Genomic DNA, 280,936 nt, shown 5'->3' on the forward strand with positions numbered 1-280,936 from the left:
CAGTTGCAATGTTTTTTTTATATTTATATATACATTAGGATTAGATATTGGGTAATATATATATATATATATATATATATATGTTAATAAGGATGAGAAAGTTTATAATTGTTTGTAGACCCATTATGTAAAGGGAGGAGAACTATTGGGTTTTTTATTATTATTTTCTATCTGGCATTTAGCTGGGGTGGATTTTTTTTTGTATGTTCAATGTTAGATTTGATTGATATTGGGGGGGATTTGTACACATTTTTGTTTTTGTTACTGTTAGATATACATTTTTCTGTTTCCTTTGTTTTTCATTTGATAAAACATAACAAATATATATTTTAAAAAAACAGAAGCAGCAAACGTAACATCTACCATTCTCCTGCCTTTCCTGAGCTGGTTCTATTAATATAGCATCAGACAAGAAACAAAATTAACTGCATTGCTGGCATCAGCTAAGCTTCCTTTTTAGAGGCACTAGCACAGGGGTAGGCAACCTCGGCTCTTTTATGACTCATGGACTTCAACTCCCAGAATTCCTGAGCCAGCCAAGCTCAGGAATTCCACGAGTCATAAAAGAGCCGAGGTTGCCTACCCCTGCGCTAGCACCTTCAGAAGAGAAGAGCTGTGGAGCACCACACCTTCTCCATAGAGCTGAGCATGCTGGCTTTGCCTCCTTCAATATTTTTTTTTAAAATTTTTAAAATTCTTTTAGATCCTTAATGATATTGGAATTACACAATGGGGTTTGGGACTTCTTGCTGCCTACCTGTCCTTCAGCAAAGTAAATCTCAAAATTCCAGGAGACCAATTTGATACGTGTGTCAGTGGATGGAGGGAGAAGTGGGTAAAAGGAAAACAGAAAGTGAAAATGGGCTTGAACAGGCCAGGGTTGAATATTAAAAAAACATTCTAGAAAATTTCCTTCCAGTTGTCCCTATGAGGCAGACAGTTGAGCAGATTGTTGTTGACAGTTTCACTTCAAGCGTTCTTCTTCTAGGTCATGTCTAGGAAAGAGCATCAGCAGCGTATCCTCTACTGCTCTCTCTCTCTCTCTCTCTCTCTCTCTCTCTCTCTCTCTCTCTCTCTCTCTCTCTCTCTGTGTGTGTGTGTGTGTGTGTGTGTGTACACCACAAAGATGCAACATGAAGAAGAATTCAAAAATACATATAGAGATAAAACATGTTACCGTACTTGCTCAGGCAGAAGAAAGTAAAAATACCTCCTATGAATGCTGCTGGTAAAGGGATTAGAAAAAAAATCCAAAAGCCATGCTCAGCATGCATTCCTTCCTTTGTTTTAAAAAGAAAGTGCAATGCAGGCTACAAACATCTTACAAAGACTGATATGTGAAAAATTCAGGGCATATAATAGGAACTCAATCAATCTTATGTAAGTCAGCTTAGAATTAAATCCACTGTAATCGTAGCTAGAGCTGCACCCAAGAAAGAAATGGTTATAATATATAGAAAAATAGCTTGCAAGTCTTAAAATTCTTCAATTTCCATTCCAAATCTTGGCTACCTGCATATCAGCACATTGGAACAAAATGAAATCTCACAACTCAGCTCATTTGTATCAAAAAGAATTTCACTTTTGACCAGCAATACATTATCAAGGATTCTGGTTATTTTAACAATAAGTCCTCTTTTTTCACCTTCACCTTTATTTCAGAAACAAAGAAATCATGAGGGTGAAAATAGAAAGAAGGAAATAATTTGTGGGCATATTCTAAACCTGTTCGAGAAAACAAACTCCTGAGTTGAGCAAGGGCTTATTCCCCCATTTTATTGATATATCTTCCTAAGTCACAATTTCTATATGGTTTCAAGTTTCAGAGGCTTCGGAAATCTATTTGAAAATTAAGCCGATTGATGCTGCATGTCTAAACTTCTCTGTACCAAAAATAGGAGAACCATGCTGTCATCAACTTGGCACTGGTCCAAGTGTCAAACTGCCTTCATTTCAGAAAAATCTTTTGGAAGAATGCCCATCTTTTAGCCAGGATGTCTTTCTCATCCAGCATCTGAACTATAATTGGAACAGTAAAACTTAAGGGAAAAATTATTCCTGAATCATTTGGAAAGAAGCATGCATCTTGTAAAGAGAGCTAGTCTGGTGTAATGGTTAAGGCATCAGGCTAGAAATGAAGAGACTATGAGTTCTAGTCACACCTTAGGCACAAACCCAGATGGGTGACTTTGGGCTAATCACCAGGAGATTGTGCTTTCTAGTTCCACCTTAGCCATGAAAGCTGGCTTGGTGACTTTGGGTCAGTCACTCACTCTCAGCCCTAGGAAGAAAAAGGCAATAGCAAATCACTTTCTCTCAAAAAGCCTTGCCAGAAAAACTGCAGGAATTTGTCCAAGAAACCTTCACAATCAACACTGATTTGAAGGCATTTTTTGAAAAAGCACCTTGTAAAAATACAATTTGTTTAATTCTATTTACATTCTAGGATGCACCACAACTGCAAAATAAAATAAAGAGCAGGGTGAGTAGTATACAATAGTATACACCAATGCACTGTGAATCACTGGTACAACAGCTTAGAACAACTATAAAATATTCTTATTCTTCATTCTGCAGATCAGAACTGAAGCAGACTGGTTTGCAAAATCTCCCATAGGTCTCAAGCTGCAACAAGAATTAAATTTATTGAAGTTTTCTCTTTAGACTTCATACTATGCCCAATCAAACTTCACACAGAATCAAATTGCAGGTATATCATTTGCACTTGTAAATGTTTAGGCAGTCAATTCATGGACCAGTTCTGTTTCAAGCACAAAGTAAAACCCTAGAATAAAGCAGGCTCATGAAGATGGTCATCTTTTGAAAATCACAGATCACTTCTCTAATGTTGCAAAATAACTTTAGACTTGAATTTGACCCAAAGAATTGTTTTATCACTTTGGTTCACAACCACTCAGCTATAGACTCAAGCACTACACATGCACATGTGCAAACCAACCCATGGGATGCACTATCTTTCCCACAAATATTAACTTAATTGTTAAATACTTTTTCTGAGTCCCAACACTGGAACTAAAATGTTACCATCCTAAACATGAAGTAAGAAGAACATATTCAAGGCCTTCCAATTGTCCATTTTGACCACGGTTTTCTTCTGAATGTTTCATAGAATTTAAGAAAGAAATATCACATTGAAGTATAGAACAATCTACTTCACTTGTGTTGGACTTCAAATATTAGTTGAGTATGATAGGAAGTCCACTGCAAGATACCAATAGGGAAAGGCCACTAAAATACACTTCATTTTGCATTTAAACATTTTACATATTCAAAAAGCCCTAGGAAATATTGTAACATTATAGGAATACATTTGAAGAATGGTATGAAAATAAATAATTGAGTATATTTAAATATGAAAGACCTCCTGGAAAGCTGTTACTGGTCATATCAAATAATTATGAGACAGAAAAAAGGGCAAATAATTCAACTAGCAGCTTGCAGTATTCCTTTGAGAATAGAGTCAGCAAAATGGGTTTGGACTCATGTATTCAGGATTAATGTTTCAGTGTTGGTCAGATCTGAACTTATTTTATAATGGATTTTGATTTTCCCATGGAAAGAGGCAGAATCTTTTATGAAAATATTAGGCAAGCTTGGAGGAAATGTACAAAGAAAACTACCACCTAAAATGTGATGATTGTGAAATTGTATGTCCTACAACAGTCACCAGAAACAACAATCTCTGGAACAAAAAAGAAAAATCAAAGTGTAACTATACTTTGAAGAACCAGCTCTATGATCATTGGCAGGCTGAGATAAGTGGTGTATTGAATTGGATTGTGGGCTGGGCAAAGCTCTCATCCTGGCTTGTGATCTGCCACCACAGTTGCTGCTTCATTGGCTCTCTGCAGCAGCTTAATCCCCAGCTTTCTGTTCTAGCCATCGGTCTTAGGTGTTACCATGAAGAGGTGTCAGAGTAGCAATAGGAGGTCTTAGGTGTTACCATGAAGAGGTGTCAGAGTAGCAATAGTCATTGTCCTTGCCATGATTTTGCTTTGGCACAAAGCCCTGAGTCAATTTATTTAAGTCAAGATTGTTTTTCATGGTTTCAGAATGGAGTCCCTCCCAATCTCACCTGAAACTGCTTGGAATTTAGCTTTGAACCTTCTGTATATGAAGCAGCTGTTTTGCATTGAGTCATGCAATATTCTCTTCCTTTTGCTATGAATTTCTACTGTTTTGATACAAAAGATAGTAGGACCTGTTGAAATCTGATGGAGGAATCTTTGTGATTAAGAATACAGAGCAAAATACTCCACCATGAGTCTATTTAATTCAGGACATAGAGCTTTGAAGAAAACAAGCAATTGCCATGCTTTTGAGAAAGATAACATTGCCTGAAATATGAACTAGGAATATATGAGAGGTGCTTACATATAATGTTTATGTATGCACATACAGGTTAAGATCTATCATTAGTTCCATTAAGTATATTGAAGGTAGAAGCACGGACAAGAGTTATCGTATTTTTCCGTGTATAAGATGCACCCTTGTATAAGACGCTCTGGCATGCGAGTTCCAAGAGTACAGCAAACAAAGTCAGCACTGGGAGCAACTGCCTCCCAGCGCTCTAAATGGATGCCTTCTGGCCGCCGCCCCCTAACCAGCATCCAGCACGATGAGCATGCAGAGTCAGTTCATAGCAGCAGCCTTCTGACCCTGGTAAACAAACCAGTGTGAGCACCAGCATGACAGCAAGGGAAGGGAAGCAGAGGCAGGTTTTAAACTCCCTGCCGTTTTTCTGCACCAATCAGCTGTTTGGCGGAGCGCTGAACAGCTGAGCTGGAAAATCCATAAGTTCGGCTGGCCACTGTTATCGAGCAGGATGGCCTTGCAGCTGCGTTCCACAGGGTCTCCAGCCAGCATAGAGGGACGAGGGAGGGAAAGGGCTGTCGCTACCATCCATGCTGCTGGTCCCATCCGCTGCCTCTGGACGCCGCCATCCAACGATCTTGCCCGCTCCCACCTCCCGTTAGTGGCAAGCCCACAGGGGCTTGACACCTCCACCAGGTGGCATGGCAGCGGCATGTAAAGAACCCACACAGGCATGCCCTGGGCTGTGGAGGTTATCATTATTTTTTCGTGTATAAGATGCTGCACTTGTATAAGACGCACCTGATTTTTGAACAGGGTGATGGCAGGAAAAAATAATATCTTATACACAGAAAAATACAGTATCCATGCAAAACAATATTGCCTGAATTAATGATTTTTTTAAAGAAATCTGTATTTTAAGCCCATGTTTATATGAAAAGTGCTTTTTTGCTATTTGCTAGTAGCACCAGATATTTCCTATATGGTAAATGTACTTTGGGAATCTTTTCAGAGGACAGGCATCATCATATAATCATTGTATGATGGTGCCAATGCCAAAATTAAATATGTGAAATTTATAAGGAAGAATTTTTAATTTTTAGTCTGTTATGCAGTATTCTATATATATATGTATTGTATATATGGAAACAATGACCAGTGATACAGTTCTATTCATACTTACCTGAGGATAGGTTTCACTGAATTTAATAGGACTTAGATCAGGGGTCTTCAAACTCAGCCCTTTTATGACTCATGGGTTTCAACTCCCAGAATTCCTCAGCCAGGCATAGGATTGTGCTTCAAATATACAACTTTCAGTGAATGAGTATATGATTACATGACACTAATAGCAAGCATTTTCCTGTAGTAGATTCTTCCTTGTTTTTACCAACAATTTTAAAACTGTTCATCCAGGAATTATAAGACAACTGTGTTCTTTAAGCAATACATTGCCTTTTCTCTCTTTTTTTAAACAAAATTCATCCTTTTATTTTTAATAGATATTATAAATAGTTGAAAGTGTGCATGCAGTCAACTGCATATTATACAAGCAATATCTATGTTAATAATAACTGTTTTCTTTGGCAGGCCAGAATCCAGCTGGACATGCAATATTTACATATCAAAATCCATTGTTCATGTTCAAGTCATATTGAATGCAAGTGAAAATATATTTTTTATATTTATAATGTATATATACACCTACACAAACTACAACTCTGGATTTCTCTCTTTTTCTTTGGGTCTGTGGATCTGTATCTATACAGACACACACACACAGAGACACTCTTACAAATGCTCACACACAGACATGTGTTTGTATATCTGTGTAGGAGTATGCGTGCATGCCCATTTCACAGCATATGCTTGGTATACAAAGAAAAATAGGAATATATTAAAAGTGAATTTCATCCTTTTCTGATTCAGGTGACACTGGCCTTGAGACACTAAAAATGTCCTGACAAGGTATTTGTGATGGTAGCTGAGGTGATAAATGTGATTTTGAAGATGATGTCTGCAATGTGTTCTTTTCAGACAAGATTTTTAAAATATCTGCTACCTGTTTCTCCAGGATGGCCATCCGGCTGCTTATCAGCTGGATATCTTCTTTGAGTTCATGTTTGATCTCCTGGAGTGTAGTTTGTAAGGCTTGTTCTGGGATAGGGTAAAAAGGGTGTTTTGTATCTGGTTGACTAGGGCTGTGCTCTAGGGGACTACGGTTCTCCCCAGCTTTGTCCAAACGAAGGTCACTTTTTGTGATCCCACTGTCACAGGAGTCTGTTTTCCTCAGTGGGTTTTTTGTTACATTTTCTGAGTCAACATTCTTGGGGTCCTCTGACAACAGCCCCATGGACTCTGCTTTGGTGACATTATTCCACTCTTCCTTTTTCTCTTCCTGGCCTGCCATGTTGTTCTTTAATCGAAGCCACCCTTTCCCATTGCCATTTTTCATCCTCACAGGGCTGGTAACTTTGAGACATTTGGGGTCACCGTTGCTATTAGGTTTGAGCTCTGTGGCATCCCTGTTGTTTGGTTTGACCACCTCATTGGTTTTCACATAGGACAATGATGTTTGGATAGGTGTAATTTGAGATACAGTGACCACACTTGTGCCAGTGATGGCAGCACCATTCTGCATGGTCCGGGTCTCCACCTGGAGGGTATTCCTCTCAGGATCAATGATTGTCGTCCCTTGGTTCCGCATTTCCTTCTGCTGTTTGAATTTCTGGAAGAGCTTCCTAACAGGGTGGTCCACGGGGATGGTCAAGGTCACTTCATTCTTTTGTCGCAGGCGCTCCTCCTCTTCTTTCTTGACATCACTGATTTTTCGGAAAATAATCTGCAATGAAGGGAAATAAAGAAGTATGTGGTAAAAATGAAACAAACTTTTGTGAGTGAAACAACCATATTCTGAACATAAACATATATTACGAGTTTAATAAAAATAATCCTTACTTGTTTTTTAAAATTTTCTTGAAAGTGAATTTAAAGATATTTGGCCAACACAAACTGGATGATGGAGATGGATATCTAAATGTAGTTTATCCATCGTTTGTAACTGCATAATCCTCCAACTTTATGTACTGCATCATACTCTATTATTTTATAACCTTTCCTGGGGAAAGATAGAGCTTATTTCACCTAATGCTGAAATTCACACAAAAGCACAACAAAAATATCCATTTATTTGGGACAAGTTCCAATGAAGATAGAAGAATAAAGCCAAAAATATATAAGATTCTGCAGCAGGGATTTTGTAAGCAGGCTGTGGTGTGGTATGCTCTATAATTACCGTTCTTTTGAGCATGACCCAAAATAAACTCACCTTAGTAGTTTCAAAAGCTAATGAAATGCCTCCATTTAATGCAAGAATATATGATAAATGGCAAAATTATAAACAACCTTACAAAGGTTTACCAGGAAGAAACTATATCTGAAACTGGTAGGACTTAAGGGCCTGCTCACCATATATTATAAAGGGTCTTTCAGCAATTAAATCTATTGACATTTCAATAATGTTACACAGAGGCAAGAGTGTTTTTGATGAGATCACAATGAATGAGTAGGATAGGAATCTGATATGCTGAAAGTTAATCCAGATTATCAGCTGAGCGATCAAAGTTGCCTTTGTTCTAAATAAAAGAATGAAAGCGTATCAAATACAATAAGGACACAATAACAGCCTGCAGTTACTGCAACTGTTCACAATAATTTAGGACTTCCTGTTATGCCAGTTAGAGTTCATCTAGAAGGGGGAGGAGGAGGAGGAGGAAAAAGCTGGTTTGTGCTTTTATCTCTCTGATATGACCCAAATAGAAAATAGACAGATATTCATTTAAGAGCTGTGTGTTTCTTCCTTTGACTGCTGTTTTCTGCAGTCTAAGCTGCAGGGGACAGCAAATAAAAATTCTAATTATATGTCTCTCTCTCTCTCTCTCTTGCTACAGCTGGTGCTCTGGACACATTACAAAACACAGTCATGTACTCATCAATGCTAGAGTTTGCAAAAATAATATAAACAAAAACAACATTATAAAAAAATATTAAAGGATTTTTTAAAAAACAAATGGTGGTAAGGTCGAGGAGAGCAGAGGATAAAGAGACTGCACAAATTTTAAATGTTTATGGGGATTCTCAGTCATCCAGGTCACGGTTGTCTCAAAGCCTTCTCTTAACAGAGTGGGAAGGATATATCATGATCTATCTCCAGTCTACAACACAGTCCTTTCGGCAATTCCAAGAAGGCTTCATGCCCATTTGCACTACTCAGGTGATCCCGAGGACACAAATAAATCTCCAAGTGGCCTTAATGACTCTCTAAAACAGGGGTGTCAAACTGCTGGTACGCAGGCCAGATGCATCACATGGAAGCCCGCCCACTCCATTGCTGGCAATGGCAAAACTATCCCCATATGTTGCGCGACATCACGTGACATCATGAATTTGATATGTCTGCTCTAAAAGAATGTGTCTGCAAGGAATATAAATCCTTCCATTCCCCACCCTCCAGTCAGAGCTGAAGAAGTTTCTTGGTTAAGAAGCAGAATGTCTTCAAAGAAAAACAAGCAAGTTCAATTGCCTCTTGAAAAAGCACTTTACACAAATTTTAAAATGGAGGTACAAAGCGGAATGCTTGCTTATTTTTTGTTCCTATATATTATTTTCAATTTCCAGTGGATAATAAAATCAAGAAAAGAATAGTTCATTAGCTAAAATAGAACTTATATATTCAGAGCCAGTATATCTTTGGTTCTAGAGAAAATGTGCAAGCCACCCAGAATCGCCTTATAAGGGAGATGGGTGGCATAAAAATGTAATAGCAATGGCTTAGACTTATATAACACTTCATAGCACTTTACAACACTCCTTGAATGGTTTAAAGTGTCAGCATATTGGCCCCAACAACCTAGGTCTTTATTTTACCAATCATATAAAAAAGGAAAGCTAAGTCAGCCTCAAGGCCCATCAGGATTGAACTCCACACTGTGGGCAGAGTTAGCCTGCAATACTGCATTCTAACCACTGTGCAACCATGGCTCAATAAATAAAGGAACAGAAAATTCTCAACTAAAAAAACCTAACAATTCTATATATTTTTAAAAATGACCAAATTCTTGCCAGTCACTCAAATGCATTTTCAGGTGAGATTTTAAAGAATGTAGCCCTATAATTACTTTATAAGTGGTAATGTGCATTGTGCAAAACAGGTTGGAAAAAAATTGAGCAGTACTTGTCTCAGCTTTATTCAATGTTTATACTGAATATATATTAAGGGAAGTCGGATTGGAAGAAAATGGAAGTTGGATTGGTTTTAAAATTGTAGGAAGAAGTATCAATAAACTATGCTGATGACAGTACTCTGATAGCCAAACATTCAAAGGATCTGCAAGTGTATTAATAACAATTAACTAGTACAATGAAAAATGGATTCAAATAAGTATAACAAAGACCAAAGTAATGACAACAAGCACCACAGTCTCATTCCTTTGCCAATTTTTCATTTTTCTCGCCATGCACATGTATAGATAACCCGAACTAGAATGTTGTTTCTCTGTGTCCTATAATATATGTGGGTATATGTTTAATTCTATATTTATTTATTTATTTTAGTCATATTTATGTAGTATATATCGGAGGTGGTGACACTTTGAGAGCTGCATGCAACAAAATTTCATTTTAATGTATACCGATTAGTGTACATTCAAAGTGACAATAAAGTTATTATTCTATTCTATTCTATTCTATTCTATTCTATTCTATTCTATTCTATTCTATTCTATTCTATTCTATTCTATTCTATTCTATTCTATTCTATTCTATTCTATTCTAATGTTCTGTCTGTACTTTAACTTCCTGACTTGTCTATGTCAACGCTGCTAACATCGAATTTTATTGCTTGACAAGAGATAAAGAAGTAGCTATTTTATATGTTAAACTTGTGTATTGCTTTAAGACTTGTGTATTGTTTTAGTTTAAAAAGCTGGGGGAAGGGAAGAGTAGGAATGCACTTTCAGGGCCATTTGTCTCTCTAAAGAAGATAAGGCTTTGGCAGGTCTTCTAACGGAAGGGAAACTGATTCTTTAAATTAATTGGAGAATATGATTAATGACAGAATTAGAAAGGTGGAGAATTGTGTTTAATATATTGTGCAAAGGGAGGAGATTTCAGATTCCAGCTCCCTTCGAGCAAGCATTTGCCGGTGTATTAGGCTAATAAAGGACTTTTAAGGTAAACAATGTCTCAGAGTCACTTGAAAAGCCCATATGTCGGAAACTTGACAGTCTATATGTTTCTCATGAGAACAATGAAATTTTGTGGGATTTTACAGCTTGATTGTTATTGACACACAAAAAATCCTTTGTAGAATCAATGAAGCACATACTGTCTTCTTTTTGATATCCTTTGGTTTTCAATTATCCAGTGTGCATCAGCAATAATGTCACATGTTCATCTTCTTTTTCTAACACCAGATTGAACATTTGGCATCTCATTTTCATGTAGGGCTCTAATCTGCATTGGATTATTGTAAACATTATTTTGCTAGCATGTGAAGTTAAGGATATTGTATAATACCTCATAGTCTGTCAATTCCTATAGCCTTCTGACTTGGTAATTGCCGATTTAACATAATCATCTAGTATTAGAGGTTCTTGTAGATAAGAAATACCTTTTAAAATATCTTGGATATTAGCCTCTCTACTGCACAATATTTCAGCCTACTCCTTCCACCTTTCTTTGAACTTCTTTAAATTGGTTACTATCTATCCTTTAGCATTCCAATTCAAGGTTGGAAACTCCTCCTGAGTGAAAGTATTCTGTTTCCATCTTCAATATCTTTATAGATATTGTTGTAAAACTGTTTCTTTTCTCTTCTAACAGCTCTTTGAAACTCTTTCTTAAGTTCCTTCCTGAGACTTTTGTCTTTCCAGACTTCTCTTCTTGGCAATTTTCATGGTTTGTTCTGACATCCAGTTTGCTTTTTTTTATTTCTTCATCTTTAGCAGCTTTTCAGTTCATTCCATAGTTTATCTGGGCTTCTGTCTTATTGAAAACTGTGGTCATAGGTTCAGGATCATATTGTAGAAACTGATTCACTTTCTTCTTTCTTCTTGCATACGAGCAGTTCATGATCTGTTCTGTAGTCAGTACTGGCCATGTCTTTCTCACATATTTTAGATAAATGAAGTCTAATTCAATCAAAACTTTAAATCTATCCTAGCACAAGTCTTATTTCAAGCAAAAGTTGGATAACCTGTGAGAACTAAGTGAAAAAGCAACTTGTCCCTAATACAGGATGATTCAATGGAGAACAGCACAAAGAAACACACTAAAATTTGCTCAGTGTAATCCTGATAACAAAACAACATAAGCACTAGTTAAAGATATAACAAGGAAAGTCAGCTCTAGAAACTAGCATATCACATAAAATATAATATTTGGGGCTTTTTGTCTAGTTGTTGATCAGCATTTAAAAACTGCCTTAGAACAAGGTAGCAATGCTTCCAAAATTGCCCAACCAGCTATTTCTTTACTTCAAAAAAGTAATTCAGCAACAGAAATACATCCTTTGCAGGAAGAAAACATAGTTACTGTGTAGGAGCCTGGAAACCTATAATTCATACTTCAAGAATTGAGATGAATAAGTGGGTGGGATCAGTGGTGGGATTCAAATAAGTGAACAACCGGTTCTCTGTGTGGATGCCACTTCCGGAAATCCATTCTGGGCCTGGGCAACAAAAAATTAGCTACTAGTTCTGCCGATCTGGTGCAAACTGGCTGAATCCCACCACTGGGTGGGATCCTGTGATGTCTCCCTTGGGCAACTCCCCAGTTTCCTCCTCAAATGTCAGCTCAGGGGGGCATGTCAGGAACTGGGTTGATTGATGGCTCTGAATGGCCCATCCGAAAGAGATTTGGAGGAGGCTTCAGATGGGGAAAGTTTGTAGTGGCAGACAGCCAGCGAAGAGGAGGAGGAACTGCCTTCTGTACCTGATCTGAGAACATGCAGGGTAGACAAAATGCAGGAGCAACAGCGGTCAGCCAGACTATTGAAAGGACAAGACCCCACCCGTCTTGATGGGCTGTACTGGAAAGCTGCCTATTTATCACAACAGACTCCATAACTGTGGTAGAAAAAAAGATTTGCTTAAAAGGCCACATGATTTTAGTTGCTGCTGGATATAATGGTTTAGTTTAATTTTCTGTCTGGAAATGAACACAGATCTTTTGTTCCTATTTCATTTGATGCTTTAAAAAAGAAAAAAAAATATAGAAATCAGTTCACTCCTGCTCACAAATCTCTTGGGTGATGTTTAGGGGAATAAGCGTCATTGCCTAATTCTTTAAAAATTGTCTGTCTCTACCCTACCAGTAGGTGTCATCAATATCACTAGAAACTCAACTTGAACCCCATTGTTCCAGCAGCACATAGAAGCCATGGTTTCTGAAAGAAATGCCACCAAAATAATAGGAGACAAGAGAAAGAGATTTTGTGGATGGAAAATAGAATAAAGGCTCAAATATATGCTATGTTTTGAGTAGTGTGTTAGCTGGTATAGTGACAGAACAAGACCTGTGTAGGACCTATCAAAGAGCTATCATTGATTCTATCATTCCATATACTGGTGGTTCTAATTAAATATGTTTTGGTCAGTTTAAATCATAGGAGTCTATGTAGGCCAAGGTGACATGTGCACTATCCACTCTAACTCCACAATTGCATTAGATATGTACATCATTTTTATAATGTTAACACAAAGGATCAATAATTTTTCAGATAGTGTTGACAACTGTGTGATCTTGGGGAATGTACAGGAAAGCAAGGAAGAGACCTTTTTAATGCCCATAATTTTACAAAGTCTTCTGGAACTCATATAGGTTTTAGTAGGTGATGGTTTAACATATACTGTTCCCCCAAACAGTATTTGTACAATTCCATTTTCAACCAATTAAATTGGTTGAAAATAAACTTCTGCAAATGCAAATTGTGAAAGAAAACCTCATGTGCAATGCATTATTCAAACAGTGGACTGAGTGTGGTTTTGTTTTTGCAAATGAAATGCTAGCTTTCCTGGACAAAAATAAGTAGTCCCCATTATGTAACTCAGACCATTGATGTACAACACCAATCAACAGTCAGCATGCAGCACTGTTTAAAAGGTCTGGGTGTTTCAGTTTTACAAAATGTACCAATGCTTAAATATAATATGCTTAAAAACTGGAAATTTTTAAGAAGAAACTGGACAACCATTTGTCTGAAACGGTGTAGAGATTCCTGCCTGAGCTGGGAATTGGACTAGAAGACCTCCAAGGTCCCTTCCAACTCAATTGTTATTGTTATTGCTGTTGTTGTTGTTATTGTTATATAATATTATTTACAAATGTAGACACAGAATTGCTAGATACTAGCTTAAATAAAGATAAAGGGATTTCAAAATATCAAGTCAAAATTGCCAAAAATGATTGAAATACATTTTTAAAAAATGTGCATAAGGTTGAAATTAGATTTGCATGTTAAAATTCAGTTTCATCACATCCCCATTTTGAGTATTTTTACTGAGGCCAAATTGGAAAAAATGTTGACACAGGCCATAAACAGAAGCAAGAGAAAAGTTTCTTCTTATTTTCTAGTCCTCTGTTTCAGAGTCAAACTAAAATGGTCAGTGCAAGATTGTATAGTAAACTGCCACTTTGGCTCCAACCTCCTCCAACTTCCTCTGTTCTGCCACATCATTACAAGCCACGCAAGTGCCACATCATAACCCTGGCCAGGAGTGTCTACAGGAGATGATTAAAAGAAAAATGGTGATCACAATTTGTTTATTATGAAATTTATTTGCTGCCCATCTCATTTCAAAGCAATTCTGGAAAGCTTACAACAATGGTGCAATCGAAGTGCTTAATGTTTTTTATGTGCATTAAAAAATTGGGACAGGATTGATTGTATTGTCATGACTGACATTTTGACTTTTTTGACCATGCCTGTCAAAGGTGAAAAGGAGAATTTCTATGTGGTTAATGAAAAAAAAACACCCAATTAATTCAGACATCTTCTGTCCATACAGATGATATGTGTGTACTTTAAACCTTAAATCTCTGTGCATTGTGGCTGAAAAAAATATTCTTTATTTGACAGAAAACTAGTCTGGCATATTTCGTCTTGCCTATCAGCTATCTAATTCCTTTTATGCAATCAAAGATAACTGTGTGTGGGATGACTATGCCCAGAGCTATAAAGCAGCTCAACAACAACAAAAATAATATGAGAAGTAAGTAAACAAGTCTAATGATGCCATTAAGTGAGGCAATAATGAAGGGCTTGGTGGACTGGTTTGGTTTGGGTTTTTTTGTATATTTTGTTTCATTATGCTTCTGTAAAAATTGGAGAACATTATAAAAAGCTATTGGGAGAAGCTGAAGAGGCTGAATAAAAAAAAAGCAATTTTACATAGAGCCTCTGGCATTAGAAATGGCTAGGAACGGTGAGAGGAAATTTGGTTAATTATACCAGGGTCTCATTGCTGCTGTACACAGATTGACACAAAAGAAAGGTTTTCCAAGTACCTAGGATTTGCCCAGAAAGAGGACAATACTTAGTCAACCTTGTCAGATTGCAAAAGCTAAGCAAAGGTGAATCCAGGGAATATTTGTATGAGAGAGAACCATGAAACACCAGGGCAGCAATCCATGCTAGGAAATTAGTACGACCTCCCAGAAAAAGGCAAGAACAAACCAGTTATGTAGTGCCAGAAAGAAAACTATTCAGTTCTGTCCAGTTGATTTCAACTCAAGGGAGTCGTTCCACTTTTGAACCAGGATTTATCATCCATGGAACAATAATAACTCTGTAAGAAAATGTGTTTCAATAACAGATATTTTGACAAACCTGCCTTTAATCGTGGTTTCTTGCTGACTATCCCTATACCCTTACTATTGGTGCAATTTATCCATTATTTAAAGTACAAGAAGTTAGGGACCTTTAAATGAAACTGAATGATGGTGGATCTCATGGCATTTTAAAAAAAACCCTAAACAGTTTGATTTTGCTTTGCTGACAGTTGGTAATAGTTGAGATTCCTCATAGATCAAGTGGCAGTATCCAAGAAGCTTGCTAAAGAATAAAAGAGGAAAAGGGATACTACAGAGTATTAACAGACCAATACAGAAGGCACAGTTGGGATGCTATGAGGGCAAAAGATATGAAGATCAAAGCTTTACTTGCCTTCTTAAGAAAGAGGATGTAGCAAAGTACAAGTCCTGGTGTTAGATGCCCACTGGAGAGACTGCTGGCAGAAATTTGGGAAGGAAAAGAACTGGATGGAGATTTGGAAGTTGGCTAGCAATTAACTGGTTGTGTATAGCAAATAAGGGACACAGTGGCTCAGTGGGTTAGGACGCTGAGCTTGTCGATCAAATGGTTGGCAGTTTGGTGGGTCGAATCCCGAGTGCCACGTAACAGAGTGAGTGCCTGTTACTTGTCCCAGCTTCTGCCAACCTAGAAGTTCGAAAGCACGTAAAAAATGGAAGTAGAAAAATAGGGACCACTATGGTGGGAAGCTAACAGTGTTCCATGTGCCTTTGGCATCTAGTCATGCCGGCCACATGACCACGGAGACGTCCTCGGACAAGCGCTGGCTCTTCGGCTTTGAAATGGAGATGAGCACCAGCCCCTAGAGTTGGAAACGACTAGCACGCATGTGCGGGGGAACCTTTACTTTTACCTTTTTTATATAGCAAATGGATGTTGATGATGTGTTGTTAGATTTAGTGAAGAATAACAGGGCTGGCAGAGCTAAATTGGACTGAAGAGAATTGTTTGGCACTATCCAAAGCCTGCTAGAAAACAAAAGAGGAAGAAGAATACAGTGGAGCATTTATACACCAATGCAAAAGGCACAGTTGGGATGCTATGAATTGAGGGCAAAAGATATGAAGATCAAAGGTTTACCTGCCAGAAGAAATCCAGCAGACAACAAATTGTCAACCATAATCAATAAAGAGAATCACCACTAGTTTCTGTATGCTCGTCCTTAACTTTATACACATACGTTTACATATATACATATTCATGTTTGTATCAATATTCTGAAATACATGTATTTTCTTATGAAATCTTTGACCTGGGAAGAACTCAACTAACAAATTCAGAAAATATATAAAGTGATATGTATGAATACTATAATCTGCATGCCACTATAAGAACTAAGAATTATCTCAGTTTGTTTAATCAAATTCTCTAGCAAAACCTAGTACCATGCAAATCTATGAAAATAAGTCCTATAATATTCAGTAGAGCTTATTTCAGGGACATATGAATAAATTTGCAGCTGCTGTGTTTGACTGGATTTAACTGGATTTTCTAGAAGTATATTTCCTTTGTCTCAATATTTTTTTTCATTTCAGATGTACATCACTTTATGTTAATCAGAAATTATTTGAACACTGTAGTGTAGGCCTCTGTTTTGCAGATGAGGGCTAGGAAATGGAAGCTGGTATGCTGATATGAAAATGATTTACATAATGCATTCATGGCAAAATTTGCACTTTCTGAACTTCCTATTTTCAGCTATAGTACAATTGCATGTTCACCAGCAAATTGGCTGAGGGACCATACAAATGGTGTGAGGTTATTCCAGTTATAGAGAAGAAAGCTGACTAGCTCAATGGCAGATTTTTTAAAAAGGGAATTGTTTGCATGGAATTAGATTAATGAGATTGGCTATCAAAGACTAATGATAATTAAATATTATCTCCTGTAGTAGAGGCAATATTATCTGAACACCAGCTGCTACATTGATATTGCATTCCTGTTTTGCTTAGGAGCTTCTTAGAGGCCACTGTAAGCTCAGAATAAAAAATTATTAGGCTAGAAAAAGCTTAGATAATAAACATGTTCTAGTGTTTAAGATTCTTTTCCTCTAGTTTCCTCACAAAAGGATCACACAATTAATTACTTGAGTTGATATACTGATGCACTGGTGCACTGTTACAAATATTCTTTTCTATCGCTATCTGAGTTCAGCTGGAAGTGTGCCTGGAAGTTGAACTGACTCTTCAGTGCCTGATAATTTACTGACTCCCAGGGATAGAGAGTTAGGGTTTTATTCTATCTCTTTCCCTCTTCCAATTTCTCTGTGAACTTCTTACTAAAGTGAGAGAGCTTTCTTTTTGCTTTTATCTTTACATGTAGAATTATAGAACCATACCAATAGAAGCACTCATTTCTCATGCTAGTAAAGTTATGCTTAAAATCCTACAAGCTAGACTCCAGCAGTATGTGGATCGAGAACTACCAGAAGTACAGGCAGGATTTCGAAGAGGCAGAGGAACTAGAGATCAAATTGCTAACATACGCTGGATCATGGAGAGAGTTCCAGAAAAACATCTACTTCTGCTTCATTGACTATGCTAAAGCCTTTGATTGTGTGGATCATAACAAACTCTGGCAAGTCCTTAAAGAGATGGGTATACCAGACCATCTTATTTGTCTCTTGAGAAATCTATATGCGGGCCAAGAAGCAACAGTGAGAACTGGACACGGAACCACTGATTGGTTCAAAATTGGGAAAGGAGTCCGGCAAGGCTGTATACTGTCGCCTTGCCTATTTAACTTACGGTATATGCAGAGCACATCATGAGAAAGGCAGGGTTAGATGAATCAAAAGTTGGAATTAAGATTGCCGGAAGAAACATCAACAACCTAAGATATGCAGATGATACCACTCTAATGGCAGAAAGTGAAGAAGAACTAAAGAGCCTCTTGTTGCGGGTGAAGAAGGAGAGTGCAAAAGTTGGGTTGAAACTAAACATTAAGAAAACCAAGATCATGGCATCTGGCCCTCTCAATTCCTGGCAAATAGATGGGGAAGAAATGGAGTTAGTGACAGATTTTATTTTCCTGGGCTCCAAGATCACTGCAGATGGGGACTGTAGCCAAGAAATTAAAAGACGCTTGCTCCTTGGGAGGAAAGCCATGGCAAATCTAGACAGCACACTAAAAAGCAGAGACATCACCCTGTCAACAAAAGTGTGTATAGTCAAGGCTATGGTCTTCCCAGTTGCAATGTATGGCAGTGAAAGCTGGACCATAAGAAAGGATGAGCACCAAAGAATTGAAGCCTTTGAACTATGGTGCTGGAGAAGACTCCTGCGAGTTCCTTGGACTGCAAGGCGATCAAACCGGTCAGTCCTAGAGGAGATCAACCCTGACTGCTCTTTAGAAGGCCAGATCCTGAAGCTAAAACTCAAATACTTTGGCCACCTAATGAGAAGGAAGGACTCACTGGAGAAGAGCCTAATGCTGGGAAAGATTGAGGGCAATAGAAGAAGGGGACGACAGAGAATGAGGTGGCTGGATGGAGTCACTGAAGCAGTAGGCGTGAGCTTAAATGGACTCCAGAAGATGGTAGAGGACAGGAAGGCCTGGAGGAACATTGTCCATAGGGTCGCGATGGGTCGGACACGACTTTGCAACTAACAACAACAACAACAACAACAACCAATAGAAGATGGGGCTGTGTTGGCTCAGTAAAGACACTGAGCTTGTCAGCTGCAAAGCTGATGGCAGGTTCAAGACCTAAGCACTATGAAATGGGTGAGCTCCCATTACTTGCCTCAGCTTCTGCCCACCTAGCAGTTCAAAAGCATGCAAATGCGAGTAGATAAATAGGTGCCATTTTGGTGAGAAGGTAACAGCATTCCATGCACCTCAGCATATAGTCATGCTGGTCACATGACCATGGAACTATCTTCAGACAATGCTGGCTCCCTTAGCTAAGAAATGGAGATGAGCACCGACCCCTACAGTTGGACACGACTGGACAGGGGAAATCTTAACTTTTTTATTAGAGTTGAAAGGGACCTCTGTTTGAAAACCTCCACTGCAGGAGAATAATCCACTCCATCAAGTAACCTTTGCACTGACTCTCAATAAGTTCTTCCTAATGTCTAATCTACATTTACTTCTTTGAACATCTTTGCCCTCTGAGTCTTTGCCTGACAGGATATAGGGGAAAAGTCACTAATCCTTGCTCAAGTTAGAACCCATTTTCCAGCAACTCACAAACAACTTCCTCCATCCAGAGGAACTAGACCTTCCTCTATTTGGTTCCATTAGTGTTAAAGGAATGAATTAAAACCATAACAACAATGCCAATAAAAGCAGTCTCTCCCCCATCTCCCAAGAGAGAATGTCCTTCTCCTCTGAGCATATTTTATTTTCCAGTTACAATATTTGGCCCTACATCTATATAGTATTGCCAACCGCCTTTTTCTAAAATTATTTGGCTGTCAGAATAAGGAGATACAAATAATTAAAAAGCCTCTGGCATGCAATATTCCGAGTTCCTTCTGCTTTGTTTTACCTATTTCTCATCCCATTAAGTAAAAAACCATAATGGAAGAACTAAAGTGTTACATCCTATAAAACTCCACTTCAAATTGCTTTGCTTTTGAATTTGGTCTTTAAAACAAAATATTCCATTATATGTTCCAATTGTCCCCTCAGATAAATTGAGTGCAATCCTCCTTGTTTGATACACCATATTTTTGCCAGCAACCTGGGTAGATAAAGACTTGCAGAAATGGATGACAGCACAATCAGGCAATCTTCCAAATCTGAACATTTTATTAAACATCTGCAGTCTTTCATGTTACCATTTTTGCTGACAAAAAATGATTCTTGCAAACTAGTCCTCCATGAGCTTCTAAAAGAGAGAAAATCTGGGACATTTCTCTGTAAAGTTGTAATAAACGTTATTCCACCCTTTGTTTGATCATGCCACAACTGTGCATTTGTACACACCAGAACACAGTAAGATGGCACTGTCCTGCTCAATTAAAGAACAGAAGACCAGCTGTCTCTGTTCATCATAGTAGGATAGACTTCTGTAGACTTCACTACTTCACTAAGTTCAACTGATGCAATGTCTGTGCTTTGAATCTTGTGTTGGAGCTTGTGCTGAAAATAATAGCAAATGTAGCCAGGACAAACTATAAATGTGACTTTAATTTAAATGTTATTTAATGAAAACTAAATAAAGGGCATATGATTATTATCCTATCATGTATTTAATTATTTCATACTTCTGTTTGAAAATTATTTCTGAAGTTCTCCAGATGTTGGACTCAAGACTTTCAGTGACTCCAAGCAGCTTTGCTTTTTCTCACCATTTTTTCCTCAAAGTTCTAAACATAACCTCAGCCACCAAAGATTATTTTACTTCTGTAATACAATGTTAGTATTTATTCCTCTTGTCTGGACCCCTTGGAAACATGAATGGAATCAAGTATACCCAGTTTCACTGGACAATAAGAATGAGTTTTCAAGACCTAATTTTCAAGGCATGAAAGCATCCTGATGGATTAACACCAAGGTTAATTTCATACCCATCTTAGAAGTAGAGAAACACAAATGTACAATGGGGGGGGGCGAACATCTGACTTTTCACAGAGTGTGAAGCCTTCTTCTCCATGCCTTTTGTCACAGTATTACTGCTTCTTGCCTTGGAAACTAGCCAATTTTTGAAGATGAGTTTTAACTTATTATACTCAGAAGTTTTCCTTTTCTTTCCCCATCTATTTTTCCCAGCAAAGTTGATGAACAAAAGGTTTCCCTTAGGATCCAATTATACCCTGGTAAAAAACACATTGTTTTTCAAAGCTATTGTATCTAACAGTATTTTGCAGCTGACAATTGGATTATATTCAACATTATCTCTGATGAATGCTCACATTTTAAAAAGCCTATTGTCTGAAATTTGTTCCCAATGTAAGGGTTCAGCCTTTCTTGCTATTAAGGTCATAATGTTAGGGAATCTTTTATTCACTAGCTTTGGCAATACACATGGTGCCAGTTTGTTTTGTTTATCCCTAATGCAACCTGATTATCGTGCCCTGAAATTTCTTCTGTAAATTGGAATAGAAAACTAGTAGCCAAGAGTCTTTATTCTGAAATTGTTCTGTGATTGTGAATTGGATGAAAAAAGGGAAAATGGGGAAGGAAATAACAAAAGTATAAAAGCTGAGTTTACTGATTTGTTTTAGTTTAATACTTTATATTTAAGTTGATATCAATTATTGAAATTAATTCCATTCCTTTACTCAGCACCAGGGATGATTAGTTTCTTCAGTATGGAATGTATATTGGAAATCTCTCACAAAGAAGTTGGTTAAGGCTAGAGGGAGTGTCTAAGACATAGATTTTATGTTATCTTGTCTGAATCAATTCTGAAAACATTTCAGAAAAATCATAAAGTCTAACCTCAATTGAAAGTAGAATTGTGAATAATTAATGAGTCTTTTTCAAACACCAGTAAAAATGGCAGAATTGCTTTACCATATCTATATCTGCTAAGAAGGGTTATCTGTGGAAATTTCACTATATTCATGAAAGATGATGTTATTGAAATGTTATTTCCAAATCTGGGTCAGTTCCATGTGGATTGGAACTCTTTGAGATAAGTTTGCAATAGCCTTCTGATCAACCAATAACGTCAGCTGGTCATCTTTCTGTCAATATAAGAATGCAAAGAATATCCAAAAAGAAACTAAGGGATCATGGGGCATCTTGATCAGACTCTTGAAATCCTTCCTCCAGCATCTCTTTCTCTGCAACTGTACTAAAATGAGAACGAAGAGAAGCATCTGACAAACAGTCTTGCTTTTTATACCAAGGATACTCTTAGAATTCGAGCACTGTATTTTTAAAACTCCTATACAAAAGCTGCCTCCCAATTACTAAAATGAGTTTTATTCCTAGTTAAAAAAACATTTTAATAAATTGTATTCTCACGGTACTTGCAAACTTCTTGTTTACTTTCTCCTGGCATTTTTTGTTCAACTTATTTAACTATTAATGAGGGACAATGTTATTGCTGAGGTAGTTAATTTCTGATAGATATATTGCCATCACCTTGAGGTATTTCCACGAGAAATATCCTGGCCTTCATCCTTCTGAATATAAAGTAGTCAAATGGGAGGAGTCCTACTTTGAAGATGAATTGAAGTCAATGTGGCTATAAAATACTGAAAAGGAGAGCGGACTGTGTAATACAAGAAGGTAATGACCTACGAAACATGATGTAAATTCTCGTTCATAAAATTGAATAAGAAGTGATAGAAAAATGCAATTTTGTTTCCAGTATGGTACTAGTTTTCGTATGTAGCAATAAGCTGAAACAAATAGGAAAAACTGCAGCAAAGTAGAGGAAGAGAAATTTGACAGGACATGTTTGGCTCCCAGATAGGATTCTTTATCCCTGCTTTAAAAGACTGATAAAAAATGGTTAGACTTGCTTATGGAGCAAAGGAACGGCAACCCCTTTGCTACCCACATTTTCCCATGACAGTCAACTCAACTGAAAGTTAACATTACAAAAGACCAATTCTAATTTAGTTGATCTATTTTACTAGGCTGACCCCCAATTCTGTAGGACCTTATTGTTTTTTTTTAATTAAAAAGTTTTAGAATACATTTTATCTTTAACAAACAACAAAAAAAAAAAGAAAAAGAAACCCCCCCCCTTATCATTTACATGTTGGGCAGAAATAAATTAATAATATTACTTTTTCCCGTGTACTTTTTCTAATATATAATTTTATATGCATTTTTTTCATAGTGTGTCAGCATACTGTAATGGCTTAAGCGTGTACATTTTTTCCAATATACTTAATGCTATGAATGTTGTTTTCCTATCAGGCATTGTATACATTTTTGTGCATTATATATATGTGTGTGGGTGTGTGGGTATTTATACATGAAGGCATACATACATACATACATACATACATACATACACACATACACACACACACATATTTGCACATAATCAGTATAGTTATCTTTCTAATGGAACAAAATTCTTCATCAACCAGTTATATTTAGTTGTTCCTCTTGAATAAAAGGGTTCAATCGAAGACTTTTTACTCTGGCACTCCCATTTTCCTTATCACTGTAACACTTGAGTAACAAAATAATCTCAAATGTCAATTCCCTAACTTTCCCTCTCCAAAATATACTTTTTGTAACAAAATTACCTGTCCAAAATATAGTTTCTGTAATAAAATTAGCTTCCTCTTATTTATCAATGAAAAACATTGGATCTTTCAACTACAGTAAATCTTCAAATCTCAGACGCTCTAAATTATATAGTGTTGATATAGAAAAAAATTTCCTCATACAAAATACTTCTTTTAGCCATATGCCCTGAAAATCCCTATGGATAATTTGGTTAGAGTTGGGCAGCATGAAAAGACTGTCAATTCAGCTCAATAAATACACAACAATTCCCAAACTGATTATTTTGATAGGAAGTACTCTTTTCTCTCCTTTTCTTTACAAAGGTTAACTGTGAAGGCCAAATTATATAACAGAGAAAAGATTTAGAAATAGCCAGAATACCCTAAAAGACAACCCCCAAACAAAAGTACATTAAAGATTTTATAAAGTGGGATTTTATAAAGAATCCTACAAGGGCCATTGATAGGTGGAAAAAAAATGAAACTCTGATTTTTGTCATTTATAACTCCTTCATAATTTAGCTAGATTGCATCAACAGTTTATTACTTCCCTAAAAAGGACACATTCTGGGGTGGAGAAAATTAATGAAGAAAATAAGAGAAGAAAAAGAGTTTATCATGGCAGTTTGGGCATCTTTTAAAGCTTCTGGTAACTCTTGACCATACAGCTTTTTTAGTGTACGATGTAATATAATGACCATGAGTTTGCCACATCTGACTACTAGAAGGGAATTTCCAAGTGCAATCCTAATATCCGTAGTGGTGCCCCAGTAACTTTTTCCAGAATTTCAATCTATAAATCATCTACACATGGGCCCTGTTGAACAGTCAAACAATTGTTTATAACAGCCGACTTCCTTTAACAACTGCAAGAATGAATCCTTGGAGAAAGTCCTTATAAATGCTGAAGGTCATATCCATCCAAGACAGGTACCCTCACTACCATTTTCTCTTAAAAAGGAAGCAGAGATGAAAAAAGGTGAGAAAATGCTTATTAATTGCTTATCAGATTCTTCCTTGGTTCACATTAAGAATTGCTCCAAAAATTATTTTTCATATGTCTTTGTTTGGTATGTGAAAAATCCATTGCTAGCAAGAGGGTAAGTATGCATCATATTTCAGTTTTAAGTTGCATCTGGAATTATGGATGATACATGCATGCTATTGAACATCTTCCTATTGCTGGTAGTGTTCCATATACTGAAATAGAAATGGTCTCATGAGTATTCCACCAATTCAAAATCCACATATTCTTTACTATATGGATTTGGTTACAAATTATCATAAATGGAGATCTTTTGGGCCTACAAATATATAATCCCATGATAAAATAGGGCTGTAGAAAATCAATCATTCAATCAATTCCAGCAGTAAAATGTTGGAGTTAATGCTTAAATCTGTTCATCAGACTTATGAGAATTGTTCATGAAGACAATTTTTATATGGCAATTATTACTCTGTTTTTGAAACACCAACATAAAAAAGAGAACATCTTTTTTCAGTGACATAAAGCTATGACATCTTCCAAAGAAACCCTAAATAAATATTTTGATAGATAACTGATGGATATAATATTATTTCCAACTGGTAGGGAGATCTGTTGTTTGATTATAAAGTATGAAGATATTTTTTGCAGTTGTTTTATTATTTTTGTCATATCTAAGAGCACAGCTTTAAGTGCTTATACCAGTAACACCTGAGTTCTTTAGTTTAACCTTTGAGTCAAGTAACTCTACATTTAAAAAAAGAAGAAGTCAAGCCAAAAAACCCAGTTTGATTTAGTTTGCAGCCATATTTGATTAAAAATATGTTACATTAATTCAGGGAACTATGCAGCCCGGGAGAGGACACGCAGCTGGTTCCAGGCAGTTATATCGGCTTCTCTGAGTGAGGGTTGCTTCCCCGCCGTCTTGAAAGAGGCGGTGGTGAGGCCTCTCCTCAAGAAGCCTGCCTTGGACCCAGCTGTATTAAACAACTTTCGTCCTGTCTCCAACCTTCGCTTTCTTGCGAAGGTTGTTGAGAGTGTGGTGGCGCATCAGCTCCCTCTGGTCCTGGATGAAGCGGATTATCTAGACCCGTACCAATCGGGTTTCAGGCCCGGGCACAGCACGGAGACGGCATTGGTCGCGCTGGTGAATGATCTCTGGAGGGCTCGGGACAGGGGATATTCCTCTGTTCTAGTCCTATTAGACCTCTCGGCGGCTTTCGATACCATCGACCATGGTATCTTGCTGCGGCGTCTCAGGGGATTGGGAGTGGGAGGCACAGTTTTACAGTGGTTCTCCTCCTATCTCCGGGGACGTTCGCAGTCGGTGTTGGCAGGAGGGCAGAGGTCGACCGCGAGGTCTCTCATTTGTGGAGTTCCTCAGGGGTCGGTCCTCTCGCCTCTCCTGTTCAACATCTACATGAAACCGCTGGGTGAGATCATTCGTGGCTTTGGAGTTGGGTATCATCAGTACGCTGATGATACCCAACTTTTCCTTTCGACCCCAAACCACCCCAGTGATGCCCTCAACGTGATGTCCCGGTGCCTGGAGGCGGTTCGGGTCTGGATGGGGAGGAACAGACTCCAGCTCAACCCCGACAAGACTGAGTGGCTTTGCATACCTTCATCCCGGGTTTATTCGGATGTTCCACCTTTGGCTATGGGGGGTGAACTATTACCCCCCGTAGATAGGGCTCGCAACTTGGGAGTCCTCCTAGATTCACGGCTCACCCTGGAAGACCATATAGGAGCTGTGACTAGGGGGGCCTTCGCCCAGGTTCGCCTGGTGCGCCAGTTGCGGCCCTATCTTAGCCGGGATGATTTGTGCACGGTCACTCATGCGCTCGTGTCCTCTCGTCTAGACTACTGCAACGCTCTCTACATGGGGCTGCCCTTGAGGACCACCCGGAAGCTCCAACTGGTACAGAATGCAGCCGCGAGAGTTGTGTTGGGAGTCTCCCGATACTCCCACGTTACACCGCTGCTCCGTGAGCTGCATTGGTTGCCAGTTGTCTTCCGGGTGAGATTCAAGGTACTGGTAACAGTGTTTAAAGCCCTTCATGGCATGGGGCCGGAGTACCTTAGGGAACATCTGCTGCCGGCATCAAGCTCCCTGCGCCCTGTGCGTTCCCACAGAGAGGGCCTCCTCAGGGTGCCACCGATCAGAGAATGTCGATTGGTGGCCCCCAGGGGGAGATCCTTCTCTGTGGGCGCTCCGGAGCTGTGGAATCAGCTACCGGTAGAGCTCCGGATGGCGCCCGATCTTCGCTCCTTTCGTCGCGATCTCAAGACGTTTCTGTTTGTTCAAGCCGGCCTAGCCTGATGGGGATTGGTGGGGTTTTTAGTCTTGTGTTTTAATTTTAACTTGGTGTTTTAGAACTTGATTCCAACTGTTTTAATATGGGCAATTATTTAATCTTGTTTTAACGTTTGTATTTAGTATTTTATTCTGCCCTGTGAACCGCCCTGAGTCCTCAGGGAGAAGGGCGGTATATAAATATTATTAAATTAAATTAAATTAAAAAACTGGGAAGAGTTTTAGGAACATATGCTGAATAAGTATGTGTGAAGGGGGGAGGAGGAGGAAGAGGAAGAGAAGGGGAATCAAATGAGACAACATTTTAACTCCAACCTGATGTTCTCCCTGTACCTTCTTTCTCCAGATTTCCTACATTTTCTCTCTTTCCTTCTTGTGTTGTTATATTCTTATAGATCACTCACTCCAAAACTTTCCAGAACCTTCTGCTTACTCCATTCTTGCATTTACTTACCCAGAAACTTTCCAGTAATACCATAATTCATCCAGTTATAACCACAGGCTTTTTTACCTACTCAGTCTCCTAGTAAACTAATAAAGGACCTGAAGCAATCTCTTACAGATGCTTCTTCAACATTTCATATTCCTTCATCAAGAATGGGAACCTTCCGACCTGCAGATCTAAATCAGTGCACTATACAAGGCCCTTCTTTCTCCTGCATAGTCTCACTACTTCTTTATCATTAATTTTTCTCTGGTTTAGTCTCAACAATTAGATCAGTACTGTACAAACAACCTTCCATGTAAAATCTGATTAAAGAGATCTTACCCGTTTCCTCAGATTGCAGGTTAGAGTGAGGTTCCTTGAGAAAGAGTTTGCAAAAGCTGTATAAAAGTCCAGAACTTTCAGCAAAGCTTCCCGTTTGATAATGTGCAAATCGCAATATGTTAGGGCCCGTACGTTGGCACACGCATGAGCCAGAGTGGTCTCTTTCCAGAAGATGTCCCCAAAAACATCCCCTTTACCTGGTAAAGCAATGAAAAAAGCAATTAGAAACAAAAGTTTATAGAAAATAAATAAATCAACAATTTAAAATTAGCAATTCAGCTTGCAGCAAGTCATCTAGGGCAGGTGTAGGCTCAGGAATTCTGGGAGTTGAAGTCCACAAGTCATAAAAGAGCCAAGGTTGCCTACCCCTGATCTAGGGTCATCATAGATAAACAAGAAGTGATGTTTCTGGAGAAGGATAGGCATAATGTAAATTAGCTTTGTTCCTTTACCACAAGGAAACTGTGAACAATTTATTTAATAAGTTATTATTTCTATGGACATTCCCATCAAAGCTTACAGGTCCTGAAGCAGTTCTTCAGAATCAAAAGTTTGCATTACTGCAATCAGTGTTTGCTTTTTTTTTTACAAATCACCATCCCTAAATTAATGTTTATGATAGGAAATCTAGGTATTCATCATGACAACAGGTGGTGTTTATGTCTGTGGAATGATATTACAAATCTTGCAAATCCCTGCAATTTAAATAAATGCTTAAGGTATGCCATTGCAAGTTCTACCATTCAGATCAATCTAGCCCAAACTCTCTCTTGCAATAAAACACTTGGTGTAGTACCTGTTTATCTGCTTTTGGGGCATAACCCTTCTTAACACACCAATAAGTTTAAACTTTTTGCTTACTGTGTGTGTGTGTGTGTGTGTGTGTGTGTGTGTGTGTGTGTGTGTGTGTCTGCTTGAATCTGTGTGCACTCCTGGCAACTACCTGCATGATAGTTTTCTTGGAAGTTTTTTGAAATTGGTTCATTGTTGCCCTCTTCTTCCTAGGGCTGAGAGAGTGTGACTGGCCCAAGATCACCCAGCTGGCTTTTGCCCTAAGGTGGGAGCTAGAACTCCTGGTCTCTAGCTGGTATCTTAACCACTGCACCAAACTGGTTCTCAGGGAAACAGCAATAGTTAGTGCCATTGCACTGGCTTTCTGTGTTTGACCACTAGGGGCAATCAATGGAGCAACAGAGACTTTGCATATTTATCTTCTTTGCAAAATACTTACTTTGCATATGCTATTAGCCAGATTGATATTCTCAAGGACTTCATAGCATCCTTCCTCTCCCAGCTCAGCTTTCCTTTCTCTTCCATCTCTGGCCTGTGTGGCTCATATCTGTACCTGACTCATTCACTTTCCAACAGCATGCCCACAGCTTTTAATAAACTTGAGTCAATCAGACTTTTTTATTTCTTAAATAATGATTATCTTTGTTTTTTTCCATATGCACAAGCACAAGCCTCTGGAATAATTTCCTTAAAATGCTATCATCTTACTTCGGTGTTGCTCAACCTTGCCAATTTTAAATGTATAGACATTAGTTACCAAACTGGTTGGTGAATTCTGGTAGTTGAAATCCATACTTTTTAAAGTTACCAAGCTTGAGAAGCATTGTTCTAAGTGTTTCTCTCTGAGTATGCATTCTTTCTGCTGCATTTAGCTATCTCTCATCCAACAATGTTCCTTCCCTAAGACTACAACTGAGAAGCATTGCCTCATTTCTTCCTGAATGCTGTGTGCACCACTGTGTGCTGCTACTCCAATCTGAGATCTTTCAGAGAGAATTTTTCTTCCCAGCTGCCAGAGGGTCACTTGGGAGGTACCAGATGGATGGCAATCTTACACTCTCAGTGGCAGGATGAAAAACAGCCTCAAAAGCATATTTTGGAGCTTCTGAATTATGAAATGAAACAGATTATTTTTCCTTTACTGTAAGAAGAAATATACTGTATGAATGTATACCACTTATTTGTAACATTTTCTTAATTTGGCAGATGTTTGGAGCTATAACTGACCACTATACTTCCTGACTGATAACTACCTTCTCAAATGTATTGAGGTCAGCTTGTTTGAAAAAGTCTGAAAGGAAGTAATATAAGTATGTATTTGTGTGTGTGTGTGTGTGTACATATATATGTTGGGAAAAATAGTCGAACACCAGGATAAACATAAACCAACTGTTTAATAAACTTAGCTTTTGTCGGCTAACTGCTGACATTGTCAGAGTGAAATGTCAGAGGTTTGGGAGTTTGTTTATGAGACTGGTATGTTTTTGCGCTCTGCTCATTGAGAGAGTTACTGGTCTACCTGCTCTGATTAGCTCCATCTATTGGAACCATGACAACCAGTTTGATTGGAGCAACATGAAAATCATCGGCCATGCTACCACCCACCACACCCATGAGTTCACTGAAGCCTGGCACTCAACAAGCAATTCCATCAATAGATACATTGACCTACAACCAGCCTATGAACCACTCAGAATGCAAATCAACCACACAGCCAACCAGAGAGCACCAACGCTCAACCAACCCACACAAGCCCCCCCAACCACTTCACCTCCCAATGGCCCTCACCTCAGGTAACCCTCCCAATCACAAGACCCATCACAAGACTCTCACTTGACATACCCACACATGACCCATCACAAGACCTACTGACTACACAAAGCCCTTATAAACAGAAGAACACTGACATCCCTTAAACTCTGCTAATTATGTTGCCTAGCCTGGTAATGAAAAGTTTGGAAACCAACTCACATGGCTGGAAAAAGAACCTTCACCTTCACTTCATGGTGATTTGCTTAATGACCTTAGTCAGAACTGCTGGAACTTCTAAGTCAGGTGCATTTGCATGATTTTTTTTAAAATTTTACAACCACATTGCTTAGCAACAGAGTTGCCAGTCCCAAATGCAGTCAGTAAGTGAAGGCTATCGGTACTAGTTGGTACATCATTAAGGACTAAGAAAACTAACTGGCACTTTTGTCTACACTAGAGTTCTGTCAGGTACTAGGTTTCATACTTTTATGATCCTTTTGAAGATGCATGAGAATATTGGTCATAGAAAATAAATAATTATGAGACTGTCAGAAAAACCCAGACAGATTTCATTTCATTTCACTCAATGGTTCTATTAAAAATAACTATAATCCCAAATGCTGCCAATTGGTCAGCTGCAAAATAGAATCTACTTAATCATTTTTAATTAGAAGCCTACCAAAATGAAATTATGAGTTCATGTTTCTACACAAGAAAAAAGATCCATCATGCTGCAAGAATAATAAAATAGTCACTTGTGTCAGGGTTTTCTAAACACTGAAGGAGAAATTATCAAAGAGACCATTATCTACTGAAGCTTTTTTGGAAGAACTGGGATTCGAGTAAATTAGTTACATGGGATTTTTAGTGCAAGAAAATAACTTCAGAGGTTCCATGGTGTGTTCCTCTTGTCAAAAACTGGCTCTTGTTATTGCTCTCCAAAGCTAGGTTGTTTTAAAGCTTTCTGCCATTCAAAGAAACAATAACTTCTGCTTTCAAAAAAGAAGACAAATCCAATGAAATTCTCACATACAGAATGTGTTCTGTCAGTAAATTTAATTAGAAAATGTTCGTTTGTGTCCTGCCGTTCATTGTATACTCAATTCCCTAGTACTCTGCAGCTTCTCTGGCTTCCCAGGAGAGGATATCATGAAGGAATGTCTCTGATTATTCTTTTATTGTTATTTATTATTATTTTTGCTATCCATGCTACGGGGGAAAGTCCAACCAATAGGATATTATTGGAAAAGTATTTCTTCCTCAGGGTCAAATTTGGAGAAATTATGCACCCAATTTCTCTGCCCAGAAATATGATGGTTTCCAAATGAAATCAATATTTAGCTTTAACTCCTAAAACAGTTCCCCATAACTTCATGAAATGGAATGTGGCTTTCCATGAATATCGCTTTGGGCCAAGGATACTACTTTACTTTACTTTACTTTTATTAAATTTGTATACCGCCCTTCTCCCGAAGGACTCAGGGCGGTTAACAGGGCATATATAAATAACAATACAAAAATTAAAAAGGAATTAAACAAATGCCCAATTAAAAATTACAATAGCAATAAAAGACCCATTAAAAATCCTAACGTTCCCCATCAGGCCAGACCAGATAATTCAAATAAGTGGGTCTTCAGACCGCGCCGGAAGGAGCGAAGGTCCGGTGCCATCCGGAGCTCAACCGGCAGTTGGTTCCATAGCGCCGGAGCGCCCACAGAGAAGGCCCTCCCCCTGGGGGCCACCAGTCGACATTCCCTGAGCGGAGGCACCCTGAGGAGGCCCTCTCTGTGGGCATGTACTGGGCGGAGGGGAGTTGACGCCGGCAGCAGGTGGTCCTAGAGGTACCCCGGACCCATGCCATGTAAGGACTTAAAGATCATAACCAAAACCTTGAACCTCATACTCAGAACATACTATATGTTCTCAACTCCTTTCTTTCTCCATGTTTGTTAGCAGTTCCCAGACCTGACCATCTCTCTGTTTCCCCTTTCTTCTTTTTAGAGGGTATTGTGGTGAAAGTGTAGAAGTAAGAGCAGATGCAGAGAAGGGAAGTGGAACAAGGAGAATGAAGGTCCCCTGTCTCTCTGGTTTCTTTTCTCCAGCATGTTTCCTTTTCCTTTCTAGTCATTTTTTCTACTTGCTGGGGAGGAGAAAAACAAACAGAAGAGTATGTGGATGAAAGCCTTATTTTTTCTCTCTCTTGAACTAAAGGTGTACTTCTAAACTGGTCCTACCAATCCAGTAATTCCAGTGTTTGCTCAATCTGGGCCACTTTAATTTCAATTTCCAATTTCAATTTCCAGAATTTAATTCTCATGCTGGCTAGATAATTCCGGCATCTTAAAGTTTCCAAGATTGAGGAACACTGTACTAAACACTCAACTCAATTCTTAGTATTCTGAGTGTGGGTCAGTGCAAACCTATCTCAAACCTTACTTCTAAATTCTGCCTGATTGAGACAGCCATTCATTCAATGAATGAATGAGTCTCTGGCTATACTACAGATACTATCTCAAATGCTGTAAAATAGGTGGGAAGATGCTACGACAATGAATATCACTTTCTCTGTTGTCTGCCTATCTCATTCCACCAGCCTGCTTATATTTTATCTGCTAAATGAAATAGAGTATAACAAAGAACTACCACACTGTATTCTTACACAACTGAATCCTGCCCAGAAGTCACATTAAAACAAATTAAAATAAAGTACTGTAATACACTTGATATAATTAATGTATTTAATAATTTCCCCTTCTGTTACAATTCAGCAGCAACTTTATAGAGGCTCTTGAGACTGCACAAAAGCCTTTAGCAGAAAAGGGTCACATCCCCAGGTCCAGAAAATGTGCTAGAGGCACAGACACTGCTTTGCTCTAGTCCCCAAAAAGAACTAAAAAAGAACTAAAAGGATGGACTAAAGCATACTTGGGATATTAACTTTTAAGGCTGCATCTGAATCCTCCTGTTTTTCAAAAGAGTCCCAACCAATAGACCAAGGGTAATTTAATAAGCCATGAGAAATGTATTATCAGCACTTTAATGTATTGCTTACCAGGATGAGGGTAGGTGGGAGGATGTGAGTCATGCTGATCTGCTCTGCAGAGGCTCATCTCTTTGACCTGTCATGGTGGTGCTTCTGATCGGCTCTATTGGACACTACATTTTGATAATAGTGATTTCTGCCACTTAGTTGTGGGATTCAGATATGTGAACAACTGGTTCTCTGTGTGGATGCTGCTTTTGGAAGTCCATTCTGGGCCTGGGCAACAAAAAATTAGCTACCGGTTCTGCTGAAGTGGTTCGAACTGGCTGAATCCCACCACTGTGCCACTCCACTTCAACAACGGAAAGTGAGTGTCACTTCTTTTCATGGCTTCTCTTTTCAGCCAAGCTTCAACAATCTGCACAACATTGCATGTAGAAGGGACTCCTCCAGGGAAAAGAGAGCTTTAGGCTCTTATGAAAACTTGAAAATCAGCCCACAAGAAGGCATTGGCTAATTGGTTTCATATTATTGCCACATATACACAAAAATGATATGGATGTGTCAATTTAGCCACTGGGAGTTGAAAGAGACTTGTTTGATTTAATTTTTCAAGCATTTTTATCTACATTTTCATGTATAACAAATAGCAAATAAAAAGATGAGGTGTAGAATAAATTATATAGATTATAGTGAGTATAGTGGGATTCTATGGGTTGATAAAAATGAAAGGTTTTTTTTCCTGGTGTTGAAAAGATTGTAAAACCGTAATTAAGAACAAGAGTGTTAAAAAATGGAGGTACTATTGCTGAGAAAGCTCGTTTGTTGTAGTTGAGTAACATATTGCTCAATTTAGGAAGCAACTGTGAGAAATACCTTGGGAGAAAAAAATTGAAGCATAGGCAGATTCGTATGTTGTTATTATAAACTAAAGGTTTTAGAAAGTGATATCAGGAGCTCATGATAAATCCCATTTAAATATATATCACATCCTTTTAAAAAATATATCACAGCTCTATTGTTATAGCACTTCCCGAGTGATATACCACCATTAGTATATTTTAGATTCTTCTAAGTGCAGTCCATAACAAGTGTTGACAAACATACTATTTTGTTTAAAGTATAATTTGCATGTTTGTATTAAGATAAACATACGATTCATGTAAAATAGAACAGATTTTAGTGTTCTCTTTTATGCACATTACCGTTTTCACATATTTCTATCAGGTAAAGATATAAAAAAATATATACCAGGGGTCCCAACCCCTAGACCACAGGAGTGGTGGGAAAGCATGCATGTGTACCTCCACTTGTGCAAGTGGTGGGCGAGCATGCACATGAAGCTCCACTGTGTGTGTGGTGGATGGTGTGCCCACTGCTTGTGCAAATGGAGCTGCATGTGTGTGCATGCACTCATCCACCGCACACAGGGAACCATTCTCTTTCAGCAAAGCCAGAAAGGTTGGGGAACCCTGATATATAAAGATGTATCTAGCATGGCCTTCAATTTGCCAGTATATTGCACAATGCCATAGAGGTTCAAGAACAGAATGGTGGCAGTCCACAAGACTGAATGTTTGCTGTTGACATTCAGTCATACCTCTGAAATTGTCTTTAATGCCCAAAATATGAAAGAAGGAAGATAGTTTTGTCTCCCCTCCCCTGATTTAGCTAAAAGTCAAATGTTGTGGGACTATTACATGCTACTTGGTTCACTAGATCCTACTGATCAAGCAATGCCTTCAAAGTAACTTTCATAAAATTGCATCAAAGAACACTCTGTCAAAGTCTAGCAGTAGAAACAGGTCTGCTTCCTGTTGTCAACATCCTTATATCTTTCCACAGTTTTTTTTTAAAGAAAAGTAACATGGCAGAGGGAGTAGACTCTCAACCATAGCACATAATGAGATTATAAATCTGATATAATCTGTTTGAATTTGCCTGAACTTTTTATTTGGGTCGTGCAGCTACCTCTTGTAATACAATTTATAGGAGAACTCTGGATGGATATTTCAGAATGGATTTAATAGCTTTACTAAGAAGGACATGAGCTATTGGGAATAACATAATTCCACTAATGATTTTTAGATAACAACATGGCAGAAAGTAAATGTTTGCCCTGCTGAGTTTGCTGCTAATAGCATGCTTTATGTGTTGCTTTAAAATTTTATTTATTATTTGTTTATTTATTCATTTATTTATTACCACAGCATTATAAAACTTGTTAAAATGTCCTTGTTTTCAGTGTACTGTTTATAGATGTGCTTCCTTGATAATTAAATATTCTTCATAATCTAAAATAACAAATTGCAAAAATTCTGATGTGCTGTGGCATATTCATTTTCTGACTGAAATACACTACTTTTCTGCTTGCCTATATACTGTATTCTAGATTCCTTTGTAAGTATAAAAATTAATAATAATTATTTTATTTATTTATTAAATTTCTACTCCAGTCATCTAACCTAAGTGATTCTGGGTGGTTTGCAACAGCATAATAAAACCATATAAATACATGAACAATTAATTACTAATTACTAATTATGTGATTTGGTAAAATAATTAAATGAATAAGCATAATATGAAACTAGCCTAGAAACAGCTGTTTGTCTGCCCACTTATCATATATAAGAAATCAATAGTGTCAATATAAACTATTGCCCAGATGGTCCTGGTGCCTACTGTACGCAGAAAATTACTAGCCTGATAATCAATATCTTTCTTAACTACCAGTGATAAAAGTAAAGATAAAGATTTCCCCTATCCTATTTTTTCTGACAGTAGGGGGCAGTGCTCCTCTCCATTTCTTAGCCAAGAGAGCCAGCATTGTCTTAAGTCACTTCTGTGGTCATGAACTGCTAGATTGGCAGGAGCTGGGCCAAGTAGGGAACATCTGCTGCCGGCATCAAGCTCCCTGCGCCCTGTGCGTTCCCACAGAGAGGGCCTCCTCAGGGTGCCACCGATCAGAGAATGTCGATTGGTGGCCCCCAGGGGGAGATCCTTCTCTGTGGGCGCTCCGGAGCTGTGGAATCAGTTACCGGTAGAGCTCCGGATGGCGCCCGATCTTCGCTCCTTTCGTCGTGATCTCAAGACGTTTTTGTTTGTACAAGCCGGCCTAGCCTGATGGGGATTGGTGGGGTTTTTTATTTTTTGTATTCTTAATTTTATCTTTGGGGTTTTATAATTGTATATTAATTGTTTTAACTTGGGCAATCATTTAATCTCTTTTTAATGTTTGTATTTTGTATTTCACTTTTGCCCTGTGAACCGCCCTGAGTCCTCAGGGAGAAGGGCGGTATAGAAATATTATTAAATTAAATTAAAATTAAATTAAAGTAACGGGACCTCACACTGTAGCATGGTGCTCAGGTCTTGAACTCAGGCTGTCAGTTTTCTACTGACAAGCTCAGTGCCTTTAACCACTGAGCCATCATACTCCCTTGCAACTAGCAGTGATAGGATACTGTAATGTCTATTACACCAGAGATCCCCAACCTTTTGAGCACCAGGAATTGGTTACATGGAGAGAGGTTTTTCCGTGGACCTGAGGGGGCATTGTTTTGTATGCTGCCTGCATCCTGCGGATAGGGCTTTTCTTGCTTGTGCAGACCAACTGTTGCAATGCCACAGCCTGGTACTGGGCCACAGACTGGGGGTTGGGGACCCTTGTACTACACCACAGCAAATACAATATAGAATTCAGGGCAAGTTGTGTAACATACACAACTGTGTTCTTCAACAAAAGGGATCAGCAAGGAGTGTAGGAGCAGCCTTCCAATATCTGCCAATCACAAAAATCTGCTTAACTACAAGGCTGGCCCTGACCTCACAGGTATGTTTCTGTAAATGGATAAATATTTTCTCTGCTGCTTATTTCTGGCTGTGGATGTTGGAAAAATTATTGTAGATATGTTTGCATTCTATAGATGCCAATGTCAGAAAAGTGACTCTGGGAACTTCCAGTGAAGTCATCCTTGAAAAAGCAGAGATGACATTATGGATGAAATTAGCTGCTGGATGTAGATTCTGAACAAGTGAAATCTCTCTGAAGAAAGGAGAGATCGTGAGAGCACCCATATATATTTCAGACAGCAGCTTCTCATGAACTGACATTTTTGCAATCAGCTTGTGAGTTGAGCAGCTGGGAGTTGAGGATCCTGTCAAAGTTCATCGTGATTAATGTAGCTTTTAAGAACATAAAATTCAGCCAATCCTCACTTTGGAATGAATTTTCTATTGCTTTTTAATCATTGAGAAACTCTGGATTGGCAAGTTTAGGTATTCTCTGGATGAATTTCCTTTAATCATTTATGAAGGAAGTTTTGAGTACAAGTATAAGGATTTTTGAACTTTTTTCAGAATTAACAGTAAAAGAGTGATTAGAGTGTTGTTTTTAGCTAAAGGTCTAGATGTATTTAATAACACTTTAAATATAAGAATCCTTCCCATGGGTAAGCACACATATCTTTGCATTTGGAAGAAAAACAATGTAAGATGGAACTTTGAAGACTGGACAGTTAAGGGTGGGAGCAGAGGGAAATGAAGTTTATAATTAAAGAGTAAGAACTTAATTGAACTGGTTGGGAACTATGCAATTATAAATGCAGCTCCCATGCATTTTGAATGCAATTTGCAAAATATAAATGCAGCTCCCATGCATTTTGAATGCAATTTGCAAAATAAGAACTTGCTGTTGAATTTAGATATATTGGATTACCTTGACTACTATAAAACAAAAATTGCAGAGTATTGGTCTTATTGGTCTAACATAGCGATAGAGATAAGCAGTAGACATTTCCATGTGGAAATGCACTATTATGAAGTGACAAAAATTCATGCTAGAACAGCCTTACCAATTGGCATCCTTTAGACATACTGGGATTATAAGTCCCAGAATTACCACTATGGACTAGGTCAGGGGTAGGCAACCTTGGCTCTTTTATGACTCAGCATGGCTGGCTCAGGAATTCTGGGAGTTGAAGTCCACGAGTCATAAAAGAGCCAAGGTTGCCTACCCCTGGACTAAGTGCTAAGTTGGGGAAAGCTATATTAGACCAATAAATGAGTCTCTTACTGACAGTCCTACCAAGCCAAATAAGATTGATTTGGAGGTCTTACAAATGTCTAGCATATACAGAAGCTACACACCTTTTTATTTCAATAAGGCTCTGACATCTTTAAGCAAAGCAAGATCAAAAGAATTAGACTGACATCACCACCACATATGTCAGGAAAACTTTTCTGAAGTAGGAGGATTCTTCAAAACTGTCTAGTAGCACAGTATGTTCTTTTGTTTAAGAAACATCTGAATAAGCAGTTCAAAGCTCTTTTCAATGTGGCAGCTTTCAAATATCTTTGACTATATAGTAAAGAGAATTCTACATATATTTTCCATTAAAAAATATCTGCACAAAGGCAGTTAAGATGCAAATTAGCTGCATGAAATTAATCCCTCCATAGTCATCCCATCAACCTCTTTCCCAGTTTTGCTGTGCACATTTTGCACTAAGTTTCCAAGGATGGCTCTGATATTTTCTGCACAGAAAATAGGCATGGAATTTATGTGACATTGGCATACACTGCTAGAACATGATTTGGACCCAGTCTGAATGTACAGCAGGCATTAATATTTAGTGCAGAACTTTACTTTATTGTCAACCTCTCTGCTTCCAAGAACAGTTCAACCCTTTAACCAAAATTCCATTTCTTCATTATCTTTGAATCCATTCCTTCTTGCTTTGTCTGCTTTTAAGATAATATCATACTGTATGCTGCTCCTGAAACAAATAATGGAGTTGAAGAAAGCAAATGCACAAAGCTACTCCATTTTTACAAACCGTAGAGCTTTTTGAGACTGCACCACTAATATTCACTATTTTCCATTGCAAATTTTTATGGAATTAAAAATTAGTTTTAAAGGGTGAATTAAGCTTCTGCAGATAGAGAAGACTGTTTTAACCTACGGTGCTACTTTGAAAGGGTGCTGCAACTGAAATATTGCTAATGATGTTCAAGAGCTAATCAAATCCTATCTAATGAGACTGCATTGGAAACAACAGTTTGCCAAGATGGCCTCCAATGCCCTGTGCTTTCTGAGGGGCAAACAAAGGAATGGACAATATACTTGCATGTCATAGAGCTATACAAAAAGGGAAAAAAGGCCAACAATAAGGTCATCAAATAAGGAAGATTGATCAACCTGAATATTCCCCACAGCAGCTCCCTCAGTATTTTTGCCATCCACATAGTCTTCAATACTGTAATACTGTCTCCTCTGCTTTTTCTTATCCAGCAATTAAGTCTTTCAACCTTTGCACTTTCAGGTATTGCACATATACCTTATTTTAGGTAGGGTAGACAATTCCAATGTATGCAAAGCTCTGCAAAATATTTACAGCAATGTAATAAATTCCTAACTTCAGAAATGTTATATAAAAATTTTGGGCTGCTGTTTTGTTTTGGGTTTTTTTGAAAATGATGGTTTTGTTATTTTACCCAGATGGCAAGGTAAGAACTGGCCCAGTTTTAAGATATTTAAATTTGTATGATAGACATTTTGGATGCCATTCCAAATAGGTTAAATTATTTTAAATTGTCTTCAATTAAATCCTGCGCTTCCACATTCTCCTACACACATTCTCCTGTTTTTATGCTTCTAATTTATTTTAACAACATGGCTTTAGGACTGTATAGTACTATAGTATAACATATTTCTGGCTTTATGCTTCTTATATATCATCCTAATTACTAGGACAAAAGACAGGTTGAATTACACTTAATAAATAAAAAATAAATGTACAAAGTTTGTAATTAAAAAAAACATTCCTACACCAAAATCAAGTCTATTTTTCCAATACTTTGAAGACCTTTAAGGAAATACAAACATGTACAAATATGTCTACCACATTCCAGCCTTCTTGATAGCTAAATCAAGAAGTTTGGATTTCTTATCCCTAGGTTGTTTTTGCCAACAGTGCCCAATCTATGTGAACTTTGCTGTTTAACTTAAACTAATCTGTCATTCCTCCCACAAAAGCTACTGTGGTTCTTAATGTGATATAGTTATCTTTTCTCCTTGGGATTTTCCTATGCAGTTTAAAAAAGGTCCAGAAAGTGATTTTAAAGATAACAGTCAGTTTTAATCAATTATCTCATTTATGTTTTAAAGGTGAATGACAGCATCATAGATATATAACAAAGACTGTGTTATGAAGGCGGTAATAAGGCCTGATGGGAGTTTTTCTTCATATTAATATAACAAGGATAATTTTTTTTATCGCTGATTGATTTGTATTACACTTGTTATATCTTCAGTTCGTTAGGCATTGAACGAGGCAGAGGTGTTGAAACAGCAAGCAAGTTTATTAACTCAGAACAGAAGCAGCTCTAATGGCTGCTGCACAGCTATTTATACTGTTGGCCTCTAGGCAGCAACCAATAAGTTTAAAGTAACAGTTTCCCGCCCCAAGCCTAATTATCAGCTTGGAGACAGCCAGTCTGGCTTTCAGTAACAGCAACCATTAAGCAATACAGCAATCTAGGTCAGACATTAAGCAAGTGATTAAAACAGTTATGGCCAATACATTACAACACTTAACTTACATTCACCTGTGATGGATTTCTTCATATAAAATTAGGAGTGCTAGTGAGGGCTGTTGCTAATGCACACTTACCATAAATTTATTATTGGCTGAATTCTGAGTTGCTATGAATTTGTCAGTAAAAAAACATACAGGGAGGAAAATGCATGAACTGACCTCAGGATCTTGGTAGGTTTATGTCTAAGGACATGCATTCAAGATATCTAAGAACTGCAATGCATATCTGACTGTGTAGCCTACACAAATCATTCCTTTGGTGAAGAGTTGGTTGGCCATGAATCAGGGGCTTCCACAATGCACATGAAAAGAAATCGGACTTTGATAGCACACAGTCATGGCTGCCATCCTTTTTTTTTAACACATAAACACGCCCATGGACACACCAGTGCTATTGACAAGCATCTTTGACAACCAATACTTTTATAATCCCAATAAAGTATTTGTATTCATGTTAATCTCATATGTAGTTTTCCTTAATTGGTTATTACAAATTTATTATGCAAGATAATCATACTTAAGTGGCAGATATAGCTGTGATTTTTGTTCTTTGATTTCAACATTTGCCACTCTGGCACAAGAAGGAAATTTAATAGGATTTTTTTTTATTATTATTAGTTTGCTTAAGAAAATTGGAAGGAAGTGTACTTGGAACTGATGACAGACTTTCTTGGCTACACCCTTAATAATGTACTTGATATAACCAAATATATCTGATAATGATAATGATTAGTTATCATCATCATCATCATCATCATTGGTTAATTTCCATACATTGCTTCTTGTCCTGCCTTCAGGTGCTTTGGAGAATAGCTTGACTCCCTCTTCCTTGTGGCAGCCCCTGAGATATTGGAATGCTGCTATCATGTCACCCCTCACCCTTCTCTTCATTAAACTAGACATAGCCAATTCCAGCAATCATTCCTTATATGTTTTAGCCTCCAGTCCCTAGTCATCTTTGTTGCTCTTCTCTGTACTCTTTCTGATCTGGGGCCAAGAAGCATCTAATGAGATCTAACTGTGTCGCTGTATATCACTGTCAAACTCAATCATGTCACATGACGTATTGTGGCATATTGTGACATTTTTTTGCCTTTGTGGAGCTGGGGTGGGCATGAGCTGCTCATGATGCATCCAGCCTGTAGGCCACCAGTTTGACAGCCCAGCCGTATATGGTCTATAGCTTTGGGAGTTAGGACCAGCATCGTGTCTGAACTAGTAAGAATGTATAGAATAAAGATCCAATACAGTTCCTTTAGAAAAAGATAATCTTTGGTCACAAGATCTCTGTGTTAGCCTGATTACCCAGGCTTGTGAGATCACAAATTTCGGAGGAGATGGTTTGATCCACTGGGCTGCCCAGCCTAATAACCTACATAGCTACATGCCCAATCTAACAGATTAGGTTTTGAGGTATAAGGAAACTGAATAAAGATTGAGCGCTTTGAGGTAACTACTGGAATTTAATAACTATTAGAAAGAGAAACAGATGGTCTGGTTGATCAACATCAGTTTTTTAAAGAGCTGAAAGTAATTGCTCTTTATATACAAACACACACAAACACACATACACACATTTGTAACTTTTTCTGGTCAAACAGATTTTCTAGATTTCATGACATTACAAACAAGCAAGGTGAGACCTGAAGGAGACACTTTAATGAATATTTTTAAAGAATTAGGTAAAGGTAAAGGTTCCCCCGCACATGCGTGCTAGTCGTTTCCAACTCTAGGGGCTGGTGCTCATCTCCGTTTCAAAGCCAAAGAGCCAGTGCTTGTCCGACGATGTCTCCGTGGTCATGTGGCTGGCATGACTAGATGCCAAAGGCGCACGGAACACTGTTACCTTCCCACCGTAGTGGTCCCTATTTTTCTACTTGCATTTTTACATGCTTTCGAACTGCTAGGTTGGCAGAAGCTGGGACGAGTAACAGGCGCTCACTCTGTTATGCGGCACTCGGGATTTGACCCGCCAAACTGCCGATCTTCTGATTGACAAGCTCAGCGTCCTAACCCACTGAGCCACCGCATCCCTTTTTAAAGAATTACAATTCCTTTAAATAATTTTCAGGGATTTGTATGGGTCAAAAGTTCACAAATCCTTGATTTAATTCACCACAGGTCTCTGATTGGTTTGGATTACACATCTAGTCAGTCGGCAAAACACAGAAGCCAACAGTAGAAACAGCAAATAGAAAGTTTATGAATATTCTAATATATAGTGTTATAGGACTGTTATTGTCCTATAACAAGGAAGGAACAATCAGATCTACACATGCAGAATTCCAACTAACTACTTTATTATGTTCTGCCTATAATAATAGAATCTCCCCAATCTGGCAGCTGTCCCTTGGGAACAATTAGGCTTAACAGCAGTCAACACCACAATCAGCCAATAAGAAACCACACCCAACCAGGCACCACATAAATACTATGCATAGAATAGCTCAAAGCACACATTCCAGTAGAGAGAAGTTCCTTGAGAATGGGCTCCAGCATGAGTCTGAAAGCTCTAATTCCAGTGACCTACTCAGGTTGGATCCTGCAACATTATCCTGGGACATGTACTGTATATTTGCCTTCATTTGTGATAATTACATAAAGTTCCAAGGAAGGCTGGTTTTTTATAGTTGTGCAGTGACTCTTGATTAGCTCTGCCCTTTATCATTTATCTTTCATCTGTCAGACTGGGTGCTTCCCAGCACTTTTTTTTAACTTTGTCAAAGGGCTATTTATATGAGTAAGGTATAGCATTAACATACATTATAGCATGTAGATCAGGGGTGTCAAACTGCCAACCCATGGGCCAGATGTGTTATCTGAAAGCCATGCCCACCCCATTGTCAGCAATGGCAAAATAGTCCCAATAAGTCTCGTGACGTCACGTGACATTGTGAGTTTGACATGTCTGATGTAGATGGTTATTGGTTCTGTACTTGTCATCTGCATATTAAATCAAATAAAACAATAGCATAAAGTAGGAAAAGAACTTGTTAGGAATCAGAGAAGGGGACGACAGAGAATGAGGTGGCTGGATGGAGTCACTGAAGCAGTAGGTGTGAGCCTAAATGGACTCCAGAAGATAGTAGAGGACAGGAAGGCCTGGAGGAACGTTGTCCATGGGGTTGTGATGGGTTGGACACAACTTCGCAACTAACAACAACAACAAGGAATAAATGTTGTTGTTGTTGGAAGTAACACTGGCCTATAGGGAGTTATTTAGGTGCAATTCCAAATGTTCCCAAAATTTAAGAATAAGTATTTCGTACAGCTGTATCTATAAAAATCTGTTTAACAAAGTTGAGGGTTGACAACAACACATCTCCATTAACAGGTCTCACCCTATTTAGCTAAAAATGAAACTTCTTTGATACCAGGTGGCCTCTGCACAATCAGAAACTTCATCATGCCGGATGAGTTTATTCCATCCCGTTCATCCTTAGAGCTCCTACCTACTGTTGCATCTCTTCTTTGGCCTAAACTGGGTGAACAGAACAGAACAGAACAGAACAGAATAGAATCTGGGAGGGACCCTAGAGGTCTTCTAATCCAACCCCCTATTCAGGAAGGAAACCCTACACCATTCCAGATAATGGTTATGCAATCTCTTTTTAAAAACGTCCAGTGTTGGAACACTCACAACTTCTGGAGGCAAGTTGTTCCACTGTTCTAACAGTTCTGTCAGGAAATTTCTTCTTAGTTCTAGGTTGCTCCTCTCCTTGATTAGAATAGAATAGAATAGAGCTGGAAGGGACCTTTGAGGTCTTCTAGACCACCCCCCTGCTTGAGCAGGAGAACCTATATCATTTCAGGCAAGTGACTATCTAGTCTCTTCTTAAAAATCTCCAGCGATGGAGTGCCTACAATTTCTGAAGGCAAGCTGTTCCATTGGTTAATTGTCCTCACTGTTAGGAAGTTTCCCCTTAATTCCAGGTTGCTTCTCTCTTTGGTCAGTTTTCATCCATTGCTTCTTGTCCTTTCTTCAGGTGCTTTGGAGAATAGCTTGAAGATTATTTAATCAAGACAATACGGGACTATTGACTTTTTCCTTTAACAGCAATTAATTGGTAAGAGGTTAGGTAGTAATGTTTAAAAAAAATAATCTGGTCTCTAACAAAGTCCCAACACTGTAGTCTATGAGGCTTTCTCAGTTTTTGAAGATGTACGGTGTTAATATTTGCTGAATGTTAAGTTATTCCATATATCAAAAGAAGCAGACACTTTTATTCAAAAATTTACTAGTCTAAATATGTTCCCAGAGCAAATTGTAATAAAAAGTAATTGGTTTAAAATCAGTATTTAATTGGCAAAAGACCTTTAGCTGGTTGATAGTAAATCATTGCCCCTAAAGATAGAGGCTTTAGTTGGCTGTTATCCTCAGAAAGCAACTGCCATCTACTATAGCAAATCAATATGAACCAGTAGTGGATAATTTTGTCTAATTTTTATCTTAGTTGGTTTCACTCCAACTCTACTCTATCCAATTTCCACATCGATCTGTGATTTAACATACACACTCAAATGTATTCCTTTCTTTTCTCAAGTTTTCCTTTTTGTGCACATTTCAACTCAATTTGCCCTAGCAGGAACATTTTTTGTAGAAATTTTTGCTTCTACAGACATATTTCATTCATTCTTTGCTAATTGGTTGTAGATTAATGGTACTCTAAGAAGGATGTGACACTGTTCTGATGCCATATTAGAAAGAAACTTTCTAATATCAAAGGATGTGAATTTGAAAGCTTTCTATCCAAAACATTTTTTCTACAACCACCTCATTCATATAGTTTCTTATAGGATGGAGTATTCTCCCCCAAGTAAGAATGCGACATTTTATATAGCAGAAAATATATTCAAACAGTCCAGCTCTGCTTACTCTTGTACACAACTCTTATGCCCATTCTTTTTTATTTTTTTAGATGAGTTTCATGTACTGTAACTACAGCAAAATAAATAAAAATAACTGTAAGGAACAGGGTGAAAACCATCAGTGGACTCTTGGGAAACAACAGGGCTAAAACAGATCTAAGAACTGGTTTCTATGAAGAGTCACATTATCTGAGGAACTACATTCTTGTAAGCCCAGACATTAAAGTGTTTACAGCCATGTTTTCCTCCCTCTTTTTTTCCATCCTCTTTTCAACCTCTTTCATTTTCTCATCATTTCTTCCTTCCCTCTCATCTGTTCCACCTCTGCTTTGTTGTCATCAGGATGACAGAAAAGAGAGAAGGGTCATCCTCGAGGGAAGATTGATTGATTCCTTGCAGATTGTTAAAAGTAGATTGAGGGCTACCAAGTTTGCTAAAAGAAAAGCCAAATCACCTCAGGACAGAGATTGACTTTGCCTGGATTTAAATATGAAAAGATCAGATATGGATGATTCATAAATCCCACCTGAAATCAAGTCTCATGTGGGAGAAACAGTACCACGTGAGCAAAGGATATCCTTACGTAAATCTTTTGGTGCTCCCAGTTTTGAAAAATGTTTTACCACGGCAGTTAACATTAGGATGATTGTGCATAATGTGAGATCCCAGGATCACATGGCTTCTGAGGTCCATCAGCGCTCTTCCAAATTGCTCATCAAATTGTAAGTTTTGAAATGAGGAAGAGGGATATTTATTTAATATATATTATTTATTTAATACATAGGCTTGTCTGAAATGGTATAGGGTTTCCTGCCTAAGCTGAAAGATCTCCAGGACCTTGGACTGGAAGACCTCCAAGATCCCTTTTAACTCTGTTGTTCTGTTCTGTTCTGTTCTGTTCTGTTCTGGTTTTGTTTTGTTTTGCTCTGCTCTGCTCTGCTCTACTCTATTCTAAATAACTGTATTTAATTGATTGCAGCTAGCTTTAATTAAGCTTATAGTTAAACTGAATTAAACCAATCTTAATATTTATTCTTGGCTCTTTACTTTGGAAAACAGGTAATCAAATGTGGCCTTGGCCCAAAGAAAATTATTCTCTAAAGTTTAATTCCTCATTCCACAGACCGTTGGGTCTGTACCACTTGAATATGGTTTCTTGTGCCTTGTCCTCAAGTAAAGACTATCTCATTTACCCATTGTTAAATCTAAATGTGGTGGGTGTGTTTATTTTTCCCTATGAAAATCAGTATTATGCCGAGCAAACAATTCACAGTATTTATGAATCAATAATTTCTGTTCTGATGGATGTAGTTCTAGAATGATGTTTCTCATTCTGATAGGATGAGCAAGCACATTTGTGATGTTTCCTTGGGGAGGCTGTTATTATATTACACACACTTCATTACCACAGCATTAGCAAGCTCATACAATAGCCAAGCATCTTACATTTCTAGCTAATTACTATATTAAAGCAAGTCATGGACAGGAGGAAAATAACATATATTCATTTATTTATTTTCTTAATTGTATTTAATAATATTGTGCATAATATGAATAGGAGTAAAAAATTATGTGCAGCTCCTATCAGTCAGCAATTAATGTTTGCATCTAGGTGACCTTGTGCCCATTATTTTGCTAGCCTGAAATAATTATGCTCTCACAATCTACTCTCAAAATGTATGAGGGTATAACAAAGTATTTTTTTTAAAAAAATGTCTTTTGCTAATAGAGTAAACAAATTTGGGTGAACAGAACAGAATAACACAGTTGGAATGGATCTTGGAGGTCTTCAACTCCAACCCCATACTTAGGAAGGAAACACTATATCATTTCAATCAAATGGCTGTCCAATCTCTTTTTAAAAACATCCAGTGTTGGAGCATTCACAACTTCTGGAGGCAATGTTGTTTCACTGATTAATTGTTCTAACAGTCAGGAAATTTCTCCTTAGTTCTAGGTTGTTTCTCTCCTTGATTAGTTTCCATCCATTGCTTCTTGTCCTGCCTTCTGGTGCTTTGGAGAATAACTTGACTCCCTCTTCTTTGTGGCAACTCTTTAGATATTGGAACATTGCTATCATGTCACCCATGATGGGGAAGTAGGCTGATCAATTTTTGTTCCTACATGACTAATTGTTTCAGCCCAAGCCCTTACAGGGTTCTTGTGGTTAAAAACCAAGTGAGAAAATTCAATGTACACCTTTATGAGCCTTAGGGGGAAAGGGAGGATATGAATATTTATTTTACATAAACATTTTTATTTTATATAAGAAAATAAGAATTAAGCACAAAACTTAATAGATTCAAACACCATCTAAACCAAGGTGTCAAACTGCCGGCCCGTGGGCTGGATGCGTCATGGCGAAACTGAGCCCACCCCATTGCCAGCAATGGAAAAAAAAGTCACAGTACAACACGACACATCACGTAACATTGCGAGTTTGACACCCCTGATCTAAAGTTTTGTAGTCTGAAATTTTGTCAAAAAATAAACTCATCCATGGATTTTACCTATAACAACAACATTTCTAAATAGAACTTGTTAAATAACAAGGACTGGGTGATAGTACCCTCTTGACATTTTAAGCAATTGTTTTATCACTTTAAAGTGCATAAAAATGCCCCATTTGTATCAGAGTAATGGCAGCCATACAAGATAGCTGCCAATTCATCATCCTACCTAAGATGGCCACCACCTCATCATCCTGTATGACTTCTAATGATCCTGAGACAACAAAGCAGAGGGCATCTACGCTTTCACCAGCGTGATAGATAAGGTCTCCGGGAGCACAATGGATTGTCTGGAATTCCACTGCAAGTGCTCGCAAGCAGCCATCGCTAGCTAGCCGAAAAGCTGGATGTTCATTAAAAACCTTCCGATTGAGATGCACGCATATATCTGCTCTCATGTCCTTGGGACATATTGAAAGGACCTGGAGGGAAAGGAAAAACATGATAATGAGTGCACTTTAAACAGACAGTATGAAGGTTAACATACATACATAACTACTTTAATACATTATATTTGTGCTAATGGCAAATATCTGTAGCTCGGGTATAGGATGAGGGTGGAAGTTCATTCTCCATACTTGTGGCTTGGATTCTGAATGTTCAGAAACCAATCCACTAGCTTGGAGACTGAGCCTCCACCCTCATACATTATAATGTTTTTGTTGTTGTTAGTTGCGAAGTCGTGTCCGACCCATCGCGACCCTATGGACAATGTTCCTCCAGGCCTTCCTGTCCTCTACCATCTTCTGGAGTCCATCTAAGCTCACACCTACTGCTTCAATGACTCCATCCAGCCACCTCATTCTCTGTCGTCCCCTTCTTCTCTTGCCCTCAATCTTTCCCAGCATGAGGCTCTTCTCCAGTGAGTCCTTCCTTCTCATTAGGTGGCCAAAGTATTTGAGTTTTAGCTTCAGGATCTGGCCTTCTAAAGAGCAGTCAGGGTTGATCTCCTCTAGGACTGACCGGTTTGATCGCCTTGCAGTCCAAGGAACTCGCAGGAGTCTTCTCCAGCACCAGAGTTCAAAGGCTTCAATTCTTTGGCGCTCAGCCTTTCTTTTTTTTTTTTTTTTTTTTTTTTTTTTTAGCTTAATTACAATTTATTGAGTAAAACATGTTTGGATATAGTCACAAACCATACTGTGCCATAATTAAATTAACCACATTATGACTTAAGAAATTGTGATCCAAATATGAAGTACATATGAAGAAAGGGGAAAAAAAATAAAAAAAATGTCTTCAGCCAACATGAACTTTCCCACAGTGGATGTTCCAGTCTTTCTGGAAAAAGCATTCTCCAAGCAGGCTGCTATGAAAAGTGATATATTAATGTAAACATAAATTTGTATTGACAGATGATGTCTGTCTTTCTTTTTTTTTTTTATTTTTTTTTTTTTATTAATTTTATTATTTAAAAACATTGGACACAGTACCAGCGAGCTGACAAACCTTTTTGTCTACAATGTTTAAATATATATATATACATGTATATATGTACATCAAAAATACACTTAAATACACTTATATTACAAATCAATAAAATACCACAGTATTTAAAACAGTGAGCTAGTCTGTAGAACCTAATAGAGACCTTTCTTTTTATCCATCCAAAGATACAATTTGTTCCAAATTCTATAATAGTCTGATTGATCTTTATTCTTTAATTCCAAAGTTAATTTGTCCATTTCAGCGCAATCCCAAATTTTCCTAATAACCTCTTTTTGTCCTGGGATCTCATTCTTTTTCCATTTTTGCGCAAATGATAATCTAGCTGCTGTGATAATATGGATCGTTAAGTATAGCACATCTTTAGGATATTTCTCTTTCATGATTCCCAACAAGAAAAGTTCTGGACTAAACTCCAGATCTTGATTCAATATTTCTTTCAGCCAAATCCAAATCATTCTCCAAAATTTTTGTGTTTTACTGCAAGACCACCACGTGTGGAAGTATGTTCCTATCTCTTCAGAACACTTCCAACATTTGGGAGATGCTGTTGTGTACATTTTTGCTAAGCGAGCTGGGGGAAGATGCCATCGGTAAAACATTTTAAATAAATTTTCTTTATACGATGAGGCCAGTGTTATCCTTTTATTTCTATCCCAAATTGTTTGCCAAGTATCTAGGTCGATGTTATGTCCTAAATTGTTAGCCCAGGTCAACATGGGGTCTTTCACTTGCTCTTCAAACAGCTTATATCCCAAAAGTAATTTATAAAAATTCCTTATTTGTTTAGAGTCCGGTCCCAATAATATTTTGTCCAATGCTGTTTCAGAGGTATATATCCCCCATTCATTTTTATCCTTCCTAAATCTCGATTGGATTTGTAAGTAGGCCCACCAATCGAGTTTTATACCTTGTAATTCTAGTTCATTCCTAAGTTTCAATTCCCCCTCCTCATTCAGAATATCCTTGTATGAGATTATGTTACCCAAATCAAACAGATTTGGGTAAACTATCGCTTCAAGGGTGGATAGCCAGACCGGAATTTTGGTGTAATTGTGAGATCTAATTTTTTTCCAAGTATTAAGTAGCGCTTGCCTGATCCGATGTCTTTGAAAATGCGAGAAAAGACCTTGTTTCTCCGTCCATAGGAAAGCATGCCAGCCATATTGCAAATCGTGACCCTCTAAAGTTAATAGTCTTCTATTTCTCAAGATTACCCATTCTCTAATCCAGCTCAGGGCCGCGGCATGGTAATATAATTCCCAGTCTGGCAATCCAAAACCCCCATTTTCCTTCGTGTCCTGTAAATATTTCAATTTAATTCTTGGTTTTTTCCCCTGCCAAATAAAACTTAGTGATAATTTATCCAAATTTCGAAAAAATTTAGAGTCGAGTTGAATTGGGATATTCTGAAACAGAAACAGGATTTTAGGCAGAATATTCATCTTAATGACAGCGATTCTTCCCAATAATGAGAGTTTTAGGTTTCCCCATCTTTCCAGATCACCTTTTATTTGGTTCACTACATTATCATAATTATCCTTTTTGAGTGAAGTGCATCTAGCCGTAATGTTAATCCCTAGATATTTTATTTTCTTGACTATTTCTATATCCATGATTCCGGCCAGATTACCTTTTTGTTTATTGGTCATATTTTTAACAATCATCTTGGTCTTATTTCTATTTATTCGCAGTCCGGCAACCTCACCATATTTAGATAATTCTTCCAATAGCTTTGGTCCCGTCTGACATGGATCCTCCATAATAAAAGGCGCTCAGCCTTTCTTATGGTCCAGCTTTCACTGCCATACATTGCAACTGGGAAGACCATAGCCTTGACTATATGCACTTTTGTTGACAGGGTGATGTCTCTGCTTTTTAGTGTGCTGTCTAGATTTGCCATGGCTTTCCTCCCAAGGAGCAAGCGTCTTTTAATTTCTTGGCTACAGTCCCCATCTGCAGTGATCTTGGAGCCCAGGAAAATAAAATCTGTCACTACCTCCATTTCTTCCCCATCTATTTGCCAGGAATTGAGAGGGCCAGATGCCATGATCTTGGTTTTCTTAATGTTTAGTTTCAACCCAAGTTTTGCACTCTCCTTCTTCACCCGCAACAAGAGGCTCTTTAGTTCTTCTTCACTTTCTGCCATTAGAGTGGTATCATCTGCATATCTATTATAATGTTTAAAGAGCTCCAAAGTCAGATCTTTTAAGACAAGCCTGTATTACCTGACTATATTGTAAATGTATAATTTACAGAGACTACAATAGATGATAGTAATTTTTCTTAACGCTTCTAGATGAATTATTACAAAAGAAATGTTGGAACCAAGAATTTGAATCTTTGTGCATATATTTACAGAGACCTCTTCCCCATATACTCATATATAATCAATGTGAAACTTGTTATAATGTAGGTTCTACCAAGGTTCACAATGATTTTAAATCATTGCTTTATAGTTGAATTGTTTTTATGTTGTAAGTTGCTCAAAGTACTTTGTTTTTGAGGTGCCATGCACAAGTTTTAAATGAAATAAATGAAAACATTTAACATTTAATTGAATTCATATTATTTACTTTTAGATTTCATAATTAAAGCAACAAATTATTTACTTTAGGGGGGACTCGAGTTAATTCTACATATACTTACTTTATAGTAGTTCCCACCGAGTTTGGTATATTAACTTTAAATTCAAGTTAATGCTTTTAGGATTATGCCTTGAAACCTGTACCCTAAATAGCTTTTACTATCATGTTCTTAGAAAATGGACTGGCATGGTGACAGAGAGAGAGAAATAAAGACTTCTCAAGTGCATAGGTATAATTTCTAACAGCATTGTTTTTTGTAGATACAATAGTGACACTTTCATCATGTTCTCCAGCAATTTAGAAAGATGAGAGCATACTGTGTAGGAAAAAAGCCAGCTAATCCATCAGGACAAATTCAATAATTAACTGAGGCTCTGTTCCAACAGATTCTAGTCAAGCCACTTCCAAGTGAATATAAGTACAAAGAGAGACTGTAAAATAATGATCTATCCACAAGATATGTACTTGATTTTTTTTCATTTTTAAAATGTAAATGAAATCTCAGCTAGAGAAGTAGCATTTATTAAAAAGTCTGTGCAGGTAAATTTTCAGAAGGCAAAGAAAGGGAACTTGGGTTCTTCCTCTTTTATAGCTAAAGTAAGAATTAGCCTGATATTATGTGACATCAAATGTCTGCTGGAGTAGAAAACCTGGGGTGAATATAGGGATTGTGCTGGTCATCAGCTACCTCAATGTGTGTATACATGGACAGATCTATTTCCATTTTGTGTGTTTTCTCATTGAAACTCTGAATTAATTCTATTCCATTTCTGCATATTTTTTATGTACATAACTATTTATACCCTAATTTTCCCAATTATAAAAATAGCATTTATATATTTTTTTTCTTCAGCATGCAGCCTTCTCTGGTGTCAACTCCTGCATTTGAATGGCCTGCTGAAAGCCACAGTGAACCCTCTGTGGCTGTAGTACACTTTAAGAAGCCAAGTTATGGATGGAGTCTTGCTTAGTTTTGACTTCAGTGAACAATTCCATTTTCCATCTCTCTGAAAAAATTTAGATTTTGACTTCACTGTCCTATGATGTAGAATAGGAAATATATTGGAATTGATGTCTGTCATGGATCCATATTTCTTTCTGTTCTTGTTCAAAAGGCTAGCAATAGAATTGTTAGATACGAAGGAAGAAGCAGGCAGAATAGAAGAATACAGTGTGGTGTAGTAGCTAAAATCTTGGAAGACTCATATTTCGGTCCAACATCATCCTGAAAAAGCCCCTGTACAAGTGTGGGCAACTCATCATCTCTCAGCTTTATAGAGCTCTTGTTGTGGGTAAAGTAAGGGGAGTGGTATAACTATCCCTTTTAACAGGGAGCAAGCAGAGAAAAGAAGCCTAAGGCAGAATGCACATTACCAAAGTAAAACAATAATGGCTAAGTTTTCCAGTAGAATGCACATTTGAATTAATCTATAAATTCGAATTACGATTTGATTGCAAATATATTTATTTATTTATTTATTTATTTATTTATTTATTTATTTATTTATTTATTTATTTATTTATTATTGGGACTTATATGCCGCCCTATCTCCTGAAGGACTCAGGGCGGCTAACAACAATAAAATACAATAATACAAAAGTTAAAAAGAAATTAAATTAATAGCCCCAGTAGAATAAATTAAAATTAAAATTAAGTTAAAAATTAAAAACATAATTAAAATCTCTGTCAGTCCAGGCCAGCCTGATGGAAAAGGAGTGTTTTGAGGCCGGAGATCCAGGGCCATCCGAAGCTCAAGGGGGAGTTGGTTCCATAGGGCTGGCGCTCCCACAGAGAAGGCCCTCCCCCTGGGGGTTGCCAGCCGACATTGTCTAGCTGACGGCACCCTGAGGAGGCCCTCTCTGTGTGAGCGCACTGGGCGATGGGAAGTCGTTCCCGGCAGCATCTTACTATAGTAGAGCAGGCTTTGTTCATGTAAATGAAATGACTGCTGTTCCAATTCTTGGCAGATACTGTAATTTATAAGGCTCTCCTGTGTATTCTAGGCATATAAGTTTGAAAATGAATTTGGACTGGACAGTCCTTCTAATAAAGAATGCCTTCAAACAGAAGTTCTATTAATTAAAGTTTGGCTGGTCAGTTAGGTATCACACAAAAAAACAATAGGTCCACTCTGTCCATTTTGGGGGCAGAGTTGCAAAATATCCAAACTTCATTCAGATTTTATCTTTTTTTAAAAAAATCAGTGGATTAGACTTGAGAGTAAACAGAGGTTGCATTGTATTAGCTTTAAAACTGGCAAAAGGATCTCTTAGTTCTTTATTTTGTATCTTACTGTTAAGCAGAGGCACTTTTCTGACACTTTCTGATTTCTGTATAATCATCTCATTCGGTAACATGTTTAAAGTAAGAGCAGTAACAATTTGCAGTAACAGCCTGCAGATTTCCTTCTTGCCTCTGATCAGTTGTAGTGAAATCGCCAAATTTGCTCCCACTTGGAGCCTGACCAAAATGGTTTTAATCTCCACATTCAACATATTGTTACAGCAGTCCTCCAAGTCACAAGGCCAGATAACATTCCTTCTTCTTCCTCCCACTGATATTTCAGCCTTCTGTACTGCATGGAAGCTAGAAGTTATTTTTGTCAATCCTCTTTAAAGTTCTTAAACAGCTTTTTCCTTCTTAATTTTCAATTTTCTTTCCAATGCAACATTGACAAGGAAGTATGTGTTTCAAATTAATCTCAGCAAATTCTGCTTCAATTCCCAGTCAGTCTGGGAGATACACAGTGAGACAGAGCATAGGAACTAAGATTGATATTGGTTTTGAACATATGCCTTGCAGTGTTGCAGGGATTGATCCAGTACTGCTCTGTTTCTCTCTTCAGTGATTTCATGACTATATGAGGCTGGAATTGCTATGACACTAATTAGTTACTGGATAAATGATACCCCCAGTCCACCCCAATGTATTAAGCATGCTACCTGATAATTACCACCTCCCCCCCAGGGGAACCCATTTCACCTTCACAAGCCAAGCAAGCAAGCGGCCATGTTCACTTCTCAAAGCCAGGCAATGTGTATTATTCAAAGGGCAGTTATAATTGCTATCAAAAAGGCTGTTGTGTAATAATTTGATGCATAAACATAGTTCTGCACTCAGTGGGGGTAGGGATTAAAAAGAGCAGACCTAAAATGCAGTTGGAGAAGTTTGTGAGCTTTTATATCTTTCAGATTCTATTTTTTCCAATCTTTCGCATTAGTTGGTGACTTAAAAAAAACTATAAGAAAATACCTGTTTTTCAGATACATTATTTCTCTCATGCATTTACAGTATTGCATGCATTTTGTTCTAATAATCTTTGTAAATTATTCTTCCTTATTCAATCATATGTTGTATATATTTTTCACTATTATCTACATTTTTATATATTTTTTTCCCTAACAGACATTCTTGCAGTTCAGCAAATGTTACAAAAATGAATTTCTGTTTACACAATATGGGTTTTCTTTTATCTCCTCTAGTCTCCCCCATATATGTCTCCCAAATCTGTTCTTCAGAAGCAGATGGGAATTTTTAAGTAATTGAAAATGTTAAAAAAAAATAATTTTGGGTATCCTCTTCAGAGCACAGATTAGACATAATCTTATTCATTTTGTTTAGGATAGCACTACAAAATTCTGAGATACAGCATGTATATGCTGAAGGCAAATGACTATTGAGTTCTACTATTAATTTTCTATTGATCTTTGTACGATCTTTTTGTACTGATCTTTTTAACAATCAAGTATATAATTAAATCAACATCTCCCAGTTAGTACCTATATTCTTTTATCTCTGTACAATTGAAACAGTTCAGACAAAGAAGTGCATTACACAACTGACATCATAGACATTCTACTCTCTACCATGTGCCTCTGTGTGTATGTGTGTGTTCTCAACTTATGAAGATTGGTGATAAGCTGAGGCAGATCAAATTTTACAATGTTTACAATGGTCATTAAGTCAATCGCTGCAGTTGTTAAGTGAACAGCCTTTTTTAACTGAAAACTTGCAAAAAGGGTCACAAATTGCCTTTATGTGACTGCAGGACATTACAACCATAAATGTGAGTCAGTTGCCAAGCACCCAAATTGCAATAACGTGATCAGGGTGGTGGTGGTGGTACAATAGTCATAAGAGGAAGGACCATTCATAAGTGCAAACGCTGGACTTTTTTCAGCACCAGTTGCTAATCAAACGGTTGTAAGTCAAAGACTGCCTGTAATTTAGGTTGATTACATATCTTCTTAATTTTACAGAAGACAATCTTCTACTCAAAGAGTTGTTAGATGAAAATCTCTGTTTAAAAATATTCTGTTTTTGAATAAATAAGTTTTAAATAGGGCACATCTAAATGGAGAAAGAGCAGAGGCCTTGCAACATCTGGATAGCTGAATGAACAGGCATGCAGAGTAACTAGCTGCAGTCCCCAAATTACTAAATTACCATGATTTAAATAGCTATATACTGAGGCATCCTGTATTTCTGTTTAAATTATAGTAACTGTAAGTGTTGTTCAATGACGACGATGATGATCATTATCATGAATCAATCAACTGCAGAATGGAAGCCTCCAGGGTGGATTGTTAGGCTTATTTTTCCACAGCCTAGGGCTTAAGAGACAGCCACCCAAATAGTTTCTGTGCCTAAGAGAAGACTAGATTCTATCTCCCATCTCTCCACTCATTAAGAACTTATTTACTATTCCATGCCACTCTCGGATAGAGATAGAGAGAGAGATAGACAGTTGTCAATTCATATTTTCTTCTATTCTCTTTGTTTGATGATGCAGGGGTAGCTCTTATAAATATATGGCATTCAGAGGAAAAACTAGGAACAATCCAAGAAAAAAACACAACACTTCTTTGCTTCTTCATCTATGCTCCTCTTCAGATTGACAAAGCAAGCTTCCAGTCCTGGAGGAGATAAATCCAATATTGTTTTCCCTTTCCTTCAGCATTTTCTAAACATAGCCAGGCAGTTTAAGATAAGTGGCTGGAATGGATGAGAAACACCCAACAGAGAGCAGGGACAATAAAAAGTGAAGGGGAAGCATGGAGAGTGATGACAACCAACATAAAGAGATGCTGTAGTTAGGGCGGGGCATAGCTGACAAAAGTCTGTTAAAATGTTTATTAGTAGTTGTATTCTAAGCATACATAATATATTGTATGATTTCAATACAAGGCTACTTGTACAGTATTGACTAAAGATTATTAATCTTCTAATGTTTAGTTAGCTTAGACCAGTGGTGGTGAACCTATGGCACGCATCCCAGAGGCAGCACTCAGAGCCCTCTCTGTGGGCACATGTGCCATTGCCCCAGCCCCACCTCCCCGCATGGCTCCCTCCTCACCATCAGCCCCCCCAGAGGAGATCCGCCCCCTAGCATGGCCCACACAGAGCAGTGCAGCCAAGGACATGGCAACTGAGCAGCGGGGATAATATTCTGCCCTCATGCCCCATTGCATGCAGATGATGCTGTGGGCCACAGGTGGAGGTCGTGGCCGCCATGGCACTGCTGGGCTGCCTGGGTGATCTCCGGTGGGCTGTGGACGTGGTAAGTGGTCCTGCGGGTGGGTGGGGCAGAGTGGGGGTGGGCTGGGGGTGGGGTAAGTTTGGGGCACTCAGTCTATAAAAGGTTTACCCTCACTGGCTTAGACCATTAAAGGAAATACACATCCTGGTAGAAAGAAGTTCCCTGAGGATGGATTCCAATATGAGTCCAAAAGCTGGGAATACTTAAACCTCTGGGCCCATTGACTGATCCAGATAGGATCCTGCAACATTATCTGTCTTCGTTCATTACAGGAAATGTTTGAAATGTTCAAAATATTATTTTCTTTGTTTGATTGTTCCAGGTGGCTAAAGAAATTCTAAGAAATCAATTAAGGGTGACTAGCAAGAAAAGAAACTGTACAATTAAGACCACATAAATCTTTCTAAAGCTTTGGTCTTACAGATTTCTTTCATTTTATGAAACTGGCTGCCTTAAATGCAAGGCTATAAAAAGAGCCATTTCTCTTTTGGTATGTGGTTAGGCATGACCACAAGCTAACACAACTCTTCTGAAAAGTATTGGTTCTTGTTAAAAGAACTGTGGTTTCTCATTTGGAAAAAAAACCTAGATTTTTTTACATTGATTTAGGTTTGTGACACCAAAATGAAAGTACCATAAAGTAGCTGGACGTAGTTTAAAGAAATATTTTATGTTTACATAAAGACATGCTCTTTTTTGAAATTATAGTTGCACTAATTTAAGGAAAGATCCATTCCTAAATACCATGGTTTTCTAATTGTTCCCTTGACAATGAGAGTTTGGAAAGGATATAACATTGATTTCTTTTCATTTTTAATAGATTTTATACAAAACTTCAATTTTTACTAGAGCTGCCTTTCCTCAAACTATAAAAGAATAGCAAGATAGTCCAAGATCCACACTTTCACAAATACTGTCATATAGTTAGGAAAATAAAAGAATATACAATTATACAATGTTCATAATAAAAGTGAAACTTGTTGAAAAATATATATAAGAACAAATAACAGACAAAAAAACCATTAGAGGGAAAATTGCTTCCCAACTTCTGTATATTCGAACAAAAATGCATATATCAGCATTACAGAAGGTTGTTGTTGTTAGCTGCGAAGTCGTGTCTGACTCATCGCGACCCTATGAACAATGTTCCTCTAGGCCTTCCTGTCCTCTACCATCTTCTGGAGTCCATTTAAGCTCATGCCTACTGCTTCAGTGACTCCATCCAGCCACCTCATTCTCTGTCGTCCCCTTCTTCTATTGCCCTCAATCTTTCCCAGCATTAGGCTCTTCTCCAGTGAGTCCTTCTTTCTCATTAGGTGGCCAAAGTATCTGAGTTTTAGCTTCAGGATCCGGCCTTCTAAAAAGCAGTCAGGGTTGATCTCCTCTAGGACTGACCGGTTTGATCGCCTTGCAGTCCAAGGGACTCGCAGGAGTCTTCTCCAACACCATAGTTCAAAGGCCTCAATTCTTTGATGCTCAGCCTTTTTTATGGTCCAGCTTTCACTGCCATACATTGCAACTGGGAAGACCATAGCCTTGACTATACGCACTTTTGTTGACAGGGTGATGTCTCTGCTTTTTAGTGTGCTGTCTAGATTTGCCATTGCTTTCCTCCCCAGAAGCAAGCATCTTTTAATTTCTTGGCTACAGTCCCCATCTGCAGTGATCTTGGAGCCCAGGAAAATAAAATCTGTCACTACCTCCATTTCTTCCCCATCTATTTGCCAGGTATTGAGAGGGCCGGATGCCATGATCTTGGTTTTCTTAATGTTAAGTTTCAAGCCAAGTTTTGCACTCTCCTTCTTCACCCGCAACAAGAGGCTCTTTAGTTCTTCTTCACTTTCTGCCATTAGAGTGGTATCATCTGCATATCTTAGGTTGTTGGCAATCTTAATTCCAACTTTTGATTCCTCTAACCCTGACTTTCTCATGATGTGCTCTGCATATAAGTTAAATAGGCAGGGTGACAGTATACAGCCTTGCCAGACTCCTTTCCCAATTTTGAACCAATCAGTGGTTCCGTGTCCAGTTCTCACTATTGCTTCTTGGCCCACATATAGGTTTCTCAAGAGACAAATAAGATGGTCTGGTACGTCCATCTCTTTAAGAACTTGCCACAGTTTGTTATGATCCACACAATCGAAGGCTTTAGCATAGTCAATGAAGCAGAAGATGTTTTTTTTCGAACTCCCTAGCTTTCTCCATGATCCAACATAAGTTGGCAATTTGATCTCTAGTTCCTCTGCCTCTTCGAAATCCTGCCTGTACTTCTGGTAGTTCTCGGTCCACATACTGCTAGAGTCTAGCTTGTAGGATTTTAAGCATAACTTTACTAGCATAAACTCATGAAGAATTTGAATTGAACAAAATTTTTAAATAGCAAATGAGACATGAAAAATGGAATTGACAGGTTTGTCCCATCCCTTAGTTTAAACAATGGAAGAATCTGATCTCTGCCTGGGAGCACACTCAGTGCCAATTACAGCACAGCTAAATGGACAATAGTGAGACCTGATTTAAGGTCACTTCCAATGTGTTCATATTATTTTTTTCTATACTCCATCCCCATCCTGGAGGTAACAACAAGAGTTCTATGACTTCGCTAAAATAAAGTGGTAAACTGCTTACCATGTAACAAAGGACTGATCCACACAATCATCTTGCCCATCTTCCAATACAGGTCACTGATAATTTCCTGAGGACTGTACAACACATCATTGTCCTTTACCACATGCATCCCAAAAGGACAACAACTAATTTTCTAGTACAAGAAAGGCCTTTTCACATTGCAATCTCAAGCTGCTTATCTCCCATGGGTAGCAGCAATGGAAGCCTCCTTAAAAAAAAATCTCTGTGATTTCAACTCATTCTTCCATTTTGGCCACAGGGAAAGAATAGAGCTGTCTTTTCTTTTTGTCTTTCTTAAAAAAGCCAGCTGAAAACTGTAATGTTCTCTTTCTCCTTCCTCCCTTCCTCCCCTCCTCCCTTCCTCCTTTTCATGGAAATCCATTAATGGAGGACTATGGCAAATGTGGTCCAATCAGATCATCATTATAGGTAAGCTGTTCCATAATTCCTTTGTCTTTACCTTTCCATCACTATCCCCCAACAGTAATCTAGAAGCATACAGGCTTTTTTTTTTACCAGCCACCTTAATTGTTTCTCTCATCTGAGCACACAGGGTTCTCTGTGTTATGACCTATTTTTCCATAGTTAGAGATGTAGTCTATTAATATTTCACTTGCTGTCAAGTGTGTTTCAATTGAAGTTAAGAAGTTCATATCCAAGAAATGTGTTTTCACTGAATTAAGAACATGGTAAATCTTCTTATAGCCATTTAAGAAAAGTTATTTGAAGACCATATTTAGCCATTTCCCCAGTTTTTGATGGACTACTTCAGGCATTTAATTTATTTTGATTTTATTTTTTATTTATTTATATCTCACCTTTATTATTATTTTACAAATAACCTTTATTATTATTTTACAAATAACTCAAGGTAACAAATATATCCAACACACCTTCCTCATCTTACCCTGCCCACAACAAAAACCCTGTGAGGTGAATTAGGCCGAGAGAGAGTAACTGGCCCTAGATCACTCATCTGGATTTCATGGTTAAGGCGGAACTCGAATGCACAATCTCCTGCCTTCTAACCTGGTGCCTAAACCTCTAGAGCAAACTGGCTCTTAAATTGGGTTGGATTAAAAAAACCTTAAATTCACCACATTCAAGACACTGGTGTCTGAAAACGGTTATGTCTTTGCAGTTGAACTTTTCAAATTAATTGTGGTTCCCAGATAAATATTTAGATGGGAAATGCAGATTGACTGCTGTCTTGGATCTTCCAAGAAGCTTAGTGGGTGATATTTGGCTATCTACTATTTCTTAACTTAGCCTTACATGCTTGTTTGGTGTAAAAATGAAGTAAAAATGATTTACTTTGAGGCAAGATGGGAAATATATGCACACACGAATGGCCTTCTTAAGATTTTATTTAATGATGATTTAATGATTTTATTTCAATGTGGTACTTAGGTCTATGTCTTGGTTGTTCTGGGTAGGATCAAAATATTAAAATAAATAGAAAGTAATAAAATATTTGGCAACATCATTAGAAAATAGATGTGATATCTGTGAGAATTGCTTGACTAAATGAACATTATTTTAGGAACTTCAAAGTCCATTTGGAGCAGTTAGAGATGCTTGCCTGATACCATCTAAAACATCTAAAACATCTAATCCTCTTTCATTGGCTTCAGACTCTTTTCCCATCTGTTAACTACCATATTCCCTGAGAAACTCAAGATGAAAAATAGAGAAGACTTAACAAAAATGTATCCATTATTCTCAGTTTTTAATTTTTCACATCTCCAATTCATTCTACTCATTTTTATCAGCCTGCAGCTATTTAATATGCCCTTGCCTAATATAGAATACACATTTATTTCAACCAATATTTCATAATATTTTTCCATATTTTCCACAAATACAGACATTGCAGACACACACACACACACACACACACACACGCATGCATGCATACACACACACGTTTCTTCATTTTATAAAACACTGGAGAGTAAATAAACATCAAGCATATCATAATAACTTAAGTAAAATGATGAGGCAGAAAGCTAAAATGCAAAGGTCTGAGAAGTTCAGATATAAAATAATAATTTCATTTTGGTAAATTTATTGAACTAAGAACTGCAAAATTGTTAAAGTATTGATTAAAATGTTCTCTATAGCCACTACAAAAATATGACCACCAATGAAGGTCACCAATTATGTAAGATGTTTCCTTAGATGGCCTAAGAACTATAAGCTAGACTCAGACTACATGATTTTTGTCAAAGAACTAAGGAGTCATCAAGTCATCAAAAACAGTATGAAGATCTATACAAATGGAGGTCTTTCACATTGTTTATGATCTTTGTTTTTTCTTTTAAGTAAAGATTCCCAAGGTTAGAACTCGGTAATGTATTATCTCCTACCGATTTACATAGCTGAACCACCATAAAACAATAATTTCATTTCTGATAATTGGAGAATCCAGTAAAAAAAATCCAGGAATTGTAGTTAAAGACATTATATCTTATCTAAGAAATCTTTTTAAGATTGCTTCGATTATAGCAGTTAACTAAACAACTCATTGTAAAATAGTAGATTTTCCAGATCTTGTACCTCATAACTAAGTATGATTAGACATGAGGTACAAGATCTGGTGACTAAGTGAGGTTAAATTGAGTTAAATTGGGAAACAATAGAGAAGAAAACATTGACTACCCCATATATTCAGATCTAAATCCAAATCTCTCTTTGTCTTTTACACACATCCACACACCCAAAAACACACACCCGACACATTGCTTCTATTATTTGCATAAAGATATTAGAAAGCTGTTTGTTCATATTTTCTATAATACTCCATTTTCCTTGACAGAATCACAGATGTGGAAAATTGTTTATGATATGATTCACAAGATATATTGTATTAAAACCAAAGAAAGAGAATCAAACATGGATTCCATATAAAATAGCTATTTTGTATTTCTTTATCAAACTAAAAAGCAATGCCTCAAGTCTTGGACCAATCTCTTTTATATTTTTTCTTTTACAGGGTTCAAAGGTTGAGCCTTATTCTTCTCAGACCAGCCCACTTTGCCCCTTCCATTTTTCACCCTGCCTATCTCATTTTTTGGAGTGTAACCCTTGGTGTTTTAAACAAAACCTGAATGTTCTGTTGGCTCAGAACAGTTTGCTCACTTCTGATTTAGTGTAACCTTAAAGGCAGTGCTTTTTTTGTAAAAGAAAAAGGTGCCAGAACTCACACATGTCATACAACCCGCCTTGCCTACCCTACAAGGTTCCATCCAAAAAAGGTGCTGGAACGCCGTTCTGACCGTTCTATGAGAAAAAAAGCCCTGCTTAAAGGTATAACCATTTCTTCATAAAATTTGATTTGTTTCCTCATGGATACAGACATGTAAATTATTTTAATAAGATCTACCTTTTATTGGCCAACAGTTATTTTTAAACTCTCACATTTCTGATTATCATTTTTCTGTCACCATAGGAACCCTATTGCAAAAAGTTTAAATATAGATTTTTTTTTCTATTGAAGGCACATGCAATTGCTCCCTGATCCTTTTATTATTTGAATTGTAAAGAATGGAATTAAATTTCTAATAACTGAGCAATGTGCTGCTGAAATATATTATCTGAAGCAGCATTGTATAATACTGTAACATAATGAATTTCACTGTAAAAAAATGAGCTTACTCTTTAAATAGAAATTGGCTGTGAAGGTAGCACAGCTAAATAGTGCATTGCATTACTTTTCCTGTGCAGCTATGAAGAAAGAATAAGCATGCAATTATATCTGCTTCATGCAATGGCTTTGGGAAGGCATAGTGAATGGGTGGAAATGCCACACAGAACGCATACTATATGAATTTACACAAAACATGAAGAAACAGCCAGAAGCATCAGATATACATTGTCAGTAAATGAGATAGAACACTTGAAGGAAAAGTTCTGCAAAAGAATTTTATAACAAAGAAGTTATGGAAACAGCTAAAGAAATATGTATTTTGGTCCTGTTTCTGCCATGCTTCACCTCTCCATCTTCCCAGGAAAAGTTTGAAGAAAAGCTGTAGTCTGTAACAGTATTAGATTGGTGGCATTGAGTACCTGATAGTGTGAAACATTAATATTCAACTTTCAGCTGAATTCAAACACAATTTCCTGATGGGAGAACTTGGGAATCAAAGATGAAGAACCAGAGCAAGTTTGTGCAAAGCAAGTACAGTTTGCCACCTTGGCGTTTTCCTTTACTGTTTTACTTTGAGCACTGGAGACAGCAGAATCAGCTTCAGGGTAAAAGCAAAGTACTAGAGGTGACATCTTTGGGTTTGTGAATGTTGATGCAAGGCTGCTCATTCTTGTTTACATTTTCACTTTAAGGCAAATATGCAGAAAACACCTGAGGGGCCAAAGAAATGGCTAAAACAAGGCAGAGCAGCTGCTCCCAGTATAGAAAGGTGTCATTCTCTGCCAAACCATCTTTGAATCGCATCACCCATGAGCAGCAAAACCATAAGAACTCAATGCTGTTTTAAATGTCTTATACTGTATTGCCTCTAAACTCTATTTTTATATTTCAACCACTTTTTTTGAGTCATGCATTCATCATAATAAAATGATTTCAAGAATAAAAATGAAAATTGCATGTTTACACCACTAGTATATTATCTAATGTTCAAATGGTGTACCCCTGGAGTTTCACTCACACATTCGTACCTTCTCTGTATCGATCCCTTTAGACATTGACCATGTGGAGACAATATAATCCATGACACGTTCACTAAGGCCTTTGGGGACTTGGTATAACTTTAAGAAATCCCTCACATTGTTCAACATCTCATGGTAGCGATTGGTGTTGGCGTACATTTGTTGGAAAATTGTAGTGACGTTTCCAAAAATAGTTGCATAAAGAAGAGCTGGAAGAGATCCAAAAGAGTAATTAAAAACCAGCAAAGAGACACACACTGCCAGCAGTTTAATCAATGCTAAAGCTTCCTTCACTTTTTTATTGAACATTTTGGTCACAGTCAATTTGATGCTGAGCTGAGCTAGGGAAATATATTAATGGCAGTTCTGGAGCAAGATGCAAGTGGAGATAGTAGATTAAGAAAACACACGAGGAAAGTTATTTAGAGTGCCATGAGTTTGCAACAGACTCATCAGATATTCTATAGCTCTCAGATACTGACAGATAGAATGAAGCCTAAAAGATAGAGGTTGGCAGGCCAAGGACTGAGATCTGATAGACTAAGGCAGAAGTAAGTGATGTTCAGATCAATGGGAGAATGTAATGGGGCTTACTCATTCAATGGTAGAAACAGATAAGCATGGTAAAGCTGAATGAATGACAAAATTTCTCAGTCCAAATTGGACCTTCCTGCCATTCACACTGGCTTTTCATTCAGAGGTGATGTTTCATTTTCTGGAACTGCATGTCAGATGCAGAGTCATTTTGACATCACTGGATACTTGTGCAAATCTTTCTGGGATTATTATTATTATTATTATTATTATTATTATTATTATTATTATTATTATTATTATTATTATTATTATTATTATTATTATTATTATTATTATTTCCTCACCTCCTCCTCTCCCTGTCATACAGGAGAATAGTTTACTATAAATATTTTACCACTGAAGTGAACTTATATGTATTACAAGTAAGTGGTATGAAAATGAAATCTGAATTTAACCAGACATGTTTGAAGATACATATTGAACTAGTTTACACATCTACGATCTCTCCTTGAAGCAATAACATTTAATTAAATGTTATTGTAACATTGCAAAAAGAATATTATTATTATTTCAAGTTAGGAAGTTGTTCATTGTTTCAGAGGTCCCTCTCTTCAGGATTTCAGATAGTCGTCAACTTATGACCGGTCACTTAGCAATCATTTAAGTTATGGCAGATCCCGATTTGAATTCAAAGTTCCAATGGTCAAAGTTCCTCCCAATGGTCATGTGACTGCATTTGGAGCACTTGGCAATCAGCCCCCATTTATGGCCATTTGCAGCATCCCACAATCAGATGATTTCAGTTTACATTTTTTTACCTGATACCAGCGTTGACTTCTACTTTCTGGCAAAAAATGTCCATAGCGAACAATGGGTTTACTGAACAACTGCAGAATTTACTTAACAAGCACAGCATTTGCTATACAACCACCAAGGTTGTAAAATTGAGTGTGATCATCTGGTAACCTGCTTAATGACCAGCATGACTTATGATCATAAGTGAAGATTCAATTATGATCATAAGTCAAGGACTACCTATAATAAAGTACTGATGAATATAAAGTTTGAGAGCCACAAAAAGACAAGTGAAACACATTCTTCTTTTTTTTTCATCTTATCATTATAATTTCTGCATCTGAATTGGCAACAAATTGGCTCATGGCTAGAAGCAACTGCTAGATCACAAAAGACAGTCATCTGAGGGTTGTGCTACCTGAATCCCCAGGGATCACTAGGATTTCTGGGGAAAGAAGAACAGTCATTACAGGAAAGTTTCTTCATCTTAGATTGAATCATCTGGAAAATAAAGTGAGCTATTTTTCAGATATATAAACTTCACCTTTGTCCAAAAATGCTAAGTTTTTCCTCTCTTCTCTCTTCAAGATTTTATGAGCTGTTTGGGGTATGTTAATTGCAATTGATACCTAGGAAATGTAATTTTCCAAGAACTTCTGCCACTTTAGACAAATTAAAGTCTTCTCCTCCACTCCCCATGGCTTCTACCTTTGCATCTAAATATTGCATTACACTGCTAGCATTCTCATAACATTCTAATCTTAATTAGTTTATCTGTAGCTTAGTATACTGTGCAAATCCAGCTTATTTAACTAGGTTACATATCTGGAACTAGAACTACAAAGTAGAATTGCTTTAATACAGTAGCCAAATCAGCATGGTAGATGAATCCACCTCCTGAGTCAAAGCCTGTTCGATTACATAAAAATAAAATCATGGGGAGGCACATATCCAAAAATGACAAAGGCCATATATCATTGTAGTCAATTTAAAACAGTTATGACTATCATTTTTGCCTCTCCTCATTAAATTTATTAATGCACTTTATGTTAAATTGACACCAGCATGCTAATTTCATCCTCTCTGTTAACCCACTTGTCATGTTTCATGAGTTAAAGATATAAATATTGCAGTGCTCCCTGTATTATTTAAAGTCATGGATATGAAAGAAAGTTGGTCAGATCACATTTAAATATGAACTTAGCAGATCTACATTTCCTGGACCCACTGAATCAGAACTACTAGCCATCACATGATCTACATATTTTTTAATTAGTCAAAATCTCACAATATTGAAAATTAACTTTTATATCTTAAATTGGTTAGTTTCCTTAGCTGCTATCTAAAAATAGTTGGTTCCCAGCTTTAGCAGCTAACTATTCTTAGCTATCTAATAATTCCAGTGGCTTCTTGGAATTCTTGTGATTAACACTTTCACTTGTCATACACCGCCTTTCTTCCACTTGTTTTACTGAGTCTGCAAAACAGCCTACTAGCTTATTATTTGCTAAGTTATTTAATATTGTTAATTGTTAACTCATTCCTACCGGTGTATGCCAACCTTCCTCATTTATCAGCAGGAAGAATCAAGCAAAGTGGGCAGAAATGCCTAAGTTTACAACACCTAAAGGTTCCACAGAACTATATAACAACTATTAGGAGCCTTAACAAACCTGCATTCAAATAGGGAGCTTTTTAAAAAGTCTGATTTGATTAAAACCTTTACACATCTGTTCAAATTCTGTAATTAGTACTCAGTCTTAGGGATTAAAGGAGTCAACACACTGGATTGAATCAGATTAAAGGTCCAACTCTGAGGCCACTTAGCTATTCTCTGCCCTAAGCTCTTTGCTTTTTGAACAGAGAATTAGAATTGTTTTATCAATTACAAAGTAGCCATAACATCAGTGGCTATTAAAAATATATTTGCTGTTTCAGCAACATTAAATTGGTTCTTCAGAAAGGGAACAGGAAATCTTTTGTGGAAATCGCTGTCTTTTGTTATTTTCAAGAAAAGCACAAAAACAGATTTATACAATAATCGTTTAAAAGCTGTGGTTCCTTTGCCCTATAGCAAAGTCACAGAGACATGGTGGGGTATTTTAAATTTTTGAGGGAAACACAGTGGTACTTGACATTGTGAAAACATTACTAAGGCACTAAGGGCACTATGAATCAGGAAAGTTTGTGAAAACTTATGTTTATATGGAAACATTTTTGCTTCTTGGAATAAAAATAACACTCAGACTAATCCTATATTTACTTGGATATAAGAACCATTGTATTTAATAGGTTCCTTTAACAGGAATGTCTGTAATATTGCTTTTCCTCTTTTTAAATGTCCTAGTGTGTAGTGTAGTGTGTAGTGGGGTGCCCCAAGGTTCTTCTTCTGGGCCCAGTGCTCTTCAACATCTTCATCAATGATTTGGACAAGGGGATAAATGGGGAACTCATCAAATTTGCAGATGACACCAAGCTGGCAGGAATAGCTAATGCTCCAGAAGATAGGCTTAAGATACAAGAGGATCTGGACAGACTTGAACACTGGGCGCTACCTAACAAAATGAAATTCAATGGTGAAAAAAGTAAGGTTCTACATTTAGGCAAGAAAAACCAAATGTACAGGTACAGTATAGGGGGTACCTTGCTCGATAGTAGTAACTGTGAGAGGGTTCTTGGAGTCCTAATGGACAATCACTTAAATATGAGCCAGCAGTGTGTTGCACCTGCCAAAAAAGCCAACACAGTGCTAGGCTGCATTAACAGAGGGATAGAATCAAGATCACGTGAAGTATTAATACCACTTTTAAATGCCTTGGTAAGGCCACACTTGGAATACTGCATCCAGTTTTGGTCACCATGATGTAAAAAAGATGTTGAGACTGTAGAAAGAGTACAGAGAAGGCCAACAAAGATGATTAGGGGACTGGAGACTAAAACATATAAAGAACGGATGCTGGAATTGGGTATGTCTAGTTTAATGAAGAGAAGGACAAGGGGGACATGATAGCAGTGTTCCAATATCTCAGGGGCTGCCACAAAGAAGAGGGAGTCAAGCTATTCTCTAAAGCACCCGAAGCCAGGACAAGAAGCAACGGATGGAAACTAATCAAGAAGAGAAGTAACCTGGAACTAAGGAGAAACTTCCTGACAGTTAGAACAATTAACCAGTGGAACAACCTGCCTCCAGAAGCTGTGAATGCTCCAACACTGAAAGTTTTTAAGAAGAGACTGGACAGCCATTTGTCCAAAATGGTATAGGGTTTCCTGGCTGAGCAGGGGGTTGGACTAGATGACCTCCAAGGTCCCTTCCAACTTTATTATTATTATTATTATTATTATTATTATTATTATTATTATTATTATTATTATTATTATTATTATTATTATTATCTATTATCTTTTCATCATCAGCTTGTCTGCTGAATGGTGGGGGAGTCTGCCAAACCAAAGCATAATGCAGAGTATTGTGGGAAATCCTTTAGAGCAATATGCCCAACGCTGGTCTCAAACAAAATAACTTAACCTCAAGATTTTCTCAAGCAATGTAAGATGAAAACCAAGGACATATATGGAGTTTTATCTGTGAAATTAGAAGAGAATATGAAGGAAACCTTTGAGAATCAAACAGTACCCAAACCATCACAGCAAGAGTAGCTGAAGACTGGCTCCACGCTGTTTGTGTCCTAATTAGAGTTGATCCACCGAAATCAATAAGCCTTCAGTAAGGGATGATTAACTTAAGCCTCATTGATTTCAGTTAGATTATTCTAAGTAGGACGCTATCTGCATCAATGAACACTATGGCCTTAATTTTAAACTCCATAAAATTAAGATCTATTGAATTAATATTTATGCAGCTAAACACATTGGATTGCTAATATTTAATTTGCAAATGTTCTGCACTGACATCTCTGCTCTCTAATCTGGTCCATTTATCGTTTTCTTCTGATTCAAAGTTTTTAACCGAATTACAGTTTGTTTCATCAAGAAACTGTCTTTTGGACTTCTACAGTCACTTTCATGACAGGCCTGCAAAGTGTTAGCAGCTTTAATACTGTATGTTTAATTCCATGGAAAGATGTTCCTTGGATTGATGACTGTAGAAGGAACTAACAAAATATGTGAGATCCTAATAAATGTCCTCTGATGATGTTTGAGTCTCTAAACAATAAGAAAACTGAAAAGATTGCACTTAGAAACTAGGAAAATTGTTTCCCCAATTCTTTGTTTGTGCTTGAACAATTTTGGGATCTAGTCAGAAAATAAAAATATATTTTCTCTGTTTTTGGAGTTTCTTCCTTGGAACCTTTCTTACGGTCATAAATATTTCCTCCCTTGCAGTAGACCTCAATTAATTATTTTTTTAAAAAAAGCAAACAAAAAAGAACATTTGGTGGTAACTTTAATCATTCTTAGAGTTGTTTTCAGAGTCTTCTTTAAAATCTATATGCCTTCCAGTAAGCCATCTGACTAAAAACATCAAATAATATTAAAGCTTATTCATGTAGCAGGGCTAAGGATGTGTAAATCTTCAAAAGGAGGCTTCACTTTGTTGTAAGTTCACTTGAGTGAAGCAGCCCCTGCAAGCTACTCCATGAATTAACCTGTCTTCCTCCTTTCCAAAAGCCAAAAGAAGGGGATGCCTTGCTTCCCAACCCCACCTCATTCTCCTCTGACTTTTGCAAAAGCCAGAACGGTGGCTTCAGCTTTCACAACCAATGCCTTTCTCTGCAATTTCCTCTCAAAATCTCCCAGTGCTTGCAAAAGCCAGAACAGGCTTCTATAGATGCAAAGCGCCTGCACTGGAGGTTTTATAAATGATAAGGGAAACCAGTGAGGAGGCTTCCGAGTGAAACTTAAGTGTTTTGCCAGGAGAAATCACATTATGTCTTTCTTCAACAAAGAGCACTACATCTCTTCTTCACAACAAAACTCTCAGGTGTCCCACACAGGTTTAATACAGGTACAGGTAGTCCTCAATTTAGGACTGCAATTGGGAGCAGAACAACCATCACTAAACAGTGAGGCTGATATGTGAGCTGCACCTGATTTTACAACCTTTTTTATGATGATGCAACCATCATAAATAAATGTCAAATGGCCAAATTTTGATCACATGATCACGGGGAGACTGCAACAGTCATAAGTTTGAGGACCAGTCACAAATCATTCTTTCCAGTGCTCTTGTAACTTTGAACGGAATGGATGCAAGTTGAGGACTATCTGTATGGGCATTGCTGTGATCACAGGCCTCTTTCTTGGCTCCTATCAAATTCACTGCCTTTCCTTAAGCTTCTTACAACTGGGAAAAAAAGGATAAGCTTCTTATAATTAAAATAAAACTGGGAGGGGGAGTTCGCATGCTATCAAGTAAACCATTCTGTAATACCATCTTGGTTATGATCTTTAAGTCCCTACATGGCATGGGTCCGCGATACCTCGAGGACCACCTGCTGCCGGCGTCGACTCCCCTCCGCCCTGTGCGCGCCCACAGAGAGGGCCTCCTCAGGGTGCCTCCTGTCAAGGAATGTCGACTGGTGGCCCCCAGGGGGAGGGCCTTCTCTGTGGGTGCTCCGGCGTTATGGAACCAACTGCCGGTTGAGCTCCGGATGGCATCAGACCTCCGATCCTTCCGTCGCGGGTTGAAGACCCATTTATTTGAACTAGCGGGTCTGGCCTGATGGGGGTACATGGGGTTTTTTTTATAGGCTTGTTTTATTATTCTTGTTTTAACTTGGGCATTGATTTAATTGTCTTTTAATGTTTGTATTGTTATTTATATTTATACCCTGTGAACCGCCCTGAGTCCCTTTGGGAGAAGGGCGGTATAAAAATCTCAATAAATTAAATTAAATTAAATTAAATCTTAATGGCTGTCTGTTCTACATCCTCAGAAAATAAAAATAGTTCAGTAAATGCACCCCATTTTTTCCAGAAAGTGTTCACCTTCTCAGAACAATGGCATTGAACTGTTTACCTTCTGGGAAAAGAGTGTTTCATGTTTGGCTATGAATACAATATGGCACGTTTCGTGATAGGGAAGCCACCTACTTGTGGCATTCATTTTGTGAACATTCCCACAGTATGAATCCTAAATATGTCCATTGATCCCAAAAGCTTTGTATTTGTATAATAAAAAAACCTATTGATTAGATAACAGTTTAAAAAAACATGGATGCTAATTGTGAGTTCCAACTATATAGACCAGACATGTCAAACTCGTGATGTCACGTGATGTCGCTCAATGTATCGGGACGGTTTCGCCATTGCCGGCAATGGGGTGGGTGGGGCTTCCGCATGACGCATCCAGCCTACAGGCCGGCAGTTTGACACCCCTGATATAGACAGGCTAGGAAATGAAAAAATTGTTACCACTAAGTTCTAATTAACCAGAAAAGTGATATTACATCATTGTTACTGGCATTTGAAAAGAAAAAGGGTTGCTCAGGATTCATTCTGCAGTACTGCTTTAAACAGAGTAATACTATGATTTTTTAAAAAAATTGCAGTTGTGTATAAAGCAATTAGCCAATTAAGCAAATTGCTTTCAGTAGTAAGTGTATCACCATAACACTCAAGAAACTCCTTATGTTTAGATGCTCTGAAATGTGCACTCTAAATTAATCCTATTAATATTAAAAGCCAAATAACACCAAGTTTAATATTCTCAAATGTGCAAACAGTTTCATTTGAGGTATTTTCAGCTGAACCATACATAAGAGGTGTTGATTAACAAAATGCCCCTGCAAAAAACAAAAGAGGGGGGGGCCTCAACAGATTGAGAATTTAAGATTCTTAAAACTATGATTCTATACCCTTTTAACTAAGAGTTAAGTGAGAGTGAATTCTAATAACACTTCCTGATAGACATGCATGATTACACTATAAAGAATAAAAATGGGGATGCAACATTAGTTCGCTAAAAGTACAGTTTGCAATTCAGAACTTATACTGTATGTTGCAGTGTTTCTCAACATAGGCAAGTTTAAGATTTGTGGACTTCAACTCTGAGAATTCCCCAGCCAGCTTTGCAATTAAGGAACTCCTTATGCTTAGATGCCCTGAAATGTGTACTCTAAATTAATCCTATTAATATTAAAAGCCAAATAGCACCAAGTCTGAGTTGAGAATCACTGCTGTATGTAACAATTATTAATTACTCTTGCCTGATTTCATCCAAAAATGCCTCTGTCCTTCTCAGCATGGTAAGAATTCAAGGATGTTAGTTGGTATTTAATCCCAGACTATTCTACAAATTGTTCCTTGTTATATTCTCTAGTTTTTAAAAGATTTATGTGATTGAAACCTTTGTATAAATCAATCAATCACCAGCTTGGGCCAAAGAACAGATATGCCATAAACATTATAAGCCACTCACTGACTCTCCATATCTCACCTAAATGTGCCACGTGGTTCATCATTGGATATAGCCTCTTTTCAAAAGCCATAGCAAAATATTGTATCTGTAGAAATGATTCTAAATGATTGAATCTTTTCAAAAAATTTAACTATTATAAATGAATGCACAGATTCCAAGATCCTTCATAAAATTAACCCCAGGTTATGCAGTGTATTTAAGAATGAGGTAGTTTATCTAAAAATATTATAGTGGGTAAAAATTTAGAATTAACAACACACCAGTACTTATTTGTAGTTTTTTAACAATATAGCTGTAGCTTGCTTGTCTTGTTATATGCAGAATGGCATTAATTTTAATTGCTGTAGGTCTTGTTGGATTAAACTATTTTTAGTACTGTATAGTACTGAATTATAATTTTTAGCAACTTGCATTCACCAAGAATAAATACTAAAATCATACAGATGGAAGGCAACTTGAAGATCTTCTAATCTAGACCAATCGTCTGCCAGTGCACAATTTTTATACTGTCCCATACAAATGGTTTTCTTGAAAACTTCTACTGATGGAGCACTCATAACTTCAGGAGACAGGATCTTTTGCTTAATGGCACTTAGAGTCAGGAAATTCCTTCTTATTTCAACTTTGGACCTTTCAATGCAAAGCTTCCTTCCACTGGTTTTTGTCTTATAAATAAATAAATAAATCTAATAAATCCACACCTTTTCCCTGTGCTACTGAAGCTGCTATAATGTCACCCCTTGACCTTCTCTTCTTTAGATGAAACATACCAAGTTTTTTTTTTTAACCATTCTTCATAGGATTTAGCTTCCAAGCTTTTTACAATCTTTGCCACACTTCTCTGAGCTTTTTTTTTTTACTGTGGTGACAGAAATGGACAAAAATACAGTGTTAGCCAATGTGAAACTTATACACCAAGTGGACAACCAAACACTGAGTAATTATGTGGGTGAATCTTTGCTTCTTCTCCCAGAGATACAGTGATCATAAGAGATTCGTATGCTTACATATTCTCTTATTGCGATGGATATTAAAGGCAGAGGAAGAAGGAAAAGAATTTTTTTCCCCAAGGCAGGGGATTCTGTGTATGCATGTTTGAGGGTTATAGAGGGAAGAGAGGCAAACAACTCTGAAATAGCCAATTAAATGATTCAAAACATCACAACACATCTGTTTCCAGAGGAACTTCCTCCAGCTGATTGTATATTTTCCTCAAGCTTTTTGGTGAACTATTAACCTTCTAGTAGCTGGAAAGAGGTGATTAGCATCACTTGAGCATTTAAATTCTTCCCTCATTAAAGCAGCACAAGAGCTACTATAGCAGACATGTCAAACACAAGGCCCGGGGGCCGGATCTGGCCCGCGAAGTGGTTTCATGTGGCCCACAAAGCCACCCTGGAAACAGTGAGGGAACGGCCCCCACTGCCTTGGCCCTGGCCCTGGCCCAGAGACCCTCCTTCTGCCAGAGACCCTCAGAACTGTCCCACTCCTGCCCAGGCCCCCATAGGCACCCTTGATGCGAACGATGTAGAGCTGGCCATGCCCACCCAGTAGGTCATACGCACTCTAGCCACGCCCACCCAGTAAGCCACGCCCACCCAGGCCATACCCACCCGGCCCCCTGAGGGCAACCACAATGCTGATGCAGCCCTCAATGAAATTGAGTTTGACACCCCTGTACTATAGTATTTCAGATTCGCTTATGGGGTACTTCATAAGGAATGCATTTCTTCTATTACGTTTCTTCCTCCTTATTCAATCTGTGTAACAGGTAAGAATGAAAAATATGTTGCAACCACAAGATCAATGACTCAAATGACTCCATGCCTCATTTATAGCTTCTTTTCCAGCTCCTGACCTTACTGCAATTATACATGTTCAATTTTCTTTGCCAAAACAGTTGCTCTATATCACATTAGCCTCAAACGGCACTTTAGAAATAATATGCACACAAGTATTTATATAACTATGTCTGACTGTTCCCACTTGCCAGAAGGAAAGGAAAAAAGCTAAGCAAAGTTCTGAGCCCCGGGTCTGCATCTGCTTTCACTTCACTGTGAAGGGAAAGTCCACACTGGCATCTTCTACTCTAGTGCCTCATGGCAGCTACTACTTCTATTGAAATAAATCGGTCTCATGTCTGTATACAATGATCATACATAGAGCTTTGGAGCAGCAGCCTTTGGGTAGTTTTTATATTTAAATTTAATTTACAGACTGCTTCATTCTGGAGATGTTGCAATGGCAACATTGCATTTAGTAATCATAGTCAAAATGCTGGCAATTCAGCATCTGAACTGAAATTTTCACAACCTTTACTGCCTGATCTTGAAAGCACTATAGACTATAGACGTGAGAAGGCCTTTCAAAATTATGCCTTGGACGTTGGACTGACTGCAACGTGTGGAAATTCCATTTCAATACAGCAAACCAGAATGGGCATCTCCCAAGAATTTTGCAAAGTGCTTCACAAAGTCACAGACTTTCTTTTGCTTCTCAGGTTGCAATAAACAATGTGGAATCTTAAAACGTAACATCCGTGTCTCAAGGAACATTGGAAAGGAGTGAATGTACAATGGGCCATCTGCCACTAATAGGAATAGAGAGCTGACTGATGATTTTTATCGTATGAAACTCTCTGACTACCAGAGCAATTTTAAGTGGAATGACTATATTCACTTTCTCTAACTGGTCATCTGTAGTGTTCCTCTGTTGTGTTCTAATGGTTGTTGTCAGACTTCTATATGGGTTCCATCAAAACAACTGAGAGTTCAGTTGAGAGCTCTCAATACTCTGAATGAGAGCTCAAATCTTATCTTTAAATTCCGCATAATAATTTTATGTCATATAGTATGCCTTATTTTAATTGTGATGCTTCTGACAGAAATAAATAATAAACAAACTTTCTGCATTATGGGGACAGATTTCAGCCTTGACAATATGCAGATTCCTGCCCTACATCTTCCATCTTCTGGCCCAAATCTTTAAATTGCTTTTTTTTAAAAAGATAAGGCAACTGCTTGCCACTCTCTTTTCCTTTAGTGTGACTATCTCTTTAGCAAGAGGCATGGTGATTCAATGGCTTAAAAACACTGGTCTTTGCTCTAGCAGCTCAAGTCATAGCACTGTGTGACAGAGTAAGCTCTTGTCACTCTCCTCAGCTTCTGCCCACCTAGCAGTTCGAAAGCATGCTACATGCGAGTAGATAAATAAGTACCACTTCGGTGGGAAACGTAGTGGCATGTGAAATTGATGCGAGAGGACTATTTTTATATAATCTATGCTGGTTCTCCTTCAATAAGTCTCTATTCCTTATATTCCTAGGTTTTTATTCTTTATTATCATTTCCACCAATCAGCCTGCAATAAACAATAAGCTTGCTGGTGTACACCTTTCTTAATCTCTCCTAGGGACTTTTTAAAAAAAACATTGATGTCATACTGACTCCTTTCCAGTCCTATTGAACTGTACCAAGCCCGATCTAGGTGACAAGTTGCCAGTTTCCACTGGGGTGGGGAGGGGGAGGGAAATCAGCCAGAAAATTCACATATAAATTTTTTAGAAACAGTACTTTCTTGCAGTTTGGCCTCTCAAAATTTCTAGAGTATCTTCTCATGTTAGGCCAATTTGCTTTAATAGTTCCAGTGCCATTCCCGAGAAAGTCAATACAAGCTCATATATGTATCTTACAACTTCTGCAATAGAGTGCTCCTAGGACCCCTAGGGTCCAAGAAATCCAAATTATTTGGATCATGTTGAAAACTAAAACAGTAATAAAAATCCCATCAAAGAATAATTAGAGGTGGCAGTGTCAGCAAATTTGTCAATTTTAATTTTTAATATGGTAAATATCAATAAATTTAACCCACCCAAACCAAAGCAATTTTGAGGTCCTCCATTTTTAAAAGTGGGAAGTGATCCTAAGAGAAAAAAATGTAAAATTAGTGTGGTTTTCTATAAGAGTCAAGAATTACGAATAGATTTTTAAAGGTCTTTTTCATAATCTCCAATTGCCCATTGTGTGTATTCTAAATGTAAAAATATTTTCCATTAATTACTGATTACTATTGGTACCATAAAACCTGTGGTCACTGTTACGTACTGGGCTCTTGTGATACACCACATGGGTTTCTGGAGCAGCTAACGGCTCTCCAGCAACCCAGACTAACTGTCTCCTGTCCTGCAATTGGCTAGCCCCAGGTGGCAATGGTTGGTTCAAACTTATTGGCTGCCACCTAGGGGCTAGACTATATATTGCAGCTGGTTGCAGCCCTTGCTTCAGTACAGTTCCAGCAACAAATAAAAGTATGAGTTATCCTGTACTCAGCCTCGCGTCATCATTCCTGCACCAAAGAACCCACTATTTAACAGTGGCGACGAAGGTGGGATCCTGCTTTGCTGATTAAGAGCTGAAGTCCACGAGGGGAAGGCAGCACATGCCGCAGGGAAGAGGCATTTCCCCCCCCCCCCAAGGCTGGGTAGCAAGCTACACTAGTGGCCTTGTGCTCAGTGGAAGCATTCCCTGAGCCTTGAAGCAGGATCCGAAGATCGCAGGAAACAGAGAGGAGAATGCCAAAGGTCAGCAAATTAAGAGAATTTGACGTGAAACACCCAGAGGAATGGAATAGAAAACTATCTCAGAGCCAATCAGATCCTGGAAGAAGGACTGAAGGCCGCAACGCTGCTTTGTGTGTGCGGCCCAGCAACCTTTGATTTGGCCGAGAATCTTTTCGTGCTGACACCAATCGAAGCGGTCTCCTTCACAGATCTAAAAAAGAAGCTAACTGGGCACTTCCAGCCCAAGATGTCTGAGATGGCTTGGCGATTTAAATTCGACCAAAGAATGCAGCTACCCGGGGAGACAGCTTCGGAGTTCATTGCGGGCCTAAGACAGGCCGCACGCCTATGCAAGTTCTCAAATTTAGAAGAACGACTAAGAGACCAGCTCATCTGTGGCCTATGGGACAGAACGCTTCAGCAGAGACTATTTGCTAGACCCAATTTAACATTTTCTGAAGCACAGGATGAGGTGATGGCCAACAAAGCTGCCAGGGGCGCATTGCAGACAGTTCAGCCCACCAAACCTTCAAAAGTCGAAGAATCGGTCCATCTTGAGGTCGCCAAATGCACTGGAGAATCGTCAGAGGAAGAAGAACCTGAAATCAACCGACTCCAAAAGCAACACAATGTGCAACACTGCAACAGCCAGCAGTGAGAGGACAGTTACAAGGCAGTTCTCTTACCAAGATGTAAGGGGTGCGGCAGCAACCATCTTCGTGCCAATTGCAGATTTAGTTTGGCCACGTGTAGAGCTTGCAGAAGAACAGTCCACATTGCGGTGGTTTGCAGAGCCCGCCAGAGAGACCGGCCACCCAAACACCAGTCGGAAGAACCGACTAGGAGAGGTCCTGGGGCCCAGGGTCCTGTTAGTGTAGGATTCTTCAGAAGCCGTAGAAGCGTATGCTGCACCAGGGCTCGATGCCCTCTCAAACCCAAACTTAAGCTCTTGGTAGAACTACAAGGAGTTCCATGTAAGATGGAATTGGACTCTGGCTCTGCAGTCTCAATCATTTCGCAAGACACATTTAACTTCGTGTGTAGGCGCAGTAACAATTGGGCCAAACTAAGACCCTCAGATATCATTTTAACGGATTTTCAAAATGCTCACGTTAAAGTTAAGGGAGAAGCCACTTTATTGGTAAAATTTAAAGGGTTTTTGGAGCACCTGGATGTAATAGTAGTAGGGGGCCAGAGAACGAGTCTCATTGGACTTCATTAGTTTGATGCCTTAGGTATTCAGATTACTGGCATAAACAGGACACAAACTGCAGATGTCATATCAGTGTGCGAAGAATACGTGGATGTTTTTGATTCAACCCTAGGGAAATACACAGGCCCGCCTATCTCTTTTAAGTTAGATCCCAACATTGTCCCAATCAGGGTTAAACCTTGCAGGGTCCCCTTTGCTTTAAAACATAAAATTGATTCCGAAATTGATAAGCTTGTAGAACAGGGCATGTTACAGCCTGTTGATGGGTGGGAGTGGGAAACTCCTATTGTCACTCCACTTAAAGCCAATGGGGAAATTCGCATTTCTGCTGACTATAAATGCACATTAAATAAGGCCCTAAAGCAACACACTTACCTGGTCCCAGTGGTCAATCATATTTTAGCTTCCTTGCAAGCGGGGACTTTTTTTTTTTGCTAAACTTGATTTAGCACAAGCCTATCAGCAATTGCCGGTTGATAAGGCCACAGCTGCGGCTCAAACAATTGTGACTCACAGAGGGGCATTCAAGGTTAAACGCTTACAGTTTGGAGTCAGCGTTGCACCAGGTATTTTCCAAGGGATTATGGAACATACACTTAAAGGTATTCAGGGCATCTGCCCTTATTTTGATGATGTTCTTATTGCAGGGGAATCCCCTGAAGTGTTGGCCAGTAGGCTCAGGGCTGTTTTGCAGAGGCTTCGTGAAGCAGGCCTCAAATTAAAAAAAGAACAAGTGTAGTATTGGGGTTTCATCAACAGAATTCTTGGGTTTCCGCATTGATGCTAACGGCATTCACCCCACTGATTCTAAAGTGAAGGCCATTAAAATGGCTCCTAGGCCCAAATCAAAAGGAGAGCTTCAAGCATTTTTGGGTCTCCTAAATTTTTATCACACATTCCTACCTCATAAGGCAGCAATAGTAGAGCCCCTCCACAGGCTACTAGACAAAAAAGCTCCTTGGAAATGGACTAACTTACATGAAAAAAGTTTCCAGGACTTGAAAGCAATACTGTCAGAAAAGTCCACTGTAACTCATTACATAGAGTCTAAACCTGTATGTCTTGCATGTGATGCATCTCCCTATGGGGTGGGGAAAGTCTTAAGCCACATAGAAAAAAATGGTTCCTATAGCATTTTACTCAAGGACCTTGTCCTCTGCTGAGCGCAACTATGCCCAGATTGACAAACAGGCTCTGGCCATAGTTGCTGGAATTAAAAAATTTCATGATTACTTATGTGGCAGGGATTTCACTGTCTACACTGACCACAAACCTCTGTTGGGACTGTTCACAACAGACAAACAAACCCCCCACATACTATCTCCAAGAATGTTGAGATGGTCTATTTTCCTGTCTGCATACAATTTTAAATTAATTCACAAACCGGGAAAGGAAATGGGCCATGCTGATGGCCTCAGCAGACTACCACTGCCACTAATGGATCCAGATCCAGCTCCTGCTGCTAGAATACTGTCCATACAGTATTCTACAGTACCTGAGTTTCCCCTCCATGCAGGGGACATTACTGCTGAAACTGCCACAGATAAAATACTTAGTAGAGTGTTGTCATGGGTATACACGGGCTGGTTGGAAAAAAGTCCAGGCTCTGAATTTCAAAGCTATTTTGTCAGGAAGCATGAGTTGTCTGCACATAAAGGGTGCATTTTATGGGGGAACAGAGTCATAATTCCCACTTCCCTAAGAGACAGGGTTTTACACTGATTACATGAAGGCCATCCAGGCATTGTCAAAATGAAAGCTTTAGCTAGAAGCTACCTTTGATGGCCTGGCCTTGATAAGACCTGGCCTTGATAAGGCCTTGATAAGGCCATTGAGGGTCAAGTCCATGGTTGTTATACATGCCAGCAATCTAGGCCTGAAATGCCACAGGCCCCAGTTCACAGGTGGGAGGAAATGCACACTCCCTGGTCTAGGATTCACATAGACTATGCTGGGCCTTTTCAGGGGCAGCTCTTCCTGATAGTAGTGGATAGCCACTCAAAATGGCTGGAAGTAATTCCAGTTCCTAACATGACTACTGCTAGGACCATCCAGATGCTGAGAAAACTCTTTGCAACACATGGGTTGCCTGATGTCTTAGTTTCTGACAATGGGCCCCAATTCACTGCTGCTGAATTTCAGGCTTTCCTTAGATTTAATCTCATCAGACATGCAACGTCTGCACCTTTTCATCCATCTTCTAATGGTCAAGCTGAACGCATGGTGAGGACAATGAAGGAGGCACTCAAGCGCATTGTCACAGGTGACTGGCATCACAGATTGGCAGATTTCTTACTCTGCCAGCATTCTACGCCTGCACAGCCACAGGTAAAAGTCCTGCAGAACTACGTTGGGGGAAGCGTTTGATTACTAAACTGGACAAGTTGCATCCAGACAGAGTGGCAGCAGAAGCGTCTCAATCAAAACCCCCGAGGGAGCTGCACATGGGCGATTGGGTTTGGGCCAGGAACTATGGTCAGGGGAATTTGTGGGTTCCTGGTCAAATCACCAAGGCATCCAGACCCCTATCTTATGAAGTGGGGTTGGAGGGAAGGCGAGTTGTCAAAAGACACATTGATCAACTCAGGAAAAGATTTCCAGAATGGCCACTCAGTGAGGACTGCATCATAAGTCCCTCCCAAGGTCCTCAAACCTGCGGCCAAGACAGCCCTCACATGGACTACCAGGACTTTTCCTTCTCAGCGGAGAAGGAACCACAGGGAGAACCAGGGAGCTTGGGAGTGCAACACGGACCCTCTGACGAAGCAAGCCAACTGAACTTCAGCAACTGCTGTGCCTACTCTGCTGAACAGAATGCCTCTGGGGTGGGCCAACCTGGTGAGGCCAGCCAGAGTGTTTTGAATACCCTTGACTCTGGAGCACAATGGGACACAAATCTACCCAGCTCACTGGGTAAGCTGGTAGACCACAAAGTGATGGGAACTCCGAGACGTTCCTCTAGGGCACACAAGCCTTCTTCATACCTTACAGATTACATTGTAAAATAAAGAGATATATATTGTTGTAAAACCTGTTGCCACTAAACTACAGAAACTAGTGCTTTGTGTAACTGCCTATTACTGCAAATGGAAGCCTGATCATTTAGACGTTGTTTAATCTCATTGTATTCCACAGTGATTTTATTTATTTTTATTATAGTCACTTTATTGTGTGTGTGTTGATTAATAAGTCTTGACAACTGTCAAGACTAATTGTTGTTGTCATAGTCTGATCTAAGAGGGGAGGTGTTATGTACTGGGCTCTTGTGATACACCATGTGGGTTTCTGGAGCAGCTAACAGCTCTGCAGCAACCCAGACTAACTGTCTCCTGTCCTGCAATTGGCTAGCCCCAGGTGGCAATGGTTGGTTCAAACTTATTGGCTGCCGCCTAGGGGCTAGACTATATATTGTGGCTGGTTGCAGCCCTTGCTTCAGTACAGTTCCAGCAAGAAATAAAAGTATGAGTTATCCTGTACTCAGCCTCGCGTCGTCATTCCTGCACCAAAGAACCCGCTATTTAACAGTCACTATGTAGGATTAAGTGTAGGATTGTGTACTTTCTGGGTGGTTCCAGTACCAACTTTTCCAAAACACAGTCGTTTAAAGTATCTAAAATCTGGGGCTCTTTGTCATGGCCTGAATATAAAGGCTCCCATTTTATGTGAAGGTAATTTAAGTTCCCTATTATTACTTCTCCTTGGCATACATGCTTGATCTCTTTCAATTTCTCGATATAACCTTCAGTATTATAGGTGGGAGACAGATTACTCCTAAATCTAATTTATATTTGTAGTCAGCTATTCCCATTCATAATAATTCTATTGAGAAATCTTTTATTTTAAAGGTTTTTTAAAATAAATTAGAATTTTTATTCTCCTTGTCAAAGAAGAGAAATATATCCTCCCAGTAAACCCTTTCTTGTCCTTTTTATAAACTTTACATCCAGGTATGATTATATACAATTCATTTTGTTTGTTCTTCAAGGTTTCTCTTTTAATTTTTACATCTGTGTTTACATTCATAACCAAGCACCCTAATTCCCATCTAACTGGCTCAGAGACTACTAGCACAGTAATAGAAACATAGGCTGTCCTTGCCCCAAAGTTGTTGGCATCATCCCTTTTCATAGCCTTTTGTCTGCCTTTTTTCTCTTAACAGATATGACCGCCCATATCTTGGTGTTATCCCTTATACTATAGCATTTCCTAAAATATCTATTTTTTCCCCCTTCCATTCAATTGTGTCCATTCAAATTTGTCAGCAATTACCTGGAGAAATTGCTACAGTTTTCAGAAGTGGTTTGCCATTGCCTTCCTTTCTAGGTCTGAAAAAGAATGACTGGCCAAGGACACCCAGCTGGCTTTGTGCCTAAGGCAGAACTAGAACTTACAGTCTCCAAGTTTCTAGCCTCATATCTTAGCCATTACATCAGACTAACTCTCAAAATAGCTATACCCTTCCAAATTAGCTACTCAGTATCAATTGTCTTTCCAGCAAGAATCAATTTAAAAGCTGATCTCCTACATTTTAATTTTTTTGCAATTCACTGGACTCTTGGAAAGACATATTTGAGGGAACACCTGCTGCCGGCATCAAACGCCCTTCGCCCAGTGCGCTCCCACAGGGAGGGTCTGCTCAGGGTTCCGCCGGTGAGAGATTGCCGGCGGGTGACACCCAGGGATAGGGCCTTCTCAGTGGGAGCGCCTGCCCTCTGGAACCAGCTGCCGGTGGAGCTGAGAACTGCCCCCGACCTCCGATCATTCCGCCGGGGCCTGAAGACCTGGCTCTTTGAGCTCTCGGGCCCAGGCTGAGGAGAAATTTTTAATTGGGGTTTTAATTGTGCACAGGGTCAATTTAATATTTTTAATATGGTTTTAACTTTTGTATGTTGGATTTTTTAATTCCCTGTAAACCGCCCTGAGTCCTCAGGGAAAGGGCGGTATACAAATGCAACTAAATAAATAAATAATGCATAAAAGATTGGGAGTTTATTAATCGATAGGATAGGATAGGATAGGATAGGGTAGGATAAGATAGGATAGGATAGGATAGGATAGGATAGGATAGGATAGGATAGGATAGGATAGGATAGGATAGGATAGGATAGCATAGCATAGCATAACATAGCATAGCATAGCATAGCATAGCATAGCATAGCATAGCATAGCATAGCATAGCATAGCATAGCATAGCATAGCATAGCATAGCAATAGCAATAGCAATAGCACTTAGATTTACAGTATCTATACTTCATAATGCTTTACAGCACACTCTGAGAGATTTACAAATGTCAGCACATTGTCCCCAACAATCTGGTTCCTCATTTTACTGACCACAGAAGGATTGAAGGCTGAATCAACCTTGAGCCAGTCAGGATCAAACTCCTGGCTGTAGGCAGAGTCAATCTGCAATACTGCATTCTAACCACTGTGCCACCAAACCCCATTAATGGAGCAGGGAGGAATGGAACAGAACAGAACAGAACAGAACAAAACAGAATAGAAGATGGTGAGATAAGATTGCAAAAGAAAGCTTGAGCTACAAATGAATGAATCTTTCTGGTACCTGTGAAGAAAGACTTTCTGAAAAATGTGGGAGAAGCACCTGGGCAGCAGACTGGAATGCTGCTGGCTGTTCCAATCTAAGCTCCCTTTCCTCCTCCTGCTTGGTCATTTGATCAAGAGGGGAATTGGGTATGTGTAGTTTAACAAAGAGAAGGGTGAGGGGTGACGTGATACAGTGTTCCAAGATTTCAAGGGCTGCCACAAAGAAGAGGGAGCCAAGCTATTCTCCAAAGCACCTGAAAGCAGGACAAGAAGCAACGGATGGAAACTAGTCAAGGAGAGAAGCAACCTAGAACTAAGAAGAAACTTCCTGACAGAACAATTAACCAGTGGAACAACCTGCCTCTAGAAGTGGTGAATGCTCCAACACTGGAAGTTTTTAAGAAGAGACTGGCCAGCCATTTGTCTGAAATGGTATAGGGTTTCCTGCCTGAATAGGGGGTTGGACTAGATGACCTCCAAGGTCCCTTCCAACTTATTATTATTATTATTATTATTATTATTATTATTATTATTATTATTATTATTATTATTATTATTATTATTATTTACAGATTATATATAGAATTTGACCTCTGTAAAACTTCATACCAAGCAGACAAGACCACCTTACAATCTGCACACCTATAAATAAACCCATCTGTCTATATTTCTAATGACTGAGCTACCCGTAACCAAAAAAGTTCCATCTTCCAGAGGAGTATCCATTTTCAAAGAGAAACTGAGTTCATCATCCAAAATCCAGGTATCTCCTCTCCCTTATCCTTGAAATGATGTCCTTCTCCCACTCGTTCTCCCCAGCAGGAATTATCACAAAAGGTCTTATCTATATACCTCTCTATCTAAGCCACTTCAGTTTCAAGGGAATAGATTTGCTTGCTGAGAAACAGGATGTTATTGCACTACAGCACAGAACCACAAATTATGCCCAACAGGCAGACAGTTGTATATCAGACGATGTATGTAATATTCTTCAGAACCTTCCTTAGAAATCTCTGGAGATGTTTCACCAAGGAAAGAAACCTCACTGCAGGTGAATTTTTGTGAGAGTGCTGACATTAATTTTCCAGGTGTGAATTTTCTGTTTGCACAGGGTTTCAGCAGAAAGAACATCACTGAAAATAAATATAGCAAACATGTCTGCCACTGTGCCAAGTGAGAACACAAGTTCACAATGCAATATATTGTTGGCCAACATAAAATGCCTAGCACAAATTTCACTGATTTCCTCTTGTATTAAAATATAAACCACATGCTTTACATTTTATTGTGTATACTGGTAAACACTAGCTCGTTTTTTTTAGAAGTGAGCAACCTATAACAGATTTGCATGCAGGTTCAAGAGTTGTCCACAAATTGTCATCACACTGTGACTTTATTGGGGCATAATAAAGAAAAAAATAATACCTGACTGGAGAATAATTATCTTATTTAGCTGCATTAGAATACAACACCAAATAAAAATAAAATTAATTTCAATGTTTGTTCCGATTAAGCCCAATACTTTTGGCCATTGGAGATGTCAGGATGTTACTCAAAATTCAAGTGCATCTCTTGGATTGGGAAAAATAGAATGTACACCTTTCTCTTAAGTAATCAATATGGCAACTAGTGAGTGATGGGCATCCCAGAATGCTAAATGCATCTGAGGTTGTTCAGCAATAGCAGCAAAGCTCTTGATATTTGACATTTTTCTTCTCCTATTGTTTCTTTCCTGGTATATTCACTTTTGAGCATCTCAAACACTGGTGTATCTGGTCACAGTTGAGCATTTTTTTGAGACAGCAAACAAAGAAGAACTTGCTAAGTAATCAGTAGAAATAGGTACTGAGCTGAGGCTGTGTGTGTGTGTGTGTGTGTGTGTGTGTGTGTGTTTGTGTGTCTGTCTGTCTGTCTGTATGTATGTATGTATAGGGTAAATAAGGATATATATTATATATATAAAAGCATATCTTATTTGTTCTGCCATGTGGTTTACTTTGTCAGGAATATCACAAATAATAAGCATGGCACACAAAAGATATATGGTGCTTTTCTTGCAAGACAGTTCAAAAGCCAATGGGGTCAGTATGAACAATTCCTATCAAAATGTCCAAGTTGGCAGATATACGTATCAATGCAACCATCATTAACCAATCATTGGGTTCACATAGAATTTCTTTATTTCTTCCTGCAAGTAATCAAACAACAAATCAGCGAACACCTTGATGCAAACAAAGTTATCACTAAAAGCCAACATGGGTTTGTCAAAAACAGGTCATGCCAGACAAATCTTATTGCATTCTTTGACCAAGTGACAAAATTAGTGGACCAGAGGAATGCTATAGATATAATTTACTTGGACTTCAGTAAGGCATTTGACAAAGTAGATCACAACCTACTACTTGATAAGATAGGAAAATGTGGGTTAGATAGCATCACCACCAGATGGATTCGTAGCTGGCTGACAGGTCATACTCATTGTGTGGTCCTCAATGGAACTGCATCTACATGGAAGGAAGTGTGTAGTGGGGTGTCCCAGGGCTCTGTTCTGGGCCCAGTGCTCTTCAACATCTTCATCAATGATTTGGATGAGGGGATAGATGGGGAACTCATCAAATTTGCAGATGATACCAAGCTGGCAGGAATAGTCAATACTCCAGAAGATAGGCTTAAGATAAAGGAGGCTCTGGACAGACTCGAACACTGGGCACTATCTAACAAAATGAAATGCAATGGTGAAAAAAGTAAGGTTCTACATTTAGGCAGGAAAAATCAAATGCACACGTATAATATAGGTGGCACCTTGCTCAATAGTAGTAACTGTGAGAGAGATCTCAGAGTCCTAGTGGACAATCACTTAAATATGAGCCAGCAGTGTGCTGCAGCTGCCAAAAAAGCCAACACAGTGCTAGGCTGCATTAACAGAGGGATAGAATCAAGATCAAGTGAAGTACTAATACCACTTTACAATGCCTTGGTAAGGCCACACCTGGAACACTGCATCCAGTTTTGGTCAACACGATGTAAAAAAGATGTTGAGACTCTAGAAAGAGTACAGAGAAGAGCAACAAAGTTGATTGGGGGACTGGAGGCTAAAACATATAGGGAACGGTTGCTGAAATTGGGTATGTGTAGTTTAACGAAGAGAAGGGTGAGGGGTGACATGATAGCAGTGTTCCAATATCTCAGGGGCCGCCACAAAGAAGAGGGAGTCAAGCTATTCTCCAAAGCACCTGAAAGCAGGACAAGAAGCAACGGATGGAAACTAGTCAATGAGAGAAGCAACTGAGAACTAAGGAGAAACTTCCTGACAGTTAGAACAATTAACCAGTGGAACAACCTGCCTCCAGAAGTGGTCAATGCTCCAACACTGGAAGTTTTTAAGAAGAGACTGGCCAGCCATTTGTCCAAAATGGTATAGGGTTTCCTGCCTGAGCCGGGGGTTGGACTAGATGACCTCCAAGATCCCTTCCAACTTATTATTATTATTATTATTATTATTATTATTATTATTATTATTATTATTATTATTATTATTATCTCAATATTAACAACAGATTTTATCTTATTTTTAAGAGACATTGGTAGGAAAGAAATTTCCTTCAAGCAGCCATTAAAAAATGACTTATTTACAAAGGCTCATAAATTATGCCTATTAAAAGTAACTCAGATACCACATTCTATCTAGACACTTTATAAATAGACTTCCACTCACAATATAATCTACCATGAGTGGAGAGGTATTTCAGTAAGACCAGTTTCTAGGAATCTCATATTCTATGCAAATTGTTAAGAGATTTCTGGCTTGACTTCTCAGAAGTTTCAGTGTGGAAGGATCCCATTTTTAAAAAATGTCTTCCTAGGTTAACTTCTATACTGATATCAAACATTCATAACATATTAGTTTAATAGCATGAGGCTTCATGGTCAAGATTTGTAATGAAGGTAAAAGAAAACCCTCCCAAAAATAAATGAAGGTAAAGCTTTAAATAAAATACTAATTGAAGCAAGTGTTGAAGTGACTAATTTCAGAATCCCATATTGATAACCATGGTTAGCTACTGATAATCATTTTTTAGAAATGAAGATACTTTTTTGCCACTGATCAAAATGCTTGTAAAAGCCTGTAAAAATTGAAGGTTTTTGACTCAGTTCTAAATAGGTATAAATGATTTACATGATTGATTTAGAGTAGGAAGCTCATTTTTATTTATTGTTTGCTTATTGTGTAGAAAACATCTTGTTCTGGTAATAAATCATTTTCATCAAGCCAGAGAACAGATAATTTTGCAACAACAAAACAATCATGACTATGAGATATAAGTATGGCTAATTACTGCTGTGATGAGCTTTAAAGGGATCAAAAAAAGGTTGCACTAAAAAAAATATCACAAAACTGTGATCATAGAAGTTGTCTCAAACTGCCTTTTTTCCTATGTATTTCATATTTAATGCCTAAGAGGTGGCAGATGATTGTTCCTGCTTTTGATTGCATAGACGCATGAACGTGTGGCAGCTGCCTCTAGTAACAACAACCCCCCCAAAAAAATCCAGGTAGCCAAACTCCAGTGCTCATGAAACTGTTCCAGGAATGCACATTATATAAGCAAACAGATATTTATAGACACTCTTTAAAAGCACATTCTCTTGCATGTGAGAAAGCAAAGGAAGCAGAGGTAAAGTCTCCAGCAGGAGTTATATAAGCTTGGATATGCGGGAGCTGCTTGGCCACCAATTAAGACAGTGAGCATTTTGCTCATAGCAAGCTCTTTCTTCACCAGCAAGATGATTGAGGGACAAGGAAAGAATTCCAAAACTCCTCTGGAGGCAGTTAAAGGTTGTGATGGAGGGACTCTGTTGTAGGTAACATGCAAGTATTGCAGATAGACGGGCAGAGAATTTTGCCTAGTCGGCAATCGCATGCTTGCATAATGCTGTGTAAAGTGACCTTTGCCTGGAGTGCCATCTCATAATGATAAGAGCCTGATAATCCAAATTTTATATAACTGTCTTTTGCGTAATCTGTAGAATTACAACTGAAATCTGTTCTCCCTTTTATCTTTTCTCATAATGCACTTCCAATTTTTAGGTGTATCTTTTGCAATTTTTGATGACATCGATATATAAATGGGGTCTCTACTGAAAAACTATTGAATTTAGTAGCATGTCAAGCTTTTTGAAATAGGAAGAAATTTGCTTATCTGACGAATGCAGGGTCCACAATTGAACCCTGAGGATTTTCCAAATTCTAAACTATTTCTCATAAAGGATAAATTTTAGCATTTTTTTCAAATGCTTTTAAGTGGTTTAACATTATTCTTTTTATCCTACTAACTAAAGAAAAAGGTCACAACTTGGGGAAAAAACAAAAGGAATGGCTACTTTGATACCAAGCCAAAAAGGTCACTTATTTTTGATATCCATGAATTGTTTTTTGGCTGTAGTAATCTTTGAAAGGTGACATCCCAATTTATAGTTCAAAAAGTTTGTATTACTATTTGCTAATCAACAGTATAGGACCTCATTATCAGGATTTCCTCCATGTTTTAGAAGTTATTCTAAAGTAACTCACCAACGTGCTTGGCTTCTATCTATGTTTGTAAGCCAAGTTAACCCACCTACTAATCAGCAGGTCACATTATTTTGGAATTATTATTTTTTATGTTTAATATTTTTGTCGCTATTACTCTCAGATGATTTATTTATTCATTAGTTTTATTTTATCCCACCTTTCTTCCAAGAGCTCAGTGCATATTCCATGGGATCTCCCTTCACTTGATCCTCACAACAGAAGCCCTGTGAGGAAAGTTAAGAGAGAATGGATTTTCATAGATGAATCTGGACTTGGATCTGGGTCTCTCTAGCCCTAAGATAACACTATGAGTCCCTGTCTCAAGCTCTAAATGAATATTAATGGTTGGGATTTTATTATAGGGTCATGCATCATAAAGCACAGTTGTCTGTCAATCTAGAGCTAAAAAACAGAAAGTTAGTGCAAATATTGGCTGGATGATAACAAACAGTGCTGGCAGGTTAAAAATTAAGTTAGTGCAAATATTGGTTGGATGATAGCAGACAGTTACTGTTTTTAACGAACTCTAGATTTAATAGTTTTAGGCAGTCCCTTTCCAAGGATTTGCTTTTAGAATATGTACCAAAAATCTTTAGTGTCATTAAGTCCATCCTGATCACTAGAGAGCCTTTCAATAGTTGCTGATTATGGGTTAGCATCTAAAAGAGAAAACTAAGAAGAGATATTTGTGATTTTGAGTACATTCCCCTGAATTACCTGTGACCTCTGATTCAGGCTGCACCCCAATAGCTTTTAGCTTATGACTCATTTTCCAAGCTCACTTCATTTCCAGTAATGTAAAAAATGGGGAGCCGTAAACAATGAACTATGGAGAGATAAATCAGAGGAAGGCAGCTTCACTCATAAACAGATACCTTTTAATAAGACACCTGGAATATTCATCTAAATAGAAAAGTGAAGAAACAGAAATGATACCTTAGCAGAATTCATTGTTTCATACTAAAAAATGGAACTGACTATAACTACAATAAAATCCCAAAACTGTGTCCACCTATTTTGGCCCTGTCATGCAAGGGAATTCCCTGGAGAAAGCATTAACGTTTGGAAGAGTTAGCAGTAAAAGGAAACCAGGTTACTGAAGAACAGAGTGACTGGACACCATCAAAGCTGACACCAGCCACAGCATAGAAAAACTCAAGTAGCGCAAGATTGGAAGATGTGAAGAGACCTGGCCCACAGAATTGCAAGAGTCAGACACAACTAAATGGATATCATCACCATCACCATCACATTAAACAAACCTAGGTGCCTCTAACACATTTCATTTGTCTAGAGATAAATCATCTAACAAATAGGGATAACCACAGAGGAGTTCCAATAATTCTACTCTTCAGTGTGGTCCTACCTTGGTGAGTGAACTGAGAAGATAAAGTTGCCTCCCAGCTGCAAAGGTGGGCCTAACTACAATTCTGGGATGGGGGGAAGCTGCAAAAGTGGGCAAGGCTATAATTCTGGGGGGAAAAGAAGAAGAATTGCTACTACTCAGAGAAAGTTGGAACAGCCAGTAGACTCACTGTAAATTGCCCAAAATCAAGAATGACCTGTGGCAATTGTTTCAAGTGGCATTCTTTATTGTTTCACATTTACAGACAAACTCTTGCCAGACTGAAGGCTTTACTATCTGCATCTACAATATACTGTATAAAGAATTAAGAAGGGACTGTCTTTACCCTCTTTCTCTCACACGTAACATCTGGACTATGTTGCCTCTTACTTCTCTCTACTTCCTCCTGAGATCCACCTCCTCACTACATTCTATCAGAGTATCAAGCATTCCCTTAGAAGAGATTAGTATATGAAGTGTTGGACACCTTTAAACAATTTTGTCAGTTGGATGTATTCCCTTGTGACATTTGTTCCAAAGAGGCTGGGGCTAATCCTGCCTAGTGTAGAGAGGATGAAAGATTAGTCATTGTACTTATTAACTGGCTGCCCAGCAAAAATTCCAGAACCCTGTCATTATTTTTCTAACAGCAAAGAAAGCAAGCCAAGATGAGATCAAATGTACAAGTTTTGGAGCAATATTAATTCTATTGGGAAATTTTTAATTGGTTTTCAGGACCTCTGTTTACAAGGCTAGAGCAAATTACACAATTAATATGTAAGTATGATTTAATTACAAAGAAGTTCTGAAAACATCTCAGTTAATTACTTAGCAAGAAGACTGAAAGAAAACTGTTGATTTTTCCTCCGTAGTTAATATCTGTATGTTCTCAGAAGGTTTGAGCCTCATGATAATTCCTTCCTCATGTGATTTGTTATTGCTACTACACATGTAAATGAATATTGCAGACTTGCTCTCATCTCTGAAAAAAATTGAAGTGCTATCACTTCCTTTATCAAAGAACTACTACCAACATCTTTACAAAGACAGCAGCTGGATCATCAGAACACCTGTTATCCATTCAAGATAACTCAGTTAAAGCTTGCAATACAAAGCTGACTTTATAATTTGTCTCTCTTCGACATTCCCACTAACCCAAAGACACTTCTGCAAGTTGGGAATTTTGCTGACTAAATATGCTGGTGCTGGAGAAGACTCCTGTGAGTCCCTTGGACTGCAAGGCGATCAAACCGGTCAGTCCTAGAGGAGATCAACCCTGACTGCTCTTTAGAAGGCCAGATCCTGAAGCTAAAACTCAAATACTTTGGACACCTAATGAGAAGGAAGGACTCACTGGAGAAGACCCTAATGCTGGGAAAGATTGAGGGCAATAGAAGAAGGGGACGACAGAGAATGAGGTGGCTGGATGGAGTCACTGAAGCAGTAGGTGTGAGCTTAAATGGACTCCAGAAGATGGTAAAGGACAGGAAGACCTGGAGGAACATTGTCCATAGGGTTGCGATGGGTCGGACACGACTTCGCAGCTAACAACAACAAACATGCTGGAATAGTCTTGCTGTCATCTTCTCTCCATCTCAAATACTGTACTACTATATGGTTCACAAACACATATACACACCCAATACAGAGAGGGAAGCTAAGAGTCTTTTGACAGTTCTACTAAACTTATCACTCATCCATTATCTACATGAGTTTAAACACATTGCTTAAACAGCAGGAGACAAGAGGAAGTCCAGGATAATGTCTCTATTCAAACTTTGGTCATCTGGGCCCTGAAACAGCCACATTTTTCATGTTCTGCCATTTCCTTTGTTGTATATAACCTTCTACATTTACTCCCATAACATCAGCCTCATTGAATAGATTGGGCTGAGAAAAAGAAAGTAGCCTGGTATTTCTATCAATAAATTCATAGCTGCCCCTGGCCTTGCATTGTTCCATTTTTTTTTCACTTTCATGTGCTCACACTTGATTGTTCTCACTTACAAATGATTCTCACATTCTCTGCAATCTCTCAAGTGATAAGTTAGGAACTTGATTACTAGTGGTTTGGCTTGGTTATTTTCAAATATACTTCTGCAAAACCTCTATCCATCTGCCCCTTCTTACAGAGGCAGTTACTGTTCAAGAATAAGAAAGCTTGTTATCATTCTCTCCAACAATGTTATGCTAATAAAGAGTGGGTAAAAGGCAGCTAATCAGGAGTCAGAGGAGAAACTGATACAAAGAATGGAGCAAATGATTTGTCTATTCCAGGAACGGAGAATCTCCATTGAAGCCAGGAGCTGCAACTCCCTTTAGGTAGGCCCCAAATAATTTTCTTGTAGTTCTAAATGTGGTAACACATGGATGTCAAACTCGCCATGTCACATGATGTGTTGTGATGTATCGTGGCTTTTTTTGCATTGCCAAAGCTGGGGTGGGTGCGGCCTCCACATGATGCAATCAGTCCGTGGGCTGGCAGTTTGACACCATTGTGGTAACACATTTATTCTGCAAATATCACAAAGACTGCAGCACTTGTCTTACATAGGTTTACCTTGCTTAGAAAAGGAAAGCCCTGAAAAAAAGTAGGGGTTTGTCAAAACAAAACCTTGTCTTTGCCCATATAATTGATGTAGTCCTGCCATTAAAACAGAAATAATAAACTGATGGAAGACTCTGTAACTAGATGATGTGCTGGGGGGAAAAGGGGGAGAGGGAAAGGAGAAATGCACTTTATCTATCATGCAGTTTCCAAAGCACAATATCAAAGCTTCACTTTGACCTTGCCAATCTAATTTCTGCCCACTGCAGAAATTTCTGCATCAGTGTATCCACAGGACATGGTAAAAAAAAGTCAAGATGTATGATTGATGTCCTGTGACTGAAGAACTTTAACAACAATACACATAAAAACAGATGGCCATCAACTTGACTTTTTGGGCTGTATCCTACAAGCCCTCTGATTGGCAAGGAAGTTCCCAAAAAGTTATCCACATGCCATCTGGATTCCAAACTAAAGAAAAAAAATACCTTCCCTCTCCTCTGTTTTACAGGATCAGGCTATTTATTTCTATTTTACAGGCAGCATCATGTGAAGCAGAAATCTTCATTCCTATTGTATCACTTGACCAAACCATGTTTACTTGTGCAATCATTTAAGTGATCCATGAACACAGAAAGTTTCAGCTGCCAGGTCCCAAAACAATCTAATTAAAGGGAACCCAAAGTATGAGTTGATCGGAGAGGTGCAGATTTTGAAATGTCGCCATTTTGGGAAATCTTTAGAAGATAATTTTCCACTGCAAAGCAGGTTGAGTTATCTTTCCTAGAGATAATTCCTATCATTGTTATGTTGCTGGCTTTTTTGTTTTCCCTTATTCCCATTATAAATATGAACTTGAATTGATTGTGCTTCACACTCTTCATTTCTAAAAAGTAATCTTGCTGTAGGATTTGGTTTATAATGAGTTTAATAAAATATTCTTTTTTTGTCGTGGTTATACTGTGCCTAAATTGCAGCAAAAGAAAGTAAGAAAGGAAATCTCATGACTCTTCTGCCAACCGAGCAGTTTGAAAGCACATAAAAATGCAAGTAGAAAAATAGGGACCACTACGGGGGGAAGGTAACAGTGTTCCGTGCGCCTTTGGCGTCTAGTCATGCCGGCCACATGACCACAGAGACGTCCTCGGACAAGCGCTGGCTCTTCGGCTTTGAAACGGAGATGAGCACCAGCCCCTAGAGTTGGAAACGACTAGCACGCATGTGCAGGGGAACCGTTGCCTTTACCTTTAAACTTTCTCCCAGGACAATTCTAGTCTGATTCTTTTCTCCCCTCCCCTTTTTCTTTTCAGGCCTGTCAAAATATATTAAGGAAACCTACCTGAATGAAAGCTGTTATGTCTTGCATAAATTGCTTGATCACTCATGTTCCTCCTAGACCTAAGTGGCTGTTAAACTTAAATATTCACATGACGTTTGTGTGTTTAATATTTTAATAGCTCTAAGAATTTCCTGGTTCCACATAATGCTTTATGCTTCATCAGTTGCAAGATACAGAAAGCTGAGAATAGAAAATTTAAATTTTCCACAATGTCCTCCCAATTATGCTGAATTAATCATTGCAAAGGTAATTAAATTGGCTTCTTGGCTGCCAGCTCTTAATGTAGAAAGGTATTCTTTACTAAGGACTTCCTCAATCTAGATTCGACTCTGCCATATACACTACATTTTGTAAAATTCCCTTCTTACCTATCCAGCTCAATTGTGACTTGCGCAGGATATTCCATATCTGTTGTTGATTTGTAAGTAGGGATTCACACCAGCATTAATAACAGACCAACAATTAAACAGCAAACAATACCCTCATCAAGAAACCATGAACACAAACAATCAAAGAGTAAATAGCCTAATCAAGGAAATACCAAGAAAAAAACAACACTCTCACCAACCCTGAAAGGGCAAATCAACTATATACCGGTATAAACAGAGAGCAAAGGCCATTCCTTTCTAGCAGTGAAGATGTTACCTAGTTGGGTAATGAAATGTCTGCAAGAAAACAATCAAGCTCAGACAGCACCAAGGATGCCACAGTTCAACCTTGAGCTACAAATATTCTCTTCTGTTCATATCCCACACACATCGGAACAAGATTCTATCAGTCTAAATTGATAGCTTAGGCACAATTTCAAGGTATATGGCATTTTTTGTGCTGCAGGTGCAAAAAAAAAAACCAATGCAGTCCTGGGCTGCATTAACACCTGAAGTGTTAATAGCACTTTATAGTGCCTTGGTAAAATCACACCTGGAATCCAGTTTTGGTTGCCATGATATAAAAACTATGTTGAGACTCTAGAGAAGAGCAACAAAGATGATTAAGGAACTGAAGGCTGAATCCTATAAAAATGTTTGCAGGAATTAGATATGTGTAGTTTAATGAAAAGAAGGACTATGGGGGACATGATAGCAGTCTTCCAATATTTGAAGGGCTGCCACAAAAAAGAGGGGTTCAAGCTATTCTCCAAAGCATCTGAAGGCAGATGGATGGAAACTAATCAAGGAGAGAAGCAACCTGGAATTAAGGAGAAATTTCCTGACAGTCAGAACAATTAATCAGTGGAATGAGTTGCCTCCAGAAGATGTGGGTGCTCCAACACTGGAGGTTTTTAAGAAGAGACTGGACAACCATTAGTCTGAAATGGTATAAGATTTCCTGCCTGAGCAGTGGGTTGGACTAGGAGACCTCCAAGGTCCCTTCCAGCTGGATTATTCTGTAATTTTGTGTTGTTTTAGCTTAGCATTCTGTATAAATGCTTTATGACTAAAGGCAAACCTAGCCAGTTATTGCTTTTTCATTAAACCATTGGAATATTTTATAGAATATAGTATTAGAGCATTTTACCCTTTTATTAAGATTCTGAAACCATGACTTGTTAGATTTCGTTAGCCTTCTTCATTTCAGTTTTCACAGACCTTGATTATAGTTTACCCAGGGGATAAAGTGTGCATTACAGGGATAGCTCCTCTTTAGATAAAAGTATCCTCCCAAATGTTAGAGACCCCAACAGAGGAGGAAGGAAGTCTCATATATGTTATCATGCTGATATGGGAGGTGGCTGACTAGGTAAGGGGCTGGTATTCCATTGGAGGGACTGAAAGTCATGTATAAAATATGTGATAGATGAAAGCAAGATGAAACTTTCTGACATTGGTCTTGGATGAATGATAAAGCACTCAATTTCATGCAATTGCCTGGTGTTTTTATTCTAGCTCAGAAAACAATTGGTAAGGAATGAAATTCCTACAAAAGGTTCAGAACATGAAACCATGATTAAGTCATAGATTAGCCACATTAGAACCCAACTCTAAAGACAGCTCTCTTTCTTTGTGCAAATAGTTCTAACTAAGCTGGGTTCAGTCTACACATTCAAAGGGAGAACGCAGTTGCTAAAAAGACACAAAACCTATTTTAATGCCTAGAGTTTTGCAGCAAGTCCCAAAGAGGATAATTTTCCCAGGCATTTGGATATGATGCAACAAATCCATTATCTTTCTTCTCAGAAAATATAAAGGCTTAAAAAGGAAAATGAACATGCTGGCAATGCCTTCTTCACTGCAGGATGAATTAAACTGTTCAGTTGGGCATTTCCTTGAATATGAATAGAACGTTTGCTTGAATCTGGAGACTGTGATTAAGCAAGACTAACACTTGTCACACAAATAAGCATTTGAATTTTCATTCAGACTCCCTTGCTTAACACAGAGTATGCAAAGGGAAATATAGGCCAGAACTGCTATAGCATCTTCTACTTCATCCGTTTACTTATTCTGTCAGGCAGTGTAAAGGGACTACACCAGAGGATGCATGTTCTAAGCTTGAAACTCACCCCTGAAGAGTTACAGATGGTCTTGAGACCTTGTAAAAATTGTTGCAAGTTGCAATTTTTAACCTACCAGAAAAAAGTCTATTAGTAAAAATATTTGGAACAATCATATTGATTGTATTATTTTAATAGATTTTAACTTAATGAAACTTATTTAAAATCAAGATTAAATATAGTTTTTCTAGGTCTTAACCATTTATATATCATGGCTTTGCCTATATTTCAATCTGATCTTTGAAATACCATTCAAAGGCCAAGTATAGTTACAAATCTCTAGGCCAGCAAATCACCAATATTGCATGGAAGTCTAAACTATACTCAATACAGGAACACAAAAGCAGAAACTCATATCAAAATGTAAAGAAAGCAGAGAAAAAGAGATCATATTATGTTTTTCTAGATGAAATAAACCATGATAGTTTTTGATGGCTAAATGCATTTTTTATTTTTCTCCACTATTCTAGTCTCACACTCTGTTGAAGAAAATGCAACAGGGCATATCCCTCTGCTGATGGGGCAGATCAAAGTGGAAGAGAGTGAGATAAGGAAATCTGTTATGGCCCAAAATATTTCTACTAATTTATAGCTGTGTGCATCACCTATCGTTTTAGAATGGATTCTATACATAGTAAATATTTTATAAATTATTAATACTGTAACCTGAATGCTCAAATGTTGTCTGCCTTTTAAGTCTGTTTCAAACCTTGCATTTTTCTTACAGGAAAAACAAAAACACAACACACACACACACACGTATAAGACAAAGTATAAAACCCTTTTCTAAGTCTGATATGGGATGTTTACATTGATATCCACTTAATAGAATTTATATATACTGGCATCTTCTCAATGTAGTACATCCATATCTCTGATAGAGATACCATGAAGTAGACCCATGTTTGACTATAACTGAAAAACTGTCAATTTTTGTGCTATTTCCTTTACCATCCGAGTGTAAAACTCAACCAATTTTTAAATAAAGATATCTTAATTCAAAGAACCTACCTGCAAAGTATCATTAGGATTTTTTTAAAAAAAATTATATATAAAATTATGTTATCCAAACCATGGTTTAAAATTATGTAGGACTCAGTTGTAAGGTGGTACCCATATTGATGGGACCTAAGACATAACAGGTTGAGAACCATTCCTCTGTAAAATAGTACTTTGGCCAACCACAATGTCAACAGTGACATTACACCTTTGCTCAGTCATTTGTGCATGCATACAAATATGATGATCCAACACAAATATAAATACACACAATTTAATCCAATGAAGAACACTTAGACATGGAAGTTTTTTTTTCTTAGCATAGATCTAAATCTGTTCATTATAATTCTTATATGGAACCCACTAAACTTCATGGATCCATTTTCTTATTTATCTTCATTTGTTAATAGTCATGCATAACTACTGTACTTCATATGCATTTGAACTAAGCCTTAATCAGAGGCATACAGTAATATATACCAAAAAGGAAATGTATTACACTTCCTTTTGCCAGCAAATGAATAGTTAGAAAATGAATGTATTATTCTGTTAAATTATATCTCACACACTTTTCCACGTAATTAAACAATGGGAGCTATAACTAAAGACAGCCTTGGGAATCAATATGCATATTAAGAAAGTATGATTCATATGTTCTATGTTCACATATCATTCTAGAATGTTCTTGCTAATCTCCAGAAGTTGGTACAATGCCCATATTGTGTAAGATTGTCCATGATGTGCATTTTCTGGCTCCCTAGAAGAACTGCATGAAGCAGTGGCAAAGGAAATTGCCTGGATAGCTGGATAGGACATTCAGTTATGAGGACACTGCCTCATTACATGGGTTGTGTGTATATGTTTATTTCTCTTCTTTCATGTTTTCATCATATACTAAATAATAAGTATCGTAGGTTCAGTGGCAGTGCAAGTTTGAATAAAATCATTTTGCTGAACAAAATGATCATTAAACAAGGACCACCTGTAGAACATTATTCAGAGGCATATGTGTTGAAGTTCTAACTAACGTAGAGTCCACATCCTGTAATTTCTGTTTTCACCTGCATATCAATGTCACTGCCGTTTTTTAATTTTGTCAGCAGCTCATTTCTGTCTGTACATTTTTTTCCTCTGCTCTCTGCACCTGTGTTATTATCTTATCATGTAACCATAGTGAATCTCACATGTCCAGCTATGTTATGGTTTCAGACTGTTTTGTGCACATGCTTAGAAAAAGTTTCCCACAGTTACTTCTTTACTTTTCTCTTCTGCCTGATGAGAGAATGTAGTCAGTTTAGGTCTTTTGTTTTCTCATTAAAAGTTTTACAATAGAATATGCCTTGGATTTTCTTTCTTTGATATTCACCATGCAAATGAACCACGGTCCATCCTCCTCTGGTCGGAATGTTAATTATTCCGCGACATTCAAGACTATGGAAATATTGACACAAAAATCATAGATGATGATGGTGATAACTTTATTGTCACTTTGAATGTACACCAATCGGCATACATCAAAATGAAATTTCGTTGCATACAGCTCTCAAAGGGTCACCACCTCCGATATATACTTCTTGTTCATGGCCCGCTCAAATTTCACATTGTCCATTTTAGTCTCTAGGGAGTGAACGATGACAAACAAGACAGGTGGAAATGGGGGTCCATGTGGATTAGCCCTCAAATTCGCTTGTATTCTGACAACCTCGCCTTCTTTCCTTTTTCTGATCCTGACTCTTCCACCTTTTCCTTAAAGAGGCCTTGCTTCTTTTTGCCCCTGGAGCACGCTGCTGCTGCCACCAACTCCTCCAAAAGCCTCTCTCTCTTCCTCTGGGCCTGCCAACAGCCTCATCCAGTTCCTTCGCTCCATAAGCTCCAGGTCCTCTCCTCCTCTGCCTCCTCTGGAAACAGCCCTGATTTGCAATAGAATCCATCACTAGGCCAGCAGTCAGATCTTGCTGCTGGTAGAACAAATTCAAACAGTGCCAACGACTTTTAATGGTCTCACCAACAGAATCAAAGGGTTGGAAGTGTCATGTAGGGCCATCCCATTCAAACTCTGTTCAGTGCAGATTAAAGCATCTCAAACAGATGGCTGCCTAGACCCTGCTTGAATTCATCCAGTAAAACAAGCCATCACCTCTCTGGATAATTGGTTCCATTTCCAAACCACTCTTAGTGGTTGGAAGCTAGAAATCTAGCACAGGAGTCCTGGATTGCTAAATTTTAATATATATCAGCAGCTTTCTGGTACAGCACATTGCTTATTACATACTCTAATCTTCTAGAACTAGTTCTCTCCAATTTCTCTCCCAGCCAAAAGCTCACAGAACTCTTACTTCATAAAAGAGAACTAGGGTGTTTTCATATCTTTTTCTGTTGCAGCAGCAGCCTGCTGTGTTGACAGAATAATCTGAGGCCTATAATTGAAGTGCAATAGTGCAAAGCTACATTTAGGCAGGAAAAATCAAGTGCACAGGTATAGTATAGGTGGTACCTTGCTCAATAGTAGTAACTGTGAGAGGGATCTCGGAGTCCTAGTGGACAATCACTTCAATATGAGCCAGCAGTGTGCTGCAGCTGCCAAAAAAGCCAACACAGTGCTAGGCTGCATTAACAAAGGGATAGAATCAAGATCAAGTGAAGTACTAATACCACTTTACAATGCTTTGGTAAGGCCACACCTGGAATACTGCATCCAGTTTTGGTCACCACGATGTAAAAAAGATGTCAAGACTCTAGAAAGAGTACAGAGAAGAGATGATTGGGGGACTGGAGGCTAAAACATATAGGGAACGGTTGCTGGAATTGGGTATGTGTAGTTTAATGAAGAGAAGGGTGAGGGGTGACATGATAGCAGTGTTCCAATATCTCAGGGGCTGCCACAAAGAAGAGGGAGTCAAGCTATTCTCCAAAGCACCTGAAAGCAGGACAAGAAGCAACGGATGGAAACTAGTCAAGGAGAGAAGCAACCTAGAACTAAGGAGAAACTTCCTGACAGTTAGAACAATTAACCAGTGGAACAACCTGCCTCCAGAAGCGGTGAATGCTCCAACACTGGAGGTTTTTAAGAAGAGACTGGCCAGCCATTTGCCTGAAATGGTATAGGGTTTCCTGCCTGAGCAGGGGGTTGGACTAGATGACCTCCAAGGTCCCTTACATCTTCTTCTTCTTCTTCTTCTTCTTCTTCTTCTTCTTCTTCTTCTTCTTATTATTATTATTATTATTATTATTATTATTATTATTATTATTATTATTATTAAAGCTGATGTAGAGTGGACAGAAAGAATCCTCTGAACAGCTCTTTCTCTCTTTGCAAACATAGAGTCCCATGATCTCATAAACTCCGATTTATGTAATTTTGCCATTATGTATACAATTCAATATGCACAGAAATGGACTAATACAAAGATTCCAGGAATGAAATGTTTGTATAATGCTGGAACTGACTACAACTTCAGGATAGTGATTGCAAATGAAAGTATTGAGTTGCCTGATCCTTACAATAAAGTAAAAACATTTCTTTAACCCACATTTTTCTGCACTGAAGCAACAACAAATCGTACAGAACAGGGAAAGTGAGTGAGTAACTTGACAATCATGAGTTGAAAGCAAGGAATTGTAGAAGCAGATTCACAAGAAACTTAACAAAATGTTCCTTTGAATTCATAGTTGTCCAAAACACCAACTACCTTCTGCAAAGACAGATTTTGGTAAGTGGTACATGTACTTGTAATTATTTTTTAACTTTTGTAACAAGGTCTCAAATTCTCACATGGATATGCCCCACATATACACATCCCAGTCCACACATTCTTGAAATTCACAAAGAGCAAGTAAGTAACTTCAATCTAGCAAACCCCTCTGGAAACCAAAAGGCATTTGGGCAGGAGAAATATCTCAGTCTGAAAAACATCCCAATTTAGGCATAACTGTCTAGTTCCCGAGCTGCTCTGGGGGATCTATTAGGAATATATTTGGAAATTCATTAGAGTGATGCTTTCAGATGCCCTGCCTGCCTGGTTTCTGGAGATGATTGAAGATCAACTGCAGAAAGAAAATGAAGGAAAAAAAGCCTAGCAAGTACTGGCAAGAACACTCAGAAACATCAGCCAGCAAGTCCCATCTCTGTTCTCCTAGCATCATGAAGAGATGTCAAGAAGAAAGGTGTCTTGTTCCATAAGTAAATGAGCTGCTGTAAGGCCCATTGCAATGTTGGCTTTCTGGGACAGCAAAGCTATCCTGGAAGCCCTTAAAGATTTGGATATCAGGCAAAACCATTGTATCACTGTTTGTTTATCTGACTGCAAGCAAGCAAGTAAAATGAGATATGTGAATCAGCACACTGCACAGTTACACTGTGATTTATTAAACCGGGATTCCTGATTTGCATGATGTGTTAATGATTTGGCACGATGCTTCCATTTACAGAGCAGAAACATTCCCAAATCATACAATAAGTGAGAGTAGATATGACAGCTAGAAAAAAGAGACATAGGAAGTAGCAGCTTTCATTTCCATTTTAATTAATGTCTATAGAGATTCTCAGTCATTCAGGTCATGATTGTCCCAAAGATGCTTTTTCAAAAAGCAACTGACTTTTTTCCCCCCTTGAAGATATTTTACTTTTCATCCAAGAAGCTTCTTCAGTTCTGACTGAAGCTTCTTGGATGAAAAGTAAAACATCTTCAAGGGGAAAAAAAACAAAGTCTTGTTCCTTTTGAAAAAGCACTTTTGAGACTAATTAATATACTTAATTCAGTTTTTGAATTCCAAATATAGTAGAAAAAAAAGCACTGGATATGTTATTTCTTTTGTCCTTGGATATACATTCCCCCCCCCAAAAAAATATTAACAAACTCATACAAAACAGGGGAGTAAAAAAGAAAACACTTTTAAAAGATAGTAAAGCCAATAAAAATGTTTCTGCAGTTGTTCATACTTCTGTATGAAATAGCTTACTCTATATAACATCCATATTAGGCAGAATGCAATTTATTATTAGATCCACCAGGTACTCATCAGTTGATCAAGACATACTATATGTCTAAATGTTGCTCAGGGCCTTCCTGAAATGACTATATTATCCAAGATCATTCATAAGAGTCCTAGTGGTGCAGTAGTTAGAAGGCAGCATAGCAGGCTAACTCTGCCCATGGCCGGGAGTTCTGTCCTGACTGGCTCAAGGTTGACACAGCCTTCCATCCTTCCAAGATCTGTAAAATGAGGAGCCAGATTGTTAGGGCCAATATGCTGACTCTGTAAATTGGTCAGGGAGTGCTATAAAGCACTATGGAACAGTATATTTTTTATTTTTTATTTATTTTAATCCCATTTATATCCCGCCCTTCTCCGAAGACTCAGGGCGGCTTACAATTTAAAGCACATATTGTGCTTAGCAATATGTCTAAGAACTAAATGCTATTGCTATTCCCATACCTGTAGCTTATTTCATAAATTTTAATAGCACATCCACAGTACTCATTTGTGATTACTATGATCCAATTATTTCAGTCGTGTAATATTTCAGATTGAAAGTGAAGGCTGCAGCTGGGCTTACTCTTGGGAGAAAATCAACACCTCTACACACACACACACACACACACACACACACACAGAGAGAGAGAGAGAGAGAGAGAGAGAGAGAGAGAGAGAGAGAGAGAGAGAGAGAGAGAGAGAGAGAGAGAGAGAGAGAACATATACATGTATATATAAAATTCTTTTTTTACAACCCTGTAATCACTTATACACATACACATGCACATACATATCAGAAAGAGAGAAAGGAAGGGACGGAAAGACAGAGAAAAAATTAACTCCTGGGACAGTCCTCAAATGCTTTCACTATATCATCTGTTCTTGGTTCATGTTTCATGCCCATGGATATTCTCAAGAAAGTCAAGGAACAAGTTACATTTTTTTATCTACCCTTTCCATTTACATCAACATCTACTCACCATGCAACGCAGGGTATCTTATAAACCTCCCCCCCAAAAAAATCATTGAAGCATATTGCGCCAAAGACAGTTCATGCAACAAACAATTTCAATAGGCTCACATAATCTCCTGATTCAGTCAAGATAGTGCGCAAATTATTTGTAATCTACATACAATGACATCTTAATATATGTGACATCATCATAGTTTTATTTGACATTTACATCTCTGAATGTTGACATAAATACTGACTAAGAAATAATTTATACTGATCAGTATACTCTAAATCTAAGAGTGTGAACAACTCACCCGGGGGGTGGGGGGCAATTCATGTAGCTATGGGATTGCAAAAACTGTTCTTGAAGAGCACTATATAAAGGTTTAAATGAATAATTATAGCTTAATACACCTTCAGCCTTCAAAACTCCCAGAAACATTGAAATTTGGAAGCAAACTGTTAATTCATGGCAGGAAAATCCCAAAGTGGTATGTAAACAGTTCGATACAAAACAAAAACAAGACATGCAACTTTTCTTTGAATATCCTTACATTTTCTTATTATTATTATTATTAAAGAAAATTTTATTAGTTTTCTAGTTTTACATTTAAATATTAGAAAAGCAACATGGCAGCTGAGTTGGTCAATAATTCAATAACATACAAATATCTTTAGTACAGATCTCAAACTATTACATTAAATGTTTCCTCTCTTTTCTCCTTAGTATTTACTGTCTCATCTTTAAATTAGTACAATTCTTATTATATCAATTAAATAAAAAATAACTTTCTTGAATTTATTAATAATTTTTAGTTTATACATATCCTAGTTGTTTTAACATTCAATCTTTTTAGACAATCAATGTCCTGCTTAATTTTTCCCAGTTTTTGGTTTCCCATTAATATTTATATTTAAAGTTTATAATTTCCAAGTTTTAAATAACCCCAATTCCCTTTATCACAATTTATCACAAACTCTAATGTTCAGAATACACATCTTATCTATTTGAATTCTCACCATTTTACATCAACTAATTAGTAATACAATATAATATTCTTATTTTCTGATAATTTCGATATCTTAAATTTAGTAAACAAAATTCCACCTATTTCAACATTTAATGCTTCCTCTTTTTCTCTTAGTATCTACTATCTCATATTTAAGCTAATAATTCTTATTATTACTGCTAAGTAAAAAATATTTATTACATTCATCGATTAATTTTTAGCATATATATATATATATATATATATATATATATATATATATATATATATATATATATATATATATATGAAATTAGTAAAAATAAAAACGATGAACTCTGGGATTTAAGAAAAAAATCTTCTTTATTGCTGAGCTTTCGTCAACAAGCTGTTGACATCATCAGAGCAAGGGCTGAATGATAAGGGAGTCAGTACATATATTTATATGGTAATAATAACGGTCAAATTGCAGAATTTGGGTGTGTCCTACTCATGACAAGCTCACTTGTGTATAATCACAGTGGTTCCGGCTTTGTTGGAAAAGCCGGTCTCTGGTTGATTTTTAAAAGTCACGCCTAGCAGCTGCTTGCTGCGTATCAGCTGTTAGGCGCATAAGCCTCATTGCACCGTATGCAGTCATGCACTGGCTGACAGGCTCTTCGTTCGAAGTAGAGTCAAGGAGGTTGTCTCGTTCCTTCACGTGCGGTCGTCACAGGCTTGATTCTGCTGTGGAAGGGAGCAGATGTCCTCGTGGAGTGTGTAAGTGATTTGCTCTCTTTCATGTTTCTTTACCTGGTTGCTGTAAAATCGGCTCCGTTGTGTGATTTGGTTTGTCGGATCTTAAAACTCTTTTAGTGTGTGGTTGTTGTGTGTGTCTGTCTTGTATTGCATGGTTGTTTGGTGTGTTTGAATGAAGGTAAGTGTTATGGTTGTCAGTTGTGAGTGATTTTGTGGGATGTTTGATCTGGCTTGTTATTTTTTGTTTTATTGGGCATGGTGGGACAGATTTCAGTTTTGATCGTGGTCTCAACACTGTTGTTGTTTGGGTGTTGTGTGTGTTTGTTTTGTTGTGTGTGGTTATTTAGTGAAGTTGCAAGATTTGTGTCTTGGGTCTTGTGATCAGAAGTGGTGTCTTTATGTGTAGAACTGTCAGATGGTGTGTTGGTTATGCAAGCTATCATTGTTGTGTTAGAATTCTGTCTGTTGTTTAGTTCAATTGGAATGGATTGTGTTTCAATAATCTCATCTGTTGTGTTGATATGGTGTTTGACAGGTGGGTGGAGTACTGTGTTTGTGTCTTTGTTGACTGTATTTAAGCGTTTGGATGTTTTGTGTTGTTGTAAATGCCTTCTCAGAGTTTGGTATGGTGGTAATAATTCAATATGTCTACTAATTGCATTATTATCAGACAACCAAGCCTCTTTCAATAGATGGCCACCTTTAGTGGGGTCTTGAGAGATGACTATTGCTCCTTTGAAATCAAAGGTATGGGCATGTTCAGCTATATGGGCCCAGACTTGGGAGCGTTGTTCTTGTCTTTTAACTGCTAAAATATTTTCATGTATCCTGAAACATATATATATGTTAAAATTTAATTATTCACACAAGTAAATCAAAAACCCAATTTTCTTCAGTCTTATTCTAGCTTTCTTTCTTTGCCAAATCGTCTTCCATGTCTATAATTTAGAGTCATCAAACAAATCTCCCTGTATTGTTATATAGATTGTTTGACATAGAAAAAACCATCTGGTTACCATTTTTTTTGAGAGGACTGACAAGTCATCTCTTTATTTTTCCATCTCGATGTAGTTGTCCTGGACTGTTTATCTTCTCTTCAATTTGTTCTTCTTCTTGATCCTCATGTTCTTTCTCAATTATATAGAAAGTCTTTTCCTGGACTTCCGGTGGCGGCGCGGCGCCGAAGATAGCCGTTTCGGGCTGTCCGCTTCACAGCTGAGTTTTTCCACCTAAAACAGCGCCGATCAGCTGTTTAGGTGGATTTGAAGCCCCCTCCTCGGGAGAAGAGGAGGGGGTGAGGCCCCAGGTAGGGGTTGAGTTCTCCGGGGCCGCCTGAGCTGAAAGCTTGGGCGGCTGAAGGATTGAACTCCCCCGTAGCCTGGGTTGCTCCCAGCTGTTTAGCGTCTCTGCTCCGGGATTTTTGGAGCGGAGCCAGGCGTTTGCGACCACCCCTGCCAGAAGGAAAGACTATGGAGTAAAAGGAGCAGGCAGAGCGGTACAGGAGGTTCAGGTGAAGAGGACTTTTATTCTTACTCTTTAGCTTGATGGACTTTATAAACTTAAAGTGAAAGTGCGCAACAAGTGAAAGTGAAGAAAGATGGCGGCTAAATCTTCCTCTAAAGTTCTTCGGAGTGCGGGAACTTCCCCGGTGCAACAGACATCATTGCAAGCTCTGCTTCCTCCTGCACCTCCTGTGGCACTGACGCTTAAGGATTTACAAGACGCCTTTGCAAGGCAATCCCAGGTAATTTCAGAAATGCTGGATGATAAGGTGGCAAAGTTGGAGGAGAGAATGGAGAAATTGGAGGAGAGGATGGAAGAGAAGTTTAACGAGAAGTTTAGTGCAATGAGGGTAGACATCTTGTCTACAGTGGAAAGTGTGGCTGAATGTGTGCAAGGTTTGGAAGAAAAAATGGAGGATCTTAGTCAAAAGAACACTATATTAGAAGTAAAGGTACTGGAGAATGAAAATTTAAGGGACAAAATGGACGGAGAATTGAGTCTTGTCCAGTATCATCAGATGCAGTATGCTATAAGAATCAGGGGCTTAAAAGAGAATCCTAAAGAAGACCTAAAGCAGCTGATTTCTGAGGCTTTGGAAGCAGTATTGGGCCAGCCAGCATCTGAAATAGAGGGATGTATGGATAAAGCTTTTCGTGTAAACTCATGGATTGCAAGGCAGAGGAAGCTACCTAGAGATGTGGTGGTCTATTTTACAAAGAGAGCAACTAGAGATGAAGTTATTCAAGCTGCTTATGATACTAAAGTTGTGGTTGCTGAGAAAGAAGTCTTGGTTCTAAAAGAAATTCCTCCAAAGATTTTAAGGAGAAGGAAGGATTTTGCATTCCTCGTACAGGAACTTAAGCAACGTGATATTAAGTTTAGATGGGAGATTCCAGTTGGACTGGTGGTGATGTACGAAGGCAAAAGATATCGTCTGGTTACTGTGATTCAGGCGCGTGATTTTTACAACAATGTTTTAAAAGCAACCCCACTATCACTCCTGGAAGCAGCAAAGGGATCTGGAGAGGGAAAACCTCAAGAGGCTGACGATGGACAGACAGAGGAGAATGGTGCTGGAGGGGATCAAACTACAGCTTCATTGGTGGCTGCTGGAGAGCAGAGGTTGACGCGCGCCGCTGTAAAACGAGCAAGACAAGTACAAGAGCAAGACCAGCAGAAGTTTATGGAATTCTCAAAGCGTACTTATAGTGAAGCTGTGGGAGGAGCGCGGCCCAAAGAAAATATAGGGGCTATTAAAGATGTGCTTCAAAAGCTTCGGGATGCCACGCATGGCGACTAAATTCCTAACCTGGAATGTCAATGGATTAAATTCACCACAGAAGAGAAAGAAAGTTTTTCAATATTTAAAACAATTTAAGATTGATGTTATATGTTTGCAAGAAACGCATATTAGGGTTATGGACCAAAAGTATTTATCGAACTCAAGGTTGGGCACGCAATTTGTTGCTTCTGCGATGAATAAGAAAAATGGAGTGGTTGTCTACGTTAAAAGTACTCTAACAGCGGAATTAATTGAAGCAGATACGCAAGGAAGATATGTTATGATAGATTTGTTGTTAGAAGGTAAAAAAACGCTTTTAGTTGGACTGTATGCTCCTAATCAACAACAAGCGGATTTTTTTAGTTCACTTCATACAAAGCTCACTCAATTGGATTATAAATCGTTTATTTTTATGGGGGACTGGAATGGTGTATTGGATGTACAGATGGACAAGGCGGGTTCTTTTAAGCGTGCTCCGAGTCATGCCAGATTGCCTAAATCTTTTTTTGAAATGAAGGACGACTTGGAATTGAGAGATATCTGGCGTGACATACACCTACGTGAAAAGGATTATACTTTTTTTCTGACAGGGATCAATCTTTTTCTAGGATTGATTTTATTTTGTTGACTAATGATTTTTTTTCTAGGATTAAGAAGGTAAAGATTTGTGTAAGGACTATTTCGGATCACAGTCCAGTTTGGTTAGAGATTAATAAGGACAATAGGGATAGGCGCTCGTGGCGCGTAAATGAGAATTTGTTTAGAAATCAGAGAAATGTGGAAGAATGCAAGCCGCGGATGAAGGATTTTTTTGAAATTAATATGAATAAGGATACCTCTATGGACATGGTTTGGGATGCTAGCAAGGCCTACATGAGAGGGGTGTTGATATATATGAATAATAAATACAGACGTACTTTGGAAGCCAGAAGGAAAGAACTGGAGAATGAAATTAGGGAAAAAGAAAAGGTCTTAATTTTGAATCCATCGGATGTAAAGACTAAGGAAGTTATTAAGCTATTAAGAGGACAATTCGATAAATTGATGGCTGATCAAGTGGCAACCAACTTGCGGTTTGCTAGGCATAATACTTTTTGCAATGCTAATAAGCCAGGTAGATGGCTAGCTTATAGACTAAGGAAAAAGCAAAGGGCTTCTAATATAGATAAAATTGAACATAAGGGAAAGGTTGTGTTTCAACAGGATCTTATTAAGGAAGCCTTTGTGGATTTTTATTCTAAATTATATGCTACGGAAAAGATTAATGAAAAAGACATTGATGTATATTTGGAGAATGCTAGCATCCCGGTTCTTACGCAAGTACAAAAAGAGATTAACCAGTTGATAACAGAAGAAGAAATTCTTATAGCAATTAAGGAATTGAAGTTGGATAAAGCGCCAGGTACGGATGGTTTGACTGCGGTTTACTATAAAAATTTACAAATGGAGTTGATAAAGCCGTTAAAGGAACTGTTTCAGTCAATTCAGAGAGGGGGAAAGGTGCCTCCGTCTTGGAGAACTGCTTTTATCTCTTTGATTCCGAAGGAAGATCAAGATGCTACTCAAGTTAAAAATTATAGACCGATATCACTTCTAAATACAGATTATAAAATATTTGCTAAGGTGTTGGCTAACAGATTGATGAGGGTTCTGCAACAGGTGATTCATGGGGATCAAACTGGGTTTATTAGTGGTAGGCAAATGAAAAATAATGTGAGGCATATAGTTGATGTGTTAGAGTTTTTGGAAAGGAACAACCAGATCCCTGCGGCGCTAATTTTCTTAGATGCTGAAAAAGCTTTTGATCAATTGAATTGGCAATTTTTGATGAAAGTTTTACATAAAATGAATTTTGGGGATAAATTTTTGCAACCAATTAGGGCATTATATCAAAAACAAACGGCCCGAATAATAGTTAACAATAGTTTGACTGAATCATGTAATATTGAGAAGGGCACAAGACAAGGGTGTCCGTTATCACCTTTATTATTTGTTTTAACATTGGAGATATTATTGATAAAAATTCGGAACTCCGGAAAAATTAAGGGTATTCAAATTAGAGATCAGGATTATAGATTGAGGGCGTTCGCAGATGATCTGGTTGTTACAGTGACCCAGCCAGAAAATTCTGTTGTGGACCTGATGGAGATAATAAGGCAATATGGGAGGGTTTCTGGATTTAAAGTTAATGCACAAAAAACTAAAATTCTGGCCAAAAATATGACAGTATCGCAAAAGGCTCTTTTAGAAGGATTAACTGGATTTGAGATTGCTAAAAGGGTCAAATATTTGGGGGTGTTTTTGTCACCCTCTAATACAAAGTTATATAAAAATAACTATGAAAAACTATGGGGTAAAATTCAAAAAGAAATGGAGAGTTGGGAAAAATTGCAATTGTCTTTGTTGGGAAGAATCGCAGCAGTGAAAATGAATGTCCTGCCTAAATTTTTATTCTTATTTCAAATGATACCGGTTCTTAAGAAAGATTCTAATTTGGAAGAATGGCAACGGGGTATCAATAAATTTGTTTGGGCAGGGAAAAGGCCACGAGTTAAAGATTATGCAGGATACTCGTGAAAGAGGTGGTCTTAAAATGCCCAATCTTAAATTATATTATGAAGCTGCTGCGTTAGCAGGGATAAGTGATTGGATTAATTTGACACAAGAGAGATTATTAAATCTTGAGGGCCATGACTTGTTATTTGGCTGGCATGCATATTTGTTGTATGATAAGAAGGTAGATAATGTGTTTAAAGTGCATATTTTAAGACAGGCATTGTTGAGAGTTTGGAAGAAGTATAGATATAAGTTAGATTGTAAGATACCATTGTGGGCAATTCCAAAACACGCAATAGAAAACATAAATGTTGGTTTCAAACATGACGTGACTACGTATAAGGAGATCTTAAGCTTGGAAAGAAGTGTATGGTGTTTAAAATCGTATAATTTCTTGCGAGATGAGAAGATTGTTCAAACCTGGTTTCAATATACACAATTACGGGCCAGGTGGAAAGAAGATCAGAAAACTGGTTTTGCAATGACTGATGAAAATTTGATAAAGCAAATTAGAAATCAGGGTCCAGCACATATCAAACGGATATATCTTGCATTGATAGAAATTGATTCAGAAACAGAACTGGTTAAAGACTGTATGATAAAATGGGCCCAGAACATCCAAGAAGTTATTACAATGGATACGTGGGAAAAGATCTGGGTGAGGAATGTAAAATTTACACAAGCTCAAAACTTAAGAGAGAACTTTTATAAAATGTTTTATAGATGGCATTTAGATCCTAAAAAGCTTGCAAGTATGTATCCGAACTATCAGCCAAAATGTTGGAGGTGTGGTGGTGAAGATGCAACATATTTTCACATATGGTGGACTTGTAAAAAGGTCAAGGCTTTTTGGATAAAGATTTGGTGGAATATGCAGAAGATCTTCAAGCAAAAGATAAAGTTTTGTCCGCAATTTTTTTTGTTGGGTATAATTACAGGTGCTACTGTTGTGGACACTAAGCTGATGTTAAATTTAGTTACAGCAGCAAGACTTTTAATAGGTCAGTATTGGAAGAAGGAGGAGCTGCCGACTATAGAAAAATGGACTTTAAAGGTTTCTGACCTGGCAGAAATGGCAAAGATTTCGGCTTATTTGAAAGATCATTCACAAGAACGTTATATTATGGAGTGGGAAAAATGGATTGAATATATTCAGAAGAAATATGGGACTAAAAAGTTTCACTTAGTATTTGAATAAGTCTTCCTTTCTTTTTTTTTCTTTTTTCTTTCTTTTTATATGTAATATTAATATGGCTTGTAGTTATTTTATACGAGCTAGAGCAGTGTTTTTCAACCTTTTTTGGGCAAAGGCACACTTGTTTCATGAAAAAAATCACGAGGCACTCCACCATTAGAAAATGTTAAAAAATTTAACTCTGTGCCTATATTGACTATATATAAAGTAATTCTCTTGAATAGGAATCAAATAAACACAAAGAAAGTATTTTATAATTACTTTTCAATTTTTCCCACGGCACACCAGGCAACATCTCGCGGCACACTAGTGTGCCGCGGAACAGTGGTTGAAAAACACTGAGCTAGAGAGTGATAGATTTAAGAATTTATTGTTGGTAGCATATGGATGTTTATGATTGTTCTTTGTTTTTATACCCTGTACTTAGCTCTGGGAAGTCGGGGGGGAGGGGGGAAAGGGGGGGGAGGGGTAGGGAGGGATAGGGTGGGGAGGGGGAGGGGGGATTGTTTAAAAAAAAAAAAGAAAGTCTTTTCCTTTTTACATATTGTCAGTCCCTTTTCTGGGTTTTCCATTAACTATATTTGTTGATCGGTTGAAACTTCTGTCATAATCTTTAATTGTTCTGTGTAGCTGATTTTTCAGATGTAATCAAAGTTTGAGTTTGTATATCTGGGCTGACATCTTGTTCTTTTCTGTAACATCTTATTTCATCAGTAGCTTTAAGAATAGTTTGATGAATTTCTTTCAACATAGAGAGAATCTGTTCCTGATCTTCATCCATATTTTCTTAGTGATGTATTAGGTTTGAGTCAATAAGCCAACCTTGTACACCATGTTTCTCCCAGAACCTCTAGCATTTACTATGTCAAGAAACTCAGTCTGCCTAGTGATAAAAACTAGACCTGAACTTTTGCCTTATTGCAGGCCCAATTGGCAAAATTGGCAGAAGAAAGCTCAGAACCATTGGAAACACGCAGAAGAGGCCTTCAACCTGCAGTGGATGTACAATGGCTAAAATGATAATGATGATGTACAGAAATGTAAACAGAAAAACCAGGAAAGGAGGCTCCAGTCTTCCTATAGTTGCAATGGGAATAAAGAATAAATCTGGATAACAGGAGGATGAATCATAAAGAAGAGAATGGACAGATAAAAGAAATCTGAATCCAGAAATGTACTTTTAGAAAGTCTCAGACAGGATCCTCCAGTCCCATTTAAGGCACTTGAAAGGACTAGATGGTGACATTACCATTACTCTGGGATGCCCATGGAGGCTCCTTTCATGTCCCCATCAAGGAGCTTGAGCTCTCAAATGCAGGAGCTCTTGGCTCTCAAACGCAGGTTTCCTAACTTCCAACTCAGCATCCTAACCATGTGAGCCATTGTGTTCCTTATTCTCACAAAGATAAAAGGAGGGAGACGGAGGTCTATTCAGACTTGCAGGATTCTGTTACTATAACCTTATACAGTAATTGGCTTTCTAGTTTGGTTTATCTCAAAAGGCTGTCATAGCCTTCTTTGAAAACTTGGGTTTAAAAAAATAGTTGCCCCATAGTTCCTGCTACTCTGGCAATCAGTTCAGTACAGAGGACTGGCAGGAGTGAGCTGGCTGATTCCCAGCTTTATAATCTTTTGAAGATGTAGATTATAAACCATTCACAACACTGCTTTCACCACTGACAGATAATGGAACATGAAGTCAGACTACAGTTCCTCTATAGCAAGGGTATCAAACTGCCAGCCTGTGGGCTGGATGTGTCATGCCAAAACCATGCCCACCCCATTGCCGGCAATGGAAAAAAAGTCATGATACGTCGCAACACGTCACATGATGTTGCGAGTTTGACATCCCTGCTCTATAGCACGGGTGTCAAACTTGCCATGTCACATGACATGTCATGACATATCGTGACTTTTTTTGCATGCCAGAGCTTGAGTGGGCATGGCCTCCACATGATGCAACCGGCCCATGGGCCAGCAGTTTGACACCCCTGCCCTATAGTATAATCCATTATCTTCACCAAGGAAGAAATTAAAGCAACAGCAAGAGCTATAAATATGAGCACAGTAATTTTACTTATTTTGTGTTTGTTATGCCGATAGCAGGGTGAATTGTAATACAATTGTTTAGTATTAACAAATGTACATTGCCAGATTCAGAATCCATGGGTTTTTTATGTGCGTGTTTTAATAACCATTCACTTTATGTTATGTTTCTTAACTTTTTCTTCAAGATCTTTTAAAATGGAATATATTATTGCCCCTACCTCACTTTCTTTCCTTGTAACTATTTTGTGTGATAGATTAAATGTAAAGGCTCCCTCCAGGTGAGCTTGACTTCTATTTAATACATGGATGCATCCATATATTTCTGCACAAAATTACACAAGTAGTTTATTATTGCCTTCATATAGAATTTTTTAAAAAGTTCTCACTCCAGCTTGGAATCAATCCTGGTTGTCTCCCATCCAATTACTAACCAATTGTACTGCTTACTCTTTTTCTTTTCTTTTCTTTTTCTTTTTTTCTTTTTTTTTTTTTGAGATCAGCCAAAGTCAGCTAAAACTGCTATCATTAAAACTTAATTGGCCTTACTGGCATATTTGAATCCAGGTCTCTTAGATGTAACCTGCCACTCTAAGCACAAACTATTCTTTATATTCGTGGCTTTTTCATCCGTGTTCAAAAGGCAGCTTTTAACTTGCAAAAGCACACTGCACTCATGTGTCCTCATAGTTCTTTAGATTGACTGTTATTTGATGCAATAAAATGGAGAAACAAGCACATGAGAATCAAAGCCAGTATCACTCCAAGACGGAGTAGTTTATGCAAAGCTTTAGCCAATAATTTTATGCTCACAATGGACCATAAAATTGAGCTTTGGGCTTTCCTCATTGAATCCAAGATCATTAATGCAACCAGGGGCTCAGTTTATGAAATATTCAATGGTCTGGAGGCAGTGGTGGCTGACCTTCACCAGAGATGTGACTGGAGCAGATTGTGAGACATTGTCCTCAGACTTAGGGAAGTGGAGTTTCTCTAGACTGAATCAATCAGCAGAAGGGAGAAATAATTACAAACTTATCCAAAAAGCAAATTCTTATCCCAACATGTGAATAGCCTAGGAAAAAGAAATTTCAAAGTTTTGAAAAGGTCCTACCTTAACAAATTTGCTAATAAAGGAGGGCTGGAGGTCCCTTTATTGGTTTGTCAAAATTCTGTTCTCTACATCTTAATGTTTGGTAATAAATCCCAGTGACAAATGTGAATCTTGCTTCCTTAACCACACTCCTAATGTTAAGAAGCTTCACATACTGTACTTTATTTTTATGCATTGTAAATAACTGCCTTAATCAAGCCAAAAATATTTCCTTACTTTACCCAGTAGTGTTTACAATGAAGACCAAGTCTTTAGTTTTCACGTTTAACAAATGTGGGTTCAACATTAATTTCTTTCTCTGTGACAAATAATGAAAAAGAAGTAAGGATGGAGGCAGTCTAAGCAAGAAGAGGAAAATTCTCACCTAGGTGGGAGAGTTGTGAAAAGGAAATATTTGAAAGAGACTCTTCCTTCACTATAAACTGGCTGGGAATTTACTTACAGTTTTCAGGATTATGTTCTTAACCCAGACTAACTTTAAAGATGTCTTTCTGAAATCCACACATTTCTTGCTTCTTTGTTTTTCTAGTTACACAGGTTTTGATACTGCTTGTGGTTCCTCCTTACTAAGATGATTAGGGGACTGGAAGCTAAAACATATGAGGAACAGTTGCAGGAGCTGGGTATATTTAGTCTAATGAAGAGAAGGACTAGGAGTGATATGATAGCAGTGTTCCAATATCTCAAGGGCTGCCACAAAGAAGATTCTATTCTCCAAATACCTGAGGGTGGGACAAGGTAATGCATGTTAACTTATCAAAGAGATCCAGCCTAGAAGAAATTTCCTGACAGTGCGAACAATTAATCAGTGGAATGGCTGGCCTTCAAAAGCTGTGGGTGCTTCATCGTTGGAGATTTTTAAGAAGAGATTGGACAGTCATTTGTCTGAAATGGTTTTCTGCTTGAGCAGGGGGTTAGACTAGATGACTTCCAAGTTGTCTTCTAATTCTGTTATTCTGTTATCTATGTCTAGAAACAAGCTAATGGCCATTTCGTCCCTTGCAGAACTATTGGCATATAAATCTGATTAAATAGTAATGACCATTCTCACTGCCGTGCCCTGGATGAAGATTCTTCTGAGAGGCCCTCTAATGCAGGGCTTTTCAACCAGTGGTACAGGTACCACCTGTGGTACATTGGCACCTGGCAGATGGTACACAACCATCCTAGAAAAGTGGTAGCGGGGGAGGGGAATGAGCTGAACAGGTGGCAGCACCGCACAAGCCTGAGCGAGAGTTGGCTGGAGCTTCAGGGCTGTCAGGGCTCAGCAGAAGTGCCAGGATCAGCTCCAGGGTCCAGATGGAGCTCGGCGCTGATCCTAGAACTTCTGCTGAGCCCAGAAGAAGCGCCAATCAGCTCAAATGTTGCAGCATCTCCAGGTTTTTGTGATTTACATTCAGATGCTTGGCAACTGATTCATATTTATGATGGTCACAGTGTCCCAGGGTCATGTGAAGTGACCAAAACCTGATGCAACCACCCAGCAGAGCGGGGGGGAAATAAAAACCAAACACCCCGTCCCACCCCTGCTGCCAATCCTCAACAGAAATGCTCACAACAATGAAAACCATGGACAGGAGGAAGAGCGCTGCCAGGAAGTCAGGCAGCTGTCTTGCTCGGCTGTGGCTTGGGGGGCACTTTTTTCAGTGCCATTGTAACTTCAAACAGTCACTAAGCTAACTGTTGTAAGTCAAGGACTACCTGTACTTCATCACTTTTTTCTTTTTTTTTCTTTTTTAGTCATCAAGTTTTTGACACCTTGCTAGGCGACTGGTGGTACTCGGATGTTGCTATATCCTAAAAGTGGTACAATGAGTGAAAAGGTTGAAAAGCCCTGTTCTAATGCAGTTGATAGGTAATCCAGGAATGTGACTGCACTTTCACAGGCATAGCAGGTAGAATTGGGCAAAAGCTACCTGGGTGCCACCTGAACATCTAGGTGGAAAGAAAATCCTAGAAATACTTCCCTGATTATTCAGAGACTCTAATTTTTCATCCACAAGAAGGTGAAAGTCTGTTCCAGCCCCTGCTTCCTACCCAGGAGTATCTCAATATTGCCTAGATTAAGTATCTATACACTGTATGAAGTGCTTCCTTTCATTTCTTAATTACATTTCAAGTATATACTAAGAAAGGATTTTTTAAATTCTCTCCTGCTATTTCAGTACCCTGATATAGAATATCCTAATTGAAAATATCCTAATCTTCCAATGACTCCCTCATTAAGCAAAACTGTATTCATACGTAGAACAAGTTTAATCTTACACATGGAAATTGCCAAGAGGACAACTTGGGCTTTTAAATTGTATCATTAATCATGCAATTGGTTCAGCCATTAGCTCATAGATTCTGGCTAGTTTTATTTATTAATTTATAAAACACATTTTTTCTTCCCATTTCACTCTGAACACATAATGTAAAATTCAGTCCCACTTCTTTGTAAAACTAAATTGACTGAAAACAGCATTTCAGATATCATAAGTCCTGCAAAATTGTAACCCCCAAGACATTCTTTTAATACGCCATGAACAGCACATTGCTGACATGATTTCATATGAAACACTAAAGACAAGAAACTTGATTTGGTTTAGAACAGGGGTCCTCAACCCCCGGTCCTTGGGCTAGTAGTGGGCCACAGCCCATTGGGGACAGGGCTATGCAAGTGGCAGGCGAGTGTGTGAAACTGCATCTGTGCAAGCAGTATGAGTGCACAAACCAACCCATCTCCCAATCCTGCCACCCCCAGTCTGCAGAGCTGGAAAGGTTGGGGACCACAGGTTTAGAAAAACAAACTGTGTGTATTTGTGTGTGCGTGCATGTGTGCATGTTGGGAATCCCCTGCAATTCTATTGCTAAGCACATTGATTTGTGCTTCTTAGATTGTAAGCCGCCCTGAGTCTTCGGAGAAGGGTGGGATATACAGTAAATGGAATTTTAAAAAAAAATTCTGCATTGTAAAAGTTCACTTTGGGACTAACACAATTTCTCACTTTCTAAAAGGGAGATCCAAGCATTCTGTCCTCTGTGTGATTTATGTGTAAAATGAAGAGAAGAAACTTTTGGCCTTAACAAAAAGAACCTACAGGGGATAAGAGAGGTAAATGGAGTCAGTCAAGCAGACCAGCACAAAGCTTTCAAGGAAAAACCCCATGGTAGCACACTGGTTTTAGCTATTTCCTTTTTCTTTTTCATGTTTTTAATTTATTCACCTTACTATTTTTTATTTCTGTTTTGCATGTACAACCAATTTGGTATAGTGATTAAGGCATTGGACTCAAAACTGGGAGACCATCAGTTCTAGTCCCATCCTAGGCACAAAGCCAACTGGGTGATTTTGGGCCAGACACATCCTTTTAGCCCTTGGAAGAAGGAGGCCATGGCAAACCACTTATGAAAACTTTTGCCAAGGAAACTGCAGTCCATGCAGATGCTAGGAGTAAATAATGACTCAAAGGCATATTAAAAAGAAATGTCCTGTATACTGTTAATCCCCAAAGAGTTTATATGCATATATGCTTCACATATCCATGTTTAGCAGGGGCTTCCATCACAAAAGGATGATTTGCAAGCATGACTAAGGCAGCCTTGCTGAGTTTTATATCAGTCCTGGGGCAATGTTTTTCCATGGAGCCCGCTCATGCATCATGCTGAGTTCTCAAGTGTAAACTGAATAATAGGAGACCTAAACAAATTAGTTTATAATAAAAGCAATGGCTGTGAAAATCCTGTACTTTAAAAGAGGCTTAGAAATATTTCACATTGTTGGTTAAGGAACTTAACATTACTGGAGATAAATATAGAGATATTATCTCAAAAAAAGGAGAGATTTGGCAATATCCTTCGATTTCACAAGTTTTCCATTTTCTTGCAAGATCTCAACTAATTTGTAAACATATTAAGCTATTATTTTTTTAAAAAAACCAAGAAAACAGCTATATTTCAGAACAACTGTTTGCCAGAATGGAAATCTAATTTAAAAGAATGGGAATGGTATTCTGATGTTTGATACCTAAGTTTGTGTTAGCAGAAAAACAAGTGCTGTACAAGGAATTGAACGAGGCCAGTAGTTCACATCCAGTGAAGCAATTCATTGCCTATTTGAATAAGTGAAATGCTAAGTTTGCACATTAAATAACTGCAGCAATCTTGCACAGTATCTCTGCTGGGCATTTGGTTTTTTTTTAATCCAGTCATAAAGGAAGCTGTGTAATCTAGATGCGTGAATTAAAACCTTTGTTTACAAAGAAATGCTACTACAGGGATTCTAGATATTATCGGCAGCATAAATCTGGCCACACACAAAGTCTCTTGGGAACCCTCATCACTATTTATTTAAATAAACAATGAAGGATTGTTTACAATGAAGGATTGTTTAGTCACAGCTAATGTTTCTACCCTCCAATCCATTTCTCTTTACTATTTCTTTTACTTCACTTGAATTTATTGTTGTTGTTAGTTGTGAAGTCGTGTCTGACCCATCGCGACCCCATGGACCTTCCTGTCCTCTACCAATTTCTGGAGTCCATTTAAGCTCACGCCTACTGCTTCGGTGACTCCATCCATCCATCCACCTCATACTCTGTCATCCTCTTCTTCTCTTGCCACCAATCTTTCCCAGCATTAGGCTCTTCTCCAGTGAGTCCTTCCTTCTCATTAGGTGGCCAAAGTATTTGAGTTTCAACTTCAGGATCTGGCCTTCTAAAGAGCAGTCAGGGTTGATCTCCTCTAGGACTGACCGGTTTGATCACCTTGCAGTCCAAGGGACTCGCAGGAGTCTTCTCCAGCACCATAGTTCAAAGGCCTCAATTCTTTGGCGATCAGCCTTTCTTATGGTCCAGTTTTCACAGCCATACATTGCAACTGGGAAAACCACTTTGAATACATTTTCTTAAAGAAAGCTCAAAACAAGTGAGCTTGGGCAAAGATGTTTCTAGATGTTGAATCATTTTAATTAAAAGAAATCTTACACTAAAGATGTGTAGATACACATCAATGCCAATAACAAAATACAATAATAAAAAGTTTGGAACTTTTTAAAGAATTATACCTTCCAAAACCATTCAATATATTAATATTATCATATGTAGGCAGCTCATAATTTGTTGCTTATTTTTATTTATTTGACAATCAAATGACTTTTGGCAACCTACACCATGCATATAAAATAAGAATTGAATTAAAGTATTCATATCCCAATCCCAGTCTCAGTCACAATAATAAGATAAAAAAACCAAGTCAACATCTATTTCAAAAATATAAAAATAGGAGGAACAATGAAAATAAAATGACATCAAATATAAACTTAAGAAAAACACAGCCAAAATAATTTAGTTTGTACATTTTCCAAAAAGCCTAATCTGATCTCTGTTGGAAAGATAACACAAAGTATTGGCACTACCACAGAAATTGGTATTTTCTAGTTTCAGCCTTACCTAACTATTTGATAGTGGGGGATTATAAGTAGTTTCTTTTCTTCCTGGATTTTCCAAAAGATTGATTTATTGATCTATTGGAATCAATAGATATAATTGATGATAGTAATAATAATTGATAATAATCTAATAATCAATAGATTGATTCCAATGTCATAAACACTGATTTATGACATTGAGAAAGAGTAGGTAACAAGACCCTGAGCATATCAGAAGTCTATAATCAGCTCCTTTGACACCTGCCAATTCTCTGATCTGACTTTAATTTTAAAAAAAAAATTAATTAAAAGAATGATAAATAAGAACTAGGCATATTGCAATATTTTAGCCTCTGTTGTCATCACGACCTAACCCTAAACTTAAGCATCCAGTCCCTAAAATAGGATTCTTAGGAATGCTCCCACAGGCTCCATCATCCTAAGCAGACCTTCAGTTCTAGAGCCTTGGACATTTCCCTATGCAATGCATTATCTTAACTCTTAATTTCTGAGTTGTGACTGACGTACGATCCTAGAGAAAACTTGTATTATGATAGATATTGTAAGACCTACGTTTGGCCCTGACCCAGATTATCAAATGCCACTCTTATGTAGTCACAGTGATGAATAAAGAAAACATAAAATTAAATTAGTCTGCCTATTAGAAGCCGTACATCAATATAGGGCTGCTTTTTTCTCTGGCCAAGATTTTTTTAGAATGATTTGTAAAATAGTATACATTCCTTTGGGTAGGGATATGCAAAATGGAATGGGTCCATTTTATTTTCAAGTTTCTGTGGCCATCAGTGATTATTTCTAGCCATTCTGGTTAGATAATATTGAAGTCCAGAATGTGTTCATATTTTTAAACTTTTAAAATTTTGTAACATTTTGTTTTTCTTTGTTTTTAAATATGCTTTTTCTACTACTGTATGTTTTTATTGTAATTCACCCTTAGCTGAGATGGGCAGGGTAGAAATTTGATTTACAAACAAACAAATAAGATATATCAAAGAGAAAAAAAAATGATACTCAGGGCTACAGGGACTTAAAAATGGAAGAGGTGGAGGACAGATGTTGAAAGTTCTCCAGAGTGAAGAGTGGTATCTAGAACTCAAACTGGTTTCTGCAAGGGTGCTGAGGTATAGATTGGGAAGCTTTTACCTCAGGTTCTAGGTAATTCTTATGCCATCCAACACCCACATGCAAAGTTCCTATTTGTATTTCAGCAGGAAAAAATGAGCATAAATCTTGTGCCTAGTGACTGAAATTCAAAAAAACATAAATCACAATATGATACTGCTAAAAGTCATCCACAGAGCCCAACATTTGAAATAAATTATTTTTAATGCTGCAAATAAGCTTGCCCAATCTCTTGATATTTCAGTGTACAGTACACACAAGAACGTTGTTGACATTATCAATATCTTGTAAGACTTGTGATCTCAGTGAGATTTCTACTTCTTACAATTGCTAGAGGCCGTCATTACACTGATACTTATTGCCTCAAAATACCATGAATATGGCCATCACCATTGGAAGTGACTAGGGGAATCTTCCCAGGAATAGTGGAAAATGGTCCATCAAATCTGTGAGTTGAAAAGGGGCTAAGGCTAGAAAGTGCCAACCTGCTCCCTTGACAAAGGCCTTTGGCAAGCTGATGAAAACCAAAGACTTTGGAAGGCTTTCAAGAACTACTTCAACATTGGTCATTCTTGTGTAATTTTTATTTATATGTTTTCTGTCTTTGTTTATCTTTTATCTTATCCTGCATTTATTAGTTACAAGGCTTTTGTTGTAAGCTGTCAGAAGTCTGAAAATATTTGTCAATATACTAACAAATAAACTAGAACAAGATCAATTTCAACCCCATTTTCTCCCAGCCCATTACAAAACTGCTTTTACCATAGGAAAATGAGCCATTTCTGACACCATAACCTCACAGCAAGAATCTTGGTTATACTAAAAGCAGGTCAAGAAAGACCTTCCCTCAGGTGATGCTGCAGTTCTTGAATGCAGCACTAATTGCTTGTGCTGTTTTTTCTCCCCAGCTAATCAAGCTTCTCACACAACGAGTCTATAATGGTTTTGACATTCCTTGTATCACAGAAGGCACTCAGCCACCTACATAATAATGTGGAACTTTTTTTAGAAATTTAGAAATTACTCGACTGGAAATTATATATGAAGTGTATGCATTATTCAATTTTTTAGAAGCAATATATACCCCAATATATGTCCCAAATTTTTAGAGCAATCCCATTTTTTAGTATTTATAATGCCATTAGAATAGAATAGAATAGAATAGAATAGAATAGAATAGAATAGAATAGAATAGAATAGAATAGAATAGAATAGAATAGAATAGAATAGAATAGAATAGAATAGAATGGGATGGGATGGGATGGGATGGGATGGGATGGGATGGGATGGGATGGGATGGGATGGGATGGAATAGAGCTGGAAGGGACCTTGGAGGTCTTCTAGTCCAGCCCCCTGCTCAAGAAGGAGAACCTATACCATCTCAGACAAGTGACTGTCTAAGCTTTTCTTAAAAATCTCCAGTGATGGAGCGCGCCCACAATTTCTGGAGGCAAGCTGTTCCACTGGTTAATTGTCTGTCGATAGGCATGCCTTAAAATTTTCCTTTGATCATTCCTTGACCCCATGTATTTTACAAAAGGGAAGATTTGGAGGCAAGTCATCAATCTGAAATTTTGAAAGAGTAATGTGAATGCCACCATGGGTATCTGCAACAAATCCAGATCATATCAAAATGATCGCAGTCACACAGAGACATAGTGATGCAAATTCCACATCTACATATTTGTATGCCAACTTGTTTTGTTTTTGTGTGATTTTTCTTATTTTACCATTTGCTTTCTCCACTTCCCATAATAAAGGCATCCACAGAAATGGTTAACATTGTCAAAATGATGGGCACAACCAGGCAATCAAAGCTCTACCCCTTTTTAACCAACACTGCAGGCAGATAAAAATGAGTAGAACTTCAATCATCCTATCCTGGATGACTGAAACCATCATTTTATTACTTTTGACTGTTCAGAAAGGGTGTCTTTCCCAAAGTGCAAAAAACAAGGGCATGATTTGTTAAACCTTATCCACAGGTATACTTACGAAGAGAAAGTAGTGACCATAGTCAGAATAAATTTAATTTCAAAACAACCAAGACAATTACATAAATGCTAATAAACAGGCCCAGTAACTATTGAAAACCAAACAAGATTTATGAATGGGAAAGGGAGGCAGAACCAAAGCCAGACACCCTAGGAAAACAACAAGGAACCATTACTTTCAATAGAAACTAGAGCATTCCATCCGAGATCAGCTAGGTCTACTTGGTTTCCGTGCAATATGGTCTACTCATTTTATTATATGTATTTATTGTTTTTAGCTGGGCACATGTTTAATTCTTTTTTTTTAACTTTTGTATTTTTGTATTTTTATATATCTGCCCTGTTCACCGCCCTGAGTCCTTCGGGAGAAGGGCGGTATATAAATAAAATAATAATAATAATAATAATAATAATAATAATAATAATAATAATAATAATAATAATAATAATAATAATAATAATAATAATAATAATAATAATTATTATTATTATTATTATTATTATTATTATTATTATTATTATTATTATTATTATTATTATTATTATTATTATTATTATTATTATTATTATTTAGGAAAAGTTTCTGTCTGCCAAGTAATCCTTTACTTCCAAGGATCCTGGCCTTGAATTGTAATATCACTTGCCTTCCTGGCATAAGGGGCAAGAACAAACTTCAAGATTATGTGTCTGGATTTCAGGCTTGGAAGTAACAGAAGGCAGCAGTTCTGTCCCTGAATTTTGGTCAGATCCAAGACACCAGGCAAGCAGTCTTTTTTTCTTCATCCCCTGGATTCATCCCTGGGGATTAAGACAGACAATCTCTCAAAATTGGTGCCATAGGTAATTTAGCTAATCCTCAAATTTCTGCCATCATAGGTGTGACAAACAGTACCCTTGGAATGCATGCTATCTTTTCAGCTTCTCTTTGTCTTTGTTCCTGTGGGCACTCTTCCTAACACAACACTGGATTGCAGCCATTCACCATCTCTTTTCTTAGAATGAAAAGTGTTTCCTTTTCTGTCCCAAGGACATTCTTGTAATTGAAGATGATGCTAGAACTGGCACTGGCTTTGCAGCATGTCAGTTTGTGAAAATTGAAAGTCAGCTTTCAGTAAAAGTGCTTGGCAGGTGGCACTTGAAGTCTGCACGGACACATTGGCACCCAAAGCTAATAAACCACTACATTGATTTAAAGTAGAAAAGTATAGATCAGTGTTTCTCAACCTCAGCAACTGTAAGATGTGTGGACATCATCTCTCAGAATGCCCCAGCCAGCAAGAATAGAATTCTACTATATAAATATATATCAGTCCATAGATTGTGTAGATAAATATGTGACTTGGAATCTGTTGGTTCCAGCTAAGGTTTTGATTTCTTGAAAGTGGAGGAATAATGTTAACCACTTTGACTGAAAGACAAGGCAGTTAGAGAGGGAAAGAGAAGAGAAAATGCAGCACAAAATCTTTCATCATATGCTCAGTAGTTTAGTCATAGAATACTAAACCTGTTTTAGCATAATGGATAATCTAAACACTGTAAGATCACGTGGATGGCTATTTCAACACACATGATAAGGGCATCTCACTTTCCATGATAGGAGGCCATACAAATTTGTTCAATCTATCAATTGATATTGAAGAATTACCTAGAACACCTGTTGGTAAAAACAAATTGTCTATGCATGAAGTTAGTCACTCCACTAAAATGATCCTATCTTTTCTTGCTAAGCAGTAAAGAAAGTTTCACCTAAACTGGGGAAAAAAATTTGTACATTCGAGACATTAGGATATGATAGGATGGCCTGGCCTGGGATGGGATAGGATAGGATAGGATAGGATAGGATAGGATAGACTAGACTAGACTAGACTAGACTAGACTAGACTAGACTAGACTAGACTAGAATAGAATAGAATAGAATAGAATAGAATAGAATAGAATAGAATAGAATAGAATAGAATAGAATAGAATAGAATAGAATAGAATAGAATAGAATAGAATAGAATAGAATAGAATAGAATAGAATAGAATAGAATAAATTTATTTGGCCATGAGATTAAACACACAAGGAATTTATCTTCAGTGCAGAAGCTCTCATTAGCGATAAAAATGGAGAATCTCATACACACTTTTTCACAATGATCGTAAAAAGGAAGGGCACTACAAAGTGTGTATGCTTGAGGAAGAAGCCATAAAGAATGCTTTATTTCCCCAATTTCAAAAGCACCTAATGTTAGTGATGTAGGAAAGGGAAAAGCTGAATAATTGTGTGTGTGTTTGTGTGTGTGCACTGAAACCAAATTGAAATGTCAAGAAGGTCACCCAAACTGTAAAACCCTAAGTGATGTTTATATATCATAATCAAAAGGAATCTATCGAGAGGGGGAAAAAGTGAAAAAAGTGAAAGTGTCCTTTGGGACACTTTGAAGATGCTAGTAATGAATTGGAATGGGAGAAAACTTTCTGGGCTTCATATATTCAAATCTGGAAATGTCTTGATTAAAAATGCAAGCTTCTATCCTGAAATGTCTTTACTATTTTTTGTTCCCTAATTGTATTAAGGACTCGCTGCAATGCTGCAAATGCTGCAAAAATACAAGAATGCTGGTAAAGGAGCAGCTTGTAATAGGAAAGTTAAAAATACCCTTTAAAGCTTTTTTTTTGCTTTATTTAGGCAGTAAAACATGCATATATACCCTCAGGATTTGGGGCTGAAACTCCCAGAATTCCCAGCCAGCAAAGATATCAAATTGGGGAAGAGTAGCTTAGGGCATCTAAGCTGATGAATGCCAATTTAGTTTCATTAGCTCTTCCTTTAACAGCAGCTTGCACTGCCTACATTAAGAATAATTAGTGTTTCTTCTCTGCAATAGTGGCAAATATCTGTAGCTTGAGTGTATGATGAGGGTGTGGGTTTGTTCTCCGAGCTTGTGGGTTGTTTTCCAAACATTTCATTACCAGGCTAGGTAACATCGCAAGGGTTGGTGCTGTCTCTGGTTGGCTGTGTGGTTGATTTGGATTCTGAGGAGTTCGTAGGCTGGTTGTAGGTCAATGTGTCTGTTGGTGGAATTGCTTGTGGAGTTCCAGGCTTCCAGTGGTGGGATTCAGCCAGTTCGCACCAGTTTGGCAGAACCAGTAGCTAATTTTTTGTTGCCCAGGCCCAGAATGGACGTTCAGAAGCAGCATCCACACAGAGAACTGGTTGTTCACATATTTGAATCCCACCACTGCAGGCTTTGATTAACTCATGACCATGATGGATGATAGTGTAGCCAATGATTTTTGTGTTGTTTCTTCTCTGTTCTATTTATTCTGAAATTGCAGATTGCATCTTCCAGGTAGCAGACACCAAGGGGACTGGATATAATATTAACACTCACATTCATTTATATTAATAAATTATCATTTTTTAAAACAACATTTAAAACACTGGCACATTCCTACTTAGAATATTTTCCAAAGCTTGGAAACCATCGTGTTTTAGCAATGGGTTTTGTTCAGCATTCCTGTTAATACAAATCCATTCCTAAGGTGCTTTTGGTGCAGAGTGGGAAGTTTCTTCCTCCCTCTGCAAGTTCCTTGAATGTTATTTAAAGGGAATGGGGACTGCCTGGAATTATGTAAGAGGTAACACAGGAGATTTTCCCCTCTTTCCTCCAACAGAAATTTTGGCTGGAATATGGACCCTCCTGTAAATGAAAAAGCCTTCTGTTCATAGAAGAGAACCACTGGATCCATGCCCTCATTCTTTCCTAAAAACTTGAGGGAAAAGTCTGGGGTGATTTTATTTTATGAAATTCCATAGCATATGGTGTACATTAATAAGATTGCATAAATTGGTAATTATAACTACAGAGGCATAAAGAAACAGCCTTCATCTATTACTGTCTAAATGAGTTAGTCTATAACTTCTATAACCCCATCAATGTGGCCAAACCTCTTTCCACTTCACATGTACAGTAACTTTTTCAGATAACAACCTTCCCCATCGCAAAGCAAAGCAAGGCTTTCCTCCTTTCATCTGACCTAGCCAGACTCTCTTCTTTTAATTCCTCCCAAAGGCTAGGTCAGAAAAGACGATAGAAAAAGAATAGGCAGCTTTACTCCATTTTACAAATGCTGCTTAATCAATTATTGTGGGACCAGGTTTTTCTCAGTGCGGTTTTGTTTACAAGCTTGGAGCATGGCATGTTTACATCAGCATTTGGCATAATGTATTATATGGCAACAGATGTCTTTAGTGGCTTATTCATCACTGTGTTTTCAGAAGAGCCTCAGTGGCCCAAATACATGCACACTGTGCAGCATGGAAGTTAATTCCCCACACAGCTGAGGTCAAAAAAATATTTCATATAGCAACATCACCAGAAGAAAGATAAGAGGATGAAATAGAAGACAAAAAGCTTTTTTTTCCAGCAGTGAACCTGCCAATAAGTAGTGAACTTCAAAAGAGCTGAGCCTAAATGGGCTGATATCAGAGGTTTTATATGGTGGGGAGAAACTCACAACATCATGGTACTTGTATGCAGAGAATATTTTTGTGGAAGGACCCTATGATTTCATACCATATGTTTAATTTAATCCAGGGCAAATATCTCAACTGCTTCAGAGTGTAAGAGACCTGAAACAGGTTGGTAATAGCCCACATGACAAACTGGATGGCTGAATGGACAAAATTTGCTTCCTGAAAAGCATTTTCAACCTCACTACAGTCAACATTTTAAAAAGAAATAAATAAACTAATACAATGAATGCATGCACAGAGTGTGCTTACATTGCATAAAACCTTAATGCCACACTATTTTTAATATCATTCTTTGACTCTGAGGCATGTCACCAAACTTATACTTCCTCCAGATTTCACAAAGAGGGTCATACAAATTCTTACTAAATCAGACCCCAGTCTTGCTTCCCAGTAACAGTTTTCTCATTACAGGTAGTCCTTGACTTACAACAGGTCATTTAGGATTGTTCAGAGTTGCAACAGCACTGAAAAAAGTGACTTATGGCCATTTTTCAGAATTATGACCATTGCACCATCCTCAGCATCACGTGATCAAAATCCAGATGCTTGGCATATTTATGATGGTTGCAGTGTCCCAGGGTCACGTGATCACCTTTTGTGACCTTCTGACAAGCAACGTCAATAGAAAAGTCAGATTCACTTAACAACCATGTCACTAACTTAACAACTGCAGTGACAAGTGGCAAGAAATGTCGTAAAATGGGACAAAATTCACTTAACAAATATTTAACTTAGCAACAGAAATTTTGGGCTCCAATTGTGGTTGTAACTCAAGGATACCTCTACATGAGGTACCAGTTCCAAAGTGAGCACTGCAAATGGAATCAATTCTCTGTAATAACCATGATATTTATCTTTCCAAATGCGTTTGTCCACCAGCAACCAAAAAATGTAAATATATTCCAAACTAATGTACTATGTCCTGTGACCCTTGAAAATGAAGGCAAATATTACGCTTTATTGTCATGTCTACAACGTAACATACAACATACATGAATATAATTTTATAAAGAAATAGGGTTGTCACTGCTACTCTGTAAAGGAAATCATAAAAGGAATCACAAGTTATCATAGAAGCTTTCCTATTCTCACTAAAACTGCATGATATGGATTACCAGATATCTGAACAGGCAAAGGAGGAAACAGACAATTGGAAAGGAGGAGGACAATTTTGGGCACTATTTTATAGTGAAAAATTGCAAAAATGTACTTAGGCCTACATGTATATGAAATTATGTTTTCCAGTATCAGAAATACTGGTTTTTCAATTGCAATACTGCATATTGTAAGTAAAATAAATAAATCTTTATTTTCAAGAATATATGCTAGTGATAATATAGAATCGACAACACACTTTTCAAATTTCACCATAGAAACAACATGACAAGTTATGTGATCTACAGATTACAACAGTCATGGATCTGAAGGAGCTTAAAGTCAATTGTTAGAATCGGGAAATAAATTAAATAATGTAAATCCAAGCTATTGTGTCAGTTGATGGAAGAAAAAAAAAGGAAGAAGCAGACAATATACAAGATCATAATACACAAACATTTGAACGACTACTGTTGTAAAAGCAGCCCTCCCTCCTCCAGAAAAAAAATCCAAGACACCAAAAAAGCTGGATAGTATTTGATTTTAAGTTTATGCCTGCCAGGTGGAGGACATGAGGATATGTCCTCCTTTTGCCTGACATCCAGTAACCCTATGCATGATACCCTTTTATTTTATCACAAAATAATTATCCTTTTTGTGACTTTGTTGTGATAATATGAAAACATCAACCCCTGTGTCAGCAAATGTAAATATAATGTGAAACAAATGAAAAAACCTTTTACTTACATCCAACCATCATCATGGCCACAGAGAAAATCTTCTCTCCATCAGTGGTTGGAGCTATATTTCCAAATCCTATTGTCGTAAGGCTTGTCATGGTAAAGTAGAGAGAAGTTATATAAAGTGAATCTTTACTGGGTCCGCCTTCCCACTGCCCTGATCCAGTAGTATTGTACCGATATGGTGTTCCAATGCTCTCTGCCAATTGGCAGAGCCAGCTGTCATTCTTGAGGGTATTCGTGATCTCGTCGATAACTTCATAGTCCCCAATGCTATACCAGATGCACGCAAGCCAGTGGGCCACTAATCCAAAGACACAAACCAGGAGCACCAACACTGCAGCGCCATATTCCAGATAATGGTCCAACTTCCTGGCCACACGACCCAACCTCAGGAGTCGCACCACTTTTAAGGAACTGAAGAGACTGCTGATACCCTAGAAAGGAACACAGATCTTTACTTTTTATAAAACGACGAACATCCTTTGATTTGGATATATATATATTTACACAAATATGAGCTGTCACTGTTGTGACTACTGCCTGTCGATGGCCTTCGGTTAGGCTGAAACAGGAAATAAAGATTTGTCCCATGTTTGGGGCCTAGCAAGGTAATCTAAATAATCTAAATAGTTAACAATTGTCTGAGTAGGCAGCTTCTATACAGTTTTCTTTATTGAGTTTTAAAAGGTTTGCAATTGACTTTTCCGAAAAATGTTAAAGATTAAAAATACATCAATTAATAATAAACATACATGTAGATTATATAAATACTATAGAATAATATATATTTTACAAAAAATGTAAACTATTATTTAAGATATATATGCTAGACAAGAAAGAAAAACAAAATTTAATTAATCTATAATGAAAAGAGGAGGAAAACTTTCTTTTCATTAATTCTTTTATGAATGCTAACATTGATCGCATTCATTTTAATTCCATTCTTTGACATACAAATGCATTCTCATACAGATCTCTAAAATATTCCTTTCAACATTCTCTTTTTTGTTTCATTCCCCTTTTTGTTTTCTATAAAAATTTCTTTGCATTTTGATTTTAACCATTCATTTTTTTGCAGCAGCAGTCATTCTCCAATATACTTTTTTCCCCTCACCCATAGCCTTTTATTATTCATTACTCCACCAAAGAAACATTTTCATATTTTAATTGGTATAACTCCATACTTTTCTGTGACTCTTGGCAATGCAACTGTCTTCATTCTATTCAAAGTAAATTCCACACCCTTTTCCATTTCCCTTTATTTGGAGGTGAAATTTATCTTTCCTTTCAGAGTTCACAGTCTGCAGTCATTCTAATTCCCCACTAATTTATTTTATGTTGGCTTTCTTCCATTCCATTATTTTCCAAAATTCCATTCCCAACTCTATCAAAATATGATCAATCCCACACTTATAATTCCTTTAACATCTTTATATTCTTGTAATGAGTTGTTAGAATAACCTTTGGAGACCAGAGGAAGAACTGGAGCCAGGACAATGAGCTATCTCAAGTCATAAATGGATACCACAGTGGAAAAAGGGTGTCAGAAGGGACCTTCCCTAGTACTCTGGAAAGTAATAACAAGACAGGTGGGTTTTTCAGATTTACAAGATTCTGTTCCTGTAACCTTATAATAAACGTAGTATTAGCAGTCCTGATTTTTGTTTCCTACCTGAAGAGCTGACAATCCTTCACTAAATAGACAAATCAATCATGCTTTTATATTTACTATATGTACATTCCTTTGCAGTTAACACATACATACATACATATAAAAAGACATTCTTCGGTCATATACTGAATTAGAAACACACCTTGGATACTTAGAAAGAAGTCACCAATCTCATTTATTCTTAGATTTCCGAATGGCCTGATCATTTTTTGTGTAGCCTCTTTTCTCATTCCACTCATTCATTCATTCATATCATATCTAATAAAAAAAATTTTCTCCTGATTCACATTCATTCATTATGTTACCCAATTTTCCCCAAACCCATCTTTAGTTCTTCCTTTATCACCCTTGGAGCATAATATGCCACCATCGACAACTTATTCTTTCTTTTATATGATCAGTATGCATGAGCATAAGCAAAATCCAATGGTATTCCAATGATGGACATTCTACTCTTTGCAGGAGCTTAATCTAGAAACAGTCTTGCAAATCAACACATTAATACCTACACCAACCATACTACAAGCTGCAAATTGCTAACAACTTATGTATACATGTATACACATCAAAGTACAAACTTGTAAAAAAATCTTTGTTCTCTCTATTAGCTACCTGGATTGACAAGGTTTCAGAAACTTGCACCATGTGGAACCAACTTAGTCCAACTTACTATTTTGCACCAAAACTCTGAAACACTTTTATAACAAAATGCACTATGTTTGGTTTAAAAATGCTTATCACCATTGTCATCCCTTTGGCTGCATTTTTCCAAGCAGCTTGTTTTCTTTTTGACAAAATAGGTGGGGGGGACGCACAGAGGGAGTCATTAAACTTCTGGTTTGCTTCTCCCTCTCTTTAAAGGGTGTTTCTTTATGGGGGGGAAAACGTTATAAAGATGCCTCAAGTAAGTAAAATTCACATTTTTTTTAAAGTTAGTGCCGAGGTTAGGCATATAGAATAGTAGATAAAAACCAGTTTTTGAAATGTTAGGAGGTTTGCCCCTTCCTCTTATTCATATTACATTCACAGAAACTTTGAAATGTATGGTGTAAATTCTGAGTACATTATATTGCACAAAGAAAACCTGCTAAAATAAATCCATTGTGATCCATGTAGGTCAGGGTTGAATTATGGGGTTCTTGATTTTCTTCTTATCATCTGCTAATGAAATGTCTGCAAGAAAAAAAGCAAGCTCAACCAACACCAAGAGCCCAACAAAGTAAAATACATCCCCCTCTTTTTGTGTTGTGGTGCTTCTTGTCCATAGTCTGTCACAGTATGTAGTGCTACACTACAGCTTCCTAGGATAAAAAAAAATCCTCACTAGTATCATAAAGAATTACACCAAATCCATTTCTTCCTTCCCCTCATATTCGTTCAACCAGAGTATATAGTAAGTGTTCTTCTTTCTTAAATAGTCCTAACATTAGTGAAGTATAAGTTCACTAGGAGTAATTAACCTTTTATTGATTTCCTTTTTAAGTTTCTGACAGCTGTAACCCATCTCCTGTTTATGCAAATAAAAAGGCAAGCCTGTGTCCAGCCAGTGATAGCTGATTAGTCTTGGCGGCAAGTCATATGTAGCCCAACACTTGTGAGCGAATACAGAAGGGGGAGTTGGTGTGAATGTTATTGATTTTAGTTTCAAGGTCCATATGTATAGTAGATATTATTGCGGTATTAAGTAGGAATTGTGGACCCTTAATTTAAAGAGGTGGGTGTGTATTGGGGAGGATGCATAAATGGATAGATGTTTGTTCACTCTTCTATTTAGCATCTTCCTATCTTGATAGAGAAACACCCCAACAAAAGCAGCAAAGGAATCAGCAGCCAAAGACATTTCATTTAGCAGAAGGCAACGAGGCATTTGTGCTTTCCTTGCCAGGTTTAAATTGTCATTAATGATGATAATGCATCATTATCAAATCAGTGTAATCAAAATGTTCCGTAATTATACTATCGAACTGCAGAATATTTACCTTTATTCAGTGCAGGAACAGAAGAATTTACAATCTTATGGAGTATGGAATGTGAAGGTTTTGCTCTTGCGGAGGCTCTGAACAGCATCATGCTCATTTTGAAATCTCTTGTCATAATATATGAAATTGTAGTTTAGCCACTAGAATCCACAAGGATGTTTCCTGCCTAATGAGGAATCCTGATAGTTCATCAGGAAATGTACATAAAAGGAGCTGTCACTGCAGTAAGGAGAATTTAAGATTAGTATGGCCTTTTATTTATAAAGGGGAAAAAAGGCAGAAACACAGAAGCAATGAAGTGGACAAAAAGACACAAACTTATACAGTATAAGATTTATCTATACTAAAGGTTAAGGTGGCATTTTAGAAATTATTATTTATTTTTTTTAAAAAAGGACTTGAATACTATGATCAGATAATTTGCATTCTTCCTGCTCACTCAATTGTCCTGGTGCTAATATTTGATGGAAAACATCAGACCCTCGCTCTTCTTACTCCCTTCAGCTTTTTTATGTATTAATGAGCTATTCAAATAGAGCAGGGGTAGGCAACATTGTGCATTCCAAATGTTTGACATGTCACCTCTTATCAACTTCCACGGCTAATGGCAAGGAATTGTGTGAGTTGTGGTCAAAAACATCTGAAACACCTGGTTATCTAACCCTGAAATAGATGATACCTTCAAACAGAGAATTGTCTTCAGAAAAATTGGGCATATGCATACTCTGTAACTGATGGGTGATTGTTAAGAGAATCCTTGGCTTCTCCCCTTTAACAAGATTTCTGATAGATAATTATTGAAAATCATGTAATGTAAGTCACATCATAAAGCATATGTTGGTGAGAACTGTATAAGCAAATGTAATTTTAAATGAATGAATCCAGTAAATGAACCCAGAGAGAGAGAGAGAGAGAGAGAGAGATTGATTTCAAGATGAGCTACTTATAAAAAGCTTAGTCCCAAAACCGCTATGAGCTGTTTAATCCTTCTCTTATTATGTTAATGTTAGCAGTATATATCTTTGAGGATTCCTGGCCCTTGTACACAGAGTACTTTTCAAGATCCTGGATTCTGTATTTATCTCACATGCTTATAAAAGCCAATTATGGTGCAAAATGTTTTTGTTCTTGCTTTGAAAAACCAAATTTCATCCTGGCTAAAAATAAACATTCTTTTCATTCACAGTCGGAATTTACTTTCAGGCACAAGACTTGGTATATAGACGATTGATTCTAAACCAATTTATTTCAAGTGCAGAGAGACCTGAGCAGTATAATGGTTAAGGCAACATCCCCAACCTTTTGGGCACCAAGGACCAGTTCCCTGGAGAGAGGTTTTTCTGCAGACCAGAGGTGTGGTGGTTTCGCATGCTGCCTGCATCCCATGGATGGGCCTTCACTTGTTTGCATGGACTGGTTTCTGGAATTCCATAGATCAGTACCAGTTCATGGACCGGGAGTTAGGGACCTCTTGTTTAAGGGGTGGATCAGAATTTAAGAGACTGAAATTCAAGTCTACTTTCTATCACTTCTATGAGTTATTACCATCTCTCAAAATAGTGTACTCTAGGTTTATTATTCTGGGGGGGGGAGTAAGAGTTGAGTAGCAAAAAAAAAATCAATTTAATCCATAACAGTCTTCTACAACTTCCAGATGTGTGGGAACAGAAACCCTAGATCAGAAACCAAATTGTTCGTGACAATTTGAAATAACTTAGCCCTCTGAAAAATTAAGATGAACCCAATCTATCTTGGTCTTCTTAATGCATTGGTTTAGAGTTTGAGAAAGGGCACCTGGGAGGTTTATTCACAAGAGGTTAGCCACTGACTTATCCTGAAATGTTTTAGTTTTGGGAGATGCTACCATTTATGATCATAATGCCATGAATCCTGGTTAACAGAGAGAAGTCCTCTGTTTGAACAAATGTCTAGTCCAAAACAAGTTTATAAATCAAATATATCTCCAAACTTAAAGAGGTAAATATTATCACACCTGAACTTGCTACAGTTTATCGCGGTTCATTTTGGATCTGGACCCAATATCATGGGGTTTGGGCAAGACAAAGTAACTTAGATTACTGAGAATCTCCATAGACATACAAGGAAAGAGGTTCAGACTAGTCCTCAGGAGAAATGTGAGGACAATACCAGTTATCAGCCAGTGGAGCAGGCTGCCACATTAAGTCGTAGGGTCTACTTCACTAGAAGGTTTAAAATAGAATCAGATCAATAATGAATTATAACTCAATAGAAGACTAAACTACCTGACCTTTAAGTCACCCACTTAGAATCCTTTACTGTATGAAAAGCTGAAAAAGATCACTTGACATCTGTTTATAGTCTATATATTTACATCTATAGCTTGATCTACAAAAGCCAAACAGAATGTTGATAAGAAATCATCAGAATAAACAAAAGATATTAAAAAAATATCCCAATGAAGACAATAGTGTAACTTCAATTCACTGCCAAAATAACTATGTGGCGTTGTGATGATGAATCTTTATTGTCAAAGTACAACTATGTATACATTGAGATTAGCTGAGCCTCCCTTTGTGCTCCCACCCCACAACACACAGTGACAACAAACCCTCCATCTTATTACACCATGTGAACCAACTACACCACACACCGGCCTCCCAAGTCAATTCTGCATAAAATTCACACAAGTTATTTCTCGTTCAAAAGCCTAACAGCCCACGGATAAAAGGTGTTTTTCAGCCTGTTGGTGCTCCTATATCTCCTACCCAATGGTAGGAGAGTAAAGAGAAACCATCCAGGGTGTGAGTCGTCATTATGCTAGGTCTAGAATCTAGTCAAGCTGTATTCAAAGGAGATATTATATAGACAACTTGTATGATTTTTTCCTCTGTAAATGATGTAGAGAAAATATTCAGTAAAACTCAAGGAGGGCATATTGCAGTGACCAGAAATGGCCATATTTTATATGAACCCACCTGTTTTTAAAGCCTTCTGTCCAAGTTGGGTAAAAGGTAAAGGTTCCCCCGCACATGCGTGCTAGTCGTTTCCAACTCTAGGGGCCAGTGCTCATCTCCATTTCAAAGCCAAAGAGCCAGCACTTCTCTGAGGACATCTCCGTGGTCATGTGGCCGGCATGACTAGACACCAAAGGTGCATGGAACGCTGTTACCTTCCCACCATAGTGGTCCCTATTTTTCTACTTGCATTTTTACGTGCTTTCGAACTGCTAGGTTGGCAGAAGCTGGGACGAGTAACAGGCACTCACTCTGTTACACCGCACTCGGGATTCGACCCACCAAACTGCCAACCTTCTGATCGACAAGCTCAGCATCCTAACCCACTGAGCCACTGCGTCCCTTCTCCTGTCCAAGTTATTAAACCTAAATACAATATATATTCTGTTGTGTTATACCTGCAGATGTGTGAATAATTCATAATATATTTGAAACCACTTTGTAAACAATTGCTATTATCACTTCAAGCATTTCCTTTCTTCCTTTTTTGAGTTTAACACAGATTCTGATCTGCCTATCTTGCTGTCTGTGGAGATTCTCAGTCACCAGGGTCATGGTTGTCCCAAAGGTACTTTTTCAAGAGGCAACTGGACTTCCTTGGTTTTTGTGAAGGTGTTTCCCTTCTCATCCAGAACTGAAGAAGCTTCTTGGATGAGACGCGAAACATCTTCAATGAAAATCAAGAAAGTCCAGTTGTCTCTTGAAAAATCACCTTTGGGTCTCATCTTACTGCTTTCCCATGTTATATTCTATTTTGCTTTCTTAGGCCCGTTCTCCCTTTAGGGTCCTCTCAGCATGTTCCTTTTTAATTATTACATTTTTACATTTTAATAATTATTTAATTATTACATTTTTACCTTCAACCGTTTTTCTTTTCCTGATCTTACTCATCTCTTTATGACTCAGCCAATGGCAGTTAGGGTACAGAAAGCAGAGCCAATGGTAGAAGGAGAAACCCTATTCACAATTCAGATACACTGGGACATCTCATCCAGTCACTTTCTGAGGTGCCACCTCTATCATTCATCAAATTTCTACAGGCTTTTTAAAACTTAAATTAATCCCTGCCGCCTTTTTTATATCTCAGACTGTGTTTTGATTGCAATCCTGGAAATGATCCAAACTTTATGCTATTATCCCCACTGATCCTCTCATCAATTCCATGTTGTGTGCAAAAAACAAATATTACAAATCAGCACGTTTGCTGTCAGCATTCCTCTAAGGCTGCACTGAAAAATGATTATTTTCTTACATTTTTAACTTATTCTCCTATCTCCCTAAAATCTCTGGAGACTTATTTTGTCCTTGGGATAGTTCCATTCATTTTTCATAGATTTTTCTCTTTTGGGGGGGTGTTACCAAGCAGTAGCCTAGGCTAATGATTTTTTTTCTTCACTTCTGGCATATTTCAGAATGTATACAATATCACGTCTTTAAAAGATATTTCCATACTTTGATTATGCCCTCTTGTGCATCCAGTGATAAAAGAGCTAAATAAAAAATGCAGTCTTGCTTCTTTTGAGCTAAGAGTCTCTGTTATCAAACTCTGTTCTAGAACTTAAAGAAATAAGAGTTCCAATCTCAGGATAATCAGAGGCAGAGGAGAGAGCAGGTATATATATCAAGTAAAACTGAGGAAGTTCCACCTGCCCCCACCCTCCATAATTGTTGAAATTATGGGAAGTAATTATCAGAGATAGAACATGGAACATAGAAAACAGGGTTGGAAGGGACCTTGGAGGTCTTCAACCAGGAGACCTCATACTATTCTGAACAAATGGCTTTCCAACCTCTTATTGAAAATCTCCAGTGATGGAGCACTTACAACTTATGGAAGCAATCTGTTCCACTGTTTAATTGTGCTTTAGTGAACCTTGAAATGAGCAGAGAATTGTACTAGAAGACCTATTAGTTGCCTTTTTTCACCTCCGCAAAGCACCCATTTTACATACAGAAGAAGGCACCAGTTTCAATCTTGGCACCTCCAAAACAAGCTAAGAAAAACAGCTGCCTGACAAGGACACCTGTTCACTGCCTTTAAAATGCAATAAGTTGAATGAAGTCAGTTTTGGTGTAAGGTATGTTGCTCTGTTACTATTGATCCTATTGACCCTGTTAGAAAAAGGTAGTCGGTATACTTCTCAGTCCAAGTATATTTTATATTTTATTCTAAGCATCCTCATGATTAAGTAGAACATATCAGTCTAAAAGTCTGGAGAGCTGCACCAATTAATCTGAATCAGAATCAGAATAGAGTTGGAAGGGACCTTGGAGGTCTTCTAGTCCAACCCCTTGCTCAAGCAGGAGATCCTACAACATTTCACACAAGTGACTGTCTAGTCTCTTCTTAAAAACCTCCAGTGATGAAGCATCCACAGCGTCTGAAGACAAGCTGTTCCACTGGTTAATTGTCCTCACTGTTAGAAAGTTTTCTGTAATTCCAGGTTGCTTCTCTCCTTGATTAGTTTCCATCCATTGTTTTTTGTCTTGTCCTCTGGGGCTTTGGGAAACCATTTTTTTCTATCATCTCTATCCTCAGGTTGATGCCAGACATTTATGTTCTTGACAGGATTTAAATCACTTAGGACTTCTCCCACCAAAAGACAGCATTTATTCTCACAGGTTACAGGGGCTGACCAGAACCGACAATTTATTCTGGCCTTGTTTTTGAAGTGCTATGAAAAAGTGAAGCATAAAATTCTTTGTGATGAAATTTATATCATCAGAATCCTTATAATCTTGTCCTCCATGGCCAATCCTATGACTAGAATGACTAGTAATGAAGATCATCTTAGGCAATGTTGTCTGAAGACACTACAAAAATCATTCACTCCATGTCAATGGCTGTCATTGACATTGACATCTAATCAGCTAGTCTTCCTTTGCAATATGACACACTATCTGCCTCTGCTAAATTGTGTAGAAGTAGAAACAGCAACAGACACATCATTGTTCCCTTCAATATGATGTTATATCAGTAAATTCCATATTTTACTGCTAAACATTAAGCTTGGTAAGAAAGCCACATATAACTAAGTGAACAGAATATCCATATGCTATTTTACCAAGGAGACCTCTGTTGGAAGGGATGTCAGAAGATTCTCCACTATTATTTATTTTATTAATGTGTGTGTTTGATTTATATCCTGGTTTTTTCTGTCTCCAGGAATCAAAGATAGCTTCCAAGATGGTCAATTTGTATTTTATTCTCAGAACAACTTAGGCAAAGAGTAACTGGCTCAAAGTTATCCATTAATTTTCCATAGCTGAGGACAAACATGAACCTGATTCTCCTGAGGTCTAATACAATCATGTGGCCAATCATATTGGGTATGATAATATTGAAGTCCCATCTTGTTTAAAGATCAATTTAAGATACAGAGAGACATAAGAAGCTGAGATAACAGTAGCTTGTGAATCAATAAAGTCTGGAGTGGAGATAGACCAGACATGCTTACTTTAAATTACAGTAATGCTTTCTAATTTGCATCAAAAGATAGACTGCATAGGCAAAGTTCCTGGAAATACTTGCCCTTTTGTATTACCTTCCTGGAATGCTTCTCCTCTTTTTTGTAAGCAATGCAGAAGTGGCAAGTCAAAAAGGAGGCATGTTTTATTGCATAACATTTTAGTTATTCAATTATTACTGTCACCAATTCATCTTTATTTTCTGCAGCACCCTGTGATCAGTGCTGATAAACTTCTTGTTTAAAGTCTTTAGGAAAAGCTATTTTTTCAGTAAATTACAGTGAATGATAATACTTCAAAGCTAACTCTGTTAGCTTGCATTTATAACAGTTGTCCTAATGCACATAGGAAACATTATACTTTCATCATGTACTGAGGAAATGAACCAAGCTATGACTTTATCCATCAAATCAACAAAAGACAGCAGAAAATGTATTTGTCTTATCTAATTCAAGCCATGAAAATAATTATTCCTCTACAAGGCAGCCCATTTGGACAAATGCAAGAAAGTGTAAATGCATCACCAGGGAAGAAAAAAAAACAGAGCTTTATAATTATTAATGCAGAAGCATAGCTATTTCATAAATAATAAAAATATAATCTTATCATAGTAGAAAAGACAGCAACTATATTAGTCTGCCCAGATTCCAGACTGGAATTGGCAAAACCCTTCAAATGAGTATATTTAACTCTTCAAATTATAGACTAAATAGAGCATAAGGTCACCTAAATAAGACAAAAAGGAAATTTACAGAAGAGGTTGATATTCCGCATGGTGAGCAATTGATGGTCCACTTTAAAAGACAAGTCACGAGCAGAGCCAAACATTTGGAAGGACACTTTTTGAAGAACTTTTGGATTCTATGGATTGGACTTCTCAGAATTTTGGTGCAGCTGCCTTAAGACTCCTTCATAATCTTTTTAGGATGGGTGAGCTTGCACAGAATAATCCATCAAATTGAACTGGAAAGGGTCTTGAAGTGACATTGTCATGGCTGTCAAGCTTCATGAACTGACAGCCTGACATTAGCATTGGGGAAGGGGGAAGAGAGAGAAAGATTGGAATGTAACGGAGAAGGGGGGAGGAGATGAAAGCCCAGTTGAGAAGCTACAGCCAGCCAAGGTCAAGTAACAATATGCAGAGCTGGGAACCAAGCACCTGTTTCCTAAACAATATACAAGCACCTGATTGGACATTTGCAGATAACCGGGGGATGGCCAGGGGTGGTAGTGGTGAGGGAAGAAGGATCTTTGGGTTTTGTGCATGGGAAACTGCAGATTCAGCTTATGCTACTTACGCCATTTAAGCTTCAGTAAAATATAATCTTGGCAATACAAATGGCCAGGAGTCTTTCTTTGCTAGATGACTGTGGGATGGTTGACAAACATTGAGTCTTCCATAAATGTCCCCATTTCGACCTCTGAGCAATAGCTTCCGAGGAACAGTTCACAAACCCCCTTCAAATGCTTTATACAATCCTTATATCGTACCTCATCTACTAGGCCCCTTGATTCACTGATGTTAATGGAGGTCTGGATCAAGACAACTCCATGCCACAGTACACATTTTATCAACTTCAGGTAATATCTTTTCTTGGATAGGGACACTTGGCTCCAATATTCCGATAAAATTCCACTTGGGCTCCTGCAACATATTGTTCTTGAGATAGTCTTTTAGGACCACATGGAGACTTCACTTAGTCTAGCATACAACATATATGGGGGTACTTGATAAACACATATCATGCTTCCTGTTTTTCTCATTTTTCTGGCTCTTAGTCCATTTTCAAGCATCTACGTACATCTGATTGTGACTTTGAAACCACCCCCCCATTCCATTACCAAAAAAACTGAATAATTGCCTATCTCCTACTTCCTGCCTGAACTACAACATTTGGTTCCAGCATCTATTTTGGTGTCCTGGAAGTGACATATGGTGTTACGGTTGAAAGGATGTTTCCATTGGCAGCAGCCAGCTGTGAAATGTCATTCTCCAGAAGGTGAAAAACCTCTTGTGAACTTAATTCTTATATATGGCATCAGGTTTAAATAAATTTGACCCAGGTAGTGTGTAAGTATCTGGTTTAACATGGCTTACTGAGCTAATATACTCTGTATGTTTTAATTTATTATCATTCTTATTATGAGCACTCGTGAAAACTGTTACAGGATAGATATAAATAATAATAATAATAATAATAATAATTTTATTTGTATACCGCCCTTCTCCCGGAGGACTCAGGGCGGTGAACAGGGCAATACATGTTAAAAGACAAGAATACAAAAATTAAAAGAGTTTAAACAAGATGCCCAAGAACTATAACAATAAGTTAAAATACATAAAAAGCAATAAAAACCCAAACCCATCACCCATCAGGCCAAGCCTGATGTATTTAAGCCCCAAATGCTTGATTGTTTTGTCATTAAAAATACTTGTGGGCTTCCTTATGTAACCAAGCTATATTGTTCTCCAAAATCCCAAACATACCATTAGAGTGGAAGAAAAAGCCAGTCTTTGACCTGTCATATTCATTTGCCTTTCCCTTTCAGTTTTCCTTTGCAACCTGGTAGGCCCTGGATTGGGTGGCTCTTTGGTTAGGACTTTCTCCCCTTCAGTCATTTCATAGCACCCTGCCCATAATAATTGTATAAGATAAATTGTACAGGATAATGGCTATTGCATTACAGAAAGTGGGAGTATTGCTGAAACCACTTCCTGAAAAATAAAAAGAACATTGTCTTGTAAGGTTCATGAACCTTCATTGTCTATACACCAATGCTCAGTGTGAGAAATAGACGAAATGAGCATGAACTCTCGGTATAAAAAAGCAAAGTAAGATTTAACTGGTATAAAACAGACCTACAATGATGCCTCCCTTCAAGAGGAATATAGCAATTAAATGGTGCAACTTGTTGAACAGAAAGAGAAATAATAGAAAAGAAGGAAGCGCCTTTCACTGCTGTTCAGAAATCAGAATGGTAATGTTCCAGAGAAGAACTGAATTAAAATAAGTGAAAGAAAAAAAACTGATAAAAGCAGTGCTGTTATTGATGTCTATGGTTGCTTCTCCAGCCAAGGAGAAGTTGGATGATACTATCCAAAGCAAACTGAAGAACTTTTGAAGAGGGGGAAAAAGTTATAATTAGAGAATTTTATAACCTCTGTTGAAAGACAAACTCACCCAAAGCATTTTCCTTTTAGGAAATTCTTGGCTCTTCTGCTGAAAATGTTCTTTGGGGGATTGCATAATGCAGAACCTGATACTAATAACTCAACTTGGTATTGCAGTAAGGAAAACTTAGATGATAGGAACATTCGGGAGAAATGACCACATAATGCTAAATCTTTGTATTTAAAACAAGGGTAAAACTTTCTATAGTCTGTATAATCAAACTTCTATCTTAGGCTTCAAAATTCTGCATATGAATAAACCCAGAGAATAATTGAATACTGAATTGTAGAATTGCTCTCAAGAAAGCAAAAAACAAAATGAATTGATTAGCAGCAGATGTTTAAACCGTTTCAGCAATGTGTCTGAAATTTGGTATAACCAATGCTTCATATAATAAAGGCAAAATGCTTTGACAATTAGATAAAAAGATTAAGCTAGGATTATTCTGTCAATTAAATACCAACAGGAAGTACAGTATCCATTTAATCACTGAACGATTTTATCTGACATTTTTTTAGAAAATAGTTATTAAATTGCAAGTATCCATGTCATACCCATTCAATTAATGACTGTTCAAAGTTTTGCCAACATTGGAAAGTGACTTATAACTACTTACAACTGTTGTAGCATCCCCACAGTCACTTGAACAAAATTCAGGTGCTTGGCCACTGGCAAGTATTTACAATGGTTGCAGCCTCCTGGGGTCATGTGACTAACATTTGCACATTTCCTGGCCAGTTTCCAATGAACAACGGCAATGGGGGAAGGTGAGTTTGCTTAATAATTGCAGGAATCCACTTAACAACAATCACCAAAAAAAAGGTTGTAAAATCAAGCGCAACTCATTTAACCACCTTGTTTAGCAACAGAAATTCTAATCCCAATTGTGGTCATTAAGTTGGAGACTACCTGTACATGACACTCCTATTATTACAATAATCTTTTAAGGTAAATTTATTTTGTTATTAGATCTATATACAGCTAGAATATTAAAGATGAGAGACGACAAATTGTAACTTCTTGAAACAAAGTTTGTGGATTCAGCACCTTTTCCTTGTGGCTTGTTTCACTGCCTTCGTGGCAGGGCAGTGAAGGCGAGCACGCCTCCCTTTCCAAATTGCACTATGGAGAGATTTAAGCCTTTGCTTTCTAATATGGCCCTTATCCTGATTATTTAAGAATAGAATCACGTTTCTATAAACTGGGCAGAGAGTTCTCAGGTGTAGAAGAGTAGTGTAATAAACAAACAAGCAAGCAGGCGGGCAGGCAGACAGATAAATAAATAAATAAAAATTAGGAAATGATTCTACCTTCCTGCAGAAAAGGAGAGAAACAATAAAGAGGAAAATATTACATAGTGAGTGAAAGAGATGTGGCTGTACAGAACAGATAATTACATAGAAGCCCCTAGATTAACTCTCTTGAGATGCAATGTATTTTGGATTATATATAGTCTAATACAGAGTTTGACAACATGATGTCCAAATGTATCAGTTACACCCCTCCATGCTTGGTGTAAAATATTTTTGATTTAAAACATAAATTTGTAAAGAAAAAATTAAAAAAATTGCAAGATCACCAAAATCTCATGTGATCGTATAGTGTTTCAGTGATCTCATATAAAATCACACAAATTTGTCCACGCGAATATCATAAACTTCACATAATTTCAAAAGATTTTGGCATTCTCACACAAGGTCTCAGAAAGAGGGAGCAAAAATCTGAGGAGGTTTATGATCTTCCCAAGATTTGAGGTAATTTACAGAGAACTCAGAAAAAACTGTTAGTGTTATAGTGCTGCAATTTACAGTAAAGGTAAGGTAAAGGTTCCCCCGCACATGCATGCTAGTCGTTTTCGACTCTAGGGGCTGGTGCTCATCTCCGTTTCAAAGCCGAAGAGCCAGCGCTTGTCCGAGGACGTCTCCGTGGTCATGTGGCCGGCATGACTAGATGCTAAAGGCACACGGAACACTGTTACCTTCCCACCGTAGTGGTCCTATTCTACTTGCATTTTTATGTGCTTTCAAACTGCTAGGTTGGCAGAAGCTGGGACGAGTAACAGACACTCACTCTGTTACACGGCACTCGGGATTCGACCTGCCAAACTGCTGACCATCTGATCGACAAGCTCAGCATCCTAACCCACTGAGCCACCACGTCCCTCTGCAATATACAGTATAAACTTCCAAAATACTGGCTCTTGAGATAACTTCCTCCCTATTTCCTTGATTCATCTCAACAGAAATGGATTACTGTGTAGTACTGAACTGTAGATTCCCCATACACTTTTCTGCTTTTTGAAAGCCTATTTATATTCCCTTTTGCTTTGGGCATGTGGGTGTCTATATATACACCATTTCTTTTGAACAGTTTTGCTAAACGCTCTACAGTTCTTGCAAAATATTGTTTTGCTTTGCACAAAACTAATGCAAATTTTGGATATTATACTAGAAAATCAGACACTTTCTTTGAAATTTAAAAAACGTACAGCTTTAGTGAAAGGAAAGCTGGTTAGTTGCAGGGTTAAAGAAGTTTGTCAGACTTCCATAGCCCTAGTTGAGAGTGACTGTTGTTAACCAGATTTTAAGTGATCCCCATGAGTGGACATTACAAAATGAAACATTTTTGTAAAAAAAAAGATGAATTAAAGCCAACTGGGAAATTGTTCTTTGCTTAGAAAGGAGAAAGGTCCTTATTATTTGCTGTCTCTCATCTTATGTCTTCGTGAATCAGGTTTATGTGTTTGAAGTTAATCCATAGGATAGGATTATTAAAGGCTTAGCTGGCATTGTCATGATCAGATTTTATAGGCTAATTATTTGCTTTGTGTAGGTGTATGTGTGCACATACATATACAGTATCTCTGAACATACAAACTTCTAAGAGGAAAATGATGATAATTTATTTATTTAAAAGGTTTGTGTGGCTGCTCATCTTAAAGCACAACTCTGGTCAGCTGAACCAAAAACCACAAAAACAATGGAAATTTTAAAAAGCATGCTTCAATATTCTTCCCAGAGATGCCTCAACAATGATCCACAGGCTCCTATCACTCTGCCCTAAGTACAGGTTGTCCTTACAACAGTTCATTTACTGACTGTTCAAAGTTACAACGGCACTGAAAAATGGGACTTATCCCATGTTAAATTAGCTAAAGCAGTGACATATAAAGAAAACTTATACAAAATGTTTTACAGATGGCATATGACACCAGTGAGATTAGCAAAAAATGTTTAAAAATACTTCAAACAAATGTTGGAAATGCAAACAAAGACCAGGCAGACATGGTGGACATGCCCAAAAGCAAAAAAAGATTTTGGGTAAAAATACATTTATGGTTGGAGAAAATGACTAAATAACAAACAGACCTTTTAATCCAGAATTATTTTTGTTAGGAGTAATAGGAGCAACTTAGGAGAAAGATTGTATATATTAAATTCTACACATATTAACTGCAGCAAAACTCACTTAACATATGTCAGAAATTTTGGGCTCAATTGTGGTCATAAGATGAGGACTACCTGTACCTGCTTTAGGAGCCAGATATTTATGTCCTTCTAGAAGACTAGAAGGATGTGAGCCTGGTGGTAGGGGTGGCATGCTTTTTATGTCCTTGATTAATTAGATTTGTTATGACTGGGCAATCACCAGATATTTAATTGACCATGTTGCCTAGAATTGATAGTGCTGTAGTCCGACACTACAGGATACAAGCCCTGGCATATATAAATGATGGCTTAGTTGTCAGCAGATTTATCCAATGTTGCCATTTAAAGACCTTCACGACAGAGGCTATTCTTGTCACATTCTGGCACATGAATTGAATTAATTAATAAGTACTTTGTAAGGAAATTCACCAATTTCATCTTAGCATTACAAAAGAAGAGAAATTATCTAGCCACATTCTTCATACAATCTTAACTTTTTTTTCTTCATGTATTAAAAGCCTCTCTGGAAGCAAGAACATAATAAATTCATCCAGAGCTTTAGACAGCTGAATGGTTTCTACTAAATAATTAGATTCATGTTTGCCTGCTCTCAACCACTATTTTCTTAATAGTTTAAAATAGAATTTGACAATTATGGGCCGATTTTAAATGTAGTTTTCAAATTTTAATGTACTTTTCATCTCTTTTATATGTTGAAGGCAGCCTTGAGGTTTGCAGGAGAAATAGCTCTGCAATAGATCATGGAATTACATTCTTAGATAAGGCTTTGATAAAGGGGTGGACAAATTTTTTGTTGCCAAGGGGAAAAAAAACATTTCAGCCTCCAAGCAACAGTTTCTGAAGGGGGAGAGGTCAAAATCTGCAAGATGATGGGAGATCAAAGTTCCATTTTTTACATATAATTTAGAAAATGAAGGGCTTGGAACACAACTCTGCACCTACCATTTTGTGGATTTGGACACAAATAAATGCTGCTATCTGCAGGAGCAATAACAGCATAGTGGGAATCATTAGTGCATCGTTAGGTAGAAATGAATATTTGCATGTTTTATGTGTGTGAAAATCATGCCATTGACATCTAGCAATTGTCCAGCAAATTTCAATGATGAATCTCAAGGTATTTCATGTTGGGCCAATGGAATTAATTAATTAATTAATCAAACAACTTTCTGCTCAGTCAAACTCAGCTTCAGATTACATGGATTTTGATAGCCATCTTCTTTAGAAGTCCTTCCCCAGTGATTCCTAAAACTTAATAGCTAGGATAAGAAGCTCCTAGGAGTGAGCAATATGAAAAAAGATTAAAAAAAAACCTAGGTATTAGCAACTGGATTACAAATAGAAAATGAAAATAAGAGGAATAATAATATTATATAATAGCATGACATAATAGCAACCTAGGTGCATTGGAATATTTGCAAGAAATTATTTATTTATTTATTTATTTATTTATTTATTTATTTATTTATTTATTTATTTATTTATTTATTTATTTATTTATTTAATTTCTATACCGCCCTTCTCCCGAAGGACTCAGGGCGGTGTACAGGGCAATAAAATGCAATAAAAATACAATATACAAAAGTTAAGATAAGAATTAAATAGAAAAGCCCAATTGCAATAAAATTAATTAAAATTACAATTAAAATTAAAATACCCCAAACCCATCAGACCAGGCCGGCTTGTTCAAATAGGTGAGTTTTCAAGTCACGTCGGAAGGAGCAAAGGTCAGGAGCCGTCCGGAGCTCAACCGGTAAATGATTCCAAAGGTCTGGCGCACCCACAGAGAACGCCCTCCCCCTGGGGGCCACCAGCCGACACTCTTTGACCGACGGCACCCTGAGTAGGCCCTCTCTGTGGGAGCGCCCTGGACGAAGGGAAGTTGACACCGGCAGCAGGTGCTCCCATAAGTAATCCAGACCCATGCCATTTAGGGCTTTATAGGTCATCACCAGCACCTTGAATCTCACCCGGAGGGCAGCCGGAAGCCAATGCAGCTCACGGAGTAGAGGTATTACATGGGAGTATCGAGAGACCCCCAACACAACTCGCGCGGCTGCATTCTGCACCAGTTGAAGCCTCCGAGTGGTCCTTAAGGGCAGCCCCATGTACAGAGCATTGCAGTAGTCTAAACGAGAGGTCACAAGCGCATGAGTGACTGTACGCAAGGCATCTCGGTCCAGATAGGGTCGCAACTGGCGCACCAGGCGAACTTGGGCAAAGGCCCCCCTAGTCACAGATCCTATATGATCTTCCAGGGAGAGCTGTGAATCCAAGATGATACCCAAGTTGCGGGCCCTATCTACGGGGGGGGGGGTAATACCTCACCCCCCATGGTTAAAGGTGGAATAAACTGAAATACCATTTGCATGCAACAAACATTGGTGGGATCACAAAATAGACAAAGTAATAGAAAATGAAGGTGCTAAATTGCTCTGGGACATTAGAATTCAAACAGATAAGCACCTGCCACATAACATTCCAAACTTAAAAATTGTCAATAAGAAAGATTAAAAAAAAATCTGGGTAGTGGACATTGCAGTCCTGGAGACAGCAGAAGAAAAGGGAAAGAACTGAAGAGAATCACAAAATATAAAAGCCTGAAAGTACATGTAGAATGACTATGGCAAACCAAACCAAAGATAGTGCTCATCGTTATAGGTGCCTTGGTTGCAGTCCCAAAGCATTTGGAGCACCGATTGAGCACTGCTAGCATTGAGAAAATCACCAATAGTCAACTGTAAAAGATAGCTTTACTTGGAACAGCTTACATCTTGCGATGATACCTTTAACACCATCAAACCACAACATTTGCCTAACACAAGTCCTTAGGAAGGGCTCAGTAAGTGGATAAAAATGTCAAATCCAGGCTCATCTGGCTGACTGTACTACCAACTTTAAGAATAACAGAGTAGCAGAGTTGGAAGGGACCTTGGAGGTCTTCTAGTCCAACCCCCTGCACAGGCAGGAAGCTCTTTACCATTTCGGACAAATGGTTATCTAATCTCTTCTTAAAAACTTCCAGTGTTGGAGATTCACAACTTCTGGAGGCAAGTTGTTCCACTTCATAATAATAATTTATTAAACTCTGAACAGCTGTCAAAATTGTGCTTTTAAAGTTGATGTTTCTGATCAGGAGTTAATAGTTACAAGGTCATGTTTGCAGATGACACCAAATTATTTATTTAGAATGGTTTCTAATTGAGATATGAAGGGTTTGGAGGCTAAATATTATGAAAAACACTTAAACTGGATATGTTTAGCCTAACAAAGCAAGAACTAAGAAAAGATACAACAGCAGTTTTTATTGATCTGCCTGTCTATATATCATCTATTAAATTTCTACACTGCACATATCTTCTAAATGACTCTGGATGGTTTACAATAAAAAAAAGTTTTCAGATACTTTAAGGGCTCTCACAGGGGAGTGTGGATTTATTTTTCATAGCTCTAAGGCTAGGACAAGAACCAATATAGAGAAGCTTTACAAATGTAACATGATGGCCAATGACTCCAAAAGCTGTACCAAGTTATGGAGAATAATGCTAGGAATAAATGCACATTGCACCTAGAACCATGGGCAATTTGCCTTTCAATATGAGCTGCAGGGATGCCTGAGCACTCCTGCACTCCTGCCACACTTATGAGTTTCTTAGAGGTATCTAGTTGGCTACGAGGGAAAGAAGAGGGCCTGTAGCAGGGGCATGGGGTGGGGGGGGGTGGGAGTGGGGTTAAAAAAAAAATCAAAACCAAGGCTGCAACCATATGAATGTTTCCCACATCAGCAACTTTCTGAATGGATCAATCACATGTTTTCAAGATTCCAATATGCCCCAATCCAAGAAATGCTGTCTGCCATTCTTTCTCCAATATAAGTTCATGTGCTACTTTGTGAGACATTAAAAAACAAGACATGGTTTTCTTCTTTGTGATATAAAATTCTTGGGGTGCTATAAGATCTTCCATCATGAGCAAATCTCAAAGCTAAACATTCTTAAGCGACATTTGATTATCTAAAAAAACTATAACAAGAATGATCAGACAGATTACAATAAAGTGATTTTGCTTACCTCATCTACATTCTCAAAGGCATTGATGATGTCATAAGGTAAACATGACAAGAGGTCTATCACAAACCAGGTTTTCAGGTAATTCATCCTGATGAGTTTGGGATCAGATATTACCTCTCCACCAGGTCCAACAAAGGTAGTATGAAAATTCAAAACTATATCCACCAGAAAAATAACATCTACCACACTATCCAGGACCAACCAAGCAATGTTGTTCTGCTTTGTTTTGAAGGAAACGTTGTAGGGAACCATGATGGCTGTGTAGAAGGTGAGAATTAAGATGACCCAGTCCCAAGTGGTCTTAAAAGCACAGTAGTGTAAAATTATATGTGGTGGAGTCTTTGGGGCCTCTTGCTTATATTGTGGAAGGATATCAGAACCCAATTGGAGAACCTTCAATAAAAGATACACAGATATTAGAACAATGCAGTGACAAGCAAAATTCAGAACAGATAAAATAAATTATAGATGAATTAAAAAGAAAATATTCTAGGCTTACTCTTACCCAACTTCAGAGGTGCAGGCAATTTTTGGAATTCTTCATTACACCCATACAACACCACTACACTGTGATTTCCACTGGTTCACAGTAGGCTTGCCACTTATCACCTAAAAAGCTCTCTATCATCTAGGGCAGACATGTCAAACTCGCGATGTCATGTGATATCACTCGACATATCAGGACTGTTTTGCCATTGCCAGCAATGGGGTGGGTGCAGTTTCCACATGACACATCCGCCCCGCAGGCCAGAAATTTGACAGCCCTGGCCTAGGGTCAGGCTACTTGTGTGGCTGCCTTCCTCCAACTGTTTCTACTTATCCCAACAGTTTTAGTAGAGAGGGCCAGGTATAAAAAATATTGTATTGTTGGATCTAAGAGTTGTGCCTTCTCAGTGATAGCCCTTGCTCTTTGGAACACTATCAACCTAGAGTTTCAGATGACCCCAATTTTGAAAATCCAATTTGCAAGGCATTTGGATTAGGTAGTTAGATGTTTTTATTTCTGTATTTTTATTGTCTGTCCTTGAATGTCAGGGATTATATATGGAGAGTTATTCAATGTTTTAATTCTTGCAAGCTGCCCAGAATAACCTCTGTGAGGTGGGTGACTATATAAACCAAATGAATTAATGATAGCTCAGGACAACATGAGTATTACTATACTGTTCCTGTTCCATTCTCCCCAACCTTTCATTGTCTACTACCTTAAGCCCTTTGTACCACAATATCTTTTCTAGGGTATTTACATGGTACTAGATCCCACAATCATAAAAGGTAACAATTTCCATTTATGTTTCAATAAACACTTACTTCAGCTAATCGAGAGTGCTTATGGATAACCTCAGCTTTGTTCATGGGCGTTAGCTGCTGCAAAACACTCCGGCTGTTTGTCAGAGCTCGCGTCAAACGGGCAAACTTTGTCCAGCCTGAGGAAAGAGGGGGAAAATGTTTTGGGCTATGAATGACCATGAGTCACCTATCATTTAGGAACAAAAAAGCAGAACAGTTTACAATGTTGATGATGTTATTCAGATATTATTCAAGCAGTTCAACACAGAATATTTGGGGCTATAATAGTCAATTACACCCCTTCATGGATTACTGCCTTGTCATGGCGAAGGGGCTTACATAATTCAATGAAGCTATGAGCTATGCCATGCAGGGCCACCCAAGACAGACAGGTCATAGCAGAGAGTTCTGACAAAACATGATCTATTGGAGAAGGAAATGGCAACCCACTCCATTATCTTTGCCATGAAAACCCTATGGACAGTACCAAAAGGCAAAATGATATGATGCTGGAAGATGAGCGCCTCAGGTCGGAAGGTGTCCAATATGCTACTGGGGAAGAGCAGAGGGCTAGTACTAGTAGCACCAGAAAGAATGAAGTGACTGGGCCAAAGCCAAAAGGACGCTCAGGTATGGATGTATCTGGTGATGAAAGTCTGAGGAAAGTCTGATGCTGTAAAGATTTTTTCTCCATAGGAACCTGGAATGTAAGATCCATGAATCAAGGAAAGCTGAACGTGGTCAAACAAGAGATGACAAGACTGAACATCGACATCTTAGGAATCAGCGAACTAAAATGGACAGGAATGGGTGAATTTAATTCAGATGACCATCAGGTATACTACTGCGGGCAAGAATCCCTCAGAAGAAATGGATTAGCCTTCATGGTCAATAAAAGAGTAGGAAAAGCAATACCAGGATACAATCACCAAAATGACAGAATGATCTCAGTTCGAATCCAAGGCAAACCACTCAATATCACAGTAGTCCAAGTCTATGACCCAACCACTGGTGCTGAAGAGGATGAAATTCACCGGTTCTATGAGGCCCTACAGCATCTTATAGAACTAACACCCAAAATGATGTCCTTATAATCATGGGGGATTGGAATGCTAAAGTAGGAAGCCAAAAGATAACCGGAATAACAGGCAAGTTTGGCCTTGGAGTACAAGATGAAGCAGGGCACAGGCTGATAGAATTTTGTCAAGAGAATACGATGGTCATAGCAAACACTCTTTTCCAACAACCCAAGAGACGGCTCTACACATGGACATTACCAGACGGTCAACACAGAAATCAGATTGACTATGTGCTCTGCAGCCAAAGATGGAGAAGCTCTATACAGTCAGTAAAAACAAGACCAGGAGCTGACTGTGGCTCAGACCATGAGCTTCTCATTGCAAAGTTTAGGCTTAAACTGAAGAAAGTAGGGAAAAGCACTAGGCCACTCAGTATGAATTAAATCATACCCCTGTTGAATATACAGTAGAGGTGACAAATAGATTTAAGGAATTAGATCTGATAGACTGAGTGCCTGCAGAACTATGGACAGAGGTTCACAACATTGTACAAGAGGTAGCAACTAAAACCATCCCAAAGAAAAAGAAATGCAAGAAAGCAAAATGGCTGTCTGAGGAAGCTTTCCAAATAGCTGAGGAAAGGAGGGAAGCGAAAGGCAAGGGAGACAAAGAAAGATACGCCCAGTTGAATGCAGAATTCCAGAAATTCCAGCTAGAAGAAATAAGAAATTCCAGCTAGAAGAAATTCCAGCTAGAAGAAATAAGAATGCCTTCTTAAATGAACAGTGCAAAGAAATAGAAGAAAATAATAGAATAGGGAGGACCAGGGACCTCTTCAAGAAAATTGGAGAGATGAAGGGAATGTTTCATGCAAAAATGGGCATGATAAAGGACCAAAATGGCAGGGAGCTAACAGAGGCAGAAGAGATTAAGAAGAAGTGGCAAAATTACAAAGGAGAACTATACAAGAACGAGCTTAACATCCCTGATAACCACAATGAGGTGGTCACTGACCTCGAGCCAGACATCCTAGAATGTGAAGTGGGCCTTAGGAAAGCTGAGCAACAACAAAGCTAGTGGGGGTGACAGTATTCCAGCTGAGCTATTCAAAATCTTAAAAGACAATGCAGTAAAAGTGCTACACTCAATTTGCCAGCAAATTTGGAAAACTCAACAGTGGCCACAGGATTGGAAAAGATCAGTTTACATTCCAATTCCAAAGAAAGGCAGTGCCAAAGAATGTTCAAACTATCGCACCATTGCATTCATTTTACATGCTAGTAAAGTTACGCTTAAAATCCTACAAGCTAGACTCCAGCAGTATGTGGATCGAGAACTACCAGAATTACAGGCAGGATTTCGAAGAGGCAGAGGAACTAGAGATCAAATTGTCAACATACGCTGGATTATGGAGAAAGCTAGGGAGTTCCAGAAAAACATCTACTTCTGCTTCATTGACTATGCTAAAGCCTTTGATTGTGTGGATCACAACAAACTGTGGCAAGTTCTTAAAGAGATGGGAGTACCAGACCATCTTATTTGTCTCTTGAGAAACCTATATGCAGTGAGAACTGGACACGGAACCACTGATTGGTTCAAAATTGAGAAAGGAGTCTGGCAAGGCTGTATATTGTCGCCCTGCCTGTTTAACTTATATGCAGAGCACATCATGAGAAAGGCAGAGCTAGATGAATCAAAAGTTGGAATTAAGATTGCCAGGAGAAATACCAACAACCTAAGATATTTAATAATTTAATAATTTAATTTGTATACCCCCCTTCTCCCGGAGGACTCAGGGCGGTGAGTGGTATCATATGCAGAGTGGTATCATATGCAGATGATACCACTCTAATGGCAGAAAGTGAAGAAGAGCTAAAGAGCCTCTTATTGCGGGTGAAGAAGGAGAGTGCAAAAGTTGGGGTGAAACTTAACATTAAGAAAACCAAGATCATGGCATCCGGCCCTCTCAATTCCTGGCAAATAGATGGGGAAGAAATGGAGGTAGTGACAGATTTTATTTTCCTGGGCTCCAAGATCACTGCAGATGGGGACAGTAACCAAGAAATTAAAAGACCCTTGCTCCTGGGGAGAAAAGCCATGGCAAATCTAGACAGCACACTAAAAAGCAGAGACATCACCCTGTCAACAAAAGTGCGTATAGTCAAGGCTATGGTCTTCCCAGTTGCAATGTATGGCAGTGAAAGTTGGACCATAAGAAAGGCTGAGCGCCAAAGAATTGAGGCCTTTGAAGTATTGTTGTGACTCAGGGCCAGCCTGTGGGTCCGACAGCCGGCTCCGATGTATCGGATGACTCTGAGGGGGAGGAGGGAAACGAACCGGCTGATGATGGTTTGGAGGCTTTGCAGAGTCCTCAGCCGGGGACCTCTTCTCAGCTGCGTGAGCCCGAGAGTGCGGAGGAAGATGACCCACAGCTGGCCCTGTTCAAGGACGCCCGACGCAGGAGGCAGTCGAGCAGGAACAAACAAAGAAAGGCTGCAGGACTCCTCGGGAGGAGGCACAGGGAGACCACGCCCTGAGCTCTCTATAAAAGGAGTGTTTAGGGAGGGGCTGGTTGCTGAAAGCAACTTTTCCGCTTGAGAAGACAAGCTCTAGTGTTTTTGTTAACTGCGTAATAAATCTTGGCAGATGCCTTTTAGCCTTGGACGCTCTCCAGTCTCTTCTTTCTGAATAGGGGTTTGCCTAATTACAAGGCCAGAAGAGGGCTGACTCAGAACAAGTATGATGCTGGAGAAGACTCCTGCAAGTCCCTTGGACTGCAAGGTGATCAAACCGATCAGTCCTAGAGGAGATCCACCCTGACTGCTCTTTAGAAGGCCAGATCCTGAAGTTGAAACTCAAATACTTTGGCCACCTAATGAGAAGGAAAGACTCACTGGAGAAAAGCCTAATGCTGGGAAAGATTAAGGGCAAGAGAAGGGACGGCAGAGAATGAAGTGGCTGGATGGAGACACTGAAGCAGTAGGCATGAGCTTAAATGGGCTCCAGAAGATGGTAGAGGATAGGAAGGCCTGGAGGCACATTGTCCATGGGGTCACGATGGGTTTGACACGGCTTCACAGTTAACAACAACAAAGTCAATTACAGTTACCATTTGGTGATGATTAAAATATTTGTGAAGTGACAAAATATATATTGTTCAAATTTGGCTCTGAACAATTTGGCATTATTGAAATGCAGAAGTAGTTGAATGTGTGTATACATGAATAGTAGTTTGTGACAATATATGCAACATTTTTCTTCATTTTATGTATAACAAATGTAGCAGTCCAAAATTATTCTCACTAAATAAGAGTTAGTATAATAAAAATAACACTTATTTTTTTTAAAAAAACAACCTCAAAATTGCAGGCATAAAATATAAGCATACAACTGGATCAGTGGATCTAGTTAGTTAAGCCCCATGATGTTCAGCCTTGGCTGAATACAGATGGTTATCACTTTCAGCTATCTCCAGCAGTAACCATTCCAAGGACATTCCATAATCCAGCCACCTTTTCCATTGTATTCCAAAGCATCAGAAAGCAAGACAAGAAACAATGGATGGAAACTAACCAAGGAGAGAAGCAAACTAGAACTAAGGTGAAATTTCCTAACAGTGAAAGCAATCAACCAATGGAATGGCTTGCCTCGAGAAGTTGTGGGTGCTCCTCCAGAAGTTGTACTCCATCACTAGAGGCTTTCAAAAAGAGACTGGACAGCCATTTCTCAGAAATGGTATAGGGTCTCCTGCTCGAGCACGGGGTTGGACTAGAAGACCTCCAAGATCCTTTCCAACTCTGTTATTTTATTTTTTATTTTATTTATTTTATTTTATTATATTTTTATACCGCCCTTCTCCCGAAGGACTCAGGGCGGTGTACAGGGCAATAAATATAAAAACAGAATACAAAAGTTAAAAAACGATTAAATATAATGCCCAAATTTAAAATTTAAAACAATATGTTCTAATTTGTACAACTTTGTCAAGTATGATAATTTTTTCTAGTCAAACACAAAATGTGAGTTTTGCCTTGCTGATCATCACCTCTGGGGAGCAATCTGCCTTTATTTAGTTCAGTACTAATTGATTGATTCTTCTTGCAATTTGCTGTCTCTGCATCCATAATTCACTATCATCTATCTTTTTTCTCATGAGTTTTGTTAGTGTCCAGCTCCCACTGCTGTACATTACTTCTGGAAAGTCCACTATCTTTACAATTCTTATCTAATTCATCATTATCTTATATAGTTTGTCATTGACTATTATGTAGGATCATCTCATCTCTGCTTCTCCACTTTTATGTATTCTAGAGCTCAAGAATATAAAACTCTCTGCCCGCTTCACTTCTTCAGCTTTAACTGTAAATGCAGGAACCATGCAAGTTGATTGTCTTCTTAATAATTAATACAAATCTTCCCATGTTTGTGTTCATAATGAACTCTTTTAAGTCTTCTTTACTTCTGCTAACAAAAAGGTCTCCTTACATCTCAAATGTTCACTTTTGGTTTCATCTGCTATCTCTCCTAGTCCTGCCATTTTTATTCACTGTATATTATCATTGTTGAAATGAAAGCAAATACTCCTAATCTTCTAGTATTTGCACCGGAGTTGAGTAGAGAGGAAGCTCTAAAGAGGTTTCCTCAAAGCATGTTTCTGTAATATTAAATAGTGGTTCATCAGTCCATCCCAATCAGACTTCTTTCTGTACAGACATTTTTCTTGACTGAACTCTAGAATTCATAGAATTTGGGGTATTATTTACAAAGTCCAAATAGTGGTATACCAAGGACACTTTTCACTGATTTTTTAAAAAAGGCAAACAGGATCATTGGGCAGTGTTTAAATGATAGATCATCAGGAAATATCCAGGCTATAGTATACACTGGGAAGATTGGGCGGGGGAATACTCTCTGGAAGAAGACAATCGCAAATTATTTCTCTATTGTTGTAAGGAAAACATTGTTAAAGTGCCATGAAAATATCTGGTGTCAAGAGTAATTCAAATGTAACTTTAATTTTACTAGGCTTTAGAAAGTTGTCCCAGGTATTAGAGGAAGCAACAATATTTTGGTAGCTACATACAAAAGGCTGAGATGAACACAGGCCTAAATACTTAAATATTTAAGTAATACAATAATATTCTCCATTATCAAGTATTAGCTAGACTTGGAAGACAAAATAAAGGTTAAAACAATGGTTTCTTTTAAATTATATCATGTGTTGTTATTGGGAGAACATCAAAAGAGTGTTAAACACTAAGATTTATTTTTCAGATAGAGGATCTTAAAGTTGGAAAAGTGTCCTAGCTCAATAACAGTGCAAAATTAGCTTCTGGAACAATATAAGCCATTCAGTGGGTGATTTCTATCTACCTGTCTGTCAGTCCATCCATCCATCCATCCATCCATCCATCCAATGTATACAAAACCCATCTGTTCAAGAAATTTTAGGCGGTGTACAAGATAAAAACAAAGAATTCCATTACACTAAAATAAAAACAAATAAAATCATGTTGTTGTTAGTTGCGAAGTCATGTCCGACCCATCGCGACCCTATGAACAACGTTCCTCCAGGCTTTCCTGTCCTCTACCATCTTCTGGAGTCAATAAAATAAAATCATACTGTGACTCAATAAAGCCACAAAACTACCAATCATGTACACCCATACCAGAGCCCCATGCTAACTTCCCAACCTCAACACCTGGGGGAAGAGCCAGGTCTTCACAGCTTTGCAAAAGGCCAATAAGGCCAGTAAAGTAAGGGTCTGTCTATCATTCAGGAGGGTGGCTGTCCTATAAGGCAGACAACTGTGAAAGAGAAGGCATGATTCCAAGGATCAGCAAAATGTCACTCTTTTATTGATGGTGCTTGGAGCATGCACAGATCTGGTGAGTGGATAGAAATTACTGGGGAAAGGGGTCCATGCCACATAGGGCTTTAAACACCTTGAATTGCACTCAGAAACCTAATGGAAGCCAGTGCAGTTCATATAACAGCAGTGCTACATGGGGTAACAGTGGTGCATCCAGAACTGTGGATGCCGCTGCATTCTAGATGAGCTAAAGCTCCTGAATGCTCTTCAAGGTCAGCCCCAAGTAGAACACACAACAGTAGATTTGATGTAAAATACAGTTATAAGATCTTTATGTACAACCTCCTTTTCTCAAATCAGCCTTGCATTTTAGGAACAAGAAGATAACCAGTAATTCTAGCACAATACTGTATGCTGTCTATGACTCCTCCATTTGTCTGAATTATCTCGGCTTAGTCAGCTATTTTGAATTTTTGATGACAGATGGTCGGTCAGACAAGATTTATTCCCAGAAGTTTAGATCGTTAATCTGTGTAGTGATCAGATTAAAGCTTTTAACATTTTATTCCGTGCTGTTTGTATATGGAATGACAGAATGGGCCTTCATATTGCCCCTTTTCTTTAATCTTTCAGTGCTTAGGCAATGTTTCTGTTTAAGTTGACATATTGAAGAAAACAATTCCTATTATGTATCTGCGTGAAAAATGCTGCACTAAGTCTGCAGCCTATCAACATAGCAATGCTTCTAATAGATTTCAATATCCATTTTCAACATGAAAAGCATCCACTTGGTATTGAAGATAAGTAACAACAGTGTTTGCAAGTATTACTGCCAAATTTTTGTTAGACAAAGATGAAACCAGCAGATGAATTATATAACTGATGTGTAATTAAACCAAGTACATATAATAATAGGCAGGCAAAGCATAATAGATAATACTGCATTGCACTGAATAGAGCTGTATATCCATCCATCCTGCATATCTTTTTTCCCCATATCTGTGTGCATTGTATTTTGGATGAGCTTATATACTGAACCTATATGTCATGTCTGATTTTAGCTTTGTGCAATGCATGAACCTAATCACTGTGGTTTTAAACCATTCTTTATAGCTTAATGGAAAATGAAACTCCAGCTGGTGTTAGCATGTTGACTCATATTGACTTGTGGAATCAAAGCTAGAACTTTTGGACATGACCCACCAAAATAATCATGATGATTATTAGTGAAAAATGGGACATGGAGAAACAAGTGAGAGACATCAGCACGCTCAGGGAAACCATAAAGTTTTCAATAAAGGTGTATGTGTGAAAGTGCCTGAGTAAGCAAATGAGTGGGTGAATAAAGGAGTGAGAGAATATACTGCATCTCTGTATTTATATCCAAGCGTCAATGAGAATGGAGCAAGTCTAAGTATACTGACACTGAGAAGTATGTTGAAAGAAATGGCGTGGCATGCTAGCAAACATTTATGTTTAAGATTTTTTTTAATCCTGCCTCTATTATTTTTATAAATAACTCAAGGTGGCAAACATACCTAATACTCCTCCCCTCTCCTATTTTCTCCACAACAACCCTGTGAGGTGTGTTGGGCTGAGAGAGGGTGACTGGTTCAAGGTCACCCAGCTGGTTCTCATGACTAAGACAGGACTATAACTCACGGTCTCCTAGTTTCTAGCCCGGTGCTTAAACCACTACACCAAATACAGTTGGCTGGACAGATCCTGCAGAATCGTCTCATTGAGAGATGAAAATATGCTGCAACATTTTATTGCAGGTCCACCTTGTTCCTTATAGACATTAAATGGAAGATTGTTGCAGAACGAAACAGAAATGGAAGATTGCAAAAAGAACTTGAAATAATTTTTGAGAATAATCTTTTTTTTTATTGAAAAGTTTTACAATACATTTTATCTTTAACAATCCCTCCCCCCTCCCTCCCAACCCTTCCTAACCCTCCCTAACCCTCCCCCCCTTCCCCCCTCCCCCTCCCCGACTTCCCAGAGCTAAATACAAGGTATAAAAGTAAAAACAATCATAAACAACCATATGTTAACAACAATAAACTATTAAGTCTATCGCACTCTAGCTCATATGAAATGACTACAAGCAATACTAATATCACATAAAAAAAACTTATACAAATGCTAAATGAAACTTTTTGGTCCCATATTTGTTCTGGATATAATCAATCCACTTTTTCCACTCCATAATATAACGTTGTTGCGAATGGTCTTTCAAATAAGCCGAAATCTTTGCCATTTCCGCCAGGTCAGAAACTTTTAGAGTCCATTCTTCTATAGTCGGCAGTTCCTCGTTCTTCCAATATTGACCTACTAAAAGTCTTGCTGCCGTAATTAAGTTCAGCATCAACTTGGTGTCCACAACAGTAGTATCTGTAATTATGCCCAATAAGAACAATTGCGGACAAAACTTTATCCTTTGCTTAAATATCTTCTGCATATTCCACCAGATTTTAATCCAAAAAGCTTTAACCTTTTTACAGGTCCACCATATATGAAAATACGTTGCGTCTTCGCCACCACATCTCCAACATTTAGGTTGGTAGTTCGGATACATACTTGCAAGCTTTTTAGGATCTAAATGCCACCTATAAAACATTTTGTAAAAGTTCTCTCTTAAGTTTTGAGCTTGTGTAAATTTTACGTTCCTCACCCAGATCTTTTCCCAAGTGTCCATTGTGATAACTTCTTGAATATTCTGAGCCCACTTTATCATACAATCTTTAACAAGTTCTGTTTCTGAGTCAATTTCTATCAATGCAAGATATATCCGTTTGATATGTGCTGGACCCTGATTTCTAATTTGCTTTACCAAATTTTCATCAGTCATTGAGAAACCAATTTTCTGGTCTTCTTTCCACCTGGCCCGTAATTGACCATATTGAAACCAAGTTTGAACAATCTTCTCATCTCGTAAAAGATTATACGGCTTCAAACACCATACGTTCCTCTCCAAACTTAAGATCTCCTTGTATATAGTCATATCATGTTTGAAGCCAACATTTATGTTTTCTATTGCATGTTTCGGAATTGCCCACAAAGGTATCTTGTAGTTTAGCTTATGTCTATACTTTTTCCAAACTCTCAACAATGCCTGTCTTAAAATATGCACTTTAAACACATTATCTACCTTCTTATCATACAATAAATATGCATGCCAGCCAAATAACAAGTCGTGGCCCTCAAGATTTAATAATCTCCCTTGTGTTAAATTAATCCAATCACTTATCGCTGACAACACAGCAGCTTCATAATATAATTTAAAGTTGGGCATTTTAAGACCACCTCTTTCACGCGTATCCTGCATAATTTTAAATTTAACTCGTGGCCTTTTCCCTGCCCATACAAATTTATTGATAACCTTTTGCCATTCCTCCAAATTTGAGTCTTTTTTAAGAATAGGTATCATTTGAAATAAAAATAGAAATTTAGGCAAAACATTCATTTTCACTGCTGCAATTCTTCCCAGTAGAGACAACTGCAATTTTTCCCAGCTCTCCAATTCTTTTTGAATTTTCCCCATAACTTTTCATAATTATTTTTATATAACTTTGCATTTGAGGGTGACAAATACACCCCCAAATATTTAACCCTTTTAACAATCTCAAATCCAGTTAACCCTTCTAGAAGGGATTTTTGTGATACTATCATATTTTTGGCTAATATTTTAGTTTTTTGTATATTGACCTTAAATCCAGAAACCTTTCCATATTGCGTTATTATCTCCATCAGGTCCACAACAGAATTTTTTGGCTGGGTCACCGTAACAACCAGATCGTCTGCAAACACCCTCAGTCTATAATCCTGATCTCTAATTTGAATTCCCTTAATTTTTTCTGAATTCTGTATTTTAATCAATAATATCTCCAATGTTAAGATAAATAATAAAGGTGACAACGGACACCCTTGTCTTGTGCCCTTTTCAATATTACATACTTCAGTCAAACTATTATTTACTATTATTCGGGCTGTTTGATTACTATATGCCTCACATTATTTTTCATTTGTCTACCACTGATAAACCCAGTTTGGTCCCCATGAATTATCTGTTGCAGAACCCTCATCAATCTGTTAGCTAAAACCTTAGCAAATATCTTGTAGTCCGTATTCAAAAGTGATATTGGTCTATAATTTCTTACTTGAGTGACGTCCTGATCTTCCTTCGGAATCAAAAAAAATAAAGGCAGTTCTCCATGACGGAGGCACCCTTCCTCCCCTTTGAATTGTCTGAAACAATTCCCTTAGTGGCTTTATCATCTCCAATTGTAGGTTTTTGTAGTACACCGCAGTCAGTCCATCCGTGCCTGGCGCTTTATCCACCTTCAATTGTTTAATTGCTAAAAGAATTTCTTCTTCTGTTATCAGTTGATTAATCTCTTCATTTTGTTCTTGTGTAAGAACCGGGATGTTGGCATTCCTCAAATATACATCAATATCTGCTTCATTAATCTTATCTTTAGCATATAATTTGGAATAAAAGTCCAGAAAGGCTTCCTTAATAAGGTCCTGTTGATACACAACCTTACCCTTATGTTCTATTTTATCTATGTTAGAAGCCCTTTGCTTCTTCCTTAACCTGTAAGCTAACCATCTGCCTGGTTTATTGGCATTGCAAAAAGTGTTGTGCCTAGCAAACCGTAAATTAGTTGCCACCTGATCAGCCATCAACTTATCAAATTGTCCTCTTAACAAATTAATAACCTCTTTGATCTTCACATCCGATGGATTCCGAATTAGGGCCTTTTCTTTTTCTCTAATTTCATTCTCCAATTCCTTCCTCCTAAATTCCAAGTTACGTCTGTATTTGTTATTCATATATATTAACACCCCTCTCATATAAGCTTTACTAGCATCCCAAACCATGTCCATAGAAGTGCCCTTATTCATGTTAGTTTCAAAAAAGTCCTTCATCTGTTTTTTACATTCTTCCACATTTCTCTGATTTCTAAACAAGTTCTCATTTAAGCGCCAAGAGCGCCTATCTCTATTATCCTTGTCAATCTCTAACCAAACTGGACTATGATCAGACATAGTTCTTGGACAAATCTTTATCTTTTTAATCCTGGAAAAAAAATCATTAGTCAGTAATATAAAATCAATTCTGGGAAAAGATTGATGTCTATCAGAAAAAAAAGTGTAATCCTTTTCTTGTAAATGTATTTCTCTCCAAATGTCTCGCAACTCCAAATCATCCTTCATTTCAAAAAAAAGATTTAGGCAATCTAGCGTGGCTTGGAATATGTCTAAAAGAGCCACACTTGTCCAGTTGTACGTCCAAGACTCCGTTCCAATCTCCCATAGAAATAAAAGATTTATAATCCAACTGAATAATCTTAGTGTGTAATGAACTATAAAAGTCAGCTTGTTGTTGATTAGGAGCGTACAGTCCAACCAAAAGCGTTTTTTTGCCTTCTAACAGCAAATCTATTATAACATATCTTCCTTGTTTGTCTGCTTCTATTAGCTCCGCTGTCACAGTATTCTTGACATAAATAACCACTCCATTTTTCTTATTCATTGCAGAAGCACTAAATTGTGTACCCAATCTAGAGTTCAATAGGTACTTTTGGTCCATAACCCTAATATGTGTTTCTTGCAAGCAAATAACATCAGTCTTAAATTGTTTTAAATATTGAAAAACTTTCTTTCTCTTCTGTGGTGAGTTTAAGCCATTGACATTCCAAGTTAGAAACTTAGTCGCCATCCTTGGCAGCCCGAAGCTTCTGGAGCACGTCTGTCAAGAGTCCCTTAACTTCCTTAGGCCGCGCCCCTCCCACAGCTTCGCTATAGATACGCTTTGGAGGTTCCATAACTTTCTGCTGGTCTTGCTCTTGCTCTTGTCTCGCTTGTCTCAAGGCAGCACGCGTCATCCTCTGCTCTCTGGCATCTTCCAATGAAGCTGTAATTTGATCCCCTCCAGTAGCTTTCTCATCTATCTGTGTTCCTTCAGCATCTTGAGGCTTTCCCTCGCCATTTTTCTCTGCAGATTCCAAAAGTGATAAAGAGGTTGCTTTTTAAAAATTGCTATAAAAATCACGTGCCTGGATCACTGTGACCAAACGGTGTCTCGTGCCTTCATGCATCACCACCATGCCCACTGGTATCTCCCATCTAAACTTGATGTCGCGTTTCTTAAGTTCCTGTGCCAGAAAAGCAAAATCTTTCCTTCTCCTTAAAATTCTTGGAGGAATCTCTTTTAAAACCAAAACTTCTTGCTCAGCAACCACAAGCTTGGTATCATAAGAAACTTGGATAACTTCATTCCTGATTGCTCTCTTTGTGAAATAAACCACCACATCTCTAGGTAGCTTCCTCTGCCTTGCAATCCATGAATTCACACGAAAGATTTTGTCTATATTTCCCTCAATTTCAGCTGCTGTCTGTCCCAGTACCACTTCCAAAGCCTCAGAGACTATCTGCTTTAAATCTTCTTTAGGATTCTCTTTTAAACCTCTGATTCTGATAGCAAACTCCATCTGGTGGTACTGGACCAGAGTCAAATCACCGTCCATTTTATCCATTACATTTTCATTCTCTAACACTTTTGCTTCTAATCTGGAATTCTTTTGGCTGAGATCTTCCATTTTTTCATCCAAGCATTGAATACATGAAGCCACACCTTGAAGTGCAGGCAAGATGTCTGCCCTCATTGCTGTAAACTTCTCCTCCAGCTTTTCCATCTTTTCATCTATAATATCTGCTATTTGTTGTGAGTGCTTTTCCAAAGCATCTTGTAAATCTTTAACCGTCAGTGCCGGAGCAGGTGCAGGAGGCAATAAGGCTTGCAGCGAGGACTGTTGCACCGGGGAAGCCCCCGCACTCCGGAAAACTTTAGAAGTTTTAGCCGCCATCTTCCCCCACTTTCACTTGCTACTCACTTTCACTTTTAAAGTCCATAAAATCCATTGAACTAGAGAACAAAAATCCACTTCACCTTGACCTCCTGTATCGCTCTGCTTGCCTCTTCACACTCCAAAGTCCTTCCTTCTGGCAGGGGTGGTTGCTAACGCTTAGTTCTGCTCCCAAAAGCACGGAACAGAAACGCTGCGCAGCCCGGAGCAAACCCAGGCTTCGGGGGGGCTCAATCCTTCAGCCGCCCGAACTAAAAGCTCAGGCAGCCCCGGAGAGCTCAACCCCTACCTGGGGCCTCACCCTCTCCTCTTCTCCCGAGAATAATCTCAATACAGACATAGATATAAGAATGGTTTAGGATGCAAGTAAAGTTTTTATAAGCAGACATTTTATACAGCATAATAGCAAGCTCAAAAAAAGAAAGAAAAACACAAGCAATGTTAGATGAAATAGAAATTAAAGAAGAAAAGTATTTAATAAAAAAAGTAGGTAATGGTTAACAATTTAAGTTGTTAGAACAAGACTATGGTGAATATAAGATGAAATCAGGAGAACAATTGGCTGCAGAGGGATGTAATTTTCATTGGTTTTGTATAATGGAAATAATAGAAAGATTCAAGGCAGATAACAGGACATTTGGAATTGAACAACAAAGAACAGAATTTTGAAGACAAATTATGTACAAACGATGAACATACAATTGCCAAACCTTATAAGTCCTTGCTGAAATTTGAAATGGAGGATGAACAAGTGAAAGAATGTATGATAAAATAGGCTAAGAATTTTGACATAATGTATTGTTGGAACAGTGGAAAAAGTGGTTGAAAGGACTGAAATTCTTAATTCTTATCTTAAAAAAGAATTTCTACAAAAGTATGTATCATTGGTATATGACTCCAAAAAAATTATCCAGAATGTGTACGTGTACTTCAAATTTATGTTGGAAATGTGGGCAACATGAAGGGTCATTTTATCATGTCTGAACTTCTAAAAAACCTCAGAAAATCTTGGGTTCAAATACTTACATTGATTCAAAAAAAATGTTAAAGACTAAGATCCTACTGAAAACAGAACTATTCTGTTGGGGACTAATGACAGACAACTAGAAAAGAGCCCCAGAAGATTATGTTTATATATTATATTGTGAGACTATTGTATGCACAAAAATGGAAAGACTGACATACTCACAATGGGGGAATTGTTGATGAAGATGATGGAACTAGTAGAGATGGCAAAATCAACTTGTTTGCTTAGAGAAAGATTCAAATATTACATGTATTAATGGTTGGAAGCCCCTTATGGACTTCTTGTTGGAGAAAAAGAATTGATTTCTGATTTATAGGTTTGAATATTAAAAGGGGTAGTTTACAGAAGGAGACAATTGTAATGTAACCTTAGAGAGGGTACAATGTAAATGCATTTATAACTGCTGTCAAAAAAATTGGAAGCCACTTCCTTATAATCTTTTTTTCTTTCCTTTCCCTTTTTGCCTTTCCTTTCTTTTTCTCTTTTCTTTCTTTGTTACGACTCTTCAACTTTTTTTCTTATATTTTATTGTTTTTAATCTTGTTAGAAACATATTTAAACATAGTGTACATCTTTGTTAAGAAATTCAAACTAGTTTAATTAAGCAAACTAACCCATCCAGCCAATAAAAATTGGACACCGTTGAAGGATATTCTGTTCTCCACACTCAAAACACTACACTAAGGGGTTCTTCCTCTGTTCAGCTGCTATTGAATAGCAGCTGCTAGCCCCAAGGCTCTTCCATCTCAGTGGTAGAGAGTTTTTGGCACAGTTAATATGTTCAAGAAAAAAGAAACGTTCCCTCATTTAACATTTTAGCCGCTCAAAATCGTTGTTCCAGATCTTTTGCAGTAAGACGCTCAGAATGTGGCATCAATTTGACCTCATTTTGACTAGCAAATGCAGAAGCAAGGACTCCTCCTAGCCTTGAAGGGAAAATCTTCCCCTCTCTCTCTCTCCCCTCCTTCCAGTCAGAAGCCAATTGTGCTCATTTATACGCTCTTTCAAATCATTCTGGAATTCATTTCTTGTGCAGTGGTTTGACAGGATGTGGAGGGAAGGGTTAGCCTTTCTTGTTCATGTAGGCCCGTGGTGGTGAACCTATGGCACGCGTACCACAGGTGGCACACAGAGCCCTCTCTGTGGGCACGCGTGCCATCGCCCCAGTCCTAGTAGGCCTTCAGCTGGGTTTTATAAACCTTTTCACTTTCCGCCACCATGTACAAAAAAAAATTCAATCAATCAATTTCAACTTCTGGCAGGAAAAAAAAGATCTCGCAAAGTTGGAATTGATTGATTGAACTTTTTAGTCTCACCCAGTCTGCCATTACCACTGCAGCCATGCCCACCCAATGGGCCATGCCCAACTGGCACCCAACAATGCATAAGTGGGTTTTGGGTTGTGTTCTGTACCAGCCTACTACCGGCCCTGCAGATAAGGCAGGGACAACCCCTTTACAAGAAGGCAAGAGGCTGGAACTAAGCCTGCCAAATTTATGGACACAAAAGCAAACAGAGCAAAAACAAGACACAAACCATGAAACAGGAGCTATTCAAATGGTTGCCTTCAGCAAACCAGCCCTCCCACGCATTCCCCTTTAAAAAGTTCAGGGCGTGGCTTCTTTCTGCCTCCTTCCGAGGTGCCCCATTGCCTTCCTCTGTTTACTCCTGATTGACTGCCTCCTGCATCAGGCGTCCTTGAACAGAGCCAGCTGTGGGTCATCTTCATCCACGCTGTCAGGATCACACAGCTGGGTCTGCGTCGTAACCAGGTGGGAGGGGACTGGCTGAGGGCTCTCATCAGCAAGCTCTCCAACACCCTCAGCAACCTCTCCAACACCCCCCTCCTCCTCCTCTGAATCATCCGACGCAACTGCCGAACCCACAGGCTGACCCTGAATCACAACAGGTTGCAGTTTGGGCACTTGCTCTCTAAAAGGTTCGCCATCACTGATATAGGCTAATTAAAGTAAAATACTGTGCATGACAAAATTTGATAGAGCAATTGGCCATTATGTCAGCCTGATTCCCAAAATTTAACATAGAATCATAAGGTTGGAAGAGATCTGGGAGTTCTTATATTTCAACCCTATGTCCAGAACATACTATCCGGGACAAATGGCAATCCAGCCTTTGCATGGAAACCTCCAGTGATGGAACAACCACCACTCAAGAAGGCTGGCTGTTCCATTACTCTCCAGAGCTCGGGAGAACATAAGACATGCCCTTCCATTGGTTGCTTATCTGAATATCCTGTTTATGAACAAAAAGTTAGAAAAGATTTAATCTAGCACAAAGAAAATCAGTCTGATTTCCTTTTATTTACTTCAGTGCTTTGGGAATCATCTACTATTTTCTGATGAATCAGACAGCCCTGAAATTATATCCTTTATCTAGACAATAACCTCAGGCCTTCAGATCAGAAAAATTATCAGATAGCTTGATAATGTCAAGACAGTAAAGGTAATCAGTTAGAAGACAAAAAGCAACAGCAACCCAAGAACGATATCAGCATTTAGAATTTCCCCCATACTCCTATTTATTTGTGGTGTTGCTTTTTCCTCAACACTGATTTTTCACTAGATTAAGATTATATCTGAATATTCCAAAATGGAATGCCTTTTCCATGACCCTGCATACATAGTTTATGGATGCAAAGAGGAGTCAGGAAAATGTTGAAGAAATCTGTTGAAGAAAAAACAGAGATGCTCAAGTTTAACTGAAACAAAATATTGTGAACTTTTATAAATTATTTTCCTTCTTCCAAAGTAATTTTTATCTTTTACATTGACAGCTATCCAAAGGAAGTTAGGATGGAATGAAGCTTTGGGAAAAGGGTTTTCCAAGTTACACCTGTATCCATGGAAAGATCCATGGACATAGATCTACCACATACATGGTCCCCACTTATGGAGTATCCCAACTGAGTCATTTAAAAATCTAGACAGGAAAGGATAATACATGGGAAATAAATAATTGACCTCCTGGTCTGTCTGATAAATCTTGGAAGTAGCAAGGACTCCAGTTAAGTTAACCAAACTAGACATTATTTGTATTTATCCAGGACTGGTAAGTGAGTTTAGACTATTTTGAGAATGTACATTTTAAGGGTTCCAGGAACTGAAATCATATTCAGATTTGAAATCAGGAGACTAAAAAATATTAAATAAATTTCCCTTTAAAATTAGTTTCAAAATAGTGTATATAAACAAATATGACATGAGAAAGCATCGGATCATATATGGCAATATTTTTTCAAACAAAAATCCAGAAATTCTGGTATTCTAAACAAACTAAAACATACAATGGAGAAAGTAAATTTCAGGAGCTTTAGAAAAGTATGCACAGTAAGAATACTTGATTAAAAAGTTCAGTCTAATAGCTAATTGAATTGCCACTTTTTCCTAATTAATTTGATAATCTAAACTGAATCAGTTCAGTCTGGCTGTTGAGTGTGATGAACTGAAGCAATGTTGAGTTGAACTGGTCACCCCTAGAAAAACTAAATTTTCCTCAAGGATGTTCAAAAGCTCAGGAAAGACTATGGTATTTGCTTTTAGTTAGCTTCAGCATAATCCTTTTGATTAAGTCTCAAAACAAGCTAATCATAAAAAGCCCTTGTAGCAAAGTCATGCATCAGTTCATGCATCTTGTCAGTTGGGACAGACTATTCTTGATTGTACACCATGTGTGTTATTCTAACTACATCTATCCCTTTGGCCTTCCTTTCTTCATCTACCTAATCTGGAGCCCTTATAACAAGACCAATGCCTGACATTGGATTGTCCATGTTTACACAGAAATAGTAGTACGGGTGGGAAGAGAAGCAGTCCAAATTGAGCCAGACCTGTATCTGAGAAAGTAAGTGTTCAGTTTTCTCAGTCTATATTTTCTCCTTCCAGAGCTCCTTGGGCATACAGTTAGTCCTCGACTTACAACCACAATTGAGCCCAAAATTTTTGTTGCTAAGTGAAATATTTGTTCAGTGAATTTTGCCCCATTTTGCAACCTTTCTTGCCACAGCTGTTAAGTAAAACACTGCAGTTATTAAATTAGTAACATGGTTGTTAAGTGAATCTAGTTTTCCCATTGAATGTGTTTGTCAGAAGGTTGCAAAAGGTGATCACATGACCTCAGGACACTGCAACAGTCATAAATGTGAGTCAGTTGCCAAGCATCTGAATTTTGATCATGTGACCATGGGGATGTTGCAACGGTCATAAATATGAAAAATGGTCATAAATCACTTTTTTCAGTGCCATTGTAACTTCAAACTTTTGTAAGTTGTAAGTCAAGGACCACCTGTACTATATACCACCTCCATGTATTTATTCTCATTGTGAATTAGTCATTGTTTATTTTATTTTTCTATTATTTTACTTCTGTTCTGTTTACATGCCTTTCATTTTTCTTCCTTTTTGTTATTGTAAGCCACCTAGAGTAGCCCTACAGCAAAATAGGTGGCAAATAAATGTAACAAAATAAATAAAATAAATAGTGTCTTCCTCTTTTAGCTAATGAAAATACGATAGGGAGAGTGGGAAGAGATTAGATAGATCAAAAATTTAAGAAGCAGAGGCACTCTGAATTCAAATTCAGAAACCTTTCTTTTGCAATTAAATGCTATCATGCATTCCCCCCCCAAAACACACACACACAGAGAGAGAGACACCATCAAGGTAAACAACCTGCAAATCAAAAAACATCACTTTGAGCTATAAAACAGTTTTGTGTTTGCTTTGGACATCAAACTCTCTCCTTTGGAGTCATGAATCAAACAACCAGATTTCTAATAATGGGCAGCATTAAGTGAGGTTGGCAGCTTGAAATCTGAGCAAAACACAGTGCAGCAGTTTTGTACAGAAGAGAAATAAATTTGTGGTGCTCTTTCTAAGACACTCTAAAACAGAGGTGAAGAATCAACAGATACCCAGATGTTGCTGAAAAACTGTGGCAACTTAACTAGTAGTGATGGATGAGTACAGACAATTCTCATTTCTCTCTATAATAAGCTAAGGCTGCAAGATGGAAGCTGGAACATAACATTTTGCATAAACTATATTTTGTCATGCAGAAGATAAGACCGGCCCTTCCATGGCCCAATGAAACAGATTGAAATAAGTGGGGAATTGAGCCAATGCTTCCAACATCTGGAGCAGCAGCGATTCTATAAGTTTCGTATTCTTCTGCTGCTCTAAGAGGTCCCTTAAGAGATGTTCAGAGGCCTGAAGGCCAGAAGTAAATGGGAATACTATAATTATGCCTACAAGAAAGTGGGACCACAAGGAGGGTGACCTGATTCAGGTGACAGATTATCTTGAGCTACCCTTGGCTACATGGTCAAAATAATTTAATTTCTTCCAAAGACCTCCATTCCTCTTTTTGAAATATTTTCAGTGTCTCCTCATTGGGAAGTACGGACTTCAGTTTCTCTCTGTTCTAAGGCAGTACCTTAAAGATTGCTTTGCTATTTCAAGGCTGATACAGGAACCAGGTTTTGTCTTATTGCCTTCTTGTTAGCATATTTGCTTTGCCAAAAAGGCAGTCGTGACTTACTCTCTTCTTAATAAAATATTAGCATAGGTCTATTGAGTTGCAAGTAACCTCTTTGTCATGGTTTGTCTCATTTTAGAGTGAGGAAAATAATGAAAGCATTTAAATCAATCTGTCAGAGTTGCATTTGCAATCACAATCGGCAGCAAAAATGCTTAAGTAAAAAATGGTATATAGTACAGGGTCTAACTCAGGATCTAAAGACTCTGGGAGGACCTAATTATATAATTTGCCCATTGATCTCTGCCCATGCATGTACAAGTGTAAATGACACCATAAGCATGAAATAAGTCACATTGCTCATCTTCCAATCCATCACACAACAGTTAACAGAAATGTAAACACACCAGTATGTGTTCTGATGGAAGTAAAGCATATTCAGATCATGCAAGGTTAGAGAGGAGCAGCTAGAAAGCATCAATCGCAACAGGAAGAAAACAAGAACAACAATGGGGCAAATAATCCACACTTTTAAAGATTTTACAAGTGTTATAAATACATACTATCTGTCCTGCTTAATCGAAGCAATGACCCAGCTTATTTAATGTCCTGTTTCCAAATGTGATTTTGTGTGTGTGTGTGTGTGTGAATTCAAGTCAGTTTTTGACTCCTAGTCCCTGCCAGACAAATCCCTATAGTTTTCATGGCAAGGTTTTTCAGAATCGGCTTGCCATTTCATCCTCGTTCTTAAGACTGAGAAAGAGTAACTGGCCCAAGGTCACCCAACTAGTCTTGTAAGGAAGGAAGGACTAGAATTCATAGTCTCCCAATTTCTACCCTTCATTATTATACCAATCTGGTTCTTTGTATCAGCTATAGAACTTCAGGGAAACTATATGCATCACTCCTCTTTTATTTATTTGTTTGTTTGTTTGTTTGTTTGTTTGTTTGTTTGTTTGTTTGTTTGTTTGTTTATTTATTTATTTATTCGGTTTATATACCGCCCTATTCCCAAAGGACTCAGGGCGGTTTACAAGGCAAAATTTAAAAACAATCCAATATAAAATTAAAATAAATTAAAATAAATTAAATTAAGTCTAGCCACAAAAATTAAATCACAATTTAAAAACATTAAACCCCTCAGTCCAGACCAGATAGCTCAAAGAGCCAGGTTTTTAGGTCCCGGCGAAATGAACGAAGGTCGGGGGCAGTCCGGAGTTCCGTTGGCAGTTGATTCCATAGGGCAGGCGCGCCCACAGAGAACGCCCTCCCCCTGTGGATCGCCCGTCGGCAATCCTTGACCGGCGGTACCCTGAGGAGGCCCTCCCTGTGGGAGCGCACAGGACGATGGGAAATTGACGCTGGCAGCAGGTGCTCCCTTAGATAATCCGGACCCAAGCCATTTAGGGCTTTATAGGTCATCACCAGCACCTTGAATCTCACCCGGAGGGCAACTGGAAGCCAATGCAGCTCGCGGAGAAGAGGTGTTACATGGGAGTATCGGGAGACTCCCATTACAACTCGCGCGGCTGCATTCTGCACCAGTTGAAGCCTCCGAGTGGTCCTCAGGGGCAGCCCCATGTAGAGGGGGCTACAATTTATTGTTCATTTACAGTTGCAGTGTGAATCTGCTGGGACCAGCAAGCCTATCAACAAATTCCTTGATTGCTGCCAGACTCTCTATTCCATCTGGTATTTTTAAAAACAATATATATATATATAGTTTTCTTTTTCTTTTTAATTAAAAAAATAAGAATCAAATGGGAAGAAGACATACATGATTTTAGAAACTGGAACAAGAAAGTGGTAAAAGTTCAGTGCTCTGATCAAAAGTGTATTCAACTGTCCAAGAAAAAAAAATATCAAAATTTCCAGGAAGCTGAACGGGTTAACAGGAAGCAACTTCACAGGAAGCCTTCCGATAAGTGGATGTTTTGTGTCTGACTACACTCATCAAAGGAGAAATTCTGAAAGAGCTATACATTGTTCCAATCATGTTTGCCAGTTTGAAACAAGAAAGAAGGGTCAGCATGAATCCTGAGTAGTGTTTATGGAAGCCACAGTTGACACTAGACAATTTCTTCTTCGGAAACCATGGCAACCATGAGCGCTAGGCACAATACTTTTAAATGAAAGTTTGGATTCTTGAGATTCTAACAGGACTCCATGGAACACCTGAAAGAAAGGCTGGAAAAGGTCTCGGGCAGTTTTCAGGACAGTTTCAGTGCCCTTAGGTCTCCCTTGCTTCCGATAATAGCAGAATACATACAAATTCAGAAGGTGAAGATTGTATTTAGCATGGACAGAGTGGAAAACACTATCTAAAATTTGTGACTGAGATGACCCGAAGCAAAGGAGGAGGTTGAATGAGGCCTGCCCTTTGCAGAAAAGTGCATCCGCACTGCTTTGAAAGAAGAAACAGCACAAATAGTTCATTTGGTAGCTTAAATGGGACCATGTCTTACGACTGGAAGAATATGAAACTTTTCAAATGATGGAGCACCTGTCAGCAGGCCAAAGGCAAAGCTATTTAGTCTCTCTGCCGGTAGCTAGTTATCAGCATTTGAAGAGTAGCAGGAAATACTTCAAACTATCTGTGACACTCTACATGATGGCAGCTCATTAAAATCACAAATTACACATTTTCAAATTATCATCCCCTTCCATTTTTGTTTTAAACAATGCACCATTTTCTGTTAAATGTTTTCAGGATTGACTAATATCCATCCATTGCGTTTGCATATTACATTTTAGCCCAGAAACTAAGAAGCAGCTCCTTTTCTAAGTTACAAACCTAAAGAGAAGTGGTCTGTTGCAAAAGATTCAGAGAAATTATAAACTGTTGTGGGGGGTGGGCAGAGAGAAGGAAATAAATGGGAATGCAGAATGTGCCTAGTGTGGACTGAGCTTACTTAATGGTTAATACTGTTGACAGGATTTGTAAGGAGGTGGAAAAACAAGAAGGCTTCCTACTCATCTCCTCCTTTTAGTTTTGACACCTATGGAGATAAATTGCTGAATTTAATGGATCCTTAATATGACCTGGAAGAGAACCTCTTATTTTATTCCATACTTGGATTTTGCCCCAAAAAGCAAGTGAAGAGTGCTGAATCATACAAGCCCATCCTGATTTCCCCTTTCATTTCAACATATGCAAGGGTGTAGGCAGTGGTGGGATTCAGCCAGCTCGCACCACTTCGGCAGAACCGGCAGCTCATTCTTTGTTGCCCAGGCCCAGAATGGACTTCCGGAAGTGGCATCTACATGGAGAACTGGTTGTTCACATATTTGAATCCCACCACTGGGTGTAAGTTTATACATATGTTGTATATAGTATGTTTAAATGTGTGTTATGTATGTGTACACTTTGAGAGCAAGCAACTAAATTTCATCTTTAATGTGTGCCATTGTGCCAACAGTAAAAATGACATTAAAGGTTATCTATCTATCTATCTATCTATCATCTATCTATCTATCTATCTATCTATCTATCTATCTATCTATCTATCTATCTATCTCTGGCAGTTTAAAAAAGAGGAACAAACAGCCACTACCACATGCTTCTCCCAGAAGAAGGAAGCTGAAGCCACCAGCCTGAGGATGACGGATGGGATTTCGTCGAAACATTGCTCTTACACCTTCAATTCTACGTGGGGAAAAACCCGAATGACCAAAGATCCACATACAAACACCCGCAAAAACCTCAGAAAACATCTATCTTTCTATCTATCTATCTATCTATCTATCTATCTATCTATCTATCTATCTATCTATCTATCTATCTATCTATCATCAAGGGATAACTTGCATAGGTAAAGGATCTCATCCAAACTGAAGATTGAAATTTAATCTACTATATTCCACTGACACAACTTTTAGAGCAAGAAAAGTGCCTTTGCAGCTTTCAATTGTTTCAATAAATGACCCCTTTTGTTTGCAGAAACACACATTATGAGCAATTAGGGATTAGGGAATCCAATGACGCACAGGTATGTGTAAGTTGGCTTCAGTTCACCATTAGCGCATCTGGCATTGCTTGCTTCAGCTGCAGATTGATTCTATATAGAGATGTTTCAATATTTCCCTAGGATTATCCTCTTATTTTTACAGTAGACAGAAAAAAATGAACAAACATTTCTCTAGGGTAAAATAAGCAGCTCTCATCCTCTGGAGAATATAGTATGAGAAAATATATATTTATATTACTGTGAAAAGCTCAGTAGTAATTCTGCAATGCTCATTTTTTAAAATTTCATTGGCATTTACAACAAGAGGAACAATGCAGGGTAAGTTCTAATAGAAAGAAAGAATAATTTGTAGTTTAACTCCTGTTTAATAAATCATTGCTTCTTTCGTGCTGAAAAATCACTTTGTATGTATACGTTTATTACTGCAAATTTTCTTTCCATTGATTATACTTTTAAATCTAATTCTATTTTAAGTATGATATTTAAATTTGGAGAATGTAAGATAGGAATGCTAGTTATTTTTGCTACAACAAAAAACTCTAAAGGAGGATATTGTAGATGTTGTATAGGGTAGTATACAACTCTGTCAATAATTGCCAGGGTAGATAAATCATGAAGTAATAAATGCTGGAAATTATATTTGATAGAAGAAATATTTTACAGTATTTGATGGACAGGATAAAAAAAATGCTCAGAAATACTGGAAATGAAACTTCAATTCTTCTTATTAGGCATAATTTCAAAACATAATAAAATAAATCAATCCCATCTTACTAAGATATATGTTCATGCCAAGGATAAACTTAGCACAACATTGGAAAAGAGATGTATTACCAATAATCTAATTAAGGTCACTGGCCAGAGACTAGGATATTGTTATTCCTATCTTAGCCATGAAAGCCAGCTGCAGAACTTTGGACCAGTCAATCTCTCTGAGCCCAACCCACTTCATAGTGTTGTTGTTGCTGTGAGAAAAATAGGAAGAGTAAAGTATATAAGGCATGTTTGCCTTCTAATTTATAAAAATAATAATTAAAAAAATCTGAAAAAAATCAGACTGGGAAATTAAACCTGGAGCATGCAGTAATTGCAAAATTAATAATATATATTCACAAAAGAACTTAAGCAAAAATGGCTTTCATCCGTACTATATGCTTTGTAAAAATAGTTGGACTACATGCCTTGATCAAGGCAAAACTGTAGATGTAATTTACATAGATTTCTGAAAAGGTAGTACATGATAAACTGTTCTTAAAAGTAAATTCCTATAGTATTTCAGGATTTTTACACAAGTAGATCTCTGCTTTTTTGTCTAACAGGCTCCTGAAAATGATAACAACAACAACAACAACAACAACAACAACAACAACAACAACAACAACAACAACAACAATAACAATAACAATAACAATAACAATAACAATAACAATAACAATAACAATAACAATAACAATAACAATAACAATAACAATAACAATAACAATAACAATGTTGTAAGGGACCTTGGGGGACATCTAGTCCAGCGGTGGAATTCAAATACCTGAACAACCGGTTCTCTTATTCAATACAGGCCTAGAACGGACTTCCACACACTTCTGGCGGGCCGTTCTAGGCCTGGGAGGCCTTCTCCAGGCTTCCAAGGCCTAAACTGGACTTCTGAAAGGCAGTTGGTTCTCTGAATGCAGCAAAATTTAGCTACCGGTTCTACCGAACTGGTGCGAACTGGCTGAATCCCACCACTGATCTAGTCCAACCCCATGCTTAGACAAATAGCTGTCCAGTCTCTTCTTAAAAACTTCCAGTGTTGGAGCATTCACAACTTCTGGAAGCAGGTTATTCCATTGATTAATTGTTCTGACTATGAGGAAATTTCTCTTTAGTTCTAGGTCAGGGGTGTCAAACTGCTGGCCTGCAGGCTGGAGCGTCACGGAGAAACCGCGCCCATCCCATTTTCGGCAATGGGAAAAAGTTCCGATACGTTGCGCGACGTCACGTGACATCGCGAGTTTGACATGCCTGTTCTAGGTTGCTTCTCTCTTTGATTAGTTGCCATTGGTTGCTTCAGGTGCTTTGGAGAATAACTTGACTACCTCTTCTTTGTGGCAGCCCCGGAGATATTAAAACACTGCTATCATGTCACCCCTAGTCTTCTCTTCATTAAACTAGACATACCCAATTCTAGCAACTGTTCCTCATATGTTTTAGTCACCAGTCCCCTAATCATCTTTGTTGCTATTCTCTGTACTCTTTCTAGAGTCTCAACATCTTTGTTATAACAAAATAGGCAACTCAATGTCTGATCTGGCATCAATTAACAGTGGTGTTCCTTAGAGCAGCATCCTAGAACTGACTCTTTTCCTGATTTACATTAGTGAACCTAAAAGCAGTTGGATCATCTTTGCTGATGGTATACAATTGTTTAAAACTACTGAAAATTCACATGCTTTGCAAAATGACCTTGACCACATTTTTAATTGGTCCATCCATTTGGCAACTGTAAATTTCAGTTAAGAAATGTTCAGTTTTACATATTGGAAAACAAAACCAGAATGTAAAGTATAAGTTAGGTGGTACTGATCTCGTAGATGACCCTTATTTTGTTAAGGATCTGGCTGTACTCATCTCTAACAATTTCATTGTAACAGCATTGCTTAAAAAAACCCTAAAAGTTGTGAATTTATTTCTATGAAGGTTTTTTTTTTGGAAATACTGTATTGCTCAGTAAAGCTTACAAAACATACCTTAGGCCAATCTTAAAATACTGCTCAACTGTTTGGAAACCTTACCACATATCGGACGTTAATACAATCAAATGAGTTCAGAAGTCCTTTGCAAGAAAAGTCCTGCACTCGTCTGTCCATAATAAAATACCTTATCCTACTAGGCTTGAAATTCTTGGTTTGGATAGTTTAGAACTGCGACACTTGCCATCAGACTTAAGTATTGTATAGAAAATTGTACATAATAACATTTTGCCTGTAAATGACTTTTTTAGTTTTAATCGTAATGTAAAATATGCAATCACTTTAAACTTAATGTAAACCACTTTAACCTTGATTGTAGAAAACTCAGTTTTTGTAATAGAGTTATCAAAGTCTGGAATATTTTACTGATTCAGTTGTCTCAACTACTAATTTCAACAATTTAAATTCTAATTTAACTTCTATGGACCTCACTTTGTATTTAAGAGGTTCCTAAGGGGGGGGGAGTTGCATAAGTGTACTAACGTGCCTATCTTCCCATTTTAATTTTTTTTTTCATCTTGCTTATTCAAAGTTGTAACTTTTGTCTGAGGAATAAAGCAAATAAATAAATACTTTATGCGACAATATTTAGAATATGTTTTAAGGGGTGATATGGCTAAAGGTGCTGGTGATGACCTATAAAGCCCTAAATGGCTTGGGTCCGGGATATCTGAGGGAACACCTGCTGCCGGCATCAAGCTCCCTTCGTCCAGTGCGCTCCCACAGGGAGGGTCTTCTCAGGGTGCCACCGGTAAGAGATTGCCGGCGGACGACACCCAGGGATAGGGCCTTCTCAGTGGGTGCGCCTGCCCTTTGGAACCAGCAACCCATGGCTCTGGAGCCGCATGTGGCTCTTTCAGCCTTCTCCTGCGGCTCCCAGTTTGGAGAGAGAGAGAGAGAGAGAGAGAGAGAGAGAGAGAGAGAGAGAGAGAGAGGGCACTTGTACTTCCTCTTTCTCTCTCTCTCTCCCTCCCTCACTCTCTCTCTCTCTTTCTCTCTCTTTGTGTGTCCGTGTGTGTGTTCTGAACCAGCCCTCTTCTCGCAACCCCTAATTAAGAGAAGAGTCTGGAAAGCGTCCAAGGCTAAAAGGCTTCTGCCAAGATTTAATTACGCAGTTAACAAAAACACAAGAGCTTGTCTTCTCAAGCGGAAAAGTTGCTTTCAGCAACCAGCCCCTCCCCAAACACTTCTTTTATAGAGAGCTCAGGGCGTGGTCTCCCTGTGCCTCCTCCCGAGGAGTCCCATAGTCTTTCTTTGTTTGTCCCTGCTCGTCTGCCTCCTACGTCGGGCGTCCTTGAACAGGGCCAGCTGTGGGTCATCATCCTCCGCACTCTCGGGCTCACACAGCTGAGAAGAGGTCCCCGGCTGAGGACTCTGCAAAGCCTCCAAATCATCATCAGCCGGTTCGTTTCCCTCCTCCCCCACATCTGAGTCCTCCGATACATCGGACCCGGCTGTCGGACCCACAGGCTGGCCCTGAGTCACAACAGTGTGTGTAACTCACACTGTCCTCCGAGAAGCTGACAAGCTTATTGGGTGGGGCTCTTGCCTTTGCTGTGTCTCCACAGGAAGCAGCAAACAGGAAGCAGCAAAAAGCAACACTCTCAAGGGCAGTAGAGCCAGCCCAATAGGAATGTGTGTCAGCTTGTCCAGAACAGCATGAAGCCAGCTTGCCAGGTGAACAGAAGATCCAAGAGAGGGAGAGGGAGGGGGAGGAGAGAGAGAGAGAGAAGGGAAGCAGAAGTGCCTCTCTCTCTCTCTCTCTCTCTCTCTCTCTCTCTCTCTCTCTCTCTCTCTGTTTTTCTCTCTCTCTCTCTCATTCACACACACACACACAACACACAAACACACTGAGTGGGACTGGCAGGCCAAGGGCAGAAAGAGAGGGAGGGAGAAAGGAAGGGAGGGAGAGAGAGGGAGGGAGAGAGAGGGGGAGGGAGAGAGAAAAAAATATATATGAATATATGTGGTTGTCCTTACTGAACTTTTAGTAAAGAACATTTAATGAAATATTTTGTTTTTGTTTAATTAAGAGGTGAGGTATGGGGATAATTATGCTGTATTTAAAGATGGTAGATAAGCTACTAAAATTGTTTTTACCTGTTGGGATGAAGGAGAAAGATTTTTTCCCCTCTTTCTCCTGTCCTTTTTTTCTCCCCGCAATATTTTTATTTTTTATTTTTCTGTTGGTAGTTTTTATAGTTTGCACCGGCTTTTTATTTCATAAATATGAGGAAGACTCAAATAGACATTTGAATATTTTATTTGAAAGTAATGTTCGACCCAGTGTCTTTTTTTTGGAGTTCATAATGTTTTTGTTGCATGCAGAAATTTAAAAAAAAAATTCTTTGTAGCAGTTCATTGATTTCATAAATGCAGCACACCATAGTTTTTTTTTAATACATAGCATAAAGGTAAAAAACAATATATGCAGTGTTATCTTCATTTTAGATATCAAAAGCTCCCAGTGTTTTCGGTAGGAAACGGGTCCAAGTGGCTCTTTTGAGTGTTTTAGGTTGCCTACCCCTGCTTTATACCATGTTAGAGAATTAATTTATCTAATCTAGTACAGGTAGTCCTCGGTTTACAACAGTTCATTTAGTGACTGTTCAAAATTACAATGGCACTTTAAAAAGTGACTTAGAACCATTTTTCACACTCACAACCATTGCAGTATACCCATGATCATGTGATCAAAATTCAGATGCTTGGCAACTGCCTCATATTTTTGACGGTTGCAGTGTCCTGGGGTCATGTGACCACCTTTTGCAACCTTCTGACAAGCAAACTCAATGGAGACATCAGATTCACTTAACAACCATGCTACTCACTTAACTGCAGTGATTCACTTAACAATTGTGGCAGTTGTAAAATGGGGTGAAATTCACTTAAGAACTGTTTCACTTAGCAACAGAAATGTTGGGTTAAATTGTGGTCAGAAGTCAAAGGACTACCTGTATTGTTCGTTGCGTATGACAATAGCTTTTCAAGAAGTGGTTAAAGGATACTTGAAATTTGAATGTATCAGAAATGTCAAAAATTATTCAGCTTAAAATAAACAGCATGCAAAGCATGTCTTCCTCGGATCCTGTGAATGCCAAGATTCTTGGTAGAAAATATTTCCATGAATAAAATGGACCTCATCAAGACATTCAATCTTGATCTGTAAAGTTATTCTTTCAGGTTTGAAATGTATATAAATGTATATAATTTATTATAATTTATATAATTATAATAATATAATTCAAAAGACTGGGTAGGAAGCTTGCTGTATGTTTGCATCAATATTTTAGTTTCACTGAATTTTTCATTGGAACCTATTTTTCCATGAATAATTAATACATCCTCATATTTATACACTGTTTATCTACCATGAGATTGTGGCATTAAGGTTATTTATTATGTATAAGTCTGGTGTTCCTGATTTTTCTTTTCTTTTCATGTTATGAAATATATTCTAATTACACATCTCATTTTTTTAGTGATTTTTCCACTCAAATCTTCCTTCTCCCCAATGCCTATATATTCCCAGTGCATTGTAATTTATATAATCCTCTGTTTCATCCTTGCAAGCTATGTTCTGCTGGAAAGTTTCTAAGTATAATGGTGTGACAATACTGTTTTCAGGGGACGGAACATGAATTATGCAATTTCCAGAGTATAACAATTGCCAAAAGAGAGTTTATTTTGTTAGATATTAGCATTCCATATACTAGTTCAACCACTTTTTAAGTCTGTCACATACAGGAGTGATCAAAATTTGGTGCCCTCTCTGATCATAAGACTTGGTTGGGCTGGTCAGGAATTCAGAGTTTGTGGTCTCAAAACATCTGGAGGTCATTAGGTTGTGGTGAGCTGAGCCAGGCAACTGTTTTGTCTTAGTATTTTCAATCTACTTTTAACCCAGTGGTCCTCTGAAACCTCATGATCTCAGCTGCACAGTCTGTGATTCTTAAAATATAGACTCCAGGGGTTGAGTCTGCAATGTACTCCTTTGTAGACCTATAACCCTTCCAAAGCAAGAAGTTTAAATTTATTACAGACAAGAGGATTGCTGAGAGAGTTAAACCCAGAGGACTACTGCCTGTCAAACTAAACCTTCCTAAACTTGTTCATCACTTTTTTGCAAGCCCCATGGCTCTACTCTGGCATTATTGATTTGTTGAGCTGAATCTAAGTGTAAAATGAACTCTAGTTCTTATGTCATTTAGCCTATCCCTGTTATTGTTGCTTCCCATGTCTATATTGTACCAACAGAGGAATTATTTGTAATAAAAGTTTTCAAAAAAAGGGATGCCAAATAAATAAAGTCTTAACATTTTTGGAGGAGTCCATATTTGAGAATTCTGGGGTGTGCAATGCTACAGTAGGAGGATCAATTTTCAACAAGTCAATAGTGACAGTCAATTTTATTTCACCCAATGACCAGTAAATTACATAAACCATAATTAAAAAACATTGTTCAGACTTGCATCAGCTATTGCCTTATTCTCACGTAGCAACACATAATATAGCTACTATAGGGGTGAAAGTTCATTCATATAGTAACTATTTACAGTTGCAATGATGAACCATATCTCTCTCTGGATCCACAGTCAACCAGGTTTTAGAATATCTATCTTGCAGAGGTGCAGGAGGAAGGATATTATTTAGCTATTTTAATATTTTCAGGATAGATAGAGGAGAGAGAATGAGAATAAGAGAGTGAGAGAGAGACAATAAAATAGAATTTACAGTTTCTGGGAATCTGTCTTAAACATTATTTTCATAATTACCTTTGGTTGAATCATCTTCAATAGGTTGCTTGAATAAAGTGATATCTTTAAAAGTGCAAAGAAATAACACCACTTTGTCATGCTCATTTCTTATCGGTGCAATTTGCATGTAAAACCAAACAGGTGTTCCTGTAATTGAAAAATAAATAAATAAAGTACAGGTCACATCAAAAGGAGTATGAAAGCAGGCTCATCATCCTAATGTTCACTTATTATGTTTACAATGAGCTATTATTATAGTGAAAGGTATTTGAATGCCACTGAATAGAATGGGAGAATTAGTCACTGAAAGAAATAGGATTTAACCATTCTTAACTGGGCAAATGACTATGGTAGTGTGTTTGATCTAAGAAATTGGCCTTAATTTGAAAATCTGAAAAAAGATGGAACTGTAAACATGGGCAGTAGCTGCACCCCTCTTCTCTTCCTTTTCTGTTTCATCCTTGAATCTTTGCTTCTACTCCAGGGGATCTGGAGTGTCGAAAAAGTTAAGATGGTGATCACAACCACACAATCAACCACAAGAGCAACCCTTTTAATGTGTGCACTGCATATGTGGTACATTTTCAAAAGGAGTAAAGGTTTGATTGCATGGAGACAACTGCATTCATGTTTTTTTTATACCCCCGCCTGTCCTTCATTCTCAGTGGATCCTCCTGCTTCCATATCTTACAATCTGATCCCCCTTTTCTTTAGTGGAAGTTGTCATGTTTGTTGCCTGGTATACAGTTCAGTGTGAGGTTGAAGGTGGGACTCAAATATCTCTGGCTGCTAATTCTATGAATCTAAGAATGTAAAAAGATCATTGTGTATTAAGTTACATTATCTAATCTAAGCCAGCATTCTTTTTCTGACAATCTTCCACGCAGATGCCAATGGGTGCTCAAAAGATGAGCTTCATCCCATCATCTGCTATTTAGAGTAGGCTTCCGTTCTGCTTCCCCTGTAAAAATGTTGAATTATAACTTTTTTAATCCTCATGGTGTATTTTTATGACCTTCATTAAAAAGCAACAGAGAAGCTGTCCATACCAATCTTTCTGGAACAAATATACCCATTTCCCAAGCATTTCGAAAATTATTTTCCTATTAGTTCAAATAAACCATCTGTAGCCAAAGGACAAACACTGAAACTATGCATGAATATAAGCTTTACACTTTTTATAGATAAGCTTATAGATAAGCTTTTTATAGGTAAGTCGATAAACATTCTGCTTCCTAGCCATGTTGTATCTACTTATCAGGTAGTTATTGCACACAGAGAGCTGATTAGAAACATTCATGGTCTGATGACTCAAAAGGAAGAGATGGATCAACAGCAGCATCCTTGCACCCTTGCCCAGTGGTTGTTCCCATACAGATGCATAAATAGTTTTTAAATGGTTTTTTCCTCCAGCATGATCTGAGCCATCTTTCTTTAATTTTCCAGCTTCTACTATTACCAACATTGCCAAATTTGGTTTTGTTGTGTCAGTAAGAGAATAATCCCAATCCAATTACATACATTTTCCAATATTTTTTAGACTAGAGGGAACATAGACAACACGTGGTTTTGGAAATTCCTTCCAGTTTCCTAATAGCTCTACTTTGGGTGACATGATTATAAGGGAGGAGGTTAAGAATAAAATAGTCAATTGCATTCTGAGCTGCTGTTCAACTACCTCTCTCATTAGAATGGATGGTGGGGGAGTCCTGGGTTTTTCCCCCCTCTGAAAATCTGGTCCATTTTTAGATTCTTTCTTTTGCCAGGTCCTTTCCCAACCAATATAGTCCTATTTGATTCTGTTTACAGACCATTATCCTTCTTGTGGCCAGACAGATAAAGTTCCAAGTCCCTTTACAGAAGTTCCTTCCATTGAGTTGGAAGAAATAAAAAATAAGACAACTGTAATTCAGCATCAAGAACATATTGAGATTGAAGATATAAGTTATATACACATTTGTGTGTGAGAGATGGCTAGTGCGTATGGGAAAGGAAGGAAGGAAGGAAGGAAGGAAGGAAGGAAGGAAGGAAGGAAGGAAGGAAGGAAGGAAGGAAGGAAGGAAGGAAGGAAGGAAGGAGAGTTCCTCTGGTTGTTTTACCCTCTGATCTCAGCACTACAGTAAAAAAAAACTAGTTTGGTGTAGTGGCTAAAGTGCTAGACTAGAAACTGTGAAATTATAAGTTCTAGTCTTTCTTTATAAAGATTTAACAGTAACAGTAACAGATTTAAATTTCATAAGAAACTTCAACAACCTGCAAAATGCTTTGCTGAGTTGCATAGCTGTGTAATTATTTCAAAATTGCAATTTGGGGAAAATTCAGACGATCAGTTGAGGAATTGCTTTGGAGTTATGATGAAGCACTCCAAAAGAGATTCTTGTCAACCAAAAACAGCAGCATTAGCCAATAAAATTGCAACACTATAAATCACATTAATCAAGAAGACAGCAACTAACATAATGCTATCCACTTCAGGCAGAGTGAAAATTCTGGGTAGAGGAAATGCGGCCTCTACAATTTCTGCAGATAGGACTGGATATGCCAATTCTTGCTTAGGCTGTGGAAGGTTAACAGCCACACTTTGTAAGCAGGTTCAAAAATCTGGGAGGCACCCTGAGCAAAAAAGATTCAAGTGACTGTACTAAGCAGTCACATCACTTATTTCACATGAATATTATTGTTCACAAGATAATGAAAAACGGTAGCTGTATCATGTTCAAAATGTTTGTATCGAGGATTCTCAAGATGATGCTTGTAGCAGTATTAATTAAGGATCAGGAGTGTGAGATAAAAGCTATTTCTAGGACTATCAATAATCAACAAGGACACATTCTGTGATATATTTTCATAGGAACTTTCTTCCAAGTTGTTGAATCTACAATAAATATTTTATCCTGCTTCAGCTGGAGTGTGGGTGTGCAGCATAGTTCTTTCCAAAAATACTTTTAATCATTGCTTTAGAAAAATAACTAGAAGTATTTTATTAACTGATTCTTATCATTAGAAATCAATGTCTGAAGAAGACACACCATCACCACTAGTCAGGTAACAGAAGATTTTCCAAAGTATTATCTTGGAGAACTGGGAGTGTTTAAAAGGAAACCATTGTTATTTCATTTGGAAATGCCTTATTAATTTTGTGGGTCTGTTTTAGAAAAAAGAATTCTCTGAATGTTGCAGACTTCTGTTGCCTAACAACAGGAGTTAGTCCTGTTGAGAGATACTGGTGAGATGATGGCTAAAAACTCATCTTGATTATCTCTATTTACATCTGAGGAGTTCCAAAATATAAAAAAACGAAACAAATTGTATATACTATTCTAAAAGTGTGAGCTCCATTCATTTATTTTAAATGGCAGATTTTTATTTCTTGAGAACTAGTTGTAGATTGCTTTCCTTTCATTGTCACTGAGGTTTGGGGACTAGTGGCATACAAAATTCAATGTGTTGACAGGCCAATAAAACATTGTCCTCTTGGCCATAACATGCTCACCCATAGCATCATTTTCAATGCACCTGTGGTTGAGGTAACTACTACATCTCTTCGAATGTCCAGGTCCTGACAACTTCAGTCACTGTTTTCCATTTCAGCAGTTACCAGAGACTGGACTTTCTACATCTACCAGAGTTTATAAATTCAGAGATTATATGTATTTAAAATATTTCTAGTAATTTTAATACATATATTTACTTTGCCTTATTTTCCAAAGATTAATGAAGAATATAGCTTCGGAAAATATATGAATAAGTCTAAGCATCTGGATTATTGCCAAGGTGAGGACTTACAATGATAAAGGATCTCAGTGTGACCCTGGGTATTTCAAGGATTTCTACAGACATTTGAAACTATATTTAACCAGAATAAACACAGAGGATGGAAGAATAACAGAGCTCAGTGGTAATGCACAAGAACCAAGTTGATGTTTCCCATTGCCTTTTTTCAGAATTTCTCATTTTAAGCAGCCTGAGACCGTGCCTTTTTTTTACCATGATTTATGTTTAGAGTGTTGTTCCTTAAATTTATTACTATGGTACTCCATTAGTAGCAAAAATAAAGAGTCTGGCAGAAATATAAGCAAGAAACCCTCTTGATCAAGGGCATGCCACTCTAATACCCCAGGTCCAATTTTCCTGCCAAAATGAGACATCATTCAGTGATTATTAATCAATTTTTACAGTGTGTTTTGCCTTTCTTTCTTTCTTTCTTTCTTTCTTTCTTTCTTTCTTTCTTTCTTTCTTTCTCTTTCTTTTTTCCTTTCTTTCTTTTTCCCCCAAATACTGTTTTAAACATTTCTGCAAACTTTTGTTTATTGTGATAGTATTTCCCTCTTGTGTGCATTCTCTGTAAAGATCAGCAGTAAGTATGTTACCAGTATATATGACCATTTCAAAGGCAAAGTCCACACAGTTTCATATACGTACTGTTCTTCTTATACAAAAGGACTTCAAAGCAATTTGACTCGTAGTTGTCAAATGTCTGTCTAACTTTTTCAATCGTTTTCTTATCTGTGAGTTCCCCATACATAAAACTGGAGAAATAAAAGAGAGAAGAAAAATAATTTGCTTCATGGTCACAAATAGGCAATCTGACATCCTTACAGACATATTTATGTTTTAGATTGCAACATAATTGCAGCCATGTATCCTTAACTATGATTTTTACTTTGTATGGTTCATCATTTATAGTTGCAAAAGTGTTATGAAAGTCCCTAAAAGCAAATGTAAGTGGCACAGTCCTTTGGTGAAAGATTTATATCACTTAATGTAAGAGATGTTCTGGCCATAGGAAGGGAGGGAATGAGGGAGGGAGGGAGGGGAAGGGAAGAGAAGGGAGGAAGGAAGGAAGGAAGGAAGGAAGGAAGGAAGGAAGGAAGGAAGGAAGGAAGGAAGGAAGGAAGGAAGGAAGGAAGGGTTCAGAATGCTAAAAGTGACATCTTATCAACTGTACATTGATTTTTTTAACCCTGCATTTTTACTGTTAACCAAAGAAGAATATAATAATTTACAATAAATATTTTAAATACAGGAAAAAGTGCTATAAATACTGCATGTTTAAAGTCATAAGACAGTTTAAAAACTCTGTGACGCAAAGCATCAACAGCAAAGCAGACAAGAAAGCAGAGCAGTACAAATTTAACTCAAAGTCTGGGTGATGGATATATCTTATGCTGGCTCCCAGAGCTTACAAAATTTTGTGCGAAACATAACACAACAGCAAGAAAATTTCAAAACCCACACACACACATACAAAAAAAGCCTCATCCTGATAAATGGCACAATTTGGAAAGCAGATACAAAAAACCTCAACAGATAATTCCAGCTAATTCATTCTGATGTTTAATTTTCTTTGGTCAATATCACAAAACAGCCTAGAACTGCATGGCAGCACAAGTACAAGCAAATAAGTAATTAAAAGATAGCAATAGCAATTGAACTTAGACTTATATACTGCTTCATAGGGCTTTACAGCACTCTCCAGGGGGGTTTACAGAATCAGAATATTGTCCCCAATAATCTGGGTCCTCATTCTACCAACCTCTGAAGGATGGAAGGCTGAGTCAACCTTGAGCCCATCAGGATCAAACACCTGGCTCTGGGCAGAATTAGTCTGCAATACTGCATTCTAACTACTGCACCACTTTTCTTAACTAATTATTCAGGAGCAAAGTAAAGTAAGTTCATTTCATCAAATAACATAAGCTTTGCTAACTGAATTTCCACTCATTTAGATGAATCTGCTTGAGGATCATTGTCCTGTTTCTTTTCTTTTAAAAAATTTGTCTCGTTTTTTCTCTCTAATTTTTTCTTTTTGTTTTTACCTGTGGAAATTGTAACTGTGACTTTTATGACCTTTCCGGGCAACAGATATTTCCCTTCAGATTATTCTGGAACAATAATGCACCAGCAGAAAGTGCTGGTAGACACTAAAACCAGTTCTCCATTTGTAGTCTCCAGAAAGAGATTCCACCCCAATATTATCTGAGTGTGGACCTCAGCAGCTATAAATGGGACCACTGAAAAAGCATAGTCTTCTTGATTTCTTTCTCTATTTATTTCTTCTCAGAATAGAAGATGGCAATGAAAAATGATGACCTTCATTTAGTTCATTATGAAATACATGCAGATTTATTAAAAAGTAATATAATTTCTTATATCAGTCTTCCCCAGTTTGAAGTCTTCCAGATATATTTGCTGCTTAGAAATTATTACTGTTTGAATATTTAAAGTGCTCTGGGAAAGCTTTCATTTTAAAGAAAAGCTATCAATTTTATATAATAATCACTGTAATAAGATAAATCCCAAACATTCTCAGATAGCCTAATTGTAGAATTACCACATCTGGAGAGCACCAGGTAGAGAAAGTTTCCCTTTACTGTGATGATTATGAATTTCCACAAGGATCTTCCCTGAACCAGTCAAGGCAGTCCATTGAAACTCACCTGCAGGTGCTACTTTTCTGCATGACGTCAGCTCGATGGTATCCAGAGAGTTTACAGAAACCGTCATTACTATAAACTACAGGCCAGTCCACAATCTGAGCATTGCCCAATAAAAAACTTGATTCTAAGGTGAAACAAAAGAAAACAAAATTAGACTACCATTACATAGTAACGGAAAATAGTGTTATAAAAAGTGAAATAGCAATAGGACATAGAATTATATATCTGTTCATAGTGCCTTACATCCCTTTCTAAGTGGTTTACAAATGTCAGCATGTTGCCCCCAACAATCTGGTCCTCATTTTACCGACATTGGAAGGATAAAAGGCTAAATCAATCTTGAGCAGATCAGGATCAAACTGACCACATAGATAGATTTTCTCCATGGTGATCTGTCCCTAACCTGACCCTTCAAATCTTCCAATGGTGTACCCATCATTATTGTAATTCAGTCCATCCATCCTGCTACTTTTCTTCTGTTTTTTCTACTATTCCCACTGTTAGAGCCTTTTCCAGAAAACTAGGTCTCTATATAATGTGTCTGAAGTAAGGTAATCAACAAAATAATTTGAAGGTAACAAGGAAAACATAGAAACATGTTGACTAGCTAAATCTCTGGGTCAAGAAGCCCTTGTTCTGAGAAGTGAAATGGTCTCATGAGCCATTGGGATGGAGCAGCCTGTCTTTTTTATTACTTTAAAGCAGACATGTCAGACACAAGGCCCGGGGGCTGGATCCGGCCCGCGAAGTGGTTTCATGTGGCCCGCGAACCCATCCTGGAAACAGTGAGGGAACGGCCCCCACTGCCTTGGCCCTGGCCCAGAGACCCTCCTTCTGCCAGAGACCCTCAGATCTGTCCCACTCCTGCCCAGGCCCCCATAGGCACCCTTGATGCGAACAATGTAGAGCTGGCCATGCCCACCTGGCCCCTTGAGGGCAACCGCAATGCTGATGTGGCCCTCAATGAAATTGAGTTTGATACCCCTGCTTTAAAGCAAATGAATGAATAGGGAAGAAATGAGAATGGGAAATGTGTGCAAATATACTATTGAGAACTGGACCGCTCATATAAATGGCTCTTAATTTCTTAACCAAATGCAGTTGGAACAGGGGCTTCTGTGTTTTGGTCTCTTCCATTGAAGAAATTTGCTCTGGAAAATTCCCATAGGGAATGTCCCTTGGCTGATCTTTAGGAAGCAGAACTTGGATGCTTCTTCCCTAGGTTTTCTTCCTATGTTTGAAGCATAGCCAGCTGTTCTCCTTTTTCTTCATTTTGCATTTCCTGTCTATTTTTAAACTGTTGCTTTTTACTGGGATTTAATTAGTCATTTTTAAAATGTTGGTCTTTTCTAAGCTGCCCTCAGAGACTCTGGGGAAAAAAGAAAAAAGCAGCTAGTGTGTGAAATTAGAATAAATGAATAAAAAAAAAGTAACTACGTCAGATCATCAGTAAAGGGAAGTCCAGGGGGAGAGGCCTGCTTCTAAAAAGATGCACTGGTTTGAACTAGTTAAACCAGCCCTGTTTTATGTTTTGTCCTTTGTTTCTTTCTCTCAATATATAGCAGAACAAAGCATCTATATATGCAGACTTAGCAATGAAGTTACCTAGGCTTTAGATTTCATACTCCCTGTTTTCCATTCAGGACTATTTGTCTATGTCCTCTTACTGGAGGGACCAATACATACAAGAATTCTTTCTTCTTTCAAGAAAAGATGGGTCATGCTTGGCAAAATGGTCCTTACACACAGTTTTTGCACTGGCCTTCAGTTTTGCACTGAACTAGGTCCAATAGTTGCTTTTCTCAGATACTTCTTAAACCTTTGGGTATGGGGTGTAGCCAGAGATTTGCCTATAGCAGTTCTAACTACCTTAACGCCTTCCCGGTGTTAGTAATTTTCATCCCAACACGTCAGGCTGGGGGAGGCTAAATTGCCCTCTACTGATGTACAAATGAGAGAACAAATAATATCTTAAATAAGATTGAGAAAGTATGCCGAATATGATTTATGGTATTCCTACCAGACCCTTAGTAATAACTCTGCTTTGAAGGTCCTGTGAGCAAAAGGGAGGGTGAGCTGACAGTGGCAGAATCAGCCACATTCCAAGCCACTGCCCAACTCCTTCTCCCGTAAGGATGCCCTGGAAAAATATTTTGAGAATTTTATTTTTTTATAGTTTCCAGTTGGATCTGGTCCATTTTCAAACTTCCTTTTACCAGCTTTCCCCCCCCCCCACAGCAATTTTGGCCCATTCTTTTCCTGAGGATGTGCAGTAGATATGGAATCTTCCAAGGCTCTTTACGATTTTCCCCCCCTTATATTCTCTTGGGTTGGAAATAATAAAAAGGCCTTGAATAATCTAATTAAGCATTCCATAAGCTGGATGCCTCCCAGATTTTGGTCCACGGTATCCAGAATTCCAGAGCCAGTGTAGCCCTGCTGAGATTTCCGAGAGGTATGTCCACACACCTAGCAAGTGTTGAGGTTTCATTAGATTGATTTAGTTCTTCCATTTTCAAGAGAACTAGCCTGGATACACACCAGTAATTATCAATACCAGCTCATTCTTTTAAAAGATGAAGTAAGAGAAGAAATAAGTCCACTGGAAATCAGCTAGAAAGAAAAATCAACATTTAGGAAGTGTCTGAATAGAAGTGCTTTGAAATATTAGCTCCTAGAACCTTAAAATATGGTGGTTTGTATAATATTAATTCTTTTTCTAGTAATTTGTTCTGCCTTCAGCTATAGGGAAGAAGCTATAGACTGTTGCCTTGCCTCCTCCCAAAATGCTAGAAATGATGTTTTATAAAGAACTAACAACACGTTAAAGGCATTGTTCATTGAGAAAAAGGGTAGATCACCTCATGCTTCTCTTCAATTATCCTTGAAATGAGACACAGAAGCCCCTTAGATGTCAGGCTGAAACTCCATCACCACAATTAGTTTTATTTTTAAAAAAGGGCATAAACAAAATTGTACCACTATTTGCTAAAATGTTCACAAGCGTCCAAAACCTTTAGGAATTCCTCTGACCCTTCAGAATATTACCCCCAATGCACACTATTTTCATGACTAAAAAGTGGCCTACAAATTACAAGGGCAATTTCAATAGAGAAAGCTGACTGATTATCTGGTATTCAGAAGCATTATATTTGTCATGATGAATAGTCTTTTATGGACCAACTAAGCTTCCATGAATTGGCTTAAAAAAACATCACGATGGTTGCTGATGGATTCATGTGCATAAAACAATGGAGAAGTGTTAGCTAGGTCCACCTCCTCTTCTGCATAGTGTCTCCCAATCCATTAATTGGGACACACAGGCAAACAGTGGGAAATTTGCTGCATTTATGCTGCATTTATGTGGATTCATGTGTTAGAACAGGGGCCCTCAGCTTTCAAAGCCTAGAACCTTTCCAATGTTGCTATCAATTTGAAAATATTACTGTGATGATCAGGGGAAGCTGTTTAATATGGAAAGTAACAACAACCACATTCAGTTCATCAACCATATCCTGGTCTAACCTACTCCCCTTCCCCCTGCACCAGCTTCACAATGTTTTACATGAACATGTCCATGAAATCACCAGGAACCAGGTTCAGTTCAAAGGTGACTTGACTGTTCCATGCCCTACAGCTCAAAGTGTGACAAAAATTGCAAACCCATCATTCAAAAGTAGCTTGTGTTAAACTTTAAGTCATGCAGGCAGGAGTCTGAAAGCATCATAGATTCTGTAGACCTTCACCTTCCAGGGCATGATGGAAACATGACCAAAGGTTGGGAAGTAACAATAGAGGCGAGACCCAGCTGTAAAGCCTTGCTGTCTGTCTTACTGTGTGAGAAAAACAACGGCTGAAAAGAGCTCTGAATTAAATGCCATTCTCACTTTTTGTGACAATAAATTCCAATCAGTAATTACAGCTTATTTGCCTGTCGTACATTTTCTGCCAGTCAGTTTTACTACATATTTATTGACTCGATTTGTCTCTCATCATCTGACAAGGACTCTCAAGACAGCAAAGACCAACAAAGTTAAACATCAGGAAGAGGAATAAAATAAAATGTGCAAAATCTAACTGAACATGATCCCATGATCCTTCCTGAACCACATGCCCTCCAGAAGTATCCCAGAACTCAAAAATAATAGCAGCAAATTCCTTAGGGATTCTGAGCATCCTTCAGTCTAATATCAGTAACACTTGATCTTTAAGATCAACTTGAGATTGCCAGATTCAAACTTTTATTGCAGCTTTCCCTAATTGAAGGTCCTCTTTTGGAATTGGATCCTGGGTAAGGATGATGGAATTTGAAGTCCAACACCTCTGGAGGACTGTGGAGGATAATTAATATGAACTATAATGATACTCTACAGACCACAATTCAAAATATATTTGCTTTATTGTAGAACTATCTATACAGTATTTTGGTTGTATGTCCATGACAATGAATACAATGCTAATAAGCAGTCTCAGTTCTATTTTGGCAGGATCACTTTTTTTAACTAGATAAGGTCTCATAAGATAAGACATTGTTTTTAAAAATAGAAAATGGTTCCAGTTCAGAAGAATTTCAGCACTGGAGATCAGTACTATCAGTAATGTTATCCTGGCATCTCTAAGCAGAGAATTGTGCCATTCTTCTAATAAAATAAAATTACCTTTTACAATAATCCCAGAAAATGCAGAGATCATCCAAGCTGGATCTCTTTTTAACAAGCTTCCACCCATTACTTCTTGTTTTACCCTCTGGTGCTTTGGAGAATAAATCATTCCTCTCTTCTCTGTGATAGACCCTGGAGTACTGGAAGTCAGTTATTATGTCCTCCTGGTCCTTCCTCAACCCTTCATCATATGACTTAGCCTCCAGATCCTTTATCATCTTTATTGCTTTTCTGTGCAAACTTTCTAGGATCTTGGTGTCTTTTTATATCATGGTGACCAGAACCATATACAGTATTCCAGGTATGTCCTCAATATAAAGCAATATTATCACTTCTTGTGACCTTGATGTTATCTCTCTATTGATGCAGTCCAGGACTGCATTGGCTTTTTTAGCAGCTGTAGCACATTGCTGACTCATACTTAAGTGGTGGTTCACTAGGACACCTACAGTAGATCTTTTGCACAGTTACTATGTAGAACCTGATACCACCTATTTTGTATCTATGCATTTGATTTTTCCTGCCTAAGTGCAAGACCTTACTTTTTTCACCACTGAATTGTATCTTTTTGGATAGGGCGCAATGCTCAATATCTTTCTAAACCTTGAATCTATCTTCCAAAGTGTTAGTAATTCTTCCCAGCTTGGTGTCATCTGCAAATTTGATGGGTTCCCCTTCTATCCCCTTGTCTAGATCAGACATGTCAAACACAAGGCCCGGGGCCGGATCCGGCCCGCGAAGTGGTTTCATGCGGCCCACGAAGCCATCCTGGAAACAGTGAGGGAACGGCCCCCACTGCCTTGGCCCTGGCCCAGAGACCCTCCTTCTGCCAGAGACCCTCAGATCTGTCCCACTCCTGCCCAGGCCCCATAGGCACCCTTGATGCGAACGATGTAGAGCTGGCCATGCCCACCCAGTAGGCCATACACAGTCTAGCCACGCCCACCCAGTAGGCCACGCCCATCCTGGCCATACCCACCCGGCCCCCTGAGGGCAACCGCAATGCTGATGCGGCCCTCAATGAAATTGAGTTTGATACCCCTGGTCTAGATCATTTATGAAGTTCTTGAAGAGTACTGGGCCCAAGACAAAACCTTAAGATACCCCACTGCATGCTTCCCTCCATGTTATTACAACAATAGTTGGCAGACTTCGAGCATTTGCCCTTTTGGTTCAGGTACTGACATCCAGGAAATCCATAGAGGGTATTAAAAGTGTAGACATGGTAGTCACAACTGTGTAGGAGAGGGGAGGAGAGGAGAGGAAAGGAGAGGAGAGGACAAGATGAGACAAGACAAGATAAAAGATCTGATATTAGATCTGCAGGTGGATAACTGCAGTAATTAATATTAGACTGACTACCAAACTAGGCTTAATAAAAATATTAGCATTTTTAAAGTATTAGCATGCTGTGGATATTACAACAACCCTTCTAATTAAATAAGCATCCAAACTGCATTTACTCAGCTGGGCAACAGCTCTGAACTATTGTATCATCAGACAAGGATATTTCTACTTGAATTCAACAACAATTAAATACGTTTTCAAAAAGTGCTCGGCTGAAATTTTAAGTTGTTTTTATGTGTTGTTCTGCTTGTCTTAGTTTTATCCCTTTTAAATGAATAGTTTTATGAACCTGACTCTACACTGTCCAGATCACTTTGCTGATGGATGAACTAAAAGGGTTTTTTAAAAAAATAACTTTTCAGCCAGGTGCTTTATGTTTGTACTTCAGTCTCTTTACAACTATAGCACATCAAACTCAATCTTATGAAGACAAATAATTTTTCCCAACCTACAAATACTTAGAACCAGTGCTTTTTTTTAAAGGTGCCAGAACTCAGAGGTGCTGTCCCTGGGAGTGATGCTGGTATCTTGCTACAGCGTTGCCGCCCGTCCTTTGCACCCCCGCCCCTGCAGCTCAGAGCCACATGCCACGGGGATTCCCCTCCCCACAGCCACCATGGGGATTCCCCTCCCCACAGTTGCCACACCGTGGCCTGTGCTGAGCCCCCACCTGGAGCTGTTCCAAACCCCGACCCAGAGCTGTGTTCCTCATGGCAGTGGTCTCTGGCGCCAAACAGCCTCTTTCCAACCACATCCAGAAAAATTTGTAACAAACATTGGAATTCTCAAGGCCATGTTTGGTATTTCCCAGCAATCTGTTACTGGAAGGAGAAAGCAATCCCTGCTCATTACTGATCCCAGAGAAGCATTTGCATGTATGCATGTATCCTTAGGGTGCCATAGTTATGGATGAGAAATATTGGTTGCAAAGTTGGCATTTCTGGATGTAATACAGATATTTTGGAATTATTTTTGTTTCTTTGCATGTTTGATATTTTTTAAAAGGCATATGCTACTGACTACACTTGTGCACATATGTAACATCTTTTGCTAGAATACATGACCACTGCTGGTCCAGAATGTGAAAAGTGAAAGATTGTGACTAAACAAAATTTTAATGTACAGATAATACCACCAGTAATTATTTTAGCCTTTTTAATAAATGTTGTTATTGATGTTAAGCTCACCATGGAAAACATCATATATTGTTAAGTATATACTTAATTATTTAAAGACTGAAGTGCAACATAACTAGATTCTAAATAATCTATTTTTCAAAACACACAACAATCCAAACAGTAAAAGAATATTTCATTCTTAAGAATTGTTTAATTTAAAGTGGTTTAGTTGTAATAGATGGTTATAGATTCAAAGTAGTTTTCAAGAGTGTACAAAAGATACTATTTTTTTTCTAGCATCAGCTAAATTAGACATATTACATTGAGAAAAATGTTTCTCATTTCTTTCCTGTTACCTTTATTGATTTCATTGCAGAGATGTTAACATAGGAAATAGATTATTTTGTTATCTAATTTTACCTTCCAAAAGACAGAAGCAGATGAAAAATGTTGGCTTTTTTGAATTAGCTGTTTTAGATTCTAAAAGTTTAGTTCCTAAAGAAGTAACTTTGTAAATAATTTTAATGTCCTCCTCTAGTGCAGGGTAGGCAACCTTGGCTCTTTTATGACTCAAGAACTTCAACTCCCAGAATTCCTGAGCCAGCATGGCTCAGCTTGGAAACCTCTCTCTTTCCCCTCAGCGTGGCTGGCTCAGAATTTCTGAGTTGAAGTCCACGAGTCATAAAAAAGAGCCAAGATTGCCTACTCCTAAAGCCAATAGAGGTAGCTTTTTTTTTTAAAAAAAAAAAGGTGCCGGAACACTGTTCTGAGCGTTCTATGAGAAAAAAAGCCCTGCTTAGAGCAGTGTGAGAATTTGTGCATAACAGTGAAAGTTACATCATGATCAGAGAGCACAAAAACTAAATTTTCCCTGGAAAATTAGCAAAATAACCTTGTGTGGTTATTTTTCTCTTTATTAGAAATTTCTGTCTAGTATTGGTGAATAAATACACGGAGGAGGCAAATAGGAAATGTCAAATATTTGTTGGAAACTGAGGGAATATTTCTTCATCTTTGGTGGACATGTAAGAAAGCCAGAAAATTTTGTGCTCAAATATGTATTTTGAGGCAGAAAATTTTAAAAGTGAATGTGCAATTGAATCCAGAGAATTGGGGAAGAGAGTTTAATGGACAAACATATGGAAACATCTTATTTGGGCCTTTTTTATATATGTGATAAGAGCAGCGAGACATCAACATTACCTGAGAAATTAAAAGAGAAACTTGGGCCAAATACTCACAAGCAGGTTGCAAATGGTACAGAACATCCCTTCCTTTTATATGAGTGAATGTTCTTCTTTCTATACCTCTGCAAAAAAATAAATCATTGAAGAGAAAACTAGAGCCTTGGTGGAGCAGTGGGCTAATGCCTCCTTAAGTAACACCAGCTGCCTGCAATTAGTGCAGGTTCGCATCCCACCAGGATCAAGGTTGACTCAGCCTTCCATCCTTCCGAGGTAGATAAAATGAGGACCCAGATTGTTGGGGGCAATTAAGCTGACTTTGTAATAATGCCGTTTGGGGGGGCGAAAGCCCTAATAAGCAGGCATATACATAGAATGAAGGCTATTGCTAAGCACATTGATTTGTGCTTAGATTGTAAGCCGCCCTGAGTCTTCAGAGAAGGGCGGGATATAAATGGGATTAAAAAAAAAAGATTCTTTCCTCTTTTATTTAAGATCTGGGCAGGACAGCAGAGGAATTAGCATGAGAAAGGAAATCAAAACTATTAAAAGAAAAATGTAAACATGAGGCCTTTCTTGTTTAGAAAATGAATAAGATAAGACCATCTGATTTGCTTTGGGTTGTCTGGCTCTTAATAAACAAATAAGGAGATCCTTGCCAGCTAGGGAAATTGTAGCATTCAAGGAACTTCATCTGCCGCAGCCAACAGAATTCAGGTTGGCTCTGATGTGTGTGTTTTCAGTCTAATGTGATTTCTTCCACCTCCTCCAAGAAAGCTCTGCAGATCTGGATTTTAAGCTCCCGGTTTTGTATAGCCAAGCTGTCAAAATATTGTCAGCTACACACTTCAGCAACAGAGCACATGAAAACCAACAGCAATTCCTTCCTGTCAAAATACCTTTCCTGAGAAGCTCTTGGAGACTCTCAAGTTGCAAAACAATAGGCTAAATTGCACAATGCCATCTTTTAACTCCTCTCATTTAAGTGGCACGGGGAGGGGAGACATCTGTATGTTAGCTAAAAATAACTCATTTCAGTAATTCATCTCAAGGCTGACCACCAAGAAAACCACCAGTGAAAGAGGTTAGTCAGTTGTTCATGCACTGTGTAATTATTTCCTTCGATTATTCACTAGCATTATTACTCAACTACTCTATTTCACTGTTTTCTAAGTTGGTGGGCACACATATATATATATATACATATATATACATATATATACATATATATACATATATACATATACATATACATATACATATACATATACATATACATATACATATACATATACATATAGGTAAAGGTAAAGGTAAAGGTTCCCCCGCACATGCGTGCTAGTCGTTTCCGACTCTAGGGGCCGGTGCTCATCTCCGTTTCATAGCCGAAGAGCCAGCGCTTGTCCGAGGACATCTCCGTGGTCATGTGGCCGGCATGACTAGACGCCAAAGGCGCACGGAACGCTGTTACCTTCCCACCGTAGTGGTCCCTATTTTTCTACTTGCATTTTTACATGCTTTCGAACTGCTAGGTGGGCAGAAGCTGGGACAAGTAACAGGCGCTCACTCTGCTACGCGGCACTCGGGATTCGACCCGCCAAACTGCCGACCTTCCGATCGACAAGCTCAGCGTCCTAACCCACTGAGCCACCGCGTCCCTCACATATACATATACATATATATATATATATATATATATATATATATATATATATATATATATATATATATATATATATATATATATATATATATATATATATATATATATATATAGGGATGCGGTGGCTCAGTGGGTTAGGACGCTGAGCTTGTCGATCAGAAGGTCGGCAGTTTGGCGGGTAAAATCCTGAGTGCCGCATAACAGAGTGAGCGCCTGTTACTCGTCCCAGCTTCTGCCAACCTAGCAGTTCGAAAGCACGTAAAAATGCAAGTAGAAAAATAGGGACCACTATGGTGGGAAGGTAACAGCGTTCCGTGCGCCTTTGGCGTGTAGTCATGCCGGCCACATGACCATGGAGACGTCCTCGGACAAGCGCTAGCTCTTCGGCTTTGAAACGGAGATGAGCACCAGCCCCTAGAGTCGGAAACGACTAGCACGCATGTGCGGGGGAACCTTTACCTTTAATATATATATATATATATATATATATATATATATATATATATATATATATATATATATATATATATATATATATATATTAGGGACGCGGTGGCTCAGTGGGTTAGGACGCTGAGCTTGTCGATCAGAAGGTCGGCAGTTTGGCGGGTCAAATCCCGAGTGCTGCGTAACAGAGTGAGCGCCTGTTACTCGTCCCAGCTTCTGCCAACCTAGCAGTTCGAAAGCACGTAAAAATGCAAGTAGAAAAATAAGGACCACTACAGTGGGAAGGTAACAGCGTTCCGTGCGCCTTTGGCGTCTAGTCATGCCGGCCACATGACCACGGAGATGTCTTCGGACAAGCGCTGGCTCTTCGGCTTTGAAACAGAGATGAGCACCGGCCCCTAGAGTTGGAAACGACTAACACGCATGTGCGGGGGAACCTTTACCTTTACCTTTTATATATATATATTACACACACACACACACATTAAGTAATGTATATGTATGATGGAACATGGAACACTTTGAAACCCTCGCTCTAGAAAAATCCAGCCACAAACCCAAACTCTGGCTCAGATACGTAGATGACACCTTCGTAATCTGGCCACACGGCAAAGAAAAACTGGATGACTTCCTCACACACCTAAATAGCCTACACCCCAAAATACAATTCACCATGGAAACAGAAGCTAACAATCAACTTCCCTTCCTTGATGTCTTAGTCTACAAGAAATCCAACGGCTCCCTAGGACACACTATCTACCATAAAAAAAACACACACAAACTGCTATCTGAACGCACTCTCACACCACCACCCAGCACAGATCAACTTCGTAGCCAAGACACTCATCTCCAGAACAAAACACCTAGCTGACAAACAACACCTAAAAACCGAACTACACACTCTCACTAATGTACTAACAGCCAATGGATTCCAAAGAAACATGATTACCAACTTAATCCGAAGAGAGACACCCACAAAAACCCAAGACAGAGAACAAGAAAATGGCAAAGCCCTCCTCCCATACTTAAAAGGGACCACAGACAGAATCAGCAAGATCCTCCAAAAACACAACATCAAAACAGCATTCTACACAGAAAGAAAAATATCCACCATCCTAAGAAACCCCAAAGACATAATTGGGTTAGAAAACCAAGGAGTATACGAAATCCTATGCACCACCTGCACCACCACATACATCGGACAGACCAACAGAAGAACAAGTGCACGCATTGAAGAGCACAGAAACTCACTCAGAAAGGGAGAACAAACTTCATCCCTGTTCCAACACTTTGAAGCCACGGGACATGAAATTGATTTTAAAAAAACCAAAACTATCGCCAAAATTGAACATTTTAACAACAGAATAATCAGAGAAGCCATTGAGATAGAAAAATGCCCCCACAGCATGAACAAATGAGATGATACCTCTCGCCTACCAGCCATTTGGAAACCCGCCTTGATTGACAGACGAGTCCCAACCACCAAGAATGATACCAGACCCAAACTCATGATAACATCACATGACATCACCACCACACAACCATTCAAAAAGCAAATCCGAACCCACAATGATAACGACGCACAACTACAAAACAGAAACCTAACTACAGCTGCAACATCAGCCACTTTAAACCCCTCCAAACCACACAATAAGCAAACTGACACCCACTATAAAAACATAGCACCACCACAAACACGAAGCCAAACAAAAGCAGCACAACTCAAGGTTGACTCAGCCTTCCATCCTTCCGAGGTAGGTAAAATGAGGACCCAGATTGTTGGGGGCAATTAAGCTGACTTTGTAATAATGCCGCTTGGGGTGTGTGTGAAAGCCCTAATAAGCAGGCATATACATAGAATGAAGGCTACTGCTAAGTTTGTAAGCCGCCCTGAGTCTTCGGAGAAGGGCGGGATATAAATGGAATTTAAAAAAAAAAAACTCACCAGCTCAGTTCTAAGGCTGGCAGCTGAGACCAGCCCATCCACTCAAAACACACCCCCAACCAATCAGAACACACACCCCATTCAAAACACACTCCCACCCAATCAGAACACACCTAATCCCCCACCCAATCAGAGCACACCTCCACCCACAGAACACACCCCCTCTGGCAGTTTAAAAAAGAGCAACAAACAGCCACTACCACATGCTTCTCCCAGAAGAAGGAAGCTGAAGCCACCAGCCCGAGGATGACGGATGGGATTTCGTCGAAACGTTGCTCTTACACCTTCAATTCTACGTGGGGAAAAACCCGAATGACCAAAGATCCACATACAAACACCCGCGAAAACGTCAGAAAACACACACACATACACACACACACACACACACACACACACACACACACACACATATATATATATATATATATATATATATATATATATATATATATATATATATATATGTATATAACAGAAATAATTGATATCTCTCATACATATACATTACTAGATAAGACAATGTGTTCATATGCTGCTGCTTTCATCGTCTGTCATGTGGCATTTTTTTCTTTTGAAAACTTATAAAATGGCATCTAGCTTCATGAACTTTTATATTTATAATTACTTATGAAAAAAATCCTTGGACCTAAATTAAGTCATACCTTCAGTCAATTCATTGAATGTAGTAATTAACCATGACTATCAGAATCAGAATCTTAAAGCCAATTTATTTCGGTGGGTTTAACAATGAACCCAGCCCAATGTTTACTTTCCTATTTTACAATCAATCTAACCCATTAACTGGTTAAGTGATTTTTGTTTTGTTGTGCCTTTGAAAACTGATGGCAACCTGAACATTAAAATTGGACAAATATCTATTGGTTTTTAAACATGATGAGATTTGGGGCTGTAAATCTTTATCTACTTACTTTAGAGAAAGTCTCACAAATGAATGGGTCTCCCTTTTGCCTAGCCATTGATAGGTTTGTACAGGGAGTCTGCTCAATAATGGACTACAATGACAACAGTGGAACAGCTTGCCCCATTACTACAGTGCCATCACCTCCTATAATTAGAGGGATAGAAGGTTAATGCAATTGGAGGGCATCTGTTCAGGGAAGTACTTAAAATATATAAGCAGCAGCCCTGAAATCATATGAACCCCACTGAAATATATGTCATCCACTGCAAGATCTGACTATCCGGTTTTTGGTTGCTTGGATGTCAGGGCTTCTTAACCCCCTCTTTTACCACTTGGATGTCAAGGTTTGCAGTCCTAAAACAACATACTAAAACATACTATACATTAGCATGGCTGGTCCTTCAGTTCATGTGCTCCTAGTGCTAGAGATCCTCCCTTTACCTCTTTAATGATAATGATAATGATAACTTTATTGTCACTTTGAATGTACACCAATTGGCATACATCAAAATGAAATTTCGTTGCATACAGCTCTCAAAGGGTCACCACCTCCGATATATACTTTAGCAGAGCTTTATTAAGTATGCTAAATATGTTCTGCTTGCACAGACTCATTTTTGGAGTATCTTGCTTACTTCAAAGCCCAACAATATTTCAGAGTGTTACAGACAACCTCCACATCCATCTTGGGCAGGAGCCAAGGAGGTCTGCCAGGTCTCTAGAATGCCAGCGGTAGCTGCCAGAGCATCATGCACTGCTGTCAGGCCTCCTTTTGCTCAGACTTCAGTCAGTGGCCTCTGTTGCCGTTGATTGACATTCTGCAAATGTTTCATAGAATTTAAGGCTTTGGATTTTCAATCCTGGAACTGATTCTTTAAGACTGGTCTGACTGTCCCATTTAAAAGCAGGTTCGACTTATAAGGGTTTTTTTTAAAAAAATTCCTGCTTTGAATTTGCAATCTATGCAAGAAAAAGGCTGCCTTTTGGCTGGCAAAATGGCCATATTATTGAAATATCAGTAACAAAGAAAGAAAGCAAAGGAGTAGAATCAGAATAACAGAGTAACAGAATATTAGAGTTGGAGGGGATCTTGGAGGTCTTCTAGTCCAACCCCTGCTCAGGCAGGAAACCCTATACCAGGGGCAGGCAACCTTGGCTCTTTTATGACTTGTGGACTTCAACTCCCAGAATTCCTGAGCCAGCCACACTGAGGGGAATGGGAGAGGTTTCCAAGCTGAGCCATTTTGGCTCAGGAATTCTGGGAGTTGAAGTCCACGAGTCATAAAAGAGCCAAGGTTGCCTACCCCTGCCCTATACCATTTCAGACAAATAGTTGTATCCTTGTAGTGAAGACTGTTTTAAGGCTAGTTAATTGTTTAATTATTTACTGATACTTCCTTTTTATCCAGACTTTTGTAACAACTTGCCTTCATCATGTTGTCAGAGATTTGTTTTCTTCATCTTCTTACAATTATTGAAAGATGAAATCTTGAACTTAACCCAGCTGTTTTGATTGATTTTCTATTATGAATACTATGCTGACATCTATTTTCAGTTTCTGTGTAAAGGATCCTCAAAGAAAGCTGGAAGGTGGCAGGTAAAGACCAACCTAGTCCTTCCCATAAGGACCCCAGAAAACTATTATTATTATTATTATTATTATTATTATTATTATTATTATTATTATTATTATTATTATTATTATTATTATTATTATTATTATTGTTGTTGTTGTTGTTGTTGTTGTTGTTGTTGTTGTTTTGTTGTTTTGTTGTTGTTGTTGTTGTTGTTGTTGTTGTTGTTGTTGTTATTATTATTATTATTATTGTGGTGGTGGTGGTGGTGGTTCTTTGCAGTCAGCCAAATGTTCTCGGATTGGATTTGGCATTTTTGTCTACCTATCAAGAGACCTAAAACATGATGGAGAGATGACATCAGCAAGTATTATGGGCCTAACTGGCAAAGGAAAGCTCAAGACTGTATTGGTTGGAAACATGCAGAAGAAGCCTTCATCCTGCAGTGGATAGACAATAGCTAAGATGATGATGATGAAGAAGATGATGGTGATGATGATGATGATGATGATGATGATAGCTACCTATTGGGTCCTTCCCAAGGACTTGGGATAGACAGATGTGGTTGCTTGATGGTATTAAAGTTATTGTTGCAGGATGTAAACTGTTCCTAGTAAAGCTGCCTTTTGTAGTTGGCTGCTGGCAAATTTGTCATTGCCAATGGGGTTCAAGTGGTGCTACATTTGTTTTAGGATTGCACTCAAGGTGCCTATTGGCACTATCTTTACTTTCTTTTTCCACAGTTCTTCTATTTCTATTTGCAAGCCTTTGTATTTTGCTATCTTCTCCAGTTCTTTCTCTTCTGTTCTGCTGTCTCCAGGTACTGCCACATCCACTAGTCAGACTTCTTTGTCTTTCCTATCTACAATTGTTAAGCCTGTGTGTTTTATGGCAGATGCCTGTCTGTTTGAAGTCTAAACCCCCAGAGCACTATTATTAAAATATATATTATTGTTTTATTTAGAATTATTGACACTGTTTACAAGCTGCAGGTGTATCCTGAAAGATTTGTATACTGATAGATGGGTTATCAGAAATCATAGCAATAATTACATATTTTGTTTAACCAAAAATCATTTCCTTATAAAATCATTCAATAACCATACTAGATATCTTCCAGATATAAAGAAAATCCAGTGAATGAGTTCCTTCAGAATCACTTCCTTTGGCATTTATTATAAATCTGTGAAGCAAGAAGGCTAAAGAGCACTGGAGAGAATAGAGAACAATAGAAGACTCATTCTCTCATGCACATATTTTCTCACACTCACATATCTGTTGACCACTTTATAGCAATAGCAATAGCACTTAGACTTATATACAGTACCACTTCATAGTGCTTTACAGCCCTCTCTAAGCAGTTTACAGAGTCAGCACATTGCCCCAGCAATCTGGGTTCTCATTTTACTGACCTCAGAAGGATGGAAGGCTGAGTCAACCTTGAGTCCCATCAAGATTGAACTCAGGAGGGTAGAGTTAGTCTGCAACATTGCAGACTAACTCCTGTGCCACCAGGGCTCTTTATAACTTAAACATTCACATCCCATCTCTGGGAGAATTCCAGGACAACTGGCAAGATTTCAGGAGAAAAGTAAATGTCCTAATCTTCAAAAAAAAGGAAAAAGGTGTGAAGAACTGCCTGCCTGTCAAATTGATATCTAGACTGGGAAAAGTTTTTATAGAGATTATTAAACAGTGTGTTTGTGAGCATTTATATAGGCATTCTACAATTACAGGAGTCACATGGATTTGTCACAAGCAAATCATGGCAGATTAACTTTAGCTTTTTCTTGATAGAGCTACTGGCTTAGTACTGTAGATCACGGTAATGCCACATGCCTACGTCAAAGACTCTAATGTTATTATTGTAAATGGACTCACAGTTGATGGAATGATTGCATCCAAAGAATGTTTATTAGTGGTTCTATTTCATCTTGAAGGGGATTTTCAGGTGGAGCACCACAGGAATCTGTCCTGGGTACTGTTCACTTTTTTTATCATTGTCTTGGATGAAAGAGTTGGGGAACAATAACACAAAAGTGGTGAAGGAAGGTTTGAAAAGAGTGAAGATTCAAAAAGATTTAAACAAGCTTCAGAGTGGCCTGAAATAAATAGGATGGAATTGATTGGGAATAAAAGGAAAGTTCTGGGGAGAAAAGGAAAGGCACAAGTATGATACAGAGAAGTTTTAGTTTTGAGGTATTACAGTATGTTTGCAAAGAATCTGGGTGTTCATGTCAATCACAGATGAAACATGAGCCAGCAGGATGATGCAGATGCTAAAAGGGCAACGCTGCTTGAGTTGTATTTACAGAAGCGCACAGTCCAAATTATGAGAAGCAAATATTCTACTCTACTCTGTCCTATCTGTCCTCACATAGAATACTATGTTCTGTTACAAGAACCAGAAAGGAGAGTAATAAATTGAAGGTTCAGAAAAGGGCTACCAAGATGGCTAGGTGCCTGGAAAGCTAGCCTTATATGCAACAGTTAAAAGACCTAGGTATGTTTATCCCATAGAAAAGATGACTGAGAGATGTAATATAGCACTCTTCAAATATCTGAAGATTTGTCACACGGAAGAGGACATGGGTTAATCCTCTATTGTATCAGAGGGTAATCATTATGTTAAACTACAAGGAAGGAGATTCAGCCTATATATCAGGAGGAACTTCCTAATTGTATAAGCTACTAGCCAAGACCAATAGGCTGCCACGTGAAATGATGAGTTGTTTTTCACTTCAATTCTTCAAAGGCTAAATGGTCATCTGTCAAAGATATCTTGAGAGCTCTGCCCTAAGGAGCTGGTTAAAATAAATGACCCTTAAGCACCCAGCTTTATAATTTTTATGATTTCACCTTGTTTCTCTTTCCTTTAAAACATCAAATGCTTTATTTTCCATTAAGCTGAATTAGGACTACTGTGCCAATGAGAAACAAACTTCAAAAAATAATCTAATGTCCAGAACAAAAAAAAAAATGAATATTTCTGAAGCCATCTCATACATTTCATCAACCTTATTACCCGGCATATAGATATGCTGGTTTCTTTGGAAAATGATGCATTTTTGCACATCTATAATGACATGATAGCTACTAATCATCTTTAAAATGATCTCCTGAATTGGTATCCACTTCACAACCTTCACATACCAAGGTCTTTAGCAGGAAAAAAAAATCTAACAAATATTCCCAGAAAGGGAAACAAAGAAAATAAAAAGAAACCTCATTATATGAAAGGCATTTAGAATTAAATAGTACCTGTAACTTGACTAGCTCTGTAGAAAAATATCTGATTAAAAAAAAAAAGGTCTGCATCTCTAAATCATCTCTGTTCACCAGATGGAACTCAGCTGTGTATTAGCAGGCATATTTTCTAATGTTAGCAAATGTTAGCTAACCCGCATCCAGAATCAGTAAGCCTGCGTTCAAAGATCTTCATCAAATCTCATTTGTAAATATCATGTTGGTACAGAATTGCTCATTCTTTCCCAGCACTTTCACCCTTTTTTTGTTTGTTTGGGCATCATTCTCTAGTCTACACTACCCCTAAGCTACATTATACATGAAAACGTACTTTAAAATAAAATAACCCAATTAGGTTTTGAATATTTCAGAAGCAAGCACACAATTTCCTATAAGGGACTCTTCCAAGAAGCTCATTCAGCTCCAGTAAACCATAAGTGAGCCCTTCCCCTACTTTGAACTTGCAGTGTCTGCTATTGTAAAATGCTTGCAAATATTGATCTTATTCAAAGGCGATGGGAGGAATAGTGCTAGGGTGACAATTACCGTATCACAAATGGGCAGGTGGGTGCTGCATAGTCCACAGAAACTAGAATGCTAAGAATATCAAGGAGTAAAACTCAATGCTACAAAAGATTCCAGGTTCAAATTCTAGCACCTCCATGTAGACCTGAAAAAACTGTGGCCAAAAATCTTGGACAGCTGCTGGAAGTCTGTGTCAACAACTCTAGACCATCTGAATCAAGAATATGAACTGGTGTAATGATGCTTCTTACACTCCAGTGCTACCACTCACTAGCATGAGCCTGCCAAGCTGTTTCTGCCATGTTGGAACTCTCTTCCCTAGTGAATGCTAGAAATTGGTCAGCTGCTAACGAAGTAAACTGCCAGACATTCCTTGGCATCAGCTGCAACTCCTGCCTTGCTCTTTTCTAACTTTCAAAAAATTCATCTTCTCATTTTTCAGAGGTGTGAACGCTGCCATTATACTGTATTTATTCATTATGCACTGTCTTAAATGAATAGAAAGCGGTGTGATTTGTTCTACTGTAGATATGCATTGAGACTGAATCTATTGTATGTTTAAAATGGCACTCGGGACAGAATAGAAAAAAATTATCCGTGTATCATCTATACTATTTTTGTAATTCTAAAATTATTTACCAAACCAGCTAAATTCTTCACCTTCCCTCAAAAATTCTCACTCATAAAGTGACTACTATATTTAGAAGTACCATTTCCCAGAATTCTATTGATCCTTCTTTTTATACCATGTAACAACTGAGATTTTTCTGTTTATACCATATAACATCTGAGAGCTAAGCCTTGCCCATATATTTTTGATTCTGTCAATATATTGTTAACCCCAAGGAGTGGCAAGTTGTTATTTTGTTTAATTTGAATCATTATTTACAAAATCCTTCAGATCCAGTGGTGAGATTCAGCCAGTTTGCAGCAGTTCAGCAGAACCGGTAGCTATTTTTTTGTTGCCCAGGCCCAGAATGAACTTCCGGAAGCGGCATCCACACAGAGAACCAGTTGTTCACATATTTGAATCCCAGCACTGTTCAGAGCCAATCACATTTCACGTTGAATAATTCTCTATCTAAAAGTCACATCTGTATGTGAAAAAGAAATGCTTTGCTAAGGCAGTATGTTGAAATAAAACAGGATCTAGTATAGATTTGAGCTTAGTGAATTGGTGGCTAGGATAAAATTTAAAGGGTGAGGGGTGACATGATAGCAGTGTTCCAATATCTCAGGGGCTGCCACAAAGAAGAGGGAGTCAAGCTATTCTCCAAAGCACCTGAAAGCAGGACAAGAAGTAACGGATGGAAACTAGTCAAGGAGAGAAGCAACCTAGAACTAAGGAGAAACTTCCTGACAGTTAGAGCAACTAACCAGTGGAACAACCTGCCTCCAGAAGTGGTGAATGCTCCAACACTGGAAGTTTTTAAGAAGAGACTGGCCAGCCATTTGTCTGAAATGGTATAGGGTTTCCTGCCTGAGTAGGGGGTTGAACTAGATGACCTCCAAGGTCCCTTCCAACTTATTATTATTATTATTATTATTATTATTATTATTATTATTATTATTATTATTATTATTATTATTATTATTATCATTATCATTATCATTATCATTATCATTATCATTAAATGGACAGATAGCCTTATATTAGATATGCAGAAAGACAACCGAAAAAGTAAATGGAGAGGTAATCAAACTAGAGAGAAGGAATGTGGTGCCTCCAGATAATTAGAGTGTCCTTCAAAAGGCATTTTTATTATTATTATTATTATTATTATTATTATTATTATTATTATTATTATTATTATTATTATTATTATTATTATTATTATTATTATTATTATTATTATTATTATTATAAAGCTTTTATTCCTAAAACATGAAACTCAGTCAACTGAACAGTCAAATTGACTGGCACTAATGGTTGACATGGGTTGCTGCCAGCATCCTAGGTATCAACCAGGTATCTCTTTAAAATGTAAGAAGTTCCGAGTACCGCAGTTTTTGTAGCTTTGCTGGAGTTATTGCAGGAAGCTGCAATTTCTTGATGTATTTGGCAAAGTTTTTGGACATAGTTCCCAGTGCCCCGATGACAATGGGTATCATTGTTACGCGTTTCATCCATAATCGTGCAGTTTCGATGGCCAGGTCGTGGTATTTTGTAATTTTTTACAGTTATTTTTCTTCAACTCTGGCATCTCCTGGTGCAGCGATATCAATCACCTGTACACTTTGGTTCTCTACAACTGCGATATCTGGCGTGTTGTGTTCCAAATGGCGATCTGTCTGTATTCGGAAGTTCCACAAGATTTTCACCCTCTCATTCTCGACAACTTTTTCCACCCTATGTTCCCACGACTTTTCGGAAACAGGTAAGTCATATTTTTTACACATGCCCAGTGGATTAGTTTAGCAACTCGGTCATGTCTAGCTTTGTAATCAGTTTGTGCGATTTTGCTGCACTCACATATTAAATGTGAAACAGTTTCAACTTTGTTGTTGCAAAGTCGGCAATTTGGATTGTCAGTAGATCTTCGCTTTCATGGCATTAGTTTGTAGTGCTTATTCTTGAGTAGCCAGTATTAAGCCTTCTGTTTCTTTCTTGATGGTTCCCATCTTAAGCCATGCCCATGTCAAGTTGTTATCACATTTTCCTTCAGTGTTTTTCAAATGCTGTCCATGCAAAGCTTTGGTTTTCCATCTGTTTAATCTGTCATCCAGCCGTTTTTCCCTTATATTCTGCCTTTGTTTCTGTTATTTTTATAATACTCTCTGTTTTCACAGCCTGCAGCAATTTTTCTGTACTTTGATTTACATAGTCATTCAAACTTCATTTTACTTCTTCTACAGTTTGGTGGATTTGCAGTAGCCCTCTGCCCCCTATTCTTCTTGGCATATACAACCTGTCGATGTCACTTCGTGGATGTAGAGCATGGTCATATTCAAAAGTTTACGTGTTTTCTGGTCTAGGTGTTCCAATTCAGCCAAAGTCCAGTTGATAATTCCAACTGGGTAGCATATCACTGGGACTGCCCATGTATTAATGGCTTTAATTATATTTCCAGCATTCAGCTTTGATTTTAGTATTTTGCGGACTCTCCTGATGTATTCCTTTTGTGTTGACTCTTTGACTTTTACATTCAAGATGTTATCTGCTTCCAATATGCCTAGGTATTTGTAACCATCATCCTTTTCTAGTGCTTTCATAATACTTCCATTTCCTAGTTCTATTCCTTCTATTTTTCCCATTTTTCCTCGCTGCATGGATAATATAGCATATTTTCCAAGTCCAAAGTCCATTCTGATATCGCTGCTAAACAGTTGAACTGCGTTGAGTATTGATTCAAGTTCAGTGTGGCTTTTCACATACAATTTTAAGTCATCCATGTATAGTAGATGGTTTATCTTGCCATGCTGGCTTGAGATGTGGTATCCCAGTTTTGTGTTTCATAATATTATTGTCAATGGAATTAATGTGATGTTGAATAGTAGTGGTGAAAGTGAGTCCCCTTGGAAGATTCCTCGTCTGATGTTGATTTCACCAATGTTCTCCCCATTTGCTGTTAGAACTGTTTTCCATTTTTGCATATTTGCTTTCAAAAATGTACAGATGTTTTTGCTGATTCCAAAGTTTTCCAAACATTCATTAATCCAACTGTGGGGTAATGAGTCAAATGCTTTCTTGTAATCAATCCACGCCATATTTAAAAAAAAAATTTCATCGTTTTGCATTTTTAAGTACCATTTTGTCAATGAGCAGCTGATATTTTGTTCCTCTTGATTTTTTATAATTTCCTTTTTGTTCTGCTGGATACAAATTGTTTTCCATCAGATGATTAAATACTGAATTTGCCAGTATTCTTGTAAAAAGTTTGAACGTTGTTGGCAGACAAGTAATTGGGTGGTAGTTGCTTGGTTCTGTGCTCTTTTCAGGGTCTTTCATTATAAGGTATGTTCGACCAGCTGTTAACCATTCTTCACTTGTGGCATTTTGAAGCATTTCATCAAACTGGGTGGCCATGCAGTGATGGAGGCTGGTGAGGTGTTTCAACCAGTATCCATGCAGCTCATCCAGGCCATGTGTACTCCAGTTCTTGACCTTCTTTACTTGTTTTGCAACCATATTGGTGGTTATTACAATATTCTCCATTTTGTTTTGTGTTGCTTGTTTTTGGATATCTTTGATCCAGGAGGCAGTTTCATTATGTTCCACTGGGTTTTCCCACAGTTCTTTCCAAAAGTTTAAGGTTTTTTCTTTACATGGTAGAACAGTAGTTTGGACTTTATTTTCATCAAGTGACCGATAGAAGAGGTGCTGGTTCTTCTATCGGTCACTGATGATGATGATGATGATGATGATGATGATGATGATGATGATGATGCTGTTTCTTGCGATTCTAAGTGGTTTATATCAAATATGATAGACCATCCATAACATTCATAAACATTATTAAGAACTTATATGAAAATAATGGAAGCCACTGATAATCTGATTGTCCTATAGGAATGCCCTCTTGAAAAAGACCATTATACATAAAGATATCAATGAATGGCACACCTGGAATTTGGGGGCCTGAGGGACAATTTGTTCCAGACAGAAAGGGAATCTACTGAAAGTGCCATTCCCCAAGTGCGAATGAAATATATAGAAAACATACCTGAATATCATTGTATTCAATGATCATCCTTATCAATGATATAGACAAGTTAACTCAAGCAGAGATATAGGGTGAAGAACAAAATAATGTCAAGAAAGAGGTTCTAACCTAATCCTGCAAAAGTAGGGAAGACATAATTATACAATCACTTTTTGGTAAGAATATTTTTAATCAGTTAGTTAATTAGAGTTGTCCTATTCTGCCATGGGTTGACTAGATTACTTTTAACTTCAGCATTCCTATTTGAAATATGGGTATAATATAATACTGTGCTTCCTGGCAGGGGTACATAAAAATTGGAAATATGTGTGCAGCACAGAAATATAATGTCTGTTGTTCCTTTTTGACCGATAATTCATTCTTATCCTGACAATCTGTTAATTAAAGTGAGAGAAGTTTGAAAAAAAAGTGAAAATATTTTATCCAAGTTTGGTTTGAACTAAGATATTTCATGAAAATTTAGAATATTTCCTCATCAATTATTTTCTCTTCATTGCTTTCCATTCTAATTTTCAGATTACTACTTCTTAGAATTCTGTATGGGGGAGTTAATATCCTACACACAGAGAGACATCGCATCCACACATGTATTATGCACACAAAGAGTATCTCAAAAGTTACCTAGAATTTTCAATACTGCACCACTGTTATAACTAATCAGTTTGATCCAGTGCATTGTGTGCCAGAAAGAAAATGTATTTTGCAAAATTGTATTTGCGTAAAAAGAGATTTAAAAAGACTATGTTCAGAGATGCCATGGCATAAATTCACTATGAAAAACAGGAGAAAGTAAGAAGCTTTAATTTTCCATGCTGTAAAGAAGAATGTATAATCTTGAGATACTTTGCAAACTACAGCTTTTTATGCATATTCTTTTCCAAAATGTGGAAAATATTTTACAATGTTGCATCATGAACAGTGACCTCACATGGTTTTCAGTCCAAAAACAGCATCTACCAAAAAATAGTTCATAAATATATTTGTCCCTTTTCTTTTACCATAATGCAGTAAACAAAGTGCTGTTCAAAATAAGTAAGTGGAAACTAGGTCAGCACACACTGAATACAGCATGAGAAGGTAAACTCAGATTTCATTACAGCTAGAATGAATGTTCTTTGATGTTATGTTCATGAGGCATCCCTATCAAAAATGCCCCTTTCTAATTAACTATTGAAAGAGTTTCATAAGTTCTTCCTTTTCACAAAAATAGTGATCAGTTCATTTCAAAATGATTCCCTGCTTACTTCACAGTGATGATATCAAATATGACCAGAGATTTCCCCAGAAGATAAAATGATTGTGTGCTTCCCTTGACATTGGAGCAGGCAACCTATAGATGGAAGCTTTGCAAATAACAACTAGTCTTAAACCAGGGCTTTTTTTTTCTCATAGAACGCTCAGAATGGAGTTCCGGCACCTTTTTTAGATGGAGCCTTGTAGGGTAGGCAAGGCAGGTTGTATGACATGTGTGAGTTCCGGCACCTTTTTCTTTTACAAAAAAAGCACTGGTCTTAACCATTAAAGAAATCTACTTAACTTACTTAGGGATCAGGATACATATTTACATGTATTGTCCAATAGCTCTCTTTATAGGAAAATATATTGTTTTTCTCCCAATGATATATTTTATTTATTTTTATTTATTTTAATTCCATTTATATCCCGCCCTTCTCCGAAGACTCAGGGCGGCTTACAAGCTTAGCAGTAGCCTTCATTCTATGTATATGCCTGCTTATTAGGGCTTTCACACACACCCCAAGCGGCATTATTACAAAGTCAGATTAATTGCCCCCAACAATCTGGGTCCTCATTTTACCTACCTCGGAAGGATGGAAGGCTGAGTCAACCTTAAGCCTGGTGGGATGCGAACCTGCACTAATTGCAGGCAGCTGGTGTTACTTTAGGAGGCATTAGCCCACTGCTCCACCAAGGCTCTATAGCCTTCCTTGTCTTCCTTTAGTGGCTCCATGAGCTCCATGAGCCAATAGCCATTGAACTAAACAGAAGAAACAATCAATGATATAGAGAGATGGTTTTTTTTTACTAGGACAGAGAAAATGTAATGATAATGAGACTGTAGAGAAGTATCATTTAGGGTACTGAGGATCTGTAATGTTCTTTTCACCTGCAAGAAGAGAAGGGAGGACAACAAGAGCACGACATTTCCCACATGGTTGGTTTTGAGTTTTCAGTGAACTTCCAGCCTCTTCCAACCATATCTATTTATTATCTATCCATAATACCTCCATCCCATGATGAAAGGAAGCTATAATACCGTTCCATTGTAGGCCTAATAATCTTCAGGGAAACAATCATGTTATAATATTCCACTACGTTAAAGGACTTTAAACTACAGTCCCTTTGCTCTGCCTTGTTCTGCAAGTTTCTTATGAAAACTACTAAAAAGCATGGACCTTATCAGAGTTAAATTATGGTATATATGGCTTCAGTATGATATAGTGGCATTTACTTTATTTGATATATTCTCAGAATAGGAGAAAACTGCTTTGGACTGAACCTTCTTCCATTGTGTTCAGTGAGAAAGTAAATATTAGAAAAATTACATGCACACCCAGATACAGGATATACACCCCATCTCCCTTTCTTAAGCCAAGCAGAACTTCATTTCACCTTCTCCTGCCTATTGTACAGGATTGCTCTGCCGATGTTTTACAAAGCAATGTCCTATCAGAGATATATCACTTAGCATGGGATAATTTTAAAGCTTCTTTGGGGATTGTATGACTGCAAGAGAATAAATCTTAAATATATTAAAAATAATACAATTGCATATCCATGAAAATACATGTGCCAAGGGAAAATAGGGAATTAACCATCCCTTAGTACAGACCTAGAATGTACTGTATCAGCTTGCAACAACACACACACACACGCACAAACACTTTGTTATTACTTTAATGGAACAACGTGGCATATTTTCAATCATGTGTGAAATGAAGGAGGGTGAACACCTCCAGAAAGCTTGCCAATATTTTACACAGCATCATTCTTGTATTAATTAGCCTAACAGTGGAATTAAAGACTAAACCTCTTACAAGCACTGGAACACTCTTGGACAGAATGCGTAACTTGAAATGCTTGGGAAATCACTAAAGGGAAGGAAAATGATACATATAAAACAAAATATATCGGTAATATCAGATAACCACTAAAATGCTTCATTTTCACTGGGTGGCTTAGGTTCAAGTGGCACTCAGTTATACTGTTCATTTGACATCTAAATTTGCATCTTCTCAAATCACTTTTTGTTTGCACACTTGATGAATTTAATAGACTTTCAGTCTATTCTATTTTTCAAACCTGTGGTAAAAATCTGACCCATGCTCTTTGGGGGAAAGTTGGGATATATATAGTTGCGTGTTGTTTAAAAAATTATCACACATCTATAATGAGCACTTTTTCTAAAAGCTGATAGCTATATTCCCAGTAGACAACACATGAAAGGTAATAATTGTGCAAACTGTAATTTCAACTAGAACCCAAACAAACTCATTAGTTTTACCATCAGCCCATACATACATAGAGATAAATAGAAATCTTCTTGCAGATTTGCTTTAAATAGCTTGATAGTGAGGTTTGGGGAAGGAGAATTTTATTTCTTGTTATAACCTAGATTTTGTTCACAATCTAAATTTCTTCAGCTAAGGAAATGTGAATACACAGAGAGAGGTAGATAGAGGGAGATGGATTGATAAAGGTATAGATACAGTATAGCTATAAATGTAAAGACTCAAAGACCCATTATCAAAAAGTGAAACTTATTTAAACTTGTATGCATGCTCCTTATAATCCATATGCCTTAAAATTATTATCATTTGCAGAAAATTCAGGGAGAAGTGAAACTGCCGTAGGCAATGAATATTTAACTTTTTCAACAATTACTACTTCAGAATTACAGAACTGACTTAGGGCTTCTTCAGAATTTTGGTTTTATCCAAAGAAAAAATGCTGGTTGCTATTATTATTGTTTACATAAGATGCATAATTTAGTTGTAATCCTATTGAGTGAAATATCTCAGAATTTAATGAGGCTTACTTCAATGAGGTTTACATATGAAAAATGCAAAGGACTGTACTATAAATCAGCTTTCCTGCTAAAATGCATCTTTCCCACCCTAGCGAGACATATACTCCAGTGATCAGAACCCCTCCCCCAATATATACCTCACTTTTGCCCAGTGTTAGATATTTAACACCTATCCACTCAAATAGCATTGATAATATCTGGCTGGGTTGATGGAAGTAAATGGGGATAGTGTGAGTTGTATACAAGACATCTGAAAGATGCTGAATTGGGAAATAATCTATATTTTCTTTTCAGTTTTTCCTACTGATATTCTGCAAATCACCATTGGCTAAAAAAGAAGTATAATTATGGTTACATTAATAAGAATAAATATGGTAATTGCAAAATCATCATATTTATATTGTCTATCAAGAAAGTAAGAGGCTTTCTTGTGACTCTTGAGTAGTTGGATTACATATCCTATCACAGCTAGCCCACTAATACTTCTTGAGAATTACAGTTATAACGTATTTAAAAGTACAACATGATAACACTGCAGTAAAAGTGCTGATTAGAACTCCATCGTGTAGAAATTATCACTTTCTTCAGTGTCTAACATATTCCATTCAAGTTCAGAAGTACAAAAATGTTTTTACAAACACTTTAAGAACTTTAGGGGCAGTTCCATCCCTACATATCTCTCTCCTGGATCGTCAGCTATTGCAGAGGAGAAGGGAAAGCTGAGGAAGAAGAAGAGACGACTTACCACTTGAGCGTCTGACAATGTTCTCCAAGAATGTATTCTGTGGTGCCACCAGCCCCCGTTTGCCCCCCGGCATCCTCCTGTGCCTGCAGAGCTGGGCTCTGGAGCCAAGAGGTCGCAGTGGGGCGGCGGGCTGGGAGGATCTCGGAAGGTCTCTTGAGCCCAGTGCTGTGGAGTAGCTGTGGGAAGATTGATGAGGCAGTTCATGGTAGTAGCGCTCCGGCAGCAGGTAAAGCCCAGACTGTGGCAAGGATGCGCTCACAGCTCAGAAACTGCAGCCTCTGAGGAGATTGCGCCTGCGCGCTTGACCCGCTGTTGCTCTTGCCGCCGCTACTGCCCCAACGGGCAGGCAACATGACCAAGCCTGCTTTCCGAAACGATCGCTCCCGAACCCGCTGCAGCTGGACGGAGAATCAACCCAAACCAGAGTCTGGATCTCAAGGTTTCTTATGCTTCTAAATGCAACACGGAAGGGGCGGGTAACAGGGGGGTAGGGATTATGAACGGTGTAGAACAATTCCCTTAAAAACGAGGGAACAATAAACGAATTGTCCGACTTTTCTGCTTGTCAAGGACCGAGAAAGAGAAACGATTCCTGTATTCCAGCATTCCTCCAGCTTCCCGAGAGAAAGTTTTTAAAGTGGTCTAATCCCCAAAGGTTCCATCGAGCAAGTTCAGGACCCTGGACAGCTCTCAACTAGCCTGCCGCTTTCGGCGTTGGGCGAGCGTTTTTTTTCTTTTCCTTCGTTGCTTCTTCCCCCGTTGCTCTCTTCAATCCGGAGTCCGCGGCGCCACTAGGTCGAGCCAAAGAAGGGCTGAGCGGCTGCGATGTGACTGCGCGATGAGCCTCTGAACATCTGCTTGGGACTCAGAGCAAGAGCAGAAAAAGCCTAGCGGAGAAGCCCGCTTAACGCGCAGAGACCACACCAGTCTTATTAGCAGAAAGGCCAATCGCTGAAGTGAAGAGGACGGTTTCGGAAAACAGAGGATGGCCAGGAGGGGCCGCTCTCCAGGGGCGGGGCTGAACTGTCCGGTTTTTCCCTTTCCGCGTGGCCCAGCCTCCCCCGATTCCTTGAACTGATGGCTCAAAGTGTCCGATGCAGCTGTTCAACCAAAGCGAATAGGGCCGTGATGCAGCTCTCCGCCAGGAAAGAAAAGCCTCAATAATTCATAAGAGCCGGGCGTTTGTTTCGGAAAGGGGAAAAACGCAGAGGTGGAGGCGAATGAGAGATGGGCAAGCGGGGAAATGAAGAGTAGTGGGGGCGGAGGCTGCCACTAGGTTCACTCGGATGTAGAGAATGGAGTAGGAGGAGAGTAAAGAAAAAGGCAACTTTCTTTCCTGCTTCACGTAAGAGAAAGTTGGAAAGGAGCGACGGAGGCGCTGGAAAAGACTCTCCTTTGGAAGAAATAGCTGGGGGTTCCTTCTTTCCTGATTCCCTTAGCCCACCATCTCGAAGTGGGAGCTCCGTATTCCGGAGCAGTATAACTTTGAATACCACACGAAGTGAAAACGAGCTAGGAGGAAGATCTAGATCCCTTGTTGACTCTGCTTGGGGGCTTCACCTCACTTATGTCACAGTACATCTCATTGTATGCTCCCCATTTAAAATTCTGGATATGGAGTCAAGAAGTATCCCTTATATTTTGAAAGGAATTCTATTCAAGCAAACAGGTAATGCTGTAGACACATTTCAGCCTTCATCTTCTGAATTTTCTGAGGACTTGTTGGTTTTTCACAATGCTTTCTCACAAAGAAGACTATGTCTTAGTAGTGATTTATAGAGCATCACTACTTTGGCACCATAAAGCCCATGCGCATTACTGATATATTGGCAGAGGTGTTTTCTTTGGGATAGTATGCAATATAATGGGATTTGTCCCAAGTAAGTTAGAATGGCTTGAAGCCTCAATGGTCTATTTATGACATGGGTTTCTTCTTTGTTACCCCTGCCCTGCCTCCAAGTATAGAAGTGTCAGGATTTCTTTTCATTTCTTCAATGAAAAAAAATCTATTAAAGTCCATCAAACTGTATCTCATTTGTCCCATTCTACCTCATTCCCCATCTCTTGAAGGGTTCTGAGCCTCCCATCATAAAGGAAAAGATCTTAAATCTGACCTCTTGAAGTCAGAATCTTAGTGCTAAAGGGTCCATAGAGAGTAAATCAAAGGAGCTCCCAGAATTTCAGATTCTTTCTTTCCTCCCAGTTGTACCTAGAGAAGGCAAAAAACTGAAACTGAGACATTCTGAAAAAAATGTGCTCAATCATTAACCACCACAACTTAATGTTCTTTATAAATAATAAGTTTCACTAAAGACTTAGTGGCTGAAAGTACATGATTAGTTCAACCTTGCTTCATTGGGGGGGGGGTGTTGATGCATTGTATCAAATCGATCCCTTTGGCTAATGTTTCCTAAAAGTAAAAAAAAATGGATTCACTTAGAAACAGCTATCTGAACACTATCATGCACATACCTGGCAGCTAAATAATAATAATAAACCTTTATTGTCAAAGTACAACATGTGTACATTGAGATTAGCTGAGCCTCCCCCCGTGCTCTCTCCCCCCAACACACAGTGACAACAAACCCTCCATCCCACCACACTATGTGAACCAACTACGCCACACACCGGCCTCCCAAGTCAATTCTGCATAAGATTAGGTCCCATTTAAAAGCCTAACAGCCCATGGATAAAAGCTATTTTTCAGCCTGTTGGTATGGCTGGCTATATTCCTATATCTCCTACCGGATGGTAGGAGAGTAAAGAGATACCGTCCAGGGTGTGAGTCATCCCTGAGAATCTTCCTCACTCTTCCAAGGCAACAAGCCCTGGCGATGTCATCCAGTGGTGTCAGGAAACAGCCCACAATGTCTTGTGCTGTGCTCACTACCCTCTGTAATACTTTCCTATCCGCGGCTGTCAGACCAGCATACCAAACCACAATACCATACGAGAGGACGCTCTCTATAGTAGACCGGTAAAAAAGGGTCATTAGCTGTTGTTCTACCCTGTTCTTCCGCAAGACCCTAAGAAAGTGAAACCTCTGTTGGGCCTTTCTAGCCACCTGAGTTGTGTTAACTTTCCAGGTCAGATCTTCACAGAGGTAGACTCCCAGAAATTTAAAGGAGGAAACTCTCTCTACACAGTTCTCTCCAATATAAAGTGGGGCAGGTTCCTCCTTTTTTCTCCGGAAGTCTAACACCATCTCTTTCGTCTTGCCGATGTTTAGGTGCAAGTTGTTGTTACTACACCATATGGATAGTTTTTGTACCTCCGCCCTACAGTATATGCTATCTCATCCCCACCTGTAATAAGACCCACCACAAGCATACCATATCGAAGAATTCTTACACCTTTTTTTGCATGCAGATTCTCTTGTTAAAGGGGTATTGAACCTAGCCAAGAGGGAACAATAAAAGCTTGATGCTCTGTTCTAGATATAATTCCAAATATAATTCTAGATATAATTATTAGATGCCTGCAGTCTCAACTGAGACATAAGCAACGGGTCAGCCTTGGTGGTTTTTATCATTTGCCTGTTTATTAAAATCAACATTTAAATAAATGAGGCATTTATTCTAACTGAATGCATGTTGATAGCCTTTCAGAAGCTTGGTGTATTTCAGACATTTAGAGATCAACCTATTACAGTAATAGTTTGGTGCCCTTCTTTTAACTACAGATGTTTACGTCTTTTTGGTACATTTGACCAATGCACTAATTGGAAGTGTGTGTGTGTGTATGTGTGTGTGTGTGTGTGTGTGTGTGTGTGTGTGTAATTTAATTTTCCAGTGGAATAATATAACTCTAAAAAGAAAGGACAGATAATTTCCACTCATGTATTTATGGAACCTTTTCCAAGTACTAGAGTAACAGTTATGTTGCTTGAAAAGAGAATCTCCATGTCAGAAACAACTGGTAAGTAAAAAAAAACCTTTTAAAAGATAGCCTATCAGGAGTTGGAATAGAACTTTGCAACCCAAAAACAAAATTATATGCTTGCACTTATATGTGTATTCTCCTCTGTGCATTTATATCAGTTGTGTAAAATTATTTTGTTGATTTTTTATTGTACATTTTTATTCTGCAATAGCTAATTGGGTAAAATCAAGCCTCAGGAGCAAAAGATTCAGGGATGCACGCAGTTGTATATTACTGTATGTTTTTTATTGTTTCAAGTGAGAACTGGCTTAGCAACCGGTTATAATGGTGATGAAAAAGTAACTTTGCAACCAATCTGTACATAAATCTTTGCAAGTGTGTAAAGCAAAGGAAAGCTGGAATAAATTGTAAGCACAGTTGCAGTTTCACATAGTAACCTCCTTGTTTAATTATCATGTTGCCAGTCCCTAGGACTACCTGAACAGCTTATTAGAAAAAGTAAAACATTACTGTAACTTGTATAATTGAAAGCTGCTATGCTGCCATCAGGAAATGTGACCATTCTGCTTTAATTGGAATGGCATCCTTATATTATTTTGCAGATAATATGGTAGTGTTCCCTACTCACAATTATGCAGTACTGAAGTTGCCTTTGATTAATCTTTTATATCAGATCAGACACTAACTTCTGCTTTTGACTTATCTACGCAAGAGGCTGTAACCTCCTAGCGTTGGACTAATAAAAGATCGTTGAATCCTCTCCAGTTCGTTGGTTTCCATGGAGAGGGCTTTACCTTAACAGAGCCCATATATGCAGTCACAGAATCTGGAATAAAGTGATAAAATGTGAGAAAGTTATTTGTTCTATGTCAAACATGATGTCCCAGATCGATGCAACTACTCCCAAATCAGGGAAATGCAAAGATCATATCAGAGAAAGTATTTAATTAGGATATTAATATGATTATCAAATTTAAATCAGATTTAATTAAAATAAGAATTATTACCATTCTGATGAATTTTGTACAAGAAGCTGAAACCACTTTTCCTCATTTTTCTTTTTTTGGGTAGCATGCAAATTTGAATAATTTTGAAGTTTGCCAGTTAATTGGCAACTAGAATTAGTTTTGATTCCAGCCAATTTTTATTCTTTTGAAATGACACTGGTGACACAAAAAATTAAAGCAAATGAACAGAAAGTTGAATTTAAATGCAAAGGCAACATAAGAAATGGAAATAGATAAGTGATAGTAATAGGCAACTGTGCCTTAATAAAAAGAAATCATGTTTATTTGTAACCTTTGTCTACCATTTCTCTTTTCACAAATCTTGTTTAACTCAGATTAGAACTGACAAGTGTCATACAACTTTCAATAATTAATATGTCATCTGTACAGCTCCCTGGCAGTGCTCATAATGCAGATTGCAACATAATCATCAGTCTGGGAGAAGAATAAAAGGGAGAAGAGAGGATTCTGTAAGAGAACAGCAGGCAGAGCTGGGGGTTGAAGTTAAATGTGTCATAAGCTTAGAATCCTTACATTGACACAAACAATCCAAGTCCAGCCTCCCTTGAATTCCTTTGAACCTTATCTAGCACCAATTTAGTGCTGTTAGTTGACTAGATTCTTGTGTATAGGCTTAAATAAATCTTCTGTGCTGCAACTTAACATGTGGTCCTGATCCTTTGCATCTGACAGATTCTTGTTCATGAACAGAAGAGATATTGGAGAAACTTTCAGGACTGTGTTTGATATCTGACATTTATTTATTTTAGGAAATATAATGATAGCAGCCATGCTGAGTCCGTAAATTGAAAATTTGGCAGCTCAACATCAGAAATCCTCTAAATCCACATAATTTAGCTCTGTCTCCTGCCTTGGTAGAGAGGCTTGGTAATTCTTATTGCCACCACCTCCCTCCCAGGAATTGCCTTTATTTACCATTCTCTCCATTAAACTCACCATGTGAGAAAAATGGTGCTCCTACAGCTGTATGTCCTAATAAACAAAAGGAAAAATCAGAGATAAAAAGGAAATAAACCCCATAGCATCACCTGCTGGGCCTACGGAATCTGGCTAGGGAAATAATCCCATTTCATCTCCATGTTTGTGGAGAAATAGACTAATCTCATTGATGATCAAGAGAATTAACCTTTTTTAAAGGAATTAGAATGTTCTGTAGCTTTTTTTCAGTGTGAGAATCCCTATGGAATCAATGATGAGGCTGGCAGTCATTGCTATTCAATCTTTCTCAACATCTTGACCCATTCCAGTCTCCCTTCCCTGGCAGGATCACAAACCTGGTTCTCTGCATTCAAGATATTTTGGAAACCCTGTCAATGGTTATTAATGAGAAAGTGAAGCCTCTGGCTAGAAAGGCCCAACAGAGGCTTCACTTTCTTAGGATCTTGCGGAAGAACAGGGTAGAACAACAGCTAATGACCCTCTTTTACCGGTCTACCATAGAGAGCGTCCTCTCGTATGGTATTGTGGTTTGGTATGCTGGTCTGACAGCCGCGGATAGGAAAGTATTACAGAGGGTAGTGAGCACAGCACAAGACATTGTGGGCTGTTCCCTGACACCACTGGATGACATCGCCAGGGCTCGTTGCCTTGGAAGAGTGAGGAAGATTCTCAGGGATGACTCACACCCTGGACGGTATCTCTTTACTCTCCTACCATCCGGTAGGAGATATAGGAATATAGCCAGCCATACCAACAGGCTGAAAAATAGCTTTTATCCGTGGGCTGTTAGGCTTTTAAATGGGACATAATCTTATGCAGAATTGACTTGGGAGGCCGGTGTGTGGTGTAGTTGGTTCACGTGGTGTGGTAGGATGGAGGGTTTGTTGTCACTGTGTGTTGGGGGAGAGAGCACAGGGGGAGGCTCAGCTAATCTCAATGTACACATGTTGTACTTTGACAATAAAGGTTTATTTATTTATTTATTTATTTATTTATTTATTTATTTATTTACAAGTCTCTAACAGCACTTTGCTTCATTTCATTTCACCTCACTTAGTGTGGCCATCTGTGTTTGTTTGAAATCTGACCTGCATTTTAGGATAATAATAATAATAATAATAATAATAATAATAATAATAATAATAATAATAATAATAATGAGGAGGAGGAGGAGGAGGAGGAAGGGACCTTGCAGGTCATCTAGTCCAACCCCCTGCTCAGGCAGGAAACCCTATACCATTTCAGACAAGTGGCTGTCCAGTCTCTTCTTAAAAACTTATAATAATAAAATAAAAATAAAAATAAAAAAAATTAAAAAAAAATAAAAAATAAAAAAATAAAAAGAAGAAGAAGAAGAAGAAGAAGAAGAAGAAGAAAGAAGGAAGAAGAGGAGGAGGAGGAGGAGGAGGAGGAGGAGAAGGAGGAGGAAGGGACCTTGCAGGTCATCTAGTCCAACCCCCTGCTCAGGCAGGAAACCCTATACCATTTCAGACAAGTGGCTGTCCAGTCTCTTCTTAAAAACTTCCAGTGTTGGAGCATTCACCACTTCTGGAGGCAGGTTGTTCCACTGGTTAATTGTTCTAACTGTCAGGAAGTTTCTCCTTAGTTCTAGGTTGCTTCTCTAGCTATTACATTCAGCACCAAGAGGGTTTGCATACCAATCACTCCCTCTTACCAAAATGATAGAGTATAAAGAGGAGAGATAAACGGGGAGGGGGGGAAGGGTTGCACCAATGGTGACTACTTATGATCACGGAACTCCCTAAGTTCAGTTCAGCATAAATTCAGAATTTATAGATCAAAGGCCTTAAAGGTTTCTCACCGAAATGAGAATATTGAATCTTAAATCTTGAAATGTGGCACTAATTTAACTAGTAGTATTCCAGTCAAGTAATTTCACTATAATCAATGGTTTTGCCAAACTGAAATTATTTGAAATGAGGCATAAATGTCATTTATCAGACATTTCTTCTCTTCATCATTCACACACATAGGAACTTGATCCATCTGAAAGCTGACAATTAATGTGAAGCTTTTCATCTTGTATCCAAAGCCAGAGAACCCCTTTTCCAGTAAACTGTACTTGATTTGGATTGTTTCCTACCATGGACTTCGGAACCAGCAGGTTCAGTCTGGAAGATGGGGGAGCTTTGACTTTATTACCAGTGCCTTCCTAATCATCATCCAGCTGATCAAGACTATAGATACATGTATATTTTAGGATATTACATTTTCCCCCTTTAAAAGCTAGAGCCAAATATGATGGCTATGACTTCAACACAAAAATGTGGAGAGAATTAAAAACTGGGGATTCTTGTTGTATCAATATTCATCCCCCCCTCCCCTAGTCAAAAAGTAAACAATGTGTCTGGTGGTACAGTGGTTAGGATGCAGTACTGCATCTTAACTCACAGCTCTCTCCAGGAGTTTGATTCTAAATGGCTAAAGGTTGACTCAGCCCTCTATCCTTCCGAGCTTGGTAAAATGAGGAGCCAATTGTTGGGGGCAATTTGATGAGTCTGTAAACTGCTTAGAGAGGGCTCTAAAACCTATAAAGCGGTATATAAGTCTAAGTGTTATTGCTATTGTTGTTAGTGCAGCGGTCCCCAACCTTTCCAGCTTTGAAGGCCGGAGAGGGGAGAAAGGATGGTTCTGCATGAGCATTAGGCGAGTGCATGCATGCAAATGGGGCTGAGTGCATACGCGCTTGCCCACTGCTTATACAAATGGAGCTGCTTATGCTTGCCTGCCACTTCCGTGGCCTGATTCTGAACAGGCTGTGGCCCGGTAGTGGGCTGTGCCCAGGGTGTTGATTAATGAACATTGTTTTGCAGCCTCCTTTGGGGATAAAGTGCTGCACTTACACATACTTTTAGTCATTAACAGAGGGAAGTTACTGAAAGAAAAGTAAGGATAGTGTAATGTCTAAACAGAATACCGTGAATGTCATTGTTTTGAGGATATACAGTACTGGGGGATAAATCCTTAGTTTGTGCCAAGACATGGCATTATCAGCAAATACAGAACCTGCCAAGTTCCATCTCTTCCTTTACCAGCTGCATCTTCCTTAACAGCCATTTTATACACAGAGGGCCAGTTCAAGAAAGGCCTCTGATGAATGAAGCCTGAAAAATTTGACTACTCAGAAGGAGGCTGCAAAGTGTTAGAAATTACAGAGGTTACATAGTATGACAATGCAACAGCAGCTTATCAGGAATATCAGGATTCATGGAAGTGACCACTTAAGGCTCAACACAATCTAGAATGAAATACAAAAATGGGTTCATTGATTTGGGGTAGATCACCATGGTCACTGCTAGTTAGCCAATCATGTTAAATACAGCAGCTTCAGCAGCTATTAGTGAAAGAAGCTGCTCTTTCCAAAATACACCAAATGATAGATTTTCCTTCATCCTCCTCCACTTACCATGAGCTCTGAAGATAGAGGGTTGGAGAGCAGTTGCAGAGTTAAAAATGAAATGAACAAAATGAAATTGTCTATAATAGAAAATTATCATGACGAAGCTGAACTTCTCTGTTCTAGGATAACACCATTTTTCTTTCAGTAGGGTAGCTTTCAACCTTGTGATAAACTTTTCTCATTGTGGACCCTGATCTGCCAACTGCTGAGTTTGGTTCTTCATAGTGACACATCTTTTAAATAAATCAAAGGACTATAACAGAGCAGCATTATATATTCAGTCTTTGACACTTGCCTTAGATGCACCTGCTGCTCTCTACCTGTGACAAAGTCTCTTGTAATGTACTACCCTTTCCTAAATATAGTAATTACTATTATTCTAACAATTTTCCCAGTATGCCCTACACTTTAAAGGCTGTAGTTACTTCAGCTGCTCTGAGAACACTTCAGAGTCAAGCCTACAAGGCAACCAGTGAGGTCACTCCAAAGAGCTTTAGGTATGATGCAGTAACTGCTTTAACTTTGGATCAGGAAGGCAGCTGGTAAGAAGTAAGACCTAATTCCCCATCTGCCACTGTTTTATTTTGCTTCACAATAGGGCTGATCTTGATGGCTCCCTATTTCTTCAAATGACACCATTGCCCATGGTTTCATCAGGGGATTCCATTTGATGGTTCTGCATGACACGTTGAAAGAGAAACTTACTACAGAAGCTGATTTGGCAAAACACAGTGGTTTAAAATATGACTGGCCAGTTTCTGGTTCAGAGGGCTGAATGAAAACAACCACTAGCTTTGCATGATTTTGTATATTTTCATATTGTGCATGAATTCATTATATCAAGTAACACATCAGGTGCCTAACAGCAAAACAACAGTATTATCTCCTACTCTGATAGCTAGCAAAGTGGGGGAAAACTGCTGCCTAAGTCTTTTAAACAAAAGCACCTGTGACTGAATTCACTATATGCAAGACAAAGACTATTGGCCACAAAGGCTTATCCTAATCTGATGAATAATACTGCTACTAGACTCGGTCCAGACAACTAATCCAGAAAATGCTAGCTAACTATTTGCTGCCATCTAGAGTTGTCTGGAATTTGCAGCAGAAACAGCAAACCAACTTAATACGGTATATAGCTCAGCCTGGAAATTTGCTCCCCTTTCTCTTTTAACTCTCAATCATTCCCAGTACACCAACCCCAAATTTTGAATCTACCCCTTCCACTCTGCCTAAGTTTCACTGCTTGATTTTCTCACTCCATACTTTGGGGGATGGGGAACATATTCTAATTCAAGATGCTGTCCATCTGCTTGGCTTCATCACTTCCATGTTGAGCTGAGAAGGGAGGAAGAAGATTTTTTAGCTTCTGCTCTTGCCAAAATAATTGCCTGATTTTTAAAGAAAAGAACTCTGGAGAAAGATACATTAGAAAGCCGCAAGGTGTGATATCGTCTTCTTATATCTTGACAATGTATTGAGACATCCAAAAGATATTCAAAATATGTTAATTTCTGGGTAAGAAGCAAAGGGCAGAGTGCAGGACTACCAAAATCAATAGTCACAAAACCACAATAGGAAAACAACATTGAAGATTCTGTTATTAAGTGACATAGTCATAAGTAAAAAAAATGAACATGCTATTTAGTAGCACTTAGTGATGGCATTTCTGGCAATCCCATTGAACAAAGATTGCACAGGTCATCTGAAGCCATCACATGAGCACACCTTCTGGCTTCCTACCACCTTTCCCATTGACTCTGCTTGTGGGAAGCCAACAAGGAAGGTTGCAAATTGCACTCATATACCATGGGTATGCTGTGAGACTCATATGGTCCAGTTGTAATCACCACTCATTTAATGTTATCATACCAATTCAAACAGTCAATGAATGAGTAGTCTTAAATAAGGGTCACTGCACTTATAAGCAGAAATGCAGGGTAACTCACCATCTCAACACCATTGGCAGTGACAATAAAGATGCAGCAATTTTTTTTTCCTCCTGGGTGAAATTTTGGGTGTCTTTCATAATTTACCAAACTGTATCTAGCCCATATGTAGTTCATTATATTTATAGAGAAGTTGGATCAGTATTAGAAATTGTGGTTATTAACATTGATGACAGCCATGGAAGAGTGAGGAAACATTGTAAAGAACTGTACAAAAATTCAGGAAGATTGACAAACTAGAACAATTGGCAGCAATCAGGAAGATAAGTTTCAACAGGGACAAATACAATTTCATTTAGTTAGGAAAAATCAGAGGCATGGGTATAAGATGTAGAAGACCATACTGGGCAGTAGCATGTATGAAAAAGATCTGAGTGTCGGGTGAGTCACAAAGAGAATATGAGTCAACAGACAAAAGTCAGTTTTAGGCTGCATCAACACAAGAATCGTATAAAAATCAAGAGAAACTATTATCCGTTTCTCTTTTGATTTAGCAAAACCATATGTAGAATATTGCATCTGGTTCTGAGCACTACATTTTAGGAAAGTCACTGATGAACTGAGGTATGTCCAGAGAAGATCAACCAAGATGAAAAAAGAATTGGAAAAAAACACCATGAGAAATAGATGGAAGTGTTGGGCATCTTTAAATTGAAAAATAGAAGACTTTAAGGCAATATGATAGCTTCTTTGCAGGTGTTTAAGGGCTATCACTAATATGCAACCTTCTGTTGCTGATCCCTAAACTTGTAGGGAAACTCCCACCCAAGCAAGGGCATTAGCCTTGAGTCCTTGCACAGCCACAGGACACTTAGGACTGATTCCGTCAGGTTCCATGTAACTTTGTCTGTTTGTTCCCAATGCAGTCTGAGGAGATTCTTGTATTATAGATGGAACATAAATAAAGTAGTCAATTTGAACCTTTTATGTGTGGATGTGGTTACTTGCATCTGACAAAACTTTAGGCATCCCCATACCAGGCAACATTGTCTGTTCTGGGAACTGAGGGGAAAGATTGAAGGGCTATAAAACTTGCCCAATGAAATCAACCTCTTTTGAGAGTTACGTCCATGGAATTTTCTCCCTGTAGTCAGCTATTTTGGGAGGAACTTTTCTGATGCTGTAAATATTGGGATTTCATTAATAAAGCTTTATTAATTGTAATTGCCCTGTGAACCCCAACTTTGATATTTGACACAAAAAGGTTCAGGACAGCAAGATGTCCAATCCTTTCTTTCCACAAGCACACAAAATAGAAATAAAAACAAAAGAAATTATTTATTTATTTATTTATTTATTTATTTATTTTATTGGATTTGTATACCACCCTATTCCCGTAGAACTCAGGGCGGTTTACAGGGCAGTTAAAACCATGAATACAAAAAATTAAAAACAATTAAAACAATTAAATTAAATTCAAGCCCCAAGAGTAAATCTAAAACCCAGTTAAATTAACAACCCCTCAGTCTGGACCAAACAGATCGAAGAGCCAAGTTTTCAGGTCCTGGCGAAATGAGCGAAGGTCAGGGGCAGTCCTAAGTTCTGTGGGTAGTTGGTTCCATAGGGCAGGCGCACCCACAGAGAACGCCCTTCCCCTGGGAATAACCCGCCGGCATTCATTAACTGGCGGTACCCTGAGAAGGCCCTCCCTGTGGGGGCGCACAGGACGATTAAAGATGATGCCGGCAGCAGGTGTTCCCTTAGATAGTCCGGACCCAAGCCATTTAGGGCTTTATAGGTCATTACCAACACCTTGAATCTCACCCGGAGGGCAACCGGAAGCCAATGTAGCTCACGGAGAAGAGGTGTTACATGGGAGTATCGGGAAGCTCCCATCAAAACTCGCGCGGCTGAATTCTGCACCAGTTGAAGCCTTCGGGTGGTCCTCAAGGGCAGCCCCATGTAGAGGGCATTGCAGTAGTCTAACCAGGAGGTCACGAGCGCATGAGTGACTGTACGTAGAGCATCTCGGTCCAGATAGAGATGCAACTGGCCCACCAGGCGAATCTGGGCAAAAGCCCCCCTGGTCACGGCTCCTCTATGATCTTCCAAACTGAGCCGTGAATCCAGGAGGACTCCCAAGTTGCGAGCCCTATCAACGGGGGGGTAATACCTCATCCCCTATTGTTAATGATGGAGAAGGCTGGTCAGCCCGAGATGCCGGTATGAACAGCCACTCAGTCTTGTCAGGATTGAGACGAAGCCTGTTTCTCCCCATCCAAACCCGGACCGCCTCCAGGCAACAGGACATCACGGTGAGGGCATCACTGGGTTGGGTCGGGGTGGAAAGAAAAAGTTGGGTATCATCAGCGTACTGGTGATACCCCACCCCGGAACCACGAATGAGCTCACCCAGCTCACCCAATTATAATTAAGATTATAATCAGCCAAACTTTACATATTGTTTAAATGGAATCACTTAATCTTTAGCTGACCTGCAAATACGGACTTTTGGCTTATAAACAATTTAAAAATAGTACCAAAAATAGAGATTCTAAAAATAGCAAACATGTATGTAGGGCAAAACAAAAAATACATACATAATTAAAACTACTGAAGCAGCCCATCAGAGTTAAAATGAATGTACTGTAAAGGCCTTACTGCAGCAGATAGAGCTAAAGTTCAAGAATCAGGAAGAAGACAATCACAGTAATCCAAGACCATTTAGTCTACCTTCTTCACTGCAAATATCCTAATTAAAACATCTCTGATGCAGCTATTTAACTTGAGGGTGAAGGTTCATTCTCTGAGCTTGTGGATTGGTTTCCAAACATTTCATTGCCAGACTAGGTAACATCTTCATCAGAGTTAGAGGATGTCAGTGTCAGTGTTTTTGTTTATAAGGGCTTCAGGTGTGGGTTTGTCAAGTGAGGGTCTTGTGATGGGACAGGGGTAAGTCACCAGTGAGAGTCTTGTGATAGTTCTTGTGATGAGGAGGTTACATCAGGTTAGGGTCATTGGGAGGTGAACTGGTGGGGGGGGCTTGCATGGGTTGGTTGAGGGTCGGTGCTGTCTCTAGTTGGCTGTGTGGTTGATTTGCATTCTGAGGGGTTCATAAGCTGGTTGTAGGTCAATGTGCTGATGGAATTGCTTGTGGAGTGCAGGCTTCGATGAACTCACGAGTGTGGTGGGTGCGGGTGCGGGTAGAGATTAAGGATTTGGGATCATGGTGTTTGACTGCCAGCCAATGTTTGTGGTTTTAATTGACACAATTTTTCTCCCACATAGAACTGGTTGCAATAGTTACAGTTGATTTTGTACATTACACTGTTTCTTTCATCCTTCTGTATCTTGTCTTTGGTTCTGGATAATTCCTGGTGGAGTATGGCTGAGGGTTTGTGGGCTATTGCTATTCCTAGGGTTTGGAGAATTCTGGCAGTCATTTCTGACACCACTTTTGTGTATGGTAGGCTTAGTTTTTGCATGGTAGTTGACAGTGAGGTGTGGTGTGATTTGGGTGCTGTGTGTTGGAAGATGAAGTTTTTTGGATAGCCGTTATGGAGAAAGATACCAAGCAGCTGTTTCTCTTCTGCTTTTCTTAGTGTTGTTGTGCTGCAGAGGCTCTGGACATAGCTTCTTTTGTGTGTGATGAGGTGGTTGCTTGAGAAGCTGAGGATCTGGTCTGTGTGCGTGGGTTGGCGGTAGACACAGGTTTCCAGTTCTCTGTTGTCTACTTTCCTTATTTAACTTGTGCTTGAATACAGGAATTGGTTCCTCTACTCCGTCTTTTTATTTTTCAAGTATTCAGTTGAATCTGCCTATCTATAACTTAGGGACGCGGTGGCTCAGTGGGTTAGGACGCTGAGCTTGTCGATCAGAAGGTCGGCAGTTTGGCGGGTCGAATCCCGAGTGCCGCGTAGCAGAGTGAGTGCCTGTTACTCGTCCCAGCTTCTGCCAACCTAGCAGTTCGAAAGCACGTCAAAATGCAAGTAGAAAAATAGGGACCACTACGGTGGGAAGGTAACAGCGTTCCGTGCGCCTTTGGCGTCTAGTCATGCCGGCCACATGACCACGGAGACGTCCTCGGACAAGCGCTGGCTCTTCGGCTTTGAAACGGAGATGAGCACCGGCCCCTAGAGTCAGAAACGACTAGCACACACGTGCGGGGGAACCTTTACCTTTTATCTATAACTTAAATCCATTATGCTGTTCCTGCATTCTAGGGTGATAAAGGATTCAGTCTTTTGTGTTATCCCTTTAGATGCTGCTGCATCTGGAAACATCTTTGCCTGGAATCCAAAAGTCAACAAAGCAGGTACCAGGTGAGCACTTTTAGGAAGAGCACTCCAAAGCTAAGAGGCAGCATTGCAGTAAGGGCAGCTCCCAAGCAGCCACTCCTTGTTCTTTGTGTGGAAGGACATATTAAGCTGGATCTAGAAAGAGTTTTTGGAGACTTTTCACAGCAGGGCCCAATGCGCTGTTGGGAAGTTTAAGCATGGAAAAGGGGGTGAAACAAAGTACAACCATTGATATCATTACTGATATCACAATAATATCTCAATCAGCACTGAAATTATATTTTACTTACTATTGCCTCCAGAAGGTCCTTCAATTGAATGGTTTGGCATCAAGCATATGCTTAAACATTAATTAATATATTTAATTATGTTTACTAGAATATTGGACATTTTCCCACAGACAGTGGAATCTTTCCTTAGATATTTTCTAGGTCTTAATTACAGAATATATCAATCTCTAATTTACTCCTTGCCCACATAGCTTTAGCAGTAATCTATATTTAAGTGTCCTCAATTACATAAAATTTAATATTGTGCTATAAATAGTATTTTTTTATTATCTGAAATACATTTACAGCATCAATTTTAATGCATATCTAGCAAATAACACAACATTTTCAAATTCTATTGTATCATAAGTTATACAATTTTTGCAGTGACACACTGCATCTCCATGTTTTGCCTACTTAAAAAACCTCCAAATTGCATTGAATTTAGCATGCACTCTGGCAAATCCAAAATGTCCTAGAGAGAGTGGCTTTCAAGACACAAATTAAAGGAGACCCTCTTTTTCCCAAATTCCAAAATTGTCCTGTGAGGACTTCTGCTCACTTAAGTGTTTTATATTACATTCGTGTAGACTGAACAAGAAGGTTGTATATGAGGTGCAAGCAGTTACTTTTAATCACACAGTGTATTTTTCTACTGTATTTTGTTCTGTATATCTATGGTTAGATTGGAATTGTAGTATATCTGAAACAGCATGTATATATAGGTTAACGAATCATTCCGGCTATTCAATGAGGGGAAACAAATCTGACAGGAGAACACGCGGGAACTTTGACAGCTGTCAAAGTTCCCCGCACGGCGCAGGCGCAACCACTGACAGCTCGCGGCTGTCAAAAATACCGGACCATGCGGAAGCCTGAGCTGTCAAGAGCAGACGACGCGGATTGGTCCAGATAGACGCGGCGCCAAAATGAACGTTCCTGATTGGCCCTCACTGACAGCTGCCGGCTATAAAAGCCGGGCGAGTTATTCTGTTTTTGTCTTGCTCTAAATAAACCTTTTAGTTAAGTAGCCTGTCGTCCCGAGTGGTCCTTCGGCTACTTCACTGGCGACGAAGGTGGGATCGCTCCTGAGCTGAAGTCACGGCCGAGGAAGAGAGTTCCCGAGCTGAAGTCACGGCCGAGGAAGAGAGTTCCCGGCAAGAGCTGTCACTGGAAGTTTTAACTTCCCAAGGAGCGACCCAGGACCGGACGACATGGCAAACTTCGGACGTGTGAGGGAATTCGATACCCGCCATCCCGAGAGATGGCAATCACACCTGGGGCAAGTCGAGGGATTTCTCCTCGTCAGCAAAATCACCGACGACAGAGCAAAGGCCGCCGCTCTACTGTATATCAGCGGATCCCCAGTATACGACGCTGCCGTTGGGCTGTTTAGCCCGGTGCCCATCACAGAGGTCTCCTACGCGGACCTGGTAGACCAGCTGAATAAGTATTATATGCCGGCCCGCTCAGAACTGTACTGGCGGGTACAATTCGCCCAGAAGAAACAGCGACCAGACGAACCCGCCAACGAGTTCATCGCTGGGGTCAGACACGCCGCACGGAACTGCTGCTTCCCCGACCTAGAAGACCGCATCAGAGACCAGGTGGTGATCGGGTTGAGGGACGAGAGGCTACAGAAGAAGCTGACATCCAAACCCGACATGAGCCTGGCAGAGTTGACCCGAGAAATCATGGCATACGAGAATAGCCACAAGAAGAAACCAACCACCACGACCCCTGAGAGCCCAGCGACGGTATACCAAGAGAGCGCAACGCTCAGCGACAGCGACGAGTCGGTGGACTTCACTGACGGGGAAGCCCTCCAGCGAAAAATGGAACGCAGACAACAGAGGAGAAGCGACACATCGGATCACCGCAGAACCAAGAACCCCCCTCCGCCACCGCCGCGTTACGAGCAGCGGGCCGCCTGCGCCAGCTGTGGGGGCAATCATGCCCGAGGAAGCTGCCGGTTCAGAAACGCTAAGTGCCACAATTGCGGAAAGACCGGCCACATCAAACCGGTGTGCCGCAGCCGGGGCCGCGACAACATCAATGATCTGGAGACCAATTCCCCAGGTAGGCCAGCTACCCGGGCCAACAGAGGAAAAACGCCAGGGGCCCTAGTAGAAACAATTGACAGGGTACACAGCCTAAGCTCAAAGGTGAGGATCAGGGTAAAAATTCAGGGAGTGCCCTGCCTCATGGAGGTGGATTCAGGGTCAGCAGTCTCCTTAATTTCATTTGGAACGTATCAGGAGATCTGCTGACAAAGCAAGGAAAAAATTCCTCTGAGGCAAACCCAGGTCCACCTAGCAGATTTCCAAAAAACCCCTATTCCTCTGGAAGGGAGGGCTAAGGTTGCCGTGGAGTACAAAAAGTTCAAGGGTCCCTTAGAAGTTCTAGTAACGCCAGGGAACCGCATCAACCTGATAGGGCTGAACTGGTTCGGCCCTCTAGGGATCGCCATAACGGGGGTAAATACAGTCCAATCTCCCAGCCTAGAAGCCGTTTGCAACAAGTATGCAGACGTCTTCGATGGCACGTTAGGAAAATACACCGGTCCCCCCATCTCTTTACAATTAAACCCAGCAATCCAACCCATAAAGATAAGAGCTAGGAGAGTACCCTTTGCCCTTAAAGAAAAAATAGAAAATGAACTTGAACGCCTCGTAGGTCTCGGGGTGCTCGAACCTACGGAGGGGGGAAGCTGGGAGACCCCAATAGTCACCCCTATTAAACCTAACGGGGAAATAAGATTATGCGCGGACTATAAGGCGACCCTCAACCTAGCTCTCAGCCCCCACGCTTACCCGGTGCCAGCGGTAAGGGACGTATTTGCTTCCATCCGCTCCGGCGCCATTTTTGCTAAACTTGATCTTACGCAGGCGTATTTGCAACTGCCTGTCACAAATGACACCGCGGAAGCCCAGACAATTGTCACCCACCGCGGTGCCTTTAAAGTAAAAAGGCTCCAATTCGGCATATCGGCAGCCCCGGGTATCTTCCAGGGTATCATGGAGAAAACCCTGAAGGGAATACCCGGGGTCTGCCCCTATTTCGACGATGTTCTCATCGCCGGAGAAAATGAAGCAAACTTAGCTGACAGGCTGTCAGCTGTGCTGAGCCGGCTCAGAGAAGCCGGTCTCAAACTTAAACGGGAAAAGTGCTCCATTGGAGTCACATCCACAGAATTCCTAGGGTACAAAATAGACGACCAAGGCATCCACCCCACCACAGAAAAACTAAGGGCTATTCAAACAGCGCCAAGCCCAAGGAATAAACAAGAACTCCAAGCCTTTTTAGGATTATTAAACTTTTATCATGCCTTCCTTCCCCATAAAGCCACTATCGCAGAGCCTCTGCATAGGCTCCTGGACAAGGGAACCGCCTGGTCCTGGACCAAAATACATGAAAATAGCTTCCAATCATTAAAAAAGATTATTTGTAACAGTTCAACGATCACCCTTTTCAGAGAAGACACACCAATATGCATCGCTTGCGATGCCTCTCCCTATGGAATCGGGGCAGTGTTAAGTCATTTATACAAGGACGGCACACAAAGACCCATAGCCTTTTATTCACGCACTCTGTCAAAAGCAGAAAGGAATTACGCGCAAATAGACAGAGAAGCCCTAGCAATAGTCGCAGGGGTTAAAAAATTTCATGACTACCTCTATGGGAGACCCTTTACCATATTTACAGATCACAAACCCCTACTGGGAATATTCACGTGGAATAAAACAACACCACAGATTCTCTCACCGAGAATTCTACGGTGGTCCACATTCTTATCTGCCTATTCCTATCAGTTAATACATAAACCTGGGAAGGAATTAGGACACGCTGACTGCCTCAGCAGACTGCCAATTCAAAGCAAGGACTCAGACCCAGCCCCAGCTGGACTGATTCTAGCAATCTCTCAACTTCCAGACTGTCCCCTGTCTGCAAAGATTATAGCTAACAACTCAGCTAAGGACAAAATACTTAGCAGAATTCTCAGATGGGCTACAACAGGGTGGCCAGCACAAAACCCACACTCCCAATTCCAGCCATATTTTAGCAGGAAAAATGAAATATCTACTCATAGGGGATGCCTGCTATGGGGAAATCGAGTCATAATACCTGATAAGAACATACATCAAACGTTAGACATCTTACACGAAGGACATCCAGGCATTGTCAAGATGAAAGCTATGGCCAGAAGTTATGTCTGGTGGCCTGGCATAGATAAAGAGATAGAAAGATATGTGGGAGGGTGCTACACCTGTCAAGCAACACGGAACGAGCCACCCCAAGCACCAATTCACAAATGGGAAACTACAAAAAACCCATGGTCACGCATACATTTAGATTTCGCAGGACCTATCCAGGGACAGAGTTTCCTAATTGTAGTGGACAGCTATTCTAAATGGTTAGAAGTCACTCCCCTTAGAAAAACAACATCAGGAGCCACTATACAAGCCCTAAGGAAAATATTCGCCACACACGGCCTTCCAGACACCATAGTTTCAGACAATGGACCTCAATTCACCTCTCGTGAATTTCAGATGTTCGCTATGAAGAATTGTATTAGGCTGGTCACGTCTGCGCCGTTCCACCCATCGACGAACGGGATGGCTGAAATTATGGTACGTTCCACAAAAGAGGCGTTGAAAAAATTCGTCAAGGGGAACTGGCAGCGGCGACTCAGCCAGTTCCTAATGTCACAACACGCAACTCCATGCACAACAACGGGCAAATCCCCTGCAGAACTAAGATGGGGGGGAGGCTGATAACGCGGCTCGACAGACTACATCCTGACACATACCCGGAAGAAAAAGAGCAACCCCATCCAAACCGCACACTCAACCCAGGGCAAATGATATGGGCACGGTCATACACTGATAAAAACAAATGGGTCCAAGGGACAGTACTAAAACAAACAGGACCCATTTCCTACCTAATATCCACACAAACTCACGGCAATCTACGCCGCCATATCGACCAACTCAGACCCAGACAGCCACCACACAACCCAGAACCCCAACAAGAAGGACAGGATCTGCAACCTCCCCCAGAAATGCTACCAATACCAAACCAAGAGGAAGAGGGGCAAAGAAACGTACTACCGGCAGAACCAGACAGCCCCCCACTGCCACGTCGCTCCAACCGGAACCGAAGAGCCCCCGCCTACCTAAAGGACTACCAATGGGCAGGTTCCAACGACCAAGGGGGAGGAAACGCTCCAGGGGAGGGGTAAGGGGTGTAGTATATCTGAAACAGCATGTATATATAGGTTAACGAATCATTCCGGATATTCAATGAGGGGAAACAAATCTGACAGGAGAACACGCGGGAACTTTGACAGCTGTCAAAGTTCCCCGCACGGCGCAGGCGCAACCACTGACAGCTCGCGGCTGTCAAAAATACCGGACCATGCGGAAGCCTGAGCTGTCAAGAGCAGACGACGCGGATTGGTCCGGATAGACGCGGCGCCAAAATGAACGTTCCTGATTGGCCCTCACTGACAGCTGCCGGCTATAAAAGCCGGGCAAGTTATTCTGTTTTTGTCTTGCTCTAAATAAACCTTTTAGTTAAGTAGCCTGTCGTCCCGAGTGGTCCTTCGGCTACTTCAGGAATTACATTTTTGAGACAAATAAACCCTTTGTTATACCAGCCAAAGCTAGTGTTACAGAACAGCAGTTACATATTACTTGGTCATTTTCCTTATTTGAAGCATTTTTACTCCATTCTTAAGATGACAAAAAAAGCCTTTTTAGGACAGGACATTTAAGATTAGTAAAAAGCTTCCCTTGGAGTTACAATCTTATAGACATAGCAGAAAATGAAAATGGATGGGAGACAGAGAGAAAAGAATAAGCAACATGTGGGATTCATTCTTACCTACAGGCAACTGGAATATTTGTAATTCTGAGAGTTTGGACAGATTTCCCTTGCTTCATACAGACAATGGCTGATGCCAAGTGACAGATAATGGAGAAAGAAGTTGAACGCAGAAAGTAAGGAGCAATTGTCCTCTTGATGTTGCACAGATTCTCAGACACTGAGATTCTTTTAAATGCTATTAACTCAGCTTCTGAAGTGAAACAAGTGGTGACAATCTTCTCAGAGTTACATCCTAGCTATCAAATGCTTTCCACATGGCGGCTCAATTGGTTGGTACCTATTGTGATGCAGTTTCCAAGGCTTTTCAAGGAATTGTGTTTTTCCTTTTTGTAGCTTTTACTGATTGCCTAGATGTTAATAGTGAACCAAAGTAAATTCATTTTATTCTCATAGTTTTCTAGGAACATCTTGTGTTGAATATCTGGCTTGTTTTATTTTAAAAACTGAATATAAGAGATTGAGAAGGATAGATTTGTCAGTTCTTTTTTTTTCTCCCAACAGGCATAATAGATGTGGTTGGCTCCAAGCCATGTTTGGCTGTACGAAACTCTCTGGTCACTGCAGAGATAGCAGTTCAAGAAAATCCTTTCTGAGGCAGAAAAAGAATCCACCTCTTTGCTCCCACTCTTGTCCTTTCCTTCCATCAACTCTTCTTTAGTAACAAAAGAATCTCTGTTCACCTTGTAGACAGCCCTTCTCTACGTATCTCTCTTAGGCCTGTCTAAATCAGCCCTGATTCCATTTAAATTGGAGAGTCAAGTCTTGAAGAGAGTATAAGTTCAAACCATTCAAGCTTGCGCTTCAAGAGTAAACCAAATCAATTTGTACAGATTTGTTGATAGAAATCCATGCAAAAAAATTGTCCAAACAGTTTAGTCCAATTTTCAGTACAAATGGAGCTGTTCTATTTTTGGCAGAATGAGGTAAAAATAGCAAAAATGGCAGACCCTCTAGAGCAGGGGTGTCAAACTGCTAGCCTGCAGGCCGGACATGTCATCTGGAAGCCACGCCCACCCCATTGCCGGCAATGGCAAATCCGTCCCAATATGTTGTGCGATGTCACGTGACGTCACAAGTTTGACATGTCCGCTCTAGAGCACATTAATCCTGACTCATATAAACTGAATACCTTTAACCTTTTGACTCCAATTATTTTTTAACTATCTCCCCTGATACGCTTGTAAAGTGGGGTGAGTTATGGTCTGTTATCACTGACTTTCTGGGGCACCAGGTGGGCTGGTATAGCTAGTTAGCAATCTTGATCTTTCTTTCTCCTTGGTGGGAAGGCAGGCTAAGCAAGGCAACTCCCAGTTATCTTGAGAAGACCAGCATAAAAGTATGAGATTTCATTAGCCCAAGAGTAAAAAGCAGGAGTTGGCATGGGAAAAAGAATTGAGAGCAGGGAAGGTGAATGTTCTTCCACTCTAAAAGAATTCTGATAGGCAAAGAGCTTAATCAGGGGGTCAAAGGAATAGACTCATCACACCACTCAACTCTTTCCCATTGTTCTTCAAATGAGGGTTTTAAATTGCAACATTGAAATTTGTCTATACCAACTGCAGAAACAGTAGAAAAGTTTCCAAAACTGCAAAGTGCTTAGAAAGATCAGGAAGTATTTCAAAGCTATGTAATCTGATTCAGTGCTCTGAAGCAGGTCCATCTCATCTCATTTTAATGTTACATTTTTATCATACTGTGTATGAAATTTTCATGGATTTTTCTCCTTCATCTGCTTTACTGAATTAAAGCACATTTTGAAAACTTTGCCCAGACCTCACCTTACCTCTAAGCAGTGCTTTTTTTGTAAAAGAAAAAGGTGCCAGAACTCACACATGTCATACAACCCACCTTGCCTATCCTACAAGGTTCCATCCAAAAAAGGTGCTGGAACTCCGTTCTGAGCGTTCTATGAGAAAAAAAGCCCTGCCTCTAAGAAAGACACATTGTGTGATGCCTTACGTGACAGTCACCCCAAACACAAAGTTTAATACTTTGAAGACTCTCACAGGCCAACACATCTAAGACAGCAATAGGAAATGAGCATCAACCTAGAACTAAGGATATATTTCCTGACAGTTAGAACAATTAATCAGTGGTACAACCTGCCTCCAGAAGTTGTGAATGCTCCAACACTGGAAGTTTTTAAGAGACTAAAGGTAAAGGTTCCCCCGCACGTGCGTGCTAGTCGTTTCCAACTCTAGGGGCCGGTGCTCATCTCCGTTTCAAAGCCGAAGAGCCAGCGCTCATCCGAGGATGTCTCCGTGGTCATGTGGCCGGCATGACTAGACGCCAAAGGCGCACGGAACGCTGTTACCTTCCCACCATAGTGGTCCCTATTTTTCTACTTGCATTTTTACGTGCTTTCGAACTGCTAGGTTGGCAGAAGCTAGGACGAGTAGCAGGCGCTCACTCTGCTACGCGGCACTCGGGATTCGACCCGCCAAACTGCCGACCTTCTGATCGACAAGCTCAGCGTCCTAACCCACTGAGCCACCGCGTCCCTCTTTAAGAGACTAGACAACCATTTTTCTGAAATGGTATAGGGTTTCCTGTCTGAACGGGGTTGGACTAGAAGACCTCCAAGGTCCCTTCCAATTTATTATTGTTGTTGTTGTTGTTGTTAATACAACTACTATCATCATCATCATCATCATCATCATCATCATCATCATCTCAGGCACAAGATTGTTTCTCCTGATACTAATTGGAAGGGCATGATGACCAGGACTTAGGGGACAGTATCAATAGTAAATATGTCCAGATGGCCCCCCTCTCTCTGGTCACTTGGAGGCCTATGAATGCTGGGTCATGAAAGGACAGCAAAGGAAACACCCAATATAATAAACCATCTGGGAACAGCTGGTGTCTTGGGTAAACAACCAGAGTGAACAGATGGTGTCCTCGGGAAACACCCAAAAGGGAACATACTAGCTACTTCTGCTTTCTTATCTATAGTGTGCCAGCCCTAAAGGGCGAAGTCTTAATCTTATGTGTGTCAGCTTTGCTGGGTGAATTGCTTATGTAATCAAAGTAGGTATAAAAATAAGGCATTTCTGCTATTTGGGGCTTTTTGTCTCTTTTTAGAGAAGCCCATCTTTGTTCCACTGAATAAACACATAAGCTTGAAGGCAACTTCTGGTTTCCTGTATTTTGTTATCAAGCAAAACCTCAGAACCTGCATATCATTTTTAGTGAGCTCAGGCGCAGGAGAGGTGCTTGGTCCTAGGGAGGCTCAGGATGGGGGAAGGCATCAAGCGTGCTCTGGGGTTTCCTGGAGGTGCCCCCCTTCTTGACTTTTCCCTGCGGCTTTTAAACAGGAACTAGTTTTTTTTCTTTTTGTTGTGGTGGTTGCCTTCACTTGGTTCCTGCATACTCAGGAGGGCTGAAGATAAGGTAAGCTTCTATTGCTTTATTGCAAAGGCTTGCCCAGGTGTGTGTGTGTGTCTCTCTGTGTGAGTATGTGTGTGTGTCTATGTCTGTGTGTGTGTCTGTGTGTAAAAGCGTGTCTGTTTCCTTGAATCATTTCCCACCGTTGACCAGAGCTGAATGGAAGGGTTTGTGCCAGCCGCACCTAGACCCCCTCTCATATCTGGAGGGGGGCCTTTAGAAAGCAAGGGGTACAACCTTGTACTCTTGTGCTCCAACGTGTTGTGAGTGGTGTGTGGTTTGAGGTTTGTGGTTGCTCCTTATATATTTCCTGCTGTTGACAAGGCCTAGGTGTGATACCGCTTCCATCCACCCATAGGCCCCTGCAAGTTTAAACTGTTGACCGGGGGTCCCTACATCACAAGGGGAAGTGATGGATCTCTTGTGGCCCAACAGGTGGTGCATGTGGTGTGAGAGATTTAGACACATGGGCTCAGCCCAAGGAAAACCTGTTAAAATGAAGAAAACAAAGAAATGTGCCCTCAGCACCCTTGAGTGTGTTATCAGGCACTTTGATAAGTTCAAAACCCATTGGTATGTGAAAATTGAAACTCTAAGTATAATGCTTTCTGGCATCAGGATTTGGAAGTTTTTGAAACTATGGGAGATTATGCTCAAAAGGCATGGATCAAGATCAACAAGCTTATTATGGACTCTTTTGGACTTTACAAAGGAATAAGCCTGGCATGTCCTGACCCTTCAACTTTCCTCATCTGAGGATACACATGAGTGTCCTGGTTTGTTAGATTGCTTTGTTAACCCTAATGTATGGTATTCGGGGGTCCCTGGCCATGCTGTTAATCCAGTTCCAGTGGAAGTAGTCTTTCACCCTGATGCACTGCCAGTCTCCATTTGTCAATATCCAATTAGCTTGGAGGCTTTACGAGGATTAGAACCCCTCATCACTAATTTCCTGGCTTATGGACTTCGGAACTGTTAGTCCTTATAATACACCATGTACATTTGGGGCTTTTTGTCTCTTTTTAGAGAAGCCCATCTTTGTTCAGCTGAATAAACACATAAGCTTGAAGGCAACTTTCAATTTCCTGTATTTTGTTATCAACCAAAACCTCAGAACCTGCATACCAGGCATCCTTCAAATACCCAATTCTAGGGTCAACATTAGGTGCAGATGAAGGAGAAAAATCCATGAAAGTTTTCGTACATAGTATGATAAAAATTTAACATTAAAATCAGACGAGATAAAATGAAATGAGATGCACATTTTAAAGAGTCAATTATAGATATGCCCATACATGGTCATAAACAGCTTTAAAATGACATGCCTAAAGTTCTCCAAAAGAAAAACATTATTTATATTAGTAATTTGATTCTGTCACTTCCTTTTTATCTTGTTCTTGCCAAATCCTCTTAAAAAAAACCTTCTGTATAGTAAATCTGTAGTCAGGCTAACTAGTGTCACTGTCCAGAAATTAAAGTCCCATACATCTGGAACGCACCAAACTAGGGAAATTGCTACAATTTCTCACTTTCTCTCCAGCTGCTCAAGGCAATATACACAACAAACCTCTCTTCATTTTTTTCCCCCACACAACAACCCGATTAGGTCAATCAGGCTAGCCCAAATTATTGGCCCAAAGTCACTTTGTGAATTTCCTTCCCAAGCTGAGGGAAGACTTAGTGAGTTTCTCTGCTCCTAATCCAACCACTATACCGCATTGGCTGGTTGGGAACTATCCGTTCCAGGTATTAACAAGTAGGGCTAGGAAATTCTTTGGGTTTCAAGGAGAAAGTGTCTTTCAGACTATGCTTGGATACATGTACAATATCTGGCATCAAACTTTTAAACCAAACACGCCTATTCCCAGAATCACACGGCTCAGCTACTTTAAGAAATGGCAGACAGTTCTTGCAGGAGAACTGTTTCACACTCTACGCTCTTCAGATATGAAGTGCTGCCCAACCTTGTTATTAAAGCAGATTTGTAAAAAGAAAGGTGGCATAAATCAACCTTACCAGAAGCCTGAACATACCCCCCCTTTTCTTTTCTTTTTTACTTCTTATAAATCTGGGTGAGAGCAAGCTGCCATGATGCAGTGATGGACAAAAAGAAAAGAAAAGAAAAGAAAAGAAAAGAAAAGAAAAGAAAAGAAAAGAAAAGAAAAGAAAAGAAAAGAAAAGAAAAGAAGAAAAGAAAAAAAGAAAAGAAAAGAAAAGAAAAGAAAAGAAAAGAAAAGAAAAGAAAAGAAAAGAAAATTCATTTGTGCATGTTTGGAAAAGCTCTTCTTGTACATTGTACGGGGATATTTTCTTGGTGGGGGTGGGAATGTCAAAGAGAGCCAAGATGCATAATCAAACCCTCACTTTTTTTTAATGTACATCATAGCTCCCATCTTGCTCTCTGGAACTAGGCATGCAGACAAACTCAGATGGCCCTGACTTCACAAGTTTAAAGCAGAGACACAGCCTTATTTAGGAGGGAGATGTTGCTGAATGTATGGGGCTGAAGGAAGAGGTGTGGGGTTACTATTCAAGACCAATAGAGCAGTTACATAAATCAATCTAAATATAGTCATTCATCACCTTGATGTGTTTTATTTCTTTTCAAAAGTTCCATGTAAAATGGGAAGAGTAAATATTTTTCTGCAGTTTTCTATTTCTATTTCAAATTGTGTTTATTTATTGTGCTCCCCCACCACCCCAATTAATGTCCAAGGGTGCCAAGGTGTGACAGGCACATATGGAGTTGTCTGCCTGAGCACCAAGCAAGAACCACCCACGTAGATATAAAAATATTTCCATCTTTGAGAGGGGAAAATGCAATCAGAAATGCTCTGAGTTGCCCTATATTCTAGTCAGCAGTTTCTCAGTCTCGGAGGAAAATAAAAACAAAAACCTCAAACCCATCTCAATTATAAATAGAGCCTGGACAGCTCCAAAGTGCACCATCCAGCAGGTTTGTGAGAGCAAAATAAAGCAAAAAAGGGAAGAGGAGAAGAGAGAATGATGCTTGCTCTCTGCATTTGCAAAGAAGACCCCCCCATCCAAAAACAAAAAACCCTGAAAGCATTACCACACATAGAAGTGCACCACAACACTACTTTCCATGACAGTTCAAGTGGAAATATTGTGGGCATATTTTCCCATGGCCTCACTTGATGTGGGGCATGGGCACCCTACTGTTGCTATGAAGGATTTTTTATTTCCAGGAACAATGGGTAGCCTTGGATAGATACTAAATAAAAGTGTGGACCATATCAAGCCCTGAGGAACCCTACAAGCAAGAGCCTCATGCTCAACCTCTCCCATACTGGAAATAACCTGGAGAAAGGAGAAGTACCAGTGCAAGATGGCACCCCCACTCCCAACCTCTAGAGTTTTGCCCAAAAGGATATCATGATCTTCAAAAGTGCCTAGAGATCAAGCAGAAACAGGAGAGCCACATATCCCTGTCTTAGTCCTGCCAAAGGTCATTCACAAGTGTAATCTGTGCCATTTTGATTCCCTATCCAGACCTAAAGCCCAATCAAAAAAGGCCCAGATGGTCTCCTACCTCCAACAGTGAACAGCAGAAATGAGATCATTCTTAGTGGGTTCGTGGCTTCAATGACAAGACGAGGCGAGTGAGTTCAGCAAAGATCATTGTTTATTGCTTGCAGGAACTGAACTGAGAAACAGGGCTGCGAATGCAGCGATTTATACCCTTGCCTCTAGGCAGTGGCCAATAGGTTTAAAGCAACCTATTGCTGCCCTAGAGGCAGCCAATGGTGGCACTGGAGACAGGTTGTCTGAGGAGCTGGAAGCTGTTAGCCAGCTTTGCTGCTTAAACAACCTACCAGCAATTAACCCACATGATGTTCCCTTAACAAGACAAAGCCCAATACATTACACCCCTCCCCACTAGAATGTACAAACATTATAACAATGAGAATAATTACAGCAATATGAGTTTACAGAGGTACAACAGTAATGTGCAATATACTCATTTTTCCATACTGACTAATACTGAGGGTCTCCTAGCTAGCAGCACAATAATGATACAGACATCATAGCTCAGTTATTTCAGAACAAAATCTTTTAAATATGCAGGAGGCTTGCGAACCCTCATGGAATGCCTGGGAGACCCAGGCACTTCCTGACCTACCAGCTTGCCTGCCGGGGTGGGTAGACCAGTGTCCGTAAGTTCAGGCGAGTCTGGTTGACTCGGAATTCTCTGGCTGGCCCTTCCAGGACGGCCCACCCCAGAGTCCAGTTGCTCTGCAGAGTTAGCACAGCAGCTGCAGTGTTCTGGTTGGCTTTCTCCATCAGGGGCACCATGTTACACTCCTGAGCTTTCCTCCCCTACGGCCACCTTCCCATTGCTCTGACTGTTTGGCGCCTCAGAGCCTATGGATTGATTGGCCTGGCTGCCAGTTTGTGGTCCATGGATGGGACCTGGGATGAAGTCCTCGCTTTGTGACTCGCCCCCCCCTCTAGACCCACTTCGTATGAGAGAGGGCCTGACATTTTGGTGATTTTCCCTGGCACCCAAAAGTTCCCATGCCCATAGTTCCTGGCCCACACCCCATCGCCCACTTGCAGCCCCCTCAGGGGTTTTGGGCGAGAGGCCTCAGCTGCCACCCGGTCTGGTTTCATGATTAGGCACCTCCCCCAGAGCAGCTCTGCTGGGCTTTTCCCTGTTGTCGTGCATGGCGTGAAATGTTGACAGAGCAAAAAGTCAGCCAGTCTGTGGTGCCAGTCCCCAGTCACTATACGCTTCAATGACTTTTTCGTGGTACGTACCATACGTTCGGCTTGACCATTACTAGATGGGTGAAATGGAGCCGATGTAGCATGCCTAATAGGTTTGCCCTCAGGAATGCCTGAAATTCTGCCACAGTAAATTGGGCCCAGTTATCGGACACTATGATGTCCGGCAGCCCATGCATTGCAAAGAGTTTCCTAAGCACCTGGATGATCCTAGCAGTAGTCATGTTTGCCATTGGTATAACTTCTAGCCATTTAGAGTGGCTGTCGACCACTATAAGGAAAAGCTGTCCCTGAAAGGGCCCAGTGAAGTCTATATGAATCCTCGACCAGGGGGTGTGTGTCTCCTCCCACCTGTGAACTGGAGATGTGGCATTTCAGGCCTTGATTTCTGGTATGTATAACACCCATGCACTTGAGCCTCAATGGCTTTATCTAATCCTGGCCAGCATAAATAGCTTCTTCCCAAAGCTTTCATGCGAACAATACCCAGATGACCTTCACGAAGCGATTGCAAAATGCTGTCCCTTAATGAGGTGGGTGTTCTGTTCCAGCCTATGACTGGCCCTGTTTGAATGTCAGGGACAACCCCTTTTTATAGTCAACAGGCTGGAAAAAACCCAACCAAATTTATTTACAAAGAGTTCAAACAAGAGTTAAATGAAAAGTTCAAACAAGAGTTAAACCAAAAGTGCAAACAAGAGTTAAACAGGAATAACAGACCAGGACTCTAGCAGAAGATCTTCAAATGGTTGACTTCAGCAACCAGCACCTCCCACACCTAACCCTTTTATCAGCAGTCCCAAGGCGTGGCTTCTCATTGCCTTCTCCCAAGTTGCCTCATTGCCTTTTCCCAAGTTGCCTCCTCTGTTTTGCTCTGCTGGATTGCCTCCGGCTCCTAGCATCCCTGAAGAGATCCAGCTGTGAATCTCCAATATCTCATGCTCACACGGCTGAGTCTGAGGAGGAACATGATGGGAGGGGCCAGGCTGAGAGTCCTGCAGTGCATCAGAGCCTCCCTCTGATACCAAAGGCTCTCCAAACCCCTCCTACTACTCCTCTTCAGAATCATCAGACTCAGATGCCAATACCACAGGCTGATGCTGAATCACAACAGTGGGAACTATGACCCTGTTCCCCCAAAGAATACAACCCTTATGAGCTGAGAGCTCATGTCTCCTTGTGAAATAGCTCTGAAACTCAGGACCTGGGCTTTTATCTAGCCACCCCATGTGTACCCACGATAGCACTCTGCTTAGATTCTCATCTGCTGCCGTTTCAGCAGCTATGTCCCCCGCGTGGAGGGGAAACTCCGGCAAATCCTGAATGGACAAAACACAGGCCACTGGGGCCAGATCTGGTTCAATTTGCAGCAGTGGAAGCCTGCTCAGGCCATCTGCATGGCCCATATCCTTGCCGGGTTTGTGAATTAGCTTAAAGCTGTAAGCCAATTAAAAAATGGACCATCTTAGCATCCTGGGGATAAGATGTGGGGTGTCTGTCTGTCTGTAGTGAATAACCCCAATAGCAGTTTATGGTCTGTGAAGACCGTGAAGTCCCTGCCGTATAGGTAGTTGTGGAAATTTTTTACTCCAGCTACTATAGCCAGTGACTCTTTGTCGATTTGAGCGTAATTATGCTTGGCGGAGGACAGTGTCCTGGAATAAAAAGCAATTGGAACTTGAGTTCCATGTCTCTCTAAGTGACTTAGGACTGCCCCTACCCCATATGGAGATGCATCACATGCTAGGCATACTGGCATTGATTCCTTGAAATGAGTGATCGTGGAACTGACCGACAGAAGAGCCTTCAATTCCTGAAAACTTTTTTCGTGAACACTAGTCCACTTCCATGCAGCATTTTTGTCCAAGAGCCAGTGTAACGGCTCTGCCACTGCCGCCTTGTCAGGAAGGAACGCGTGGTAAAAATTTAGGAGGCCTAGGAATGCCTGCAGCTCTCCCTTTGTTTTGGGGCTGGGTGCCATCTATCTTTTACTTTAGACTCGGCAGGATGGATGCCATCAGCATCTATACAGAAACCCAAGAACTCAGTTGAAGGGACTCCAATACTGCACTTATTCTTTTTAAGCTTGAGGCCTGCTTTGCACAGCCTTTGAAGGACGGCTCTGGGCCTCCTTGCAAGCACCTCAGTGGATTCACCGGTGATGAGCACGTCATCAAAATAGGGGCAAACCCCCGGAATGCCCTTGAGTGTCCGTTCCATAATGTCCTGAAAAATGCCGGGGGCTACAATGACCCCAAATTGTAGGCGCTTTACTTTAAATGCCCCCCTGTGGGTTACAATTGTCTGTGCCGTGGCTGTGGCCTCATCAACAGGGAGCTGTTGGTAGGCCTGAGCCAAATCTAATTTTGCAAAAATGGTACCACCTTGCAAAGATGCCAGGACGTGGCTTACTACTGGCACCGGGTATGCATGCTGTTTGAGTGTACAGTTAATTGTGCATTTGTAATCGGCACAGATTCTGACCTCCCCATTGGCTTTTAGTGGCATTACGATTGGGGTCTCCCATTCACCCCCATCTACTGGCTGCAGTATGCCCTGTTCAACAAGTTTATCTAACTCAGTGTCTATCTTGTGTTTAAGAGCAAATGGCACCCTACGAGGTTTAATCCTGACTGGCACTACAGTAGGATCTAGTTTAAATGTTATTGGCGGGCCCATGTATGTTCCCAGAGCTGAATCAAACACATCTGCGAATTCCTCGCATACTGTCGCTAGACTCGCGACTTGCGTCTGGTTGATTCCAGTTACTTGGATGCCTAGTGCATCAAACCAATCGAGCCCAATCAGGCTCGTTCTCTGACCCCCTACTACAACAACATCCAGGTGCCCAGAAAACCCCTTAAATTTAACGGCTAGTGTGGCCTCACCCTTGACTGTGACTCTGGCATTCTGGAAATCAGTTAGTATAATGTCAGAAGGCCTCAGCTTGGCCCATCTCTTATTGTGATTACAGACAAAATTAAATGTCTCTAGTGAAATAATAGATACGGTGGAGCCCGTGTCCAGCTCCATCTTGCAGGGGACCCCTTGCAACTCCACCTGAAGTCTAAACTTCGGCTTAATGGGGCGGCAGGCTCCTGCATGGCAAATTCTTCTGCAGCTGGAGTAAAACCCCATGCTATACTGTCCTGGGGCCCCGGTACCTCTCCTGGTCAGGATGTCTGACTGGCGATTCGATGGCCGGTCCCTCTGGTGACCTCTGCAGACAGATGTGATGTGGCCAGTCTTTCCACAGGCCCAGCACGTGTCTGTCCAGAACCTAAAGTCCAAGCATTGGTGGCAGTCGCCACACCCTGGGCACCTAAGGAAGGGATCTGCCTTGTAAGTCGCCCCTTGTTGCTTGTCGCTGTGACGCTGTTGGTCGTTGTGTCTTTGTAGCTTGTCGACTTCTGTGTCGTCATTGGAATCTTCTGTGTGTTCAGCATCCTTCCGCATGTTGAGCTGTTTTGGCGGGCTGCATGGCTCGTACGGCCCCGCCAGCGGCCTTGTCCACTATGATTTCTTTCAGCGCATCTGGGAACAACAGAGTCTCTTTAGTGAAGAGTTTTTGCTGTAACTCTCGATTCCGGAGACCACAGATAAGCCGGTCTCGTAGTCTCTCCTCAATGTCAGAGAACTAGCACAGGCGTGCGGCCTGCCTCAAGGCCGTGATGAATTCGGACGCTGTTTCACCTGGCTGCTGAACTCTCTGCTTGAATGCATGGCACCAAGTGATTACTGACAGCTTGGGTTGAAAGTGGTCTCCGAGCTTCTTCTTCTTCAAGTCCATGAACGTTACAGACTCCAATGGCGTTGGCATGAACAGGTTCTCTGCAGTGTCGAACGTGGCTGGGCCACACACACACAGGAGCGTGGTGGCCTTCAGGCCATCCTCGGCAACTTGATTCACGCGAAGATAGTTCTCAACCCTGGATAGATACAAGGACCATCTTTCTGGGTGAGTTATGTCAAATTCTTCCAGCTTTCCGACCTTGGCCATTTCTGCTGGTCTTCGTGGCTAGGGCTCAATGTCTTCACGTCCTGCTCCTCTGTTGCCCAGGGAATGGTCCTTTGGGTGTGTGGTCGCTAGCGTGGCTGTGCTAGGCCGACCGTAGAGGGGGAATTGCTTTTCCCACCAGGCATTCTCAGCCTCTCCCCTAGTGACTCTTCAGCTCAATTGGAGGAGCAGGATCCCACCTTCATCGCCAGTGTTAGATACTGGATTCATGGCTTCAATGACGAGATGAGGCGAGTGAGTTCAGCAAAGATCATTGTTTATTGCTTGCAGGAACTGAACTGAGAAACAGGGCTGTGAATGCAGCAATTTATACCTTGGCCTCTAGGTGGCAGCCAATAGGTTTAAAGCAACCTATTGCTGCCCTAGAGGCAGCCAATGGCAGCACTGGAGACGGGTTGTTTGAGGAGCTGGGAGCCGTTAGCCAGCTTCGCTGCAATTACATGATGTTCCCTTAACAAGACAAAGCCCAATACATTACACTTAGGTGATTGTATTTTTATGTGTACTGGTTTGTAGATGTGCCCACTGAATTCTATCCCCACCTTCCAAATCCAGCAACTCCAAAGAACTGGAGTTGAAATGGCATGATTAGCATCTGCTACTTCCAAGAATCTTATACAGGCTTGAAAAAGCTGAAAGGTCATTTTGTGTACAGAAGTCTGTGCCTGGTTTTTAGAAACATTTATCAAGCAAAAAGCTTCACAACAAAGATTTGGCTGGTTATTTCAACTCAATATGAGAATTTTGATTTTCAGGTCCTGGCTAGGTGCATTGTTCTTTTGCCAGTTCTTCCTCCCCATTAGCATTGCCAGATAATCAATTTGGCATTGCCATTCTCAGAGTGATTTCTTATTTTTCTCAGAATGGTAGAGATGATCAAGAATTCCAGCCATTAGCCATTCAGATGCCAAACTGCATTGCTGCAAAGAACAGCATCTATTCCACCAATGGATGGAAGCTTTAAAGTGCGAGAACCAAACTTGAACTAAGCGATTGCCATATTAAGTCATTTGACTCCTCATTCCCTGAATCCAACTGAGTCCATCCAAAAGTTCTCTAAACCCAACTTCCTGTTTTTCACAACATCCAATCAGATCCTTCTGAGAAACCTAGAATAAGGTCAGGAAGATAACAGACCTCCGAACTGAAGCCTCACACGTATTCTGGGGATATAATATCTTTGAACACAGATGTTCTGTAACTGTCAGGCAGGGAAAACCAAGAACAATGCAATGAATTACTCAAGGTAGTTCCTTCATTGTTGTTCGCCTATAGAAAGGAAACTTGCTAGACTAATGCATACTCTGCATAACTATCAGATAAGCATTATGAAGATCTAGGGAAGATCCCTTTTTTGGATCTCTTTCTGCATACCAAAGACACGGTGCTGATTTGCCTCTTCACTTCTCCATCCTGTAATTCAGTGCCAGATTTCACCACAATAACAGCTCTAGAGCAAATTTCTGCAAGTAGACCTAACCTCCATTAATTTATCTTTATGCCATTTCAACTCAGCTGAGACAGAGACTAACCCCACAGACTTTCCATAGATTTAATTACATTTAAGGAATAAGTACTTTTTTGTTACATGATAAAAGAATCAAAACAGCAGGGGTGCTGCTAGCATATAAGACATCCTGATGCAGAATTCCACTTAATACCCTTCCCCGAACTTATTTTAATATTCTAGACACCTGCATGTGCACTGACCTGCTGTTAAAAGCAGGATTTTTAAAAATATTGCAGCTGTGTGCATACACACTTGCCTGCTGTTATTTTTGTGCAGCACCTCTGGGCAGCACACAATTTTACCACCAGTTTGTGACAGCTGTAATATACCCTATCGTATTTAAATAATATACTTATCCTAATATGTGATGTCCCCTACCTTCAGCAACATTAAAACCCTCATTAGCTAAGTATGACTATAATAACACCTCCATGTTCAGAAACACTGTGCCCTAGAGTACCACATAAACATCTGGAAGAGGATAAATTAAGACATTCCCTAATGACCCTGGAGCATTGTTAGAAAAAGGATGCTTTGAGCTTTAATATCACAGTGATTGCTGAGTTGACTTCTACTTTTTTGTTTTTATTTTCTTTTACTTCTTACACAATTCATTTTGAGCTGGTTCAAACATTTTCTGCTGCTGTTTTTGATAACTGTTTAATATTTGGGTATCTGAAGTTTGATGCTCCCTTAATTGTTAGAAACTGCAATACTTTTTCATTACAGAGATATGCAACCATGACAATTTATTTTAAAAAAAATATAAGGAGATGACTTTGTGGTCAAATCAAAGCACTTTTTTCTTCTTCTTTGGGTTGTTAAAAAGGAGGTTAAAGCAAGTCTCAACAAAAAGTCTCAACAATTTTTTTTAATATTTAACTCTAATTTTTAATTTATTTTAATTTTAATTTATTGTACAGAGGCCTTTAATTTTAATTTTATCTTAACTTCTGTATTTATTATATGTTATTGTTGTTAGCCGCCCTGAGTCCTTCGAGAGATAGGGCGGCATATAAGTCCCAATAATAAATAAATAAATAAATAAAAAAGACTTTGAACATTGAACCTTCTCTGTATGGGTGAGAGCAGAAGGTGGGTCTGCCCTGATGGTCATTCACTTCCAAATGGCAGGTGGAACTGGGCAATTGAAGCTCCACCCCCCTTTCTATGTGCAGGCAATATCTGCTTAAAGGGGGTGGGATTTTATTCACCCAGTTTTGCTCAGAATTTTGAAGCCAGTGACCATCACTGCTGATGCTCCCAAGTGAGAGCAAAACTACTCCACATCTTCTCCCAAACTGGAAGTGCTGGGCATCTCAAAAATGGTGGCATAGAAACAGAAGATCCGTTCTTTCGTTTCTTTCAAAACTTGCATCCCTTACTGCAGCACAAGGGTTTTTTTCAGGTTTTTTGTTGGCCACACTTCCTAGAATGCTTTGGGAATGATGCCATATCAGAAAGCAATTTCCATCTCCGATGCAATCTGGGCATTTGAGGGTGGGCGAAGTTTAGCTGAACGATAAATGAGGCTCCTTCTCCCAATCATTAGACTTAACTAATGTAACTGCAAATCTACCTTGAACAAAAAATATAGCCTCAAAAATCCCCAAATTAGAAATTTCTTCCAGCAAAATATTGTGGCAACAGCTTTTTGTAGGAATATTTTTAAAAAGCATTCAGAAACTTCAGTTGGTCATAAAGTATGCCAGAAGGGGATTCAGATTCAGTCATTAAGCAATTCATTTCAATCATTAAGTGGGGCATCACGTGACTGTGACTTGTGATTTTTTACATTATCCATTAAATCTGCTCGTAGGAAGCTGGTTGCAAAGCACAGGAATGGTGACCGAGGGATGTTGCAACAGTCGTTAATGCAAGGATTGGTCAGAGGTCTGGGGTGGTTTTTTTGTACACCATTGTCACTTTGAATAGTTGCTACATGAGACAAGCAGTAAGTGAGGACTGCTTTATTTTTGTACATGCACACACTTAAATAAAAGTGAGCTTGTTCTTCTGTTACCCAGTGTGATGCAGCTGCAAAACAAAAAACCAAATATAATTCTGGCTACATTAGCAAAATATGAGCAAGAGAATTAAGTATGCAGTCATTAAACAATCCCTAAGATACTTTGTTCAATTCAGGGTGCCACCTTCTCAGAAAATTCCCCTTAAATATCTTTAAAAGGAAAGCCCTTAAAATATAGGATGGATAGTCACAAGGATGCTGCAATACAGTGGGGAATTCCTATAATGGCCAGTGGAGTTGGACTAGGTGATCTTGAAGCTCCCTTCCATTTTATTACTCTGTGACTCTTCTAACTTCTGTTACTACTGTTTCATGTCTGTTTAAAAGAGCGAAAGGTTACTTTTAGAAAGCATCTTCCTCTTCTTCTACTTGGTTGGGCAAATGATTGTGGACCCTACAACGGTACTGCTTTTATTCATTCTGCTATTTCTTTATCCCAATTTCTTTATCTTTAATTTGGCCAAATTAATTCACTTGTATTTCTGAGCAGTTGCCAAAATACCACTCTACTAAGCACTTTAGATGTTAGGATGGTCTGAATCTCTTAATATTTATTATGATTTGAGTATTTCCAAAGTGTAATGATGATTATTCCTTTATGTATTGATTTAATCAATTACATACAGTAGATGTCTATCTTAGTAAATGACTCTGGGTGGTAAACAATATTTAAAATAAAAACTAAAGCAATTATAATCACTATAAAAACTAAAATTCATGGCAATTTAAAAAAAATACAGCAATCACTAACACAAGACAGAGATGGGTCTCTTGATACAGTCAGGGCCTAAGGCCCGAGCACAAAGGACCACGGCTTTTTTTCTCATAGAACGCTCAGAACGGAGTTCCGGCACCTTTTTTGGATGGAACCTTGTAGGGTAGGCAAGGCGGGTTGTATGACATGTGTGAGTTCCGGCACCTTTTTCTTTTACAAAAAAAGCACTGCAAAGGACCATCTTTGAGCCTTACAAAAGACCAGCAGTGTTAATGCCATCCTGATTTATTGGGAGATGGTATTCCATAGGGCAAGTACCATGGCAGAAAAAGCTCAGCTTCTGAGCCTAGCAGTCAACTTTAACTAAGTGATGGACTGTGCCCATTTTGCTGGACCAGATAGGACAGATAAAAACAATTGGGAAGAGATGGTCCCTTAAGTAACCTTGTCCCAAGCCATGAAAAGCTTTAAATGTAACAACCAATACCTTGAATTGCATGTGAAAGTGTGCTAGCAACCATGGCAGCTCACAAAATACTGCTGCTATCAGTGTTGAGTAGCCAGTCATTTATAACTTCTGAATGCTCTACAGGGGCAGCCTCCAGTGGAGCACATAGTAGTAGTAGTCCATTATAATTTTTCTTAATTTAAGCATTTTAAATATTTGTGCTGAAGGCTACCTTAGTTGTTTTGTGACTGGAAAAGCAGATTATTGATAAAAACATAAAGACATACCTGTGATGTAATTTCCTTTTGGTGTACCAACATAATGCAAAGCACAGAAAGAGAGAAGTATGAAGCAAAACTAATTAAAGGCAGAGAAAGTACCAACATCATTCACTCTCCATACAATTGAAGCCTTATTTTCACCTCAGCAATCCAACACTGTATACATTGCCGTAGAATAACACCAAAAACAAGATCCCTAATGGCTGTGTCCCTCCTGGCTGTGAAGATCACAGACCTTACTGGTGTAATTCCTTCAAGTTCATATTGTTGAACCAATACAAAATCTGACAATGTTAACTCATGAAATCCATCTTTTTCTTAATGTTGAAATACAATTCATCATTTATAAAAAATCTTTGAATAATCAAGTGTATATAGTAGATAAAATTGTGCAGAAAGCATTAGAATTTTTTAAAAAATTGTTTACTATATATATTATATAAAATTGTGAAGAAAAATGTCTATTGCAGGATCCAATCTGGGTCGGTCACCGGGACCAAAGGTTTTGTCTTCCAAGCTTTTGGACTGGAGCCCATCTTCAGGGAACTTCTCTCTAGTAGAGTATGTGCTGTTTTCTGTGTGGTATTTATGCTGCCCGTTAAAAGTGGCTTTTTAGATTGGGATGTGTTGAAGGCTGGCTTTTAAGTTATTAGGTGTCATTTGCTTGTGCTGCCCACCCCTCACCGTCTAAGTACTTTGTCTGTTTCCCAGACTTCAATCACTTCCCTGGCTGTTTTTGTGCCTGCTTGTCCAACAATCTTAGTAGCTGCAAAATTGAACATGTGTTCTTGTTCATTGCAGTATGAGGCTACCAATGAATTCAGGTCTCCTTGTCTGACTGCTCGCTTGTGTTCTTGCAATCTGGTGATTAGCGCAGGAACTAGAACTTTGTACATTTCAGAAGTACACACCTAAATTCTGGTGCTGCTACATGCATTATGTATTTGTCATCATCAAGAGAAATGCATCATCAAGGGAAATTCAGGTTATTCCATCTTTAACCATGGGGGGTGAGGTATTACCCCCCGTAGATAGGGCTCACAACTTGGGGGTCCTCCTGGATTCACAGCTCTCCTTGGAAGATCATATAGGAGCAGTGACTAGGGGGGCCTTTGCCCAGGTTCGCCTGGTGTGCCAGTTGCGGCCCTATCTGGACCGGGATGCCTTGCGTACAGTCACTCATGTGCTCGTGACCTCTCATTTAGACTACTGCAATGCTCTGTACATGGGGCTGCCCTTGAGGACCACTCGGAGGCTTCAACTGGTGCAGAATGCGGCCGTGCGAGTTGTGTTGGGGGTCTCCCGATACTCCCATGTAACACCTCTCCTCCGCGAGCTGCATTGTCTTCCAGTTCCAGGTGAGATTAAAGGTGCTGGTCATGACCTATAAAGCCCTAAATGGCATGAGTCCGGATTACTTACAGGAGCACCTGCTGCCGTCGTCAACTTCCCTTCGTCCAGTGCGCTACCACAGAGAGGGCCTCCTCAGGGTGCCGTCAGTCAGAGAGTGTCGGCTGGCGACCCCCAGGGGGAGGGCATTCTCTGTGGGCGCGCCAGACCTCTGGAATCATTTACCGGTTGAGCTCCGGATGCCTCCTGACCTTCGCTCCTTCCGCCGTGACCTGAAAACTCACCTATTTGAACAAGCCAGCCTGGTCTGATGGGTTTTGGGTATTTTAATAGTAATTTTAATTAACTTTTATTGTAATTGGGCTTTTATTTAATTCTTATCTTAACTTTTGTATTTTGTATTTTTATCGTATTTTATTGCCCTGTACACTGCCCTGAGTCCTTCGGGAGAAGGGCAGTATAGAAATTAAATAAATAAATAAATAATTTTAAAAACTTTCATACCATACTGAACTCCATCTTTCCTGACATACAGTTCACAATGGAAAAAGAAACAGCTAGGGAATTGCCATTTTTAGATGTACTTGTCAACAAACAGAATGGAAACTTAGAAACCACAGTTTATTACAAGCCACCACACATACTGAATTTCAACAACCATCCATTGTCACACAAAAAGAGTTGTATCAGAACTCTTTTTTAAAAAATGTTTTATTATTTTTTAAGAATTACAATCTTTAGTTTTTAGTAAACAACATGTTGTCTGGGTTCACATATTTAACATTAGCTTCTTCAATATAAATCTATTCAGTACTGCACAATCCAGTATTTTTTCTCTGATCCTCCTTTCTTGCCCATATTTTTTTCCATTTTCCCTTCATTACATAGTTAGAATTTTTGGTATTGTTGATATATTATAAAGTTAGATATAAACTTCATCATCATATTTTATTAATATTATACAAATAACAATAATATCAATTACTAAATCAATATCCTGTTTCTTGTGCTCTTATTAAGTTTGATTTCCCATCAATATTTGAAATATCTATGTCAGTTATGATTTTCTCAATATTAATTACATTTATATTGCTAAAATTTTTATTCATACCAAGCCTCCTCTTATTTTCAAATTTTCCATATAAAAAAAGAAAAAAATGCTATTTTAATTCTAAATCATACCTTTCATTATAAAAGTCTAATTATATCTAAGGATTATCCATTCTTTTAATCATATTCAAGTATTTAAACATATAATACTCCCTCTAATTGGTGAAATCTTCTATTGTTTAAATCTAACTCTCGCTTTCTTTCTTTGCCAAGTAGCTTTCCAAGCCAGGGCAATTGAATCACCCAGAAATTGTCATCATCTTGCAGTATTTTATTTGTATATGGTAGTTTATATTTCCCTTGTTTTATCTCTTCCATCTCTAGGTCCATTTCCCCTGCTTCATCTTCTGATTTCTGGTTTATTTGTTCATACTTCATAGTCATTGTCTGGGAACTTTCTAGTTGTAGATTTAATTTGGAGAATTGCTCATTTATATTATCTAGATTATTTTTAGTCTCATTATGGTTTCTTTTTATGTCCTCTTTGTATGCAACAATTGTTTGGTGAATTAGTTGTAGTGTAGAGTATATTTCCTTCTGAAAGGTGTTTATTTTTTTCTTGAGGCATCATTCCTGGAGATCCTCTAATATCACCAGTCTCAGTAAGAGTAGAACAAAGTTTCCTCTAGGTTTCTGGTCTTTATATGTAGTTTTTATGATCCAATAGGTTCCAGAATATAGGTCCAGTCCCCAAAGCAATATTTTATAGTGATCCTTTGTCTCAGGCATCCAAAAATTATCAGTCAGGCATGGTTGTAATCCAAAATGTTCAAAGTGTTCAAAATGTTCAACCTCCCTGAAAACAGCCCCAAAGTCTTTCCCATCCAGATGTAATCAAAGATCAAATGTTTCTTTCTTTCCCACTAGCTCTTGAGATTAAAGGTCCTAGCTCAGTACGTGTTTATAGTCCAAAAGGTTCAGGGTGATAAGTATGCCAAAATATTTTCCTTTATTGTCAGCTGTTCTCCCTTAAGCTAGGAGTCACCAAGCAGCCAGGAAGTTAATTATAATGCTATACTCAAAACCACCACTAGATGTCATTCAAAATCCATTTTCCAGTCTTAAGACAAAGGATTGATTTCTTATATTTCACCTCAATGTTTTTTTTCCAAAGAGAAAATCTTAACAATTATCTCAGTTCTCAAATTTATCAAAACTGTAGCTTTATGTTACTTCCACTTCAGTATTGTCCCCCATAGAAATTAAAATGCTGCTTCTGTTCACATTCTGAAGTTTTTAGTTTCTTGGGAGCCTTTCCCAGGAAATGCAGTTGTAAAATAGTAAAGAAATGATCAATATTCTTACCTAGTTCCAAACATGCTGTTTACGATGTGTTAATTGGTGTTTTCTTCTTCAGCTGTCAGAAGCTAATGGCTAGCCACAGGAATGTAGCCAGTCTTTCCCCTGCCAGTTTAGAGGGCTTTTCTTGGATCAAACAGAAAGACCGCCATCTCTTGGGCTTCTGTTTCTGGTTTTTGGCAAGACCAGATGCGTGACGGAATGCTCCCCATGTTGTCTGGATTTCTTCATCGGGGGGCCCCTGTAAAGGGGTCGAAAGTCACCCTGGAGGGGAGACGAGTGGGGGAGAGGTCTCTCCAGTTGGTGGTAGAAGGGCGGTGGCCCTCCCATCAGCTTGGAGCTACTCTCTGAACGAAAGAAGAAAGAATTGGCCACTCCCATGGCCCATCATTTAGCCTTTTCCAGCTGAAGCCAAAATTATAACAAAGCACTTGAAAGTACTGGAAAACTGAGTGAGAATTGCCTTCTTCCTTTCCTAATTGCCTACTTTTTCCTGTCAAAAGCTTCTTGAATTTGCTTCCCCCAGAGAGAAGAGAGGGAAGGAGCTTTTTTTTCTCCACCCTCCTTAAGGGTGGCTTTTGATTACGTCGGGAGAAAAAAGAAAACCTTGAACAGAATAATACTATTTAATTCCTTACTTACTTCTGTTCTATTATTGGTGACCCAAAACTCCTATCCTTACAGAAACTGGCTATTCTGTCCATTTGATTAAAAAAAGAGAAAAAAGAGAGAAAAGAATTACTTAAAAGTACTCAAAACTGATAAATTTACTCTGTCTGGAAAAGTTTTCAAGTATGCAGGGGACATCTTGTGAACTTTTTGGCAAATAAATCTGTTTATTTTGGAACTGCCCTTGACATTATCAGCTAAAGATAAAAACCTGAAACAGCTGGGGGTGAACTGAAGGCTTGTGAAGGTGAATATTTACTGACTTTTGTTTAAAAATTAGCCTCCACTAAGGACTATTTACCATTACTTCAAAATGGAGACTGATCAGCCACAATCCTCACTTGACTATAAGCTCATATTAGAAACAATCTATAAAGTTTCTGAGATGTTTATCTCCAGGCTGGAAAATTTAGGTGCCAACTTCAATTTACAAGCTGTAACCCAGACTTCAACTAAAGAATTTACAACTCAGAATATAACAAAACTGGAGCAAATTACTACTGAGACAGAGGAACACAAGGTACAACAAGATATTGAAAAAGCTAATACAAAAAATGTGACTCTATCCAAATAACCGACAACTCTAAAAGTACAAGGAACTATCGCTATGACAAATAATCTTAAGGGCCAACAAACAATGGGAAAACTTAATAATCAACTTTTGACTTCATCGAAAGAGCCTATAACTTTAGAAGTGTACTATGTGCAAGATAGTGATGCTAACATAGAGGATGTGGAAAATCAACAAAGACAGTTTCCTGAAAGCCTGGATAGCCAAGCACTAATTACAAAACTGGATAAGACTCTCTACCTAAAGCGGATGAACCCAGATGGAAGAGGAATCCAGACCGAACTGAAGATAAAGTTTTTAGAGCAAATACAGAGACTAGAACTAACAGGACAACAACATAATGATTACAAATGGTTTGGTTTTTGTGGATCACTGATGGCTAGATGGCCTCCTTCAATTCAAATAATATGTATTGGAGTGAAGGGAGACCTATCTGGCAATTTAAAGGCCTTGGTCTGGAAACCTGATTGGCAAAAAAAGAAAGCCTGAGTTAGATTTAAAAAGTGAGTTCTTAGAGGACCATTAAAGGTTATCCTTTTAGTAATCAGTGATCTATCAGGATCTAAAATAGAAAATGTTTATGAGATACAATTAGAATGTGTTTATGTAGCTATTAGGCTTATTTTAGACATTATAATTTGTGCACTGACATAATGGAAATTTGGTTTATAGATCCCACGTTTGATGTTAAAAGACGTTTGATTATTTCATTTAAGAATTAAGAATTATCTAAAATTTAAAACAGAATCTTGTGTATAAATAGTTGTAGACTGATAAACATAGGTTGTGGTCCTGTCAGTAATGTGTGATGTATTATGATGTGAAACAGACAATGTTTATTAGGTAGAACATAGCCACTCAGCCACTGTGTACATGTTAGATGCTATAGTTTTTGCTGTAATGGAATAAGGGAAATTTGGGTTGTGAATATTATTCGGGATGTTAAAGGCTAAATTTGAATAATATAATTAAAACCAAAATTAGGTAAAATTTAGTAACAGGAGATAGATATATCTCAATGAAATTGAATTAACAAATTTTTTAACTGACCATGCTATTTCTAGAAATTTATTAGTTTAAACTGGTTGTATGAAATGTTAAGGGAAATTGAGAAGGACATTTTGATAATGTAACCTGAATTATGTACTGAAAACTCTGTTATTGAATTTCTGATTACCCAGTCACCATGATGCTATCTAAATATCTAGATTTTAATTGTAAAACCAATAAAACTTGTTTTTTTTAAAAAAAAGAAAAAAAAGAAAAAGAAAGAACACCATCTCTTGACAAGGCACCCCTCCTTCTTCATTGCATCTTTGGGGTGACTTTAGGCCCTTTTCAGGGCCCCCAGCAGGGAAAAATCGGGCACAGAATGCAGAGCCCTGCCTTTCAGCATCTGTCTTGCTATGATACAAAACCGGAAGACACATCAGAACTCCTTATGGCAGGGTGAGAACCCACTGTAGTACCCAGCAAGCTAGATAACTGGAGAGCAGGTACCTACACGAACAATTCAGGCAGAATGGGCACCCACACTCATTTGTCACAAGGTGTTTGTGCAACATGGTGGGGAAAGAAATGAAGAAACAAGATACAAGAACAACTACATGGCACACCCTGCCATAAATCAAAAACATTTTGGAATTAGTAGAATGCAGCTTCCGAGATCTGCAAGTGAGCATTGCACACTGCCCAGAGGCTACCATACCAGGACAAATTACACATTGCAAAGATTCCTTCCAACGTAATCTACCGAATTCCCTGCATGGAATGCCCGTGTGACTATGTAGGACAGATGGGGAGGAAGCACAGTGTTCTAGTTCCTGCACTAACTACTAGATCACAAGAATACAAGCAAGTGGTCAGACAAGGAGACCCAAATGCATTGATAGCCTCATACTGCAATGAACAAGGACACACATTCAATTTTGCAGCTACTAAGATTGCTGGACAAACAGGCACAAAAACAGCCAAGGAAGTGATTGAAGTCTGGGAAACAGGCCTCTTGTCAGTCAACATCTGATTTACCACCAACCTATCAAGTATTAGAAGAGGAGGGGAGGGGGGAGCAGAAGCAAATGACAGCTAATAACTTAAAAGCCAGCCATCAACACACTCCAATCAACATCTAAAAAGTCACTTACAACAGGCAGCATAAATACCACACAAAGAACAGCACATGCTCTACTAGAGACAAGTTCCCTGAAGATGGGCTCCAGTCCAAAAACTTGGAAGACTTAAACTTCTGATCCCAGTGACCGACCAAGATTGAATCCTGCAACAGTATCCTGGGACATGTATATTTGCCTTCATTTGTGAAAAATGTCTATCTTTGGAGAAATGTGCTCAAAATTATTTACATATATCAGTACTAACTTCCTGGTAAAAAATTGTAAACTAATATAGCAATCCAAATTTAAGACTAGAAATTGAAAAATGGAGAAAAACAGAAATTGACAAGTTTACTCATCCATGCTAAATCGCTAACATCTCCTTAGCTAGCTTGTCATTTCCATAAGCAATTCATATGAGAGGTTTGGTAGTGAATGCAGCTTAAATGTAATTAGGTATTAGGATACCATTTACCCCACCATAAGCTGAAGAACAGCTTATTGGTGTTCTAGGTGGGAGTCAGTGTTCATAGTCAACATGCAAAATTCCAGAAAATTTAACACTCAGCTCTCATGAGCCAGTACAAACTGACTACAGCACACCTGATACCCAGATGAAATTAGTTATTTAACTGTTAGTCTTACAATAATCATATATTACAATAATCCAGTCTTGTGTCTCCATACTTCTCCCTTTGTCCACTGGATTCGGTTCCTCAGTTGACTTTTTTTCCAATAAAAACCAAGGAGTTATATAAGTTCTGCCCAGAAGGGGCTCATGTTTTGTCATTGGGTCCTGTCCAAGCTGGTATTCCACCGAAAATAATGATGAGGAGTCCTTCTCTGAAGAAGCCATTCTGTGCCCAACTCCCTTGGCACCCATAAAATTCAGTTACCAGAAGCAACAGAGCTACCTTAGAAAGAGTTTCAGTTCCCTACTAAGACTTGGTACCCCAGAAAAGCAAGTGAAAGAGTAAAACTTTATTTTTCAAAACAGGTTTTGACATTTTTATATTATACACTGGAGTTTCTGGGTCAGTTCAATCAACACAATTTGTACTAAATAATGTGGAGGCTACTGTGCTGTCCTTCCCTCAGCTCTATCTCTGCCTTAAAAGAAGCACAGGAGAAACAATTTAGTATAGTGAAACACTTGGCAGGGCTAATGCCCTCTAAAAGAGCTATCATCCCTAGTATTTTCATCCCATTTTGAAGCAGCTGTGAGCCCTCCTCATTATACCCTAAGGACATTTTTAAATCAAATATCAAAGCAAGCTTGAGTCAAATGTGTTCGTCTTCAGATCTAAGATCAAAAACTGAAATTGAATCATACCTTTCTCAAATCTTGATTCTCCAACCTGAAGCCAATCAAAGTCATACCAGCCTGGCAAAAAAAAGCATTGTGTGGAGTTAGTTTGTCTTGAAGCAAAACAGTCAAATGACTGTTTTCTGACAGGTCATATCCACCCGGGAAACCAAATGTTCCCTTAACTTCCAAAATTGCCTATTCAGTATAAAGGTTCACTCTGACTTCTAGAAAGGCCAACGTGGCATAGATTGTTTCAACCTTTCCAACCACAAAGAGCAATTATAAATACTTTCTAATTAAAAAAATAGGCCAGAGGGATTGCATTTTCTTTTCCTCCTCCAGCCCCATTTTTCATAGTCTATTGTTTTTTTTGAGGGGGAGTGGGGGGGCTACACTACTGGATTGAAGCTGGAAATTTTTTTATTATTCATCTTTGCAAGTATCTGTGGAAACCACCCTAAGCTAAAGAACAAGCTTTTAACAATGCTTCAATTTGTTTGCCAACATATTTCAGAAGGGAAGAGAAGGAAAGGGAAGGGTGTAGCCTATCTGGGAATCCAGGAATGGACTTTCCACTCAGGAAGCTGAACATTTGGACTTATTATTTGTGTATGGATATGTATGTGTGCACACACTATCACCTGCTCAAGGCAGCGTAGTAGAAGCGATAATGAATAAAATCAGGCAGGGAAACATTTAAGTGGTAAAAATCTCTATATAGAAATGAATGTATACTTTGCTAAATCCACTGTATGTATTAGAAATAAGCACGCATTATTTACCTAAAAGCACTGTAACAAATGACACTGTCATTTAGAGATGAATAGAGTATGTGTATCTGGTAATTTCTTGACCCTTTTGTACCCTACCATAATATCCTATACTTAGCGCATTTGAGAATTTCTCTTAGGGATGATTTTGATCCACTTTACAGTTAAGGTTTCTCGATTACACGCTTTTCCATTATTTTAAAGCCTCTCTGATTTCCCCCATTTCCTCAGTCTGAAAAAGTCTTGTGGGACATGCTCCCTCACAATTTCTTCTTTTGTAATTTAGGGAAAATATAAAATGGTAAAGAGTTTTGGGCTGTGAGTGGCACTGAGAGACATGATATTCATACGTGCCCTTCTCTACCTCCTAATAAAAGAAATGAAACCTCTCAGAATTTTACCCAGGAAATCCACTGGAATTGAGATAGTTTACTAAGTAAAGACTGAACTTGACAGAGCTGAAACCATGTTGGATCTTTTGGAAACTACATTCAGCAGCCACAGTGTTTCCACCTCTGATTAAATCAAATTTATCCCTTGTGAACAAGATGAACAAGCAATGGAATAAATGTCAAGAACCAAATATGGTTTCCATCTTTTTCATCCTTTAGAAAAGTAAGCCTTGGTTTGAAAGTAATAGATACTAATTTCTTAATGCAAGACTATTGCTTATCATCCCCCAAAATAAAATCTAATCTATCTCACTTGGTAAGCATCAAACAATGTTTGAATTCTTAATGATATCATTAAGGACTTTAATGAAAAAGCATCAAATAGCATATGTCATATTTGGTGAGCCTAACTTTTCTTTGTGCTTTTGTTTATAGTATGTTTAGATTTCCATTCACTGTTGTAATTGGAGCCATGATAGATGTCCCAGATGTACTTGACAAGAAGGCCAAAAGAATGAAGACACATCATGGTGGATAAAATCTTATGTTCCCTGACAATGACAATAATCAATCAATTACTCAGCAAAATTGTGCTGTTAAAATTTATTCTGGTAGAGAGAATTTCCCTGAGTATGGGTTCCTGTCTGAGTCTGAGAGTTCAGAAGACTAAACCTCTGGTGCCGATGACTAACTCAGATCGGATCCTGCAACGTTATCGTAGGACACGTGTATTTGCCTTCATTCGTGTTAAAATGTAGCATCAAACTAGAGTGAGGTATTTTTTCCACTTAAGTTTTACAAAATTAATCAACAAGATAATGTCACAAATTCAGTTGTTGCCTCTTTTAGTAACTTCATTACATCACTACCTTGCCCACAAAGGTCTTCCAAAACCAAAATAAAAGAGAAGGAAGTGGTGATGGTAGAGGAAGAGGAGAAGAAAAAATAAAGTGCCACCATTTTTAAAAGAAATGTACACCAGAATCCATCAGAATACAATGTGCAACAACCATGCTCCTTCTTCTAAGCTTTATTCTTTTCCAAATCTTTGGTCAAGAAAGGGATTTCAGCAAAGGCACAAATAATGCTATAAGAAACAATTATAGATTTCTCCTTGCAACCTGTAATTTTTTTTCCATCTCCCCCCCCCCCCCCGCCCTCCTCTTGGTTTAATTTATTTCAAAGCAGAAACCTCTGGGATGGTTCAGAATTTTCCTTATACAGAAAGTGGTAATAACTGAAGACTGCATTTTTCTTTGTATTATTTATTTATAAGGCTTCTAACCCACTTTTCATTCCAAATTTCCCTTGAGAAGCCTCTCTCACGTTTGATGTTCTCTCAAGAGCACCAACTTCCAGTTTTGTCTTGATTTGTGGAATCTACCACAAATCATTATCCCTTCCAATTTTTTTTTAAACAGGATAATAATGCCAAAGAAATAGTGGTGATTTTGCCATTGTTCCATCTTACATCTCTGAATGTACACCATGTTGTGCATTAGAGCTATAAACAAAATTCAGATTTGGTTCCAAACAATTTTTTAAAAAATTCCCATAGCTTACACTTGTCTTTTTTGCTTTTGTTTGGTTGAAAGCTAAACTTTATCAATAGAAGCAGACTGTGTACATAACACTTGTTTCACATATCCATTTATTTACAGATATGAAATTCTGAATAATGTATGCCTTATGACTTGGAATATTTTTAGATTGATTTTTTTCAGTAAAACAGCATTAACCGATTCTAGAGTTTCCTTAGGAGCTTCTGTTCTGCAGCCATCTCTCTGGCCTCAAGGGGGGCGGGGGAGAACAGGAAAAGAAAAGTTGGTTTCCATTAAAGCAGGCATGTCCAAAGTCCAGCCCGCGGGCCATTTGCGGCCCGGGGGGCGGTTTAATACGGCCCTCTAACAGCCCTCCTTGCTCTGTGTAAATGCGGCCCTCCCACGGCCCTCCCTTCTGATTGAGGGCGGCAAGCAGAAGACTGTCTGCCACAGGAGGGAGGGCGGTGAGAGGGTGTTTCTGAGCAGCATATGGAGTCTCAGGTGCTGCCAGATCCCCTCCTTCTTTTCCCCCTTCTCTCTCTCTCTCTGTGTGTGTCTGTGTGTGTTGGACCCGCGGGGAACAGCTGGTAGGGAGGCGGCAGTCCGGCATTTCCCCCCCTCTCGTTTGTGTATGTGTGTGTCGGACCTGCGGGGAATGGCTGGTAGGGAGGCTGGTAGGGAGGCGGCAGTCTGGCATTTCCCCCCCCTCTCATTTGTATGTGTGTGTATGTGTGTGTGTGTGTGTGTGTGTGTGTGTGTGTGTCGGACCTGTGGGGAACGGCTGGTAGAGGTGGTGGCAGTCTGGTGTTTGCATCTCTCTGTGGGCCCGACACACACACACAGGAGGTAAACAACGCCGGACCACCGCCTCCCTAACAAACCTCTCCTGCGTGCGGAGAAATGCCCATTCCCTCTGCTGAGCCATCCCAGTTGCTTGCATTGCGGAAGGCAATCATTTGGAACAAAGACACGAGATTCGGCATTTCTCCGCCCGCGCTGATCTCGCCCTCCTTACAGTCTCCCTCTCTTTGTTTCAGCTTGCTTTCTGCATTTGGGATGAAGACTCGAGAGAGGGAGACTGTAAGGAGCGCGAGATCAGCGTGGGCTGAGAAACGCCGAATCTCGAGTCTTTGTCCCAAATGCAGAAAGTGCTGATCTCGCGCTCCTTACAATCTCCCTCTCTCGAGTCTCCAGTCTTTGTCGCAAATGCAGAAAGCAAGCTGAAACAAAGAGAGGGAGACTGTAAGGAGGGCAAGATCAGCACGGGCTGAGAAACGCCGAATCTCGAGTCTTCATCCCAAATACTTGCCTTCTGCAATGCAAGCAACTGGGATGGCTCAGCAGAGGGAATGGGCATTTCTCCCCACGCACTGATCAGCGAGTGCAGAGAAACGCCGATTCCCTGTGCGCCCTTACAAGATATGGAGGTGCTCCAGGGAAGTAACTGGGATGGCTCAGCAGAGGGAATGGGCATTTCTCCGCACGCGCTGATCAGCGGACGCGGAGACATGCCGAACCTCGAGTCTTCATCCCAAATGTAGAAAGCAAACTGAAACAAAGAGAGGGAGATTGTAAGGAGCGCGAGATCAGCGCAGGCTGAGAAATGCCGATCTTGTGCTCAGATTGTTGGGGGCAATCTCGCTCCAGCGTCTCGGCGAGCACACTGGGCCGTCCCGCTCCTTGGGGCTCGCTGCTGCCATGGGGGCCGGCTCGGGGATTTGTTTCTGCAGGTTAAATCAGAACCAAGCAGCAAGTGAAAAAGTTAGCAGCAGTAGCGGGAGTGGTTTTAATTGCCAAGCGTCCCCATGGAAGTCAATGGAGGCGCCGCGGCTGGCCTTTTGAGTTGGTGAGTGAATGAGAGTGAGAGAGAAACATTTATTGAGCAGTGTGAGTGAATGAGAGCATGAAAGAGGCTTTTTGGAGCAAGAGTGAGGGAATGAGAGAGCGAGAGAGAAGCTTTTGCAAACAAAACATGAGTGAATGAGACCGAGAAACTTTTCCAAGCAAAGGTGAGTGAATGAGAGCGGATGGGGCAGGGCACCTGTATGTCTCCCCTTAGGCTCCACTGTTCTGTCAAGCCTCTTGTTTTGCACATAAAATACATTGTGAAAACTCAGCTGTCAGTTGATCTTAATGTTATAAAATGAAAAGTATGCCATTTGCAATTAACTTGGCATAAAATAATTCATTTGCATTTAATTGTAATTGTTCAAAGAATGTTCGGAAAAATGTTTGGCCCTCCAGCATGTTCACTTCATCCAATCTGGCCCTCTTTGAAAAAAGTTTAGACACCCCTGCATTAAAGGAATTTTAAAAAGCTCAGATGAACAAAATGTTAAGCAAATATTATTTCACCAAATATGTTTGATCAAAGAAAAGGGGGAAAGGGAAAAAAGCTCATCCTTTCAGGAGAAAAGGATGCATTGATTTCAAATATTCAAAATAATTTTGAAAAATAGGCAAACCACTTTGAGAGCAGAAGTCGTCTGAAATTTCTACTCCTTTTAAAAACAATTTCATAAGCGCAAGGGATTGGTCATATGTCTTGTCAGAGAAAAGATCAATGTCCAAGTCAATACGAGAAGGCAGTTCTCATGTAGCTTTTGACTTCCAGGTGAACCCCTTTCAAGCTCAGTTAGTGCTTATTGCACCTTTGGCATAATTCTAGTTCCCAACAAAGTGATCACACAAGCCTAAAATCTGGCATACTTCCCTTCATCTTCAAATTTTACTAACTTTCAAAGACTGTAAAGTTAATCATAATAATTAGTTTATTGATTAGAGGCCCATAGGCCATATCAAAATACAGATGTCCAAACATATAAAAACAATTCAAAGTGAAATTGGAGTAAAATATAATAATTTAATATACAGACAAGTAAAATATGATAAAATTATATTTCAGTATCACCCCTACAATCTACCCCCATCAGTCCCACATATGCCAATCTTATCTGGACCATTTTACTCAAGTACTGTGATGTGTTAAGTGTTATTTTCAGATTCTGGCCACACAAAAAATATGTTGTTTTAATATGGGGTTCCCAATGGGTCATTTGTTTAATATATGAACCAAGGTACCTGTCTCTCAGCCTCTTATACAAACAACAATCAAATATTATGTGAGCCAAATCTTCTATCTCTACCACTCCACAAATGCAGACACATCCATCATAGGGTGTAGAATGGAACCTCCCATATCTGACCATTGTATCGAGCTGTCCGAATCTCGCTCACATAAATATCTCCCTAAAATATTTTGGCAATTGTAACTTTAAAGAGCTGTCTGTTTGAAAAGTATGTTGATATTTACTCAGCCATTTCAAGTTACCAGCCTTATTAAGAGTGGCTATATCATTTTGTGCTTGTATTCCTATTATTTCTTCAGCAACTTTTTTTTGGCTTGTTCACCTATTGGCACAAGAGGCAGGAATACCACAGCTTCTTACAAAATTTGTCAATTTGATAAACCAACAGGTTTGTAATTGTGCTTTTATCTGATCTAGTAAACATAACTTAGGGAGTCCATCAGTCTCCATTTCATTAATTTTGTTCCAGTAGTTATATGGTCTGATTTTAGACAGTGCATGAATTGTATACATTCCCAATTCAGCTCATATTGCTGCAGAAGATGTCCTTAGATCTACACCTAGAATACATCTCAAGTGCTAGGACTGTGTTTGTCCTAATACTGTAATAGAATGTAGACCCCAAACTTCTGCTCCATATAAGAGCTGTAAAGCTGCTGCAGGGTGAAGGATTAAACCTGTACAATCCATAGATCCTGAAACCTTTCCATATTGTGACATGAATCCTTAAGCAAGCTGATACTTGGTAGGCATAATATATTCAGCCATTAACAGGCACATAAACCACGTTTACCTACCATTCAAAAGAGACAATTAAAAAGTTAAAAGGGAAAAAAAAGATCCAAACACCTCCTCACCAGGAATCAACATCCAGATAAACAGGGATTAAGACCGGGATTAACGCCAGACCAACAATCAAGCAGTAAATAATACCCCAATCAAGGAACTACCAACCTAGATAAACAATCAAACAGTAAACAACAGCTTAAGAAAGAAAACAATATTCTCACCAACACTGAAAGGGCAACCCATTGTACATAAACAGAGAGCAAGCCCCAGCACTGAAAATACTACCTTGTTAGGTAATGAAGTATCTACAAGACAGCAGCCAAGTTTGGAGAGCACCAAGGACCCATAGTACAGTCCTGAGCTACAAATATTCTCTTCTATCAGTAAATATAATGTACTTGGTATGCTTCTACTCCAAGCATTCATGATGTTTAACTCCCATTTAACTCTTGATAAAGGAAAGTATGGCCTTATCCCAAACATGTGGAGAGGACATGGTGACTTTTGTGTACCACACAAAGTGAAATGCACTCCTATAGATACTCATATTATTTAGCACCTACATACCTGAAAAAATGTACAGTGGTACCTTGGTACTCATTGTTAATTGATTCCTAGAGGCACGATGCATATCAAAAATGAGTACCAAACGATTTTTCCCCATAAATAATAATGTTATGAATCACAAGGCAGCTGACACCAACAAGTTCTAGCTTGTGCATTGAGTACCAAACAAACAAGAGTACCAGAACAAACTTTTCATGTCAAAATGCATTGAGTACTCAATGAGTTTCAAAGCAGTTAAATACCAAGGTACCACTGTAGTGCAAAATCTTACATAGGCATAACATAATTGAAGGAAACTTCTCAAAACCAAGAGGAAATTTCTATTTTACTTCTTCATCATGCTCACTACAGTTCTCAGTTTTCCAGAAAAATACTGAATAACGAACCTGGCCTCCCAAAGATTGCCCACTCCTGCTATAAGAAAGAGTCCTAAGACTTCATGCTGGATTTTTTTATATGACAGTATAAAATTGGTTTCCCATTTCTCTCTTCTGATGATGTTACTTCTCAAAATCTATAACCTTGGAGATCATCTAAGTACTATCTAGAATTGGTTTCTTGAAATCATTGAAAACTGTTGGACAATATCATCTCAGGAAAAGTGTTTTTTAAAGTGTTGCAGAGAAGCCCTATGTTCACCCTGGAAATGAATCTAAAGCATAGTACAGTCTTAATGATCCCCATCCAAATGGATTTCTCCAATGAGTGAGTGCTCCAAAGCGGAGAGCATTCTCTCCACTTATTCGTGTGGCCTTTTTTATGTGCAATCTTTTGAAATCTACAGAAAGCCTTCTATCTGTATGTACAGGGAGGCACATAAAGGAACAAAGCCTTTTCTTTCCATGCAAAGCAGTTATTATTCTTAATTTCCAAGAATGTATGTATATGTTCTGATCATAAAGCCAAGTGGGCAATTTTGATGCCAAAAGAAGAGAATGAAAGAGGAAGTGAGAGAGTCTGAAGTGGTAAAATATGAAGTATTTTTTGCCAAACATTTACTTTGGAATCTAATTTACATACTTTAAAACAGCTTCCCCAAACTAACATTCTCCAGATATTTTGGGATTATAATTCCTCAAACTCTCAGTCAGAAGAGTATCAGTCCCAACACATCTGGAGGGACCCAGAGAAGGGACAGCATCAGCTAGAAACTTCCCTCAATTAAAAAGAACAGCACAATCCATTGCACACTTCTCATGTTGCGTATATGTACAAATATGTACATCAGTGAAATACAGCACATTCCTTTTTTAAAAATTGCAGGGCAGATTTTCCTTCTGGCAGATTTATGTCTTGTCCTTTTACCAGAGTGGAGAATGCCATATAATCATAGCTGACAGGTCATTTTAGAGCCCTGTGATACCAAATTACTTTATCAATTGGTAAACTCTGAAGGTGGTGGTGGTGTCTTATTTATTAAATTTGCTTCCCATCCATTTCATTGCAGAATTTGAATATCCAACAAAATAAAAAGAGGAAATAAGTCTGAAGCTAACCTGGAATTGAGAGCACTGGTGGGAATCCAAGAACATGGATATTCCCACAATTACTGTGTACAATCAGAAATCTGAATATGTCATCACATCTGCCATGGAAAACTAAAATTAAAACTGTGAACAAAGCAGCTGGAAGATTCTGCTCTGCTTAAGGGGCAACAGCTGTATTTTGTGAGCAAGTAACCTGACACAGTTCATGGTCAGTATAATTCAGAAATAACTGCACATTAATAAGGCAGGTTCTCTATTCTCCCCGCTGGTTTTATACAGTATCACTTCAATCCCCACTCAGATTAGTAAGCAATCATTTTGCAATTCGCATTATGCAATATTTGCCTTTGGGAGAAAACAAGTTTAAAGATGAGGGTAAATCAGATGAGTTGCAAAACGACACTGTTATTCCACTCTATGAAGGAATTCTAAATTGTATGTCTGCAAGTACTCTATGAGTTGGATGCTATAAGAAATTGCTTTCCTTTATAGGACTGGATTCATCAGGTTGCGACATAAGAAGGGTTAACCAGTGAACTGCAGGCCATATGGAGCTGCAGCCCTCCTCCACATTTGCCCAAACACTTAGATCCATAAATAGCAGGGCTCTCAAAATTAGAAAGCAAAATGCCAGAATTCAGCCATACCTTTTTTTCCTTCTTCTTTTATTAACAGGAATAAAAAGCAAAATCAGTGTGTGACCCTTACCTAAGCCTTTCCGTGAAAGATGAGTTAATACTATAACACAGGGATCCTTAGTGCTCTCTAAACTTGGTTGTTTTCTTGCAGACATTTCATTACCAAATTAGGTAACATCATCAGTGCTAGTAAGTGGGATTTGCTCTCATTTTATGTAGTAATAGTTTGCCTTGTCAGTGTGGTGGGAGTGGTCTTGGTGGTTCCTTGATTGGGCTGTTGTTTACTGTTAGCTTGTTAGTATTTTTTGAATGGTATGCAGATGTTTATCTGCATACACTTGTTGATAGCTGATTTGTGTGAGTGGCAGGCTTCTATTTTCTTTTTAGACTTGGCTTGGTCTAGGATGCTCACAATTTCCCAGTTGAAACTATGGTTAAGTCTGCCCATGTGTTGTTAAATTAAGCATCTTTCATCATATCTTCTGCTTGTTTGGTGTTCATTTAATTTAATTTAATTTAATTTAATAACATTTATATACCGCCCTTCTCCCTGAGGACTCAGGGCGGTTCACAGGGCAGAATAAAATAGCAAATACAAACATTAAAAAGAGATTAAACAATTGCCCTAGTTAAAAACAATAGAAGTACAATTCTAAAAAACCCCAAGATAAAATTAAAAGACCAAAGATAAAACAACCCCACCGATCCCCATCAGGCTAGGCCAGCTTGTACAAACAAAAATGTCTTGAGATCGCGACGAAAGGAGCGAAGATCGGGCGCCATCCGGAGCTCTACCGGTAGCTGATTCCACAGCTCCGGAGCGCCCACAGAGAAGGATCTCCCCCTGGGGGCCACCAATCGACATTCTCTGATCGGTGGCACCCTGAGGAGGCCCTCTCTATGGGAACGCACAGGGCGCAGGGAGCTTGATGCCGGCAGCAGATGGTCCCTGAGGTACTCCGGCCCCATGCCATGGAGGGCTTTGAACACCGTTACCAGTACCTTGAATCTCACCCGGAAGACAACTGGCAACCAATGCAGCTCACGGAGCAGAGGTGTAACGTGGGAGTATCGGGAGACTCCCAACACCACTCTCGCGGCTGCATTCTGTACCAGTTGGAGCTTCCGGGTGGTCCTCAAGGGCAGCCCCATGTAGAGAGCGTTGCAGTAGTCCAGACGAGAGGACACGAGCGCATGAGTGACCGTGCACAAATCATCCCGGCTAAGATAGGGCCGCAACTGGCGCACCAGGCGAACCTGGGCGAAGGCCCCCCTAGTCACAGCTCCTATGTGGTCTTCTAGAGTGAGCCGTGAATCTAGGAGGACTCCCAAGTTGCGAGCCCTATCTACGGGGGGTAATAGTTCACCCCCCATAGCCAGAGGTGGAATGTCCGAATAAACCCGGGATGAAGATATGCAAAGCCACTCAGTCTTGTCGGGATTGAGTTGAAGTCTGTTCCTCCCCATCCAGACCCGAACCGCCTCCAGGCAACGGGACATCACGTTGAGGGCATCACTGGGGTGGTTTGGGGTCGAAAAGAAAAGTTGGGTATCATCAGCGTACTGATGATACCCAACTCCAAAGCCACGAATGATCTCACCCAGCGGCTTCATGTAGATGTTGAACAGGAGAGGCGAGAGGACCGACCCCTGAGGAACTCCACAAATGAGAGACCTCGCGGTCGACCTCTGCCCCCCTGCCAACACCGACTGCGAACGTCCCAAGAGATAGGAGGAGAACCACTGTAAAACTGTGCCTCCCACTCCCAGTCCCCTGAATGTCCTCTGCTTGTTTATCCTGCACAGTGGCTTACAATGCTTGCTGTAGATAACTCTTGATCTTTCCTCTGAGGCTGCTGGGTCCTTCAACTCACTTTAGGATATTTTGGAGGGCTTCAGTTGGCTTGTGTGCCATAGTGATGTTATTTGGCTGCAATAATCTGCTGATGGTTTCAGAGATGCTCCCAATGTATAGCAATGCCACCCCCATCCCAGCCTATGTTCGCTGTGCTATGTTGGTGAAGTTGTATGGATATCCATCTTGCTGGAAAATGCTCTATAGACAATCTGTCTCCTCTCCCCTCTGATGCCCAGGGTAACCAGTGTGCTTGCATTCATCTAAATAATGCCCTCACCAGCTTCTTTTATGAGAGGCTGGGTTGCTGCCCTGATAGTAGAGTATCTGGTTGGGGTAGGTAGTCCTATAATAGACCTGTGTTTCCAGTTGCCATCTCTGCTCTAGTAATGAGGACATTCAGAAAGGGTAGGATGCTGTTGTTCTCTTACTCCCCAGTAAATTTCACTCTCCTGAAGATGTTGTTTATGGTCCCATATGTGTTCTCCAGTTGGTCCTTTTTTATTATGACAAAGGTGTCAGCTATATATTGGATCTATACTTTGGGATGTATACAAGGGAGTGCTATAGATTCCAGGTACTGCATCACAATCTTTGTTATCAGTCCCCAAAGCAGTGATTCCATGGGTGTTCCTTTGATTTGTTGATATATTTGTCCATTGAACAAAGTATGTGATTAGGCAAAGGTTGATAAGATCCAGGATTCTGGGTATTTCAATCTTGGTGTGCTTGGTTTAATCTACCTGCTGTGCAGCAGTGTTGTCATGGATTCCCTAGTCAATTCTGGTCCTTGGATGTAAAACATGCTGTGACATCAAATGAGATCATGATTTCATTTTTATCCATCATCATGTCTTTAATACTTTGGAAGCACTGAAATGGAGAGTTGATAGAGCATTTGCTTCCCTCTGTGAGGTGTCCAAGCCCTTCTGTTAATTCTTTAGCAATGTTGTAGGTGGGGGTCCCTGGCAATGATACAATTGGAGTAAGAGGTATGTCTGGCCTGTGTGCTTTGGACACAATGCAAAGACACAGGCCAATGTAAGCCAGTGCAAAACATATAGGCCAGACATATGTCTCCATCCAATTGTATCATTGCCAGGAACCCCAACTTATAATAGCACTAAAGAATTGACAAACTCTTGCAGCCTAGTCCAGACTGGAGACATCAAAGTACTTACATCAAAACTGACTTTGGTTGATGGATTGAATTGATAAAGAGAAATTTAACTTTTATATACAGTTTTGTTTTTAATTCAATTCAATTCAGAATAAAGCTGAAGGGGACCTTGGAAGTCTTCTAGTCCAGCCCCCTGCTCAAGCAGGAGACCCTATATCATTTCAGACAAGTGGCTGTCCAGTCTCTTCTTAAAAACCTCCAGTGATGGAGCACCCATAACTGTTCCATGATTTAATTGTTCTCACCAGTGCTTTTTTTGTAAAAGAAAAAGGTGCCGGAACTCACACATGTCATACAACCCGCCTTGCCTACCCTACAAGGTTCCATCCAAAAAAGGTGCCGGAACTCCATTCTGAGCGTTCTATGAGAAAAAAAGCCCTGGTTCTCACTGTTAGGAAGTTTCTCCTTAACTCCAAGTGGCTTTTCTCCTTGATTAGTTTCCATCTGTTGTTTCTTGTCCTGCCTTCTGGTGTTTTGGAAAATAAGTTGACCTTCTCTTCTTTGTGGCAGTCCCTCAAATACTGGAATTATTACTACCAGTATCATGTTACCCCAATCCTTCTTTTCTCTAGACTAGCCATACCCAAATCCTGCAACCAATCTTCATATGTTTTAATCTCCAGGCCTTTAAATTTCAAATGGGAAAATCCTTTTTAAAACAAATGCTTGGGAAAAAAAACCATAATTTGGTGTAATGAAATACTATTCTAAATACCCAACTCTATCATATTAAGTCTGAACATTCCGCTATACACACATGCATACATATAAGTTAATATATGATTGTGTTCGTATGAAGAAGTCAACTGATGGGTGCTGGTCCTGTAAACCAATTTACTGCACAGACATCAGCTAAAATAAGTCCGTTTCTAGATTCAAGGGGTAAACTGGAGAGTTGGCCAAGTGAGCATTTTTCTTTTACTTTTTTCCTGCTTAATAAAAAAAAAGTTCCTTTACTTCATACTACACTTAAAACAAACATTTTCACATTTAAAAAGCAAGCATCCCAGAACAAAACCTAGAGCCCTACCAGATGTGGCATGAAAAACGAACTGAAGAATTTCCCTGTCCCACCAATAAATTGAACATTTTGCTGGAGGTTTTCCATTGTACATCCTCCTCCTGTGACGATATCAGAAGTTTGGGGAGTAAACTGCTATCTCATGCAATGGAAAGTGTCCACAAATTCACCAATTGGTCAGAAGACTACAAGCAAGGAGGGTGTAAAATTGCATCTGGAAATGCCTTTAGATAAGAGAAAAAGCACCATGCAGGCAGTCCTTGACTTACAAACATTTGTTTAGTGACTGTACGAAGTTACAACTGCACTACAAAAAGTTACTTCCAGCCGGCCCTCACACTTACAGTAACTGTTGCAACATCCCCAAGGTCACATGAACAAATTCAAGTGCTTGGCAACTAGCATGTGTTTGTGACAGTTGCAGCCACCCTGGGTCATGTGATTGCCATTTGTGACCTTCACACCTGGTTTGTGACAAGCAAAGTCAATTGGGGAAGCCAGATTCACTTAACAAACCACAGTGATTCACTTAACAACCATGGTGCAACTCACTTAATTAACCACCTTGCTTAGCAACAGAAATTCTGATCTCAGTTTTGGTCATATGCTGAGGATTACCTTTATTGGAATAACTTCAAAAAGCTTTACAAATGTCCATCTAGGATATTGTTGTTAGCCGCCCTGAGTCCTTCGGGAGATAGGGCGGCATATAAGTCCATAAATAAATAAA

At 38.9% G+C, this 280,936-nt stretch overlaps 1 protein-coding gene across 1 annotated transcript; it reads right to left on the bottom strand.

The window, feature by feature from the left end:
• Nucleotides 1-6,232: 6,232 nt before the first annotated feature.
• Nucleotides 6,233-219,779, bottom strand: KCNH5 (potassium voltage-gated channel subfamily H member 5; the record flags this gene model as incomplete). The annotated part of the gene is made up of 11 exons (XM_081312791.1): nucleotides 6,233-7,177; nucleotides 27,427-27,623; nucleotides 48,101-48,353; nucleotides 64,808-65,007; nucleotides 131,389-131,818; nucleotides 152,192-152,584; nucleotides 153,503-153,618; nucleotides 185,196-185,324; nucleotides 189,600-189,706; nucleotides 191,618-191,741; nucleotides 219,707-219,779. 11 exons carry the CDS (start codon nucleotides 219,777-219,779, stop codon nucleotides 6,233-6,235), a joined length of 2,967 nt encoding a protein of 988 aa, XP_081168917.1.
• Nucleotides 219,780-280,936: the final 61,157 nt, after the last annotated feature.

The sequence above is a fragment of the Vipera berus genome (genome assembly GCF_964194415.1).
Source record: "Vipera berus genome assembly, chromosome: 1".
NCBI lineage: Eukaryota > Metazoa > Chordata > Lepidosauria > Squamata > Viperidae > Vipera > Vipera berus.